Source organism: Aotus nancymaae, unplaced genomic scaffold (genome assembly GCF_030222135.1).
Source record: "Aotus nancymaae isolate 86718 unplaced genomic scaffold, 86718_ANA_hifiasm-v0.15.2.pri h1tg000011l, whole genome shotgun sequence".
Taxonomy (NCBI): Eukaryota; Metazoa; Chordata; class Mammalia; order Primates; family Aotidae; genus Aotus; species Aotus nancymaae.
This window is the reverse complement of record NW_026988422.1, coordinates 61,432,939-61,721,296: the sequence shown is the minus strand read 5'-3', so window position 1 is coordinate 61,721,296 and position 288,358 is coordinate 61,432,939. Positions and strand designations below refer to the sequence as shown.

The 288,358-nt window shown below is 45.9% G+C and overlaps 1 protein-coding gene and 4 non-coding genes across 8 annotated transcripts; 2 read left to right on the top strand and 3 right to left on the bottom strand.

Moving 5' to 3' along the window:
• Window positions 1–118,914: 118,914 nt before the first annotated feature.
• Window positions 118,915–273,455, bottom strand: ADCK1 (aarF domain containing kinase 1). Of its 4 annotated transcripts, XM_012476902.3 has the most exons (12): window positions 256,336–256,615; window positions 244,920–244,971; window positions 244,551–244,696; window positions 240,214–240,297; window positions 196,145–196,348; window positions 164,172–164,330; window positions 152,531–152,689; window positions 143,650–143,766; window positions 128,497–128,646; window positions 127,122–127,319; window positions 121,161–121,354; window positions 119,398–119,652 (listed from the first exon to the last, which is right to left on the bottom strand). In XM_012476902.3, exons 3-12 carry the CDS (start codon window positions 244,683–244,685, stop codon window positions 119,481–119,483), a joined length of 1,572 nt encoding a protein of 523 aa, XP_012332325.1. In that variant the 5' UTR covers window positions 244,686–244,696; window positions 244,920–244,971; window positions 256,336–256,615; the 3' UTR covers window positions 119,398–119,480. The 4 variants fall into 4 exon arrangements, with proteins under 4 accessions (XP_012332322.1, XP_012332325.1, XP_012332327.1 ...); XM_012476899.2 differs by lacking the exons at window positions 244,920–244,971; window positions 256,336–256,615 and adding an exon at window positions 273,393–273,455 and having other exon boundaries at window positions 118,915–119,652; XM_012476904.3 differs by lacking the exons at window positions 244,920–244,971; window positions 256,336–256,615 and adding an exon at window positions 272,778–272,989.
• Window positions 210,980–211,120, top strand: LOC135274318 (U4 spliceosomal RNA). The gene has a single exon (XR_010342169.1). It is a non-coding gene; the product is annotated as a U4 spliceosomal RNA (small nuclear RNA).
• LOC135274339 (U6 spliceosomal RNA) lies at window positions 253,524–253,630 on the bottom strand. The gene has a single exon (XR_010342183.1). It is a non-coding gene; the product is annotated as a U6 spliceosomal RNA (small nuclear RNA).
• A 221-nt stretch (window positions 273,456–273,676) lies between the features above and the next one.
• Window positions 273,677–273,817, bottom strand: LOC135274531 (U4 spliceosomal RNA). The gene has a single exon (XR_010342337.1). It is a non-coding gene; the product is annotated as a U4 spliceosomal RNA (small nuclear RNA).
• A 13,380-nt stretch (window positions 273,818–287,197) lies between these two features.
• LOC135274351 (U6 spliceosomal RNA) lies at window positions 287,198–287,304 on the top strand. The gene has a single exon (XR_010342194.1). It is a non-coding gene; the product is annotated as a U6 spliceosomal RNA (small nuclear RNA).
• Window positions 287,305–288,358: the final 1,054 nt, after the last annotated feature.

The following is a 288,358-nucleotide window of genomic DNA, read 5'->3' as shown; positions in this document are numbered from 1 at the left end:
AAGTAGGTGGTAGTTGTCTTTTTTTTTGAGACAGGGTCTTACTCTGTTGCCCAGACTGGAGCGCAGTGATGCTGTCATGGCTCACTGCAGCCTCAAACTCTGGACTCAAGTGATCCTCCCACCTCAACCCCCCAAGAAGCTGGTAGCTGAGACTACAGGCACATAGCACCACACCTGTCTAATCTTTTTTTTTTTTTTTCAGAGATGGGGTCTCACTACATTGCCCAGGCTGGTCTTGAACTTCTAGTCTCAAGTGATCCACCCACCTCAGCCTCCCAAAGTGCTGGGATTGCAGGTATGAGCCCTGCACTCAGCCTTCTTTTTTCAACTTTTACCCCATGAAATCCAAAGGCCTGTGACCCACTACTATAATAGGGAAAGTACAGAAAAAGAGAAAGGGAAGGGAAGGGGCTAAGAAATACAGTTTAAACAAATAGGAAGTAATGAAGACTGCATAAACAACTATTGACATAAAATAGGCTAGGGAATACTTATAAAATGTGAACATGTGTCAATGCAGCAAATCATAGGAGTCTGCGTTACTGAGTCTTTGTGGGATTTGCTGACACTCTAACATTTTTTTAAAAGAGACGGAGAACAAAGGGACAAAAGATGTGCAGGAAGGCAGGTGGAAGTAAGAGCCCTGAACGGCCATGGTTCAAGGGGGCTGGCTTTGGCATATCTAAGAAACAACGGACTCGAGTTTAAAATGTTTAAACAACAAAGATGAATAGAGGCTGTGGGACCAGGAGCAATGGAGCAGAAGCACAACCACCAGTTTGAGACAGGACGCAGAATCCACTGTGTCGAAGTGTAGAGATGCTGTATTTTAGCAGAGGGAGTTAATAGTATGATTATTGTCCCATTAAGAGTTACCTGGAGCAAAACAGGCTTCCCCTGACCCTGCAGGCTTTTCCCTTCCTGTTTTTTGACTTGAACTAAGATCACATGTGACATTTATATGCAAGCCTTGAAAAGAACCAAGCTGGTGGCTACAGAAAATTTCCAAACATTCTGTCCTTCACATGCACCAGAGAAAGGGAAGCACCATGTTGGGTAGCTAATGGAACTCAGGCTTTTCTGCTTTTAGAGCACCCCTCTGCCCAGAACCTGTACAGATCTAAACACACATCAGGACACTCCACTCAGCCTTTTCCTCTATAACCAAAGCCCATCCTGCCCCATCACAATTCTCTAGCCCCAGGACACATTTTCCTCCTCACCCTTGCCAGTCATAGAAAACACAGGAACCCAGGCTAAATGCAGCCAAAGGCTTCCCTTGCACAGAATTGGGACCCAGGAGCCAGCAGCTCACGGCAGGAGGAGAAGTGGTAGCAAATTAAATCTGGGCGGCCTGAGGGGCAGGGAAAGACCAAGACCATCTCCATACCAGGCGCTGGACATTGTTAGACAAGAGTGTTCAAATGAAGACCAAGAGGTCTTAAAGAGAAGATGACACTTGTTTAGATGAGTCCAAACTTTGCCATAGAAGAACGAAGGCTTTGATGCAGTTACTTTCAGGCCACAGCTCTAGTCTATCCTGTCCTGGAAAATCAGAGCTTCATAGAGGAGTCCCATTCATGGGCCCTGGAAAGATGTACAGACCCCAGGGCCAGCCCGGGCCATGAGATGCACAACACGGAAGAAATGAGAAACAGTCTCTATTGACCTGGACAAGGGGGAATGGTTTGTCTTTTAAGGTTATTTAAAGCCAGGCATGGTGCACATGCCTGTGGTCCCAGCTACTTGGGAGGCTGGAGTGGCAGGATTACTTGAGTTCAAGAGTCTAGCCTGGGCAACATAGTGAGACCCAATCTCAAAAGAAGGAAAGGAAAGGGAAAGGGAAGACAAAAGGGAACGGAAAAGGAAAGGGAAGGGAAAGGGAAAGGGGAGGAGAAAGGAAGAAAAAAAGGAAAGAAAGAAAGAGAGAAGAGAATGAAAGTTGAAGAAAAAATATGCAAAGACTTCCTAGCAATATTAACATATCCATAAATAGAATGTATCCACTAAAGGGAGAAAATCTCTTAAGGCAGTTATTTATTAAACCACCAGTCCTGATTCCTTAATAGGTGGTGAAATCAACTAGCAGTTTACCAGCCTTTTCAAAAACTAAAATAGCATAGAGTAGAAAATAGAAGACTAGGTGGGTATGGTGGCTCGCACCTGTAATCCCAGCATTTTGGAAGGCTGAGGCAGGTGGATCACTTGAGGTCAGGAGTTCAAGACCAGCTTGGCCAACATAGTGAGACCCTATCTCTACTAAAAATACAAAAATTAGGTGTGGTGGCTTGCACCTGTAATCCCAGCTACTTGAGAGGCTGAGGCAGGAGAACTGCTTGAACGCAGGTGGGGCAGAGGTTCCAGTGACTGAGATCCCGTCACTGCACTCCAGCCTGGGCGACAGAGCGAGACTCAGTCTCAAAAACAAAAAGCAGAAGATTGCATCACATATAATAATGGTAAGTATTGTCTCATGAAGTGTCTATGTGTGTATGTGTATACTGGGTCTTAATTTAAAATGTGAGAAAAAGAAAAAAAGTAATAATATTTTAAACAATACTTTATGTCAGCCCTAGGGAAAATAATAAAAATGATAAAATTCATTCATTTACTGTAGATCATTGTCAAAAATAAAGTAAAAGCCACTACTCTCAAGTAAACTGGTAAAGTCTCACAGATTGCTAGTCAAATTAATCATTCATTCATTCATTCATTCATTCAAAACATGTTCTGAGTACCTACTCAGTGGTGGGCCTCTGCTGAACACTGGGGATACAATGCTGAGGGTCATAATAGCAAATACACTAATCACTTGTGTCACAGAGACTACGTCACAATTGTTACAAAGAGAATAAAATACTTAGGAATACAACTTACAAGGGATGTGAAAAGACCTCGTCAAGGAGAACTACAAACCATTCACTGCTCAAGGAAATTAAAGAGGACACAAACAAATGGAAAAACATTTCATGCTCATAGATAGGAAGAATCAATATCTTGACAGTGGCCATACTGCCCAAAGTGATTTATATATTCAATGCTATTCCCATCAAGCTACCTTTGACTTTTTTCACAGACTCAAAAGAAACTACTTAAAATTTCATATGGAACAAAAAAAGAGCCCATATAGCCAAGACAATCCTAAGCAAAAACAACAAAGCTGGAGGCATCACACAACCTGACTTCAAACTACACTACAAGACTACAATAACAAAAACAGCATGGTACTGGTACCAAAACAGATATATAGACCAATGAAACAGAACAGAGACCTCAGAAATAACACCACATATCTCAACCATATGATTTTCAACAAACCTGGCAAAAACAAGCAGTGGGGAAAGGATTCCCTATCTAATAAATGGTGCTGGAAAAACTGGCTAGTCATATGTGGAAAATAGAAACTGGATCCCTTCCTTAACCTTATACAAAAATTAACTCAAGATGGTTTAGAGATTTAAACATAAGACCTAACACCATAAAAACCCTAGAAGAAAACCTAGGCAATACCATTCAGGACATAGACATGGGCAAAGACTTTATGACTAAAACACTAAAAGCAATTACAACAAAAGCCAAAATAGATAAATGGGATCTAATTAAACTAAAGAGCCGCACAGCAAAAGAAACTATCATCAGAGTGAACAGGCAACCTACAGAATGGGAAAAAAATTTTGCAATCTATCCATCTGACAAAGGTCTAATATCCAGAATCTACAATGAACTTAAACAAATTTACAAGAAAAAAGAAACAACCCATCAAAAAGTGGACAAAGAATATGAACAGACACTTCCCAAAAGAAGATATTTATGCAGGCAACAAACATGTGAAAAAAAGCTCACCATCAAAATCAAAACCTCAATAGCATATCATCTCATGCCAGTTAGAATGATGATCAATCAAAAGGAAACAACAGATGCTGGGGAGGCTGTGGAGAAATAGGAACACTTTTACACTGTTGATGGGAGTGTAAATGAGTTCAACCATTGTAGAAGACAGTGGCGATTCCTCAAGGATCTAGAACCAGAAATACCATTTGACCCAGCAATCCCATTACTGGGTATATACCCAGAGAATTATAAATCATTCTACTATAAAGACATGCACACATATGTTTATTGCAGTACTATTTACAAGCAAAGACTTGGAAGCAACCCAAATGCCCATGAATGATAGACCGGATAAAGAAAATGTGGCACATATACACCATGGAATACTATGCAGCCATAAAAAAGAATGAGTTCATGTCCTTTGCAGGGACATGGATGAAGCTAGAAGCTATCATTCTCAGCAAACTAGCACAAGAACAGAAAACCAAACACCGCATGTTCTCACTCATAAATGGGAGTTGAACAATGAGAACACATGAACACAGGGAGGGGAACATCACACACTGGGTCCTGTCGGGGGGTGGGAGGCAAAGGAAAAAGAGCATTAGGATGAATATCTAATGCATGCAGGGCTTAAAACCTAGATGATGGTTTGATAGGTGCTGCAAACCACCATGGCACATGTATACATATGTAACAAACCTGCATGTTCTGCATATGTTTTCCAGAATGTGAAGTAAAATAAAAATAATTTTTTAAAAAAGAGTCACAATACCCAATAGTATTTGCACAGTTCTGGCTATATCTGGACACTCTCCTAAGTTCTTTATTGATGCTAATGAATTTAGCCCATACAACAAGCCTATGAGATAGGCTTCATCATCATCAACATCTTTGTTCACATGAGGAAACAGGTACTATGCGACTGAGTCACTTGTATGTCACACAGCTGGTAAATGGCGGAGCTGAAATGTGAAAATGCCCAGGCTGGCTGCAGATTCCCTGCTCTTCTCCATGAAGCTGTAGTGCCCAAGGATTTGCCCTATGGCTCCCAGCAACATCCTTGTCACAGCAATAGATCGTCTGAACCCAAGAGCACCACAGATTAGACCCGTGTTACTAACTCACTCGTGCTGAATGGTCAAATGGAGGCTGTGGTTTGGCTCCTAAGAAATCTGCCATAGGAGAGAGAACACACTGCCCAGAATGTCCACTCCCCTTGGCATTTCTCCCAATACCAATTGATGGACCAGCATTCTCTTGATAGGAATTATATATCTCGGTGTCAATGAGCTTCATGAGCTGATAGATCAGTATTTGGGAGCTCTAAGCCTGAGGGTCATTCCTGGGCTTCAGGGACTGCAACAAGGAAATGCCCCTGAGCATCTATGTGCCCTTGGCAGTTACCCTTCTGTGCCTCAGTTTCCTCAACCATGAAATAGGGATGACAACAATATCTACCTCATAAGGTAGTTGTAAGGATTTAATGAAAGAGTATATGTAAGGTGTTTAGCAAATGCCTAGCATTTAATAAACACTCATTTAATGCCAGCAAAGTGTTATTATTTACTGAGTGTTTACTAGCATTGAACTCACCCAATGGGAGAGAAAATGTGTAAGCCAATCACACCTGTAGAATGCTATGCAGAATAGAGAAGTTCTGGAAGGAGACCAACTCCCCCAGGAAACTTCAGAGAGGAGATATGACCTTGAAAAGAATCTTGAAGATTAAACCAATGGGTGAAGCATGGGAACAAGGACATTCCATCCAAACAGAGGGACTAACTTGGCAAAGACACAGAGGACCTTCATGCGCAAAGTATAAACGAATAAAAATATGTAAGCACAATTGTCCCTAATGCAGGCATGCCCATGAACAAAATCACTCAAAAAAATCTCCAGCAAAAATTCCTGTAGCATAAGTTTTTTCCAAAGTTGTTTCAGATGTTGAAATATACATGTAATGTGCACATGCAAACATACTCATTTCTAGGTGGGTGAAAAGCTCAGCCCTAAAAAAGAAATCTTAAAAAAAATAAAAAAGTCCTAAATGCATTAAAAAAGAGAATCTCTCCCTGAAGCTGGACATTCTTTAGAGAAGTGGTTCTCAAAGTGTGGTTCCCAAACCTGGGGACTTGGAAATACATGTTAGATATAGTGAGCTCCAATTTTCTCTTCAAATAATTAGTATGTCAGTATGTTCAGCATTCTTATTCTTTGATTCTCCATTTTAAAGTTTAACTTCCTGGTTCTCTTCACCCCCTTGCCTCTAGTTTCAGTAAACAACTTTCCCACCAGCTCTAATCAGTAGTTCACATCTGTTCCCCTGACCACTTGCTCTGACCTGAATCATCCTGAGTCACCTGTTGTGTAACTGCCCTTCCCACCAAACTACCCACTCTGCCACTCCAGCTCATACCCCTGCTCTCTTTAAAATGGCCAATCGGAATTAGCTTAGACTGTGAGGTCCAACCCTAGCCAATAGGGGAACGACACAGCCGTAGAAGCTACCTGCATCAGAAATAAGAACCTTCCCCCCTTGTCCAGGTGTGCTCTTGCCATTGCTCCATCTATGAGATGCACCCTTCTATAGAAGTAAAAATTGCCTTGGTGAGAAAATTCAATTTATGTCCTAGTGCTATTTCTTTGCAGCACTGAGGAATGAGCATTTTTGTTTCTAACATACAGATTCTCAGCCTCACCCCAGACGTACTGATTCAGAAACTCTGGACGTGCAGCCCAGCCATCTGTGTCTTAACAAAGCCTCCAGCTGATCCTGATCCACACCAAAGTTTGAGAACTACTGCTTTAGAGAAACTTGCCAAGAAAGAGACAAAGAGAAAACCACCACCACCAGCAGCAGCAGCAACAACAGTTCAGGCAACACCTTGTATGAAGAGCCAAGCTCACAATACCTAGAGCAAGGTAAAATTTAATACAGTGGCTGAAGAGCTCACGCTCTGCGATTCCCACAGCCCTGGGTTTGAACCCCAGCTTTGGTACTTGCTGGCTGCCACTTCCCTTAACCCCTGCATCTGCAAAATAGGGATAATGATTCTGCCCTCTTAAGGTTGTTCTAATGATTCAATGAGACCTTACCTGTAAGGCATTTAGCACAGAGCAGCATATTAAGTGAAAGCCACTATGCCAGAATGAAAACTCAAGGAAATCCATCCTCTGCAAAATATCTCTATGAGTTCAACATCCTCTGGAACAGCAGTCTAAATGGGGTACTCATACCCTGGTGGGTACAAGCAGACTTGGTTTGGAGGCATGGATAGAGTTGTGAGACTCAATTTCCAGATCCTCAGTTTTCCTACAGGCTCTCCTGAAACTGATCTGCCTGCAAAGAGGGCATGAGGCAAATTCTCTTTCCCTGCCTTTCTCTTTCCACAGGAGTCTTTCACTCACGTAATGAAAGAAAGGCACAGTTCTCAGCCATCCCAAATCTTAACACGATGCATCATGGAATATAAACTTCCAGGGCTCTAACAGAGGATAAATGGAAATACTGAGGTGGTGAACAATGATTAGATAACAAATCTACTTCAAGTGAACAGCTCAAATGACTGGGTAGCAAGTCCTTTTCCAAGTCAAGTGATTTCTGCATAATTGAAGGAAACCTTCATTGAGCTGTAAGTTGATAGATCATTAAAAATAATTTTTGATGATAGATCACTATGTGCTTTTTAAATATATGACTTGAAAGCAGCTCAAATAATTCAAATCTATCAATATTCCTAACATTTCCACTTACTTATGTGAGCAACATTTTCAGTGCACTTGTGTCTTAATAAACAAAAAATAGATTTGTAATTGATGCCAACAATTGTCTCATTCTAGCAATAAGTAATATTCGCCCACAGACACATGAAACGTTTTAAAAATCCTACCCATCTCATAGCAGATGCATTTTCAATCCAATTTTATTTTTTGTGTCTAATAATTATATATCAAAATATATAATATAGTTATGTTGTTTTTCTCAATTCTGTAGTAGTAATAATTTTCATAATTCAATCCAGAAGAAATTTTTCAATACTCAGAAGCTTTTAGTCACATGAAATGTTTTAAAATGTTATTTCAATTTATATGCACATTTTTGTTGCAGAGAAGAATGATACAAAAATCAATAAAACACTTTCAAGCATAAAATATATTACATTAGGATAAAATTTGGTAGGGAAAGTGGAATGAAAATACAAGTTCAAGGAGAAAAAAGGAATGATGGAAAAATTTATAACTACTAAAGAAAAGCTAGTTTGTGTCTTTATAAATAGAAAGTGGCAGTATCAAATTACTATTTTATACATATATATATGGCTTCCATTGGAACATATAAAAGAACAATGTAATAGGTTCATTTTTAAATGTCAGTATTTACAATATGCCAAATATTATATCCTTTGCAACTATGTATAGTTATAATTTAAAAAGGAGATATCAAGTTTAAAATATACAAGGGGGTAGGGGTACATTGTCTTTCAAATTTTTTTCAAGAGCTATGGAAGAAAAAAATGTAAAGAACTTTTTGCTCTGAAAAATATCTTCCTTTTTTTCTCCTTTTTTTTCAGCAATTGAACACAGTAAACAGAAATGACATTCTCAGTGCTATATTGGATACTAACGAGCATCCCAGAGAGGTAACAGGGTTTGTCTCTGTCAAAGATTGGCCATTTAGTGGCGCCAACCAGAAAACATGTAAAACATCTGAAGTATGTGCCAGGCACAGGTCTTCCCCACATAACATTCATGTTCTCCTGTGTCCTTGCTAAGCAAACCCAGATTGTGTTTAGGACAGCAATGTGCCCAGGTAAATACTCATTTTCTCAGCCTTCCTTCCCATTAAGGATGGCCATGTGACAAAATTCTAGCCAATGAGATGCAAGTGAACATCTGGGGAGTTCTCAGAAAGCTTTTGCTTTCCCAATAAAATCATAGCGATGAGGCTAGTTCTGGCTATCCTATCTTTCTGACTTGAATGCAGATGCAATGTCTGGAGCTACAGCAATTATGCCAAACTATGAAGCAGCCAGCATGAGGACAGAACCATCGTGTGAAGGATGGCAATCTGAGCATGTGGAAAGAGCCTGGGACCTTGATGGCACTGTTCCACAGTGAACTAATGCCAACAAGAGCCCATCTCTAGATCTCCAGTTATGTTAAATACATACACTCATGTACTTCCTTTGCTGTAATCTACTGTTCCTTGGGTGTTCCAGTTACTTTTGCTGTGTAACAAACTACTCTCAAACTTGGTGACATAAAAAGTGGTTTGCGTGGTGTTTTATGACCTAGACTCATGCAGAAGTCATGTAATGTCGTTTCTGTGGTGCCCAGTTGGTCCATGAGACCCCAGATTCAAGGGGAGGAGACATGGACCCCAACTTCTCAATTGGAGGGACGTCAAAGAACTTGTAGCCATTTTTTAAATGACTTGTCAAATAAAGATTAAATATATTCAAGGTATATGTTGTAATGATTTATGTGTATATTGTATAATGATTAGCACAATCAAATTCATTATCACATTCATCACCACCCATCCTATACATTAGGTCCCCAAAATGTTTCCCTCTTATAACTGAAATTCTGTTTCCTTTGACCAGCATCTCCCCGTTTCCCCGCATCTCCCCATCTCCCCCACCCTCCAGCCCCCGGCAACCTCCCTTCTAATCGCTGCAGCTTCTATGAATTCAATTATTTTAGATTCCACATATAAGTGAGATTGTATAATATTTCTTTCTGTGTCTGACCTATTTCACTTAGCATAATGTCCTCCAGGTTTACCCATGTGGTTGTAAATAGCAGAATTCCTTTCTAAAGGCTGAATAATATTCCTCTTTTTTTTGAAACAGAGTCTCATCTGTCGCCCAGGCTGGAGTGGAATGGCACGATCTCAGCTCACTGCAACCTCCATCTCCCAGGTTCAAGCAATTCTCCTGCCTCAGCCTCCCAAGTAGCTAGGATTACAGGCACCCGCCACCACACCTGGCTAATTTTTTGTTTTGTTTTGTTTTTAATTTTTAGTAGAGACAGGATTTTGCCATGTTGGCCAAGCTGTTCTCGAACTTCTGATCTCAAGTGATCCACCTGCCTTGGCCTCCCAAAGTGCTAGGATTACAGACATGAACCACTATGCCTGGCCAATGTTCCATTTTATATATCACATTTTCTTTATCCATCACCCATGGATAGATAATTGCATTGCTTCCATATCTTGGATATTATGAATAGTGCTTCAGTGAACATGGGGGTACAGATGTCTCTTCAAGGTACTGATTTCCTTTCCTTTGGGTACATACCTTCTGGATCATATGGTAGTTCTAGTTTTCATTTGTGGGGGAACTTCCATACTATTTCTGTATTGGTTGTACCATTCACACTAACAGTACACAAGTGTTCTCTTTTCGCTATACTTTTCCCGATATTTATCTCTTGTCTTTTTGATAATAGCCATCCTGATAGTGATGAGTGATATCTCATCGTGGTTTGCATTTGTATTTCCCTGATGGTTAGTGATGCTACATGCCTTTTCCTATACCTATGGCAATTTGTATGTCTTATTTGGAAGAAAATATCTATTCAGGTCCTTTGCCCATTTTTAAATTGGACTATTTGTTTTTTATGCACTTTTTTTAAAACCACCACATTCGTTGGGTTTTTTTTTCCTTGCAACTTAGCATATTTACTGACACAATGGATGATATAACACAAAATAGATATTAAATTGAACACTACAATTGTGCTGTTTGAGCTCAAAGGAGGAGGAAATGATTAGAGAATTAGTCAAGAGAGACTTCATCGTAAATAAACACTTACAGAGAGTCTGTAGGTACACAGCCCGGAATAAAATGCCTGCAGGAATACAGACTCCATGTCTGTCTCTAATGCTAAATATGAGTTCAGATCTCAATCTAATATTCACAAGTGACTTGTTTTGGAAAATCCTAGCTCAGCCTCAGTTTCTATAATGGCAAAATTGAAAGTCTACATCACAGTTATGGTGAGGCCTAAATAAACGGCATGAGAAAGGCCTAGCGTGTGCATGGCACCCATAATGCTCAATAAATGTACATTTGTTTATACGTCCAAGGAACTTACACACATGGGAAAATTAAATGAACATCAACCAGAAAACTGACAGAGAGAAGGTATTCCCCAAATATAAGTCAGTGCCCCGAATCTTCCTTATGATCTCAGTATGCCTTACTGAAATTGATACAGTGCAAAGTTCAGAGGATTTGGACCAATTTTCCTCTAGTAAAATTCGAACAGACTTTAGATCTGATGCCCAGGCTAAGAGCCAAAGTTTTTTCATGCAAAGCCCAACCCAGCATTGCTACCAATTGGGAAAAATCTAGAGCATTTTTTCACCAGAGGTCAACCATCCAAATCTGGGATACATTTTCTAAATATTAGATCTGAACTGATTTACCCCTAAATGCATTGGGCCACAATCTTCCTGAATGGATTAAGTCAGACCTTCTATTTTCAGTAGCTAGCTCATTCAGTCACATTTCCTTACTGTAAATACCTGAGTGCACTTGTTTTAAAGTAGAACCCTTTTGTCATCTGATTGTCCCAGTCTAGATGAGATGCGGACGAGGGACGATAATAAAAAATGGGATGGGGAAAGAACAGAAGAAAAACTGTATTGCTTTAGTCAGCTCACTTGCCGTTTTCACAAACTCCAAGACCCACAGCAGACTGGATACAGTAGAAAGCCCAGAGGTTCTAGCCCTTTTCAACTCATTAACCTTGAAAAGTTGGCAACTGTTTGGGCCGGGCGTGGTGGTTCATGCCTGTAATCTCAGCACTTTGGAAGGCCGAGGCGGGTGGATCACGAGGTCAAGAGATTGAGACCGTCCTGGCCAACATGGTGAAACCCCATCTCTACTAAAAATACAAAAAAAAAAAAAAAGAAAGAAAAGTTGGCAACTGTTTGGGACTCAGTGGAGATGCCCAGGCTCTTTCCTATCATCTCATCCATTGATAGGTTCCCTTCCAGAGCCCCCGATCTCAGTTTCCCTACTCAGAGTATATGGATACTCACCCCAGCTCGCAGGCAGGTCAAGACAGACTCCCCATAGCCTCATCGCTCTTTAGTAAAAACTAATTATTGTACCATCTCATATCCATCTGCTTGGAGTCCCAAGGAGAAGGACACTTGTCTTTCAAAAATTATTGGTTAAACCCCTACTGAGCTCAAAGCACTCTGAAAAGACAGGCCAGAGTCAGGGGTGAGTCTACCAGGCAGGTGCCTGGAGCACCAGCGCATAATGAAAGGTGCACCCAAACATCACTAGGGTGCTAGTACGTCACTGGAAACAAGGAGATGGAGGGGAAATGTACTTCTCAAAACTCTTCTCAGGAAATGTAGAGTATAGGTTGAAGGAGTACTGTAAAATTATCCTGGATACGTGGCTAAGACCCCTAGAGGCTATGCTTTCATAGTGGATATTTGTCAATTTAGGGTGGCTGCTATCTAAATATTCTCCTTATTTGAAGGAGGGGCCCACATCTCACTACACGATCTGATGGGCAGATATTCCCCCTCCCATTTTTCAACAACCTGAGAGACTGACCCAGGCTTGGCCGATTGGATGCTTCTACATAGGACCCTGAATCATGGAAGAAAGTGATGTCAACACATGGAGCAAATCAGAGACACCAGAGATGGACCAGCCACTGCAGAATCAAGGGCCCCATCATGTTATGGTGAGGTCTGGGGATGGCAGGATCCGGAGCGACATGCTAAGGTGACTTCTCTGGTTCCTATATATTTTCTGATTCTCCAGCATATGCCAACGGTTGTATAAAACTACCATCAATAAAACCCTTTTTTGCTTACATTTATGTTTAAATTTCTGGTTTTCTTCCTCTAGACTGGGAAGATTATTTGAGTATCAATAGAAGCTGCCTTCTAAGGACAATGGGACCAGGTCTCTTCAGGACATTCATCTCAGGCAGTGAGTAAATTCGTTCGAGGACAGGGAAATCGAAGTTCCATGTCAGTTTCTTCCTTCCCACTCTTCCACTCACTATCCCACTTTTCAGCAACTCCCCCAAATTGAAGTGGAACTACATTTCATTTGAACAAATATATTGATTCAAGGAGGGCAGGATGTCGTCACCAGTCTATCAAGATTCCCACATGTCTCAGTCTGGGCACTCTACCTGAAGATCTCAGAAGATTACCAAAGCTCACTTAGATAGGCTTCGGACACCATGGGACCACTGTGATCCCAAGCAGCAGCTAATAGAGAGTAAAGCCTCCTGGGCTCTGACAGATAAGTGAAATGTAGATATGCTCCAAATAATAGAAAAGAAAAAAGTATTCATCAAATATTTCCCAAGATGATTCATACATTATGACCAAGTGGGGTATATCCCAGGAATGCAAGGCTGACTTAACATTTAAATGTCAATCAATGTAATTCAACATATTAACACAACCAAAAAAGACCATATGATTATCTCAATTGGTTCAGAGAAAGTATTAGGAAATGATTCATAATAAAAGTTATCTGTAAGCCAAGAACAGAAATACAAAAACAAACTAAATAAATGAATAAAATAAGATAAAATAAAAACATTCCGTAATCTGATAATGGGCATCGCTGGCAAACTTACAGCTCACATTATACTTATGGGGAAAGACTGGATCGTTTCCCCTTAAGACCAAGAACAAGGCAAGACCATCGCTCTCACCACTTTTATTCAACATTATACTGAAGGTCCTAACCACTTTAATAAGGCAGTAAAATAAACAAAGGCATCTAGATATCAAAAGAAGTAAAACCTTCTTTGTCAGAGATGACATGATTGCCTATGTAGAAATCCTTTGAAATCTGCAAAAGAGCCAATTTTAGAAAGAACGCAGGATACCAGGTCAATATTTTAATAATTTCTACATGACAGAAACAAAGAATTAGAAATTAAAATTTTAAAGATATTAATTTTTTTAAATACTGTACTAGTTCTTTATCGTTGCATAATAAATTACCTTAAAATTTGACAGCTTAAAACAATAAACGTTGTATTTATTATCTCACACAGCTTCTGAGAGTCAGGAATCTGGAAGCAGCTTCACAGGGTGGCCTGGCTCAGGGTCTCTTAAGGTTGTAGTCCAGATGTCAGCGAGGACTGCTGACATCTGAAGGCCTGACCAGGGCTGGAGGATCCACTTCCAAGAAGACTCCTGCACAATGTTGGTAGAGACCTCAGGTCCTCATTGAGGAAAGTTCTAGTTCTCCACCACACCGACTTTCCAACAGAGCTGCTCCCAGTGTCCTCTAGAGCAGGCACTCCAAACAAGAGCAAAGGAGCCGTGATGTCTTTTATGTCTTTTAACACCACCTAGTCTCAGAAATAGCATTCCTTCACCTCTGCTATGTTCTCCTGGTCACACAGACTAACCTGGTACAATGTGGGAGATAGGAGGGACCATACAAGCGCATGAATACCAGGAGGGTAGCCTCCAATCTGGAGGCTAGTTGCCACAAATACCATTTACAATAGCATCAAAAATATAAAACACTGGTGGATACATTTAACAAAATATACAGTAGTTCCTCATTATCCAAGGGATATATTTAAAGACCCCCAATGGATGCCTGAAACTGTGAATAGACACTGTGTTTTTCTATACATACATATGATAAAGTTTAATCTATAAATTAGGCACAGTAAGAGATTAGCAACAATGACTAATGATAAAATAGGATAACTATAACAATATACTATAATAAAAGTTACCCATGAATGCGCTCTCTCTCTCTCTCTCTCTCTCTCTCTCTCTCTCTCTCAAAATATCTTGTATTATACCATGAATAACCAAACCCTTGGAAAGTGAAACCATGAATAAGGGGAAGCTATTGTGTGCTAAACCTCTACACTGAAAACAAGAAAATAGCCACTGAAAAAAATTAAAGAAGACCTAAATAAGTGATGACCTATATGTTTATGGACTGGAAAGCTCAGTATGAAGGTACCAGTACTTCCTAAAGTATTGGGATTCAGTGTAATCTCAATCATAATGCCACCAGGATTTTCCTTATCAGAAACTGACAGAGTGATAATAAAATGTATATGTAAATGCTCAGAACTTAAAATAGCCAAAACAACTTTGAAAAAGAAGAACGAAGTTGGAGGACTCAGACTACCTCCTACACTACATGCTAAAATAGTCTAAGAACTACACTATTTTAAGATTTACCATAAAACTACAACAATAAAGATAATGCACTATTAACATAGGATAGACATATAGATCAATGAAACAGAATAAAAAGTCCAGAAATAGATCCACTCAGATATGGTCAATTGATTTTTGACAAAAATGCCAAGGTAATCCGATGGAAAAAGATTTTCAACAAATGTTGCTAGGACAATTGAATATCCACAAGCAAAAAATACATCTTGAAACTTGCTGCACACTACGAACAAAAATTTACTTAAAACTGATCATAGGCCTAAATGTAAAAGCTAAATTAAATACTAGAAGAAAACATAAGATAAAAATTTTGTGACCTTAGTAAAGTCAAAAATTCTTAGTATACAAAAATATGTACTCTAGAAGAAAAGAATTTTGATAAATCAGACTAGCTCAAAATAAAAGCCTCCTATTCTTTGAAACACAGAATTAAAAAAAAAAAGGCAAACCATAAACAGAAAAAGTATATGGGCAATACATACATCTGTAAAAAGGTTTATATCTGATAGATATGAAGAACTCTTATAGCTCAATAGTAAAATATTAACTCAAAAATAAGCAGATTTGAATAGACACTTCACAAAGAAATACAAATGGCAAAGATGCAAATGAAAATATGCTCAACATCACTGTCATTAGGAAAATGCAAATTAAAACCACACAATGCTGCTACCACCACTAGAATAGCTGAAATTAAAAAGAGAGCAGTACCAAGAGTTGGCAAGTATGGGGAGCAACTGGAGATCTCATACTTTGCTGGTAGGAATGCAAAATAGAGACGGGCGCGGTGGCTCCTGCCTGTAATCCCAGCACTTTGGGAGGCCGAGGCAGGTGGATCACTTAAGGTCAGGAATTCAAGACCAGCCTGGCCAATATGTCGAAACCCTGTCTCTATTAAAAATACAAAAATTAGCCAGGCGTGGTGACACACACCTGTAATCCCAGCTACTCGGGAGGCTGAGGTGGAGAATCGCTTGAGCCCTGGAAACAGGTTGCAGTGAGTCGAGATCATGCCACTGCACCCCAGCCTGGGTGACAGAGCCAGACACCTCACAAAAAGAAAAAAAGAATGAAAAATAGTATAGCATTTTAGAAAAGCCTGGCAGTTTCCTGTTAAGTTAAATATTCACTTACTATATGACCCAGCAATCCCCTGGGTATTTACAAGTGAGGAAACAGAGGCAAAGGAAGAACAAGCTTATCCAAGTACTAGTTTGAATGCTCATCCCCTCAGAAACTCAAGTTAAAACTTAATTCCCAACCAGCCGGAGTGGTTCACACCTGTAATCCCAGCACTTTGGGAGGCCAAGGCAGGCAGGTGACTTGAGGCTGAGAGTTAGAGACCAGACCAGCCTATCCAACATGGTGAAACCCAGTCTCTACCAAAAAAATACAAAAAATAGCCAGGTGTGTTGGCACGCACCTGTAATCCCAGCTACTCAGGAGGCTGAGGCAGGAGGTTCACTTGAACCCAGGAGGTGGAGGTTGCAGTGAGCCAAGATCACACTTCCGCACTCCAGCCTGGGTAACAGAGTGAGACCCTATCTCAAAAAAAAAAAAAAAAAAAAAAAAAACCTTAATCCCCATTGTAACGGTATTAAAAGGTGGGGCCTTTAAGAGGTGATTTAGAGTCGGTAGGATATTAGTTTGCTAGGGTTGCCATAACAAACTACTACAGACTGGGTGACTTAAATAACAAATTTATTTCTCACAGTTCTGGAGGCTGGAAGCTTAAGATCAGGGTGTCTGCATTTTGGTTTCTCCTGGGGCCTCCCTCCTTGGCTTGCAGACCACCTTCTCGCTGTGTTCTCATCTGGTCTTTCCTCTGTGTGTGAGCATACCTGGTGCATACCTTCCTGTTCTCATAAGGAAACCATTCCTATTGGGCTAGGGCCCCACCCTTATGCCCTCCTGTCGTCTTAGTCACCTCTTCAAAGGTCCTGTCCCCAAATACAATCACATTGGAGGTTAGGACTTCAACATATGAATTTGGAGAAAATATAATTCAATTCCTTACAAGGGGCTAGGTAATAATCACACAAGACACAGGTGAACCCCAAATTCATCCAAAATGCATTTGCTGGGCTTCTGGACACCAGGCATATTTCCGTAACACCTTCTAGCACTCCTTCAAACAGTTGTGCCTCTTTTAATACAATGGATGGGGTTTCATCATGTAAATTGAATTCTTATGAAATGGGAGAAAAGAGACAAGAATGGAGGGTTTAACTATTTCTATGCCTCAGTCTACCACAGACCAAGATAAGAGAAAAATCCCTGCTGAGGAGTGAAAGGAGGGAACAGAACCACCTGGAAGACAAAGGACCCCAAACTGAAAATAGAACACCCACTTCCTGCAGTCATCACAACATGAGAATCCAGCCACCTGGGTGCAGTTTCAACATAATTTATTCAATTCGTCAACTGTTTACCAAGCATCGGTTATAGCCAACAATGGCGAAGCTGTCATTCCCTGAGGCAGAACTGAGGAGGGGTTAGGAGGGCAGGCTCCCCTTGGAAAGAATGAGGTCAAGCTATATGGAACAATCTCTAAGATAATAAGTGACAAAAATAAGGTGCAAAACAGTGTTGGAGCAAAGGGTATTTGTAGGAAGAACAGGAGATACATATGCTTGTTTATGCCGAGAACGTTGTCACCACGGACCAGCGCAAACTGGACCTATTCTGTTGATAACAAAATGTCCAGTTATCTTCTAGGTACAACAGAGCCGAAAACTTCAAGTCCGTGCAACCGAAAAAGACTCCACCTCTAACACCACCTGGATCAACAATTCCTCCCGTCGGGACCGAGGAAACCGGAACACGACCAGAACCTGAACGCCAGAATTCTTTTAGAAGCAAGGAGTCCATTGGCCTGGAAGATCCAGGACTAAAATCTGTTTCAACATCCTTTACCACAAATGGTCAAATTTGAAGGCCTCCAACCAGACCTTGCCAAGTTAACATTCCTAAATCCTTTCTCTTTCCCTCTAAACCCTTAAAACATATCTCAGACCCCAAATCAGGGAGACAGATTTGAGCCCACTCCTGTCTCCTAGCTGACTGGTTTTGCAATAAAGCCTTTCTTTTCTCAAACGCCAGTGCCATAGTTATTAGCTTCTGTGCACAATGGGCAGTGAGCCATTTGCTCAAGAAAAATATCTCTGGAAGGATTAAAAAAAGAAAAAACTAGTAAAAGTAACACTACTTCTGGCCACAATGGAGTAATAGAGAACAGATTTACCTTCTTGCTTTGCAAAACAACCCTTTTAAAAAAAAAACAGACAAAATGAAATAATGGTTTTAAGACACTGAGCATCAGACAGTGCAGGACTGCTAAGAGAAGGGAAAGAAGACAGGTGAGTCCTGCAATAACCCAGCTTACTATCCTTACAGTCCTACAATATCCCCAGGCCATGATGCAGGGAGGAGGAACTGAGACTGAGCTCAGTGATCTCCCTGGATTAAGAAGACAGAGATTGCAATTGAGGGTTCCCAAAGCAGCTAAATGTGCAGGGTTGGGAATCAGGGAAGAGAAAGCTGCATGCAGAAGCGCTCCAGTGATTGGCAGAGGGGTCCCCTCTACTCTGGGCCAGGGTACTGATTAGCACATGCGTAAGAAGAAGCTACCTTATCTGGGCGTGGTGGCTGACACCTGTAATCCCAGCACTTTCGGAGGCCGAGGCAGGCAGATCACCTGAGGTCAGGAGTTCGAGACCAGCCTGATCAACATGGTGAATATATCAGATATCACATAGGACTGGAAATCGGTTGCGTTCCCAATAGCCAGAGATAAAAGTCCTCATAATATATGGGGCATTGGGTAGAATACTCAGAAGTGGGGGCACACGAGCCTTAGACTAAAGACCATTCTAGACCAGCATAATGAAGCTTCAAAGTAGGACTTCAGGAGGGAATGATTAGGGGCAGGAGTGGAATGGGGTGCTCATGGCCAGGGTTAAAGTATAACTACTTTGTCACTGTGCATCTTTCTGCGCTGTTCAGAATTTTTACTGTGTGCATTTCTTTTTGAAAACTTTTTTTTTTGAGATGGGGTCTCACTCTGTCACTAGGCTGGAGTCCAGTGGTGCAATCTCAGCTCACTGCAACCTCTGCCTCCCGGGTTCAAGCGATTCTCCTGCCTCAGCCTCCCGAGTACCTGGGACTACAAGTGTGCACCACCACACCTGGCTAATTTTTGTATTTTTAGTAGAGACAGGGTTTCACCATGTTGGCCAGGATGGACTCAAACTCCTGACCTCGTGATCTGCTCCCCTCATCCTCCCAAAGTGCTGGGATTACAGGTGTGAGCCACCGTGCCCAGCCTTAAAAACGTTTTAAAGGAGGAAGGCTCTAGAAGCAAACTGCCAGAGTGAGAATCTGGCTCCAGTCCTTGTGAGCTGTGTAAACTCAGGCAAGTCACTCAACCACCCCAAGCCTCAGTCTTCTCATTGGTCGAATGGATTTTCTTTGGTGTGAAGATTAATTGAAATGTTCATGGAACTAGTGGTGCCTGGCACCACCAGTACAAATTTGCACCACCAGTACAAATGCTGTTTTTGCTTCCCTCTAACGCATTTCTCATGTTTCTGACAAAAGTCCCCCATTTTTATTTTGGGAAACACCCCTGCCCCATTCAGTCCACATGTTTCAGGAGGCCATGATTCCATCCCAGCTCCCGGGATAGGCATGTTACCCAGGCCTGACCAATCACCATGTTTCATACCCCAGCACAGGAAGTACATTGGCCAAATGAACATGGTACTGAGGCTCTCACTGAAAATGTTGAGGAAGAGATATCCTCTTTGCACTGGGGTTGCTACGTGAGTAGATTGAAGCTGCTGCTGGTCATTTTCAGAAAGCCAGTTTAAGAATGCAACCAAGACAGAGGAAAGCAGAGCCTAGAGATGGAGGGAGAGGCCAGACGCAGTGGCTCACGCTTGTAATCCCAGCACTTTGGGAGGCCAAGGTGGGCGGAACATGAGGTCAGGAGTTTGAGACCAGCTTGACCAACATAGTGAAACCTCATCTCTACTAAAAATACAAAAATTAACTGAGTGTGGTGGTGTGTACCTGTAATCCCAGCTACTCAGGAGGCTGAGGCAGGAGAATCGCTTGAACCTGGGAGGCAGAGGTTGCAGTGAGCCCAGATTGCACCATTGTACTCCATTGAGAAACTCTGTCTCTTAAAAAAAAAGGCAGAAGGGTCCAGGCACTGTGGTTCAAGTCTGTAATCTCAGCACTTTGGGAGTCCAAGGTGGGTGGATCACCTGAGGTCAGAAGTACGAGACCAGCCTTGCCAACATGGTGAAACCTCTTACTACTAAAAACATGAAAATTAGCTGGGCATGGTGGCACTCGCCTGTAATCCCAACTACTAGGGAGGCTGAGGCAGGAGAATCGCTTGAACCTGGGAGGCAGAGGTTGCACTGAGACAAGATCATGCCACTGTACTCCAGCCTGGGTGACAGAGTGAGACTCCATCTCAAAAAACAAAACAAAATAAAAAGAGATGGCGGGAAATACAATCCTGATGGTGTTGAGTGCTTGGATCCAGCCATGCCTAAAGCCAGTTTCTGTCATTTGCAACCAGAAGAGGCCTGACAACTTTAGAAGCAGTTATCACTAATTAGTTCATCCAACAAACACCAAACCCAGACAAGACGCCAGAACTGTGCCAAGAGCTAGGCATTCAAACGTGAAGTCCTTTCCTTCAAGAGGCCTAGTGGAGGCGAAAGATACTAATGCAAAGCGACAGCTACTGGGATCGATATTCCCTGGCGCTCTAGGTGAAGCACCTAAACTGAGGCTCAGCGGATGCTGAAGAAGTGGCCACGAGGAAAGAGGAAATAAGAACAAACTAGACAAAGAAGTGAGAGAAAGACGGCAGAGACAAGGGGGCAGTGAAGAGACAGGGGCTCAGAAATGAGCACAGACAGAATCATGAAGCGCTTCACACTTCATGCCCAAGAGCATGGACTTCATATTCTGATCATATGGGCTGCCATTCAAAGATTTACATCAGGGGAGAAATAAGCCCCGATTCTTGTTTGGAGAATAGATTGGAAGGCAAGGCAGGTAAGGGAGGCCAATTAGGAGGATGTGGGAGGAATCCATGCTTAAAATTGTAAGGGACTGAATTAAGAAATTAGTAGGGATGAAGAGATGTTTTAAAAATGAATTTGAGATGTTTTAAGGAAGAAAATGGACTAGACATGATGTTAAAGGATAACGTTTGGAATATTAAAATAGGAATAATAATTAACATTTTTATAGTACTTACTCTCCATGAAGTCCTGTTCTAACGCTTTACATAAATTAACTCATTCACTCTAGCCCCATGAGGTAATACTTACTTTACAGATGAAGAACTGGGCCACTAAGAGGTGAAATTAACCAGCCTAAGGTTATACTCTATCAAGTGATGTAACTGCATTCAGAATGGTGGCAACCCAGGACCCAAGCCGATGCTGTCAACCACCACACTTCCTGCCTTTCTCATGCCCATCGTTTAAAAGGTAGGCAAAAAGGAAGAGGAGCTAGCAAAAAAGAACAAAAACAGCAGAAGAGGTAGGGCGTAGCCTGGAGCTTGTACGGTCACTGAAAGAAGGAGAGAGAAAGCTTATTTCTTAACTCAGGGGTAATTAAATATCCAATCATGTAATTGGAGGAACAGGCTGGGTTTCGCTGGGAAGAGTGGGAGGTATTTTCTCACATATTATCTCTTTTGTTTTATGTTTCTATAAAATAGATGTTTTTATAGCCCAAGCTAGCAATGTGGAAACTGAGGCTCAGAGATGTCAGGGCTAATAAGTGACCCGGATATGATCTGCCTGCCAGGCTCGGTTCACTGGAGTGCCGTCCAGGGACCCAGGGAAGCTTTGGGTAGAGGAGGCGCATACCAGAATGGTCACATCCTCTGCTCCCAGTGGGTCCACAATCTTGTTGCTCAAATGAGGCTAGAGCAGATGAAAACATTAGGATCACACTAAGGCAACACAGAGGTGTGCACCCAGCTAAGAGGTGCAGGCTCCGGGTACCTAGAGCAGGTGAGGAGGTGGTGCTCTGGTGGTGGCAGGTGAGGTACACATGGATGGGGCATTGGAGGAAATACAGGGATTGCCTGGGCTGGCCCGTTCCCGGGTGCCCTGAGTTGGTAGTGGGCATCTGCTGTTTCTGCCTTTGCAGCATCCTTGCTGTGTCCTCCCCAACTGGGAATCCACATAGTTTGGATAAGGTTGACCTCATTCATCTCTCAGAGTCCAGGGGTGGGCACTGGATGCCAGCCTGGCCAGTCATTGGGTTTTGTTCCCTTCAGCCCAGTGATTGGCTCTGGACTCAATCCAGCCCAGCAAAACTCAATCTCAGGTGTGTGCTGAGAACATGGAGAAGGGAACTCTCTCTCCTGGATGGCTGGCTCTAGAAGTAATGGTAGCCTGGAGGTGCTGGGCTGGTGTTATGGAAAGACCCCTCTGAGAGTAGAGCCCATATTGAGAAAAGGGGATAGGAAGGGGAGAGAGCTAATGTTTGAACCCCTGGATCCAGCCACACCTGACTGCAAACATCCCTGGAAGTTATTTGAACCAATAAATTCCCTTCGTTGTTGATGTTAGTGTCAGTCAGGGTTTCTGTCACTGGCAAGTGAAAGAGGTTTTGTTGCCACAGAACCCCGAAGGTGGTAGTTATACTTTGGGGTTATGATTATACTCCAGGAAACTAAAGCCAGCATCAGTCCACCTTCCCGAAAGGATAGGAGTTGGGGAAGAGGGTATAGTGAGTTAAAATCTATCAGAAAATGGAAAATGCAAAAGAAAATTTTAACAATGACCCCTGATGGTGTAGTCGGGCACATGGGTCATAAAACCTAGGCCTGTAAACCACAGCTGCCCTCTTGCCTGTGTAACTGGAGTTTGTTACATATTTCATTGACTGGTACTGATTCTAAACCTGTTTATCAGTTGTAGAACAAAAAGTAGAATTAGTCACCTTCCATCAGGCCCTAGGATTCCTAACCCTTCTCCCTACCCACTCCACCTCACAGTCACCCTATCTCAGGTACAGCCTCACTGGGCAGCAATGAGCATTTTTTTTTTTTTTTTGAGAGGAAGTCTCCCTCTGTTTCCCAGGCTGGAGTGCAGTGGCCCGATCTCAGCTCACTGCAACCTCCACCTCTCCCAGGTTTAAGCGATTCTCCGGCCTCAGTCTCCTGAGTAGCTGGGACTACCGGTGCATGCCACCATGCCTGGCTAATTTTCATATTTTTAGTGCAGATGGAGTTTCACCATGTTGGGCAGGCTGGCCTCGAATTCCTGACCTCAAGTGGCCCACTGTCTTGACCTCCTAAAGTGCTGGGATCACAGGTGTGAGCCACCGCGCCCGGCCAGAATGAAAACGTAACTTACGCTTCACTGCCTGCTTCTCCCACCTGCCACGCCACACATGCCCCCCTGTTAGAAAACGTGTATGCATCATGGAACCAACTTCAGGACACATTCTCAGTCTGTACTGAGTCCGTGTTCCCAGGCTTCAGTCCTCTAGAATAAATCTAATCATGCTTTCTCCCAGTTTGGTTGACAGGGACAAGAAAGGCAACAGGCTTCTGTGGAGGGTGAGATGACTTTAGACTTCACAGAAGGGGTTGTAGTTTCAAATGTTTCTCAAAACATTTCACCGAATGGCACTGGGGAAGGTGCAATGCAGGAGGAAAAGGACACCTTCGTGTGTGAAGGTAGAGACATAGAAACGTGCACAGTATGTTCAGGGTGTCACATGCGATGGGATTTGGCTAGAGAACAAGGTGATGAGAGGCCATCGTGAAAGGTAAGATTGCAAAGGTGCATCAGAAGGCCTCAAATGCTGGGGGTGTTTGGGGACACAGATATGACAATGTCATGGGATCAGAGACATATTCCTCCTCTATGGCCTCTAGACTTTAAAAAATTTTTTTAACTTTTTTTTGTTTTCCAGATGGAGTCTCTCTCTGTCACCCAGGCTGGAGTGCAATGGCATGATCTCAGCTCACTGCAACCTCCGCCTCCCAGGTTCAAGCAATTCTCCTGCCTCAGCCTCGCAAGTTGCTGGGACTACAGGTACCCACCACCATTCCCAGCTAATTTTTATACTTTTAGTAGAGACAGGGTTTCACCATATTGGCCAGGCTGGTCTCAAACTCCTGACCTTGTGATCCACCCGCCTCAGCCTCCCGCAGTGTTGGGATTACAGGCGTGAGCCACTGCCTCGTCAAATTTTAACTTTTATTCAGATATAGGGGTTACGTGTGCAAGTTTGTTATATGGCATATGGCACCCAAGAAGTGGGCATAGTACCCAATAGGTAGCTTTTTAACCCCCTCCCTTCCTCCCCCTCGCTGCTGGTACTCAGCAGTGTCCACTGTTCCCATGTTTGTACCCATGTGTGCTCAGTGTTTAGCTCCTACTTATACGTGAGAACATGCAGTGTTTGGCCTTCTATTCCTGCGTTAATTTGCTTAGGAGTATGGCTTCCAGCTCCATCCGTGGTGTTGTAAAGGACATGAGTTCATTCTTTTTTATGGCCACATAGTATGCCACGGTGTATGCGTCCCACATTTCTCTTTATCCAGTGTACCACTAGTGAGCATTTAGGTTGATTCCACGTCTTTGCTATTGCGAATAGCACAGCGATAAACACATGAGTACATTTTTGGCAGAATGATCTATTTTCTTTTGGGTCTATACCCAATAATGGGATTTGGATCTTATGGAAATCAGAGCCAGCTCTTAAGATGTCACAAAGCAAGTAAAGAGCTAAATGTCCAGTTAAGAAATTACAGAGGTTCTGTTCTCTACCTCCACTCCGAGGAGCAAGAGACTACATCTCCAAGCCTGAGTCCCCTCCTCCCTGCTCCTGCCAAGTCTGCGACAGGAGACAAAATGGATCCTCACACATGCGAGGTCCAAGAGGAGATTCCCCGCCAGGTCCCCCACCAGGACACCCCAACCCTGGGGAGGGGGCGCTGTCTGGGTTTCCTGAAGCCTGGCCCCACTCAGTCTCCCTTACAGTGCCTCTCAGCACCTCACAGCAGCAGCAGCCAAGGGGATGTATCCCTGCTGCTTGAGTTAATTACAGTAATTATACCTGCTCCCTCTTCGGCTCTGGTTCCCTTTGTTCCCAGTTTCCTGCCCGCTCATTTGCAAATCTAATCGTTCTGGGGATTGATTTTTTTTAAGAGAGAAGAGGGATGGAGAAACAAAGAGAGGGGGCAGAAAATGTGGAGGAGAGAAAAGATGGGGGTGGGGAGGGGCCGCGGGAGAGACAGTGGTGGAAAAAATGAACGGAAGCATCAGAGGAGGGACAGGACTTGGGAGCAGGGGATCACCCCTCCTCTACGTCTGGGGGATCCCCAGAGTCACCAGTGGAGCCTGGGAAGGTAGCCTTGCGGAGATCAGAGTCTCCATGGTCCTCTGGGCTTTCTGCTCTGTCCGCCGACTTCTTCCAGGCTAGTGCTGGTAGTGAGGGGTTTAGGATATGCTCCCCCAAAATATGGCACCTTGGCACTTAAGGATGCAGCAGAAACGGGCCATAGAATCTAGAAAGAATTCTTCTCATCCCTACACCCCTAAAGAGGCCATAAAACCCAGCTATGAGCCCCTCATTCCAGCAGAGTCCTCCCTGTACCTGAAAGAAAAGAATGCTCTTATCCTCAGCAGGGCATGGTGGCTCAGGCCTGTAATCCCAGCACTTTAGGAGTCCGAGGTAGGCGATCACTTGAGGTCAAGAGTTCGAGACCAGCCTAGCCAACATGGTGAAACCCTGTCTCCACTAAAAATACAAAAAATTAGCCAGGCGTGGTGGCACCTGCCTGTGGTCCCAGCTACTCAGAAGGCTGAGGCAGGAGAATCGCTTGAACCAGGGAGGCAAAGACTGCAGTGAGTCGAGATTATCCCATTGCACTCTAGCCTGGGCGACAGAGTGACTCCATCCCAAAAAAAAAAAAAAAAAAAAGCAAGAATGTTCTTATCCTTGAAGACACTTCTTCAAGAAGAATCTGAGCAAACAGGCCTTGCTAAGCTCCCTCCAGTTTCCCACCATTAGACCACACCCTTCTGCCCTCCAGCATACTTCTGCATGGCTGTCCATCAAAATGGAGTTGTCCCTGTTTGGAGAGGGTCTTCATTTCTGAATGCTCTCATGTCCTCTAAAACTTGTATTAAATAAATGTGTATGCTTCTCTCCTGGGTGCCTCAGCCAGGAATCTTGTAATGGGTGAGAAATCTTTCTCCCCTACACCAGCCTGGCACAGATGACAGGAAGCTGGGAAGAGGCTTGCGTTGAAACACTACCAGAGGACGTCTCTGCTCCTTCAGTACTGCTCTCCCCAAGGATTTGTGGCACTTTGGCTCATTCAGAACACCTGGCAGACACTTGAGTGTCAGATGGCTGAGGCAAAGTGGAGAAGTCACACATGGAGCAGGACGGAAGCCGAAAATACTCTGGGGAGAAGGAGTCTGAGACGGGAGTGGTAGGTCTTTCCTCGTTCTCTCAGTCCCCTATCCTGGAGACTCAGTCCCCTCTCCTGGAGACTGGCAGAAAACATCCCAGTCCAAGGATTTTCCAAACATGCTCTAAGGAGCTCTAAGGCTTCATAAAGAATCCCCAAGGGGAAGAGAGAGGGAAGGACAAGTGGGTACCTAAATCCCCCCAACACCCTGTCAACAACCTTTGTCCAGTTCATACACTGGCTTCCACTTAAACTTTTGTTTGAAAACAATGCAAATTGAAAGAAAAAGAATTCCTGGCATCAAAAAATTAGAAAACAACTGATCTAATGCAAATACCTCATCTGTCAGGTAGAAGAAACTGAGGCTGAAATGGGTCAAGTGGACTGTCCTAGATCACACAATTAGATCACAGTCCTCTTGACTCCGAGTCAAAGGGGGCATTTCCACCACCCCATGCTGCTTGTTGGGTGCCAAGGGGATGCCAGGGATTTTGCCAAAGCTCCTGGCTCTTCTTGGGTCCCTCTGGAAAGACAGGAATGTGACTAATGGCCTCCTCCTGCCAGAAGCCCTTGGTGAATCCAGGAGTCTTGTTCTTCTGACCTCCGAATGAGCCCAATACGTGGTGTGCAAAGAGTGTGTTTTCCAAAAATGGCTGCGACTGTATTTCCCACATGCTCTATTTAGAAATTAGCCACCATCACCACTACCACCCATAATGAGGTAGGCTCTATTTCTTGAGACTGGAAAGGACTTTGTGACTGCCATAAAGAATAAAATAAACTCTATACTCCTGTTATATCATTTCCGGGTATCATTTGGATTAACTCCCCAGCATTTCCAATTAATTCACCAGGAAAGGTCAGCATTCAGGATCATTTGGAGGTGGAAGTGGGAATGGGAGTGAGTGTCAAGAATATCCTACAAATCAACTCTTCCAGATGACAATTTCCCACCAGGGATTCAGCCAGTGTTTACTGAGTGCCTACCATGAGTCAGACACAGAACAGAGTCCCCGCCCTAAAGGAGCACAGTACAATTGGGGAGGCAGGCACATCCACACTTAGAAGTAATTATAATACAGTAGGTTAAGTTGCTGTTAAAAATAAAAGTTTGGGGAGTACTTTGGGAACAGTTAGGAGTGTCGATCTCGAATGTTTAATCTGGACATGCTTCCTATCCACTGAGAGGTGTCAATGTCATTTCCTGGTTTTTAGCCCTTGGAATCTAAATCCCTAGTCCAATACCTAGAATTAAAGGCTTGTGGTACACCCTTGCTTAGAAACGGTCAAGGCTTGATAAATATCTTTTTACATTTAATATAACCCTGTGGAAGAAAGGGTTAGTTGTCCCCAAAAACCCACAGTCCCATTCTCCAGAATAAAAGGACCCCTGATTTTTTTTTTTTTTAGCTGGGTTTCATGGCCACCTGTAATAGCAATTACATTTCTCAATTTTTCAGCCTCCCCTCCTTGAAGCTGTATGTGGCCACATGACCAAGTCCTGGCCAATGGGATGTATAGTAGGTGATATATAAAACTTTTGAGTTGTGTCCTTAAAGAGAGGGAACATGCCCTTCTTCGTACCATTTCCTCCTCCTTCCTGGCTGGAATAGGGACATGGCTTTGAGCTATTCTGGATGATGCAGATGACAGAAATGCCTTAGAAATGGCCAAAAATGGGTCCCTTGTACCTTGGAACCCTGTTCCAGCTCTGACCTGCCTAGCAGCAGACTCTTGCTATTCCATGAGAGAGAAATAAGCCCTTCTCCTGTTTAAGACACTATTATTTGAGGGGTTGTATTAGTCTGGGTTCTTCAGAGAAACAGAACCAACAGGAGATATGTATGTATATTGTCTTACTTGGTTGTGAAGCCTGAGAGGTCCCAAGATCTGCATCGGCAAGCTGGAGACCCAGGAGAGCTGATGAGGTAGTTCTAGCGTAAGTCCAAAGGCCCAGGAACCAGGAGAGCCAATGGTGGAAGTTTCAGTCCAAGCCCAAAGGCCTGAGAACTAGCAGAGATCATTGTGTAAGTTCCAGTCTAAATCTGAGCCCAAGTCCAAAGGCAGGAGAAAACCAATGCCCAAGGTCCAAGACAGAGAGCAGATCTTCTCTTCCTCAGCCTTTCATTCTGCTCATCCCTCCAATGAATTGGAGGATGCCTACCCACACTGGAGAGGACCATCTGCTTTATTCAAGTTACCAATTCAGATGTGCATCTCCTCCAGAAGTGTCTTCACAGAGGGACTCACCCAGAATATTGTCTAACCAAACATCTGAGTATTCCACGGCCCAGTCAAGCTGACACCTAAGGTTTACCATCATGGGCCAGCTATAGTGGCTCACGCCTGTAGTACCAGCACTTTGGGAGGCCAAGATGGCTGGATCACCTGAGGTCAAAGGTTCGAAATCAGCCTGGCCAATGTGGCAAAACCCCATCTCTACTAGAAATACAAAATCAGCTAGGCATGGTAGCACATGCCTGTAATCCCAGCTACTTGGGAGGCTGAGGCAGGAGAATCGCGAGAACCTGGGAGGCAGAGGTTGCAGTGAGATCACACCACTGCACTCCAGCCTGGGCAACAAGAGTGAAACTCCATTCCAAAAAAAAAAAGATTTACCATCACAGGGATCTCTGTTACTAAATCAACTCCTAACAAAAACTGTCCATTAACTTAAACTATTAGCTCTTTATTTGTTCCTGTATGCCTATCCCCTCCTCCCCCGACAAACACACACACATGCACACACTGTGACCTAGCTTCCAGTAGACACTCGAGAATGAACTCAAGAATTTGTTGTTTGAGGAGATCAACAGCACAGTCACTAGCATCACTGCTTCCTGTTCTCTGGGGTACCAGCTCCCAAGTGTGCAAGATTAAGCTTTCCCACAGGATTCTGATGCCCCTGAGGGTACCTGCTGGCAGTATGTCATGTGATATGTGAAGTATCTCTTTCCAAGGGACCACTTTGCTCCAAAATTTGATGAAAATAGTTTTAGAAAATAGTTTTGAATTCTTCATCTCTTAAAAGGGTTTTTTTCCCCCTTTACTATGCACAAGACAAAAGCCACAGAATTCTACTTTCTTGTGTCAGCCAATCTTGCGCTTTCCATGAACACCAGGAAAGCAGGAAGCATTTATATGCAATGAGTGATCAAAAATGCTGTTCTTTATGTTATCAGTGAAGCCTCAGCAGTATCCTGGTGAACTGGGTCTATGGCTTTAGGGAGAGGAGATTAAGCCAGCCTCACACTAAGCATGCTCTGTTGATGGCTGTTACATGGGAAAAGAAAGGAAAGGTTTCGTGGTCAAATGAGTTTGGGAAAAGCCTAATTAGAAAGTATAAACAAGTTTCTTTGCTGTGGGATTTCTCAGTGCTCTCAGTGCGGTGATATGTATTATGAATCTCAAAGAGAAGAACTCCTTTGTGAATTATGTGATGTGACCATTCTCACTGTGGGTCATGTCTGCAGAGGGGCAGGAACATATTTTCAACTTCTTAAATTTCTTTTTTATTTTTTTATGGTTTTTGTCTTTTATTCTTTTTAAAATATATATATATATATATTTTAATTGCACTTTAGGTTCTGGGGTACATGTGCAGATCATGCAGGATTGTTGCATAGGTACCTATATGGCAATGTGGTTTGCTGCCTCCATCCCCCTGTCACCTATATCTGGCATTTCTCCCCATGTTATCCCTCCCCAACTCTCTACCCCCCCGCTGTCCCTCCCCTATTCCCCTCTAACAGACCCCAGTGTGTGATGTTCCCCTCCCTGTGTCCATGTGTTCTCATTGTTCAACACCGGCCTATAAGTGAGAACGTGCATCAACCTCTTAAATTGTAAGAAGTACACTGCCTGCCCACTCCTGGTATTTTGCTCTTGTCTTTCTTACTCTCCCCTTCCTATCATGGGGGTTAGTTTTATGTATCAACTTAGACAGGCAGGAGTACTGGTTATCCAATAAACACTAATCTAAATATTGCTGTGAAGCTATTTTGTAGATACATACTAGTTAACATCTCCAATCAGGTGACTTTAAGTAAAGATTAGCCTTGATAACATGGGTCAGCTTCATCCAATCTGTTGGAAGGCCTGTTTTGACAGCAAAACTGAAGCATCCTCCAGAAAGAAAGAATTCCACCTATAGCCTGCAGCACAGCGTCCGCCTGAGAGTTTCCAGCCTGCCCACCTGCCCGACTCATTTTGGGCTTGCTCCATCAGAAGCTATTAATACAATTACGTAAGCCAATTCCTTGGAAATAGAAAGATACAGAGAATCGATATGGATATGTATGTGTGTGTGTGTGAGCATGTGCGCAAATGCAGAGGCAGGCAGCTGTAGGGAGCAGGGGTGTCAGGAGGTATGTGTATGTTCCTTCCTGTTTCTCTGGTAGAACTCTGACTGGTCCACCATTGAAACAGATCAGAGGCTGGACTTGGAGGCTCATGCCTGTAATCCCAGCACTTTGGGAGGTCAAGGCCAGCGGATCACCTGAGGTCAGGAGTTCAAGACTGGCCTGGCCAACATGGTGAAGCCCTGTCTCTACTAAAAGTACAAAAATTAGCCAGGTGTAGTGATGCATGCCTGTAATCCCAGCTACTCGGGAGGCTGAGGCAAGAGAATCACTTGAACTCAGGAGTCAGACATTGCCGTGAGTCAAGATCACACCACTGCACTCCAGCCCAGGTGACAGAAGACCCTGTCGCAAAAAACAGATCCGGAGGCAGCCTCCTGCTTCCTGCTCAGTATATGGGAAAGTGAGGGACACGGGCCTAACTGGGAAGGCAGTTAGCACCGCAGTTAGGACAAGGGACTTGGCACCAGATGACCTGGGTTTTTGTCTCCTCTACCACTTCTTGTGTGACCTTAAGCAATTTCCTTTCCTCTCTCCTCACTTTAGTTCCACATCTGTAAAATGAAGCTATTAATAGTACCTACTTCATTGTGAGGATTAAATGTTAGTCCACAAAGTGCATTTAGAAAAGCAGGTAGCACATAGTAAGCTCGATAAAATGTTAGCTATGACTATTCATTCTTGAAGAGAGTAATCTAGAAGCACCTCTACCCACCCACCCCCACTGCTACCCTGGGCAGGGGAGGCCTCTCTGTCCAGGAGTGGGAGGCAAGTAAGTTTTCCCTCTTAAAAAAGTCCTCTGAGAAAATAGGACTGTGGTACAGAAGACAGGGATTTCCTCCCTGGATTACTGAGGGCACCTATGCCCCACCTCTAGGGTTCAGCAAGGACCAGGACACATCATCCTCTCTCTTCAAGTCTGGTTGATAACAGGTAACATCATTTAACTAGGACTTTATCACTTACAAAAGATCTCCTCTGCAGCACAGCGGTGTGGATGAATTGCAATTATTCCCATTTTTCAGATGGGAACACTGAGGATTAGAACAGTCATGTGACTTTTCCGACTTCACAGAGCTTGGTGTAGATGAGCTGAAAAGCAAATCCAATCTTCTTCCTCCAAATCAATGACCCCTCTCATGTGTCTCATTTGCTCTCCTGCATATCTTTCTATCTTTCTCTGCATCTCTCTCTGTCCTTTTGTTTTTCATTTTGATGACAGTTTGGCTCTCTTTTTCTTCCACATTTTCTTCTCTAATTTTCATTTCTCTTCCCCCTTTCTTCTTCTTTTCTTTTCTGAGAGACAGGGTCTCATTCTATCACCCAGGCTGGAGTGCGATCTCAGCTCACTGCAACCTCTGTATCCTGGGTTCAAGCAATTCTCCCACCTCAGCCTCCCGAGTAGCTGGGATTACAGGTGTGTACCACCATGCCCAACTAATTTGTGTATTTTTCGCAGAGATGAGAATCTCACTATGTTGCCCAGGCTGGTCTTGAACTCATGAGCTCAAGTGATCTGCCTGCCCTGGCCTCCCAAAGTGCTAGGAATACAAGCATGAGCCACTGCGCCCAGCCATTTTTCTTTCTCTTTTCCCTTTCTCTTTCTTCCTAGTTCAGACCTCAGATTCCCCACAATCCATCTAAAACAAAAGAAGGGGCTTAGGGCAAATAGCAGCCCATGGAGATTCCAACTCCCATTGCTATTTGCTGGGGATTGAGTTCTGTGTGTGGAAATATAAGACAATTTTGTTTCTCCAGGAATAAGGGCAGAAGAGCTGCTCATAATAGGAAGAAAGAGAAGCAACCACTGCCAAAATCAGCCCCCTCAGCCATCCTGTCCTCTTTTTTCGTTTCCATTCTACCCTCATTATAATAATCTGTTACAATTATTCTCCTGGAATCCACGGCTCATCCTAAGGGGAGAGAAACTCAAAGAAATAGGGGTGGTAGTGGCACCTCTAAGGGAAGAGATAAGCAAGCCTAACCTTGGGCTGAGAAGTGGCTCTGACAGCTGAAGAAGTGAATTTCCATTCAATTTCCCTCATTACAGGAATTGTATGTCTGTTTAGAAGAAACAGAATCACAGTTCACTGCATCTGAGAGCCTCTGAAATGGCTGCCCAAACTACAGGAAGCCCATCATTTTCCCTCCCCACAGTAATGAAGAGCCACAGCCAACTGGGCAGAGAAAGGGCGCCACCTCCTGGCGAGACACAAGTTTAGGGCTGACAGTTCATGACCCAAGTCACACCTACTGCAAAGGAACTCTTGTACAACCTTCACTGTCCTATGCTACTGTCACCAATGGCCCCTTCTAGGCCTTGGAAATTAGCAGACTCAATTGAGCCTTGACAAAATGACCTTGCCTCCACCCAACAATGAAATTCAAAAAGATCACTATCCTTGTCGACACAACCATGTTTAGTTGGGCAACTGTTTCAACACTGTATTGAATTTGCTATATATTTTTTAATTACTGGGGAAAGAAAGCAGAAAGTGAGAAGGTGGAAAGTCTTATAAATTTAGGACAGTGGAATTGAAGGTGAATATCATCAGACTTATCCAAAGTGTTGAATCATTAGTCTTGACTGGCCCCCAGCTCCTCCAGCCAGCCAGCCAGTCTGTGTTCAACTGTGAAGGCAAAAAAGAGAAACTAAAGATATTCTGGGACACTAGAAACAGAGCAATAGAGGTGGTGTCTGAAAGGCAAGATGTAACTAGGGCTTATATAATTTGATGAATACCCTTGATAACACATAAATGTGTTGTTTGGCTTTCAGATATTATTCGTGTGTGTGTGTAAAATGGAGTCTCACTCTGCCACCCAGGCTGGAGTGCAGTGGCACAATCTCAGCTCTCTGCAACCTCCACCTCCCAGATTCAAGTGATTCTCCTGCCTCAGCCTCCCAAGTAGCCACGACTACAGGTGCCCACCACCACACCCAGCTAATTTTTGTATTTTTAATAGAGACGGCTTTCACTATGTTGGCCAAGCTGGTCTCGAACTCCTGACCTCAGCTGATCTGCCTGCCTCAGCCTCCCAAAGTGCTGGGATTACAGGTGCAAGCCACTGTTCCTGGCCAGCTTTCAGATATTCTGCTGCTATATGTTTTGTCTGAAAGTATATTATGGCGAAAGCAAAGGCAGCAGTATCCTCCTGGCTTCAAGGTACAGGCCATGCAGTAAGTGTTTAGACACTGTTTCCCCAGCAATGACACACTCTGACACCATCAGAAAGGAGCTGGGGGCAGCTTGGTGTGAGGAGACCATGTGGGACCGTAGACACGAATTCAAATCCTAACTCTCCTATTTGAAAGCTCTATGATCTTCAGAAAAGGAGAATAAATCTCTCTGGTCTCAGTTTTTTAATCTATAAAATGGGAATGATAACAACACCTGCCAAACCTACCTTCCAGAGTTGTATAAGGCTCAAATGAGATCAGGTCAAGGAAATGGGGAAGGAACCTAATGATCAAAGGTGTCCGTCCATGCTGGCAGTGGGCTAAGCACTTTATGTGTACCATATAATTTAATCCCATAAAGAATATATTGTTATCCACAGTCCACAAATGAGAACATCTGTAGAAGTAAATTTTCCAAAGATCCCACAGGTCATTAGTATGTGGAATTTAAATTTAAGAGCATCTGACTTTTTATGCAATATTTAATAAAATAGCACACAAATGTAAGGGAAGTTTTTATTTAGGAAATTTATATGTGAAATTTCTGGGCCCTTTTTATTACTTCTCTTGCTCCTGTCCTAGACTTCAGATTCTCTCTCCAACCAAAGCCCCCAAACCTGGGTCCTGGAAAGTTTCAGTATGCATTATCTAGATGTCTCTGTAACCTGAAGTGAAGGGGCCTTCTCATGAGAGTGGCTGTCTTTCTAATTTCTCTCCAGAGGCCAAGTGAATTGCTTTTCCTTCTAAAGGAATTTCCAACACCAAGGAGCTGAAGCAGCCTGTGGTTTCTGGGAACAGAGATGTTCTCATGGTTGCTGAAACCACATCACCTACAGGCTTCATTTAGGATGGACCTTACTGTTCATATTATGGACCACCATAACCATTCTTCCTACAGTGCCCCTGAATGCCCATCAGAGATGGACTCCCAGCATGCATAGACCAGTAGTCAGTCTCAGTGTAGAATTCTATTATGTTCTATTATACATTCCCATCTGATACGGTTTGGCTGTGTCCCCACTCAAATCTCATCTTGAATTCTCATGTGTTGTGGGAGGAACACGGTAGGAGGTAATCATGGGGGCAAGTCTTTTCCATGCTGTTCTCATGAAAGCAAGTAAGTCTTATGAGATCTGATGGTTTTAAAAAGAGGAGTTCCCCTGCACAAGCGCTCTCTTTCTGCCTGCTGCCATCCATGTAAGACGTGACTTGCTCCTCCTTGCCTTCCATCATGATTGTGAGGTTTCCTCAGCCGCATGAAACTATACGTCCAATTAAACCTCTCTCTTTTGTAAATTTCCCTGTCTCAAGTATGTCTTTATCAGTAGCATGAAAATGGACTAATATGCCACAATCTCTCAGAGCCCCTGAATTCCATGCCAGGAATACAACTGCCTTCTCCATCTCCACCTGCTAGTCCCAAGGTATCTCAAACTCAAACCCTCTAAACAACCAAAGTGTCCCCAGTTGTCTTCTCAATACCCTGTCTCAGTCAATAGCATGACCTTTCACACAGGCATGAAAGTGAAGTCCACAGTGTGTGGCACATAGTAGAGATTCAATAAACACTTGTTGACTTCATACATTGAACAAACATTGATTGAGGGTCATCGGTGTGTCAGACACTCTTCTTGGAGCCGGAGATACTGTGGTAAACAAGTTAGATGAAGGATGAGAGGGAAATGAGAGATAAGTATGTAATATAACTCTGTGTAGTACAACTACAAAAAGAAAGTTATGCAGAATAAGAAGGTAGAGGGTGATGCGTGTGAAGGGGAGGAGGGGTCTGCTTTAGATGGAACAGTCAGGATAGGGCCCTCTGAGGAAGTGACATTTGAGCAGAGACCAGGTTGGAGTGAGGACATGAGATACTCAGATATTCAGAAGAAAAAATATTCCAGGGGATGGCAAGTACGAAGGCTCTGAGGCAGGAACAACCTTGGAAGTTTGAGTACAAACAAGAAGGCCAAGGCAGCCAGAGCAGAATGCACTAGGAGAAAGACAGCAGGAGATGAAGTTGGAAAGATAGGCCAAGTAGGGTCCTGCAGGGCCCAAAGACCCAGGGAAGGACTAAGACTGGAAGTCTCTGAAGGCTTTGATCAGGGAGTGAAATGATCTGACTTACATTTTAGAAGATAATTATGTCTTATGACTCATGTATATTCTTATATAACACATATTTTCATGACTTGCATATATTCATATATTATAGATATTAATATATGTATAACTTACATATATTCCACTGTACATATCAAATATTACTTAATTTGGAATTTTTAAATCTAAGTTTGAGCTGAAAATATTCAGAATGGAATACTAATTAGCCATGAGGCACACTTCTATTGTCAGTCTTCATATGGCAGGGAAAATAATTTAGACATAAGTAGGAGCTAAGTAGCTATAGTATATGCTGAATATAGAATAGGTCTGGATCTAGAATGATAGTTTGAAAACAGGCATGGTTCCTCGCAAGCCCATAAAAGGTCAATAATTTATTTCATGATCTTTGAATTCACTTTCTTTTTTGCAAGACTTTCAACAAGTTCAAAATAAAATATTAAAATGTAATTTAAATGCCCATGAAATACTTGTTAAGCTGTTTTTTTAACTGTGGTAAAATATACATAATAACATCTACTATTTTAACTTTTAAGTGTGCAGTCCAGTGGCATTAAGCACTTTTTCAGTGTTGTGCAACCATCACCATCACCAACCTGCATGTCTTTTTTTTGTCTTGCAAAACTGAAACTCTGTAACCTATTAAACAGTAACTCCCCATTCTCCTTTCACCCCCAAGTCCCTTTTTACTTTCTGCCTCTATGATTTTCACTACTCTAGACATCTCAAATAAGTGAAATCATACAGTATTTGTCCTTTCATGACTGGCTTATTTCACAACGTTTTCAGGGTTCATCCATGTTTAGCGAGTGACAGAATTTCCTTCCTTTTCAAGGCTGAATAATATCCCATTGGCCGTACAGACCACGTTTTGTTAATCCATTCACCTCTCACTGAACACCTGGGTTGCTTCTACCTCTTGACTATTATGAATGATGCTGCTGTGTAAGTGTACAGTTATCTGTTCATAACCCTGCTCTCAATTATTTGGGGTATATACCCAGAAATTGTATTGCTGAATCTATGTTTAATTTATTTGAGGAATGATCATACTGATTTCCATAGCAGCTGAACTATTTTACATTCTCGCCAGCAGTTCACAAGAATTCCAATTTCTCCACATCCTCAACAATACTTGTTATTTTCTGTTGTTGTTGGTAGTGGTGTGGTGGTTTTTAATAGTAGCCATCCTAATGAGTGTGAGATGGTATCTCACTCTGGTTTCGATTGCATTTTCCTAGTGATTAGTGATGCTGGCCATCTTTTTATGTGCTCGTTGACTGTTTGTATATCTTCTTTGGAAAAATGTCTATTCAATTCCTTTGCCCATTTTTTAATCAGGTTTTTTTTTTCTTGCTTTTGAGTTGTATGAGTTATTTATATGTTCTGGATATGAACTCCTTATCAGATATATAGTTTGCAAGTATTTTCTCCCATTCCACGGGTTGCATTTTTACCCTGTTGACAGTATCTTTTGATGAATAGCAGTTTTAGGCCAGGCACTGTGGCTCACACCTGTAATCCCCGCACTTTGGGAGGCTGAGGCAGGAGGATCACCTGAGGTCAGGAGTTCGAGACCAGCCTGGCCAACATGGTAAAACCCTGTCTCTATTAAAAACAAAATAAATTAGCCAGGCACAGTGGCATGCACCTGTAGTCCCAGCTACTTGGGAGGCTGAGGCAGGAGACTCACTTGAACCCAGGAGGTGGAGGTTGCAGTGAGTGAAGATTGCGCCACTGCACTGCAGCCTGGGCAACAGAGTGAGACTCTGTCTCAAAACAAACAAACAATAACAAAAACACACAGTTTTAATTTTTGTATAATTTACCTAATTTTTTCTTTTGTTGTCTATGCTTTTTGTTTCACATCTAAGGAATGTTTTCAAAATCATTCTGGCTGCCATTTTGAGAACTGACTATACAGAGAAGAGGTGTCTATAGTGACAGAGGAAAGTCTATGGGGTTGTGGACTAAAGTAATCCACGGTAGGGATGGAGAAAAGTAAATAGATTTTGAGATATGTTTTGAAGATAAAATAGACACAACCTGATTAATTGGATGACAGATACAAAGAAAAAAAGAATAAAAAATGACTCCTACTTTTTGGCCCGAGCTACTAGAGGACTGGTGGTACCATCAGGAGATGGTAACAATTAGGGAAAGAGCAGATTTATAGAAGGCTTCATCATGTTTTGTGGAAGCCGTCTATCATATATCCAAATAGAGTTGTCTGACAGGTAGCTGGATAGATACGCAGGCCTGGAGTTAAGAGAAAGAACCATGTGGTAGATTTGGAGGTCCCTTGTTATCTATTACCACAATACTGCATAACAACCATAAAACCCTAATTGCTAAGGCATGGAGAAAGGCTGACTGGATGGCTTTGCCACTCTTGGCTAAACTCACATGTCAGGGAGTCAGCTAGCTGGCTGTTCATCCAGGCCAACCTTAGCTCTCTGCTTCACCTATCTCCCCTCCTCCATAGACTAGTCCAGGGATGTTCCTATGGTCATGACAGAAGTGCAAGAGATAAAGACCAAGCCTCATTGTCCAAGCATTTTTCAAGCCGCTGCTGGCATCATAATTTGCTGACATTCCATTGGTTAAAGTTAGTCACATGGCTTAGCCCAGAGACCAGAGTGGGGAAGCACTGCAAAGCTACTTGGCAAGGAGGTGAAGAAATGGGGCCACTTTTGTAGTTACCACATCACAGCTGTGTAGAGATTGTATTTAATGCCTTGTGACTAACGGGAAAGTACAGAGGATGCAAAGACAGTTGACCACTGTCTGTATTTGCCAAGAATCAAAGAGAATAATGAGAGCCACCATCCTCTGAGACTCAACTCTGGTGGTCTGCATCTCTGAGCTGGACTACTTGCTGTAAGAGTGGAAACAGCAAGATCTTAGGATGATTTGAAGGATGACTGGATTCTGTCCTAGGCTGGTAGGTGATAGAGTTTCTGAGACATGTTCAGATTCAGATAACTTTTAAAGGGCAAGCTAATAGAACTTGATGGACTATGACGGACGGGTAAGAAACAAGAACACTCCCGGGTTTCTTGCCTGAATAACGAGGAGTGCCATTACAGGGATGGGAGAAACAGGGAGAGGGCAGGTTTGGCAGATGAAACAAGAATATGGTTTTGGAAAATGGAAGTGTGAGATCCCAGTGGAGCTCCTTGGCAGGTAATTGAATATGAGAGTGTAAAGTTCAGGGAAATGTTTAAGTTTGGAGATAAAACTTTAGCAGCTATCAACAAATGAGGCTATTAAAACCATGTGAATGGAAGTTACGAGGCATGTAAAGAAAGACAGGCTAACCAACTAACTGCGTTCTACTCATTTACCTCTGCATCTGGTAGCCACCCACTACCTATTTCATAGCTCTCAAACGCAGACCCTCCTGTGCCATTGCTGCTATTACTACTGTCTTAGTTGAAGTCTTTATCTTTCACCTAGACCACTGCAACTGCTTCCAACTGGTCTCACTCTCTCCAAGGTCACTTCATTAGTTCATTTTCCATATATAGTCACCGGGGGGAATCACTGTCACACAAATCTATTTTTTGCCACTCTTGCTTTAAAAGCTTAATACAAACTCAATCACGAATGGATCAGTCTGACATCACCTGAATTCAGTGACTAAAGGTAACGTCACTAACCATGGAACAAATGTGATTCAGCAGGAAACACGTTGCACCACCTATGAAGTTTTCCTGCCAAAAGAGAGAGTCTCACCTAATCAAGCCTCTAGATCTAACTACTGGTTCATAGAAAATAAGGGAGTTAGAGGTGCTTGTAGTACCGCGAGGGGACAATCGGCCAAATCCAAACTTTGACATTTCTACAGGACTACCCAATTTCCTAACAACAACAACAAAAATTAAGTAGGGGGAACTTTGGGGGAAATGTAGACAGTGTAGATTAAAAGAGAATCAAGAGATGAACCATCCACACGCCATACGTGGACTGTGTTTGGATTCTCATTTAAACAAATCAACTGCAAAAAGACATGTTTGAGAACAGAAAAATTCAACATATGCAGTATTTTAAATGCTATTAAGGAATGTTTGTTTATTTTCTTGGGTGTGAAAATGATACAATGGTTATATATTTTAAAAGAAATTATCTGGCATCTTTTTATTGTTATATTTTTTAAAAAAAGAAATTATATTAAAGTATCCATGAGTACCGGATTTGCTTCAAGGTACTCCAGCAATTAAAAAAGAAATTGGCCAGACATGATGTCTTGCACCTATAGTCCCAGCACTTTAAGAGGCCAAGGAAGATTTTTAAGGCCAGGAGTTCAAGACCAGCCTGGGCAGCATAGTGAGACTCCATCTCTAAATTTAAAAATATAAGAAAATTTTAAAAAGAAAATTGAGGGAACCAGTGAAACAAAAATGGGAGAAATTTGGTAGTTATGAAAGCTGGGTATGGGTACACAAGCCTTCATTGTACTAGTCTATTTTTGTGTGTTTGAAAATTTTCCATTTTAAAAAGTAAAAAAAAGGAAAAATCATAACACATGTAGCAAGTCAAACATGAAGTTGGCTCTATCTCCACTTCAGTATTTTCTCTCTCAACCTCATGACATGTTATATTCCAGATACTCCAAAACTAAGTTATTCAATAAATGATATTCATGATTTTAGTAACACATACTTTAACAAGGTGTTAATTAACAACTATTTTGGCTTTTTAAATTCAGACATATTCAAATTGCCCATAACCAACACCAGTGTATTTCTGACAATGGTTTATAACAGAGCAGCATTTATTTTGTGTTCTTAATGTACCCGTTTTATTGGAACACTGTATACCCCATTTTCTGAACACCAATCCTCTTTCATACCTCCTAACCTTTCCTCATACTATTTCTGCTTTCTGGGTGCCATTCTTCCACTTCACCATCTGGAAAACCCCTCCAATGTCTGCCTCAAATGCCAGTTCCTTTAAGACCCTTCCTATGTCCTCTCCTCCTTGACCCCCACCTGTTAGTTTAAGCAGGGTCAGCTGCTCCTTCTTCTGTGCTTCCCCACTGTATTACCTCTCTAAGTCATATCAACTGTCTCTCCAGCTAGATGGAGAACTCCTTGTGTTTATCACCCAGCATATAGTGATAAATTCTTGAAGATAAAATGATGAGGGGAGAGAAGAGGGAAGGAATCAAGCAAGGAAGGAAGGAAGGAAGGGAGGAAGGAAGGGAGGGAGGGAGAAAGGAGGGAGGGAGAAGGGGAGAGGAAAGGGAGAAGGGGAGAGGAAAGGGAGAAGGGGAGAGGAAAGGGGGAAGGGGAAGGGGGGAAGGGAGGAGGGAGGGAGGGAAGAAGGGAAGGAAGGAAGGTGTCATCTCCCTTCCTACCCTATTCTAGTTGCAAAGACTCCTCACATAGTATCTGTGTCCTCTGAGAGCCCAGAAGCACTTCATCCCTTATTGCTCATATCAAACATCGAAAGGAACCCACTGCCCAACCAGCTCATGCCCCACCAGGGTGGACAATCTTTAAGCAGACGTGAGCTTCCTGCATAGATCTCCCATCTCTTTCCCTCCTCGAATCCCAAAACCAAGAGTAATGAAATGGACAGAATTCAACCTCCAAGTTCCTAAAGAGCTTTGGGGTTTTTTTGCTCCAAGCCAGTACCACACAAAAGAGGGTAGGCAAAGTCCTATAATCTTTTTCCTTAGAGCTCCCACTTGGGAAGGGCTCCAGCAAAGGGCTTTGGTGCCTTGCAAAATCCAAGGCCCCGATAGAAACAGGAAATGTGATTATGACCACTCTCGCTAGCAATTACTGGCTCAGGCACTCTAACAGCTCTTAGCAAAAAATTACCTCTCCATCATGATGAAGACAGAAACAGAAGTTACAAATGAGTGCCAACTCCTGCAGCACGTCACCTGCAAGGTTAACCCTTGGGTGCCCACAATCCCCAACCCATACCTCTAATAGCTGGGAAACCTGAGGTTCCAAAAGGTGCCAATGCCCACACTCCCAGAGGTTGCTCCTACAACCTTCCCTGGAGAGCTGTGTGTTCTTCAGTTAGGTGACTGCCTCTAGTGTCCTATCTAAAGCCACTCCTTTACAGGCCAATTCTGTGGCCACAGATTGAGGTTCAATTCCCACTTAAAATGTGATTATATCCCAAGGGTAAGTGTTAATCTACTTGGCATGGCCCACCACCTTCCCACAATCTAAACATGGCACCTCTGCCCTGTTACATATTTGGTTCCAAGAAAGAAACTTCCTTGCATTTTGGTTTATTAAAAAAAGATGAAATCAATCTGATACGCACAGAGAGTGGAGTGCAGATGGGTGCACATTCAAACTGGATTTTTGTTTGAGTTGTAAGGAAAGGGAATACATCCCCAAATGTCCCAAACAGGTGTTGAAATAGCAAGTGACTTTAGAAGTCATCCTGCCTCTCCAACACAGTCCCCAATCCCCAAGGCGTGTGTGCCATTTGCATTCTGTAAAAACCCCCAACCAAGGGAGGCAGAATAGAGGCAAGGTTAAGGGCAGGCCCCAAGAATCAGGCAAACCTGGTCCAAACAGCCCTTATTAGCTGTGGGTCTTGGGAGAGTGTTTCTTCAAACTTGATGACTGATCTGCCAAGTCTTTTTTTTAACTTTCTTCACCAGGTTGTCAGGAGAGTTAAATGAGATTATGTGTAAATTACCCAATGCCTGGCACTTAGTTACCATATAGTGCTCACCCCTGATGAGTAGTTTTTGTGATCAGCCCAGAGGAACAACAAAGGCTGAGACTGACTGACTTATTACTTCATTAATAACAGCGCTGACTCAGTGCCAGGCACGGTTCCCAGTGCTTCAGTGCCCTGTGTTCACTCATGCGATCCCCATAACAACTGGAAGAGGTAGATACTGTTATGATTTCAATTTTGTAGACGTCAAAACTGAGGCACCATGATGGCAAATATTTGTCTCAAGGTCCATAGCTAATCAGTGACAGAATCAAGATTCAAACTCAGGCATCTGGCTCCAGAGTCCAGCTCAAAGCCCCCACGCTCCACTACATCTAGTAGAATACACCAGTAACTAGTGATTGCAGAGCCATGTTCACCCCATCAGGCACATCAGCACACCTGTCCCGCTGACATGTCTGGTGGAAACAAGCTCACCAGCCAATGAATGGGCCTCCCCATGTTGCCTCGCAGCAAAGGTATTAGGACTGCTTGGCATTTTTCTTGTTGCTTTTCATTAGGTGTCTTCACTTGCCTAGAGTATTCACCATGATGTTCTGCACCTTCCAGTAGTTGTTTTCCTCCTGGCTTTTTCCTTCTGGGTAATTCTCTTTTGGCATCAGGACTCAATTCAAACATCAGTTTCTTCTGGAAGTCTTCCCGCTTGATTAAATGCCCTGGCTCCTTGCTTTCACGGCACCCTCAGCAAACATCTAACAGAAGCATTTATTGCACTGAACTGTCATGGTGGGTTGATGTCTCTGTCACTACCCCTCTGAGCTACATCCTTTGTGAGGGCAGGGTTAGTATTTTATTCCACTTGGTAATTCCGCTGACATGGGTGCCTACCTCTAGTAGAACATAGCAGTCCATATGTACAATCAAATGAGGGCCTTGTACCCTTCATAGTTTCTGGTGAAGTGACTTCAGAAACACTGTGTTGTCAGTAATCTTGCTGTACCACCAAGTCCAATATTTTAAGAATAAATTTTGATCGAGTGCAACAATAACATTTTTCTGTATTCCTGTCTAGATAAAAGAGACTGCCCCCAGCCTCTTCAAGAAGAGAGAAAGGTTAAAGAGAAGGAAAAACAGAGCGGAGGTCTGTTCCAATATGTCAAAATACTAGTACAGATACTGCATTTAAAAAATATATATATCTATAAAAAGAAATGAGCACCAATACATGCTACAACTTGGATGAACCTCAGAAACATTATGCTAAGTGAAAGAAGCCAGACATAAAAGATCAACATATTGTATGATTCCTTTTATATAAAATATCCAGAATAAGCAAGTCCATAGAGACAGAAAGCACATTAGCAGTTGCCAGGGGCCGGGGGTGGGATAGGGGATGAGAAAGGATTATTTAAAGGGTATTTTCTGGGAAGATGAAAAAGTTTTGAAACTAGAGAAAGTCATTACCCAACATTATGAATGCACAAAATGCCACCGAACTCTACACTTTAAAAGGGTTAATTTGGAGCCAGGAGCAGTGGCTCATGCCTGTGATCTCAGCACTTTGGGAGGCTGAGGTGGGTGGGTCACCTGAGGTCAGGTGCTCGAGACCAGCTTGGCCAACATGGTGAAACACCATCTCTACTAAAAATAAAAAATTAGCTGGGCATGGTGGTGTGCATCTGTAATCCCAGCTACTTGGGAGGCTGTGGCAGGAGAATTGCTTGAACCCAGGAGGCAGAGGTTGCAGTGAGCCGTGATCACGCCACTGCACTCCAGCCTAGGCAACGAGAGTGAAACTCTGTCTCAAAATAATAAATAAATAAATAATAAAATGGTTAATTTGGCCGGACATGATGGCTCATGCCAGTAATCCTAGGGCTTTGGGAGGCCAAGGCAGGAGGATTGCTTGAGGCCAGGAGCTCAAGACCAGTATGGGCAAAAAATTGAGATTCCCATCTCTACAAAAAATAAAAGATTAACTAGGCACGGTTGTGTGCATCGGTAGTCCCAGCTATTCAGGAGGCTGAGATGGGAGGATTGCTTGAGTCCAGGAGATCAAGGTTGCAGTGAGCCATGATTGTGCCACTGTACTCCAGCCTGGGTGACAGAGTAAGATCCTATCTCAACAACAACAAAAAACAAACAAACAAACAAAAAATGATTAGTTTTATACTATGTGGATTTCACCTCAATTTTTTAAAAAATAAAAGAAAGGATCCCCAGACCCACCCTAAGAGACTTGTTCATGCTACTGTGAGCTTGTCAAGTATAGGGAGCCCACCCTATGTCTGCCCTGGTGTCCAGGGCAGTGTCTAGGGCAGGAGACACAGGGAAGAGCCTGTAGAGATAGACTCTACTCCCAAGAGATAGGCTCGAGGACACCTGGAGGGCATTCATAGGACTTTCTTCCTGGATATGATTACCATAGCTGAGTGCAAAAATATTAGGTGAAGACAAAAAACAGGGCCAGGGACAAGGCACTCTAAGTGCCCCAGCTCATTACAGACTTTGCCCAATAGTCTTAAAATCAATGTGGCTGTCACTTAGCTTGTGAAGGATCATGCTCTTGGGACAAGACACATTCCCATGGGCCTGCCACACCAGAAGGAAGAAGAATTTCTATCCAAGTGTTTTAAAAGGCTGCATTGCTCTGAACCAGCCCCTGCCTTCCTCCCCTCAGTCCTCTGGCCTGAGAGACCCTAGCCCAGGAGTGACCTGCCAACTTGCGAACTTCTCCAAAGCCAGGAGCTTATGTTGCAATTTAAATATTCTCCCTTTCTCTTCTGGGAAGCTTCGCAAATGATCTCCTGTGTATCAGAGAGTCAAATAGAAGAGGGGGGCTTCTCCTGTTTGGGTGCCATTTAAGCTAGGGAGTTGAGAAAAGCAAGAAGAATGATTCTAGACCACAGGAGCCAGGACAGCTAAAGTAGTTACCTGTGTCCAGCCACTGAATTGTACACTTTAAAATGGTTAATTTGGGGCCAGATGCAGTGGCTCATGCCTGTAATCCCAACACTTTGGGAGGCCAAGGTGGGTGAATCACTTGAGCTGGTCAGGAGTTCCAGACCAGCCTGGCCGACGTGGTGAAACCCCATCTCTACTAAAAATACAAAAATTAGCTAGGCATGGTGGTGGGTGCCTGTAATCCCAGCGACTTGGGAGGCTGAAACAGGAGAATCACTTGAACCTGGGAGGCAGAAGTTGCAGTGAGCCGAGATCGTGCCACCGCACTCCAGCCTGGGTGACCGAGCGAGACTCTGTCTCAAAAAAGATAAAAAATAAAAATAAATAAAGTAGATACCTGCCGAGTTGTCCACAGCCGACACTCTCCCTTTCTCCCCCACCTTCAATCCACATGGCAGAAATGGACTCCCAGTCACCATTTTTGCTCAAAAACTTAACTCAGTCACTTGGGCCATAGTTGACTGAACCAAGGGTGAGCACATGCCTTAAGCTAGCCAATCAGAGACGTCTCTTTGAGAATCTGGACTTGACACCATAAGACAGAACTGAATTGTTCCATGAAGCTCCATGTATAGATTAAAATTTGAAAGCTCAGGGACAGCCACTGTTTTCTGGTCTATGGTCTGGTCTGTGGTCAGCTGTTCCTAAAATGACTCCTAGTCATCTACACCTCCTGGCATTCACACTCTTGTGTAATTTCCTCTCCTTGAGTGTAGGCTAGACATAGTCACTTGCTTCTCACAAATAGAACATGGAAAATGTGATATCACCTCCGAGATTAGAAAGTAAAAGGCTGTCATTTCCATCTTGCTCCCTTCTCTCTGGCTCTTCTCACTTGCACTGATGAAGCAAACTGCTATATTGTAAGGCGAGGCCCACATGGCCAGGAACTGAGGATGGCTTCCATCCAACAGCCAGTAAGGGGCTCTTGGTCTAACAACTGTCCAGGAACTAAATCCTGCCAACACCATGTGGTGAGCTTAGAAACAGATCATTCCCCAATTGAGCCTTGATATGACTACAGTTCCAGCTCACACTTTTTATTGCAGCCTCTGAGAAACAGAAGACCTTGCTAAGCCTCACCTAGATGCCCACCCTACAGAAACTATGACATTCTTAATGTTGTCTTTGGTCACTAAGTTTTGGGGTGATTTGTTACACAGCAACAGATAACTAATACACGGTCTAAGGTAAAAGAAAAGAAAAGCCACGCTGAAGACAGAAGACAATAGAGGACATGCACACAGGGAAGGAGAAATGAAAGACAGAGGGAAAGCTGGAAGTCAAGAGTTCTCCATGGATTGGATTGATGTGGCAAGACCAATTAGAGGCAATTGCTGTCATTCAGGGAAGAGATGATGGTAGCAGCTGTCATGCCCATTTCTGCAAGAGAAGACTAAGGGAGGAAAAAGCTCAGGGAGAAAATCAAGAGATCAGTTTTGTTTTAATGTATGGTGAGTTAATATATAAAATCATGACATAGCACAGTTTAGGGAAGGACAGGCAAGCATGCCCAGTGTATTCTGTCATTCATTTGGCCTGTGAGCAAAGTGCTATATGTTGAAAAGAAAATGGAGTGCTTGATTGTGTCTAGGAAGACAGAGAAGCTTCTCAGGGAGCGACATGAACATGCACACTGATCACACCTATGGAAAAATACGTTTCACACAGTGGCAAGGATATAAAGGGAATTCAGAGTGATAAAATGAATACAGTTATATGTTCCTTGCATTCTTTCTTGTCTTCAGGGCATAATAAAACAATTCATAATTCATTCTTTAATTTAGGGGAAAATAAAGGCCTTAGATCAAAGAGTAAAGTGAGATCCTATGAAGCAGTCTGGAGGGTTTCATGTAGCCTTTGCCCAACTTTGGAAAACCAGATGAAGGCATGAGTTTTCACAAAGAACAGTAGACTTATCTGAGTCACAGTTATGAGTGGAGGCTCTGGAGATAAACTTGGTTGCTCTCTGTGTACCCTGACCCTGCCATTGATTACCTATGAGACCTTGGCCAACTTACCTATCTAAGCCTCTGTTTCCTCATTGTAAGCTGGTGATAATGATTTTTGCCAAAAGGAATAAATTCAATACTATTGCAGTGTTTCTCCAACTAGGATCCACAAATACATTTTCTGAGTCTTATCAATTTTTTTAACTACTTTTTTAATATAACGTTCTCATTTGGAGAGCAGGCTAAATATTCTTACATTAGCACATTCCAGATCATCTGAATGACTACCTAATAACTAAGTCTTGCTAGGAGATTTGAGTATCAAAGTTTTCAAAGGTATTTGCACTAGTGTTGGCACCAGCAACTACTATTTTTGTGACCTTGGGTTGTTAATGAGAGACAGACTTCATATGTAAATGTGCTAATATCTTAGTATGTTCAAAGACGGAGAGTTAGTATGCAACTACTGCTTTGAGTAAACAATAGGCCAAATTATGTCATAGCACACGGTACAAATGGAGGCTTCAGGGTGGGGTAGTGGTTAAACAGAGAAATTAATGGGAGAATTGAGTCATTACTCAGCATGAGGGAGCATTGATATGGCAAGAAAAAACCCCACACCACAGTCAAACACTACAATGCACAGTTGAACAGCTATTTAGTTTCAACAAACATTGTCATCTGTCACATTAAATAAATGATGTTGATTTGCACTGTTTTGTGTTCTACTTTTGTTTGCATTTAATTTATAAATTTCATTTGGTTTTATAGTTGTTTAAACACTATAAGCATAAGAAGTTTTTACCTAGCAGTGTGTCAATTTTGTTTTTCCATAGGTCTACATCAGTCCCAAATGTGTCAATACATATTTAAGGAACAAAATAATTTTTAAAATAAACTTTAGGAGTCCATGAAAGAATACTTTTCCTTTTCAAGGAAGCCACATATCAGTTAATTTGGAGAAACCACGTGATAAACCATGTAAAGCACTCAGCATGGTGTGTAGAAATGGTGATTATTATTAAGTATTTGAGAGAACATGAGAGTTCTAGTCCTAGGAAAGATGGAGTAAACACATTTCATCCTATTTCTCTTATTGAGTGTAGCTTCAAATCTTAGAATGTACGGAGCAGCTATCTCATCTCTTTGAGTTTACCATTTTTTCATTTAGTATTCCCCAGCCTGAACTTAATGTAGCCCAAAACCCAGAAGAGGCAGTGGGGCAGAGAGAGTGAGCTCCAGGAGAAGCCTCTTGCTCTAAGATATCAAGAAATGGGACTCCTAATGCTCAGTGAAAATTCAGAAATCCCTAGATTTTTACATTTTTCCCTCCATTATTTCACACTCCAGCTTGCCTGTGCCCCCCCAAAAAAATATCCAATGATAGCAACAGAATCCCACAGAAATCAAAACTCAGAGGAAAGGAAACATTCCTCTATGATTAACGAAGTTGTGACTCTACGAGAATGCAATGAACCCCTATTCCTTTTTTTCTCTATCTATGAATCCACTGGTTGGCCTTAGGCATAGGCATACTTATAAAAGTGGGTAGCAAAACTGGGTAGATAAAGCCCCAGATTTTTGCCTGAAGGATGGATAAGGGAGCCTCAATAATCCAGATAGTAATAAGGAGGTCGTGGGAAGGGAAGACGTTAGGAAAGCGGCCCTATAAAATTGATTATAAACTCATGGACTCACCCCTAAACTGTGGATGCATGGATACCAAAGACAGTGAGCACTCAACTAACAGTTAGACCAACATTCAGGTCCCAGACTAGCTACTGGGTAGCATACACACGGATGAAAGTCAAATAGCATACAAAGCATTTAAAAAACAAATTGGCATGGGATTACAACAGCCCACAAAAAGTGAGTTGGAATTTGCAGCCTGAACCTAAGCTACCAATTGCCTACTAAGACAAAAATATCAACATTTTCCAAGGACTTGTCAAAGGGCCCAGAGTCTCATAGCAAAATATTCAAAACATTCAGGATACAATAAAAAATTACTTGACATGTGAAGAGCCAGAAAATGTTCAACTTATTTGGGAAAAGACAGTCAATAGATGTCAATACCTAGATGACAGAAATGTTGGAAATATCTGATAAAGACTTTAAGGCAGCTATTATAAATATGCTCCAATAAATAATCACTCATACTCTGGAAACTAATGTAAAAATAGAAAGTCTGGGCAAAGAAATAGAAGACATTAAGAAAAATCAAGTGGAAAGCTGAGAACCTAAAAATACAATATGGCCTTAACAGCAACATAGGGATGACAGAGAAAAGAGTCAACAAACTAGAATGTAAATGAATAAAAATGATCCAAAATGAACAACATAAATAAACAATTTTTTCAATGAGCAGAATCTCAGGAGTCTGGAGAACACTAACAGAAGGTCTCATATTTGTATTATTACAGCATAAAACATAGAAAATAAATAACATGCTGCTGAAAAACATTTGAAGAAACAATGGTTGAAAAGTTGTCAAATCTGGAAAAAGAAAAAACCTACAAACTCAAGAAACTCAGTAAACTCAAAACAGGATAAACTCCCCAAAACTATGCCCAGACACATCATAACCAAATTGCTCAAAACTAAATGCAAAGTAAAAGTCTTGAAAGTTATCAGAGGAAAAAAAATACCTGATCTAATAGAGGAGAGCCATAATTTAACTGGCTGGATTTGTCATTGGAATTTATGGAGGTTAGGAAGAAGTGGCATACTATTTTTAAAGTGTTAACAGTAAAGAAATGTTCACTTGAGCTTCCATATGCAACAAAAATATCCTTCAGGAATTAATATGAAATAAAGACCTTTTCAGATTAAAAGCAACAACAACAACTAAGAGAATTTATGGTCAGCAGAATTGCTAAAGCAGTTTTTTGGAAAGAAAAGAGAAATAATACCTGAAGACATTTTGGAACATCGGGAATTTCAAAAGAGCGACAGAATACGTAAAAATCTGGTTGAGTATAATAAACTATTCTTTATTTCTTAAGTTCTTTAAAATATGTAAAATGTCTTTAATGATGACAAGCAAAATTGTAACATCCTCTAGTGAGGTTTTCAATGTATGGACATGTACTACTAAGACGACATCAAATGGGGAGAACAAAGTGACTAATGCGGTAAGATATCTCCATTCCACCTGAAATGATAAAATATAAACTCTAAGTAGTTTGTAAAGTGAAATATGTATATTGCAATCTTCAAAATAATCAATTAAAAATTATATAAAGACGTAGACTCGAAAGACATTAAAATGAAACACTAAAAACTATATTTAAAATCTTAAAAAAAAGGGGGAGTAGAAAGGGGAACCAAAGCATATTAGTCCTTTTTCATGCTCCTGATAAAGACATACCCGAGACTGGGCAATTTACAAAAGAAAAAGGTTTAATTGGACTTACAGTTTCACATGGCTGGGGAAGCCTCACAATAATGCTGAAAGGCAAGGAAGAGCAAGTCACATCTTACATGGATGGCAGCAGGCAAAGAGAGAGAACTCGTGCAGAGGAATTTCTCTTTTTCAAATCATCAGATCTCATGAGACTTATTCACTATTAAAACAACAGCACGAGGAAGACTTGCCCCCAAGATTCAATTGCCTCCACAAAATCCCTCCCACAGCATGTGGGAATTCAAGATGAGATTTGGGTGGGGACACAGCCAAATCATATCACAAAGGAATAAAAACCAGAGGACACAAAAAGAAAATGAATAATAAAATGGTAGACCTAAATTGTAATTTATCATCAATTACATTAAGTAAAAATGGTCTAAACACACCAGTTAAAAGATAATTATTTTTATAACTTTTTTTAAGACAGGATCTATCTCTGTTGCCCACGGTGAAGTACAGTAACACCATCTCAGTTCACTGAAATCTCCATCTCCTAGGCTCAAGCCATCTTCCTACCCTAGCCTCCCAAGTAGCTGAGACTACAGGTGCTCACCACCATGCGCAGCTAATTTTTGTATTTTTTGTAGAGACAAGGTTTCACCAGCCCAAGCTAGTCTAGAACTTCTGAGCTCAAGCAATCTGCCCGCCTTAGCCTCTCAAGGTGCTGGGATTACAGGTATGAGCTACTACTCCCAGCCCAGACTAGATTTTTTGAAGCCCATGACCCAACAGTATGCTGTGTATAAGAAATCTACTTCAAATATAATGATATAGGTAGGTAAAAATTAATGGAGGGGGAAAGATATATGATGCAAACATTACATTAAAAAAGAGGGCCAGGCATGGTGGCTCACCCCTGTAATCCTAGCACTTTGGGAGGCCAAGGCAAATGGATCACAAGATCAGGAGATCAAGACCATCCTGGCTAACACAGTGAAACCCTGTATCTACTAACAATACAAAAAATTAGCCAGGCCTGATGGCACATGCCTGTAGTCCTAGCTACTCAGGAGGCTGAGGCAGGAGAATCAGGAGGCGGAGGTTGTAGCCAGCCGAGAGATCACGCCACTGCACTCCAACCTGGATGGCAGACTGAGACTCCAAAAAATTAAAAATTAAATATTAAAAAAAGAAGAAACAGTGGCAGCCATATTAAAATGAGACCAAAAGGATTTGTAGAAATGGAAAAATTAAAGAGTCAACTTATCAAAAAGAAATGACAATTTTTAAAGTGTATCTAACAACAGAATTTCAAAACACGTGAAGCAAAAACTAATAATAACTGAAAGGAGAGGTAGGCAAGTCTATAATTATAATTGGAGACTTGAACATTCTACTCTTAATGATAAATAGAACTTGTATATAGAAATTCAGCAAGAATATAGAGGAGAAGAATAACACCATCAACAACTGGATCTGACATTTATAGAACACTCCATTCAACAACAGAAGAATACACACTCATCTCAATAGAATACTCCCCCATAAGAATAGCAAAATACAGATTCTTGGAACATTAACAAAGATAGATTATATTGTGAGTCATAGAATAGACCTTAACAAGTTAAAAATAATTGAAATCATACGAAGTATATTCTCTGACCACAACAGAATGAAACAAGATCAGTAAGAGATAACAGGAAAATCTCCTGTTTTAAATTTTAAAATACACTTCCAAATAATTTATAGGTCAAAGATGAAATCCCATGAAAAATTAGGAATTATTTGAGAGTAAACAAAAATGAAAATACGATATATCAAAATTTTTGAGATATTACTAAGGTGGTACATCCACAGAAATGTATAGTATTCAGTGATTGTATTAGAAAATAACCAAGGTTCCAAGTCAATAATCTGTTTCCACAGTAAGAAACTAGAAAAAGAACAAAATAAATTGAAAGCAAGCAACAGAAGGGAATAATAAAGAAAAAAGATTATCAAGGAAATTGAAAACAGAAAGATAAAGGAAATTAATAAAACTAAAAGCTGTCAGATGAGTAAGTAGAAGACAACTGAAAATTAAAAAAAAAACTAAAAGCTGATTATATGAAAAGATTGATCAAATTGAAAAGCCTCTAGAAAAACTGACAAAGGAAAAAAGAGAGAGAAGAGATACAAATTATTAATAACAGCATTGAAGAAAGTACTATTATTATACACCCTATGACACTAAAAGGATAGTAAGGAAATAATACAAATAATTCTACATCCATAAATTTGACAACTTAGATGAAATGGACCACAATTCTTCAAAAAACCACAAACTACCAAAACTCATCCAACATAAAATAGATAACCCAAACAGTTCTATAACTATTAAAGAAACTGAATTTCTAGCTAAAATCTACCCAAAAAATAATCCACAGAACTCAATGTTTTCATTGACAAATTCCACCAAACATTTAAAAAAGAAGTAACACCAACTCTAGAGTCTTCCAGAAAATAGAAAGGGGTACATTTTGTCTCAGTTTATGGAGTTTACATTACCCTGATACCAAAAAAACAACACAATGCAAAAAAAAAAAAAAAAAAGAAGAAGAAGAAGAAAAGAAGAAGAAGAAGAAGCAGGAAAAGGAAAGAAGGAAGAAAGACAAAAGAAAGCTAAAGATCAACAGCCCTCATGAGCATAGATGCGAAATATTTAAAGAATATTGCAAATTAAAGCCAGGTACATATAGAAAGAATAATACACCATAAACAAGTGAGGCATATTCTGGAAATGCAAGGATGGTTTGATATTTAAAAATCAATTCATGCAATCCATCACATCAGCAGTCTAAGAAAAAACAACCACATGTTCACATCAATTGATACAGACAACCCTTTGATAAAATTAGATGTTTCTAATCACGTCTTTTTTTTTTTTTTAATCCTGGCAAACTAGGTACAGGGAAATTCTTAAGTCTATTAAAGGGCATCTACAAAAAATCTATAGCTAATAGCATACATAATGGTTAGAGACTGAATTATTTTCCCCTAAGAGTGGGAAGAAAACACTCTCACCAGTCTGATTCAACATCATACTAGAAATCCTAGTTAATATAACAAGGCAAGGCCAAGAAATAAAAGACGTGCAGATTCAAAAGAAATAAGACAATTTTATCCACAAACAACTTAATTTTTTAGGTAGAAAATCCTAAGGAATCAACAAAAAACAAGCAAACAAACAAAGGAAATCTTAAAAACAGTAAGTGAGCTTAGTAAGGTCATAGGCCAGCAGGTCAACACACAAAAATCAATCATCAATCATATTTTGAGACACTAGCAATGTAAAATTGGAAATCAACATTTAAAAAACATATACCATATACTATTGCAAACCCAAAATGAAATACCTAAGTATAAATTTGACAAAATATGCATAGGATCTATATGCTGAAAACTACAAAATACTGATGAAACAATTCAAATTTGGCCTAAAGAAATGGAGAGACAGACATACCATATTTACAGATTGGAAGACTCGATATATAAAGATGTCCATTTTTCCAAGATTGATCTTCAATACAATCTCAATCAAATTTCTATTAGAATTGTTTTTTAGATTTAGGCAAGATAATTCTAAAATTTATTTGAAAAAGAACTAGAATAGCCCTATTTTGAAAATGAGGAATAAGATTGTAGAAATCATACTACCCAATTTTAATACTTGCAATAAAGCTACAGTAGTCAAGACGTACTGTTACAAAGAAATATACAAACATATATCAATGAAAAAGAATATAGTCCAGAAAAAGACCCACATAAATATGGCCAACTGATTTCTAACAAAGGTGCAAAAGCTGTTCAATAGAGAAAATGACAGTCTTTTTAGCAACTAGCATGGGAACAACTGGACATCCGTATGCTAAAAATGAACTTTAAATTAAACTTTACATTATATACAAAAACTAGCAAATTTGGTATATTATATACAATAACTTGATCACAGATTTAAAATGTAAAGCTACAAAATTAGAAGACATCGGCAAAATCTTTTAGCTCTGAAGTTAAGCAAAACATTCTTAGATATGATATCAAAAGCATAATTTATATTTTTAAAACTGAAAATTAGACTTCAAAATTAAAAACTTTTGGTCTGCAAAAGACACTGTTAAGAGAATGCAAAGACAAGCTATAGACTGAGAGAAAATATTTTGAAATTACATATTTAACAAATGACTTATATGCAGAATATATAAAGAATTCTCAAACTCGACAATAAGAAACAACGCAATTTTAAAATGGACTAAGAAAAGACTAGGACAAACATTTCACCAAAGAGGATATATGGATGTGAATAAGTGCACACACACAAAATGTTCAGTGTCATTCACCCTTAGAGAAATATGAATTAAAACCTTGGTGATATATCACTACATTCCTATTAGAATGACTAAGATAAAATCTAAAAGTACTGATTTTTAACAAAAGTGCAAAAGCTATCCAATGTAGAAAGGATTTCTCAGCAAATAGTGTGACTATCAAAAATCCCAAGTGCTGATAGAAATGTAGAGTAACCAGAACTTTCACACCTTGCAATCAGAAATGCAAAATGGCGTGGACACGCTGGAAAACAGTTTGGCAGTTTCTTATAAAGTTAAACCTACACTTACCATATGACCTTACAATCCCACTTCTAGTTATTTGCCTCAGAGAAATGAAAATTTATGTTCACACAAAAACCTGAACACAAATGTGTATAGCAGCTTTATTCATAGTAGCCCCAAACTGGAAAACATTTAAATGTCCTTGAATGGATAAACAAACTGTGGTACAGCTGTATAGTGGAATACCACTCAGCAATAAAAATGAACAAATTATTCATACACACAACTTGAATGACTCTCAAAGGCATTATGCTGAGTGAAAGAAGAGAATCTCAAAAGGTTACATATGATATGGTTCCGTTTATACGACATTGTTGAAAACACAAAACTACTGTGATGGAGAACAGACACGGAGTGCCGGGGTGGAGATGAGGGAAGAATGCACCAATGAAGCACTAGCATGAGGAGCACTATTCTTTATTTTTTGAATTTATTATTTTTATTTATTTATTTATTGAGACGGAGTTTCGCTCTTGTTACCCAGGCTGGAGTGCAATGTCGCGATCTCGGCTCACCGCAACCTCCGCCTCCTGGGTTCAGGCAATTCTCCTGCCTCAGCCTCCTGAGTGGCTGGGATTACAGGCACGCGCCACCACGCCCAGCTAATTTTTTGTATTTTTAGTAGAGACGGGGTTTCACCATGTTGACTGGGATGGTCTCGATCTCTTGACCTCATGATCCACCCGCCTCGGCCTCCCAAAGTGCTGGGATTACAGGCGTAAGCCACCACACCCGGCCCTTATTTTTATTTTTTAATGTACAAATCAGAGTTGTGTACATTTATGAGATACATGCTATTTTGATATATTTATACATTATGGCATGATTAGATCAAGGTGATTAACATATTCATCACCTCACTTTTTTTTTTTTTTTTGAGATGGGGTCTCACATTGTCACCCAGGCTGGAGTACAGTGGCATGATCTCAGCTCACTGCATCCCCCACCTCCTGGGTGCAAGGGGTTCCCCTGCCTCAGCCTCCTGAGTAGCTGGGACCACAGGCATGTGCCACCACACCCACAGCTTGTTACTTTTTGTATTTTTGGTAGAGACAGAGTTTCACCATGTTGCCCAGGCTGGTCTCGACCTCCTGAGCTCAAGCGATCCACCCAACTCAGCCTCTCAAAGTGCTGGGATTACAGGTGTGAGCCACCGCGCCTGGCCATAGCCCTTGTCTCTATCATCCTTGCAAATGGCCTGCAAGGTCCATCAGGTTGTGGGCTACTACCACACAGCAAGCTCCCGGGTTCAGACAACTACTGGAACAATTGTAGAAAATAAATTAATTGGAAGGTGATTCTTGGCATTAAAAAAATGATTTGTCGGCCGGGCGCGGTGGCTCAAGCCTGTAATCCCAGCACTTTGGGAGGCCGAGGCGGGTGGATCACGAGGTCAAGAGATCGAGACCATCCTGGTCAACATGGTGAAACCCCGTCTCTACTAATACAAAAAATTAGCTGGGCACGGTGGCGCGTGCCTGTAATCCCAGCTACTCAGGAGGCTGAGGCAGGAGAATTGCCTGAACCCAGGAGGCGGAGATTGCGGTGAGCCGAGATCGCGCCATTGCGCTCCAGCCTGGGTATCAAGAGCGAAACTCCGTCTCAAAAAAAAAAAAAAAAAAAAAAATGATTTGTCACTTAGTCAAAGGTTCCCTTTGCAGAGAGAACTATCTAGCCCCCGTTAGAGTGTAATGGCAGACTTCATGGTAAAGAAATCAAAAACTAAAACAATGGGAGTTTCTGCTTACTGAACTCAAGCTAAAAATGATGCCATCCACAGTTCTAAAATTAGAAGATAAAGCAATGGAAAACGAAATAAAATTTACCAATATGTCAGGTCTACAAATTTTAAAATCCAGTTATTATCTACAGCATATATTCAATAGGTACTAGACCCAACAGAAACCACACGTGCGGTAGATGGAAAACTATCCAGCTAAGGCCTGAATTGCCTTCTCCCCAAAACAGAAAGAGAAAAGTAGAGTGATACAGCTCTTCCATTCCTTTTCCCCAGTCGCTCTCTTTCATCATTATTCCCAGAGAGCAGATCTCACAAACCTATATCAAGACTGCAGAGAGGCCAGGCACAGTGGCTCACGCCTGTAATCCCCACACTTTGGGAGGCCAAAGTAGGTGGATCACTAGAAGTCAGGAGTTCCAGACCAACCTGGCCAACATGGTGAAACCCCATCTCTACTAAAAATACAAAAATTAGCCAGGCATGGCGACACATGCCTGTAGTCCCAGATGCTCGGGAGGCTAAAGCAGAAGAATCACTGAACCTAGGAGGTGAAAGTTGCAGTGAGACGAGATCACACCACTGCACTCCAGCCTCAGTGACAGAGTGAGACTCTGTCTCAAGACTGCAGAGAAACTAGAGAAACTCTCAGGTTTTTGTCCAGAAGGCCCTCTAACTGTCTCATTTAATGTTCTCATCACAGCCACAACATACGTACCTATATCATTTAGGAATAATTTGGGCTACCAGGAACAAACTTACTAGTTCACAGTGGTTTTAATAAATAAGGGTGGCTGGCATGATGGCTCACACCTGTAAACCCAGTTCTTTGAAAAGCTGCGGCAGGCAGATCGCTTGAGCTCAGGAGTTCGAGACCAGCCTAGGCAACTTGGCAAAACCCCATCTCTACCAAAAATACAAAAAATTAACCGAAGGTAGTGGCATGTGCCTGTGGCCCCAGCTACTTGGGAGGCTGAGGTGGACTCGAGCCCAGGAGGTGGAGGTTGCAGTGAGCCAAGATCGTGCCATTGCACTCCAGTCTGGGCAATAGAGCAAGACCCAGTCTCAAAAAATTAATTAATTAATTAAATAGAGGATCATTCTTCTCACATAAAGCATTAGCAGTCAGTGACTTTGTTTCAGCTGCCCCACAAAGGCAGGAGTATGAACAGGTGTCCCCACATTCTCTTGATCTCTTGGTAATAAACTCAGCAAAGTCCCTGTAGGAAGCAGGGGGTGACCTAAGCCGGAAGACTCTTCTTACCCTGTGACTTCATATCAAGAAGGAGACCAGGGTCACACAAAGCAAAAAGATTCTCCTTATCCTTCTTCTCTTACCAGGGAGGGGAAGCTTTCCCAGAACCACCTCAGAAAATTTCCTTTCATTGGCCAGAAATCATCACAGGATCACTCCTGGACCAGGAATGGAGCCCACCTCCCCCAGAGACTGTGGGAAGTGATATCTGAGCAAAACTGATCATCTGCTGGCAAGGAAGAAAGGAGCCAATAAACAGTGTCTGCCATGGTGTCGTTATTATTTCCTCCTTTTGACAGATGGGAAAACTGTGGCTTAGAAAGGATATGTGACAAGGTCACCCAGCTGGTAAGCACTGAAGCCAGGTTTCAAACCCAAAACTGTGTGACTACCATGCCTGCACTCTGAATCTCTACGTGACAGTGCTTCTTTGGGATAAGGTTGAGGCTGTGATCAATCCCTTCATCCCCTGGAACAGCAAGCCAGGAGGGCTAGCAGGGACTGTCATCAGTTGTTCTAGAGAGACGAGAACAGCCACACTGTGGATCAGCATCTGGGTGGCCTGCACCTGCTTCTCTGAACACAGACAGTAGGTCTGTGAAAGCTCTGTCTTCCTGTGGTTCCACCTGTCTTGGCCTCTCCCCACTGCAGAGCTGGGTAAAGAAGCTGGGCTGGAAAATTCTGCCCCTCTGGCTTGCTCCCTAACTCAGGCATCCTGGGCTGCTTCCTTGGCCCTGTTCTGTGGGTTCTTCTCCCTGCTGATTTCCCCTGGGATCCTGACACCCAGAATAACTCAAAAGGCACCCTATGTGACTCTACTGCTAACATATTTTCCCCTAAAGTGAAGGCTGCAGACTACATTTCAATGAGAAAATAAATTAGCAGGTAATAAATTTTCTCTTCTTTCTCTATGTTCCTACTGGGCCTTGAAATTAGCAAGAACCAACTGTCACATTAATTTCACTGTTGAGGCAAGCACTAAGGGTGATATCATAGTGTCCCTTGGGACTAGGATTCATTAGCCTGGGTTGGAGGTAGGCAAGTCTGAAGCCCTAAAGTGGGCCAGGTGAGGAAAGAGAAGCAGATACTCTTCATGAGCAAGTCCTATATGAAGTCCTTTGTGATTTTTTTCTGGGTTTCTGAAAAGGAAGGTTCTGGGTCTCTGAAAAGTTAAAGAAGAAATATAATAATTTGGGCTGTGGGCAAGAACAGATTTTCCAACACTTTGGTCACGTTACTAAACACACTGCTTGTACCACCATTCCTCTTTCAGGAGGCCTTGCGGGGGGGAGGGCGGGGAAGAACATCTTGTTGTATCTAAGTGATGGTTTCTGTGTTCCCAGAGAATTTCTGCAACATTATTGAGTGAGACCATCTTGGCAGACAGGAAAGGATTAGCAAGTCCTTGGATTACTTGAGCAATAAAGATATATTGCCATGGGCCTTTTCATTTGGAACTCAGTCTTGGTCAATATCAACATCTTAACGGCAAGTCGATAAATCGCAGTATCAACCGCAGTGGAAGTGTCAATGCCTGCTGCCGGCAACTTAGTATATGGTGAATCAAGACCTGGAATGAGGCTTTAAATTTGCTGATGCTTTTTTCTGTGGGGTTTGTCGCGGCTCACCCAGCCAGATCGATTCGATGTGTCGTGCTGGGGAGGAGGAAAAGGTTTGTGGCTCTTAGAGTATTAGCAAGTTCATTTCACGCTGATGCTGCGACAGAGGCCAGGGGAAGGTTTACAGCAGCCACATTCATCAAGCCAGCTGGTCGCCCACGACATCCCTCGGGCTTGGAACAGAGAGGAAGAGAAGGGAGGGAACGGCGGCTGGCAATTCATAGAGAACACTGTAGCTTTCTTTGGCAGTGGGGGCAGGCAGTAAAGAGGGGACAGGATTTGGAGGCTCGGATGGCTCCCTCAGGACTGCCGTGGGATGTTTTCACAGCCTGCAGAGAGGAGCCAGATGTGGGCAGTGGCCTAGTTCACTTCAGCCTTCAGGAGCTATTTGGGACTAAGGTCTTCTCCTTTCCCAGAGCGTTTGTGGCAGATTGACTACAAAAACAGCCCTAATCCTTCATCCCTCCCACAGCATTTGCAATGCGACTTGATAGTTCCTCCCATCAAGGGGTCGAGCCTATTCCCTTGTTCTTTGAATCTAGGCTGCCTTGTCATTTACTTTGATCAATAGAATGCAGCAGGAGTGACAGCATGTCAGTTCCAAGCCAAGGCCTCAAGACCTTTGCCCACCTCTCTCTCTCTCACACACACACACACACACTCACTTGCTCCCCTTGCCTCCATCATAAGAACAAAAGCAACTAGTCTTTTGGAGTATGAGTTGGCATGTGGAGAAGGTCTGAATCACCCCAGCTGAGGTCATCCTAGACCAATCAGCCTCTGGCCAACCTGCCAACTGACCACAGATGCATGAGCAAGCCCAGCTGAGACCAGCTGAGCCCAGCCCAGATCTGCAGAACTGGCCAGCCAGTCCATAACCCTGTGAGCCATGATAAATAATTATTGTTTTAAGTCAGTGAGATTTGGGGGTTAGTTTTCTATGGAGCGTTCTTATGGCAATAGATAACTAATACAGAGTTCATCAGATTGTTTTTGTAACCAGAACCATGCCCTTGGACTTTAGGGTTTCTGATTCTTAGAGGACCAAAATTTTACCAGCTGGTGCTAAAAGCCTGAAGCTTGTATACCATACGCATGTGAGAAAACCAACCCACAAGACCAGTGCGTCCCTTCCCCAAATAGACTGCCAGAAAAAAAGGCTGCTGCCTCATTCACATTTGCTCAGTTTAATTTCTTCTTGGGACAAAGGTCATGATTTCCAAGACAACCAACCAGCTTTAGTTCCAGGACTCTGGACAACACCGCTTTTTTCCCCTTGTCTTTTGTAATAGATAGGCAAATGCCCATCTGGCCTCCACCTCCCCATTCTGCCTCTGAGTCACTGAACCGTTTGGATTAAGTGGCAGGCGCCAGCCATTCCAAGCCCAAAACATCAGTGTGTCTGTCTTAGTTTTCTGTTGCTGTTGTAACAAACTACCACAAACTTGGTGGTTTAACAACACGAATTTATCTGACTGTTCTACAGATCAGAAGTCTAACCTGGGTCTCATTGGGCTGAAATCAAGGTGTCATCAGGTCTGTATTCCTTACGGGGGGATCCAGGGGAAAATCTGTTTCCCTGTCTTTCCAGCTTCCAGAGGCTGCCCTTCTTCCTTGGCTCATGACCTGCTTCCTTCATTGTCAAACCTGCCACAGTGGATGAAGTCCTTCTCACATTGCATCGATCTGACCTATTCTTCTGTTCCACTTTTAAGGATTTAGGTGATTAAATTGGACCCAATTGGATAATCCCAAATAATCTCATCATCTCAAAGTCCTTAACCTTAATCACATATACAAAATCGCATTTGCTATGTAAAGTAACATACCCACAGGTTCCAGGGATTAGGACATGGATATTTTTGGAGGGACATTATCCTGACTATCACAATATGATTGAATCTTTGTATAATGAGAATTGAGAGAAAGGAAGCTGTTCTTTTCTTGGAAATCTCCATGGAATTAATGGGCCTCCACCTGGAATTCTATAAAATGGGCTCATGTTGGAAAAGATGGGGGCGGATGGAAATGAACCAGGGTCAACAGGACCCCATAATTCATCCACAAAGTTGCAAGGTTTCTCTCTCTCCATAAGATGGTGGTCTGACTACTAAGCAGGATTTGCCTATCAGTTCAAAGGCAGGATTAGATAGCTTTAGTTCAGAAGAAATCCAGCTCTTCATGATGTTTCACCCCTGCACTGAACTTCCAGAAGTTGGTGATACCCTGTGCAGCAATTTCAAGGGGAGCCGATCAGGAGCCACGTTAGACTCTACAACCAAAGTTCTATCCCGATTTACTGAACCCTGGCACTAAGAGCTGACGGGAAACAGAGATAAATCTAAAGAGATTCTGCCCTCAAAGCATTTACAGGTTAGAGCACTATACAAAACAGATACAGAAATTACTATTTTAAATTTTAGAAGGAGAAAAGCACAGAAATAATATAGATAAATTGTGACAGATATTCAGGGAAGGAAAAGATGGAAAGGGTAAAGAGTGGCTAGAGAGAGGAGGAATAAAGAAGAATCTGAAAGGTCAGGCATGGTGGCTCACACCTGTAATCCCAACATTTTGGGAGGCCAAGGCAGGAAAGTCCCTTGAACCCAAGAGTTTGAGACCAGCCTGGGCAACACAGTGGGACCCTCTCTTAATTTAAAAAAAAAAAAAAAAAAAAAAAAAACCAAGAAGAATCTGAGAAGACTTTTTGGAAGAATTCAATGAAGCATAAAACAAATTTAAGTGCTAAATTTATGGTTTAAGCCAGGGCAGATAGAAAATATTCTAGGCTTTGCAGTTTATATGATCTCTGCTGCAACTACTCAGCTCTTCTGTTGTAGCATAAATGCAGCCAAAGACAATATGTAAATTTGTGAGCATGGCTGTGTTCCAACAAAACTTTATTTATAAAAATAAGCAGTGAGCCAGATTTGGCCCACAGGATCTAGTTACTGATCCCTGTTTTAAGCCATGCTGTAGCATCCAGTGAAAGCAAGCGGAATTATGAATGGATTTATAAAAGATACAGAGCGTTGGTTAAGCTTTGATGAATACATAGAATTGGAATATGCAGCAAGAACAATCATAAAAAAGGTGAATTAAAAATTAAAGATATTGAAGAGACCAGGCCCTCAAGAGTTTCAAATGGAGAATTTTGGACAGGGAAAATGTTTGAAGTAGAGCTAGTTTGAGTAGGGTTGTTTTATGGAAAACTTTGATAGATAAATAAAGAACTTTAGGCTAAGAAAATGCAAATTAGGGAGCCACTGACAGTTTTTGAACTAGAAAATGATGGCATGCAAATATTTGTCAAATCACCAAATTCAAGAATTGGCCTCCGGGGCCATGAAGCATACTAAACAAGGATCATGAGGACTTTCCTCATGATCCAGGAGACAGAACAGGTGAATTTCTTTTCTTTCTTTCTTTTTTTTTTTTTTTTTTTTTTTGAGATGGAGTCTCACTCTGTTGCCCAGACTGGAGTGCAATGGCATGATCTTGGCTCACGGCAACCTCCACCTCCTGGGTTCAAGCAATTCTCTGCCCCGGCCTCCCGAGTAGCTGGGACTACAGGTACCCACCACCAAGCCCAGATAATTTTTATATTTTTAGTAGAGAAGGGGTTTCACCATCTTGGCCAGGCTGGTCTTCAACTCCTGATCTCGTGATGCACCTGCCTCGGCCTCCCAAAGTGCTGGAATTACAGGTGTGAGCCACAGCGCCCAGCCAGGTGAATTCCAAAATTAAAAATTTGCCCGTTAGGCCAGGGGTGGTGGCTCATGCCTGTAATCCCAGATCTTTGGGAGGCCCAGGTGGGGAGATCACTGGAGCCCAGGAGTTTGAAGCAACATAGTGAGACCTCATCTCTAAAAAAAGATATAAAAATTAGCTGGGCATGGTGGTGCACACCTGCAGTCCCAGCTAGTCAAGAGGCTGAAGTGGATCTCTTGAGCCCAGGAGGTTGAGGCTGCAATAAGCCATAATTGTGCCACCATACTCCAGCCTGTGTGACAGAATGAGACTCTGTCTCAAAAAATATATAAAATAAAGTAGTAAAATAAAATAAAACCTTGCCCACTGGCCATCTGCTTCCATACACAAGGAAGGAGCCAGTCTGTACCTCACATACTGCTAGGCTCAAATTCGCAGAAGATTCCAGGTGTCCAATAAGATCTGGGTTTGGTTTCCCTCAAGCAATGAGCATTTGCGTCTTCAAGTCCTCTGCAAAAGGAGAGGTATCCTTCCACCTCTTCCCTGGCTGTCTCCACTTCCTCCACCCCAAAGCCCTCCTGCCTCTGTGAATCTCATGTTGTAACAAATGAGATACCAAAGGTTCCAACAAGCTGCTCATCGTTATACCCAGCAGGAGAAAAGCAGCCATGACCTGAAGCTGGGACCTTATTAGAGTTTGTAATAAGCTGACGGGAAAATATTTCTGCCTGATTAGAATCCCTAATGAGCTGCTGACTACAATGAGCAGGAAAGGCCAGCTTCCAGCTCTCTCCTCAACCCCGCCCACATCTCTCCCTGTTCTCAAGCAGAGGTCCAGGCAGGAAAGGGTTCTTTGCCAGCAGTTAAAACCACAAAAACAAACACAAAACAGCCCCAGCAACCCTCAACCCAGTCCACCTTCTCCTGCTCCTAAGGAGGAAGCCTCCATCTTACTAATTTTTTTCATGCACACTGTCCACTGACACCTGCTACATCTTAACGATGCCACTTGGACCTATCTGTAATTGGTCACAGTGACCCACAGGTCCTGGTGAGGTTGTCACTCAAAAAGAAATGGAAAGATGGGAGAATACAGCATCCGATCAACCACTGGAAACCTGAGGCCACAGGCCAAATTCCCACAGTGGCCAGTCAGAGCAAAATCCCAAATGCAAAGAATTTTGCTTGGTGTCAATTCAGAGAATATTTTGATATTTCCACTTTCTGTCGACTGGTTTTAGAAAGCATCTGGATTTGTTCCAGAGTGAATTGATTCACCACAATGATGATTTTTAGAAGGAAAATAAAAACTCAAGAACATATTTTGGGGATAGTTCATGGTTTAATAAAAAAATAATAGTTTAGTTGGAGATTCAGATTGTACTTATGTTCAAGGCTCTGTGGAGAAGCAACTTGAATTTTTGAAAGTCTAAAAGATTTTCACGTAGTCCAGTCTCGTGACCTCAGATGGAAGAAAGATGTTTTGTAGTGATAGAAAATGCAAGTATTCCAGGATCTGGTATTTTTAAAAATCCCCCTTGGGGTCCCTGTGGGATACAGGGATACAGCACATCCCCCTTCATTCCCAAGAGATGAGAGAGACAGAGACAGAGACGGAGAGAGACCCACTGCTGTATCCTCCACAGAAGCAAACTTTGGCTCTAGGCTAAATCACAAAGAATTAGGCTTTCAGCTGCCAGCAAGCATATCACATCAGAGCAGTGGTTCTCAACCTTGGCTATATATCATTATCACCTGGGGAGCTTTTTAAACTGTGGCTCCTAGGGCCCACCCCCAGAGATTCTGATTCAATTGGTCTGGGGTGGTGATTTGAGTATCGAGACCTAAACGTGCAGCTAGAGCCGAGAACACTAGTCTGGAGCAATGTTTCTCAAACTTGAATGTGTATATGAGTAGCTGGGATCTTGTCAAAATGCTGACTCTGGTTCAGTCAGTCTGGGATGGGCCTGAGATTCTGCAGGGGATGCTGGTGCTGATGGTCCTTGAACCACTTTGAGCTGAAAGGATCTAACATCCTGAAGTGATGCTACATTTCTTTGACATCGTATTTGCCAGGACTGTGTCAACTGCAATCAATAGAAATTCAAGTCAAATTGGAATCATCCAAAGGAGACCAGGTGTGGTGGCTCACACCTGTAATCCCAACACTTTGGGAGGCCGAGGAGGGCAGATCACTTGAGGTCAGGAGTTCAAGACCACCCTGGCCAAATTGGTGAAACCCTGTCTCTACTAAAAGTACCAAATAATTAGCCAGACATGGTGGCACATGCCTGTAGTCCCAGCTACTGGGGAGGCTGAGGCAGGAGAATTGTTTGAACCCAGGAGTTGGAGGTTGCAGTGAGCCAAGATCGCACCACTGGGTGACAGAGTGAGACCCTATCACAAAAAAAAAAAAAAAAAGGAGGAATATGTTGGTACAAATAAATGAGAAGTCTAAGGGTAGTTCTGGCTTTAGACATGGCTGCATCCAGGAGCTCAAATTATGTCACCGGGATTTTCTCTTTCTATTCTGCTTTCCCTTGAGTTTGCTACATTTTCAGGCAGGTCCTTGCCATGTGGCAACAAAGATGATGATCCCAAGCAGTCCCAGGCTCACTCCATTCACACAGCTCGTGAGGCCCTCTCTCCCTCATCTTCCGTATTGGTCCCTGAAAATGACTCACTTTCCCCAGCTTGGGTCATTCATGCAATGCAGGGCAGGGATAGGCAGAGCTCTTCAGTGAAGAGCCTCACCTGAAACACAGGTATTGGGGAATAAGTTCTCCAAAGGAAAAGATGCAGGGCAAACCACAGAGGAGCCTCACATGAGCTGTTGAGCCTGTGCTTTTAGCCATAGTGCTGTTCTCAGTAAAACTCAGTACCAGGAGCTCCAGAAAGGAAGTTCAGTCTTCAAAGACAACAAACTGACTGCAGCCCAAATATGGCCTCAGTCCTTGGCCTCTCTGTACCTCAGTTTGTTCATCTGTAAAATGGAAATCATAATAATATCTACCTCATAGGGCAGTTGGATGAATTGGTACACACAGGTTCTTGTAATAATACCTGGCACATGGCATGCAAGTATTCGGTTTCATTTGTTACAGCTACGCAGTGCTTAAAATGCTTTTTTTTGTTTGGTTGGTTTTTTTTTTTTTTTTTTGAGACGGAGTTTCGCTCTTGTTGCCCAGGCTGGAGTGCAATGGCCCGATCTCGGCTCACCGCAACCTCCGCCTCCTGGGTTCAGGCAATTCTCATGCCTCAGCCTCCTGAGTAGCTGGGATTACAGGCACGCGCCACCATGCCCAGCTAATTTTTTGTATTAGTAGAGACGGGGTTTCACCATGTTGACCAGGATGGTCTCGATCTCTTGACCTCGTGATCCACCCGCCTCGGCCTCCCAAAGTGCTAGGATTACAGGCTTGAGCCACCGTGCCCGGCCAAAATGCTTTGTTTAAAGAAAACTATGAATTAGTTGCCAGTATTTCCTAATCAGATTTTCATGTGAAAATCCAGATGTCCATATTGTTCTGAAAAATTATAAGATCTGCCCTCACTCTACCTAATGTGGTAATAGTTAGCTGGAGCTGGATCATGGCTGGCTGCTCCCACTCCATGGTTTATGGCCTTTGGGGGTTTGCTCTCGTTTCCATTAACTCCCTAGCACTCATAGGCATCTGAGTTTGAGACCCCCTGCTCTGTGCTTTTTAAAAATGCACAGGCTGAATGTACTAGGATGGATGGCGTGCCAGCCACACATTCACCTGGCAGGCCTCACACCTGCTATTCACCCATTTAAAGATGAGGTAGCTCATCTCAGAGAGGCTAACTCACTCAGTTTTGGAAGAGCACAGCCTCAGAGCCAGGGTCTTTGGTTCCTGATTCAACACCCTCCACCCACCTCTGGGCAAAAGCCTGACTCAGAAGCAGCTCAGGGAGCACCTCCGTGCTGGCAGTGGGGTGGGATGGAAAAGGGCTGAGGGCTGCCAGGCGACTCACACCCATACTCCCAGCACTTTGGGAGACTGAGGCAAACAGATCACTTGAGCTCAGGAGTTCAAGAGCAAAACCTGGGCAACATGGCAAAACTTCATCTCTACAAAAAATACAAAAATCAGCCCAGCATGGTGGTATGTGCCTATGGTCCCAGCAACTGAGGAGGCTGAGGTGGGAGGATCACTTGAGCCCAGATCCGGCCACAGCACTCCAGCCTGGGTGACAGAGCCAGACTCTGTCTCAAAAAAAGTGGGGGTGTGGGGGGGGACACCTGAGGGCTCTGCCCACCCTTCCTGGCTCCATGGACATTAGTGGCCAAGACAGCTATGACTCAAGTAGGGTTACCAGATAAAATTCAAGATGTCCACTTAAAATTGAATTTCATGTAAATTTCAGATAAATGACCAATTTTTTAGTATAAGTATATTCCATGCATTGTTTCAGATATACTAAATTTTTATACAAAAAATGTCATTGATTTCCAATAAAGGAATTATTTTAGTATGTTTCAAATAATGCATAAGGTTTCCATATGCTAAAATAAAAGTATTCATTTATCTGAAATTTACATTTAATCCGGTACCCTGTACTTTTTTCTTTGCTGTATTTGGCAACACAGCCATAGGAAAGGCTGAGAAGGGAAAAGAGCAGGGACCTTCAATCCACGGCTGCCTAGGAGCTCTGGCTTGGGACAGCAGCAAAGCAGCCCTCCGCTCCTCTCCCCCACCCCAAATCGGAACTTTTGTTTTCCTCCTGACACTTATTTTCCGAGTCAGTGCTGCTTTCATTTCGCATTGTGGGCGCCATTCGTGTCTCAGTGATGAGGCCTCCAGGAGGCTTCATCCAGCCCTGCCGCCGCCTCATTTCTGCAGTCACCAGGAAGCCCACCAGTGGTCAGCGGAAACAGCGGGGATGGTCGCCAGATGATTCAGGTTTTTTGTTTTGGAGTTTAGGGGGCGGCGGTTGGTTGCCTTTTGTTTTTGTTTATTTTTTTGTTGTTGTTTTGTTTTGTTTTAGGCTTAATCGGTGCTATATGCATCGTGAGCTGAGACCAGGGCGAGTTTCCCAGGACCCCTGGACTGCGCCCTCCCCTGCCGAGAGCGGCAAGACTGCCCGGGAGCCGCTGTGCTGAGTTCGTTCCGGGACCCCTCGCCCGCCGGTCCGCGGGGTCCTTGCCCAGGCCGAGACTGCGCCCGCGCTCCCGGGCCATGATGAGCCGTGGACCGCTCAGACACCCTGCGCCGGGACTGCCCCCGCGGCTGGGGCTCCCGAGGCTAGGGCTCCCGACCTTCATTGACAAACACAAGGGCCTGGCGGCGGGGGTAGGGGCTGGGGCAGGACAGCAGGCGAAGCCCAGGCCTGGCTGAGGGAACCTCTGCCCTCCCCGGACCCTAACCTGGGTCGGCGCCATAGCCTCTGCAGGCACCTGCCCAGGTGAAAGGGGCGGAGGAAGCGCGCGGTAGCTGAGTCTGCAGGAGCGCGCGCGCGGACACAGGGACACACACGCACACACACACACAGCTCGGCCCTGACTTGGGTCCAGCACAAGACTGACTCTGCCAATCCACCCACCTCCCAGGGTTAATAATCAGGCGCGAGGCAGGGCCAGCTGTTCCCGGTGGAAGGCGACAGCAACAGCTCGAGGACGCGCCAACCTCCAGCTCCGCCTGTCGCACCATTTCCTAACTCCTGAAACCCCAGGCTGCAGGTCAACACCCAAGCAAATTTCTTCTGGCAGAAGAGGGGCGGCCCCTAGCTCCTGCAAAGTGACCTGGAACCGTGGCCAAACGATGGGATCACGCACACGGGGCAGCTCCCAGGGAGCCCAGTCCAGAGAGAGGATGCCCTGCCGTAAACTGTCAGGGTCCTGTTGCTTTTGTCTTCCAAGCCTCCCTCACTACCACCCCCACCCTCCTTCTCCCAGCCATCATTCAACTAACCCTGTTTAGTTTTCTGCTTTGCACTTTGCCCCACCTGATGTTACATATTTGTTTATTGCCTCTCTGTGGCTTGGTCCTTTCTGACACCCCCAGCACCTACAACAGTACCTGACATACAAAAGATTCTTCAGCATTGTGGTGGACACAATAATAGCGTCGCCTCGGTGAAGACAGCTGCCTGGCCCAAGGTCACAGCATCCTCCCAGGTTGGACTGATAGAGGTCGGAACAATTTTGAGGAGCAGGTCTGGCTCCCAAGTGTCCTGTGGGATGAGCTGAGGCTGTTGCTTGGTCTCCCTTTGTGCACTCTTAAAACTAACCCCTACTCCTCAAACCACCTGCATGACAAACTCTGTCTCAGTCAGCTTCCCAGGAAGCCCAACCACAAACCACAGCAATAAATATTTGTGGAATAAAAGTAGGGGCTGGAGGAGAAAGGGCTTTGACGCTTTGTCGTTGATCTCCTCCCACATTCAAAAAGTACCTGAAATCTGTGTACTTCTCTCCCCATCCAATGCCACCACCGTCTCTTGTTCGGTGCCCTGCTTACCTCTGCAAGCAGCCGCGGTTGATGCCCGCCGCAGCTCCCCTCCACCCTCTTCTGAGCTCACCTGCAGCCGCCTCGAAGGATTGCTGAGACCCCTGGCAGCTCCCACCTCTAGTGCTCCTCCACTTGAGGGCGTTTTCCAGCACCATAGTAGCTTGTTCAGCCTCTAAGCAGAGCAGCCCACACGGGTTAGGTATTTAACACCCTCAGGGAGACTCCTCAACCCCCAGGAGCAAGAGTCAATAGATACACACCCCATCCCATCCCTCAGGAGGACGACGCTGAGGCACGTTCCACAGGTGGGCTTCAGCCCCAGGCGCCCACAGCGACAACCCATCATTAATCCGTCTTTTACTTACTGGCGTTTCTCCCTTCTCTCCTCCTTTCCCACGCTCCCTCACTTGTGCTTCCCAAATAACAACCACCTGCAGCCCAGTCTGCGTCTCAGTGTCTGCATCTGGGGAAATCTACACAAGGTCAGCCTACCACCCAGCCTCTTCTCTCCAACTTTGCTGCTTTGAGCTTGCACAAGACATCCTGGCAGGGACACGGGACTTCTCTCAGCTTCTTTCATGCCACACGGACTTCAATTGTATGACTCAAAGTATTTTTTTCATTCAACAACTATTCCTTGAGTGCTGTTTGAGGCACTGGGATACAGCAGCAAACAAGAGTCAAATATCTTTGCCCTCATGGAATGGAGGGAGTCCATCTACCATACGTCTCAGCTTCAGCGTCCCATCCTCAAAGTAATCATACCTGTCCTACCCCTCCTCCATCTCATGTCCCCCAGTAACTACCCCCACAGAGCTCCATCATTTTGCATTGTATCTGTCATCGGATGATTCCATCACCACCATACTGACTCCACAAGCACAGGGCTAGGACTCTGTCACTCCCACTGCCTACTGTGCCCTCTGCCCTTAGCACCATGCCTGGTTCCCCATTAGGGCTCAGAAAACATTGGAATGATAAATGAATGAATAAACTAATGCCACCACTGTCGTGACTGAAAGATGAGAGGAGAAATGAGAAACTCATCCTCATGGATGGATAAGGAAAGGCAGGCAAGGAGGAAAATTTCACAGTGACCAGTACTTGGTCAGCACTATGACTGAGATGACCATAAGTTTTGGAGTCCTAGACCCCCTAGACTGGTCCAGAATGGGCGAGGTTCTGCCCATTCATTTCGGATTTTGTCCCGGAAATAACTAGCATCGGGAATGGTAACATCAGGAATGTCCCCGGGCCCTGGAAAGAGTGGCAAGGGGGAAATAGAGCGAGATGCAGAAAGGTCAGGTCATCAAAAGCGTGTCTCCCTCCTTCACCATCTCCCAGCCACAGAATGTCAGAGATAGAAGGAAGCTCAAAGAACATCCATGCTCTCATTTCACAGGTGAGAAGACCAAGACTCACAGGCCCCTTGGCCTAGTGAAGGGCCTACGATTAGTGACAAGCCTCCCAGCTCCAAGCTCTTGGCTTGCTAATCTGAGCCTCAGGGTGGTCCGTTCTAGGCTTGCAGTGGAATGAATGTTTATGTCTCCCAAAATTCATGTGTTGAAGCCCCGGTCCCCGTGTGACGGTGTTTGGAGGTGGGCCCTTCAGAAGGTAATAGGTCATGCAGGTGGAGCCTTCATAAATGGGATTAGTGCCCCCATAAGAGGCCCCAGAGAGCTAGTGAGCGCTCTTTCTGCCATGTAAGGATACAAGGCAGCTAGCTGTCTGCAGCCTGGAAGAGGGCCCTCACCAGAACGCAACTGTGCTAGTACCCTGAGCTCAGATTTCCCAGCCTCCAGAACTGTAAGAAGTAAATGTTTGGTGTTTAAGCCCTCCGGTCTATGGTAATTGGTTAGAGCAGCCAGAATGGACTGAGACAGAGCTGTAGGCACAGCCTCTCAAGCCACTGCCCTAGGCCATTTGCAGCTCATTGTTCTGGGAGAGAGGGCTTCCAGGCTGTGTATCAGCAATCAGTGACTCGTGGTGGTATACCCCTCTCTTTGGAGCCTAGCACTTTCTCCTTCCTTGCTCCCCACAAAAGACTGCTCTAGGGAGACTCCTGCTTTCTAGATGTAATGCTTTGGATTCTAACAACCCCTCTCAGAGTCGAACTCTTGCCCTATTCCCACATTTAGCGTTCCTCAAAAAAGCTCAGTGTCCCCAGGATAGTCTGTGTATCCCAGAGGTGACTTGGATAGTAAAAGCAAGTCTACCGCATTGGCACTGGATGGGGTTCTGCCCATCCATTTTGGATTTTGTCCCAGAAATAAGCCTCAGCCCAAACTGAATGGCAGATTGTCAATGACAACTAGGAAGTGTCCCAACCAGTCTCTTTATACCTTGTCTACAGTGTATCAGAAGAATGAGCAAATATACAGAAAAAAAAATAGCTCACATGTATTGAAGGCTTATTATGTGCCAAGACCTATGGTAAGCACTATATTGGTTTTATTGCAACAATCCTATGAGGTAGTCACTTTTATTATCAGGCCCATTTACTTATGAGGAAACTGAGGCTTAGTGAGGTTAAGTGACTTGCCCAAGACCAAACAGCTAGTAAGTGAAAGTATTAGATATCAAGCCCCATCCCCTTTCTAGCAACCCTAGCCCCACTTCCTTCCCTTCCTCCAGACTGACTGTCTTGCTCTGTCTCTCTCTTTTTCACACACCCACAAACACACACACACACACACACACACACATTGTTATGCAGAGAATTAGATAGGGAGTTAGTGGTGTGTCCCGTAGGGTGTATTTCTTTAGAGCATGTACAGTTTTAAAGTGGATGTCAAAAGAGGCAATACTAAAGAAAGAATGGATGGTTTTCTGCCTTTGAGTGTCCCCGTTGTAATTTGTTACTATTAACAGTGAAAGAACTGAAATTCGGGAGTTAGCTGCTTTTTGAAAAACTAGAGTGAATTCAAGATCCTCTCTAAAACACCACAGTTACTTGGATTTGACACATATTCTTAAGCAGAAGCAAGAGGATGGCATGACAGCTAGTTCACTGGTGACTGCATAACCCACAACCCATTTTGATTATGGCACATCCAAGTGAGTAATTATGACAGGTATATTATTAATAGTTGTGGCATTTAGAAAGTATTATAGCATTTTCTTTCTCCCAATATTTTTAGACTTTATCACAATCTGAGTATCCTCATGGGAGTATATTCCCTGACATGGGAGCATCATCCATCACACACATGGCAGCTGGAAATAGATGCTCTAAAAAAACTGCAGGCACAGAAGGCACTCTGCTGAGATGTATAGGAGGCCCTGACAATGGGTAAGGCACCTTTGTATTTATTCAAGAAGGTCCCTGACCCTACGTCTTCCATGAAATCTTCCTCCATATTCTGCCATTACATGCCAGGGCCAGGTACACCTGCAATGGGAATAACCAATGTGCAACTGGTCCTCAGGTAACTGATGCAAAAATTTGCTCATTCATTCATTCATTCATTCACCCACTTATTCACTGAACTGCTATTTATTAGCACTTGCTATTTAGTAGACCTAGTACTGTGCATTGGGGTTACAGTGCCGATTCAGGTAAACCTAGTCTCTGTCTTCATAAAGATGAAAGTCTCAAAGATGATGATATCCGTGCCAATCAGACTCTGTGCAGAAGAGAGGACCAGAGTCAGCCTAGGTCTCCAGGGGTTCATTAATTCATTCATTCAACAAACATTTAATGGATCTGACTGTATGTTAGGACACAGGAAACATTGGACAAGAGTTCATAGTCAAGAGGTGGAGGCAGAATGCCAATGTGACACGGTAAGTTCTACAGCGTTCAGTCATGACATATGTGCATGTAACATTTGTGCACGCATTAAACAGCAAAAGAGAGAGAGAGAAAGTAATCAGCTAAATAACACAGTAACTCATTTTCCATTCCTTTCAGTAAGCAATGCCCTAGCATTGACCTGAGACAGCAAAGGTGAAACCTGTGTATCTTCAGTATTTTCCAGTTCCCGTGTACCTCTTTTGGTGTGATCATTGCCTACCTCACTCACATTCATTTATTATTAAAAACATACATTTTTCTTCATACAAGGGCCCCTAAGCTCAAGGCACTTCTTCATCTAGCAATCAGGCAAAGAATCAGGCATCTGTTTCATCACCGGCTGGACAGGACTTCTTATGGTCTGTGATGTATTTTATAGGTAGGGTAACCAGATAGTTTATCATCCAACTGCTGAGAGAGAAGTAAGGTACTATTGATAATTCCACCAGAAGACAAGGCATAAACACATTGTCCTGGGAAAACCACACATAGGGCATCCCTCTTCACAAGTAGGTGACTTAAAGGATTTTTATTTATTTATTATTTAATCTAAAAAGAGAGGCTTGGTGCAGTGGCTTATGCATATAATCCCAACATTTTGGGAGGCCGAGACAGGAGGGTCGCTTGAGGCCAGGAGTTCAAGACCAGCCTGGCCAACATGGCAAGACCTCATCTCTACAAAAAATAAAATAAATTTAAAAATACAAAGAAGGGTTTTTGTTTTTTTAAAGAAAATAATGTGTTTTCTTCTACAGGTATTAAATGTAAGAATGTTGTCTAGTTTTCATTTCACTTTTATTTTAAAATAGATTAAAAGTTCACCTGATTATTCAAAAGGAATTCAGTGAAAAGTCCCCCTCCTAGTCCTGTCCTCAGCCATTTGTTGCCCCCAGAGACAACCAGTGTCACTAAATTCCTGCAGGTCCTTTCAGAGATGTTTAATGCATATTCAAGCACATATGTGTGTGTGTGTGTGTGTGTGTGTGTACACACACATATATATACGTATATATTAGCACAGTATTCACACTATTTTACATTTACTTTTTTAAAACAATAAGCATTAGAGATAATTTCATATCAATATAACAAGCTTCCTCCTAATATATGATATTATTTCCCTATGGAGGTACATAATTCATTTAACCCGTCTCCGTGGATGGACACATAGATTGTTTCCCATCTTTTGCTGCAATGAATGACCTTGACCGTACATCATTTTGCATCTGTGCCAGTATACTTAGAAGGCAAATCCCTGGAAGCGGAATTGCTGAGTCAAAGAGCAAACACATATATCAGTTAGGATTCCGTTTGGTTGCTCACAACAGAACAGGCAAGGTAACAGTCACTGGAACAAGATAGACATTTATTTCTCCCTCAAATAAAATGAGTCTGGAGGTAGGCAATTCAGAGCTGCCATGAGGCTTCCCAGTGTCATGAGGGACCAGGATTCTATCCTTTTGCCCTGTCATTCTCTGTCCAAAATTATACAACTGCAGAGGCCTTCTTTAAGTATTAGGTTGGTGCAAAAGAAATTGCAGTTTTTGTACCAACCTCATAAAAAAATACAAAATTGCAAATAGTTATTTGGAATGAGAAAAAAAATCACAATGTATTATAAATTTTAAAAAGCTGTAAGACTATAAACATCACAAATCCAGGAAAAAATAATATTATAATTATTCAGCTGTTCAACATACCTTTATAATAGGGTTTTTTCCTACATTTTTGGGGCTACATTATCTTTGATCACTTTTTCATAGGACAAGATTTTGTAATATGATCTTCTGGAGAAGAAATAGAAAGATAACTGATTTTTTCCCTCTAGCACAGCTTATTAAAATTTATTTTTATTATGGACAGCTGGTATGTATAAAACATGTGAGACATATTCATTGTTTGTAGTTCCATGACAGGTTTGTGCCTTACAAATATAAGAATTCTGATAAACTCTATGATTCATGATGCCCATTTAAAAAACTGGCATATTTATAAGTGTATAAGCTAAACTATTGGGCATATTCCTCATAGGAAAAAGCTTCCATTTTGACAGCATCAATGAGCAGCAAATTGTCTACTTATAATTTCACACAACTGATAAGTGGAAGAATATTCCACAGACTAGTTTCCAGCTCATGCATTTTAATCACTTTCCTCCTCCACTACCAACGTACTTCCGATACTGTACATAGAACACATTCTTATTGTGATCTGACCTCTTGCCCTGCACCTTTGTGTTACAAAGCCAGGTGAGTTGGCACTGTGAGCAGTAGTGGTACTCATAGAACCATAGAACCATTCCTATAAGAGGATGACTAGCAAATGACTGCAAATTACAGAAACACTCACCAAACCTGGCTAAATGCATCCCAGTTCAACTTCCGCTTAGCTGGACCCCAAAAATTCCCATGGCTCTTCTAATACCATCCAACCTAAGGAAGGTATAACATACGGAAACTCAGGGGAGAAACAGACAGCAGTCTTCATAGTTGCAGTTGAAATATACTTTTGCAAAGATGCTTACAAAAGCACATGACCATGTAATGCTTTGCTAGGCCCTCCCAAGGCCTTAGGAGAGGTTTCTAGGGGAAAGTGAGGGGCTTAGTGGCTTAAGCGCCATTACCCTGTGGTAGATGCCATTGGCCAGCAAGGTTCTACATACAGTCTGGTCAATCAGAGGAACGTGATTTGGAAGCGGGAGGCAGGCAGAAGCCCTTCTTCCACTGCAGTATTAGTGGGTGAGGCTGGCTTCAGCAGATGCGAGTTTGTGTAGTGGCCATTGGGCTTCATGTTCCTCAGTTCATCACCTACTTTGGAGCTATAGGCTGTAAATTAGCTCTGCAGGCCCTGCAGCAGCTTTCACCTGTTTTTTATTTGTTTTTTGTTTGATTTAATGGAATTTCCATTTTAGCATGCAGGAAAGAAGAGAGAAGAATACAATGAACACTCGTGTACCATCCACCTGGTCTCAACCATTGTTAATATTTGGCCATTTTTGGCCTTGTAACTGAATCATTTCTTAGTAAATTAAAAATCATGACACTTCACCCCTAAATACTTCAACATGTATCTCCAAGACCTAAAGAAAAAGTTCCAATTAACAATACCAGAATTATACCTAACAAAAATAGCAATAGTTCCATAGTATCATCCAAAACTCACTTCATATTCAAATTTCTACAATTGCCCTAAAAAGTCTTTTAAAGCTTTCCTTTGGAACCAGAATCCAATAAGTTTCATACAGTGAGTTTATTTATTATGTCTCCTAAGTCTTGCCTAATCTAGGACAATCCCCTTTCATCACTTTTTTTTAATGACATTGAGTCTTTGAAGAGATCAGGCCCACTGTCATGTGGAATATCCCACATTCTAAACACATCTATTTCCTCATGCTCTCATTTAAGCAACGTTAGTGTCTTCTACAAATTGAGGTAGATCTAAAGGAGGTTTTTTTAAAGCCAGATTTACTGAGGTAAAACTTAGACACGGTAAACTTCATCCTTTTTAGTTTACAGTTTATTTGTTTTGATAAATGCATATAGTCATGTAATTTAAAAACTTGATTCGATTCAGATTTTATGCAATTGATCAAATACTTTAAAATGATGCTGTGAACTTCCTATTGGATTTCATATCACATCAGCAGGCACATAATGTCTAGTTGTCCTATTATTAACGATACTATTTTGAACATTGGGTTCTTACAGCTTTCTGATCTCTGAATGTGTGTTGGTTTTCTATTGCTGTGTAAAAGAATTACTACATACTAGGTGGCTTAAAACAGTACCTACTGGGCTTGATGCAGTGGCTCACACCTGTAATCTCAGAACTTTGGGAGGCCGAGGCAGGCGGATTACCTGAGGTCAGGAGTTCAAGACCAGCCTGGACAGCATGGTGAAACCCCGTCTCTACTAAAAATAAAAAATTAGCCTGGTGTGGTGGTGGCACACGCCTGTAGTTCCAGCAACTCGGGAGGCTGAGGCAGGAGAATCGCTTGAACCCAGGAGGCAGAGGTTGCAGTGAGCCGAGATCACACCATTGCACTCCAGCCTGGGTGACACAGTGAGACTCTGTCTCAAAAAAAAAAAGAAAAAAAAGAAAAAAAAGCCTACTGGCAAGATGGCCAAATAGGAACAACTCCAGTCTTCCAGTCTGCAGCTCCCAGCAAGATCAATGCAGAAGAAGGTGGGTGATTTCTGCATTTCCAACTGAGGTATCTGGCTCATCTCACTGGAACTGACAGTGGGTATAGCCCACAGAGGGTGAGCCAAAGCAGGATGGGGCATCACCTTACCCAGGAAGCACAAGGGGTCAGGGAACTCCTTCCTCTAGCCAAGGGAAGCCCTGAGGGACTGTGCCATGAGGAACAGTGCACTTAGTTTCTGCCAGTGAAATATGTTCAGATGAGATGCAGAAGACTGAAGGGGGCAGAAGCCATTTCTGCAGTGACCAGACTTCAGTTGTAGCTTCCGACTTCCCAGGTAGTGGTAAGAGCTTTCCAGACCTCTTGACCCCAGCTGTGGCAGTGTGACCAAATAATAGTAATCATAATAATTCAGTGGCATAATTCTGACTTTAGCTCCTCCACTCCTTGCAGTGTGTTTGGTATCACCTAATTCCCTGCACTACATCCCTTTCTGCTTGAAATACCTAAGATGGTTTCTGTTTCCCTGATCTGAACTCTGTCAACTATGTTCTTCCAGAATTGGTATCAAGTTACATTCCCATCAGCAAAGCTGGAGAGTACCTGTTCTCTCATACCATACACAACACACAGTATTAGCTCACCTTTTGACTTTCAACCAATCTGACGGGTGAAAAGCTATCTTATTAAAGTTTAACTTGCATTTCTTTCATTATCAGTAAGGGTGAACATCTTTTCGTATGTTTAGAAGTCATGTGGATTTTCTTTTCTGTGCCTATGCCACTAGCTTGCTGTCTCACACAGCTGCAACCTCAGTCTCCTGATCATACAAGTCACCAAGACCTCCACATTGCCAAAACTATGATTGGTCATCCATTATTTTTTTATTTATATATTAGCAATATTTAACAAAGATGGTCACCCCTGTTTTTTGAGACTCTTGCTATGTTTGGCTTCTAAGACCTAGAGTTTCCTAGTTCCCCCATTTTCAGTGTTCCTTTTATATGTTCCATCTCATCTCCCCAGCCTTTTAGCACTCAGCTACCCACCCTAGGCTAAGATCTTCTCTACTGATATCCTCTCACACGTGATCTGGTCCAGTTTCAGGGATTTCAACCATCTCTACACTGAAGGTCCCAAATGTGTATCTCTACTTGGGTGTTTAAAAGTTATCTCACCCAGGTGTGGTAGTGTACACTTGTAGCCCTAGCTAGTTAGTTGAGGCAGGAGGATGGCTTGAGCCTAGGAGTCTGAGTCTGCAGTAAGCTAAAGTTGTACCATTGTACTCTAGTCTGGGCAACAGAGCAAGACCCTATCTCAGGAAAAAAAAAAAAAAAAGAAGGAGAAGAGAAGAAAACAACCAGTCATCTCGAACGAACCATGTCCAAATCGAAATCCTGATTCCTCCCTTCAGCAAAAAATAAAATCTTCTCCTCCCACAGTCTTCTCTATCCCCTTTGATAGCATAGCACCACCTACCAGTCACCCTGGCCACAAACCTGGCAACCCTCTGACTCCTAGCTTTATCTCAGCAATCCCCTCTCCCCACCCAATCCTCAGCAATCCGTTGGCTCTACCTTTAAAATTCATCTAGAACATGATGTCTACAGCCCCATCATGGTCCCCAGCTTACTGTAGCAGCCTCCAACTGTTCTCCCTACTTTCATTCTTATTACCTAAATCTACTCTTAACACAGCTGTTGGAATGATTTCCTGAAATCATGTCATATCATATCACTATGTGACATGTCTGATCAAAGTTCTTCATTGGAATCTGATATTACTGTAACAGCCAGCTCTTGCAATGGCCTACAAAGCTCCCCAGAATCTGAGGGTTATGCCCGGTCCCGTGTCCAGTCACCATCTTTATGCTCATAAAGGAAAACAGGAAGAGCATATTGGGAGTGAAGCAAAGTAGCCTTCCAAGGGACTGAACCATGATAACAGAGAGAGCTCTCGGGGGAGGACCAGCAGACTTGGTTTCTCATCCTTGCTTTGCCACTAACTCTAAGGACCTTGGACTACATACTGCCTGCTCCAACCATCCCCTTCTTCATTGTGCAGAGACAGCTGGCTCAGATAATCTCACAGGTTCCTTCCAGCTTGGAAATTCCACAGTGGACAATCAAGATGCCAACTCCATTAGCAAGGGAGATAAGTGCATGTCATAGACACACCTTTCCTGCCTAAAGTATCTGAGTTACCAGTACAATGTGTTAAAGGAGAAATAGACAAATAACCAGCGCCTGCTAGAAAGGCCTTTTCTGGGAGAAGCAGAAGCTCTAAGAAAATTATTTGGATCCGCAGGAGTTGGGTAGAAAAAAAAAGAAAGAAAGAAAATTACTTGGAAAGGAGGAGTTAGGAGGAGAACTGGGTGACTGAAAGGCTGTGGCTGGCACTGCTCACCTCAGAGATGTGTTTATAACCAGTGTGCTTATTCTTTTGGTGTAACAATTATAATAATGGCAAGCACAGATGTAGACTCCAGAACATGCCAGAGGAGAGGCCAAGAATAAACTTAATTCCTGCAAACCTAGATTGAAGAAGCCGTGATGCTAAAAGGCAGAGTTTTGTGCATATACATGGATCTATAAATAAGTTGAAGCTTGTGTTGGTTCAGACACACATGCCCATATGCCTGTGCTTAGGTGTACACACCTGTACGCACATTCACATATTGGAGTCTGGCTCTTTAAAATGGGGGATAATGACACTGGAAATTATTCTAAGCTTTTCAGAGACATAAATGACCAAACTGCCTCCTGACTCCTGAATTTCATTACCCAGAAAGAACTTAATAACATGTTATTATCGCTTCTCACTGACAGGATTTCAGGGCTGATAAGACAAACAAGGAATGCGTTCATAATCACCAGCACAGTCACTTCTGCCCAGCTGCGACCACTGCCAATTCCAGGTAAATGCTTCAGGGTGAAAGAAAGCCTGAAGCTGTAACGTAACTTGGTGCCTGGTAATTGCCGCAAGTTCAGCTGGGCCTTCACCATCTGAGAGGGGGCCTCCAGGAGCTCATGGGGCCAACAGAGTCCCATGGGGTGAAGGACAGTGAAGAGAGACTACATTGTGGGAACCAAAATAGAATTTCTCAGTTCAGCTGAGATAATGTAGGTGAAATTCCTTATAAACTGTAAAGTGCTCCACATATGTGACTGTGAATGACTGTGAATGTGAGGGGATAGCATTAATAGGTCCTGTTTGAGTTCTCAGGGCTGCCATTTACAGCTGCAGACTGTGCACTGTTCAACTTCTGAGAATGTCATTAGCCTACGTGAATGAAGCGCCTGGAGTTGTGCATTGGCGCAGTGCTGTTGGTTGCAATTGGCCCAGTTGGCTGATAAAGACCAATATGAGAGCTAATGTTCTTCTCCTGGATGATGCTTGAGCCTTAAGGATGGACCATCCAGGAGGTAGTCAACAGTTCTAACAGTAATTTGCCAATGCTTTGGGAAGTTTGCTTCAGGGTAATTAAAAGGCAAGATCATTGAGGAAAGGAGCCGCATCTGATTCATATCTTAGTACCCCCCGTCTTGCAATATGTTTGGTATGTGATGAATATTCAGAAAATGTTTGTTGAATATAAGATAAATAGTGAATGGATGGTGCCAGGCACAGCGGTTCATGCCTGTAATCATAACACTTTGGGAGGCCAAGGCAGGAGAACTGCTTGAGCCCAGGAGTTTGAGAATAGCCTGGGCAACATTGAGAGATGCCATCTCTATAAAACATTTTTAAAAATTAGCCAGCCACGGTGACACATACCTGTAGTCTTAGCTACCCAGGAGACTGAGACAAGAGGATCACTTGAGCCCAGGAGGACAAGACTGCTGTGAGCTATGATCATGTAACTGCACTCCAGCCTGAGCAACAGACTGAGACCTTCTCTCTAAGAAAAAAAAAGGGAAAAAAAAAAAAAGAAGAATGGATTGCTATTGAATGAATGATTCTCTGGGGTCAGCTCCAGGGAAGAATAATTGGGATGTGATTGTTGCAAAGTGCATGTTTATTTCAACAGGTACAACCGTGTACTGTGCCCCATGTCCCCTTTTTCCATTAATAGGGTTATGGGAAGCCTTCTGTGAAGTCTTTTGTGAAGGGCCATTTGCATGTCACGGTTTCAGCAAGAGTTTGTTTGGGATTTGTGATGTGCCTTATCCAGTGCTAGGTGCTGAGGGTCTGTGCAATGGTGATGGCAGTGGGGACAGCAAACAGAGCACAGGTTGTGGTCCTTGTCATCAAGGATCTTCCAATTTATATGGTTTGGTCACATGTAAGTTCATTAAAAAGTGGAATAATGCTGCCAAGTGGTATGAACCCAAATACCATTGAACCGCAAAGATGGTGAGTGTTATCAGAGGCCAGGGCAGAAAGCACAGGATCTGTCCTCTGCCACATGTTATATGTTCATAAGAAATCTACTTATTAGCTGGGTGCAGTGGCGTGTGCTGTAGTCCCAACTACTCAGGAGGCTGAGGTGGGAGGATCACTTAAGCCCAGGAGGTCTGGGCTGTAGTGCGCTATGCCGATCGGGTGTCTGCACTAAGTTTGGCATCAATATGGTGACCTCCAAGGAACAGGGGACCACCAGGTTACCTAAGTAGGGGTGAACTGGCACAGGTCGGAAACGGAGCAGGTCAAAACTCCCGTGCTGATCAGTAGTGGGATTGCGCCTGTAAATAGCCACTGCACTCCAGCCTGGGCAACATAGTGAGACCCCATCTCTAAAAAAAAAAAGAAAAAGGAAAAAAAAATCTATTTGTCTGAACCTCTGCATCCCAGTTTTTAAGACAGGTAATCATGTATACCATGCAAGGTAGGGACTAAACTCTTTTTAGGATGCAGGTCTTTAAACAGCAGATTGAAACAGATATTAAAGTACATAGCACAGTACCTGACACATGGGAGAAGCTTCCAGAAGGTTGGTTCCTGTACAAGGATTTTTCAGTCACAATAGCAGAATCCTAACTGATCACAACCTAAGCACAAAAGTGGGGTGGGGAGTGGGAGGAGCATGACATTGGTGTATATAACTCCCAAAGTGCAACAATATATAGGCTTCAGGCATAGCAGGATCCAGGAGTTCAACTGATGTCACCAGGGCTCTGCCTCTATTGCTATTTCTCACACAAGCTTTCTCTAGAGGTAAGAATAGGCAGCAGCAACCTGAGTCCAGCTTAGCCCCAGAAGGAGCTCCACTTCCCAGAAATTGTAGGAGGAAAGTCACCAGGAGGTCTCTGATTGGTGCAAGTCAGCTCATGCACCATCCCTTACCCAGTCACTGTGGCCAGAGGGATTCGATGATCTGATGGGCAGGGCCTGGGTTCAGTTTCCACTTCTGTGCTGATGCAGGTGGGGGCAGTGATAGGAGCACTCAAACCACGTGGAATGAGTTTCTGAGTGGGAATAGGCTCCCTAGTTCTTCTGTAAACTCAGAAGAAATCAATAAAAGCGAGAGCTGCTTGTTTCTGGGGGATGAAAAATGGGAGAGCTCATATTCCTTTATGGAAACAAAAAACAGGCTGGCTCACGCCTGTAATCCCAGCACTTTGGGAGGCTGAGGCGGGCGGATCACGAGGTCAGGAGTTCAAGATCAGCCTGACCAACATGGTGAAACCCTGTCTCTACTAAAAATACAAAAATTACCCGGGCATGGTGGTGTGCGTGCGTAATCCAAGCTACTCGGGAGGCTGAGGCAGGAGAATGTTATGAACCCGGGAGGCAGAGGTTGCAGTGAGCCTAGATCACACCGCTGCACCAGCCTGGGCGACAAAGCGAGACTACGACTCAAAATATATATGTATATATTCCTTAGCATGCAAACGCGAACACAGTGTGTGTACGTGTATGTGTGTGTGTAGTTTTCCTAGGCCGAACCCGCTGGCCCAGCAAACGGGACTCTGCGACCCTAGGGAGCAGGCATCCGGTTTCTCTGCGTAAAGCTGGAAGCTCATCAGGAGAGGGTCCCCGGAGGCCTGGGGGAGCCGGAGTTGGTTAGAGGGAGGGCAGTGGCATGCAAAGGGGAGGGAGGCAGGGACGCGCCCCGCCTGGCTGAGCCTCGAGCTGGTGTCTGAGCGGCTATTCTGGACACGCACTGGGCAGGAACATCTTGGCCCCAGAGCCGCTCGCAGGCAGAGCAGCCGGGCAGCCGACCGTGGCCGCAGGAGGGGCTGGGCTAGGCGCCGGCACAGCCCGCGAAGCCAAGCCGCCTTTCCTAATGTTCTGGTCCATTTTCTCAGTATTGAAAGTAAAAGGGTGGGGGCGGGGGCAGGGGCTGTTTACTTAACATCCTGTAACTGTGGTCTTGAGTAACCAAGCATTTAATGTCACAGAGCAGGAGAGAGGGAAGGGGGAGAGAGAGGGAAACAGAGAAATAAACCAGGCACGGGCATAAAATGTGCCGTCACCATCGTCACGTTCGATCATTTACATGCATGTTTGTCCGGGGCATGCAATTTTTCTAAACTCTATTTAGGACATGAGTTAGGAGAGCAGGCCCCAAGTCTGACTGCACACATCCCAGCCACCTCTTAGAGCGAGGTCCTTAGCCTCTCTGTGCCTCGGTTTCCTCCTCGGTGAAGTGAGGTACTGTAGTTGTGAAAATTAGAATCTGTTTTTAACAAAGTAAGTACTGAGCACCTAACATGAAGAAACTATTATTATTATTATTGACTTTATGGTGCTACAGTCAGGAATTACCATCAACACGGTCCCACCTTTTCTGAGTTTATTATACCAATTCAGATATAGGAACACATTTTGGAATTTCTATTTGTAAAAATATCTGCTGGTTCCTTGACACGTACAGGTAGAAAAAGATTTTAAAAAAAGAAAAAGAAAGGGAAAAAAAAGGAAAGAAAGGAAGGAAGGAAGGAAGGAAGGAAAGAAAGAAAAAGAAAGAAAGAAACAGAAAAAAGAAAGAGAGAAAGAAAGGAAAGAAAGAAAAAAAATCTGCTTGGCTGAAACAGACACGTAGAAAGCATGTCCTGTGGTAGGCTGAATTCTAAGGTAGCCCCCAAATCCCCCCACCACTACCCTCCCACCCCACCCCTACACATCTTGTATAATCACCTCATTTTCAACGTGGGCCAAACCTATGAATAGGATGGAATGTCACTTTGTGATTGACTTACGTTACCTGGCAAAAGTGAAAAGATTTTGCTGCACAGTCGATTTGGAGTTCATCAAAGGAGATTATGTAGGTGGGCCTGGCTTAATTGGGTGAGAGGAACTGGGTCCTTCCTGAGGTTGGACAGACCCTCTCCTGCTGGCCTTGAAGAAGCAGCCATGCTGTGAACTGCCTATGGAGGGGTCAGCCTTTAGGAACTGAACACCTCCCACTGGGCGCAGTGGCTCAGGTCTGTAATCCCAGCACTTAGGAGAGGTGGGCGGATCACCTAAGGTCAGGAGTTCAAGACCAGCCTGGCCAACATGGCAAAACCCCATTTCTACTAAAAATACAAAAACTAGCTGGGCATGGTGGCACACACCTGTAATCCCAGCTACTTGGGAGGCTGAGACAGGAGAACTGCTTTAGCTCAGGAGGCGGAGGTTGCAGTGAGCCAAGTTTGCACCACTGCATTCCAGCCTGGACGATAGAGCGAAACTCATCTCAAAAAATAAAGGAACTGAACACCTCAATCCTACAATCACAAGGAAATGAACTCAGCCAACAATCTGAATGAGCTCAGAAGACAACTTGGCACCTCAGATAAGAGCATATCCAGTCGGCCTTGACTGCAGCCTTGTGAGACCCTCTCTGATCAGAGGACCCAACTCAGCTGTGCTCAAACTCCTGACCCACAGACACCGTAACAGATGTGTGTTATTTTAAGCCTCTGAGTTAGTGCTAATTTGTTATACAGGCTGAGGCACACAGATCACCTGAGGTCAGGAGTTCGAGGCCAGCCTGGCCAATATGGTGAAACCCCGTCTCCACTAAAAACACAAAAATTAGCCAGGCATAGTGTCACACGCCTGTAGTCCCAGCTACTCAGGAGGCTGAAGATAAGAATCTTTTGAACCCAGGAGGTGAAAGGTGCCACTGAACTCCAGCCTGGGCGACAGAGCGAGACTCCATCTCAAAAAAGAAAAATAAAGAAAATAGTATGCATTTGACATCTGCTTAAAAACTGTTTAAAGGGTGATTGACAGAGGAAATGGAAATAAAAACATGGCCATGTTTTCTTGTGATTGAAAACATGAAGCATCATCCATTTGATGGCATTTATTAAGCATCTACTTAGTATGTGCAAGACAGTGGACTGGGAATTTAATCAGAATCTGAAACCAACACTGAGGCCAGGCATGGTGGCTCATGCCTGTAATCCCAGCACTTGGGTGGGAGACCAGGGCAAGAGGATCTCTTGAGCCCAGAAGTTCTAGACCAGCCTAAGCAACACAGGGAATCCCTGTGTCTAAAAAATATTTTAAAAATTAACAAGGCATGGTGATGCATGTCAGTGGTCCCAACTACAAGGAAGGCTGAGGTAGGAGGATCGCTTGAGCCCAGGAGGTTGAGGCTGCAGTGAGCTGGGATCCTGCCACTGCACTGCACTCTGGGCAACAGAGCAGGACCAGCTAAAAAAAAAAAAAAAGAAAGAAACCAAAACATGTTACTGATATTACCTAGAAGAACTAAAGGGAAAATTTTTAACGTTGAAATATAAGGTCTCCTTAAATCATTCCTATCACAGCTTATATTTGTCAAGGATAAAGGTTTCTTTGAGCTAGGGAATGAATAACAATAATATTAATTGTAATAATAATAGCCAATTTCAAGTGTTTAGTTTGTGCCAGGCAATGTGCTAAGCACTTTAAGTGCCTCTTCGAATTCAATCCTCATTCAAATATCACTAAGCGGGTAGGAAGTGGGGACCATTACTATTTTCATGTAATAGAGGAAAAGAAAGGGCAAGTGATTTACCCAAGGACTCACACAGCCAGTAGAAGACAGAGCCAGAATTTTAGGCCAGCTCTGTCTAGCAAATTCCATGCAAACACTTGTTGAACACCTATTATGTTTAAGATCCTATGCTAGATGCCATGGGAGAATCAGAGAAGATTTGGATGTGGAACATAACCTCTCGGAGCTCCCTATCCAGGGAAGAGACAAGCACACAAATAACTAATACACAATGGGATGAAGTAAATGCGCTTTGACAGACACCCAGGGTATAGGCATTTAGAGGAGAGCATAGTATAGGAGTCAAGGGTTTGGCCCTCTATAGACTCACTAAAAAATCAACTCACAAAAGGCAGATTAGCTGGAGAAAAGGCACACACATTTCTTTACTGTGTGTGCACAGGAGCCTTCAATGATGAAGACCCAAAGATACAGGGGAAACTGTTCATTTTAATGCTTAGATTCAACAAAGTATGGGCAGCCCTGTAGAAATATGATTGGAGAAAAAGACTGCGATCTATTGGTAATAAACAGTGGGGACACCCAGCAAGGCCTGTCTATCTAGATGTTTCTTGGCCTCTCTGAGCCTGCATTTCTTCCTCTGGGTGTGGGGTAAGGCCCTCTCTGGAATAAGACCTCTGGAATAACCTGTAGTCAAAAAAGGTAAGTCACATAATTTCTTTATGGCCAGTTTTTACAAAGCACATTTCTAGGTTTTATGGCTGGCTTTCAAGAAAAAGTGTTCTGGTTTCTCTGACTTACCTTGGGGAAGAGGGATTCTAGTTTCTATAGCTGGCCTGGGAGAGAATGGGATGGAGAGACAGGAGGACAGAAGGTCAGAGAAAAACTTTTGCTTCTGAGGTTACTCCTGAGGCCTTCGCTTTGCGGTATTGTTTTCTCAGCCCCAGTAACTGTCATGCTCATTACTGGTGTGGGGAGAAGCGTGACAGGGAATCAGGAATGGTTCCATGAAGCAGGTGGGATCTGAGACAGCTTTGTCTGGTGGATAAAATGTAAACAGGCAGTGATTTGGAATAGGGAGCCCATGCACACTTCAATGTGTGGCAGGAGGACCAGGCAGGGCATATTCAGAAAGCATTGTTCAGATGAACCAACTCCTAAGCAGGACTTAGAAGTGCCCACTCACCCGGGCACGGGGGCTCACGCCTATAATCTCAGCACTTTGGGAGGCTGAGGCAGACAGATCACTTGAGTCCAGGTGTTCAAGACCAGCCTGCCAACAAGGTGAAACCCTGTTTCTACTAAAAATACAAAAATTAGCTGGGAATGGTGGCACATGGCTGTAATCCCCGCTACTTGGGAGGCTGAGGTGGGAGAATCGCTTGAACCTGGGAGGCGGAGGTTGCAGTGAGCCAAGATCACGTCACTGCACTCCAATCTGGGCAACAGAGTGAGACTCTGTCTCAAAAAAAAGTGCCTACTAACCAACCAACACTTTATATAATAAGACACTGCATGTATGGTGGAGGGAGCGTTTCAACAAAAGTATAAGACATTTGGCCCTGCCCCTGAAGACAACCTGGCATAGAGGGGAAGAGAACAGGGGTTATCTCAGAGAGACCAGAGATAAGATCCTGGGTCCACTATTTAGTTGCAAGTCATACACCCTTGGACAGTAACAACCACTTATAAAGCTGGGCTTCCTTCTGTGTGAAATGGGAGTTTGACATTGATTCCACATATTGCAAAATGTCTAACACAAAACAAAAGAGAAAAAGCAAACAAGTTTTCATCTCATCAGCCTGGACCAACCAATAATGGCTACAAGGAGCTCTGAGTTAAGAGGATCAGGAAGCTTTTGGTATTATTAAAGTTATTAAGTTCCTTATTCTTGCTGACATCTTAATGGATGAGGAAGCTTTGTGTGCCATGATCAATTAGTGCTGTCTACTCAGAGAAAAGGGTAGACTGTGGTGTCACCCCTGCCACGTATTTGGCAACAGGAGTAGGAGCTTTGAAAGTCCAATTTCCCTCTTCTTCCTTCCCAGAAGGCACTGAGATATCAAAAGTTATTAAGTTACAACTAAGCAATTGTGAAGATAAGACTAACACACACTACAGTTAGCGGATTACCAGACACAGCCGCTCTGACTGTGTTTAACAGTCTGGCCAGACTCTACGGTAGGGCTGAACTTGGAGAAGGTCAGTAGTAGTGTGGACCAGAAAGTCTGAGATGACCTCATGGAGATGTGGGGGTGAGGGAGTAGACGGTGGAGGATTAGACCCCAGAAAGGGAGAATCACATGCCCAGAGGTCTAGAGGCGGGTCCATCTTTGGTGAATAAGGGAGGCAGCATGATGATGGGCCTCACGGAGGGCAGGATGATCCAGGGGAGTAGTAGAGGTGAACATTGGAGGAGTAGATGGACATTTAAGAGAGCCTTGAAATCAGGCAGAGATCTTAATTTGACGGGGAACAGGGATGGGAGTGAGGAGCAGCACTGTATTAGTTGCCTCAGGCTACCATGAATCTGTGCCACCCACAGATTGGGTGGCTTAAGCAACAGAAATTTATTTTCTCACAGTTTTGGAGGCCAAAAGTCCAAGAACAATGTGCCACGAGGGTTGGTGTGTGGTGAGGCCACTCTTCTTGCTGGCAGCTGCCCTCTTACTGTGTCTTCTCAGGGCCTTTCTGTGTGTGCTCAGAGACAGAGAGAGCTCTCTGATGTCTCTTTCTCTTCTTAAAGACATCAGTCCTATCAGATGAGGGACCCACCTTTATGTCCTCATTTAACTTAAATTATGTCTTTAAAGATCCTATCTTCAAATATACTCACATGGGGGATATAGACCTCAGCATATGAATTTTGGAGAAACACAGTTTAGTCCCTAAGAGTCATATACACTCTTTATTTTTAAAAAGGAATTGGACTTTTTAAATGGAAATATAGTTCAAGTATGGCATTAAAGATATTTGCTCTGGGCAGGGTGTGGTGGCTCATGCCTATAATCCCAGCACTTTGGGAGGTGGGCGGATCATTTGAGGTCAGGAGTTGGAGAACAGCCTGGCCAGCATGACAAAACCTCATCTGAACTCAAAATACAAAAATTAGCTGGGCGTGATTACTTGTGCCTGTAATTCCAGCTACTAGGGAGACTGAGGCAGGAAAATCTCTTGAACCTGGAGGTGGAGGTTGCAGTGAGCTAAGATCACACCACTGCACTCCAGCATGGATGACAGGAGTGAGATTTCATCTCAAAAAACAAAAAAAAAAGATAAAAAGATCCTTGATCAAATTTTGGCATTTCTGGAATAGAGGGAAATATCTCTTTTTAAAAAGATTTATATCATGTATTACATCTATCTGATGAGAAATATTATAGAAAATAAACATGCATATAAAAGATTTCTAAGACCAGGGGAAAAAGTGCCTATGTTACAGTTAGGGAGATGGGGAGGTAAAAGATTATTTAAGGAGGAAAAAAAATTAAGACCAGACTAAAGTATATCAAAATAATAGCAGTCCATAACATTTAATTAATTCAAATTCTCCTATAAAAGCTGTTCTATCTCTTCTGCTTATTTCTTTATTCAGTGTATTAGTCTGTTTTCATGCTGCTGATAAAGACATATCTGAGACTAGGCAATTTACAAAAGAAAGAGGTTTAATAAACTTATAGTTCCACATGGCTGGGAAGCCTCACAATCATGGCGGAAGGCAAGAAGGAGCAAGTCACATCTTACATGGATGGCAGCAGGCAGAGAGAGAGAGAGAAAGAGAGAGAGAGCTTGTGTAGTGGAACTCCTCTTTTTAAAACCATCAGAACTCATGAGACTTATTCACTGTCACAAGAACAGCATGGGAAAGACTTGCTTCCTGTAAGGCTGGTCACCTCACCGGGAGCTCAGACACACACCCCCACCACCGCGGAGTTCGGACATGCCCACCCCGCTCCGTGCCTAGAAACTACATCACCACTCCACGCCCAGCACCAAGCTCTGCACTCAGCACCTAGCTCGCCGTCAAAGAACCCCACCAAAATTTAAGAGAAGCCCTGCCAGGACCTGCCCAAAAGCATTTTGTCCCATCCAGGCCCCACTCCCCCTGGGCGGCCCGCTCACTGGAAATCCTGCCTACCTGCCAATAGCAGCTGGCCACGTCCACGTCCTGCTCTCCCACAACCAATCAAACGCCTCCACTCCCTATAAAACCCCACGTCTGAGAGGAGTCCACGCAACTTCTCCGGCCCCTCCTGTCGGACCTCAGAACCTCGCCCAGAAGCCGACTAAATTTCTTCATTCCAATAACTGGCCTCCATTGCCTCTCATTTAAACCTTACACTTCCAAGATTCAGTTACCTCCCACCAGGTCCCTCCCACAACACATGGGATTCCAAGATGAGATTTGCGTGGGGACACAGCCAAACCATATCACTCAGTTATTTCTATCAGTATACACTCATGGACATATATTTATTCTGTAAATTATAATCGAATACTGTCATTATTTACTTGGTTGTTCAAATTGACCATATCTGGCCATTGGGAGCTCCTTCATGTTGGCTTCTGTGTCCTTTCAGTGTGTCCCCATCAATTTTTAGATAACTTCTGACTATTTAGCATCATAACTTTGTTCCATTCTTGTCTTATAATTTCCCTACCCCAGCCCTGGAATCACCTATTACTCTAAGAAGTACAGGTTTTTGGGGTTTTTTTGTTTGTCTTTTTGTTTGTTTTTGTTTTTTGTTTTTTTTTTTTTTTTTGAGAATGGTGTAGAAACCAGCATCTAAGGATTAGCTATGCTTATTGCTACTGGAATGTCATTGCATCTAGACCTTATTAGCCTAGTCAGGAAAAATGTGTATATGTACATGTACCAATATTTATATACCTATTAACAACTATTAGTTAATATGGATACCACCAATCAATTTCAAGGTTCATGTTAGCATTCCCTTTCTTCATTTGTAATGTCTTTTTCTGACAGTAAGAAACCTGGCTTTCATTATCCACAATATATTTATTTATTTGTTCAAGCCTAGTAGCTTCAGCATCACTAACCCATAACCCCTTTGAAAAATAAATTTATTAACTAGAGCACAATATTTGTGTAGAGTTCTTTTTTATCTGTAGCCTTGAAGTATACAGTCAAAATTCAGTTTTTCTAAGTTATTTATGTTAGTTTTCTTCCTTCAGGGTAGTTATATTTTTCAGTAGAGATAGTTAGTTTCATTTGTTACTGTTAGCATCCCATTTTGGATTCCTCCACATCCAGGTTGGTTTGAATGATTTATTTTTTGAGTGTGTGAACCATTAAAACATGATTCTAAAAGTCAAAGCTATACAGAAAGTTTCTGCTTTTGTTCATTTTTGTTTGTTTTTGAATTTCTGATTCATAGTGGTTTTTCATATCCCCAAATGCTGGTTTCAGTCTGTTTAAATCAGTTTGGGGGAATGTCTTACAGTTTTCTTCTGCCTCATAGTGGTGTTTCAGGGACTAATTTTGTTTGTTTTTTGTTTTTTTAAGACGGAGTCTCACTCTGTTGCCCAGGCTGGAGTGCAGTGGCACAGTCTCCACTCACTGCAACCTCCGTCTCCCAAGCTCAAGCAATTCTCCTCAGCCTTGAGTACCCTGCCACCATGCCCAGCTAATTTTTGTATTTTTAGTAGAAATGGGGTTTTGCCATGTTGGCCAGGCTAGTCTCAAACTCCTGACCTCAAGTGATCCAACCACCTCAGCCTCCCAAAGTGCTGAGATTACAGGTGTAAAACACCACGCCTGGCCCAGGGAGTAACTGTTATCAGTTGAGGCATGTTGAGTCTAGTTTTCTGATTTTTATAATGACTCCATATAGATTTATTCTTTTTCCTCCTGTTCATTTCAGTGATCTAGGAGTGGTTTACCAGATTCCTAGTTCAATCGATGGCACCTTTTATATCAGTAGTACAAAGTCAAGGGTTTTTGTGGATTCTTTTTGGAGGTGGGGGATTCTTTTTGGAGGTTTTTGTGGATTCTTTTTGGGGGGAGGGTTATATGCCATCTGACTTGGGGGGTCCTTTTTGTCTTGTAGAATCTTAAATGGTCCCTTTTTGTTTCTCATCTCTTTCATCCCCCAACTTCCAGGAGATGCCTCTCCCTTACATCTCAGGTAGACAATGGCACCTGCCATCTCCCTAAACCAACCGAGAACAAGACGAAAGAATAAAGCTGCACAGAAAACACACCCTCCACATAACCTGAAGACAAGGAATGCCTAAGCTTCAAAATGACGTAAGTAAAAAAGACAAAAAGAAAAAGAAAAAACCCAGTGAGCAATCTTGTCCATCCTGCCTCACCACAAGGCTTTCCTGTGGGTGTGGGCAGACCTGCAAAAACTGGGGGACAGGGAGAGGGGGAGCCAGCGACCAACCTAAGGCTGATCTAAAACTGCTGCCAAAGAGCATGAAAATGCAAACCAGTAAAGGGTGCCCCCCTAGAACAGAGCATGGCGTATCTTCTGGTGGAGAAAAAGGGCAAAAAGGAAGAGAGAAACACCAGTTGGCAATTGGACCCTCACACAAGCCACAAAAAGAAACAAAACATCAGGAATACCTCACTGGAGAGTCTTTTTTTCTTTTTTTTTGAGATGGAGTCTCACCCTGTCGCCCAGGCTGGAGTGCAATGGTGCGATCTCAGCTCACTGCAACCTCTGCTTCCCGGGTTCAAGTGATTCTCCTGCCTCAGCCTCCTGAGTAGCTGGAATTACAGGTGCCCGCCACCATTCCCGGCTAATTTTTTGTATCTTTAGTGTAACTTTAGTAGAGACAGAGTTTCACCATGTTGGTCAAGTTGGTCTCGAACTCCTGACCTCATGATCCACCTGCCTCAGCCTCCCAAAGTGTTGGGATTACAGGCGTGAGCCACTATGCCCGGCCACTTCTCACTGGAGATTCTTTAGCAAATGGAAGACTTGACATAATTATGACAGATTAAGACTTTTTTTCACAACTCAGTGAAGAGAGCTCTCCTCCCATTTTTCCTTTTTCGCTTCCTTCTTCCTCTCCCCTATCATCCAGCAGCAACCAGGCCTTTCTTTGCATTTTCTTTAGGAAGAGATGAGGCTGCAGAAGGCTGGGGATGGGGGAACAGGAAGGAGTTTCTTGCTGGCTTTTCATTTCAAATATCTAGTTATTTGGATCTTTCTTAAGAGAATGGAATAGACTCATAATGGAAACAAAAGATTTGGGAGACAACGCAATGACGATTCCCTCCTCCCCTCCCCCACACTCACCACTACCTCCCATCCTCAATTCCAACGAAAACATATATAAAATATATATAGTGTTTTCTAGGCTGAGAGGAGGGAGACAGTCACAGGGTAAATTATGAAAGCTGGGACATCAGCAGATCCTAAAGAAGGAATTCTATACTCCCCCATTCTCAGGAGTCTAGAGGGGTGTGAAGTCCTAGAACACCTGTGACCACTTTGTAGATAGAACTGCCTCTGGACTAGAGGCGAGACGCTAGACAAGAAATGATTGTGTGGCATGGGTAGATTTATGGTCTCAGAGCTTCCCCGTGCCCCAGTATGGTTCAGGGACAGTGCTACTCTGATTGCTGTGCACAGAAGTTGTAATAGAGTCACCAACCCTGAAGAGGTTGAGCAGAGAGCAATGAGGAACATCACCCAGGCAAGCATAGTGTTAGAGTTTACAGGTAAGTGTCTCCAGGAAAGGCAAAACTGGTGCTCAATCTGACTGAGAACCAGACCATCCCAGTAGATGCCTGCACGGCTGGACAATATCAAGGGCAAGATGGAAACCCTCAGGACTCAGCATGTCATCCAAGGGAATAGTGGAGAGAAATGACAAATATCTCTTTCCTTTCTGAGTGGGCTTGATTCTGAAGCGGGGAGATCCAATGACCTCAGCCTCAATCGTGAGAGATTGAGAACGTGGCTCTGTAGCACCCCTTAGGGAGCCCAGGCAGGCAGGGGCAGGGGAGGGTGAAACGCCCTCCCTGTGAAAAGTAGCACTTGTTTGTGCTGCAGCATCTGAGCAGGACGGGAGAGGCTGGGGGCGGTGGGGAAGGGGGTCCCATCACTCCTGGGATTCTCAGCCTGATGAGCTGTTATCAGACCAGGCTGTGATGACAATAGACGTGATTAGAGCTCTTCCTCTCTCCTCTGTGAGAAACAGCCCAACTGCCAACCCCCTTTCTTTGTTGATTGCCCAGCAGCTAGATTCCTCCTTTTTTACTAGAAGCTGAGGAGGGTACCAAGGACAAGGAGAAAAGCAGAGGTAAAGGGGAAAGAGACTGAGGCGGAAGAGCTCTGGGAGTAGGGCTCTTTCCTTTTTGGCTGGCTGGTTCCCAGAGGGTCCTCTGACTGTCATTCAAGCAGCCCAGCCTGCCTGCATCCCAGCTAAAGTGGATATGCAGTCACCCGCGCGCCAGCCATAGCTGGTCCTTCACGTTCCCTGGAACAGGGCGACCAGGACAGTTTGCTCCACGTGGGATGCAGATCACATTGTACTGTTGTGTGTTTGGTTACATGCCTAGTTTTCCTATTCTGGGGGGAGCTTTTTATTTATTTATTTATTTTACTTTTGTATCTCCTTTTTTCCTTCTAAGTAGACAGGAAGTATTAAATACTAATAAATACTACATGAATAAATTACTTAATACCTAACCAAGCCTGGCATGTGGTGGCACATACCTGTAGTTCCAGCACTTTGGGAGGCCAAGGCAGGAGGATCGCTTGAGCCCAGGAGTTCAAGACCAGCCTGGGCAACATAGTAAGACCCTGTCTCAAAAACAAAAAAATAGCCAATCTCTAGTACATATCACCTTTCTTACCATATCTGAACTCACTTGGTGAGCTACTCAATACAACTACTACTAAGAAAAGTAAGAACACATGCCCTACTCCAAAAAGAGAACACAGGACAGAAGAAAGTAATCCCCAATCCAATGAGACAGTAAGTGTCCCATTCTGGAGAACCACGACAGTGCAGTCTCCTCCACGACAGAGTCTCAGTTTTATGGTCTAAATGTTTGTGTCTCCCACCCCCACAAGTTCATATGTTGAAATCCTATCCCCCAAAATGATAGCACTAAGAGGTAGGACGTTCGGGGGATGATTAGGTCGTGAGGGTGAGGTCCTCATAAATGAGATTGGTTCCCTTATGAAAGAGGCCCCAGAGAGCCAGCCTGACACTTCTACCGTGTGAGGACATGGCGAGAAATCACCATCTACAAACAAGGAAACGGGCTCTCAATAGACACCAAATTTGCGAGTGTCTTTATCATGGACTTCTTGGCCTCCAGAACGGTAAGAAATTAATTTCTGTTGTCTATAAACCGCCCAGTCTGTGGTACTTTGTGACAGCATTCTGAGCAGACTAGGACCCTCAGTATTTCATAACCTCACTTTGGCTTCTCCCTCAAGGAATGACAACTCCTGCAGGAAAGGTCACTGAGTGGCCCTAGCACCTTGGGACTTAGACATGCGGTGTGCAGACCACAGCGTCCACATCCCTTGCACACCGCAGCATCCCTCACCGGGAGCTTGCTGCTGATGCAGAATCTCAGACCCCACCCCAGGCTTGCTGCAGGAAACTGCACTTTGAACAGAGTCCTGGCCCAGGAGCAGTGGCTCATGCCTGTAATACCACTACATTGGGAGACTGAGGTGGATGAATTGCTTGAGCCCAGGAATTAGAGACCAGCCTGGGCAACATGGTGAGACTCTGTCTCTACAAAAAATTAAAACATTATCCAGGTGTGGTGGGGCACACCAGCTACTCGGGAGGCTGAGATGGGAGGATTGCTTGAGCCTGGGAGTTCAGGAGCCCGGGAGGCTGCAGTGAGCTGTGATCACATCACTGCCTTCCAGCCTAGGCAAGAGAGTGAGACCCTATCTTAAAGAAAAAATATATATAGACAGAGGCCTAGATGATCAAAATGCATATTCAGGGCTGAGAAGCAAGGCCCAGATTACAGCGTGGTGGGGAGGGGAGAGCCCCAAGAGAGGGTTAGCTGTGGGAAGACTAGTGAGGATATTGAAAATACCTTGGGCAGCAGATGATCACTGTATCTATTAATCCTTTAACTGATTATTATTCAAGAGTCAATGAAAGACAAAACCAGAGAGACCTGGAATACAGCATGTGGCATCTGGTGCCAAAACCAGCCTGCCCAATCCCAGAGTGCGGCCCATTTAAGTCTTTTTAGCACACAGACATTCACAGGTGATCTAGAAGGCCAGTGGGACTTTATCTACCTGTCACTTCCCCAACTAAGGCCTTGACTACTATCAGCTATCCCTAGGGATGTTTCCTTAACAACCCCAGCACCCCACCCACCATCCTCCCTCCACAGGGGAAATTGACCATTTCCTGCTTTATTCCCAGCACAGAGTAGGCGCTCAATAATTGTGTGCCAAATAATGAAAGTGTTGTGCTAGCAGGCTCAGATCAATTAGTGACTGTAATTGAAGCTGAATGTAATTAATTATATAATTTGGGGCTGTTCAAGTTTAATTCCACTAAAATTACCTCATGGAAACAGGGCATGAGGAAGGGTTACGAATAAAAGGAAAAAAGCTATCAGTAATGCTTCCACACAGTAGGTACACATTTGACTTGGATCCCTTGCCATCTTAGTCAATTCGGGCTGCTATAACAAGAACACCATAGACTGAGGCCAGGCACAGTGGCTCACACCTGTAATCCCAGCAATTTGGGAGACTGAGGCAGGAGGTTCACTTGAAGCCGGGAGTTTGTGACTACCTTGGTCAACATAGGAACACCCCATCTCTCCAAAAAATTCCAGCTGGACATGATGGCACATGCCTGCATTCCCAACTACTCAGGAGGCCAACGCTGGAGAATCACTTGAGCCCAGGAGTTAGAGGCTACAGTGAGCTATGATGGTGCCACTGCACTCTAGCTTGGGTGGCAGAACAAGGCCCCATCTTTTTTTTTTTTTTTTTTGAGAAAGAGTTTCGCTCTTGTTACCCAGGCTGGAGTGCAATAGCGCGATCTCAGCTCACCGCAACCTCTGCCTCCTGGGTTCAGGCAATTCTCCTGCCTTAGCCTCCTGAGTAGCTGGGACTACAGGCACGCGCCACCATGCCCAGCTAATTTTTTGTATTTTTAGCATAGACGGGGTTTCACCATGTTAACCAGGATGGTCTCGATCTCTTGACCTCGTGATCCACCCACCTCGGCCTCCCAAAGTGCTGGGATTACAGGCGTGAGCCACCGCGCCCGGCAAGGCCCCATCTCTTTAAAAAATAAAAATGAAAACATAGACTCATAGGCTAGGGGCTGAAACAACACACATTTATTTCTCAGAGTTTCAGGGGCTGGGAAGTCCAAGATCAAGGCACCAGCAGATTCAATGTCTGGTGAGGGCCCACTTCCTGGCTTATAGACAGCAGCAGCCCGCTCATTGTATATCTAAAACAGAACTCATCTCTTTTTAAAATTTTTTTATTTTTACAGATGGGGCCTTGCTCTATCACCCAGGCTGGACTACAGTGGCATGATCATAGCTCACTTCAACTCCTAGGCTCAATAATCCTTCCTCCTCAGCTTCCCAAGTATCTAGGATTACAGGCACACACCACTGTGCCCTGCTAATTTTTTACACTTTATATAGAGATGAGGGGGTCTCACTATATTGCCCAAGCTAGTCTCGAACCCTTGGCCTCAAGCAAATCTCCCACCTTGGCCTCCCAAAACCCTGGGATTACAGACAGAAGACACCATGCCCAGCCTCTTGTGTCTTTTCTTATAAGGGCACCAGTCACATTCATGAAAGCTCTACTCTAATAACTCAATTACCTCCCAAGACACCACCTTCAAATACCATCACACTGGGGATTCAGGCTTCAACATAGGAACTAGGAAAGATGCAAACATTCAGTCTATAACACTTGCCAGCAATACAAAATCCACAGGGCTGCATAACAAGGGAATTCTAATCCTGAAGCCCATTTGGACATGAAGTCTAAAACCAAGTACATCAGTACCCAGGTTATACAGCAGTGCTCACTATCAGCAGTGAACATGCTCAATTTACGAACATTAATTTACCTTGACCCATTTCTTTTCTTTTTTCCATTGATACATTTCTTTCATTTTTGCTATCCAATATTCTTTTTTTCTTTTCTTTGTTTTTCTTCTTTTTTTTTGTGAGATGGAGTCTCACTGTTGCCCAGCTTGGAGTGCAATGGCACGATCTTGGCTTACTGCAACCTCTGCCTCCTGGGTTTAAGTGAGTCTCCTGCCTCAGCTTCCCAAGTATGGGGCATTACAGGCATGCACCACCATGCCCAGCTAATTTTTGTATTTTTAGTAGAGACGGGGTTTCACCATGTTGACCAGGCTGGTCTCAAACACCTGACCTCAAGTGATCCACCTGCCTCTACCTCCCGAAGTGCTGGGATTACAGGCATGAGCCACTGCACCTGGCCACCATCCAATATTCTTAAGAATTTGTAGCATGCTGAAGTTTACATCATAAAACTGACATATTAAAATTATTTATTTTGGGTTTGAGTTCTACTTTTCAATCTTATTCTGAAACCATCCTCAGGGGTCAGCTGCTACTCAACTCCCCTGTAAATGTTTTTTTCAGTTCATCCTCTAATCCTGGACACCTATTAAGGGCAATGGTCTCTAAAGTTCTTGGTTTGTGAAGGGATTTAGGGATGGGAGATATGTTTTATGAGACACTCTGTGCCTTGTCCCATTTCCACCACTGAATGTTTTCCATTATTCATGCCATCTAATCTCCCTTCCACTCTCACAGACGCAGAGTATGTCAGAGTGAAAAAGGCTCTTCAGGCATCTTTAGACCAGTAGTTTTTAGCCCAGTCAGACCTAACACGTCATTTTTACAACAAATGTTTGGTAATGTCTCCTTATGGTTCTAAGCGAAATTCATAAAAATGGCAATGTACCTACATACATAATTGTTTGTTTGTTCAGTTTTTTATTTAAGATGGGGTCTCACTATGTTGCCCAGCCTGGTCTTGAACTCCTGGGCTCAAGCAATTCTCCTGCCTCAGTCTCCCCAGTAACCCATGCCTGGCTACACATAATTCTTTTTTTTTTTTTTTAAGATAGGCTCCAGCTCTGTTGCCCAGGCTGGAGTACAGTGGTGTGATCATGGCTTACTGCAGCCTTGACCTCCCTGGCTCATGTGATCCTCCCACCTCAGCCTCCTGAGTAGCTGGGACAACAGGCATGTACCACCATGCCTGGCTAATTTTTTGTATTTTTGGTGGAGACAGGGTTTTACCATGTCCCCCAGGCTGGTCTTGAACTCCTAAGCTCAAGTGATCCGCCCACCTCAGCCTCCCAAAGTGCTGGGATTACAGCCGTGAACCACTGCACCCAGACTGGCTACACATAATTCTTAAAGTCACATTGACACAGTGGGTTGCACTGGTCATTCAAGTGTAGGCTCTGCCTTGCCATTGGTTATGTGGTTTCCCAAAACGGTGAACAATAACTTCCAAAGAAACAAATCATCCAACTTTCATGGTAATTGCATTCCTGAAGACTTCAACAGATATTAAAACCATGTAAAAAATCCTTTGCCTTTACATGTAAAATGGAGTTAGTTTGTTGATTTAGTTCATTACAAAAAAGATATTTCACTGCATGCATATCTGGTGGGGCATTTGGAAATCACATAGGTCACAGGAAAATTCTTTGTTGAGTGAGGCTGTGTTGCCCATAGGAAGACATCTGGCATCCCTGACCCCACCCATTCAATGAGATTAGTAATCCCCAGCATTGTGATGGCCAAAAATGTCCCCACACATTTCCAGAAAGTCCCTAGAGGCAGTACAACCTCCACTAAGAACCACTGATTTAACTCAATCTTCTTAATTTGCAGATGAGAAATCAGAGGACAGGTGAGGGGGAGATTTTCCCTAAGTGCCAGCATCAACAGTTCTCTGGATTCTCATCTGAGGATCCTTCCCAGCTCCATGAGGCAGCTTGCCAAGCTGAACACTGTGGGAGTAGACTGGACTCTTGCTCAGAGCTCCTTTGGGTTCAGTGCAAATGACTCAGGAGGATTCCCATATCCCAGAAAAATCAAACTCCTTACAAAAGAAAACACAGCTATAGGTGTCAGTGGAAAAGTCCTTGAACTAGGAAATGTCATCATATTAAATTAATCTCCCAAACGAGCCCATGATGTCTGCTCCACATCATCAGAAAGCTAGGAATTTTCTGGCATGGTGGAGAAATTAAGCAGAACATCCTCCAACCTTCGTTTATGAGAGCCTAACACTATGCCAGATGAAGAAAGGCTCCCGGTTAGAGAGCAAAAACAGCAACCCTGCTCAATCAGTAGCAGTTGACTGGTCTGCTGTGTTAGGTAGGATTCTGGGGTCCTATCCTAGTTCAACCTGAAAGGGTGCAGTGATCAATATGTAGAGTCAGTCTTGGCCACGGTGGCAGTCCCATGCCTGGCATTTGCCATATCTGTTTTAGAACCCCAAACAAACCTGATTGACTTTCCTGGGACAAAAGCTCACTCTACTAACTCCAGTCTGTTTCATTCCAACAGTTTCCGGGTATAAAGTCTGAGGCAAATGTCTCCTTAGTGATAGTTGAATTGCGGGATAAACTGCTTTGTCATGTATGGTGGTACTAGGGCCTCCTCTCAGAATCTCACTCGCTCACGCACTTAGTACACACAAGCTGAGTGTAAGCTAGATGCCAGTCATTGGAAGTGGAGAGATTTAGCAAACCAGTGGTACTGCATATAAGAATAATCATTTTTCAAGGTCGTTAATTCATAAAATATTACGTGCCACACAAAACTTAACATTAATACCCACCACTCTTCTATCGGAAATTAATGTACTCTCAGTTAAGGGACCAAGATGACAGTGTGTAACAATTGATTATAATTAGCGTCTTGAATATTTATTGCTAGGACAGCTATAGTTTGAGGAAAGTGTCTTTAAACAAAATGGCTAAATATTGGTTATCTTTAAAGTTCATTAAAGTGGCTGACCTAGAAAAAATATCTAAAAGAATACACAATAATCATTCATCAAAAGCTGCATGTTTAATAAACACTTATTAGAAACACAAAATTAAATCAAATGCTCTTTCATGAATTAATTTTTAAAACCTTTAAAATGCCAAAGGAGGGAAAAAAGGGCAAGGCAAGAAGTAATAGGGAGGTCAATGGATCTAAAAATATTCAAACATGGGCCGGGCATGGTGGCTCACACCTGTAATCCCAACATTTTGGGAGGGTGAGGCGAGTAGATCACAAGGGCAGGAGATGGAGACCATCCTGGCTGACACGGTGAAACTCCATCTCTACTAAAAATACAAAAAAATTAGCCAGGCATGGTGGCAGGCGCCTGTAGTCTCAGCTACTCAGAAGGCCCAGACAGGAAACTCGCTTGAACCCGGGAGGTGGAGGTCACAGTGAGCCAAGATCCCACCACTGCACTCTAGCCTGGGCAACAGAGCGAGACTCTGTCTCAAAAAAAAAAATACACACACACGTATATATATATTCAAACATACTTGATTTTGGCCACGCACGGTAGCTTTTGCTTGTAATCTTAGCACTTGGGGAAGCCGAAGTAGGTGGATCACTTGAGGCCAGGAGTTTGAGACCAGCCTGGCCAACATGGAAAACACTGTCTCTACCAAAAATACAAAAATTAGCCATATGGGGTGGCACACACCTGTAATCCCAGCTACTCAGAAGTCTGAGGCATGACAATCACTTGAACCAGGGAGGCAGAGGTTGTAGTGAGCCAAGATGCCCTGTATCCTGGGCCACAGAGCAAGACTCTGTCTTAAAAGAAAATAAAAACAGGCTGGGCATGGTGGATCATGCCTGTAATCCCAGTATTTTGGGAGGCTGAGACAGATGGATCACGAGGTCAGGAGATCAAGACCATCCTGGCCAACATAGTAAAACCCCATCTCTACTAAAAATACAAAAATTAGCCAGGCATGGTGGCACATGCATGTAGTCCCAGCTACAGAAGGCTGAGGCAGGGGGATCACTTAAACCCGAGAGGCAGAGGTTGCAGTGAGCCAAGATCACACCACTGCACTCCAGCCTGGGCAACAGAGTGAGACTCTGTCTTGATTTTAAGTAAACTGGCCTTTGGGAGAACTGATCCTTAGGCAAACAAGTTTTTGGCAATGTGCCTATAGGCAAGTTGCCTTTAGGTGAACAAGAACCAATTTGGTGGCAGAGGGAGGCGGTGGGGGAAGGAGGATAAGGGGCACAAGACATGAAGCCAGGAAACTTGTAAGGAGACCAGATCTGAGCCAGGTGCTGGTGAGGGAAGGAAAGGATGGGGATAGGGAGAGGGTTGCTGTATTAGTCAACTCTCACACTGCTATAAAGAAATACCCAAGACTGGGTAATTTATAAAGGAAAGAGGTTTAATTGACTCACAATTCCATGTGGCTTGGGAGGCCTAAGGATACTTACAATTATGGCAGAAGGTGAAAGGAAAGCAGGCACCTTCTTCATAAGGTAGCAGGAGAGAGAAGAGCAAAGGAAGAACTTCCAAACACTTATACAACCATCAGATCTTGTGAGAACTCACTCACTCTCATGAGAACAGCATGAGGGAAATCACCCCTATGATCCAATCATGTCCCTCCCTTAACATGTGGGAATTACAATTCGAGATGAGATTGGGGTGGGGACACAGAGCCGAACCATGTCATCCCACCCCCGGCCCCTCCAAAATCTCAGATCTGTTCACATTTCAAAGTCAATCATGCCTACCAACAGTACCCCAAAGTCTTAATTCATTTCAGCAACTCAAAATTCCAAGTCTGAAGTCTTAACTGAGACAAGGCAAGTCCCTTCTGCCTATGAGCCTGTAAAATCAAAAGGAAGTTAGTTACTTCCTAAATACAAAAGGGGTACAGGGATTGTGTAAATGCTCCTGTTCCAAATTGGAGAAATTGGCCAAAACAAAGGGGCTACAGGCCTCATGCAAGTCCAAAATCCAGAGGAGCAGTCATTAAATCTAAAAGCTCTGATCTCCTTTGACTCTATGTCTCACATCCGGGGCATACTGATACAAGGAGTGGACTCCCACAGCCTTGGGCAACTCCTTCATAGGTTGGTGCTTGAGTTCCTGTGGCTTTTCCAGGCATGCATTGCAAGCTATTGGTGGACCTACAGGTGTCTGGAGGACAGTGGCCCTCTTCTCACAGCTCCACTAGGCAGGGTCCCAGTGGGGACTCTGTGTGGGGGATCCAACTCCACATTTCCCCTTTGCACTGACCTAGCAGAAGTTATCTATTAGGGCTCTACCCCTGCAGCAGACCTCTACCTGAACTAATCCAAGCATTTCCATATGTCCTCTGAAATCTAAAGGAAGGTTCCCAAACCTCAGTTCTTGACTTCTGTGTACCCACAGGCCCAGCACCATGTGAAAACCACCAAGGCTTGGAGTTTGCACCCTCTGAAGCAATGACTTGAGCTGTACCTTAGCCCCTTTTAGCCATGGCTGGAGCTGGAGCTCCTGGGACAAAGAGCAGCAAGTACCAAGGCTGCACACAGAAGGGTCTTGGGCCTGGCCCACAAAACCATTTTTTCCTCCTAGGCCTCCAGGTCTGTGATGGGAGGGCTGCCATCAGGATCTCTGACATGCCCTGGAGACATTTTCCCCATTGTCTTGGTGATCAACATTTGGCTCCTCATTATTTATGCAAATTTCTGCAGCCAGCTTGAATTTCTCCCTAGAAAATTGGTTTTTCTTTTCAACTGCATGTCAGGCTGCAAATTTTCCAAACTTTTATGTTTCGCTTCCTTTTTAAACATAAATTTCCATTTTACATCATCTCTCTCAAATTTACAGTTACACATATCTCTAGGGCAGGGGCAAAATGCCACCAGTATCTTTGCTAAAGCATGGCTAGAGTCACCTTTGCTCTAGTTTCCAAGAAGTTCCTCATCTCCATCTGAGACCACCTCAGCCTGGTCTTCACTGTCCACATCATTATTAATGTTTTGGTCAAAATGATTCAACAAGTCTCAAGGAAGTTCCAAACTTTCCCATATCTTCCTGTCTTCTTCTCATCCCTCCAAACTGTTCCATCCTCTACCCATTACCCAGTTCCAAAGTCACTTCCACATTTTCAATTATCTTTGTAACAGTGCCCCACTCTCCATAGTTCCAATTTACTGTATTTGCCCATTTTCACACTGCTATAAAGAAATACTTGAGACTGGGTAACTTAAAAAGGAAAGAGGTTTAACTGACTCACAGTTCCACATGGCTGGGGAGGCCTCAAGAAACTTACAATCATGGCAGAAAGTGAAAGGGAAGCAAAGCACCTTCTTCACAAGGCAGCAGGAGAGAAAAGAGAGAAGGAGGAACTTCCAAACACTTAGAAAACCATCAGATCTTGTAAGAACTCACTCACTATCATGAGAACAGCATGGGGGAAACTGCCCTGATGATCCAATCACCTCCTTCCCTTGACACATAGGGATTACATGTGTTGGGGAGATGAGATCTGGGTGAGATCACAGAGCCAAATCATATCAGTTACTATAAAGGTCAAGGAGAAGTATAAAGATGGACTCTTCTGGCTTCTGGACCAGGTAAATGCTGGTGGCACCACCCGCTGAGATAATGAAAGCAGGTCTCCTGGTCAACATGAAATTCTGGGAGATCCTGGCCTCAAAAAGAAATATAGAGATGGTCTCCTCAAATTTTGCTTCCAGATAGGGAAGCACACTGGTCCCCAAGAATTGTCTAAATCCCTTTCTCTCCTACCAGACTCCAGGCTCCTGGCTCCCCTTGCATCCCTTCATCAGGGACTAAAGTTCCTTAAGGCAGACATTGTGCCAGATTCATCCTGTTTCTCCACTTCCCTCTCCTGTTAATGGGCACTGAAACGGATTGAGGCATATGTAAATGGCCACACAATGAATGAAAGGCTGCCTACAGCCTCCACTGTTGTAGTGTAAAAAGGCATGCGAGAGACAAGGGGGAAATGATCCTTGGTCTCCAAGGACTGCACCAGGTGGGCAGATAGTTGAGTGTGGAAGGTGGGAGTGGAGAGACGTGTCCAGAGAACCAGGATGGGAGGCAATATGAACAGAGTGGTCCTGGAGGTTCCCCATAGAAGGCAGGACTTGAGACTTGTCACCAGTATAGAAAGTAAACAGCCAGACCACAGATGTGGTTGAGCCTGGTGTCTGTAAATCACCAAGATCAGCCTGTTCAGGAATCTCTAAATGATGGCATAACCTGGAACAGGGAGAGAGAGGTGACAACCCTCAACCCTCACTCAAGCTCTCACTTTACCCAACCAGATGTATGAGATGAAGAACAGAGTGGGAGAGAGAGGTTTCCACACACACGCAATTACAATCCCAGTTCCTAAATTTGTCCCTGGTTCAGCATGGCTCCTATAAACTGGCCAGCCTAGCTTGCAGGCAGATAGAGAACACCCATGTGAGACTGTCCTTATGTTAAATGCTTCCAGTGATGTCTGTATATAACTGATACTGTGATTAAGAAAACAGCTCCTGCCAACTCTCTGGGGGTGACCTGTGTGGACAGTAACTAACAGAATCAATATGAGAAATTAAGCCTATTCCAGCTAAATAGCCAGCTCTAAGAACCCCATGGGTCATTTGAACACAGGCATGATTTGACAAAAATATATCCACACCGCTGGCATCTAGCCAGAATCACATGGGCCTTTGTTTTTTTTTCTTTCTTTCTGCTGTTTTTGACCAGAAAATGGAGAATATAAAGTAACTAATCAGTAGCCCTTACTCTCATAATCTCAACAACAGCTATAAGAACTTACTGCAATTTAACCCTGTTCGCTCTCATTCAGCTCTGGGGGGAGTGTCCAGTCTGTTGATGTCTTTTTATTTTCTATCCCTGTAGACATATAAGGATTCTCCTCCAGACTTCTCTAGGCTCTCACAGTTCCCAGATGGATCCAGGGCCCTTAAAGATAATAGCTGCAATGCTCAGGGCTCTTTCAGCTAAAAAAAACCAGACAACCAATTTAAAGTAATTTACCAAAAAAAAATGGGGGTGTGGGAAAGATTGCAGATTTATTCGTACATATTATTGAAAAATCAGGGGTGGATCTGGCCTGTGGGAATGACCACATCCAGAGGTTCAAATGATCAAGAAAGCGAGATAGCCCCTGGATCTTCACAATCAGCAGAAAATTAATTATTTTTCAGAGCTCCAGCTGAAAGAGGCAGGAAGTTCTGCTTGAAGGCATGAGCCCACACTGAAATCAATCTCTGCGGCCAGAGGGGTGGCCATCTGTCTACTCCTGTGGCCTGTGGGAGATGTAGAGGTCAGCACACTTGCAGGAATGGAAGGGAGTTCTGTTAAAGCTGCAAGGGATGCTAGGTAGATAGACTGTCCACTACCAAGCTGTGTATCTATTGGATTTTGTTTGTTTGTTTGTTTGCTTGCAAACAAACAGAGTCTTGCTCTGTCACCCAGGCTGGAGTTCAGTGGTGTGATCTCAGCTCACTGCAACCTCCGTCTCCTGGGTTCAAACGATTCCCTGCCTCAGCCTCCTGAGTAACTGGGACTACAGGTGTGTGCCACCACACCTGGCTAATTTTTTGTATTTTAGTAGAGATAGGGTTTCACCATGTTGGCCAGGATGGTCTCGAGCTCCTGACCTCGTGATCTGCCTGCCTTAGCCTCCCAAAGTGCTGGGATTACAGGCGTGAGCCACCATGCCCAGCCATATCTGTTGATTTTTTACTGTTGCTTTTCCCTGTTACACTCACTGGCACTGGCACTATCTATTCATGTTCACCATAGCCCTCTGAGAAGGCCAACCTGCAGATAACCACTGCTATTTCACAGCAGTGGAAGTGGAGGCTCAGGAAACAAAGCTACCTGCCCAGTGATAGTAGAACTAGGATGATGGACTTGTTCTCCAGCTGCCTGACCCAGTGTAGGTGACACTGGCCCCTGCCCAGAGAATCCAATCCAGGCTGAAGGTAGGGAAAGATCAGAGCCTTCTTGGGACACCTCCTGCCATCAGATTATTGTGAATGTAAACTACTACAAGTCAGAACTCACTTCTAATCAGCTCATCAAAACATCTAAATGTTATGATTTCTCTCCTAAATCCCTTCACAGTATCGCCACTTCTCCCTAAACATTTGAGAGGGAGAGAAATCGTTGAAAAAGGAAGAACTTCTATATCCCTACTTACTACTGGGCAGAATTGAATTTCTGCCAATATTAACTCCGCTTACAAAGATTTTCCTAGAAAGGGGTGTGTCCCAGCATCCGCAGAGGCCCAGGGTGGTGGGTGTCTGATGCCCTGCTGGCTGGGTGAGCTCTGAGCTATACAGACTCCTGCTCTGTGCAGAGTTGACTGCTCAGTGGGTACCCCTCACCAGCTACACCCACTGTAGGAGTAATATAGTTTGGACATTTGTCCCTACCCAAATCTCATGTTGAATTATAATCCCCAATGCTGGAGGTAGGCCGTGTGGGAGGTGTTTGGATCATGGAGACGAGTCCTTCGTGGCTTGATACTGTCTTTGTGAGAGGGAGTTCTCACGAGATCTGGTCATTTAAAGTATTTCTTTATGGCAGTGCAAGAATAGACTAACACAGAGCCACAGAAGCCCACCACTGCTGCAGGAGCCCACCAGCTCCAGACGGAGGATGTGGTGGGAGGGTAGAAAGCATCCAACCTCTAGCAGCCTCGGCAGGACTGGGCTCTGTGGAAGCACCTACTCCAGCAAAGGAAAATAGAAAGCCAAGAACTTAGCATGTGGTCAGAGGGTGAGAGGCCAAGCTTTGGCTACAGACTACCTCAGTTCAAAGCCTGAGCCCACTATTCATTGCCTGTGTGGCCTCCCGAAAACAACCTAAGCCTCTCGTGCCTCTATTTACTCCCCGTGCAAAGAAGATATTAGTGGTCCCTAGACTCACAGAGTTTCACATGAGTTGAAATTGAATCCATGCAAAGAAGCTAGTAAGTGGTCAGTGCTCAGTAAGTATTAGCTGTCAGGCTGGGCGTGATGGCTCATGCCTGTAATCCCAGCACTTTGAGAGGCCAAGGCAGGTGGATCGCCTGAGGTCAAGAGCTCGAGACCATCCTGGTCAACATGGTGAAACCCCGTCTCTACTAAAAATACAAAAATTAGCTGGGCATGGTGGTGCATGCCTGTAGTCCCAGCTACTTGGGAGGCTGAGGCAGGAGAATTGCTTGAACCCAAGAGGCGGAGGTTGCAGTGAGCCGAGATCGCACCATTGCAGTCCAGCCTGGGTAACAAGAGTGAAACTCCATTTCAAAAAAAAAAAGTATGAGCTGTCATTATTATTATTATTAGTCATTTGTTGATAACTAATTCTTCCACTCAGAATGAAGCCTACCTTAGCATTCCCAGGCCTACCACAGAATGTAGTGATGTGGCAGGTAGAATAAAGCCTTCCTGCCCCCTAAGGAGATCCACTTCCTATTCCCGGGAACCCGTAACCATTACCTTGCATGGCCAAAGAACTTTTCAGGAAAGTAATTAAATGAAGAATCTTGAGATTGGGAGATATTCCTGGATTATCCAGGTGGGCCCAATGTGATCACAAGGCTGTTCCTAAGAGGGAGGTAGGAGGGTCAGAGTCAGCTGTGACATGGAAAGCAGAGGTTGGAGTGACGCAGCTACGAGCCAAGGAATGCAGGCAGCCTCTACAAACTAAGGCAACAAAACAGATTCTCCTCCAGAGCTTCCAGAAAGCAAGCAGCCTGGCTGATACCTTAATTTTTGCACTGCTGACCTCCAGAACGATAAGATAATATATTTGTGTTGTTTTAAGCCGCTCACTAACTTTGTGGTAATTTGATTTAGCAACAATAACAAACTAATACAAATGATCATTGTGTCCTGACACAGGCCTCCTGACCACCTCCTCCAAGCCATAGGTGTAGGGAGCATTTGATTAAAGAACACTCAGAAGCAAGCTCCTCGGACTCTAAAAGCACCCCTTTCATGTTCATTTCTTCAAGAGACATTTATCATGTGTCTGCTCTTGCACATAACCCATTCCCGTGCCACACTCAGCGAGGACAGAGGACAGGAGGGCTCATCAGAGACCCAGGCTCTTCCCATCCTTCCCATGGGCTCCTCCAGCCTGTTGGATTCTCATGTGTAATAGAGCTGACTCCATTTCTGATGTTGACCTCTGACAGCTTTGAAGCCCTGTGCCTCCCTCTTACCCTTTTGCCCAGGTCTGGGCCAGCCCATAAGAAAGCTCAAGGCCTCCCCACTTGTCGCTGGTGGAGAAGTTCAAGACAGGCAAACCCTGGCTACAAATGGGAACCCTCCTCCTGGTTCCACCCCAGCCACTATAAAAACCAGAGCCATTCTGCCCCAGGTACCTCTCACCCACGTTTCACTCCAGATGGAACTGAGCCCTTCTCCTTGGGGAATCCTTTTGCTATTTACTATGAAAGTAATAAAACGTATTTCACATTCATTCATTGGTGCCTATGAGGCCTCAGTCCAACATCCGTAAATTCTGGGAAGGGGAACCACCCAGTATTCAGCAGGGGAGGCGAGTGCCTGTATGAGCTCAGGCTGCCATAGCAAAGTACCGGAAAGCACATGGCTTAAACAATGGGAAACAATAGAAAAGTGGCCCCACAATAGAAACTGTTTTCTCACAGTTCTGGGGGCTGGTGCCAGCCCAGTTGGTTTGTGGTGCACTCTTCCTGGCTTGCAAACAGCTCTGGTGCCTCTTCTTCTTCTTACAAGGACGCCGATTAGGGCCCCATCTAACCTAATTAATTCCTTTAAGGCCCAATCTCCAAATAGTCACATTTGGGGTTGGAATTTGAACATAAGAATGTTGGGAGAACATAATTCAGTCCATACAGTGACCAAACAAAACATTATGATGTTGTGCTTATTACCTCAAGGTCACAAAATAGCTGCTGTAGTTCTAGGCATCAAAAACCACACCAGTTTCCCCTACAGGAAGAAAGTTAGGGGCAACACTAACAAACGATACCTTTATCAACTTCTAAAAAAAAACTCCACCAGACGTGGTAGCTCACACCTGTAATCCCAGCACTTTGGAAGGCTGAGGCAGGCAGATCACTTGAGGCTACAAGTTCAAGACCAGCCTGGCCAACCTGATGAAACCCCATCTCTAATTAAAAAAAAAAAGAAAAGAACTACTTGCCCAGAAGCCTTCCATAAGATTCCCCTTCACCTCACATGTCATGTGCCACTTCTAGCTGCAAGGGAGGCTGGGAAAGCAAGATCTCACTTTTCCAGTCTCTCAAGTAGAAGGCAAGAGCTAAGAGGGTTGGAAATAGTCTGCCACAGCAGCTAATAGTAAAAATACACAATATCTATGGAGGACTTACTACGGTTTATCTTCTCCAAACACTTCTCCAAGTACACTGTATCTAACCTGATCCTCCCAACGTACCCTATGAGGCAGGTACTATTATCTCCACTTTTCACATTTAGGAATTGAGGTCCAGAGAGGTTGGATTCCTTGCCTAAGATCACACAGAACCCTGAGGGCAAACAACTCAAGGGCCCAGACCATGAATTCACCATCCATCAACAGAGGTCTGTAGATGCTGATGTGCACATGCTTACTTTTGGCAGGAGAAAGAAGCAGTGGGCAGGGAACAAGACCTCCCACTCACTGCAAGCAAGAAGTGGGCAGGAAAGGAGATCTCTACCCACTACACAGCCCTGGCAACTGAGTTGTGCTGACAGCTCCAAGAGGACAGGGAACAGCCAGAGCCCCGACCTCTGTCCCCAGTTCAGCACTCTGGGGAACCAGGAAGGGCTTCATGTCCCACCCAGGGTCAGCCTTGGAGAGAAGAAGTCCACACTGCTGACCGTCTGTCCCTGCAGCCCTCCCTCTCCATGATTACCCACTTACAGAAAGGGCCACCAACCACTTTCAACATTCATCACCTAAGAGTCATGGGTTTGATACAGTTGGCCGCCAGCTCAGGTGAGACGCTGACTGGCCCTTGTTGGGCACCAACAGGTGGCTGTAGGTTGGGTTGGTGCAGAGGGTTCCAGGCCCACCACTCATGGGGACTGATGAGAGAGCTCCATACCAACACCCCACTGGGGAGTCCCATTTCTAGAACCGCAAATATGCCTGGAAAACAAAATCCACAGTGCCAGCCCTACCTTTTGGGAAGAAGGGCTCAATGTTCATGTTTCTGATATTACATCCATTTGTCATTACATTTGTGTGTATGCATAAAGATGCATAAAGAATGAATTTGTGGTCAATGTAAACATGAAAGCTTTGTATTACCTTCTCTTGTTTTTTTCTTTTTTTTTGAGATGGCGTCTCACAGTCGCCCGTTCTGGAGTGCAATGGCGTGATCTCAGCTCACTGCAACCTCTGCCTCCTGGATTCAAGCAATTCTCTCCTGCCTCAGCCTCCAGAGTAGCTGGGATTATAGGCGTCCGCCACCATGCCCAGCTAAGGTCTATGAACTGACGTGATCCACCCACCTCGGCCTCCCAAAGTGTTGAGATTACAGGTGTGAGCTGCTGTGCCCAGCCTGTATTACCTTTTTGCAGTGTATCTGCAGCTTTTAGTTTCCGGAGCGCCTTTTAATTTGGAAGTATCCAGACTCTCTTAATCTCAGAGGCGCTGCCTAATGCCCACAGGTGGAGTTCATGAGCTGCATTCCTTCCTTCCCTGGAAGGTGTGAGAGCCTGAAGCAGGGTCCCAACCCCAGCTGGTGAGCATTAAAGAACAAAAACACTAAGTCATGTTGATATCTTGTTCTCTGGATAGGATGCAATGAGAGGGCTGCTTTCACCTGGGTTGTGTTTGTCTCAAAACCCGTAGCCCCAGTCTAATCACAAGAAAACACCAAACAAACTCAAATTGAGAGACATTCTACAAAACACCTGGGCAAGACTCTTCAAAAGTGTCAAGCTCAAGAAAAGACAAGGAGAGAGAAATTGTCACAGATAGGAGGAGACTAAGGATACATGACAACTGAATGCCAGGGGGCACCCTGGATGGGGCCTGGGACACAGAGGACATTTTTAGTGAGGAAACTGGTGCAATTTAAAGACAAAACACAATTCTAAAAAGTGCCTAGCACCTGGCGGGGTGCAGCAGCTCAGACCTGTAATCCTAGCACTTTGGGAGGCCAAGGCGGGCAGATCACTTGAGCTCAGGAGTTCAAGACCAACCTGGGCAACATAGTGAGACCCCCCCATCTCTACAAAAAAAAAAAAAAAAGCAAAACATCAGCCAGGCATGGTGGTGCATGCCTGTAGTCCCAGGTACCTGGAAGGCTGAGGTGGGAGGATCACCTGAGCTCAGAAGGTCGAGGCTACAGTGAGCTGTGATGGTGCCACTGTACTCCAACCTGGGTGACAGAGTGAGGCCCTGTCTCAAAAAGATGCCTAGCCCCCATTCAAACCAATTAAATCAGAATTTTGAGCATGTGAAGCTTTCCACGTGGTTGCTCTGGGCAGGTAGGGTTGAGAACCATAGATCAGTGATTTCGAATGTGAGTGCGTGCATCAGAATCCCCGGCCGGGCTTATTAAAACAGATGGGTGGGTCTTCCCCAGAGTTTCTGATTCAGTGAGTCTGGAGTGAGAATTTGCATGTTTCAACAAGTTCCCAGGTGGTGAGTGTGCTGCTGATCCTGGGATCGCATGTTCAGAATCACTGACCTAGATCCTCGCAACTCAAAGTGTGGTCCATGGACCAGCAGCATTGGCATCACCTGGGAGCTGGTTAGACATGCAAAACCTCAGGCCTCATCCCAGACTCACTGAGTCAGAACCTGTGTTTTAACAAGATCCCAAGTTATTCATTTATGCATGAAAATCTTAGCGGCATTGTCCTAGAATGAACATGCAGGGAGAGGGAATGAGGAAATAGGAGCTGAAATGGCAGGGGTCAGGGAGGCTTAACAGCCATCATTTCACCAGTTGTAGAGTCTATCCGTTCTTCTCACACACAGTAAAGTGAAAAACAGGACAAACATCAGAGGAACTCTGCAATAATCAAGCCAAAGGCAGAACTGGCCAGAAAGAGGCTTCATTGCCCCCAGCAGTGCTGGCCAGGGGCACAGTGACCTGGCTGGGATGACGTCCTGCCTAGCTGATGGCAGGGCTGAGGTAGCTTCTGCAGAAGCCAAGCAAACCAGGCCAGGAGAGACTAACTGCAAGAAAAGGGGCATCGCAGGTAGAGCCCAGGGTTCAACATTTACTCTTCCGAGGGCTGACCCTGTCCTTCCTTCAGTAAAGGAGTGAGAACCAAGGCAGCCTGTGCAGCCTTATAATAGACTTGACTCCCAGGAAGGAAAGAGTGGGAGAGACAGGGAGAAGGAAGCAAGGAGGAAGAGGACAAAAAGGAAAAAGAGGAAGAAGGGCAAAGGCTTTTTTGAACAAATGGCTCCTTACCAAACAGATTTTCTTTTTTGAAACGGAGTTTCTCTCTTTTGTTGCCGAGGCTGGAGTGCAATGGCGCCATCTCAGCTCACTGCAACCTCTGCCTCCTGGGTTCAAGGGACTCTCGTGCCTCAGCCTCCCAAGGAGCTGGGATTACTGGCACCCAGCATCACACCCAGCTAATTTTTTATTTTTAGTAGAGACAGGGTTTCACCATGTTGGTCAGGCTGGTTTCAAACTCTTAACCTCAAGTGATCCACCTGCCTCAGCCTTCCAAAGTGCTGGGATTACAGGCGTGAGCCACCAAGCCCAGCCCCAAACAGCTTTTACCAAAATGTTCTGTGGACTTAAGGCCTGTGGGGTGGGCTGGAGGGGACTGGTTTTCCACAGTTCCCATTTGACCAGTTACCAGTAGCAGTGGTACCCGGTTGCCCGGCATTCAAGAACTCTTTTTAAATATGGGCCCTTCTGATCTAGCCTAAGAAACAGCACTGCTCCCCTGGGCCAGGCTGCCAGGAAGATACCACCCTCTGTGGTTCTTTCATCCTGCTGAGATCATACCTGATCAGCAGCTCCCAGCTTGGATCCTAGCTCCTCATGGCTACACTCTTCCTACCCACTTCAGTCCCAAGTGCCACTCTGTGTAACTCCATTTAAGACTCTCACATTTGCCTAAACTGAGAGCTATTCCAAACCTCCCAACAAGTCCCTTTGCCCAGGATTTGCTGGGGTGCCTCTCAGAGCCACTTTGTTTTCTGAGATGTTATTAGATGCTCGCAGTTTTGGAACCCTGCAGCTGTGGCAGGAGGGCCCTGGGCATCCTGTAATGCTCAGACCATCTCTGATCTTGAGAGTAGGCTAGAAATGCTGCAGAAGTTAACCTGACAACCAAGCAGCACCTCATGAGAGATGAGAGCATGTGTAGCTTTTTAAATAACAGATTTCAACACCCCTGGAAATAACAAAGAATGGTGCAAATCTTTTTATTTTTTATTTTTTGAGATAGGGTCTTGCATTGTCGCCCAGGCTGGACTGCAGTGGCATGATCTCAGCTCACTGCAACATCTGCCTCCTGGGTTCAGGCGATTCTCCTGCCTCAGCCTCCCGAGTAGCTGGGACTACAGGTGTGTGCCACCACACCCATCTAATTTTTGTATTTTTAGTAGAGACAGGGTTTCACCATACTGACCAGGCTAGTCTCAAACTCCTGACCTCATGATCCACCCACCTCAGCCTCTCAAAGTGCTGGGATTACAGGCATGAGCCACCATGCCCAACCGAATGGTGCAATTCTAAATGCTTGCATGGTAATGAGCACTGTACCATAAGCCACGACATCTACACTTACATATCTGAGAGGCTCTGGACCAAATGAGCCAGAGTCAGAATTCCTCTTCCCTCCACCTGAGCAGAGGTGGGAGGAACAATAGCTATGTTGCCTAAATCAAACAGGTCAACACCTATGTTAAATAAGAAGTATCCACGGGTTAAGAGAAAGCATTCATCAGAACTGATGATGCCTTGCAGAGAGACATCGTCACTGCTAGGGGGTGGGGGAGGTTGCAGAATCAATGGCCAACTCTCATGGCAAATTCCACAGGAGAGAGAAGGGATCAGGGCAAAGTTCACCAGCGTGTTTCTGAACTGCAGAGCGACATCTGGGACAGAAGGTTCTCCTATGGATTTGGACTCCAGAGATGACTCCACCCTAGCCAAGTAGAAGGCCCAGGATAGCAGCTGGTCAGTAAAAGCTTGCCACAGCTTTTAGGTGGATAGGTCAAGAACACACCACAGTGGTTGTGAAATGATAAAGAATTTGCCTGGTCTTTGTGCTGGTTCCTCTAAATCCCTGGAAACTCCCAAGGGATAGGAATGTCTGTTATTCAGGGTGTACCCCTTGTGGCACACCTAAGCTTATACTAACTAGATGACTTTGAATGGGGGCAAGATCACCCCAGCCTCCTCCGGGGAGGAGAGAGAAACTGAGAGATTGAGTTCATTGAATGTGGCCCGTGATTCAATCAAAAGTGCCTGTGTCATGGGACCCCAATAAAAACTCTGAACACTGAAACTTAGTGGACATATTGATGTGCCAAGAAGGTGATGCCCCTTCATCCCAAGGGGAGAGGACATGGAAGCTCTGCACTCAGGACCCCCCACCAGATCTCCCCTGTGTGGCTCATGTGGCTGGTCCTGAGTTATATCCTTTACAATAAAACCGTAATTACAAGTAGAGTGCTTTGCTGAGTTCTGTGGATCATTCTAGCAAACTATCAAACACGAAGGGACTGCAAGAATCTCCAAATTTGTAGTTGCTCACAAGTACAGGTGGTCTGGGGCCCCCAAACCTGAGGCTTGTGGCTGAAGCGAGGGCAGTCTGATGGGGAGCTGTATCCTCAAGCCTGCAGAGTCTGCACTACTGTAGCCGGTCAATGTCAGAACTGCACTGCAGAAATGTAGTGGTCCAGGTCCATCCTGTCTTAGGCGCTGGGGTAACATCTGGTGGCATCTGCATCTTCCAGGGCTTTTGTCTTCTCTACGCATCTACTCCCTCCCCTCACCCTACCCCTGGAAATCCAATTTCCTCTGAATTCAGGGCATTTGAGACCCAAACTCAGGCATATAAGACAGCCCAAGGGGTGTATTCCATCTCCACAGCACTGTAGAATTTAAAAACCATAGGCCACTGTTCAGCAGCTGTGTGACTACAGGCAAATTACTAAACCTCTCTGAGGCTTGGTTCCCACCTCTGTAAGATGAGGTTAATAACCCCTCCATCACAGAGCTGATGGGACAACTCAATGATGTAACATATTTGCAGAGCCTAACATGGGCTCTCACATATGGAAGGCACTTGGCAAACATCTACCTCCTCCCTTGCTATCTTCACATGGCCCTATACTCCCAGCTCTTCTTGCCTCTCTGCTCACCCCAGCTAATGGTGGGTGCTGGGCCCACTGGCACCATGCTGATGTTTTAGATCCCAGGACAGCAGGAAGCCAACCATCACACACACCCAAAGTGAAAAGCAAGTAACCATGACCTTGAACAGAAAGGACATTTATATTTACTTCAGTGGCTATAAAAGACACCATAAAATATACTATGCAGCACACATCCTCATGATTAATAACAGATATTGCAAATTATACTCTCAGGTCCCTGGGTGCCTCCAACTGGTCACTAAGAACAATTAATTCTTTCACGAAATAAAAGGATTGTGAATTGTCACTGATCACTGAAAAATCTGCTTGCTGTACTATGAATAAAGAGAACAGAAAATGAGTCTCAAATGCAGGGGATTTTTTGCTCTTGTGAATTGGGTGAAGTAAGATCAGAGAGGCTCAAATACAACGACTGTCTGTGAGAGCGGACAGTAGGACCTGCCGACGACAAAGACGTGGGAGTTAGAGCAGGAGGTTAGGGATGTCCAAGAAACAGGAGCAGACAACCAGGCTGCAGGGAGAGCAGCGCTGGCAGCAAGCAAAGGGGTGGAAACACAGAAGCTGCAGAGGGACAACCTAGCCACAGTGACGGAGGTTTCAGCAACAGGACTAAGGTCTCCAGGAGGATTGCGGGGAGACAAGTAGAATTCCAGGCCTGAAACTGGGGCTACTGAATGAGAACCAAAGGGATAAGTCAGGAAACAGTAGAACAAGGTTGGTGCCAGGTCACAGAAAACCAAGGTCCAGGGTTTCAGCAGAGCCTCTGAGTTCCTGGCCTTGGGCTTCTTAACTCCTCCAACTGAAGTCTCAGAGTCTTGGAAGGTGAGAGACACCCCCAAGAAGCAGGAAGTGGGCCTACAGTGGAAGTGGCCCCAAGGGTTGGAAGGATTATAGGGGCAAGAAGCCAAGCAGAAGATCACACTGATACTCAATTCAGGTCCACTCTGACCTCATGGGCATTGTGGGTTAACTCCCAACCTAGAACACAAATCCCAACAACCAGTCCCCGGCCTTGTGTTCCCAGGTCTCCCTGGGAAACCCTGAGGAAGCAGTAACCAAGAGGAACCGTAAGCCCTTGGCAAGGATCATGAGCACACTGGAAGGGCATGTGCCCGGGGTCAGATGAGAGGCCGGTGGGTTAGGAAGGACAAACCCTGCAACCTTGAAGGAGTTTTTATTGCAACACAGTACAGAAAACACCAAAGATCACTGTGACAGCCATGAGCTCATGGCTGCAATGGAGTCTGCCCCAGATGCCAAACCACCTTGCTGAGGTGTGACATCCTCTGGAGCGTGACATGGCAAGGAGAGGGAGGCTGTTCTCTGTCAAGTTCAGAGACCGTGCTCACCTGCAACAAAATCAAACTCCCTACAAGATCAGTGTGCCCCCAGTGGCACCTGTGGCAAATCTTGACAATGGGAAGGATTAACGGACGTAGCGGGGCCATCCAACCCAATGGCACATACCAGGAGTGGGAATGTAGGCTGCTGAGTCTTCTTGGAGAAGAAGAGAGAGCTATGCCACAGTTCAGCTTGTGGGCCCTGACACAAGGGCCACAGTGTGCAGAGAGGATTCCCAAGGGGGAGGAGGATGGTGCCATGGACAGTGACTCTGGGGCTGCAGGCCACCACGTGGCAAAAATGGAGCAGCGGGGTGGAGGCAGGACCAGGGGCTGAGGAGTGGAAAGACACCAGAAAGGGGTGAGGGAGAGCAATTCCACTCAGAGTGCAGCAGGAAACAGCCAGCATAGCAGGGCCAAGACCCGGTCGGCCAGCTTCAACCCCTTCACACACAGGATGAGCTCATGGAGGCTGATCTGCCATAAGCTGAAGGCTTCGCTGAAAGAGATCTGGGTCCTTCTGAAGAATGAACAGGTATTCTTCTTCTTGTGTCTGGAAGAAGGGAAAGAAGAAAGGAGAAACGAAATATAAAGAGGCAAGAAACACCATCTCTGTATCATTTAGAAAAATCAAAGATGGTGGCTTTGGACAACTCACCAACTCCTTGACCCTAGGGACTACTCTTCGATACAGGATCACACTACACCACTACCCAGTCAGGAGCCAGAGGAACGCAAATATTTCAAAGGCATTTTTCAAATAAGTGGGATAAACAAAAGCAGTTGTTTCACATGGCATCAAAGGTCTAACAAACCCACTGGGTAGAACATTCCAATGTTTCTTTCTCCAAAAGCATAGTAAATAGATGCCAACCAAGAATCCCCCAAACTCAAAAATAGTCAAAGCCTTTCCAAACTTTTCTAAGGATAAGAATCACTTGGAAACCTGGTCAGGTGGTCCTGGGAAGCTAAGGCCATTATGAATTCAGCCCAGCTCCATCCCTTCTACACCAACAAAAGGACATGATGAAAATTGGTGTTTATGATGATGACCTATTCAAGACTTCATTTCCTGAACTCTCAGAGGAAGAATAAATCAGAGTTGGCCCTTTCAGTGTGCAGTATATTATGCTGTAAACTAATTCAATATTTGATAGTGGGTACGTGATCTATGTGGTCAAATCTCCCTTCACCAGACAGGTTCCCAGAATGGTCCATTCCCCGCCTAGCATGGAAGGGCTGGGAGTTGAACACCATCTTAGGCTTCCTCTCTTGAGTGAGAACTATCAGCCAGGGCATGGTACTTCTGACGTATTCCTCACACTCAGCTACAGAGACTAAAACCCTCTTTCCTCTGGAACTAGCTCCCTGAGGAAGCACACTTCTCTTCCTCATTAATGCCCAAAGGTGCTGAGGCATCTAAAAAGATCTGAGGCCGGGCATGGTGGCTCACACCTGTAATCCCAGCACTTTGGGAGGCCAAGGCAGGCGGCTCATTTGAGGTCAGAAGTTTGAAACCAGCCTGGCCAACATGGTGAAACTCATCTCTACTAAAAATATAAAAATTAGCTGGGCGTGGTGGTGGGCACCTGTAATCCCAGCTACTCAAGAAGCAGAGGCAGGAGAATCACTTGAACCTGGGAGATGGAGGTTGCAGTGAGCCAAGATTGCACCGCTGTACTCCAGCCTGGGGAACAGAGTCAGACTCTGTCTCAAAGGGAATAAATTAAATAAATAAATAAAAAGATCTGAGATCTCAAGAGAACCTGAGTCACAGTCTCACCTGCAGGACAAAGAGCACTGGCCTGGCTGACAAGTCCCAGGACCAGTGAGCAGAGAGATACACACCAGGGCTTCCTGACCTCAAACTTGGGATACTTGGATGAGGTTGAGATGGTCAGAAAACATTTCAAACTTTAACTTTTTCCTGCAGGGAGATCTGGAGATTGGGAAGCTCAGGCAGGGCCCTGTGGTCTGGTGGGGAAAAGTGGAGGCAAGACTGGGTCCCCTGGAGCAGGCCAGGGGGATAGGAGGGGAAGAGAGGGAGGAGGCCACACTTACTCGGCTAGCGCCCTGACGCAGCAGCGTGACATGTTGAGAAAGGAGCTGGCGCTGGCCCGGGTGCCCAGGGCGGCCTCAATGCCACGTAGCAGGTCATTGGTCTTCAGAATGAGCAGCATCTGGCGCGGCACGTGGTTGAGGAGTTGGCTGATTTGGGGGAGGTAGTTGGCTGCATTGTTGCGAATCTCTAAGTCCTGAGAAAGCAATGGGGAGACAAGAACAGATGGTTGGTGTGGGCAGTGGGGCCAGGGGTGGCAGGGGCCTGGCAGGCTGCAACCTGAGGGCTGCAAGGAAGCCCCAGGAGGGAGCTTCAGGCATCACTGTCTTGGCACCGCTAGGAGCACTCCCCATAGAGAAGTCTAGCATCAGGCACTGTATACCCTGACAAACCTGGAAGGGGCTGTCTCAACCAAACGTCTAGGAAAGCTTTGGCTGTGGCACAGGATACACTGAGGGAGACCAGGTTCTTCTCCAAGGCATTTTCACTGGCCACCAATTTTAGATCAGGTCTGGAAGGAGCCCTAGAAGCCAGTAGCAGGTGAATCTGATCTTCTACACCTCCAAGCCTAGCTCAGGCTGACCTGACTTCAACCCACCTCCCAAGTCCTGCCCCACAGCCTGCACCCCGCCAGACCTACGCTGCTGCTTACACTTCATTGCTTACCACTGTCCTCGCGTGAGACTGCTCACCACAGTCTCATCCCACCTGTGGCCCAAGGTTTGATGCCCTGGCTTAGGATCCAGGATTGGCCCTTTGCGCTGGTCATCACCACAGCCCTTGACCCACTTTAAGTTTTGGGTCTGGCTACCCCACGATCCCTGTCCCTGTACTCTTCACAGCTCTAGGCAGATAACTGCTCCCAGTCAAATCTTGAACATGAGTGTGGTTCTTACCCCTTTTCGGTCTCCAAAGATACGATGATGATGACGATAAGCACCATATTTTGAGCATTTACTCAAGAAGCCAGGCACTTTGACAATGTTTGCATGTATTAATTGAATTAATCCTCACAACAACTCTATCAGTGTATTATCCCCATTTAAGATGAGGAAACAAAGGCATTGAGAAGTGAAGTGCTAGTGAGTGGTGAGATGGGACGTGAACCCAGGCAGTGCAGCTCCTGAGCCTGTGCCCTCACCATCTGGCAATACCACACCTCCTCACCTCACAGCAGGACTGCATGACTCTGAGTAAGTCCTCTAATCTCTTTCAACTCAGTATCCTCACTCAAAAATTGGGAATGCCAATACCCTCTGTACCCACCTCCAAGCAGCACTGGGAGGGTCACCAGAGATAGGGTCTCAGGAAGTAATCAGTGCCAAGTCATAATAAGGGGCCCCGGGGTGCGGTCAAAAGGCTTTCCCACCTCCTTCTCTCCAAAGCAGCAGGGCTCTCGGTCCTTTCAGGAGCACGTGTGGGCTGCTGAGAACTGAGTCACTGCAAAACTTGAACTGCCTCTCAGGCAGGAGTTATCAGACTGGAACATCTCAACACAAAGCCAGACCTCAAGAGGTGCCTGTGGCCACAACTACAAGTCCCCTGCTCGCCACAGCGACCCCCCTCTCAGCAAGGTCAGGACTGGCCTGGTGACAGCCTCTCAGCTCCTTCACCCACCCAGGCTACTGACGGGGGACAGCTCTCAGAGCAGCAGAGCCTCCAACTAAGACACATCCTGATGGTAGTGTCTGCAGTAAAGCCTGTTGGGTGTCTACCTGACAGTCTTCATCCTAATCTCCTTTATTAAAAGAACCCAGGCCCAAGCCTGTAATCCCAGCACTTTGGGAGCCTGAAGTGGGCAGATCACAAGGTCAGGATTTCGAGACCAGCCTAGGCAACATAGTGAAACCCCATCTCTACTAAAAATACAAAAATTAGCCAGGCATGGTGGCAAGCACCTGTAGTCCCAGGTACTTGGGAGGCTGAGGCAGGAGAATCCCTTGAACCCGGGAGACGGAGGCTGTGGTGAGCCAAGATCGTGCCAGTGCACTCCATCCTGGACAACAGAGTGAGACTCTGTCTCAAAAAAAAACAAAAAAACCCAATTTTGTTCACTTGATCCCTTGGGGTCATGCTCCATAGGGAGGCACAGCCCCTCCCTGGCCCCAGCAGGGAATCTGGATTGAGTTCAGGGCTGGCTCTGCGCTCTCAGCCCCTTGCCACCTGACTGGTTTAGGCAGGGACACGTGACCTGCTTCAGCCAACAAGCCAAGAGGAGGCTGTTGGAGGGAGGCCGACAGCTCTAGGAAAGGTTTTCTTGCTCTTAAATGATATAAGGAGACATAGCTCCTTATTCTTGCCTCTAGCCACCACTGAATGAAGATGTGAAGCTTGGAACCACCACAGTCATCTTGGAATTGTGATGGAAAGCCCAGAGGATCATGAGAGTTAGCCCAGGGACACCTGAATTTGTTCATCCACTGAGTCAACCCTCCCATCTCCAGGCTTCTTGTTAGAGAGAGAACAAATTCCTTGTTTAAGCCATGGTTAGCTGGGGAAAACATTCTCCCTCATACAATGTTGGAGGTTCCCCTAATTCTCAATGAGAGCAGGGCTCAGAAAGACCAAGCCTGTGGGTCCCTGAGACCAGGCTGACCTGGAGTAGCTAACTTTATACTCTATCTGGGTTGTCCAAAGCAAGCAAATGGAGTAAGTATCTCCAGAACATTCACAAATGCCCATCTACAAGACCCAGTCCCAGGATGGCAGGGACCTTACAAGAAGATGTACAAGACGGGGCCTTTGCCCTCTGGGTGCTCACCACATAGCTGGAGAGTTAAGGCGTGCAGAAAAATAACTACACGGGGCACGGTGTACTTGCCCAGTTAGTAATACAAGCATTAAGGGGTGAGTGTTGGCAAAGGTGATAAGAACAGGCTTTCTGGAAGAGAAAAGATTTATTCAAAGGACTGGCATTTAAACTGAGTCTTTATCAATGAATAAGAGTGCAAAAACAGGCCAGGGGTGGTGGCTCACACCTGTAATTCCAGCATTTTGGGAGGCCGAGGCGGGCAGATAGCTTGAGGCCAGGAGTTCAAGACCAGCCTGGCCAACATGGTGAAACCCCATCTCAGGTGGCGCATGCCTGTAATCCCAGCTACCTGGGAGGCTGAGGTACGAGAATCACTTGAACCTGGGAGGGGAAGGTTACAGTGAGCCAAGATCGCGCCACTGCACTCCAGGCTGGGCAACAGAGTGAGACTCTATCTCAAAACAAAAGAATGCAAAAATAAAATTATATCTTAGTTAATAAAAACAAATATATACCCAGGACCTAGTACATGCCATGTGACCTCATCCAGGCCTGAGGCTTTAAATGTCACCTCATCCTGAAGACTCCAAAATTTGTATCTTAAGTCTAGACCTCTTTTATGAACTCCCGCCTTAGCTGCCCATGACATCTCTACCTGCTCAAGAGAACTGCTGACTACCCCCACCACAAATATGGCCTCCCCAGTTTTCCCTATGACAGGAAGTAGTACCATCCCCCACCATAAAACAACCCAAAAAGCTGTGATGCAGCCTTGACCCTGCCCTTTCCCTCCTCTCCACCTCCAATCCTACAGAAACCCAGTCTTGAAGTAATTCCAAAACACACTTGGGCTCCACCGCCTCTCTCCATCTCTGTTGCCACTGGTATAGTCTGAGCTCCTATCATCTCTCAACCTGGAGTCCTGGCTCAGGCTCCTAAATGATCGCCACCACTCACCTTACCCTACTCAGGAGAGAGACTTAAAAAGAGCAAGGCTGGGATCACCCTCTTCTGCTCAGAGCCTATCAAAGGCTTTGTTTTGTACTGAGAATTAACTGGAACATCTTCCTGTGGTTTTTAAGACCCTGTGTGATGATCTTCCTGCCCACAACTCCTCAATTTTTTTTTTTTTTTTGAGATAGAATCTTGCTCTGTCACCCAGGCTGCAGTGCAGTGGCACGATCTTGGTTCACTGCAACCTCTGCCTCCCGGATTCAAGTGATTCTTCTACCTCAGTCTCCCGAGCAGCTGGGACTACAGGTGCGAGCCACCACGCTCAGCTAATTTTTGTATTTTTAGTAAAGACAGGGTTTCACCACACTGCCCAGACTGGTCTCGAACTCCTGACCTCGTGATCCATCTGCCTTGGCTTCCCAAAGTGCTGAGATTACAGGCATGAGCCACCGCACCCAGCCTCCTCAGTCTTCTCATCCCACCATCCTGCTCATCACACTCTGGCCCATACCAAACGCTTTCTTTCCTCTTGGCCTGAGTGTGCCTGGAATGTGTCCTTCAAGCTCTTCCTGGAACTAGTGCCTTTCTTGTCCTTTGAGCCCCAGCTTAAATGTCACCTCCTCAAGCCAGGTCTTCTCTGAGTGCTGCCCCGCCCCCTTACTCACAGCACACTACTTGTTTCCTCCAGGGCACTGACAACCTGCAATTATTCCATTCACCTGTTTGTTCACTTGTTTACTGTCTGTCTCCCTCAACCAAAGTGTAAATTACACAGAAGGCCTGTCTGCCTGTTCATCATGGGATCCTCAGCTCCTACCCACAGCCCAATGAAAACAAATGCCTGTCAAATGAACGAACTTCAGGAACTATGAGTAGGCACTTTACATGCCCTATCAATAAAGCAGAAATTATCCTTATCATCCCTATTTTACAAAAGAGGAAAACTGTCTCTCTTCCTTTGAGATGATAGGCTTCAAGGCTGTAGAAGCTGAAAGCAATTGGTGGTCATCCTTGCCACTAAGCTTACTGGAGAAGGATGCCAACCTGGAGGAAAGTGGAGCCAAGAAGGATGGGGAGAGATGGCCTCTTTGATGACATCATTTGAGAATCTGGATCTAGCCATCCCCAAAGCTGCATATCACAAAGCAGCTTACAGGGTAAGCAGCTTACTCTGAGGCTCAAAGAGGTGACGAGGACCACCCAAGGTCACACCGTCGGGAGGAGGAAGTGCTGGAGCCCAGGGCTTTCTGGCTACACAAGCAAGACCTTGTCCCTTATGGTGAGCAGGGGCCTCAGCTGGAGCCCAAGGCCATCCCCCACATGGATACCAGCAAGTCTAACTGGGTCTGGCAAATTAATAGGCTGTGAAGACAGCAGCCAATTCTGTGGAGCTGGAAAGGCCTCCTGGAAGAGAGCCCACCCTGAGCCAGGAGGAATGAGCTGGCCCCCATAAGCCTCTGTCATGCAAGCAGAGGTGCGTCGAGTACCAGGTAGAGGTGCTCCTGATCTGTCTCCCAGCCCAGACTCCACGAGACTCCTGTCTAGGTGAAATGGAGAAATGAGCTATAAATAAAGACCACAAAAAAGCTGCTTTGGCCTGGCCAACATGGCGAAACCCCATCTCTACCAAAAACACAAAAATTAGCCGGGCATGGTGATATGCACCTGTAAGCCCAGCTACTCAGGAGGCTGAGACAGGAGAATTGTTTGAACCCAGGAAGAGAAGGTTGCAGTGAGCTGATATCATGCCACTGCACTCCAGCCTGGGTGACAAAGCGAGACCCTGTCTCATTAAACAAACAAAAAGCTGTTTCACTAAAAAGTCTCTAGACAATGAGATGAGCACCCCTGCTTAAGTGCCACCTGAGAAGTGAAGGGCCCTCTCAGCTTGGCGCCTTAGAGGAGCCCTGTGATGGGAGACAGTGCCAGGCAGGGCACAGCAGAAGTACTCGAGACGTATTTAAGAGATGGTCCCTAAGGATTCCCAGAGGTCCTGTGGGAGAACGTGGTGAAAGCTTGGAATCTAGTGTGAGCAGGTCAGAGCTAAAGTCACAGAAGTCTGAGTTATTACAGTTAATGTGACTCTGTTTAAGGCTTGGAAGGGACAGAGGGAAGTATCATCCCTTCCCTCCTCCCATCCAGGGCACTCTTTCCCCTTGTCTTTCTCTTCTTGTTCCATATAGCTCCAATTCTTCCCCTCCCCACACACAGCCCACCAGTCTAGACTCTCAGACCCTGGGCCTGGAGGGGCCCCTACCTCAGTGGCAGTGACGGGAGCTTGGCTGATGCCTCTGTTGACCGAGTCCCACGACCGCGCCGTCAGCATGCAGGCAAATAAGGGGTAGAGATCCCCGGCTCCCAGACGCTGGCTGTACTCCCTCACTCTCTTCATGTCGGTCCAGATCAGAGACTGCCAGAGGTGGCAGTAATTCAGGCGGAACTCTTCCGTGAGCACCTAGGGTGGAGGCAGCAGTGGTGGGATCTGAGCCTTGTCTCCCCACCGAAGGCCCAAGTCCCTGGCTGATGCCAACCATCGCAAAAGAGGACAATGAGGACTGGGCCTTCCCATGGCATCTGCTTCTCCCCCAGAGCTCTGCCATCCCTGAAGGCTCAAGTTCAAAGCGACTCTTTGGCAAGCCTTGACCCTGAGTGGCAGAGACTATTAACTGCCCACCAAAGTCTACATTCTCCTCTTCTTCCCAGGTGACGCGCTACTTTCTTAGCCTCCCTCAAAGTTAGATGTGGTTCTCAGTGTGAGCCCAAACGACGGAAAGTAGCAGAAGCTCCTCTTCCAGGCCCCGCCCTCAGAAACTTTCCCAAGCACGTTCCTCCAAGCCCTCACCCCTCTGCCAACTGCCAACACCATCACCTCTGGTGAGGCTTGGGAGGCAGAGCCTGGCAGCCTCCTCCACCCATCCAGGATTGGCATGTGAGCAAGCAATTAAGCCTCTGTTGCATCCGGGCCTTCGTTCATTTTGGGGCCACGAGTGAAAACAGCTAGGCTACCCTAAACGAATGGATTCTACTTCGTTAAGCCTTTCAGAAGATGTGAGATCAGGTCCCTGAGAGAAGGAGCAGAATGCCCTAGGGAAAACCTCCCCCAGGACCATCTGCCTCACAGGATCAAGCCAGGCCCTGGGGTCCAGATTGGCAGTGAACTTCCCAACTTCCAAGAAGGTGCTCATGGCTCCTTTGAACCAAATCTGAGGCCCTCCAGCCGCTGTGGGCTGCCTGCCTCCTTTCCCACTAGGTAGTATGTTCTCACTGGGCCTGAACATATAGTTATTCCTTCCCGCTGAAGTCCCAGCTCATGCAGAGGACAGCTCACTTCTGAGGATCCTTGCTGGTCTGGAATTCCACAGGAAAGTACAATCTAATATACAAACCCATTTCTGTCTACTCCTCAAAATAGCCTGTAAAGGGGGTGCCATCAACCTCACCTTCATGAAGAGGAAGCTGAAGCTCTGAGAGCTCTGTGACAGTGACTTGCACCAAACGGCAGCTCCAAGGGAGAGGGCAGGACCCTTTCCAGCTACCCTAGCTATTCCCCTCCCCGTTCTGCAGCTAATTAGAGTGGTGGGCAGACCCCAACCCCAGAAGCCCCGGGGCTGCGTGATAAAGGACTCTCCTACCTGGTAAAGCCCGTGGTCCAACAGGACAATCTCCGCCTTTCCCGTGCCCGGGTGCTTCCTCACCAGCACGTTGCCGGGGTGGGGATCGCAGTGCACAAAGCCATTGACGAAGATCATCTCACTGTATATCTTGCCCAGGTGGCGCGAGATCTGAAAGAGAAGGGAGGCAGGTGGGAGCGCCCCTCCATTCACATCTATCTCAGGGACTTCTATCTGGTATCCCGATGTGGTCACTCTTAAGGGGAGAACAGAGAAAATGGGCGGGCCAGAGTGGTAGCGTTGGGAGTGATGGTTTGAGATGACATACTTTTTGAGTTTAAGACTTCTTAACTTTAGCTGCACCTTAGAATCATGAAACCATGTGGGTGGCACAAGGCACCAGTATTTTTGAAAGTTCCAAGGAGATGTGAGCACATGACTAGGTGGGAGAACTGCGCTCTCCACTCCCACACCCACCCCTCCACACATCCCCCATTTCCCTCCTCCATACCCTTTTATCAGTCCTTCTCCATCTTTTCCCCCAAAGCTGAGAATGTGCTGCAAAGCGGAGTCGAGGGAGCCATTCCATTCACCCCTTCTCCAAAGAACAGGGCGGGGGGCTGAGGAGCAGGAGCAGGTAACACCACCACCTCCTCTAGGGCTGCCCCACCTGCTCCAGGCCTGTGCCAGGTGGACCCAGAGTCACAAGTCCGTCTCCCCACTCCCTGCTCCCCTCCCTGCCAGAGCCCAATGCTGATCTGATTTATGATGTCTGCACAGAAGAAATGACACTAGAGAAGCCGTTTAAATCATCCTGTCACTGTGGCTCTCCCTGACGAGGCAGTCTTCTTATCTACAGTCCCTTTTTTATTAAAGCTAAAAGCCTCTTCCCAGCTAGGGAACAGCTGCTGAATAGAGCCAGACCTGGGCCCATAGAGAGTCTGTCGACAGCTTTCCAGAGGACAAAGAGATGCTCGACCCAGAAAGCTGACACCCCAGGACACAAGCTGCCCTTGGCAACCCTCTTGACCTTGGTTGGACCCCCTGGTCATTAACAAACCTATCCTGGTCAGAGAGGAGAGGAGCTGGGGCCCAAGGGTGGGGAAAACAGGATTGGGATCTTAAAAATTCACCTCTTTCCCCCAGCCTGTAAAGTCCTACCTGACCAGCCCCTCCCTCCTGCCTGGTCTAATCTCACACCACACTGACATTCCAGCCACATTCGCTCTTTCTCTTCCCCAACAATCCCTGTGCTTTCCAGCCTCAGGGCCTTTGCACATGCTATTCCTTCTGCCAGGAGCATTCTTGCCATTTCCCCTTCACCTGGCTTACCCCCTCTCTTCCTTCCCATCCAAGCTCAGCATCACCTCTCTGGGGAAGCCCCCCCAACCTCCCAGGCAAATGAGATTCTCTCACCACACGCTCTCAAAGGCGTTTCCTTTCAGGGCACCAGCACAATATTTGTGTGATTATTTGATTAATGACCATCTATCCCACTATCATACACTCCCAAGATAGCAGGGACTCGCCCCGCTTTGTTAAACAGCTTTATTGAGGCATAATTTATGGACCATAGACTGGCTCTATTATGTATCCACTTGCTCGTAACAGTGGCAAACATGTGACTATGACTCCACGTTCAACATGAGTGAGACCCTCAGCTCTGTTTTCCTAAAATGCTGTGGTTCCTCCCTCGATGCTTATTCTAACCCCATTAATCTCCTCTGAACCCCAATCAATGATAATTTGCCCCAAATTAAAGCATCAAGAATGATACTACTTTAGCAACAACAGCTGACATCTTCATTAGGCCCCAAAAAGTAAGGACAATTATGATCTTCATTTTGCAGATGAGAAATTGAGTCATCAAGGTTTACCTTACTCACGGCCAGACGAGGGTCGAGCCAAGATTCACACCGGCTGACCCGGCAGCCTTCTAGTCACTGCTATTCTACGCTGGCTTGCACCCACTTCTGCACTTTTCAATTGAGCTTTGTGACCTTCAACAAGTTGCTCTGCCCTCAGCTTCAGCAAAATGGAAATAATAATAGTGCTACTCTCAGGGTCACTGTGAAGGTAAATGAGAATGCCACGGTGCTGTGCCCTGGCGACTCTCATAAGTGCTCCTGTGGTTGTCATTACTGATTCCCCGTAACACCCCTGGAAGGTAAGCAGACTAGCTTTCATTGTACATTTTTAAAAGGTGAAGACAAGTAAGACACTGTGCCCGCTACCACGCCAGCCCTCCAGTGCCTGTCATTTTCCTGGGGTGAAACAGACATACTCGGTGTCTGGCGTTAGGAGCAGGACCTTGCCCCAGGTCAAGTTCTCAGACTCAGGCTGAGATGCCAGATGCCCCAGGGCCACCACTGTCTGCTTCCTTGGAGAGGGGGCCCCCGGCCAGCCTGGTCCTGGGGGGGACAGCAAGTCAGTCCCCACCTCAATGCCACCAAGAACCTCTTCTGTGAGGCTCTTCGAAGCTCCACAGAGCCATGCTTTGAAAGGCTGTATCTGTCAAACCAATTGCATTTATTAAGTAATCATTCATTTTTATTTGTCAGGGATGCATATAAGGTCCAATCAGGGCTTCTGATCAGCCCAAGATAAGCAGTGCAGCCAGATTGAGCTGACAGAATTCCAGCCAAAAAAGGAGAGAAATGACATTTCATTTAGTCTGGGCAGACCTGTCATGGGGAGATGTATGATCTCCCTTAAGTTTTCTGAAATGTTGCTAATCACTCTGGGCTCCCTATTACTACATTGAAAGATGGCTCCTAGGGGTCTAGGGGCTCAAGATGGGGGAGCTTTTGCCCCTGAGGAGTAAGCTGCTGCTGGTGGGGTTGGGGAGGGTGAGGGATGCCAACTGCTGCTCATATCCACACGAGAAGAGCCACCAGAGTGGCCCACTCCACCTCAACACCCCCAATCCACCTGCCTCTACCTGGTGTCTTTCCATTTGGGGGCTGTTCCTAATGTTTGCTTTAACCAGATTTTGCCAGGATAGACAGATACAGGAGGGGGAGTTCCTGCCAATGGCATGGTTCTGTCACTTCGGACATGGAGACCTGGGGATAAGGCACCTCCCTTCTTAGTCTGGGTCCAAGTTCCCTTAGCAGCTACATGGGACTAACCCCACCTGCTCTTCTTGCTCACAGAGCAACCTTGAGATTCAATGTCAAAATAGGATCACATAAGAGAAAGCACTTTACATACTATAAGACACACACCAAAGTTTTTTTTTTTTTTTTTTGATGCAGTAGGTTATCATTTTTAACTTAGAAAAAATACATACCCATTATCACTCTCAGGCATAATTTTCAAAGTTTAAAGCACGGCTCACATAAATACAGAATGTGTGCCAGGCACAGTGGCCCACACCTATAATCCCAGCACTTTGGGAGGCTTAGGAGGGATGATTACTTAAGGACAGGAGTTTGAGACCAGCCTGGGCAACATAGCAATACCCCATCTCTACAAAAAACTAAAAATTCAGCCAGGTGCGGTGGAGCCTGCATATGGTTCTAGCTACTCAGGAGGCTGAGGCAGAAGAGTCGCTTGAACCCAGGAGGCAGAGGTTGCAGTGAGCCAAGATAGCACCATTGCACTCCAGCCTGGGCAACAAGAATGAAACTCCGTCTCAAATAAATAAATAAATAAATAAATAAATAAATAAGGAGGCAAGTAAGATGTAGAGCTGGTTCAAGAGAATTTTGAGGAAGTGGGCGTTTATGAGCACTGAAACAGGAAAAAGAGACTAAGGTTCTGGATTCGCTAGAAAACTGGTTACTATTCTATGAGGCATAAACAAAGTCATAACCTTTGGGGTTATCTTTTATGCTAGACAGAAATTATTTGCATCTCTGCTGGATAAGATCTTCAAGTTGATATGTGATCAGTCTGAGCCTTAAATTAATTGTCAATAGCAAAGTCAAACAAAAGTACATTTCCCTAGATATTAAAAAAAATCCTCTAGGGAGCTGGCTGACCAATGCCCAAGAATGCCATACCACACTCTCCTGGCCTTATTTCTAAGTGTTGGATGACTTATCTCTACATCTCTTAGGGTTGTGTTATTCTTTCTAGGAACTGAGTTTCCCAGAAGAGAGAAACCAGCCCCCTCCTACTCAGAGGCATTGAGGAGAAACCTAAGGAAATTACTGTGCACACGACCCTCTCCCTTCTGTAATATATTGTATGTCTTGCTTAAGAACAGATCATTGTGTCCCTAACACTGCCCCATGCCCTGTGAATGGTGGCATCTGCATAATGACAGGAAGTACCATCTTTTTAGAATGGTGCATGATAGACACACCTGACAGTAATAACTTAAGCAGACCCATATGGCAGACACACCTGACTTAACTTCCGAAATGCAGGTTGCACCAGGCATGGTGGCTCACGCCTATAAGCCCAGCACTTTGGGAGGCTGAGGCAGGCAGATCACCAGGTCAGGAGATTGAGACCATCCTGACCAACAAGGTGAAACCCCGTCTCTACTAAAATACAAAAAATTAGCCAGGTGTGGTAGTGGGTGCCTGTAGTCCCAGTTACTCAGGAGGCTGAGGCAGGGGAATCACTTGAACCCGGGAGGCAGAGGTTGCAGCGAGCCAAGATCGAGCCACTGTATTCCAGCCTAGCAACAGAGCGAGACTCCATATAAAAAAAAAAAAAAAGAAAGAAAGAAAGAAATGCGGGTTGCTAGGTGGAGGTTGCTGGGGACAGGGTACTAAATGAAACTGTGATATATCCTGCATGCTTTTTACAAGTGGTGGTAGTTTTCCTGTCCAGCCTGTCACCACTGAACTATCTTGTAAGTTCCCCCAAATAAACTCTATGCTTCATTCACTGTCTCTTCCTCGGCCTCTTGAACCTGGTGCCATCCCTATTGAAGTTGAAGGGGTCCAGTATGACAGATAACGATAGCTAACACACTATTCCAGCACCATGCCAGGCACTTCACACTGACAGATTCAGCACTCACTGCCATTCTCTGCAGTAAACAAGTGAAGGAATCAGGACATCAAATAGAAAGTTTGGTCTCTTGGTCGGCAGTTAGTCTAAACCCAGGGGCACTGGCTCCAGAGAACAGGCCTCAATCGCACCGCTATCCTGCCTCTCCACTCACACGGAAGCTCTTCCTGGAGACAGAGGCTGCACCAAAGACTTCTAAACACCACCCCACTCTAACCCCAGAAGGCGGCAAGGTGTGCCATTTTGAAAAAAAGAGTCTTAGTGGGGAAATCCGTGACTGTCAGCTAACCAAAATCACACTGTTAACTAAAGCCCCGGTACAGTGACATTTAGAAAAAAAAAGTCAATGAGAAATCTTTTAATTGTTCCACATAAAAAGACTGTGCCATTCATGCTAAGTGATTTCAGTTATTATGCAATGCCTTTATTCTCTAACAGTAGGGAGAGGAAAAAAAAAACAGGAATCTATAAAAAGATTGAGTAAAGAATTAATTTAGTAAATAATATTTAAATCAAGGAGTTATTTTTGGACTTTGCTCAAAACCTGAATTGGCTAAAAGTACTTTAATTATTCTATAATTACATGGATTAATTTATTCCCACCCTCAAGAGAAAGTCTATTTATGTTTCTGGGGGGGCGTCTTAAAAGAAAGGCCAAGATCTCCAAAGGAAACGGGGTTGGTGTTGCAGGATATTGATAATCACATGAGTAGCCTGATATTAACTATAAGGAGGTTAATCATTCAAACTCTGTCTTTCCCCCACTGTCTGCCCAATCTTCTTGAGGCGTAACAGCTTGAAAGACTAGACCAGACCTAGCACTTTTAAAAAAACAAACACACACAGAGTTTTACTCTGCAGCCCGGGCTGAAGTGCAATGGCACCATCACGGCTCACTGCAGGCCCAAACACCTGGGTTCAAATGATCCTCCCACCTCACCCTCCAGAGCGACTGGGATTACAGGCATGTGCCACCACACCCAGGTAATTTTTTTTTTTCCTAGGGACAAGGAGACAAGGTCTCACTATGTTGCCAAGAATGGGATGGTCTCAAACTCCTGGCCCCAAGTGATCCTCCCACTTCAGCCCTGTCCCAAGCACTGGGATTACAGGTATGGGCCACTGATGCTGGCCCTAGAGCATTTTACCATAATCTCCACCTCTGTCCCCAGGAACCACCTTTGGGATTTGTAAGCCTTAGACTAAAAACAGCTGCCCAGCATGGAATCCAAACTTATCCATGGGTGGGGCAATCTTGGACTAACAAACGCTGAAGTGGAGTCTCTGAACGCAAAGGTGCTGGGAACCTCTTTGAATACACATGGTGTCAGCAGAGGTAGTGAGGAAGAAAGAAGAGGGGCTTTGTGAGGCCGAGGCAGGCAGATGGCTTAAGCTCAGGAATTCGAGATCAGCCTAGGCAACATGGCGAAACTCTGTCTCTATAAGAAATACAAAAATTATCTAGGCATGGTGGCGCACACCTGTAGTCCCTAGCTACTCCAGACACTGAGGTGGGAAGATCACCTGAGCCTGGTGAGATCCAGGCTGCAGTGAGCTGAGATTATGCCACTGCACCCCAGCCTGGGCAACAGTGAAAGCCTGTATCAAAAAACAAAAACAAAAACAAAAAAACAAACAGAAGAGGTGCTGAGTAAAATCACAGGAACCTGGGATGTTACTCTAATTTTGGAGATTCTAGGCACCTAGTGAAAGCTTCTCTAGGATGGGCCTGAAAAGGCACATCACAGAGAGCCATAGCATGGGGTGTTTAATGAGTCTCTCTGGCCAGAGACACTCATTAAAGTTACACCCTGATATCAGAGCAGGTGGGAGGGGTCCTAGGGGCCTTGGCTACAGGAAGACAACGAGAAAGGGAGGAAAAGCTGCAGACATGTGGCATCTCTGGCCTTGGACAACAACTCAGTCCAAAGAAATACTTTCCTAGCTTTCCACCTTAGCTGGGTCAATACGAAAAATGGGGAAAGGGTTTCTTCCCTACCTGCTTCCCCCATCTTTTGGCACATACTGTACAGCTAGCACCATAGGACACCACAGAATTCCAAGGGGTGGAATTCAGCATATTTCAACAGGTGATGAGCACATATGCTGGGCCTGGCACCATACCAAGCTTTCTGTTCCAGTCATCAAATGATCCAGTGGGTTACTCTCTTGTATCCCACTTTACAAAGGAAACTAGGGCTTCAAAAGGGTGAGTAGCTTCGCCAAGCACCTGAACCTAGGAAGGCGAACTCCACAGCAACACAGTTACCCACTCCTGACACCTTTGCTGTTGAGGAAATAAACTTCCAGCAACCCATCTCATCCACCTGGACCCCTCTAATACCCCCGAGCTCTTTTAAAGATTTGGTGCAAGAAGCTACGAAAGGATGGACAATGGAAGGAGATGTTTTCCTCTGGTGATTTCAGTGGAAGGTCTTCATGCCTCTGAAGCTGCTCTGCGTTGGTCTGGGCATTTTCTACCAGAGAGCCAGACAGGCCCAGCAGGGGAAAAATGACACTGAGCCAAAATGCAAATTCCCTAGTCAACTGGAGGTGGTGATGGTAGAAACCTCAGCATGGCTTTCACAGTGGGGGTGGGGAGGGGTCCACCATATGCTTAATGGATGACTATTATCCAACTCCAAGGCTTTGTACTGAGAAAACAGAGGTAAGCGGGCAGGAAAAGGAGCAAAGAGGATTCACAAAGATCCTATGGAGGAAGACATGTTTCTGTGAATCATGACCTCATGAATTATAAGTAATAGTAACATTATTTTTACAAAACTTCACAGCTTGCAAAGTTCACACAATGACCCTACGCAGTAAGTAATGTTATCTCTCCAACTGCATAGATGAGAAAACTCAGACTCAGAGGACGTCGCTTACCCAAGGGCACCAGCCAATACACAATCTCAGGAGCCTTTAACTTTGAAACCCTCTGCTCTTTCCACCCAGTACGCAACCTCTATGAAGCCTCCCCCAGCCCCACCCTCCCACACTCTGCTCACACCTCCATTATAGCATGTGCCCTCAGTGCTTGCACATGGTAGCTGCTCAATAAAACATTTGCTGAAAGCAAATGTGAGACCCTTTCACTGCTCCTGCAATGACACGGAATGGAATTTAGAACTACTAGAAGAAGCTAGCAAGGGCTTCTGGCTAAGCACGGCAGGTGGAACCCAGGCCACTGACTCCACTCCTTCATGAACCCCATTAAAGCAACTCAAAAAGTCGTAAAGAAGGGAAAGACCCCACCACAACAAGAAGAGAGTAGAGACGCAACAACAGAAGACAAAATGAGATAAGCAAAATGGTGTTTGCGGCAGGGAGCTACTGAGGAGTGACTTGGCAGGCTAGAAAACATGGACCCCTAAGCTGGCAATGGTAGAGCTTTATAATTATTACTGCTGAGCTCCAAGCAGGCTCAGAAACTGAGGGACCCTGGCAACTCTGAAAATGAGACCCGGGGGTCCTGAAAAAGAAGGAAGAAGGATTAATTGAAATACTTTTTTTTTGAAACAGAGTTTTGCTCTTGTTGCCCAGGCTGGAGTGCAATGGCGTGATCTCAGCTCATTGTAACCTCTTCTTCCTGGGTTCAAGCGATTCTCCTGTCTCAGCCTCCCAGGTAGCTGGGATTACAGGCATGCACCACCATGCCAGGCTAATTTTGTATTTTTAGTAGAGACTGGGTTTCACCATGTTGGTCAGGCTGGTCTCAAACTCCTGACTTCAGGTTATCCGCCCACCTCGGCCTCCCGAAGTGCTGGGATTATAGGTGTGAGCCACTGCACCCAGCCTAATTGAAAGACTTTAAAAGAACCAGCTCAATTCCCAGATCCCCATGCAACCCTGACAGAAGACGGAGACTGACACTCTGGAGAGGTGAACTGACAGGCTCTGGAGGCTACACTGCACTCCAGGAGCACCACCCGAGGACAGGGCTGCACTGCACGCCAGGAGCACCATCCGAGGATGGAGCTGCACTGCACGCCAGGAGCACCACCCGAGGACAGCGCTGCACTGCACTCCGGGAGCACCACCCAAGGACGGGGCTGCACTGCACACCGGGAGCACCACCCGAGGACACGGGTGCACTGCACACCGGGAGCACCACCCGAGGGTGGGGCTGCACTGCACGCCGGGAGCACCACCGAGGACGGGGCTGCACTGCACGCCGGGAGCACCACCCGAGGACAGAGCTGCACTGCACGCCGGGAGCACCACCCGAGGATGGGGCTGCACTGCATGCCGGGAGCACCACCCGAGGACAGAGCTGCACTGCACGCCGGGAGCACCACCCGAGGACGGGGCTGCCCTGCATGCCGGGAGCACCACCCGAGGACAGAGCTGCACTGCACGCTGGGAGCACCACCCGAGGACGGGGCTGCACTGCACGCCGGGAGCACCACCCGAGGATGGGGCTGCACTGCACGCCGGGAGCACCACCCGAGGACGGGGCTGCACTGCACGCCGGGAGCACCACCCGAGGACAGGGCACTGGATCTCAGTCCACATAACGACCACTGAGGAGTTCCAGCACTCTCGCCCCCTGGATCCCACATCTCTAGGATAGCCAGGCTGGTGTCCCTTCTAAAGCCACATCCCTGGTCTACCCCCAGTCTTCACAGACAGTAGTGTCTGCCCACCAGACCTCCAGTCATCCGTCCCTGCTGCCCCTACACTCCTGTCTCTGTCACCTCTTTCTTGGCTAATTTCACACAAATTAAATTGAGCCTCAGCCTCGGCAGGATCTTAAACACACACTCACTGAAATCCAATTAACCTTCGATAAAGGTCCGGCAATCAATAGTCGTTCTGTGGCTTGGGGAGGCACCATCCAGCCCGGGAAAGCGGACTCGTGCACGACCTTTACTTTTAATGAGATCAATGACAGTCATTGTCGCCAGCTCTTAAAGTGACTGGCAAATATGATCACCAGGTCAGGCCCTTGGTAATATCTGCTTCTGGGCTCACAGACACAAACAAACGAGGGCCCCTACAGGCTACTGGCTCTGAGGCCCATGCTTGCTGGCAGGTGGGCACCCCTGGGCAGGGCTGTCTCAGGCCTGGAGATGCAGATCAGCAGGGTGAGAGCTGATGGCACTCCTGGCAAGGCCTGGGCCCCTGGCTTCATGTTTGAGTGAGTTCGGGGAGTCCTGAACTTCAGTGAGTGTCTGAACCACCTGGACACTTTGTTGAAATGCAGATTCTTGCAAACTTCTACAATCCTTTCCACCCCAGATATGGATTAGTGAGTTTGGGGTAGGGGCCAGGAATCTGCATTGTTAAATAAGCTCCCCTGGTGATGCCCTTTTTTCCTTTGTAGTGATTCTAAAAGAGATGGACAGAGAACAAGTCTTAGCTCCCAGCAAGCTGAAGAATTTCAATGTTCTTGGTTAGATTCTAGCCAGTCCAACATTTCAATAAGCATACTGAAGACCAGAGAGAGGATGTGATTTGCCTAAGGTATACAGCAAGCTACAGGCAGGAAAGAAATTGAACCTACGCCTCTTGCCTGCTAAACTGGTGTTGCACTATCTGAGTCTATTGGGCAGAGTGTGACTGGGATGCTGTAGGGTGAGGGGCCTCTTCAAAGCAGAGTGAGGCTGATGCAACAAGTGGTTGGAGGGGTATGGAGCCATCACCCCCCACCTCAAGAGGGGTCCCTTCTACAGCCGCCTTCCAGGATAGACACCTGCTTATAGCAGCTAAGATGTTACTAACCACGCTACACCTTAGGATTTAGAGTAAGACTTTTGCCCCCTGTCGCTTCGATCTATCCCTTGTACCTCCATCCCCAAGGAGTGCTCACAGCAAGGCTGCCCTCAGGAGGGAGTCACTCCAGGAATGGCGCACTAAGTATCACAGTCCTGGGGAGACTTTAGAACCTCAGGAGTCTATCTGAAACTTTCAGGAATGTGGAGTCTTTACACACACACACACACACACACGCACACACACACACACACGGTGCCCCATAGTCTTCTACAAGGCCACAGCTTTGATGTTGGTTGGTAAAAGACATGATAGATTGAAAGAGTACGGTGTGTCCCTAATCTATTCCCAACACCCCTGATGCTAAGTGACAGTACTTAGACCACCACAGTAGCCCTTAGCCCACTGCAGGGGTTTCTGCGGAAGTAATGACATCATCTCAGACTGCCAAAGAGCTTCGAAGTCATACAAAGCCTAAAAGGGACTGGGGATGAAGAAATTAACATGGTGTGGCATTACAAGGATAGACCAATGAAAGAAAACAGAGTCCAGAAGAGCCCCACATTGAAGACAAAGACGTCAGATCCCAAAACTGTATAATTCAGTTTATGTGATGTTCAGTCATGGGAGCAAGTCATCTATGGGGGCAGAAATGAGCAGACAGTTAGCTCTGGGAGGGTACTGACTGGGAAGGGACATGAGGGAGCTTGCCAGGGGCTAGAAATGACTTGCAACTTTATCCGGACACTGATTCTGTATTATATCCGCATGGAAATTTACTGCGGTATACAACTAAAATGTGTGACCTCAGGTAAGTTATCTTCCCTCTCTTCTTCTCTGATTCTTCATCTGCAAATCTGAGACAATAAGACCTCCTTCATAAATTGATAATGCAGAAAGCTCCTGGCACATAGAGCCAGGCCATTAGTAAACATTAATGGTTAAAAAAAATAAAAAGTTGGGGAAGTAGAAAGGAAAAAAACAGCCCGATGACAACTCCGTTCACCTCACTATCATCTTAACAGCTCCGTTCACCTCACTATCATTTTAACAACTCTGTTCACCTCACTATCATTTTGGGGCACATTCACCTCACTATCATTTTAACAACTCCACCTCACTATCATTTTGGGGCACACACTTACCACCTGCCAGGCTCTGTGCAAAGCACTGTTTGTGCATGAATTCACACAGTCCTCACAAAATCACTTACTTAGAGTTAGGTACGATAAAAAGAGAAAAATGTTTCTATGAAGTGATCCTTGATGTAAGCCAGAGAGAGAGGTGTTACATTCAGACACTGCCTGGGGTGCTGGGCAATGCTTCTTGGTTGGGGCCCCAGCTCCTGAGTAGTTAGTTAGCAAGTAGCTCCAGGTTCCAGCAGCCCAGGGTATTGGGTTGGTGCAAAGATAATTGCAGTTTTTGCAATGGCCCGAAATAAAAAACAAACCACACAATTACCTTTGCACCAACCTATAGATTCCTGGCAGGGAAATGGGGAAGGTAGAGGGGCAAGGACTTTGGGGCCATGCAGACCTGAGTTCAAACCCTGGTTCTACCCTGCTAGCTGTGTGATATGGGGCAAGTTGTTTAACCTCTCTGAGCATTTGCTTTCTCATCTGTAAATGGAGTTAATAATATATACTGCATAGGAGAGCTGTAATGAGTAGAGATTGTATGAGTCATACGCCTGGCAAATATTAGTTGCTTATAATTATTATTATTGTTTTTCCCCAAATAACTCTGATATCAACTTGCCCCCTTCTATGTGTCCACAAGGAAACAACCAACACTCTTCCCTAGGCCTGGCTGGTAGAGACCAATCCAGGGCATGAGGCTGGTTTTTTTTCCTAATAACCACTAATTTAAGGATATCTACCAAGGATCTGCTCTGCACAGACCACTGGATTTATGTACAAGGTATCAAAAAAGCGGGGAGGAAGGAATAGATGAGACCAGGCCTCAGAGGGCACGCACTGCCCAGCTCCCGCCCGGCTGCCCCCTCCAGCCAGGCACTGCGCTCAGCCATATAAGCAAGCAGCTACACCACAGCGCACCTTTCTGTGTTTGCACTTGTTTGGAAAATCAACGTTGCCTCTGATTAAACATCACTGCAGCTCTCCCTGGGCTCACTGCATCCAAAGAGATTCACAGACTTGAAGGTGCTGCTGGAATGCAAATGCCTCTACAGCTGGTAGTAAATGCCAGTAACCTGGTGGGAGTGAGGCCTCTGGGATATTTCCTCATCAGCAGGCGACAGACCCTCTTCCCCGTTAAGGGTGTCCAGGAAAAGCCAAAGGTGGCCTCCCATCCCATCCAATCCCTTCACCAGTGGAACCACAGACTGTGTATTCTGCTTGAACACCTCCCCCATTCCACCCTAGAAGCCACTAGTGCAGGCAGCAGAGTTAGAAGCCCCTACTTGTATTACTGGCCAAGTGACTTCAGGAAAGACATTTGCTCTCTCTCAGAGCTTTCACCTCATCTGCAAAATAGAAGGATGAATTCTTCTTTTTCTCATCCCTTTCCCTCCAAGCAGCAGAATTCTTCCAGGAAACCCAATAGGCTTTCCCGTTTCCGTGTAGCCTCCCCAAACCCCACACACACCTCAAGGCCCCCGAGTGGGTTCTTGCAGCACTGTTCCCCAAGTCAGGGGACAGCAGCTTTCGTGGAAGGCCTGGGCCAGCCACAGCAAAACGTTCCCACCATGCTCCTGGCAGCAGCTCTGCATACTCTGATGCAGCCCCTCCTTTGTGGCCTTAACAGGAGGACTGGAATCAGGGAGACCTGGGTTTCAATCCCACCTCTACTAAGCTGTGTGACCTCTCTCTGAGTCTCTGATTCTTTGTCTGCAAAATGGAGATGATAAGACCACCCTCATAAGTTTATTACGGAGAAAAGGGCACGGCACAGGGAGTTAGGCATGCAATAAATGCTAATGGTAAAAGGAGAAAGAAAGGACAGGCCCACAGATAATCAACAACCACCACCCAGCTACTCTTCTGGAATGCTAGCCGCACACCAGGCACTGTGCTCAGCACTGTGTGCACCCCAACTCACGCAGTCCTCACGACCCCTCTTGGAGGCAGGTACTGACCCCATTTACAGAGGCCATATGGCCACCAGGAGGCCTGTGTGACCACCACACTCCCCTGCCATCCCCCCAGCCTCATCTGCTGAGCCAAGATATGGCTTTCTTCCGTGGGCCATCTCCCCACTGGGACCACATGCTCACGCTCATCTTTGTGCACTGCCTGTGGACATGGGAGTGGAATAGAAAAGAACATTCACCTCCACTGGGCGTGACCCCTCCCTCCCTCCCTCCCTCCCTCCCTTCCTTCCTTCCTTCCTTCCACCCCAGGGTGCAGAACATGTCGTTGCACTCCTCAAAACCCTGCGGTGACTCCACAGTGCCTCGAGGTCACTTATCTCCCCACACACCCCAAGGAAGCCTGCCCCAGCCCGGCCAAACTTAACCCATTTCCCTTCTTGCAAAGCCACTCCCCCGGAAACTTTCGACTCGTCCAGCTGGGGAATCCAATCTGTGGCAGGCCTCAGTGCCTCTTCCTCACCCTCCCTGCAGTTCTGCTCACACCCTCTCACTGCCTTGAGATATAGCAGGAAGGATTTAGATGTGTCTGACTCTAATGCTAAGTTCTGGGGATTGGGTCTGGTGCCCCAAGAGCCCCCATACCCAGCATACAGCAAACACTATTAAAATGATAAATGTTGACCCTGGCCACGTGGCTTACACCGGTAATGCCAGCACGTTGGGAGGCCAAAGTGGGAGGACTGCTTGAGCCCAGGAGTTCCAGATTACACTGAACTGTGACTGCGGCACTGCATGCAAGACCCTGTCTCTAAAAACATAAAACTAAAATTATGAATGTTGTTGAAAAAGTACAACTCCACCCCTTCCTGCGGGACCCTGTGGCAACCAAGAAGCAGAAAATAGGGGACAGGTCCTACCCACTGGCCAGTATTCCCTGGGATAAGGGGGATGGGAGGGGGGACACACAAAGCCTACCTCTTTTTTCCTGCTCTAGGAGACTGACGCAGTTCGCTGCTGCTGTCCCCTTTTTGCCTGATCCCTTAAGATCTGGGAAGTGGGACGGGGTGGGGGGAAGGGGGAGCAGGAAGAGGGAAGAGACAATGGACAGGCCCCACAGAGCCAGAGGGATTAAGTCCCATTGATTTTGCATCATTGTTCTCCGTGGCCGCTTAGCTTTGTGGGGCTCAGATGGTACAAAGAAAAAGCAGGTAAAGGCAGAAGGGGCCCCGCCCCGCAGGTTGCTGTGAGGACAGGGTTGGCCTAAATGACCTGGAAGACTCTTTCTTGCTCAAAGTTTATAATTTTTCAGACAACAGGCCCCATTAAAGAGAGTGGAGCCAGACTCAGAGGCATCACCTGGACACACAGGCACTTCCTGAGCAGCCTCAACCAAGCCCACGTTCCTGGGCCCAGCAGCCCTGAGCTCTTGACCTCACCTCATTGACGTCGATCTTGTTCCTCTCCATGTAGTCTCTGTCATTGACCTGCCCACCGTCCACAAACTCCATCAGGAGGACCCGCTCCGTGGACAGGTCCCAGTGGATTCGGGGGACCTGGGATAGGAAGGGACAGGTCAGAAGGTCTGGGGAGGCTGGGAGTCAGGGGCAAGAATGACAATGCAGCACAGCGAGCCAGACAGCAACAGAGGCTCCTCCCAGAGCAAGGGAGAAGAGGCCCAAGAGGGGCCTCGGTGGTGACAGTGGGGCGGGGCAGCCAGGCCCAGAGGGAAGCCGGCTACTCCACCTCTGCTCAGCAGGCCTCCGCCCACTCCTTTAGAGACCAGCTTCGCTGACTCTCCTCAGTGCCTTCTAGCGCTATTAAGAGCCAAAACTAAAACTGGGACCTGGGAGGAAAAAGTGTGGAATACCTCATAGCGGGGCACTGATATTAAGGATATTTCCTCTCCCCATCCCACCACTAGGCCCATTCTGGGCTCCCCCCTCTGCCTCCAATATTTCATCTGGGTAATGGGTACATTGTGTATATTGAGCAAATGAGTGAATTTTGACCAGATGATAAATTTTGTTTCTCATGCCAGTTTCCTACAAGCCCCTTGGGGCAGACAACACTGGATATTAACCCAACATCTATTCCCAACCCTCCTCTTCCCTGGAGATGAAAGTAACTAAATACTGGGGCTAGGTTGGGTACGAGCCACACCTGTAATCCCAGCACTTTGGGAGGCTGGGGCAGGTGGATTGTTTGAGTTCAGAAGTTCAAGACCAGCCTAAGCAACATGGTGAAGCACTGTCACTACAATAAATATAAAAATTAGCCAGGCATCGTGGTGCATGCCTGTGATCCCAGCTTGGGATGCTGAGGTGGAAGGATTGCTGTCAAGACCACAGTGAGCTGTTATCTTATACATCACACCATCGCACTCCAGCCTGGACAACAGAGCAAGACCCTGTCCAGAAACAAATAAACAAACAAAAAACCTAAATACTATCCTTGCCTGCTTTATAGCAGGTATGGCCATGTGACACAGTTCTGACTTATGAACGTAAATGGAAGCCTGCTAGGGGATTCTGGGAAGGTTTTTATTTCCTTGATAAAAAGGGGTACTTGCATGGTGCTACTCTTCTTCCACTTCTCTTCCTGCCTTGAAAGTGAATGTGAATGTGATTGCTGGTGCTGCAGCAGCCATCTTGCAACAATGAGAAAAGATTTAAAAATTTAAAAAAACTGAGATGCTAGGCCTGATACTGTCAAACCACTAAAACATATAATATCAGCAGGCAATAGCTGCAAACCTTCTTGTTATGTGAAGACAATAAATTCTTTTGTTTAAGGCACTCTAAATGAGGCTTTCCTTTACCTACAGAAAAATGCATGACTAACGTACACTCTCCAACCTTCTCTAACTCACAGAACATGCAAAAGCCAAAATTAGAACAGATTTCTCCAGGAGCAGGCAAGAGACTGGAATGAATGCAACAAGGCCGCCAAGCTGCCATGTGAGCAAGGGACTCCCACCAGTACCCCCACAGCTAGGAAGGGGGAGTTACTGGGCTCCCAGCAAGCCAAGTTCCCCCAAATTATTAGGAGTTTATTTCCTCTTACAAATAAAGAAACCTGCACAGCTTTTTCAAATGTTTTGAAGAATAAGATTTTCCTTTACCCTGACCACCCAAATTCATCTAGCATAACACAGTGGCCCACAAGTCCACACACCTATTTCCTGTTCCTAATTCTGCTGATACTGCTGTGTCTGAGAGCAGCCACTTAACTCCTTCACATCCCAGTCTTCCGCACTAGAAAGCAGGATTGTTTCCGCCCTATCTCAGGAAGGACCTCTGAGGATAAATGGGAGCTGTACATACAAGTGAAATGCTCTCATAGGAACTAAGTTTCCAACAGAAATCAAGGTGTTATTTTTGTTTGCTGCTTACCTGCTATTTCTGCCATTTGAAAATCTGGGCCAATAGAGAAATATATGAAACTGCTACTTGAAACTTAAAATTTAGACTTGCTTGGTATTTTCCAAAAAGTTTCTTTTTAAAAAGCAAGTCCATGTTTGCCATTGTTGCTTTGTTTTTTTTTAGAGACAGGGACTCATTCTGTCACCGAGGCTGGAATGCTGTGGCATCATCATAGCTCACTGCAGCCTCGAACTCCTGGACTCAAGAGATCCCCCTGCCTCAGCCTCCCAAACTGCTGGGATCACAGGCGTGAGCCACCATGCCCTGCCTGTTGTTTTTGCTCATGGCTTCCAAATGAATGGGACATATTTTTGGGTTAAATTCTTCCCTTGGGTTTGTTTGGAAACCTATGTTTGACAGTGGACCCCTAAGGCTCGGGAGACAAGAGGTCAAATCTCTAGGCAGGTCTGCCAAGGGTGACTTAAAAAAAACAGTGAGGACCAGGCGCAGTGGCTCATGCCTGTGATCCCAGCACTTTGGGAGGCCAAGGCAGGCAGATCACTTGAAATCAGGAGTTTGAGACCAGCCTGGCCAACATGGTGAAACCTCATCTCTACTAAAAATACAAACATTAGCTGGGCATGGTGGTGGGCACCTGTAGTCCCAGCTGCTTAGGCGGCTGAGACAGGAGAATCGCTTCAACCCAGGAGGTGGAGGTTGCAGTATGTGGAGATGATACCACTGTACTCCAGTCAGGGTGACAGAGGGAGTGAGACTCCATTGCAAAAAAAAAGTCACAGATGGAAACAGAAAACCCACAGGCTGGATAGAGCTTCTCCGTGCTTGTGCATCGGGGTTCTGGGTATGCTGGGGTTTCCCCCTCCTTGGTCTCCCTGCAAACATCACCATTCCAGTCTAACTACAGAACGTGCCCCTTGCTTAAGCTGCGTAAATCTGAAATGACTGAAATATCAAACCTGGGAAACAGCGGAATTTGTCACAGGAGCTTCAGAACTGCAGGTGTCCCATGACAGACATCATATGACCACAAAATGCCAAACTGCTCCATGCCCAGTTAGAAAAGTGAGCTGCCCCTAAATCACCAGGTGGGCAGGAGGACCCGGGGGTGTGGGATGAAGTGAGCACCCACATTTCCTGTCCTATGCTTCTTCCATCAAGGAAGGAAAAAATGAAAAAGAGAAATTTGAAAGAGGCAATAAGAAACCAGCACTCCCCACCCCACCCCCACACAAAGTGAAACGAAACTCTAAGTAGCTCATGGTCAGGGTGCTCGTGGCCCCACTGGCAGGGTCACACCCTGACCATTAGGACCCCTGGGTCCAGGGTCTACCTCTTTCCACAGAGCAGAAGCTTCCTTCCTGTGGGCTCCTCCTGCCTCCCACACTGAGGTCAATCTGGACCCCAAGAAGGAGGACACCGATTAGGGAAGTTTCAGCCTGAGACCCTGGGCCTCAGCCTCATGTCTGGCCCTGACCTCACAATTTCTGCTTTGTTTCTATGCTTTGGTCAATGTGCCCACGAAGCAGGCTGTGCCTGGCTTGTACCCTGGGCCCACAGTCCTCCTGGAGCCCGAGTCCAGCAGAGCAAAAGGCCTGCAGACCTGGGGTCAGATCTGCAGGTTTGGAGTCAGGCTGCAGGCGGGAGCCCTGGTTCTGCCACCTATAAGCTGTGCGACTGTGGGCAACTTATATAACCTCTCTGAGCACTAGATTCCCACCAAAAATATGGTGATAATGGTTACAGCAGAAGCACGACCCCACCCCCATCCCCATTTTTCCAGTACCAGTACTGCCATGCGCAGAGTACATGGAACCAGACACTAGCAGCTGCTGGAAGAAACAACGATTGCTCTTATGACGGCCACATCGGGCTTCACTGAGGGTTCTGATACACACCAGGGCTGAGACTTATGCTCTAGACAGTTCACTGGAATTCACATCCTCCCCACAAAGCACAACCACACGGTGGGTGAACACGCAGGCTCTGGAGCAGGCTACCTCTATGCCCTGCCCCTTACTGGTGAGCCCTGTGACGCTGCACAAAGGGTTGATCACTCTGGGCCTCAGTCTCCCAACTGATGATATGGGGCTGATTGTGGCACCTCCTTTGTGAGGCTATTGTAAGGATTAAAGAGTAAATACATATAAAGCAATTTGCAAAAAAAAAAAAAAAGTTATATATTAATTAGTATACATCAGTGGTTCCTAATATTTGAGATTCATGGGAAGCTATTATATTTCCCAAAAAACATGCACATCTCCTCAGGATTTGTCCACAATTTCTAGAGTCCTGGGCTCCTTACCTCACACTAAGGAACCCTGGAGGGGCCCTGCACACCTATCCCCTCCTCCACACATACAGAAATGCTCTCATCACTTCCAGTCCCAAACCCCGTGGTTATAAAGTTTGTCCCCTGCCACCTTGTCCCCAGTCATCCCCCAGGTGAGTCACAAACCCTATCACTCGTCCTGTCTCCTTCCCCTAGCACATATACTCTGCTGCCGGATCCACTAAGCCTGGCCTTAACCATTCAGCCTAGCTGTCCCCTCACCCTCTCCCAGTCCCCCGACACCATATTTGCATTCAGTGCTCGTCTGAGGCTGGGAGATTTACAGCACAGGGCTGAGGTTCTTAAACGCTGCATACGCACCAGAAGATACCCCACACACTGAGAGTAAACTCTTTGCTGGGGTTTAACTGTGCACAGATGTTGTGACAGGGAGCCAGTGTGTAAAAGCACTCTATCTCCAGTTTTAGGAGCTGAACTGGGTTCACGGTGCAAAGTTCACTTCCCCTTGTGAGGTGTTTAGGCAAAATTAATTACTCAGGGGCCTTAATTCCATCACTGTCTTAGGAGGGATGTGCAAGTTTTGGAAGCAGCAGGTCAAATTGGTATATTCATGATTTACCCATTTGGCACCCTCGTTTGGAAAATGTGTGTTATTGTTATTAGTGCACGTCTTGGTCTGGCAGTTGCCAGTTGGCCCCAGCCAGGGGACAATTTTGCTGTTTCCATGGGAACAGTGGAGGAGATGGTTCTGTCTGGCTCACAGTTCTGGCTCTGAGGGGCACCCCTGCTGATAAAAGGCAGCAGAGTATCCTGAGAGGAGCACCACACTCAAAGTCAGAAAATCTGGGATATTGTCTGAGTTCCTCTACTCAAACGGTCATCTGCCATATGGGGTGATGGATACTGGAGGATTCAACACCGTAGTACCTGCAGAGTGTTCAATGCTGCAGCTCCTGACGGAGAAGAAATAGTCAATAGATATTGCCTATAGTCAATATGCCTTGGAAGCACCCTCCAGAGCCCTTTATCCTGGGTGGAATGACATAATTCCTCTTGGGAACCCACAGAAACACAGATGAGTGCCTGCCATGGTGCTAACAAACCTGGACTACAACAATACATGGCTGTGTCTGTCCTCCATTAGATGACAAGTTTTCCAGAGCAGGGACAAGCCCCAGCTCCCAGCACAGCAACAAGCTCGGGAATAAAAGAAATGGGATAAGCAAGTGGAAGCATGTCTTAGACTCTACAGCATTATGCTAATGAGTCAATATTGCCACTTGTCTGAGAAAGCCAAGTTTTCATTGAATTTGTGGTTTCAGCTCCAAGGCTGGGGCAGCATCACCAGATCTAGGCTGCGCTCCTGGATTTACATACACAAGAGGGGCTGTACATCCACATCTAAAATGGCAGCCAGCAAAACGCCAGTCAAGCATATTGAGAATATGGAGACGGACCCGACCCTCACCACACTCAAAGAGCTCAACTTCTTCACGGGCTCCATCTTCCACCATAGTCAATGTGTCAAGACACTGCATGGATCACCACAGCTGTGGTTCTTCCTCCTGTGGATTCTCAAATGGTTAGAACAGACACTTCTTGAGTCACTCCTTCCCTGTTAGTCAGTTGGGAGAGCAAAAGTATAAACACTTCCATTTCTCATGATGTCTTCAAAAGCCACAAGAACATCCTCTCTCCCTGATCCAATGTTCTGAGCCATCCTCCCCAAGAATAGCAGAGCTTGAATGTTGGCTCTGGAACCAGCACATGGAGCTCCTGAGGGCTTGGTGAACCCTCTCCTGCATTCCCCAGGCCTGCTGAAGAAGAGGGAAGGGTGATCTCTCCTAGAGTCGGAAGCCAAGCTCTCAGTGTAGACAACCCGAAGAGCCCTCCAAGCCCTGCGCTGCTGGGATAAAGGGGGTAACCCTGTGTAAACAGGCATATAGCTCAGGAAGACAAATGTGTTGGAAAAACAGTGGTGTGACACACATCTCTCTCCCCAGTTCCTGTGTGCCCTGAGGGAACATCAGGATGGTCCTTAAAGACCAGCTCCAGCCAGGGGTGGTGGCTCATGCCTGTAATCCCAGAACTTTGGGAGGCCGAGGCAGGTGGATTACCTGAGGTCAGGAGTTTGAAACCAGCCTGGCCAACATGGCAAAACCCTGTCTCTAGTAAAAATACAAAAATTGGCCAGGCGTGGTGGTATGCACCTGTAGTCCCAGCTACTCGGGAGGCTGAGGCAGGAGAATTGCTTGAACCCAGGAGGCGGAGGTTGCAGTGAGCCAAGATGGCCCCACTGCACTCCAGGCTGGGTGGCTGGGTAAGACTCTGTCTCAAAAAAAAAATAAAAATAAGTGAATTAATTAAAAAAAAAAATAAAACAAAAAAGACCAGCTCCAGGGTTGGGCGCAGAGGCTCACACCTGTAATCTCAGCACTTTGGGAGGCCAAGGCAGGTAAATCATTTGAGGTCGGAGTTCAAGACTAGCTTGACAATATGGGAAAACCCCACCTCTACTTAAAAATATATATATATAGCCGGGCGTGGTGGCTCACACCTGTAATCCCAGCACTTTGGGAGGCCGAGGCGGGTGGATCACGAGGTCAAGAGATCGAGACCATCCTGGTCAACATGGTGAAACCCCGTCTCTACTAAAAATACAAAAAATTAGCTGGGCATGGTGGTGCGTGCCTGTAGTCCCAGCTACTCGGGAGGCTGAGGCAGGAGAATTGCCTGAACCCAGGAGGTGGAGGTTGCGGTGAGCCGAGATCACGCCATTGCACTCCAGCCTGGGTAATAAGAGCGAAACTCCGTCTCGGGAAAAAAAAAAAATATATATATATATATATATATACACACACACACACACATATATAAAAAAAAAAAACCACCAGCTTCAGTGCCAACTTCTCAGCAGAGCCTGCCCTGACCCGATGGGGCATGGCAGTCCCTACTTCTGAATCCTCAGAGCACGTACAAGCTGTACTTCTCATGGGCACTGACAGCTGTGACTTCATATTATCCGATGTTGTTTCCCACATTAAGTGTCTCTTATTACATAGAACAGTTCTGCTATAATACTTGTTTAGAAAACACAAATTTGTTCCAATGCAATTGATATGTTAGGAAACAGTTTGATCATAATGCACATTTTGGATTTGCTTATGTGTACCATCATCTGCAAGAAACACTGTGAATGCAGAAAGCTGCATCCAGCAGAGCTGTGCCACATTGGAATACACAAAACAAACACATCTCGACATCACTGCGAGTCGGTGAGTCAGCCCATCTGGGCTTACACCTTTCCGTCCCATTTCTTTTTTGTTTTTCCTTGAGACAGAGTCTCACTGTGTCACCCAGGCTGGAATGCAATGGCATGATCTCGGCTCACTGCAACCTCCGCCTCCCAGGTTCAAGTGATTCTCCTGTCTCAGCATCCCAAGTAGCTGAGATTACAGGAGTATACCACCATGCTTGGCTAATTTTTGTATTTTTAGCAGAGATAGGGTTTCACCATGTTGGCTAGGTTGGTCTCGAACTCCTGACCTCAAGTGGTCTGCCCACCTCTGCCTTCCAAAGTACTGGGATTACTGACATCAGCCACCATGCCTGGCCTCTGTCCCATTTCAAAGGACTCCTCCCACCACCCCACAAAACTCACAAGCAGCAACCCTTCTGATGCCCACTTCCATAGCAGGCTCAAGATAAACTGCCATGCGTATTACTTCCTTATATATTTCTTAGCCATTTAATGTGTGTAAAACTATGCTATTCATTTTTATTCATTCTTATCTTATTTTCTATGTTACTGATGATTTTTTTTTTTTTGAGATGAAGTTTCACTCTTGTTGCCCAGGCTTGAGTACCGTGGTGCTATCTCAGCTCACTGCAACCTCCACCTACCAGGTTCAAGTGATTCTCTTGCCTCAGCCTCTCGAGCAGCTGGGATTACAGGTGTGTGCCACCACACCCTGCTAATTTTTACATTTTTAGTAGAGATGGGGTCTCACCACGCTGGCCAGGCTGGTCTGAACGCCTGACTTCAGGTGATCCATCTGCCTCAACCTCCTAAAGTGATGGGATTACAGGCATGAGCCACTGCACCCTGCGACTGACAAATTTTTTTAAGTGTTGTGCCCCTAACTCTATTTCCTCATAAGTTCTGTGGTTTCTGCTGTGTGATTTTGCATAACTGCAGTATTTCACACAGCAGAAACCACAGATTCTGTGGTTCTGTTACAGCAGAACCAACTGTGTGAGCTGATGTCATACACATGTGTTTAAAACAGTCCCGGCGTACAGTAGTGTTAGCTATCAGCATCGCCGTCATCATCCCATGCCTCACCAAGGCAGAGACCACAGCATATAAGTTATTGGCTAGGACTCAGTGTCATGTAGTTGTCGATTATTCAATAAACATCTGTTTAATTGACTAACGGGTCAACAATCACACTTGATATTTCTTTGCAAATTGCCTTCAAGGGATTTAATGCACATCACCAGTGACAAATCGTTCATCCTCAGTAAGAGGACTCAGGAAGACGTCCCAGTTATGTCCTGAAAGGGATACTCCGGGCAGAGACCCACATACCACCATGCTCTTCCACCAGACCACCATGCCCACCATTGCCTCATCCTGCCTACCTTCAAGAAGTCAAAATGCTTGAGCATCTGGGACACCTTCTCAGCATTCCTCCCTTCTTTGAGGAAATCCAGCTCCAAAGGTAGGTTCTTCTTAGCTTCATCCACAAGCCACATGAACTCAAACTCTGGGAATAGCTGCTTCACAGCTAGAACGAGCACCTGAAACCCAACAAGCACCCCAGTCATTGGCCCACAGCACACACCAAGGGATACTTCCTACCCTCCTGGCTGGTTCTCCCCTGGAGTAAGGGAAACTGCTCCCCTAGGGCCCATCCCCCCTCTGAATTCCAGAAGGAAAACATAATAGGCCCCTGCTCTCCCATAAGCTCTTGGTACTCTGCACCAAATCCAAGATGGTGATAGCCCTACAGCCAGCAGTGGTAACCATGACTACCATTTGCTGAGGGTTCCCCTCATGTCCACCACTAACTAAGCACTTTTTTTTTCTTTTTCTTTTATTTTATTTAAGTTCTGGGATACATGTGCAGGACGTGCGGGTTTGTTACATAGGTAAACGTGTGCCATGGTGGTTTGCTGCACCTATCAACCCATCACCTAGGTATTCAGCCCGGCATGCATTAGCTCTTTTTTCTAATGCTCTCTCCCCCGACCCTAGCCAAGCAGGCCCCAGGGGTGTGTCGTTCCCCTCCCCGTGTCCATGTGTTCTCATTGTTCAGCTCCCACTCGTAAGTGAGAACAAGCAGTGCTTGTTTTTTTGTTCCTGAATTATTTTTCTGAGGAAAATGGCTTCCAGCTTCATCCAACTCCCTGCAAAGGACATGATATGGTTCCTTTTTGTGGCTGCATAGTATTCCATGGTGTATTTATACCACATTTTCTTTATCCAGTCTCTCGTTGATGGGCATTTGGGTTAATTTCACATCTTTGCTATTGTGAATAGTGAACTAAGCACTTTACTGACTACTAAACTTAATCCTTGCAACAACTCTTGGAGGCACACAGATACACATCTTATCATCCCTTTTCTGTTGTTGTTGTTGTTTAGACAAGCTGTCACTCTGTAGCCCAGACTGGAGTGCAGTGGCACAATCACCGTTCACCGCAGCCTGGACCTCCTAGGCTCAAGCAATCCTCCCACCTCAACCTCCTGAGTGGCTGGGATTACAGATGTGCATCACCACGCCCTGTCCTCAATCATTCCTCCTGCCTCAGCCTCCCAAAGTGTTATCCTTTTATAGACGAGGAATTTGTGGCTCTGAGGGGTTACACGATTTTCCCAAAACTTGCCCAGCAAGGAAATACAGAGCTAGAATTCCCCTTGGGCCCACAGCCCTTGCTCTGAAGCACTTAGCTCCACTGCTGCTGTGGCTGTTCCCCGATCTCTTCATGGTCTGTTCACAAAGCACTGGGAGGGTGCTGCAACTGTCACTGTCATGACTTTATTTCTTAAGCTGAATGTTAGGTGCTTCAACATTTATAATACTATTTCCTATACCTTCTATACTTGTCTAAAATATTTCATAATAAAAAACTAAATAGGAATAAGAAAACAAGGCTGGTAAGACAAGAGGAGAGAGAAGAAATTTGACCACTTAGATGAAAACCTTAGATTTTTGGCAATTTGGCTCCAATGTGGATTCTTGAGTGATGACATGATAAAGGTGGGTTCTAGAAGACATATCTGTCATTCAGGGGTCAGTTTAATGATGCAAAATTAAAGAAGAGCCCAGCAATCTGTGCAGAGCATACCACAGCCCCCTCCATGGGCAGGGACTCAATCCTGAGGCTGCCCCACCACCAGAACCGTGAACTTGAGATGGGTGCACAAATTCCTGAATGATGGCTCTGTGGTGGGCGAGCAAGGGTGATACCAGGGACATGGGAGGTGTTCCAGGATTCTGGGAGGGAAAAAGAAGGCCCCTGATCTCCTATAAGCTCTCTGGTTGATGTTTGAAGCCAGGCCTGGGGAGAACCGTTGACTGATTTACCCAGCAATCCTTAGTAGAAATGACAGTCCGAGTTATCTGAGAACAACCATCTCTACGCCTGACTACAGCAGATGGCAATAAGAACTAACAAGCTGTGGGCCTGTTGGTACCAAAAGAACTTCCCCTTCCCATCTTTCCAGAAAGACTTACTGAGCCCCAGCTGAAAGCCTTGTCTCGAGCTTCTTTTTGCCCTATTCTATGATATTTTGCCCAAATGTTGGCATGTGTGACACAAAAGAAATCAATCTAAAGCCAGACTATTAGCTACAAGGCATTTACAGCTTTGTTTTCAAGCCCTATGTCCTGGGCAATGTACCAGATGCCATTCTAAAAAGAATCATCACACAGCGTTATCATGCTCAATTTCGACCCAAACTTCTTTTAATTACATCTGGCTGTAGTTTAATTTCTTTTGAGTCTTGACTGTTCTTTCATGGGCTAGACCTGTGACCTTATGATAATTGATTTAGTTTATGTTTTGTTTGTATCACACAAGACTAGAAGGGAGAGGGGGCAACAGAGAGGCCTGGACTGTATACGTCATGCCCTGGCACCTGGGCACTGCAGCCTCCAGACATCGCATCTCGTCACAGTGCCCTTAGATGGCCCTCGGTGGTAACCAAGGCAGAGGCAAAGCAGGTGCACAGGAAACAGAAGCGATTCCCCCAGACCTAAGCAGAGGCCAGCCATGCCATCTAAGTCACCTGAATCCCACTTCTCTGGGCACGGAATTCAGGCAAGAAAAGCTCTCTAGCATTCTGCTCCAATCTCAGCTCCAGAGGGTCTTGCCCAGGAGAGGCGAGGAAAGGGGCCACAATGAGGTGCTCTCATTTGTTCAGTCAATATTGCCTGAATACACTCTAGGTAATTACCACGGGCCAGATGTGGATATGGACAGAGAGCTACCTGTAACCCAGTGAGGTCTCTACTTAGGGGTGAAGCTTCTGGCCAAACAATAATTCCTCATCATTTGTTGTATGGTCACTGTTTTTTGTGAAATTTTAAATTATCATTAACATCCAAACAGCACTGAAAAGCACATTAAAGATTTTCCAGTTACTAATCAATTACATAATTAGTCATTACTAATACTGTTGATTATTAACACTTGATCATACCTGACGTCATTAATCATAAGCAGTCAATTTCGCTAACTAATATTTATTGCTAGTAACTAATTAGTAAGCTAATTCATAACCCAAGAAACTTTAGAGTGCTCATCGAACTGGTTTCTAAAGCAAGCTGCGGGTTGTGGGTCACTTCCTTGGTTACTTTAAAATGAAGGGGGTTCTTTGAATAGAAGTCAGTGGTTCTCAGATTTATGGAATGTCACCATCCCCTTTATAGGAAGTCACCAATTTTAAAACTTGATAACAGCTACAAAGTCTAGAAAATGTACATACGTAATTTTGCACATAATTCAGAGGGTTCCCCGACCCCTTGAAATTCAGTTGGTAGTGAGGGGTTCAGGTTAAGAGTCATCTGGTTCAACTGTTTTGGGCTAACTTTTCCTGGCTGAAGAAAAGTAAAATAAAACTCAGTTTCACCCTCTGGTTTCATTCACCTCCCTTCTTAAATGAATCTACTTAGCCTACCTTTAAGCAGGTTCATTTCAATTTTTCTTTGTGACAACAGATGCAATCAACTAAAATTAAACAGGTGGTTGTTATCAATTTGACTTTCTGATTTTTCTCCCAAAATATATCTTCTCCATAAAATTCTTCTAACAGCCAATGTTTTCACCAGTGTCTCCCACTTCCTCAACACTCTGCAGATGTTTATTGAATAGTCACATGAATGAATGATTGAGTAAATGAATGAACAAATGAATATTTCAAAGAGTTTATCTGCTTCTCTGACATAATTATATCTTCACATGTGTTATCCAAAGAAAATGAGTTTTTCTGTTTCTGAGGTTTTAGTGGAAAGAGCCATAACTTCTGAATTTGGGGGAATCGTAGTTTCCGAATGCCTAAGAATTCTCTTCTTGATCTGGAACCTTACGAATCAATTAAGGTATATTCAAAAATTAATACTTCCTTCAAGGGAAAATAATAAGACTATCTTCCCATAGAGTCACTGGCTTACAGGAGGAAAAATCAATTGTGGGCCACACAGAAACATAATGGAAAAAAATGAAGAGTCACAGAAGTTTGAGAACTAGTGACTGGGCCGGGCATGGTGGCTCACGTTTGTAATCCCAGCACTTTGGGAGGCCAAGGCGGGGAGATCACTTGAGGTCAGGAGTTCAAGACCAGCCTGGCCAACATGGGGAAACCCCATCTCTACAAAAAATACAAAAATGGGCCAGGTGTGGTGGTGTGTGCCTATAATCCCAGCTACTCAGAAGGCTGAAGCAGGAGAATCGCTTGAACCCAGGAGGCAGAGGTTGCAGTAAGCCAAGATCATGCCATTGCACTCAAGCCTGAGCACTAGAGTAATACTCTATCTCAAAAATAAAAAAAAATAAAAAAAACAAGGATAGGAGGAAAGAAAGAAAGAAAAGAAAACTAGTTTCTGTTATTTATAATAGCAAAAGAGAAGGGGAATTATCATTATTTAGTTCCTACTACATGCCAGGCACTGTGCTACGAGCACTTTACACGCACACTTTCATTTAATCCTTTTCTTGTCAATTTTACATAGTAGAAAACAGGAACTGTCGAAACAAGATCTGACCTGGGCTTTTCTTGTTCATTCTGTATGCAGCCCTGCCTCGTGCAATACAACACAACGACACAGGACAATACAATAGGAAGCTCAAGATAAGGCAGAGAAGGAGCTTTGTAAACTGTAAAATGCAACTGGAAATGTGAGTTACTGTTATCAAGTTATTGCACATTATAAAAGAAATCATGTTCTATGGGAAAACAGCATACTAAATAGAATGCCTGTACCGATCCAAACTAGTAAAAATGAATGTTCGACAAGGATCGAAAATCAATTCAGAGTGATGTAAATAGCTTGCCATTCATGGGGTTTATCTTTGTTCTGATAAGTTATTAAAGTACACACTTTTTAGAAAACAGATTTATAGGGTGAAGAGAAGTTTTCTTGGGTGGCCCACGTCTCTGGATTTTTAATACATATTTAAAAAAATAAAATCGCTGTTGGACTCTGTGTCAATGCAAACATTGCCTAGCCACCCACTGTTCAACCAACACATTTCGTAAAGAAACTAGATGAGGCCAAGCGTGATGGCGCGTACCTGTAATCCTGCACTTTGGGAGGTCGAGGCGGGCAGATCACCTGAGGTCAGGGGTTTGAGACCAGCGTGGCCAACATGGCAAAGCCCTGTCTCTACTAAAAATACAAAAATTAGCCAGGCATAGTGGCAGAAACCTGTAATCTCAGCTACTTGGGAGGCTGAGGTAGAAGAATCACTTGAACCCAGGTAGCGGAGGTTGCAGTGAACCGAGATTGCACCACTACACTCCAGCCTGAGTGACAGTGAGACTTTGGGGAAAAAAAAGGAAGGAAGGAAGGAAGGAAGGAAGGAGGAAGAAAGGCAGGCAGATGGTAGACAGCACACACTGAAAATGCTTCTCGGAAAAAGTCAAAAACATGACTGCCACAGGTTTTTACTTTTTGAGACCCTTGGGATGGGCCAGATGACGTCAAGCAATAAATCAGATTTAGTGCTCACTCCAAAGAGTCCCACCCCAACGTAGCTGAGTGCCTTGGGGCCCAGTGGTGCGTGAAGGGCATAATACTTCACAGTGAGTTAGATTCCTCAGGGGTGATAGGGCAAGGGGTGTTCCTCATCAATTCAGAAGCTGGAGAAATAACTGGGAGTGATACAGGGTGATTAGGACCTGAGGATTATGGTAGTACCACAGCTCCAGGACCATCTGAGTCCTACCCTGCCCTCAAGCAGTAAGAATGGCAGTGAGATGTGGTCCGCTAAGCTCCCCAATATTGTGGGTAGAAAAGAACTGCTGCAAAGCCAGCCCGCCAGCAGACGGATGGACTGTGCTTTGTCAGTTCACCCCCTCCTGCTGAATCATTCTTCCAATCTCTGGGCCCAATTAGTCTGGCTCTGGACAGCCACTCAAATCAATAAGAGTCACTGGCCGTGCATCTAGAAGTAGAGTTGCCCCAACTATTAAAGGGACAATATCAGGTGATAATGACAAAGCTAGAAAAACATCCTTGGCTCTGCCTTTTTCTTTTGTGCAAAGTCATCAACACCATCAGATTCACTGAATACCATTTACTGAGAGTCAGCCTCCCTCCCCTGCCATCCTTCAACAGTCTATCCTAAAGACTCTCTCCCTTCCCCAAGGGAGAAAATTCACAGAAGACACAAAACTCCAGGGTGGTACATGCTACTGGAGGCCAAACCAACAGCCATCTCTCCCATCATCCTGGCTAACACAACCCAGAGTTTGTACATCCTTCATGTCCTTCAAGGAAAGCAGGCCTGAGAAGGTGAATCATGATTGGTCTAAGCCAATCAAGGTGGTCTCAGTTTTTTTGCTAAGACTGATTTAGGAATGGGCATTACTTCTGGACAATAAGAAACGAAGGAAATTCTACTATGGAACTGCTTTTTTTTTTGATAAGGAATATGAAAAGGGAAATAGGTCCTCTTTGGCATCCAGATGTTACCTACTTGTAACACCAGGAACTGTTAGTTTCGGGACTGTGCACAGTGCTGGCTAGGAGGGCAAGCCAGGAAGCTGAGAGAGCAGAGTAAAACACACACAGAGTCTGAGTTGCTACAAACCACAATGAGGTGCTGGGCTGTCCACCTTGAAACAGCTGACCTAAGTTCCAGACACCTTCACATGTGAGATAATAGGGGCTAGCATTGGCTATACCACTTTAAGTCGGATTTTGTTTCTTAGAGCCAGTTGAAAGCATCCCAACTGATAACAACCAGTCGTCACCACCCACTTGCTCTCAAAAGTCTCACCCCTGTAGACCTCTATCACCCTGTAAACTCACAATCATTATGAATTTAGATTTACAAGGTCACCTCCTAAAATGCAAATATAAAGAGGTTAAGCCTATCAGTCACTCTCTTTAGTGTGAATTGCTTTTATCAGATTGCTTTCCCCATAAGACCAGGCCACGATCAATTATGTGGGAGTGGGGGGTGCGCAAGAGTGGGAGAGAAGCCTAAGGGCACACAACGCCTGGAACTGCCATGAAAGGAGACGTAGAGGCTATGCAGAAAATAGCTTTGCCTCCTCTCTATTCCTAAGCTTCTGGTAGCCCTAAATGTACCCTAGAAATCATTCTTCAGGCCAAGAATGCCTTTACCTTCCTGGGATTGTCATTCCTAAATATAAGACACCGTTTAGGTCTCAACACAGAAGAACAAAATATTCACTTCAAGTATCAAACAAATGAGCTTTCCCATTGGGCTCTTCTTCTTGGTTTTGTGCCAGAGAAGGACCCAGGCAGGACTTATCCTACCAGAGACCAAGCCCAGTGAGATGGCAGTGTTACCCAGTGCTGCTGCTAATCCTGACGGTCCATGGGGTGGTGGCCTTGGGACTCCATTCTGGCTGTTCTCCTGAAGGCTATAAATGTGGTCTCAGGTTTGCCTTGTGATCCCAGCCCCAGAACTACCTCAGCCACTGCCAAGGAGCCACTGTGTACTCTGCACACGGCCTGCCAGGCTGTGCTTCCCAAGAAAAGCATGTGATGCTTATCTCAGGGAGGAAGATGCCAAATCTTTATTACTGCTATTATTGCTCTGACCTTACAGCAACCATTACTTAGGGAGCTAGCAAGAAAGCGCAGAGAAAAAGCGACAACTGTCCTCCCTGTCCAAGTGGGCGCTGACGGGTTTACTACGCAGAGGCAGCTTCCTGCCTGACTCAGGAGTGGCTTCTGGGGTTCGGGAAACCCTGAGATCCTCCAAGTCTCCCTGTTTTCTCCCAGCTATGGCTGTTCCACAGCTGCCAACAGGTGTGCTAGAAAAATCAGGTTTCTAGACAGATGCTCAAGGCCACCCGGAAACACTGCTCTGCTGCCCTGGTCAGCTCCCTTTCCACTGCACCCGGTAGCTGTTCCAAACCTTCACCCACCCTCGGGCTTCCAATGCTACCTTCTACCCCCTCATTCTCAGCAGATGGTCTTACCTCCTACTTCAAAGAAAAAATAGAGGCTATCAGGCTGCTACACACTCTGCTGCCCACTTTCCCTCCCCCTTTCTCCTCTGCCCCACACTCTCATCTGTATCCAGCCTTCCCACCTTCCACTGGGCTCAAAGCAAAGGCTGATCAAAGGCTAAGGTTCCCACCTGTGTTCTTCATTCCCAGTCGCCTGCGTCTCCCCCAGGACTTGATCTAGCAATTCTGCCGAATCCCCAATCTGCCCCCTTCCCCATCAGCTACAATTCCACTCAAGTCTCCCCAGTATTTAACCCTACACTCTGCTCTGACCACTACCTAACTTTCCCAACCTTCCACAGGTAAACATTTGAAAAAAGAACATTCTCCCTGAAGGGTCTCCACTTCCTTGAGTCCCAATTCCCTTTCACCCTGCTCAGGCCACTGTAGCTTCTCTTCCTAACCACCCTAGATTGCCAAATCCAAAATACCCTTTATAGTGCTTTACTGATTTGATCCCCCATTTGACAACGTTGAAGAGTTCTGGCAGACTCTATTTTCAGAAATGGGGCTGCAACAGTACCTCCCATTCTTATACACTTGGAGAACCTTGCCCTCTCCCATTAGGAGGTAGAGGCTATTTCCCCAGTACTGAACTTAACTAAGGGGGCCTTTGTGACTGATTCATCCAAAGGAGTAAGTAAGAAGTAATACTATGTGGCTTCCAAGGCTGAGTCATAAAACTGTGATGTACTTTCAGCCTTATTCTCTTGGGTCACTTGCTGTTAGAACCAGCCACCATGCTGTGAGGAAGACCAAACAGCCATGTAGAGGCTGATATGGTGAGGAACTAAGGCCCTGGCCCACAGCCCCAGTTAAGCTCCCAGACAACAGCTAGCACCAACTTGCCAGTCAGGGAATGAGCCACTCCAGCCCCCAGTCAAGCTACTCCAGCTACTGCTGCATAAAACAGATGAGTTTCTCTACCAAGCCCTAGCCAAACTGTGAATTCATGAGCAAAACACATGACTGTTGTTTTAAGGCACTGTGTTTTGAGGTGACTCATTATGCAGCATTAGATAACTGACATAGTGCTTTCATCTTTAACTTTTCTCCACTGAATACGGCAGCACTGCTCAATCCTGGTTCTCCTCCAGTCTCTCTGACCATGCTTTCTTAGTCCCATTCATGAACTTATTCTCTTGGGCTCACCCCCCCACCAACAATGTTTTGCACAATTTTTTCCTTGCCTTCTTTCTTCTTCTTGTTTTTTTTTTTTTTTAACTCTACATACCTTCTCTGAGTGATCTCAACTACTAACTCTGATTCAGTTATCCTGAGTATCTTTGCTCATAAATGCTGAATTTGTATTCCAGCCTGGACTCCAGACCAACAGGGATATCCCTATCCAAAACTGCCAGGAGCACTATCTCACCCCACATGGTTGCTGTACTGACCATTTCACTTTGCTCTGAGATGCATCTCAATCCCCTTATTCTCATAAGAACTTCCATTTCCCAGGCACCCTTGCCAACTTACTGCCAGCCAGGTTTTGCCCGGAGGCAACACTGAGGGATACTGGCACACTGGGGGACAAGAGATGGAAACTCTTCTGCCTCAAATAGCAACTGCGGCTCCCACTCCCAAGTGATGGGCCCTAAGTCTGATCTGGCCCCCAGTGAACAGGTTCACCACAGTCTCAGCTTCTACCTGGTGGTCCCAGCTCCTGGGCTCTAAAGAACCACATATTCTCTTTGTCCCTCCAGCTTGAGGGTGGCATTGGCTTCCTGCTGTTGGTAAGTGTCTCTCCATCCCATTTGGCTTTTCAGCAATTATATCATTTGTAAACTCCATTTTCTGTTTGAAATATGTAGAGCAAATTCTTTTTCCCAACTATACCCTAACTGATATACAGTTGTCCCCCTTCTCTGTAGCTTTGCTTTCCAAGGTTTTAGTTATCCAAGGTCAGCTGGGTCCTGAAAATAGGTGAGTACAATACAATAAGATATTTTGAGAAAGAGACCAAATTCACCTCACTCTTATTATATGTTATAATTATTCTATTTTATTGTATTTGTTAGTCTCCTACGATGCATAATTTATAAGTTAACTTTATCATAAGTTTATATGTGTATTAGTCTGTTCTCATGCTGCTAATAAAGACATACCCAAGACTGGGTAATTTATAAAAGCAAGAGGTTTAATGAACTCACAGTTCCACATGGCTGGGGAGGCCTCACAATCATGGCAGAAGGCCAAGGATAAACAAAGGCACATCTTACATGGCAGCAGGCAAGAGAGCTTTTGCAGGGGGCTGCCCTTTTATAAAACCATCAGATCTCGTGAGACTTATACACTATCACCAGAACAGCATGGGAAAGACCTGCCCCTGTGATTCAATTACCTCCCACTAGGTCCCTCCCACAACAAGTGGGGCTTAGCGGGGTTACAATTCAAGATGAGATTTGGGTGGGGACACAGCCAAACCATATCAATGTGTGTAAGACAAACACAGTGTATATAGGGTTAGGCACTATCTAAGGATTCAGGGATCCACTGCGGGTCTTGGAATGTATCTTCACAGATAAGGGGAAAGTACTGTATATAGTTAAACATACTCAAACATAATCACTTAAGTCAGAAACCTAACGTTTGTCTTCTCATTCGTACCAGTTGTCACCTCCACCCCATGTGTAAAGCTGGTCACAAAGTCCTGATGATTCCTCCCCTTGAACCCATCCATCTCCCTAACCCCCATTACACTGCCGTACTTCAAATCACTATTTCTCTCTCAGACCAAAGCAGCAACCCCTCAATTAGTCTCCTGGCTACAGTCTCTCTGCCTTCTGATACATCCTCCAGACTCCCAACAGATTTTTATTTCTAATGCACATCTGATCATGACAGTCCCCTGATTAAAATTCTTAAATGGTTCCCCACTGACTATAGGAAAAAAATCAGATCTGCTCAGATCCACAGATACATAGTGAGTGTTGGCCATGCATACCACTCTATGCCTTCGCCTGGAATCTAAACCCCCATGTTCTGTTCTAACTCCATTCCCAGCCTCATCTCCACTTCAAGCTCTTACCATCTGAACAAGCTGAAGTCATCCAAGTATGCTCTGTCCTCCAAGAGTCAGGCCTTTACACCTGCTGGACTGTCCCTCTCCTGCCTGGCTATCTCAAGAGTCACCATCTTGTTGCAGCCCCTCTGGTACCCCATCCATCCAGGCACAGTGCTACATGGCACTCCCTGTTGACCACATGATCCCTTTAGTTACAATTTAACAAATTAAGATGTAATTTTGTCTACCCCCCAAAAACACAGCTTTGGTTCAGCTCATTTCTATGACATCCCTCCCCTGAGGTCCCCTTGGCCCCTAGCAGCTGTTCAGTGTGTTTTGAGACCACCACATGCAGTTCTCAGGGACAAATCAAGAACTGACCCACACTGCCATGGGGTTTCGTGGTCACGGAGCTGTCATAACACCTCCACTGTCGTGATCTCAGCAATCCTCTTCGACTCTGCTGCTCAAAGGGCCAGACTCCACCCACCAGCCTGAACTGGTTCCACCTAGGCGGCCTGGATCCCAGGACTCAGAAAGGAGAAAAGTAGGGCTCTCACCTCCATCAGGAGAATGTCCTTCGAGCTCTGAGCCCGCACCTTTGGGTGCTGGACCTTCACGGCCACCGTCCGCCCATCATGCAGAACTGCCTTGTGGACCTGGGCCAGGGAGGCAGTCCCCAGAGGGGTGTCGTCAAAGCTCTGGAACAAATCATGGATCTGTCGGGAGTGGAGAGAGAACAGAGCAATTAAAAAGGTGACCCAGTTCAGCAAGAGGGAATCAGGAAGATGGGCCAGAGTCAGGGCTGCCTAGTGCCTACAGGACAGATTTGTGAGTGCGTGCGTGCGTGCGTGCGTGTGTGTGTGTGTGTGTGTGTGTGTGTGTTGAGACAGAGTCCCGCTCTGTCGACCAAGCTGGAGTGCAGTGGCACTCCGCCTCCCAGGTTCAAGCAATTCTCCTGCCTTAGTGTCCCAAGTAGCTGGGATTACAGGCATGTGCCACCACACCCAGCTAATTTTTGTATTTTTAATAGAGATGGAGCGGGGCACAGTGGCTCACACCTGTAACCCCAGCACTTTGGGAGGCTGAGGCAAGCAAATCACAAGGTCAGGAGTTTGAGATCAACCTGGCCAAGAGACCAACCTTTATGGTGAAATCCCATCTCTTCTAAAAATACAAAAATTAGCCAGGCGTGGTGACGAGTGCCTGTAATCCCAGCTACTCGAGAGGCTGAGGCAGGAGAATTGCTTGAACCTAGGAGTCAGAGGTTGTGGTGAGCCAAAGATTGTGCCATTGCATTCCAGCCTGGGCGACAGAGTGAGACTCCGACTCCAAAAATATATATATAGAGAGAGATGGGGTTTCACCATGTTGGCAGGCTGGTCTCAAATTCCTGACTTCAGGTGACCAGACTACCTCAGCCTCCAGGGCTGGCATTATAGGTATGAGCCACTGTACCTGGCCCCCAGGACGGATTTTTTGCTTTATCAGTTGTGTACCAGCCTAGGGTCTTGCCTGGTCTTCCACTGCTGGACATTCACAGTAGGCATACAGAGGGAGGGGGACAGAAGACGTGCATGGAGGGCGTGTCCTCATACCTGTGCATGGGGCCTTAAGCACTTCCTCCATCAAAGGCCAAAGAAGTGCTGTTCAGAAGTTGCAGAAGTGCTTCATCTGCCCATTGAACTATCCACTGCTGTGCCTCCAGGGCTCTCACATATGGACAACCCAGCATTAACAGAATGTGGGCCCAGGGCAGCTTCAGTATCTCAGCCCCAGACAGGGATCAGACAGAGGGCGTTTCCATTCCACCAACCATGGGAGCTCAAAGAATCCTGAGCAGAGGCCCCAGACCAACAACCACCTTTTGTTCCTGCCTGAACAACAGTCTCAACATGGGTCACCAAGTCCACTCCCAGCCTGGCCACTCCAGCAGAGACCCCAGGGCTGCAAGCCAGAGTTTTGCTTTAGGTCATCACCTGAAATGCCACTCAGAGGTAGCCCTGGGCGGCAGAGCACAGTGGCTCATGCCTGTAATTCCAGCACTTTGGGAGGCCGAGTCTGGTGGATCACCTGAGTTCAAGACCAGCCTGGCCAAAGTGGTAAAACCCCATCGCTACTAAAAATACAAAAATTAGCCAGGCGTGGTGGCAAGCACCTGTAATCCCAGCTACTTGGAAGGCTGAGGCAAGAGAATCGCTTGAACCCAGGAGGCGGAGGTTGCAATGAGCCAAGATCGTGCCATTGCACTCCAGCCTGGGTGACAAGAGCAAAACTCTGTCTCACAAAAAAAAAAAAAAAAAAAAAAAAAAAAGGCAGCCCTGGGCAAAGCCCCCTACTCTGTGCCTCATTTTCTCTCTCCATGAAGTGGAAAATACACCCTTTACTCCTTCTTCTTTTCTCCTTCCCTCTTAGAAATGCCATACCAATTTTCCTGAAGGAAATAAAATTTCCTGACTTGAGTGGCCACATCTACATGGTCCAGATCCAAATATTCAGCCAACTGGGAAAAAGGTCCCTAAAGGTCTTTTCCAAGATTGGACAAGGCTGAAATCCTAACCCTCTGCATTTCATTCTTTTTTTTTAAAAAAAAAAAAAGATGGAGTTTTGCTCTTGTTGCCCAGGCTGGAGTGCAACACCACGATTTCGGCTCACCGCAACCTCCACCTCCTGGGTTCAAGCAATTCTCCTGCCTCAGCCTCCAGAGTAGCTGAGGTTACAGGCATGTGCTACCACGTTGTATTTTTAGTAGAGATGGAGTTTCTCCATGTTGGTCAGGCTGGTCTCAAACTCCTGGCCTCAGGTGATCTGCTCGCCTCGGCCTCCCAAAGTGCTGGGATTACAAGCGTGAGCCACCACGCCCAGCCCTTTTCATTTATTCAAAGCCTCTGTACAGCTTCAGAATCCTGGAAAGTCCAGACATGCGCACACACACATGCACAAGCATGTACAGATGCCTGTTCTCCTGGCCCACCCTCCCAGGTCCTCATGCTTTGAAATCTATTCAGTCTGTGCAGCCCTTCCTCCCTCTGTCCCCACTACTGCAGCAGCCACTCTGCCCTGTCCCTCCACCCCTCTCCTTGGACTTCAGGTGTCACATGACCCACAGCCACCATCCCACGCCATTTGCTAGGCTACACCATCACTTTCCTAATCTCATCTCATAAATCACTCCCTCCAGCCCTGTCATCCTTTTTGTCGCTCTCACTAAACTCCATCCCATTTATCAACATCCTGCCCAGACCAAAGGCCCAGACCCCATGGGGAAAGGCCTGTGTGTTTCTGTCAGGAGGGATGGGTATGGGATTGGCTTCCCTGGCCCGCTTCGTCCTGGTTTTTTTCATTATTATTATTTGTATCACCCCCAGTGGCTGATTCTCCCTGCTCCCCCAAAACACACTTTTCTTTTCTCCTCCTTCGTGAGTTATAGGCTCCCAATGGCAAAATTCTTCCCTTCTCATCCACCCAATCATCCTGAGTTTCTCAGCACAAGAACCCTTTATTATTATTATTATTATTTTTAATTGTACTTTAGGTTCTGGGGTACATGTGCAGATCATGCAGGATTGTTGCACAGGTACATACATGGCAATGTGGTTTGCTGCCTTCCTCTCCCCATCACCTATATCTGGTATTTTTCCCCACATTATCCCTCCCCACCCTCCCCAACCCCTGTCCCTCCCCTAGTCCCCCCGCAACTGACCCCAGTGTGTGATGCTCTCCTCCCTGTGTCCACGTGTTCTAATTGTTCAATACCCGCCTATGAGTGAAAACATGCAGTGTCTGATTTTCTGTTCTTGTGTCAGTTTGTTGAGAATGATGGTTTCCAGATTCATCCATGTCCCTATGAAGGACACGAACTCATCGTTTTTTATGGCTGCATAGTATTCCATGGTGTATATGTGCCACATTTTCTTTATCCAGTATATTGTTGATAGACATTTGGGTTGGTTCCAGGTCTTTGCTATTGTAAACAGTGCTGCAATGAACATACGTGTGCATGTGTCTTTATAATAGAACAGTTTATAATTCTTTGGGTATATACCCAGTAATGGGATTACTGAGTCAAATGGTATTTCTATTTCTAGGTCCTTGAGGAATCGCCACACTGTCTTCCACAATGGTTGCACTAATTTGCACTTAAGAACCCTTTATCTTGGGCCTGGGCTTGGGATGGGAAAACAATGGGATCATCATTCCTGTAAAACCCATTAGGACCTCAGCTGCAAGTAGGCAGGGATTTTTGTCTGTTCTGTTCACTGCAGAATTCCCTGCAACTCCCTAGAACAGGGCTGGAGCTAGTTGGTACCAAACAAATGTGTTGAATGACCAAATCTACTATTCTCTCCACTAGAGAAGAATTGAATCAACTCTCTTTCCTTTGAAGTGACTAGACCTTCCTGTTCCCACACTCCTATGAATCCAAAGACCTCAAACGTGGAATCTTCCAAAATAAAAAAAGCATACCTGTTCCTCCAAGGCAGGTGTGAGGCCCTGGCCTGGCCAGTCAGAAACCTGAATATCTCTGGCCACATGCATTATTAGTTCAGAGATGTACAGGTAACTCAACTGGTCCAATCAGACTTAATCATTTCTCTTTTATTTGATATAGAAGAGATGTTTTTCTCAGTTGAACTTGAACATAAAAATAGAAGCCTGCGGTGGAACTGCTGAGGGTCACATAGTAGCAGCAAAGAATATAGCTGAGCCGAGAGACAGAGGGAGTGAATCAGGGCCACAGTGTTTGAGCCTCTTGATCCAGCCATGCCTGAGTACCCACCCTAGGATGCCTTTTTCTGCTTAGGTCGGTTTCAGTTTTCTGCCACACACAACTGAAGGGGCTCTGATGGATAAAGTGTTCTCAGGTCCCAGAAGGAATAAGTGAAAGAAACAGACATGGTGCCCAGCACCTGCAAGAGACCCAGTAAGTGTGAGTTCCATCCCCTTCCCACCCCCTTGCTGGGACAGGGACTCGGGAATGGAAGGGAGGGTAGAGGCTTGGCAATGTCCCCAGCTGTTACATAACGAAATCAATACCAAGTCCCTTTGCAAGCCCTCTGGAGTTCCTGAAGGAGCACCACCAAGCAGAGGGTTTTCTGGAGCAGAGTTGTGAACACACACCCTCATCTCCCAGGCAGCTAAAATGACCAATCTTCCCACCTAAAGGGGCTTGGGGATCATCCGACCTCACTCCCTACCCCAAGTCTCCACCTGACTCCCAGGAACAGCTGTTCATTGCCTGAGAAGGACAACCAGTCTTTAAGCCAGTGTCCTTGCAGGGGCACTGCAGAGTCATTGCAACTGAAGAGTGACATGGCATCACTAGGGCTGTGTAGCAAGAACAGCTGCCAAGAGCACCCCACAGGGAGGTAAGGGAAGGAAAGAGCTGAGGCGAGCAGATCCTAATCTCCAGGGCGAAAGGAAGCCTGGTCCACCACATCCACATCCCCAAAGGACATGAAGGAGGCCTCCCACAATTCCCCATCCCCACCAGGGGAGTCAAGGGGGCCCCAGGATACCACCCAAGCCCAGTGCCCAACTTAGTACTCTGAACAAGGCCCAGCTGTGAGGACTTGCCCACATCTCCAATTCCAGCAGCAGAAGCAAAGACAGGCATGGGGAATGAGGATGCACCCCTCACTGGGTACTCAGAACCTGTCACACAGACACCCCACCCCACCACCTCCCCAGTGTCCCTGCAGCCATCTTTTCCTTCTCTATCAGGAAGCAAGTCACACGCCCACACCCTCCTGTGCTTAAGCAAGCACACACACATACACACACATGATAATTGATTGCTAGTGGATGTTCCTAGCTGGCTTATAAAAAAGGTAATTAAAGATTGGTGCTGCAGCCTGTAATTAAATATGAATAAAGTAGCTCTAAATGGAACCTTGATTCAAAGTGTTCAGTGGAAGTACTTTATGCTGATAGATGGTAAGGAAAAATAGACCCTGTCCCGAAAGCAGAATTATACCCCCCATGCAGCTGAAACAAACGCCACCCCCCTCCAATCAGGCCTCGTCCCCCAGCCCTTTCAGCAGAAAACCATTACCAGAAACAAACTGCAGCATTTGCAGCAATTAGATTCAAGCAGGGCCCTCAGCTGCCTCCAGTCACTCACAGAAATTTGCCTCCCTTTCTAAGGCTTTCTTTCCCCATCTTTTTTCCTCTCCACTCTGGGTCTAGCGGCAGAATCAGTTAAGTAAAACAACTGCATTTTAATATGACTAGTTATGTGCTTTTTAATTACTGTCAGCCCATGATTCAAATATATCGATGTCCCTGTCTGGAAAAGGAAAAATAATCAGAAAAAGAGTTTCTCTGGCTTTTGATCGTTTGGTTTCTTTCTCTCTCTGTGTGTGTATGTGTGCACGCAAGTGAAGCAGGGAGGTGTTTGTCGTTTTATGAGCAAAAAAGCACTAGGGGTAAGAAAAAATGTGTCATCCCCTAGAGGCTTGGCAAATCTGGAGCAGTTAAGTCCTCAGCAGTCTGGCTTCATGAGCCTGGGAATCAGGAGAACAAGCAAAATCATACTGGAGTCAGAGGGCAGAGTAAGAGACTGTCCAGAAACAGCCCTGCAAGGTCCCCTGAAGCCAGGGTACTGGCCACATTGAGCATCCAACACTGGCCAAGACCAAAATAAGGTGACTGGAAGTCAGGATCTTCCTGAGAAACCACGCTACACCTCCTGGGGAGTTTTGCTTGGAGTGTCTTAAACACCCCCTCCAGACGCTGCAGGGTGGCCAGCCTCAGGCCCCTCAGGGGAGGGGCTCCCCAGTCACAGGATGGGGGACGGCTGAATTCTTCCAAGATGGCTCACTTTCAAATATTCCAGCCTGTTGTTCCCATACTCGGTCACGTCAGGCCGATTTTGGTTTTAGAAACTACATCACCATATCAATAATGCATCTCACAAACCCCAAACTGCCTGGCTCCAGATGTAGATGGAAGTCTGCCTCAAAGCAGGCAAGCCCAGGCCTAGATGCCAAGACCAAGCAGTTCCCTCTTAGGGCACCTGGGGCAGAACCAACTCAGGGCAGGTTACCATGGCATCAGCAGCAAACAACATCTGGCTCCTGCAGTCTTGAACTGGCCCACCCTCCACCTGGCTAGGCGCCAGGTGCCATCCACTGGCACCTGGTGAGGAGAGAAATAGGTCTCCGTCGGCACTAATGGAAGTGGTTGGAGAGAGTTTCACCCACCTTTCCCACCCCCAGCCTAAGGCAGACACAATAACTCTAGCTATCTCGGACTCTGCAAAACTCTGAAGGCTGCTTTGGGGAGAAAACCCACCACCACCTCTCAAACACCTCTGTTCGGAACCATCTGGTTCTCCCTACACCACTTTCCAGGACCTGCCCCAGATACCCCTATATCTTATCATTGCCCTACCAGCCAATACCTGTTTTTGCTGCAGTTCCCACCCATCCCCTTTAAACAGGTCTGATTTGTGACCCACCTCTTCAGGATTATTCCTGTATCTTCCAAGGTGACACCTGAGGGTGACAGCAACTTAGTGGCACATGCACACTCATTTCCTCATGGTAGTTTTAAATTATGTTCACAATGGCTGTAGTTTTAAATTATGTTCACAATGGCTGGGTATGGAGGCTGATGCCTGTAATCCCAGCACTTTGGAAGGCTGAAGCAGGAGGACTGCTTGAGGCTAGGAGTTCAAGACCAGCCTGGGCAACACAGCAAGATCCTGTTTCTACAATTAATTATTAGGGGGAAAAAGGGTGAGAAACCACTGGAGTATCCTAAGCATGGAAATGGCATGCCCTGATGGGTGTTAACAAAGCCTTTTTGGTACCAACTGGATGTTAAAAATTAATTATCTGTTCATAACAGTCAAGAAAAAAAATTAATTAATTGGCTCGGCGCAGTGGCTCACGCCTGTAATCCCAGTACTTTGGGAGGCCAAGGCAGGCAGATCACCTGAGGCCAGGAGTTCAAGCCCAGCCTGACCAACATGGAGAAACCCCGTCTATACTAAAAAATACAAAATTAGCTGAGTGTGGTGGCACAGGTCTGTAATCCTAGCTGCTCAGGAGGCTAAGGCAAGAGAATTGCTTAAACCTGGGAGGCAGAGGTTACAGTGAGCCAAGATCGTGCACTCCAGCCTGGGCAACAAGAGCAAAACTCCATCTCAAAAATGATAATAATAATAATAATTTAACTAAATAAAACATGTCCACAAATTTTTAAATACTTCTCTTTGTGAGAGGGGGCACCTGTTCCCCTCCCTTGAGTGTGAGCTGGATGGAATTAACGACTCCCTCCCAACAAAGAACACATAGAAGAAGCGACAGTGTGTGACTTCCAAGACTAAGTCCTAAAGGCCCTGTGACGAGCCTCTCACTCGCCCTTGGATTGCTTGCTCTGGGAGAAGGGAGCTGCCATGTCACAGTGACACTCGTGCAGCCTGCAGAGAGGTCCATGTGGCAAGGAACCGAGGCCTCCTGACAACAGTGAGCCGTCTTGGAAACAATCCTCCGGCCCCTGCCAGGCCTCTATAGGACTGCAACCTCATAAGAGACTCAGCCAGAGCAATCCAGTAAGTCACTCCCAAATTCCTGACCCACAGAAACTGTAAGATAACAAATGTTTACTGATTTAAGTCACTAAGTTTTGGAGGTAGGATGTGGGTGATTTGTCATGTGGCAATAGCTAATACGCCCCAAGCACACCCATGCCAGACATCACTAATCTATTCCTGATGAGTCCAGATGATGCCTTGGTATCTCAACACAGTGCTCCAGGCAGTCACTACAAATTGACCAGAATTCATATAGGAAAGGAAACCAATTTGCTATTTCCTTAGCCTAAGCCAATCAGTCAACAAATATTTACTACAGGACCATCATATGACAGAAACCATGTTAATTACATAGAGTGTACTTAACACAGTCTCTGGCCATGAGGAGACCTCCGAAGGCAACAGCCTCTCAGAAAAACACACTTGTATTTCAGCAGGGCCTGCTGGAGACAATGCACCCTGCACATTGCTGCTTCCTCCAATCCTGAAAGACATGTCCGGCAAGGTAAGAAAAGGAGACCTTTGATGTGCCAGAGGGGAGAACAGGCATCAAGGGTCTCTCTCCCTCCTCACTCCTCGTCTGGGCCTCCGCCCCACTCAACAGCTGCCCTGCCTAAGGTGGGAATACCCTCACCACCAGCTTCCCACTCAGAGCAATTTATTATAATAAAAATAATAATGGCAATAACAGCTCAAGGACACGCCGACCTTGTCTTCCATGGAGTTTGTGTTCTTTCTGGGGTTCCAAAAGACCTAACTATTGGCTCCGCAGAGCTATTAGCTATTGCTGTTGCCAAGCTGAAAAGAAAATGAAGGAGCCAGCAGCAGAACCTGAGGCCCTCTTGCCAAGGGCCAACCCCAGAAATTACAAAACTGTTCCTGCACTGAGGCTGGCGCAACGCTTGCCAATTGCTGAAGGGCCTCCTGTCACAAGGTCATCGCCCACCTGGCTCTGCCAAGGGCATCACAGGCCAGACCAGGCTTCTTTCCTCCCTCAAGATGGTGACCAGCGGCTGACAGGTAGGGAAGCAAGCAGCCAGGGACACCCATACTCCAGGACAGCTGTGTGCCGACTCTCTGAGACACACCCAACAGCTCATCAGAACAGTCCAGCCTAAGAGGCTATAAGGCTTGGTCATTCCAGTGCAAGCTCTAGGTCTATCTGCCCTGGCTTAAATCTACTGTACCTCAGTTTCCTTATCTGTCAAATGGTTATTTTAATATTGACCTCATAGAGTCGTATGAAACCACATATATAAAGGGTCTAGAACAGAGCTGATAGTATCCCCCAATAACTGCAGTAGTAGTGGGTGGCTCATGTGATGCCTCCAGTTATGAGGGCAGACAGAGTGCTACAATGAAGAGTGCTGGGCACAGAGTCAGCAGTTCCGGCCGCTCAGTCTGGTTCTGTCAATGAATGTAAGCCGCCACCCTCATTTCCCCAGAGACTGCAGTGACCTCCTCACCAGCCCACCCTATCTCTTCCAATCCAGCCTCCACATGCAGCTAGGGTGGGTTTCCCAAACATAGGCTGATCATGTCACTTCTCTCCGCATAAGTCACTTCACCAGCTTCCCAGAGCCAAAATCCTCAACACGACCCACGGGGTCTGACCTAGCCTACCTTTCCTGCCCCACCCTCCTCCCTCTGCTTCAAACACAGGACCTCGTTCAGCCGCCGGCATGCTCCCTGCGTGCACCGTGGGGCCTTTGCACATACTGTCTCCTCTGACCAACAGGCTCCCTTCCCCCACTCACTCTTCCAATCACAGCTGAACCGTCACCTCCTCAGAGAAGTCTCCCCTGCTCACATTCTCAGGGTTCATGCACCTTCCTTGAGAGTAATCACCACGGTTACACATTTACCTCAATTTATATTTGCTTAATCTCCTTCTTCTAGACTATAGACCTCTGCTTTTGCTCAGCACTGCATCAAAGGCATGTGACACCTGATGGTGCTCGGTAAGTATTTCCTAACGGATGGAGCTGAGGTTAGATTTTCAGTGTCCTCTTCAGGGAGAGGGGACTTTGGGCCCTCCGGCTGATCTAGGGAATCTGAAACACCTCCCAGAAGTGGCTACAGTTCCTTTGGGGTAGCTGAGGGAGGCTTCTGGGTGCTGGGTATCTTGAGAGCTGTGGATGAAGAGACTCTATGGAAATGTTGTGATAATAATGATTAATAAAAAGCAGATAAACACCCAGTGTTGCTGGCCAGCCTGGGAAGCCATCCATTAGAACTGTCATTCATTAGTGGTGGGGGAGGGGACAGTCCAATCAGATCTCCTCCGTTTAAGCAAACCTTCTGTAAATTGTAGGCCATGGGCACTGACATTTGATAAATTATTCTTCATAATCCACCGTTGGCTATCATAAATCTAATCTTTCAGCGTTCCCCATCTTAATAACTCCTATAGCCTCACAGGATGACATATCTATGTCCCTGCCTGTGACAGAGATCTCTGAGGTGAAAGAGACCAAGGGTTCTGGACAGAGTGCAGTATGAAGCCAGAGATCCCCAGGGCCAGGACCCAGCCCAGGCAGCTAACCCCTGAGTGATCTGGGTACTGAAGAAACGAGCCAGGCTTGAGTGTCAGAGTCCAAGTACTTGTGCCCCATCACAGCTGAGAGACGTGGTACCAGGAGATCAGACCCAGGCAAGCCGGGCCCTGCACCCACCACCGCAGGCCTGCCCACATGAAAACCCATCACCTCCTCCTTGAATTTGAGCTTGGGTCCATACTAGGGAATGTCAGGACATCCTTGCCCTGCACAGACTGAATGCTCAACCATGGGTAGTTCCTTACATCTGGGTAAGGTCTGGTGCCTTCAAAGTGCTCATATGTAATTCTCAAGCCTCTCTTGAGTTAGAGGAGATATTATTGCCTACATTTTATAGAGAATATATTCACTAAAGGTCATTCATTTATCTATCCAACAAATGTTTACTAAGTGACTAATATGTGCAGGGCACTGTGCTAGTCACTGGGCATTTGAGGAGTGAGTCCAAAGTGGGTACAGCCACCACCCTCTGGAGTTGCTGCTGGAACTTAAAAGTCAAGGGAAAAAGATAGAAACTAATCACATAGGCCAGGTGCGGTGGCTTGCATCTGTAATCGCAGCACTTTGGGAGGCCGAGGCAGGCAGATCACGAGGTCAGGTGTTAGAGATCAGCCTGCCCAATATGGTGAAACCCCACCCCTACTAAAAATACAAAAATCATCCAGGCATGGTGGCGCGCACCTGTAGTCCCAGCTACTCAGGAGGCTGAGGCAGAAGAATCACTTGAACCCCGGAGGCGGAGACTGCAGTGAGTCAGACTACACCACTGAACTCCAGCCTGGGCGACAGAGGGAGACTCTGTCTCAAAACAAACAAACAAAACCCCACATAATTACAAATAAAATTTAAATGGCCAACTCTGACAAGTGCGATGAAGAGAGAGCTGGCACCGTAAGAACCTATGCTCAGGGGCTGAACCTGGTCAGGGAGAGCAGAGAGAGCTTCTCTTAGGAGATGATAAAGAGCTGAAGTCTGAAGGCTGAGGAGCCAGTTAACCAGCTGAAGAAAGGAAGAAGCTGGCCGGGTACGGTATCTCAACACCTGTAATCCCAGCACTTTGGAAGGCCAAGACAGGAAGCTTGAGGCCAGGATTTCAAAACCAGCCTGCGCAACATAATGAGACCCCATCTCTTCAAAACAAATAAAAACTTAACCAGGCATGGTGGCACACACCTGTAGTCCCAGCTATTTGGGAGGCTGAAGCACGAGAATCATTTGAACCCAGAAGGTGGAAAAGCCTTCCAAGCAAAGGGAACAGCATATGTGAACCACGAATAAAAGGAATGAGATACAGAGACAGGAGAGAGCCAGATATACAAAGGCCAGCACCTTCCCAGACTTGCTTTCACCATTTCCCCCATGGGAAGGGATCCCCATCCACAGATCCTGCCACTGAGGTGAACACCTAGCCACAAAGGCTCACATTCATTTCTGATGAGGGCCATGAATTGTAAAACCTGACAGGATCACCCTCACAAAACCCCAAAGGCCTTTCCAACAACCCTCAGTTCTTCCTACATCCACAAAGCACAGCACCCTTCGCTTACAGCAGCTCCATTTGCTATCAGGACACATGTCCTGGGCCTCAAGAGGTAGCAAAATGCCACACAGCAAATGAGTCCAAGCTATGCTGCTTGCCTCAGAGCCAAACAAGTGCATACCAAAGCCCTTTGTGTTTTTGTTTTTGAGACAAAGTCTTACCGTGTTGCCCAGGATGGAGTGCAGTGGCATGATCTTGGCTCACTGCAGCCTCTGCCTCCAAGGGTCAAGCAATTCTCTTGCCTCAGCCTCTCAAGTAGCTGGAACTACAGGTGTATACCACCACACCCGGCTAATTTTTGTATTTTTAGTAGAGATGGGGTTTCACCACGTTGGCCAGGCTGGTTTCAAACTCCTGACCTCAGTGATCTGCCCACCTTGGCCTCACAAAGTGCTGGGATTACAGGCGTGAGCCACTGCGCCCAGCCCCAAAGTTCTTTGTATATGTAAGGAGGCTGCACCCAGTAAGAAGCTTTCTGGATTCACTTGGCATATGATACTAGCAGTGCCCAGGAATTTTAAAGGCAGATAAACCCAGGCCCCATGGCTCTACTGGGGAGACAAAGCCCACACTTGGGGGAATTGCGGGGGGTGGTGATCAACATACTCTCCTGTCTCAGCCCAGCAAGCAGAGCAGTGATTAAGAACACCAGCACTGGGGTCAGCAACCCAACCCTCTCTGCCGTGGTAGAGCTGTGATTTACTGGGGCACATGCCCATTCACTGACATGTTGACTATGGCTGTGCTTGTGCCACCACAACAGAGGTAAGCAGTTGTGACAGAGAGATGGTATGGCCTACAACATCCGAAACATTTATTACCTGACCCTGTGGTAGACAGAAAATGAGGCCCCCAAAGATGTTCAACTTATGTGGCAAAAGATACTTTGTGGGTGTGCCAAAGGCAAGGCTCCTGAGGTAGAAAGATGAAGCCGGATTATGAACCAGGCCCAGTATCAACCCAAGAATCCTTACAAGAGGGAGGTAGGAGGGCCAGAATTAGAGAAAGAGATGTAATGACAGTTGCAGAGGTGACAGGGTGGAAAAGGAAGAGAGCAACTGGAGGATGCTACACTGCTGGCTGTAAAGATGAAGGAAGGGGCCACAGCCAAGGGAGGCAGGTGGCTTCTAGAAGCCGGAAAAGGCAAGAAAAGGGAATCTCCCCTAGATCCTCTAGAAGGAATACAGTCCAGTCACCACCTTAATTTTCAGACTGCTGGCCTGCAGGATGATAAGACAATAAATGTGTGTTGACTGAAGCCACGTGATGTGTGGTAATTTGTGACAGTAGCCAATAGGAGCCTCATACAGGCCCTTTACAAACTTTACGGACCAGTGATTGGAGCACTAGTGTCATGCGCTGAGTGGAAGTCCATTTTTAGTCTTTTGCTGTATTTCCCAGGGTAGCGGTGGGGCTGGAAAGCTGGGGAATGAGACGAGGGGAACACAGGCCAAGTGTGAACCCCAAGATGTGAGACCAGAAAGGGGAACATCACAGCTTCCTAGTTCTGCCATGCAAGGTGAGGACACCTGAAACCAGCCCCTGTTTCCCTCCCAGGCTGCCTCCTTGACGTCATTCCTTCCCAGCACCAGGGCAACGTGCTAAGCTCTGCTCAGTTGAAGCGACATCCTCCTCTCTTCCCGAGGAGCCCAGTTTCCTCTGCCACTTCACACGCAGGCAACAGTCCATAGTTCACACCCAGCAGCGGGGCCTGGCCCAGACTCTCATCGCCATGAGGACTTCACAGCTGACGTGCAGGAGCAGCTCCAGCTGTTGAAATAACAGTCTCTCCATCCACAAACCCAGTGACAGGGAAATGCACTCACACCCCAGAGTCTCATTAGATCCGGATGCTGAGGATTTTTTTTTTTTTTTAATATCTAGAAACCAGGGGCCATAGGCTGTTCAGCCTCTCAATGCTGAACCCACATTGCTCAATGCCACCTGCCAGCGTTCTGACCACAACCCATCCCCTCCTACCCAGAGGAAAGAGGGGGAAATTATGCAAATTCCAGTGTTGTAGAAAATTCCTTCCCCAACTGCCAGCAGGATGACCTGCTAACACCCCCCACTGTCCATGCCAGCACTGGGGAGGTGAATGTGGCACCTTCCCCTCCTCCACTCCCTCCATGTAACCTATCCTTGAGTCCTGTGGTTTCTGTCTGCAAATATGTCAGTCCTCTCCTCTCCACCTGCCTATGTCCAAGCCCCCATGCCCTCTTGCCTGGATGACCATAACAGCCCCATAACTGGACTTCCAGTGAGTTCCACTCATGTTCCCCAACCCAGCCTCAGACCCCCTCAGCACACCCAGCTCAGCTCTCCAGTTCAGGGTCTCAGTCTACCCTACTGCCACCAAGCCCCTCCTGTCCCTGGACAGACCCAAGCTCTTTCCCACCCTGAGGTCTCTGCGTTCTTGTTCTCCCTGTTCCATCCACCCGTCCCTTAACCATCCTCTGGTCTCAGCTTCAATACCACAACCTCACTGCAGTCACGCAAATGCCATGAGGAAAAGTCTAGGGCACTTTATCACAGGTGTTACTAAAGCTTTATTTTTCTCCTCACACATTTTACAGCTGCTACTCTCCTATAAATAGATCAGAGTCCCCTGATGGTAGCTTCTTCACCCACATAACCCCTGGAGCCAGCACATAGAAGTGCAATAAATACATGCAAAGTCAAACAATGAATGCAAAAATGATTGGTGAAGTCCCAGCAGGGAGAGGGGCCACACAGAGTCCACACACAGTAGCCCCTGCCTGTGGACATCCAAGCCATCCAGGCCCAGCCCCTGTCCCACCTCAGCCTGGGAGGCACAGACCTCCCTTGTCTGGCCTCAAGGCTCAGACCCCACCCTCAGGTGACACCATAAAGGACATCCTCAGTCCTGCCCCAAAGGCCTTCTCCATGCCTTTCTGTACATTCTCCTCTGGACCACACTGAAGTCCTGCTCACCTCTCCCCTCCTCCAGAAAGCCCCATCCACCCCTCCTACAACCCTATTTGTGGATTCCAAGAATGCCCAAATGCTGTAGCCCAAACCTCGGATAACTTTCTCTCTTCTTGTGCTGACCTCTTTCAAAGTTAAGTCTATAACTCTTTCTGTACCTAAAATGCAAGCTCCTCAGAGGCATCAGGGTGGGTGTGATGAATAAAGAGAACTCAGGCAAAGCAGCCTGTGCAGTTCCTTCCTCCAACCCTCTTGCCCCATTTGTACCACCGTGGAAAGAGTTCTGCACTCTCAGTAAGGGTACGGGGGAGGGGGCAGTCTAGTCCCACAGTCCCACCTCAGCTGCCACCCAGCTGTGGGACCTCAGCAAAGTCACCTCACCTTGGGTCTTATCCTCACTTGTAAAAGAAGAGTAATAATTCTGGTTAGCCTTTCTAATGCCATGAACCTGTAACTCCTACCTTCCATCCTAATGGTAGCCCAGTGTATTAGTCTGCTCTCACACTGCTAATAAAGACATACCCAAGGCTGGGAAATTTATAAAGAAAACAGGTTTAATTGACTTACAGTTCTGCGTGGCTGGGGAGGCCTCAGAAAACTTACAACCATGGCAGAAGGGGAAGCAAACACTTCCTTCTTCACATGGTGGCAGGAAGGAGAAGAATGAGTGCCCAGTGAAGGGGGAAGCCCCTTATAAAACCATCAGATCACGCGAGAACTCACTCACTATCACAAGAACAGGATCGGGGAGCTATAATTCAAGATGAGATTCGGGTGGGGACACAGCCAAAGCATATCACCCAGCATCATCCCAGTCAACCTCCACACACACACAAGTGCACACATTCAAACACAGGTACACACACAAGTCCAGTTCTCCAGCTGGGGTCAGGCTACACTGCCTGGTTGGAGACATACACACGTAGGCGCACACACATACACACACACACACACACACACACGCACTCATGTACATGCCAGCAGTTGCTGAGGCTTCCCTTCCAAGGCAGCACAGGCAAGGCCACTGATGAGCTCCCCTCAAACAGGGCCTCCCATGGCATAAATCACCAAGGAGGGCTGGCCTGGGAAATGGGCTTGTTTCTGAAGCTCCATGAATAAAGAAGCAGGCACAGCTGGCCTATTCATAATCAGCATAAAAAATTGATTAGCCCTTTGCAGATTAAACATTATTGTTTTAACAGTGAACATAAATCAGCTAGACATAGAAGGCTCGGCTCCCTCTGCTGCCAAGTGGCAGCAGCAGGTAGAAAGCGGTGGGGAGGAGATGAGGGATAAGAGACTACCTATTGGTTACAGGGTACCCTGCTCAGGCGACAGGTGCACTAAATCTCAGAATCGCCACTAAAGAACTTACCCATGTAACTAAAAACCACCTGTACCCTAAAAACTATTAAAATAAAAATTAAAACTTTTTTAAAAGCAGTGGGGAGGCCAGGCACAGTGGCTCACACCTACAATCCCAGCACTTTGGGAGGTCAAGGCCAGCAGGTCACCTGAGGTCAGGAGTTCAAGACCAGCCTGGCCAACATGATAAAACCCTGCCTCTACTAAAAATACAAAAATTAGCCAAGCATGGTGGCAGGCACCTGTAATCCCAGCTACTCAGGAGGCTGGGGCAGGAGAACTGTTTGAACCCGGGAGGTGGCGGTTGCAATAAACTGAGATCGCAGCACTGTAGAGCAAAACTCCATCTCAAAAAAAAAAAATAGGAGTGGGTAGAGGGGAACTTGGGGCAGCAGAGCGAGAAGATCCAGCTCTAAGGGGGCAGGTGGGATTGCAAGAGGGCAGCCCCACTCTCCCCCAAGACCAGCCTCCTGCCTGAGAGCACAGAGGGGCAGTACCTTTCCCAGGGGTGAGACAGAAAAGCCTAACACCCCACTTTCCCATTTTTCAAGAACCTCCTTGGCCATCTTATGGCTGGCTTTTGAGGAACACAGGTCAGAGTCCAGCCTGGAGCGGAAGGCAAGATGTGGGATCAGAGGAAATGTGCTGGCCCCGCCCAGCCTCACAGACAGGTCTCCAGGGTCGCTCACCTCCTAGAAGCAGCCTGTGTAACTGAATCGTGTGTGTCTCTGGAGTTGGGCGACACTCAAGCTCAGTTCCTGGCTCCTGAGGTCCTGCTGTGTGACCCTGAGGAAGTTACTTAACATCTCTGAGTCTCAGTTTCTATGTCTGGAAGTAATGGACAAGGGATGCCAATCTCGTTGAGCTGTTCTAAGGACTAGATGAGACCATGTGTTTGAAAACATCTAATTCATGTCCAGGACAAAGGAAACGCTAAATATTCAGTTCCTTGACCTGCAAGGGTTCCTCATCTGTCTGCCCTGCCTCCTGCTTGGCAATGCTGACAGAAGGCATAAGCTGCTAGGATGAGAAAGCTTTGTGAAAAGCACAGGACCCTTTGCAAAGAGCCATGGAACACCAGGATTAGAAGCCTGGGTTCCGAAGCCAGCCCTGACTCTGCTCACACTCTCTGACTGACTCAGGCACAAGACCTAACATGTCTGGCCTCAGTTTGCACCTCTGTGAAATAGGAATGATAAAAACAGTACTTCCCCTCACAGGGCAGTTGTGAGGCTTATATGAGATGATGCTGGCCTAGCCCTGCCAGTGCCCCACCTGTTCCCCTCCGATCTCCCCCTTCCAGCTCCTGCATGACCCCTAGGATCTGTGTCTGTGCCTAGGACTTCCTGGGACTTCCAAGTCTCAGGCAGTATCAGCCCCCAGAAGCAGCTGTCAGTTAAAGAAGTCAGGGCCAGACGTGGTAGCTCACACCTGTAATCCCAGTACTTTGGGAGGTAGGCAGATCGCCTGAGGCCAGGAGGTTGAGACCAGCCTGGCCAACATGGGCAAGTCCTGTCTCTACAAAAAATACAAAAATCAGCTGGGCATGGTGGCATGTGCCTGTAATCCCAGCTACTTGGGAGGCTGAGGCGGGATAATCGCTTGAACCAGGGAGGCAGAAGTTACAGTGAACAGAGACCACACCACTGTATTCCAGCCTAGGTGACGGAGAGAGATTCTGTCTCAAAAAAAAAAAAAAAAAAAAAAAAAAAAGTTATAACTTAATCAAGATAGAAAAAAAGTTAGTAAGTTGGTGTATGAATGAATATCCTACCTTGGTCCTTGGGTGGGATGGGTAAAAGGTGCGTATTTGACACCATTTCCCAGTCTGCTGACAGGACTGACCTAATTTTGCCCACAGTAGCCACTGGTTTAAGAGCAGAGAGTTATCAGCTGCCTCCTCCTTCCTGAACCATGTCCCCACTTCCCTACTGGCCGCATCTGAGCATCCCACAAAATCACTTTTCCTCAAATTATTGTTTGTTTTTAGGAAAGCCTCACTCATTTGGCCATGCTGGCCAGTATGTTCACTGTAAGTCTGGGTAGGCCTGAGGTTCTTCCAACAAGCCATCCCTTCTGGGGCCGTCACCAGAAAGGACAAGCCTCTGGCTCTCCAGGAGAGGCATGAGAACCACTGCAATCACAGCCACCCGCCCACGCCACCAGCCCCAGCCCTGAGCAGCCTGCAGGGGAGACCCGTTCCCCTTCTCCCTGGGGAGGAGAAGGAAGGTCATGAGTTCCAGTCAGGGAGGAGATGAGGACCCTGCGACCCCTCTGGAAGTCCCAGAGGCATGGGGCCAACTGCCAGGGCAGGTCCTTCAAGGGCCATGAGTGTGGCATTTGTCTCCCAGGCTGCAGCCTCCTGACTCACTTCCCAGCCTGGGACACTCACGCTCTGAGCTCCAGGGGGATGTTGAGGGGAGAAAAATGGCACCTGCCTCAGCTTAGGGAGACAGCTAAAAAGCCTCCATAGGGGAGCTCACCTTTGCTGGATATGGATGATGGAAAGAGACTCCTGGCAGAGCCCCTCCTTGGGCACCTTCCATCCATCCCACACCGTTAGCTTGCTTTGCCTAAAATGCCTCTTTATAAGTCTTGAGGGCTTGTGCACATACAAGAACACACACACACTATTAGCTGATTTGACTTCACTTCTAAGACCTGGGGCCTAAGAAGATACGCTAAGACTTGCCACATCAAGGACCAACGCCTCTGGTTCTCTTTCCTGTCCCCCAGAAACCAACCCTTCTGCAGGGCTAGAAGCTGCATAGCAGGAGGAGTGGAGATTTCATCATCAGAGCTCAAATCCTTGTTCTGCTTCTTACTAGCTATGGGAACATGGCTGTTACTCACCTTCTCAGGGTCTCTGCCTCCTCAGATGGAAAACCAGAATGATAATCTACCAGCCTTGCAGAGTTATCATAAAGATTAGAAGCTGGGTGTGGTGGCTCACATCTGTAATCCCAGCACTTTGGGAAGCCCAGGCGGGCAGGTCACCTGAGGTCAGGAGTTCAAAACCAGCCTGACCAACATGAAGAAATCCCATCTCTACTAAAAATACACAATTAGCTGGGTGTGGTGGCACATGCCCTTAATCCTAGTTACTCAGGAGGCTGAGGCAGGAGAATCGCTTGAACCCCGGAAGGTGGAGGTTGTGGTGAGCCAAGATCAGGCCATTGCACTACAGCCTGGGCAACAAGAACAAAACTCTAACTCAAAAAAAAAAAAGATTACAAACAATGTCTTTAACACAACCAGCCAATGTGCACTACATAACAAATACCAAATAAACACAACCATACGTTAGTATCCACCAACACTAATATCAACCATCTTGTCTGCCTTTAACCCATCTGTGTTGGTCCATTCTTACGTTGCTATAAAGAAATACCTGAGGACCAGGTACAGTGGCTCACACCTGTAATCCTAGCACTTTGGGAGTCCAAGGCAGGCGGATCACGAGGTCAAGAGATCAAGACCAGCCTGGCCAACGTGGTGAAACCCCATCTCTACTAAAAATACAAAAATTAGCCGGGCGTGGTGGCACACGCCTGTAGTCCCAGCTACTCAGGAGGCTGAGGAAAGAGACTCGCTTAAATCCGGAGACGGAGACCGCAGTGAGCTGAGATCGCGCCATTGCACAAGAGCAAAATTCCATCTCAAAAAAAAAAAAATAAATACCTGAGGCTGGGTAATTTTCAAAGAAAAGTGGGGCAGGATGGAGCAGACACTATGTAACCCACTACAACATCTGACTTAGGGTACATCAATTGGAATCCTGAAACTGGGGAGCAGGGTCAGGCCCTCTTAGGTGTGAAGCTGAGAAGAGGTGAGGCTAAAAGCTGCCAATGGCAACTGGTCATGGAGGGAAACAGCTGTGAATGAAGCTGACCCACAGAGAGAAGCTGCCGGGAGAGATACAAGAGTCCCAGAAGAGCGCCCCAAGGCCCAACTCTATCTACAATGTAACACATCTCCTTTTTTGCCTTGGCTAGTTCAAGTTGGAGTTAAGATCCTTACAACCACAGAAGACCTAATGCACCCATCTGTTGTGGGTTGAACTGTGTCCCCCAAATATTAATATGTTGAAGTCCTAACCCCAAGCCTAGACTGTGACCTTATTTGGAAATGAGCTCATTGCAGATGTATTAATAATTACTCAAGATGAGGTCACACTGGAGTAGCACAATCATAATCCAATATGACTGTGTCCTTATAAAAAGGGGAAATTTGGACACAGAGCCACACACCCACATAGAGAATACCATGTGAAGATGAAGGCAGAGATCGGGGAGATGCATCTCCAAACCAAGGAACACCCAAGATTGCCAGCAAACCCCCAGAGGCTAGGGCCAAGGCCTGAAACAGATCCTCCCTTCCAGCCTCAGAAGGAACCCACCCTGCTGGCACCTTGATCTCAGACCTCTGGCCTCCAAAACAATGAGACAATACATTTGTTGTTGAAGCCACAGGTCTGGGGCCAGCCCTAGCAAACCAATATGCCATCCAACCAAAGCTCCCTGCCGCTCCAGGCCAGCTCGTCTGCTCTCTGAGCATTGAACTACCTGTGGTCATCACTCACCACCAACTGCCAACCCTGTATGTCCTCAGAATTCCCCTCCTTAAATGTTACTCATCCTTCAAGAACCAGTTCAAAGCCCACAACCTCCACCGCCAGGAACCCTCCTCTGAACTTCCCATCCATCAGCCCCACAGCTGAGGACTTAATTGTTCCCTAATTACTCCCTCTGTGCACAGTTCTGCCTGTTTAGCTTTGGAGGGAGGCGCACAGCTTTAACATTCTCTATACCCTCCCCCACCCCTCCTGCCATACAGTGGCACATGGGTAAGAGAATATCAGTTGCTCGACAAATCTGTATTCTCTAGGTGACCAAACCAACAAGTGGTGGGTCCCAACCTTCCTGGGGTTAGTGAATGAGGCCACTGTGGGCTGAGGCCCTTCATCTGTGGGAAGTGGGTATGGAACGGTCCAGACACACCAGCCGATCAGAGGGCTTGGGCATGACCCTACACATTGGATCCCAACAAAGGGGAAGCACCCCACGTACAGCCTGTGGACTAAGAGTGAAGTGGTGAGCGCATTAGTATAATCACCCCAAACCACCGGCAAGACAAAAGGCTGGCAGAAGGGCATGAAGAACCATAGGATCCCGGACTTAACGAAAATATGGCTTCCTCAAAGTCCACAGGAAACCACAAGGTCCCAAGGACGATGAAAGCTGCGGAGGCCTGTTGGGTGGCTCTGGCAGCAAGGCCAGCCCGATTCCTCGATGGGGTCCTGCCCTCTCTTCTGGGCACTAAGCTTCCATCAGAAACAGAACAGTCCAGGAGAAAGAGCACTGGATCAGGAATCAGGAGACCTGGGTTCTAGTCCTGTTTCTACCATCAACCAGTTGTGCCATGAAGCAAGTGACTGCCCCTCTCTGAGCCTCAGTTTCCTCACCTGTTAAACGTGGGGGTCACACTAAATGATTTATAAACCCTTACAACCCGCGAGTTAGTGATTCTCCCAGAAGACTTCTGTCCGAAGCAGTTGTCACGGAGCAACAGAAGGTGAACAAACAGAGTCAGTATTTGTTAAACCCCAGGAAGAGCCAGGCACTAGGCAAGGTGGTGGATTCAAGATGAGGGTGCTGGTCTTACTGCCAAATTGTCTTCACGACAACTCTACACGTAACTAGAACACCTGACAGTGAACTGGCCTCCACCATTCACCAGGCGCTGCACTTCGGCTGCGTTACAGCTTTCAATCCTCACCACAGCCTTATTCATGTGAAGGCTCTCTTATCATCCCTGTTTACACATGATGAAACCATGGCTCCACAAGATCACAAAACTCACCCGGGATGACACAGAACACAGCGACACCAGGATTTGAGGTGCAGGACACAGGCTGGGAGCAGGGCACAGACAGGGAAGAGGCCTGCAGGAGGGCAGTGGTCTCAGGGAGGAGGCCGGGCCAGATGGGGCATCAGGAGGAAGCACGAGCCAGGCCCACCTCGGCCATTGCCTTGCCTCTCCCGCAGAGACTAACAGCAGGCCATCCGTCCCGGCTGACAGCAATGCTTCCTGCCATCCATCTCCCACTAGTTAAATTGCAATTTTATGGCCAAAATCTCTCTCTCATAATTGATAAAAATCTTCTTTTGATGTCAGCATTGTTGAGGGGGAAATGGGTTTTTTTTCTTCATTATGTTTTTAATACAAATGTATTTTTTATTGAGAGCTGCTGGAAAGGCAAAATGAGGCCAAGCCGGGAGGAGTGATCCCACTCCCTGGCCCCCAGTCCTCCTGTCCATGGCTTCACGGCCACCAGATCCTTCTGTCCCATCCCGAGAATACTCATCTGGTACCCTTCTCGGGGACAGCCTGGGGAGACAAACAAGACGCCTGAACAAACAAAGGTAGTGCTCAGGACCAGGAGAAGCAGGTCTACAGACAACCCAAAGCTCCCAGGTGACTTCGGGCACATGATACAGACTGGGCTGGGAGAGGGTGAGCTGACCTCAGCTGGACCCTGCCAGCATGGGAGAAAGGGGCCAGAACACTCCAGGGGGCAGGGACCCCAGGGGCTGGTGCAGTATCGGGCACAGAGGAGATGCCCAATAAATGCACATGAGTAAGTAAGAGCAGGATGGGGAGAAGTTGGATCAGCATTGGAAAGAAGGCAGCAAAGAATATGAGAGGCTGGAGGCATCTGTCCCCCATGGAGCTGCAGGCAGAGGTAGAGTCAGACCCCTGGGTAAGAGGGGTCTCCTGCACGCTTCTGCTCTGACCACTTCCCTACTCCTACCAGCCCAGGGCATGCTGAGCCCTGGATACAGCCCACACCCGGCCCCACCGGGACACTGTAAGGGAAGCCAAATCTGGCTGCCACCTTACAAGTGAAGACGGCTAGGAGAGTGGGTCTAAATACAGAACAGCCACGAACTCCATGACTACAGGCACCTGTGGCTTCTCGCTGGCAATCTGGCCAGACTTCCACCTCTCATCCCTCATCCATGGGATTAGCCCTGCCTAGGGACCAAGAGCACATATGTCCAAGTCCCTAATCCAGAGGAAAGCTGCCAAAGGGCCTTGGGAAACTGCAGCAATTAACCCTAACTGGCTGTGCTGCCCCCCAGGGAAACTCCAAATGTGGGAGACAGAGCCCTAGAAACCCAGGCTGCTCCTGGGGATTTCGTTTTTCTTTCTTTCTTTTCTTTTTTTTTTTTTTTGAGATGGAGTCTCACTCTGTTACCAGGCTGGAGTACAATGGCACGATTTCGGCTCACTGCAACCTCCATTTCCCAAGTTCAAGTGATTCCCCTGCCTCAGCCTCCCGAGTAGCTGGGATTATAGGCGCGTGCCACCACACCCCACTAATTTTTGTATTTTTAGTAGAGATGGAGTTTCTCCGTGTTGGCCAGGGTAGTCTTGAACTCCTGATCTCAGGTGATCCACCCACCTCAGCCTCCCAAAGTGCTGGGGCCTGTCGGGATTCCTAATAGTGGCGGGGAGAGGGCTGACCAGATAGAATGCTGGGTACTAATCAGGAAAGGAAGAGAAAGGAGGATTCTTCTAACAAAATAGTACAGTTGGCTGGACGCGGTGGCTCACACCTGTAATCCCAGCACTTTGGGAGGTCGAAGCGGGTGGATCACCTGAGGTCAGGAGTTCAAGACCAGGATGACCAACATGGTAAAACCCCATCTCTACTAAAAAATACAAAAATTAGCTGGGCGTGGTGGCAGGTGCCTGCAATCCCAGCTACTCGGGAGGCTGAGGCAAGAGAATCGCTTGAACCCAGGAGATAGAAGTTGCAGTGAGCTGAGATCACACCACTGCAGTCCAGCCTGGGCAACAAGAGCAAAACTCCGTTTCCAAAACAAAAAAAATTGTACAGTTATGTGCCACATGACAACATTTTGGTCAACAATGGACCACATATACAAAAGCAGTCCATTATGCTAATAATACCATATTCTTCCTGTACCTTTTCTATGGTTAGATACGTAAATACTCACCATTGTGTTACAATTGCCTAGAATCAAGCCTCCCTCAGGCTCACATTCTGAAAAGAACAGCTATACCATATACCCAAAGTGTATTAAAGGCCATCCCATCTAGTCTTGTGTAAGTACTTTACGATGTTCACAAAGCAACAAAATCACCGAATGATGCATTTCTCAGAACATATCACCATCACTAAGCAACATATGACCAAATATGGGATAGAGAGCTGTACCAGTTATCAGAAAGCCTAGGTAGAGACTCAACTCTGCCAGAACCCCAGTTTCTGCTCACAGGAAGCACACAGCACAACACACAGAAATCATGATTAACGTTTACTGGCCCTCGCCCTGCAGCAACCTTGCTCTAGGTGCTCCACACTCTTTAACTCATTCCATCCTCATGGCAAGCCTAGGTGACAGGTAGTGTTATTATTCCAATTGTAGAGATCAGGAAATGGAGGGACAGGCCAGAGAGGGTAAGTAGCATGCCCAAGGCCCCAAAGCCAATGTACCCACAGACAGTTTGGCTCCTGCCTACCTCCAAAGCTCGCTATGAAGCTCCAGGCCGTGTGAAAGCAGACCGAGGGTACACATGTGCAATCCTGGTAGAGGGCCACGTGGGGAATTATGATGGTTAATTTCACATGCCAACCTGGCTGGGCCACAGCACCCAGATATAAGCCAAGCATTACTCTGGGTGTTTCTGTGAGGGTTTTGTTTTGCTATGAAGTGTCGCTCTGTCACCCAGGCTGGAGTGCAGTGGTGCGATCTTGGCTTGCTGCAACCTCTGCCTCCCGGGTTCAGTCTCACGAATAGCTGGGATTACAAACGCACACCCCCACACCTGGCTAAACATTTTTTTTTTTGAGACAGAGTCTCACACTGTTGCCCAGGCTGGGGGGCAGTGGCACAATCTCAGCTCATGGTAACCTCTGTCTCCCAGGTTCAAGTGATTCTCCTGTCTCAGCCTCCCAAGTAGCTGGTATTACAGGCACCCACGACCACACCCGGCTAATTTTTTGTATTTTTATAGAGATGGGGTTTCACCATGTTGGCCTGGCTGGTCTCAAACTCCCGACCTCAGGCAATCGGCCTGCCTTAGCCTCCCAAAGTGCTGGGATTGCAGGCGTGAGCCACCGCACCCAGCCTGTATTTTTTTTAGTAGAGATGGAGATTTCACCATGTTGCCCAGGTTGGTCTCGAACTCCTGACCTCAGATGATCCACCTGCCTCAGTCTCCCAAAGTGCTGGAATTACAGGCATTAGCCATCGCACCAAGCCATGTGAGGGTATTTTTAGGTAACATTTACAGTTTGTTTGTTTGTTTACTTTAATTTTTTTAACTTTTTTTTTAAATAGAGATGGAATCTCACTATAGTGTCCAGATTTGTCTCCAACTCCTGGCTCAAGCAATCCTCCCATCCCAGTCTCCCAAAGTGCTGGGATTACAGGCATGGGCCACTGTGCCCAGCTAAGATTTACAGTTATATTAGTGGTCTTTGAATAAAACAGATTACTCTCCATAGCATGGGTAGGCCTCATACGGTCAGGTAAGTGTCTGAATACTACATAGACTAACCTTCCCCAAGCGAGAAGGAATTCTGCCAGCAGATAACCTTCAAACAGCCTTCAGACTTGAAGTGCACCATTGGCTCTTCCTGGTCTCCCAGCCTGCTGGGCCACTCTGCAGATTTTGGACTTACCAGCCTCTATAACCACACCAGCCAATTCCTAATAATTAATCAATCTCTCTCTCTCTCTACGTGCGTGCACCCACACATACATACACACACACACACACGCACACACGCATGTGCACACGTGCATACACACACATGCATGCATGCGCCCACACACACACACATTCATATCCTTTTGGTTCTGTTTCTCTAGAGAGCCCCGACTTACACAGGTATGACATCCAGCCCAGCCCTGGCCAACCTGCCATAACCTAGGGGAAGGGATGCAAAAAGAGGATGCCTTTTCCCACTTCCCATCAAGTTCTCCATGGGACAGCAGAAGTGCTGTGTGCCCCTCACCCAGCCAGGCCTTCTCCTGCCTCATCTCTCTACTTCTGCCTTGTTCATGCTCGTCCTTGCACCTATAGTGCCTTCTCTCTGCCACCACCACCAAGCTGGAACAACAGATGATATTCTTGGAGGAAAGGCTTCTTTACCTCTTTTCTGAACATTTGCTTAAATTGTGAGCAAACAAGACAAGCCACCCTCCCGCTGCCCCCACAGGGTCTTACAAAACAACTGGATATGAATTCTACCTGTTGCACAATGGTGTCCCTGCACCTTCTCTCTCCTTCATTCTCTTTGAAACTCCAGATAGTGTATCAAGAACACAGAGCACCTGCAACATACAGCACTTGTCCCTACGTACTATGGGGAGCTGTAAAATAAAGTCCCCTGGGAGGGGATCAGGGGTGAAAGACTGATAAAAACAAATTTCAGAGTACAAAAGCCAAACCACATCACCCAGACACCAATACAAGCACTGTCCCTAACAGAGGTATTTCTGTGCTCCATGCCGCACCTGGCCTCATTTCCTTCAGTTTCTCATGAGATTTCAGAGATGGAAAGAATTTTATCTGATATAACTATATTCTAGGACAGAACCGTGGACCTTTTCTTTTTTTTTTTTTGAGACAGACTCTCACTCTGATGTCCAGGCTGGAGTACAGTGGCCTGATCTCAGCTAACTGCAACCTCTGCCTCCTGGGCTCAAGTGATTCTCCTGCCCCAGCCTTCTGAGTAGCTGGGATGACAGCTGCGACCACCATGCCCGGTTAATTTTTCTATTTTTGGTAGAGACAGGGTTTCACCATGTTGGCCAGGCTGGTCTCGAACTCCTGACCTCAAGTGATCCGCCCACCTTAGCCTCCCAAAGTGCTGGGATTACAAGCATGAGCCCCCATGCACGGCTTGAACCATTTCTTGAAATAGGCTGTAACATGATCTGACTTGTCTGTATGTCATGGGGGCAGGTATAGACATGTGTGCATGCACGCGTGTGTGTGCATGACCAAGGATAACAGCATGGCATGGTTGACAGTTCTACAGATCATTCCTTAATTCCCACCATATCTCTATCCCCAAGCTTCCCACGTACTTCAAACCTCCCTGTCTACATCTTCCTCCACTTTTCAAAGATGACCTCATCTCCCACATTACTAAAAATTCAGGCTATTAGGCAAATTCCTTCAACTGCCCCACCACATGCCCACAACCTCCATATAGCTCAGTCTCTTCATCCTTCTTTTGATCGGGTCCCTCCCCAAGTTCTCCTCTCCCTCAGGCTCACATTCTAAAAAGAACATTCTAGGCACTTCATAATGTGGCCTCAGCCCTAATCCTACAACCTCTGCTCCACTCTTCACCAGCTGAACGCCACATTGTAATCAGCAAGACTTCACTGTTCACCTCCGTGCTTTATGCTTTCCCGGCCCTGCACCTCGGCTGAGCCCAGCATGTTAATCAGTAATGACTTCCTCCAACTTCCACCTCCTCCAATTCCCTCCATCTCTAAGGGGCTGGGTCAGGGGCCACCTGCTTCAGAAAGCCTCCATCTGCCCAAGGCAATCTCTCTCCTCTGCAAGCTCCTTGGGCACTATGTGATCATGTATTACCATGATGAGTGAACCTCCCTGGACCGCCAAGACTAGAATGAGGTCGTCCCCATCCCTGGCTACACCGAAGTGTCTGGCATTGTCCTCCTTCACTAAATACCAACTGCACAGACCATCAAGAGACAGAAGTAATGAAGGAAAAGGTGCTGAAGCACAGAATCACCAGCCATGAGAGACTGCGGAGCATCAGAGAACTCCTAATCCCCATGAGGAGGTGGAAGGATGGATTTGTGGTTGTAAAGAACTATGCCACGTCCTCCAACATGGAGCTGAGGGCTCAGGCGCCCAGGGTGGTCAACAGCCTCGTGGCTGAGGCCTGTGCTTGCCCATTCCGTGTGCAGAGATGTCAGCCTAGATTCCTTCAACAGCATGAACCATGCCCAAGAGTAAGTCTCGACCTCCTGGAGGGATCCCTCCACAGGAAAGGACCTGGTCTTCATACCCATCCCTGACTTGCAAGCTCAGGCGCCATCTGCTGGCCAAGGTCAGCATTGCATCTGGACCCACAGCCCCAAGGGCAGTCAAGGGGACCAAGGCTGGGACCAGCCCTGATCCAGTCCAGACCCAGGTCGCTTTTGGGGAGGCAGAAATAACCCCACCTCCCAGAGTCTGGGCTCCTGATGGCTTCCTGGAACCTTTCAGGATATAAGCCTAATACCAAATAGAGGAAAAAAGTAAGTTTTTTTCTGGTAATACTAGCTAAGAAACTTCCAAGACATGCACACAGACACACACACAACTCCTTTTTTTCCTGCCAAACAGAAGCTGTTATTTAGGGGACGAATCACCAGCCTGGGAATCAGAGGATGTGAGGTCTCATCCCATTGCTTGTCACCGGCCTTCCCTCAGCAATGTGGCCCCCAGCACACTCCGTGCCTGGGCCAGTGCTATGCAAAGATGGCGCCCTTCATGTGCCCTCACCTCTGCACTGATGGTGCCGCTGATGTGCAGAAATTCTGACTGATCCAGAAATGAATGTGAACCATGGGGTCCAGTAGTCCTGCACTCTCAATCTTACCCCCATACCCATGCTGGGAACACCCCACAGGGCTGGGCCCCACCTACCTGGGACAGAGACAGGTCTGAGAACATAGTGACCTCTAACGCTGCTGTTGTTGGGAAGGGTCCTCAGAGGCATATAGAACCAACAGGCTCAGGTCAGGCTGGGACGCACCATCCAAGCGCCTCTCTCACCGCGCCGCCCCTCTCTAAAGTCTGTCTCAGGAACACTTATGGAATCTTTGAGCTCAAGGTAACCTCAAGCCTATCCTAGCACTAAGAAGGTGGTAAGGCATGACTGACAGCTGTTTTTTTTGTTTTTTTTTTTGAGATGGAGTCTTGCTCTTGTTGCCCAGGCTGGAGTGTAGTGGCACAATCTCAGCTCACTGCAACCTCCGCCTTCCGGGTTCAAGCGATTCTCCTGCCTCAGCCTACTGAGTAGCTGGGATTACAGGCACCTGCCACCATGCCTGGCTAATTTTGTTTTTTTAGTAAAGACAGTGTTTCACCATATTGGCCAGGCTAGTCTTGAACTCCTGACTTCAGGTGATCGGCCCGCCTCGGCTTCCCAAAGTGCTGGGATTACAGGCACGAGCCACTGCACCCAGCCAACAGCCTCTTTTAAGCCAGGGCTGAAATGGAGCTTTCTACAGAAGGTCTTGGGGCTGACATGGAGCTGAGGATGAGTGAGGCCCACTCAAGCATCGTGGGGGCGAGACTGCTCCCAGAAAAGTGTCATGGGAGGGGCTGGAGGAGGGTGGAAATGCCAAGTGAGTGACATTCCCCCGCCCTCACACCCCCACACGCACCCAACCTTCTTCCCACATGGCCCAGCTCCCCTCCCTCCACCCACACACTTGGAAAGTGTGTCACCAGGGAACAAATGCCATCTTCCCAGGGGAAGGAGGGGGAAGAGGGCAGGGAAGACTGATCATGTGCCTGTGGGGGCCTGGTAAGAACCCAGGGTCCCAGAAGAAGCTCCCCAGCAGTGAGGGATGCCCATCAGAACCGTGACTTGGACAGTAGCCTATTTTCTCAGGGGGCTAAAGAAGCATTGTGGGGCAGGAGCCACAGGGCCACTGTGCTCAGGGCTAATCAGCAGTGGGTAGAGGGGACCGGAGAAGATGCCCTGAAGAGCAGGTGAAGTCCTCCAATCCCAGATATCCTTTAGCCAGCTGGGTGGGCCATCATAACTGCTGACATCCCAAACTTCCCTCGCTCCACCCTGGCTTGGGGACAGCCACTGGCCTGCCCTTGTCCTAGTAGCTCTCCAGACAAGTCAGCCTCCAAGGGTTAACCTACTGCCTCCCCCTCCAGCTTCCACCCCCAGGGAGCTACCACACACCAGCAATGATGCACTTCACACTATTATTACTGTGATTTATTTAGTTTTAATTTGGGGGTGAATCTCGTGCTGCTAGAAGCTGCGGGCCAAGAGTCGGCAAGAGGCAAAGCCATGCGTGGGCCGGCACCGTGCCAATTCCATCCTCCCCTCTGCCTGGGGTCCCTCTCTCCTGACCCTGCTTCTTCCAGTTTGCAGCCTGCTCCCCGACTCCAGTCACAGATCGGGTTTACCTTTCACTCAATGTCTCTCTTTGGAGGAAATGTTCCTCATGGCAGAGGACTCATAGAGGTTTCTATGCTCACCTCCTGTGTGATCCAAGCCCCGCTCCAGACCAGGCTATCACTGAGAAGTGGGACACCATTGGATGGAGGCTGGGTACCTGGGGCCAGCTCCACACTAAGGACCAATAATCAGGGCCAACTCCCTGTAAAAATGGAATCACTGGTCTTTATCAAACCTCTGCCCTACTCTCCCAGCCCTGCAGCAAGTGGCCTAAGGATGCTACTTCTAGTTCATCCATTGGCTCTTTAAGCAAACCCTGGGCACCTGCTAGGTACAGTTCCAGAGTTGTACAAACAGGGTAAAAGGACTGTGGTGGTCTTCATCCTCAGACTATGACTTGCAGGGAAACCCTTAGACAAAACTAATCAAGCCACAAGTTGCACAAGTATAGGGAGCAAAGTTCTGCAGAGCCCAAAGGAGGGATAAGATCAGTCAAGGGAGGGTCACAGAAGACTTCCTAGAAGAGCTGGGATTTGGACAGGAAACCCAGCACTTAGTACCCTGCCTGCCATTTGCTAGCTGGGTGGACAGATGGGCAGATGGTCTGAAGTCACCTGACAAGTAGAGAATAAAGACAAGACACCAGGCAGATGGTAGACCATGGCACAAGCACCGAGGACTAAGAGAACAGAGCGAGTTTGAGACAGATAGCACAATGGGACCGGAGCACGGGGAAAGAACAACCACAATAGTATAGGACACCATTACTATACAAATCATAGCTAATATCTGATGGCCCCTTCTCTACATCAGGCACTATACTAAGCACCTTCTATTCATTATCCCATCTAGTCCGCACAGCAACCTTAAGTGGTGAGCACCATGGTTAACCCCATTTTACAGACAAGGAAAGTGAGGTGCCAAGATCAATCAATAGTGCAAGGCCCAAGCTCTTGGCTCCAGAGACTAAACCACAATGCCACTCTGCCCCACCAAACTTATAGACAGGTATGTTGAAACAGGATGGGATCAGCCTTGAAAGCCCTGCTGAGGATAAAGCTTCAATAAGGCATTAAACCTTCAGTAAGTGACAGATATCATTAGGTTGAACCATATGAATCATATATAGGTTTCAGGTCAATAACAGTCTCATATGAACTATTTCATATGGTTGAACTGGTATGTTTCACTGAGGGCAACTGAGACGCCTTCCGAACTCTTTGATTTCAGCAGTGAGAGTGGCTGTGACATTTGGTTTTGTCACTGGTGGATCCCCAGCACCCTGGCCGAGACTGCAATAATTCACCCAGGGCCTTTTCTGAAGCATCCCAACCCAGGCCCATCCCCCCTGCAACGGTAAGTACCTCCTTGCCCAGATCCTCTCGGATGACCTGGCGGACCTCTTGCATGCTGCTCTGTGGCGCCTGGCTGTGCAGTACCTTCAGTGTGCTGGTGTACTCCTCTGGCAGCAAGTAGTCCAGAGCCCCCAGGTGCTGGCCCACCTTGATGAAGGTGCCCCGGTTGGCACAGCAGAGCTCACAGAGACGCCTGGCAGAGCGCAGGTGCACCTGCAGGAAGACAAGCCAGGGCCAGAGAGGTATCAGTGCAGACTGTTCCTAGATCTTGTTCCCTTCTCCCGCCCACTCTGCTTGAAAACCCTTATTACCCCACATTATCCAGGGCAGGTGCGTGCATGTACACACACACACACACACACACACACACACCCCTTCTCCCTTGCTGTCCATCTTTCTGATACACAGGGCAGTCAACTCCAACCTCATACAGAAGCAGCCTTCAAACACGGCCCAGTGCTTCCTTTCTCCTCCTCTCCATCAAAACTTACCTGGTCTGGGTCCCACTCCCTGGAAGTAAGCATTCAAGGCTCTTAACCAAGTCCAACCTACTAATGATTCATTCAAGGGACATTGAGTTAAAGTATTTGCCAGCCACCCCTCAGACATACTAATTATGTTTTGTTTGTTTGGACCTCTACGTTTTCTTTTTTTTTTTCAGAGATGGGGTCTCGCTATGTTGCCGAAGCTGGAGTGCAGTGGCTATTCACAGGCGCGATCCCACTACTGATCAACACAATAGTTTTGACCTGCTCTGTTTCCGACCTGGGCCAGTTTACCCCTCCTTAGGCAACCTGGTGATCCCCCTTTGGCAGGGGTCTCCTATTAACTGGAGGAGTCACTGTACTGGGGGGTATGAGGCACACAGAGAAGGCATCTGGGCAGGCTGTCTAGGACAGAGCAGCCTAAATTCACATACAGATGCTCACCAGTCCTTCCAGAGTTGGGAGGTGGCCCCATCTGCACCTAGCCTGCATATCCACACTCATACCCCAACCCAGCTGAGGGCCTTGCTACTGTGAGGGTCCTGCCTTCCAAGAGCTAAGCCTCTGAGGCAGCATGGGCACATGCAGAAGACAAGGGACCCCAGCACCGTGTGGGGACCTGGTACCAGCCTTCTACCAACTCAGTCAACCAAGAGAGTGAACCACGAGGATGGCCTTACACTCTTAAGTACCACATAGGGCACTGATGTAATTAACACATATGGGGGCCATAAAATCATGTGAGGAGTTAAATAACAGTTGACAACAAAGGTGGAAGAAGCGTTCAAAGATCCTGTATAATTAGTTACCAAGTGAACCACACAGGAAACCATTACTTTAGAAATTACGAAGAGGTATTTTTTGTTTGTTTTCTTGTTGTTTTTTTAGCTCCCACATATAAGAGAGAAGATGTGATACTGGAGGTAGTGAGCGGAAAAACAGTTAAGAGACTGGGAAGGATGGGTGGCAGGGAGGGGGAGGATGAAGAGAAGTGGATTAAAGGGTACAAATGTAAAGTAAACATGAAGGGATAAATTCAATGTTTGATAGCAAAGGAGAATGACTGTATTTAGAAAACTGTATTATAAGCCAGGCACAGTGGCTCACATCTGTAATCCTAGCACTTTGGGAGGCTGAGGCAGGCAGATCACAAGGTCAGGAGTTCAAGACCAGTCTGGCCAGCAGGGTGAAACCCTATCTCTACTAAAAATACGAAAATTAGTCAGGCTTGGTGGTACATGCCTGTAATCCCAGCTACTGGGGAGGCTGAGGCAGGAGAATCACTTGAACCCAGGAGGTAGAGGTTCAAGTGATTTTCCCATCCACCCACCTCCCACCACAGCAGAGGGGATACTTCAGACTCCAGGCACTAGCAGGTCAGCCATCCTTAAGCCCACAGAGGCCTGTCCACTTCAAGGTCTGCTAGACATTTTTTTTTCTTTTTTCTTTTTTCTTTTTTTTTGAGACAGAATCTCACTCTGTCACCCAGGCTCGAGTGCAGTGGCCCAATCTCGGCTCACTGAAACTTCTGTCTCCCAGATACAAGCAATTCTCCTGAGTAACGAATTACAGGCTCACACCAGCACACCTGGCTAATTTTTATGTTTTTAGTAGAAATGAGGTTTCACTATATTGGCCAGGCTGGTCTTGAACTCTGGATCTCAAGTAATCCACCTGTCTCAGCCTCCCAAAGTGCTGGGATTAAAGGGGTGAGCCACTGTGCCCCGCCAAGGGTATTTTTTTCTTTTTTTCTTTAAACCGAGTTTTAATCTGCCTCATATTAATTAAAAGCATTGTTATAGCAAGCTTGGTTTGGGGTTTGGGAGGGGGGCAATGAATAGCTAATAAGATCAACTTAAGTGTTGATTAGTTACTGATTAGGCCAGGTGGAGTCAAGACCCAAGGAGGGCAACCCTTTACCCACATCTAAAGCCCCAAGAGCAGGAGTTCCAGACCCAAAGCTAGGCAGAAAGGTATCAATGTCAGACTGAATCCTGGCTCCCCATCAGAACCCGGCAATATCTCCAATGAGGGTTAGGGGCCTATGAGTGACAGAGAGGAAAGAGACCATCAGACAGACACACATACACACCCCACACACAGAGAGAAGGGCAGACAGAAAGAGAAGGCGACAGATCCCAAGCTGACCTTTAATTAATTCTTCTAGTCAGAAATTTAAGCCCTAAAGGAATGAAATGTTAACAGTGGTATCTCTGGACTGTGAAATTATAAGGGTATTTTTTTCCCTCTATATAGGTTTTTCTGTATTTTCCAAATTTCTTTTCTTTGGAGACAGAGTCTCACTCCGTCGCCCAGGCTGGAGTGCAGTAGCACGATCTTGGCTCACTGTAGCCTCTGACTCCCGGGTTCAGGCAATTCTCCTGACTCAGCCTCCTGAGTAGCTGGGATTACGGGGGCTCGCCACCATACCCGGCTAATTTTTGTATTTTTAGTAGAGACAGCGTTTCATCATGTTACCCAGGTTGGTCTTGAACCCCTGAGCTCAAGTAATCCACCCAGCTTGGCCTCCCAAAGTGCTGGGATTAAAGGCGTAAGCCACCACGCCCGGCCTATATTTCCAATTTCTTATGAGTAATAAATAATACGTCAATAATGAGAGAAATTTTTTTATCATCCCTTTTTAGCATCTTCTGAGAATGGAAAGTCCAGCTGATTTTTTTTTTCAGCTTTCAGTGGCAAGATTCTGCCACGCAGACTGGACCAGCTTTGATCAGAAAGAATCCAGCATTTCTTTCCTAATTTGGCAGGGTTCCATGGCACACATGTGTACTGTCCATCAGAAAAATGAAATTGTTAACTCCTCATCCCCAAGAAATCAGGCCAGCACTGTCTGCAAGGTCTCTTTTCTGGATACTAACCTTTATGTTGTCATTTAGACAGCAAAGTAAAGCTCATCATGTCTTGTGGGGGAAAACAAGTTGCAGTCTGTAAATATATTAAAACAGTTTAACCTCAGACTAAATCCCACTCTGACCACGCATGGGATAGTTCTGTAGTTAAGAACACAGGGCTGGGCGTGGTGGCTCATGCCTGTAATCCCAGCACTTTGAGAGGCCGAGGCAGGTGGATCACCTGAGGTCAGAAGTTCAAGACCAGGCTGACCAATATGGAGAAACCCCATCTCTACTAAAAATAAAAAATTAGCTGGTTGTGGTGGCGCATGCCTGTAATCCCAGCTACTCAGGTGGCTGAGACAGGAGAATCACTTGAACCCAAGAGGCAGAGGTTGTGGCGAGCCAAGATTGTGTCATTGCACTTCAGCCTCACATATAGAAGCTGGTGGACTTGGGCAAGTTACATAACTGTTCTCTACTTCAGTCTTCTCATCTATAAAAGTAAGATAATAATAGTACCTACACCTCACAGGGCTGCTACGAAGATTAAATGAGCTGAGGTAATACATGTGTCCACTTAGCCAGAGTTGGTGTTTCTATACTTACAACAAGGGGATTGGGATTTGTTTCAATCATGTGTGGTAAGACACACAAACACAGAAATGATTACCATGAAAGCAGACATCTTTACTCACAAATCTCTAGAAATAGCATGATGGCATGCCATGCAAGGCCACGTGGGGCAGCACCAGAATCAAAGGCAGAGGGGAAAGGAGGAAAATGTGGACAAGAGCCTTTGCTGCTGCTATTCCCTGCGAAGGAATGGTCAAGGCAGGGTAAACAGATTAGGACTGGTTAGTTTGAATGATTTCATGGGGCTCTGGGGGATAGGAGCTGTCCCTAGTTTTCCACTACCTAATGATGGGGCAATTAGGACAGGGGAATAGTAGCCCAGACTGTAAGAGCCTGATAAAGTAGATGGCTGTGAGGTACGGGCTCTGAATTGTTGGTCTGCAATATGAAAAGTAGACTCCTGTGAGCAGTGGCTCACCCCTGTAATCCCAGCACTTTGGGAGGCAAACAAGGGCAGATCACCTAAGGTCAAGAGTTCAAGCCAAGCCTGGCCAACATGGCAAAACTCCATCTCTATTAAAAATATTTAAAAAATTAGCCAGGCATGGTGGTGGGCACCTGCAATCCCAGCTACTTAGGAGGCTGAGGCACAAGAATCGCTTCGACCCAGGGGTGGAAGTTGCAATGAGCCAAGATCATGTCACTATATTCTAGCCTGGATGACAGAGTGAGACTCCATCTAAAAAAAAAAAAAAAAGCAAACTCCCAAGAGAGCTGCTACCTATATCTAGGAATTAGTTGACCCTGGGAGGAGCAGTCTCTCCAATGCCAGCAAAACCTCAAGATGTCAAAGCAGCAGAAAATATAGAAAATAAAAAATGGGCTTAATCCAATACTCTAGCTATATTCCCTTGGGGATCTCATCCAGTATCATGGCTGTAAATACCATTTATTGATGACACAGAGACATGTATCTGCTGTCCAGACCTCTCCTCTGACTGAAGCTTGCTGATTCCAACTGCCTCTGTGACATCAATTACTCCAATATCCAACAGGCTCTTCAAACTTAGCCTGACTTTCCCCCTACTCCCACCACCACCAAACCTGTTCTTCTCACAGTATTCCCCATCTTAGGAAATGGCAACGCTAAACTTGGAGTTTTTTAGGCCATAAATCATGATGTCAGCCTTGACATTTCATCCAAAACAGGGACTAAAATTACCTTCCCATCTGAATAAAACTGGACAACATATATAAAACAACAGTTTTCAAGACACTGGACATTAGACAAGGAAGAACAAGTGATTCCTGAGAGATGAGAAAGAAACAAGGTGAACATGATGAATGCCCTAGTTCACTGCATTGGGACTTTCCAGGCTGACGTGGCAGGGAGGGGAAGCCAGGCAGTGGCCAGAAGACTCCTTGAGTTGAGGAGATGGAGCTGACAGTCCAGAAAGAGTTCAAAGGACAGAGCAGTGAAGAGGAAAGTGTAAAGAAAGAACACTAAAGATCTGCAGAGAGCCCACTTCATATACAGCTGAGTACTAATCAGCATATGCATATCCAAAAATTGCCTGAGTCCAGGAAAAGAACCCAAAAAGAGTAGGATTCATGGTACCCAACATTCACATAGGGCCTATTTCCACCAGCCGAACTGAAAAAAAATCTCAGAATCCATGGGACATTTGTTGCAATACCCAGAAAGCCTTGCATCAGTAATGGTATATATCCAAAAACAAATACTGTTCCATTCCAATCTAACAAATATTCAAAGCAAGATCTAAAAAAAAGCAAATTACTTCTAAGTAACTTAACAGTGTCCCAGAACAAAGCTCAAGATTTATAAGAATACAAAAATATCTACCACCCTAAAAATAGAAGCACAAAGTTGGGCACGGTGGCTCCCACCTGTAATCCCAGCAATTTGGGAGGCCAAGACAGACAGATCACCTGAGCTCAGGAGTTCAAAACCAGTCTGGGCAACATGCCAAAACCCCATCTCTACGAAAAATACAACTAGACACAGTGGCATGCGCCTGAAGTCCCAGCTATTTGGGAGGTGGAGGCAGCCCAAGAGACAGAGGTTATAGTGAGCCAAGATATGGATGGCATAAAAGAAATAGAAGGTGAACTCTATCAAACTTTTAGATATTAAAAATGTAATGCATGAGATGAAAAGCACAAGAGATGAGATTAATGACAGATCAGACATTGCAGGGAGAAAAAAAAACATTAAAAACATTAGGTCAGGCATGGTGTCTCACGCCTGTAATCCCAGCACTTTAGGAGGCTAAGGGGGATGATTGCCTGAGCCAGAGAATTCGAGACCAGCCTGGGCAACATGGCAAGATCCTGTCTGCAAAAAAGTAAAATAAAATATACAAAAGATTATTGGGCTGAGCACAGTGGCTCACGCCAGTAATCCCAACACTTCAGGAGGCCAAGGCAGGTGGATCAACTGAGGGTAGAACTACGTTCAAGGCCAGCCTGACCAACATGGTGGTGAAACCCTGTCTCTTCTAAATACAAAAAATCAGCCAGGATGGTGGTGCGCATCTGTAATCCCAGCTCTTCAGGAGGCTGAGGCAGGAGGATTGCTTGAACCCAGAAGCCAGAGGTTGCAATGAGCCTAGATTGTGTCATTGCACTCCAGCCTGGGCAACAAGAGCAAAACTTCTTATCAGAAAAAAAAAAAGATTAGTGACCATGAAAACCTGGCAATAGAATCTATTCAGGAGATCTTGGTGAAGATCCAAGATGGTCGGTTAGGAGCAGCTCAGGATTGCAGCTCCCAGTGAAAGCACAGAGGGTGAGTGCACGCTACATTTCCAGACAGATTTTTATTGCCCACAGACCAGATTTCCCAGGCGGAGGAGCCCCACGGGTAGCCAGCACGGCTGTTTTGGCCCACACGGCGGTTCCCAGTGCAGAGTAAACGGGATTGTGTCCCCACTTAGCCAGGAAGAGGAGCTGAAACAGGGAGCCAGGCCGGGAGATACCCGGGCAAAAAAGCGCCACGAATCTCAGAGCTGCGGTTTCAGCCTGCGCTGTGGGTCGCTGCACGGGAAATCACACAGATCCCGGTGCCTTTTCAATAGGCGACCAGGACACCTGGGAGAGAGCCAACCATTCTACTAAAAAATAAAAGGCTCTGAGGCAGGAAGCCAGGTGATCAGGCCCGGATGGTCCCACCCCCACAAAAACAAAAACAAAAACAGAAAAACAGCAATTGGAAACGCTCTGGGTTGAGAGTTTCATAGCAAGCACAGTTGAACCCGGGACAATCCAGCTCGGTGGGGGAGGGGTGTCCGCCATTACCGAGGCACTCCACCACTATGGAGGCAGTCCACCATTGCTGAGGCAGCCTGCCGTTGCCGAGGCAACCCGCCATTACAGAGAGTGTCCGTCATTACAGAGGCGGGCCACCATTGCTGAGGCAGTTCTAACTACACCCATATAAACAGGACTGCAGGGAAGTTCACACGGCAGCTGGGCGGAGCCCACAGCAGCTCAGCAAAGCCTCTGCAGGCAGAGAGTGACTAGGCTGCCTCCTTGTCGGGCAGGGCAGCCCTGAAGGAAAAAAAAAAAAAGGCAGCAGCACAGCGGAAACTCATAAATAAAGCCCTAACTCCCTGGGACAGAACACCTGGGGAAAAAAACGGGTTTATGAGTTCTGCTGCTGCAGAATTAAACTTACCTGCCCAGCAGCTATGAATGAACAACAGAGCTCACAGCTCAGCACTTGAGCTACTAAAAAGGACAGACCGTTTCCTCAAGCAGCTCCCTGACCCCCGTATATCCAAAGAGTCACCTCATAAAGGAGAGCTCAGACTGACATTTGGCAGGTATCCTTCTGGGACGAAGCAGAAGAAGAAACTGGTAGCAACCTTTACTGTTCGACAGCTGCTGCAAGTGATCCCCAGGCAAGCAGGGCCTGGAGTGGACCTCAGCAGTCCTACAGCAGAGGGGTCAGACAGTTAAAAGGAAAACTAAGAAACAGAAATAACTTCATCATCAACAAACAGGATGTCCACTCAGAGACCCAATCAGAAAGTCAGCAACTACAAAGTCGACAGGTGGATAAATCCACAAAGATGGGAAGAAATCAGTGCAAAAAGGATGAAACCCGAAACCAGAACACCTCTTCTCCTACAAGGGATCACAACTCCTCACCAGCAAGGGAACAAGACTGGATGGAGAAGGAGTGTGATGAAATGACAGAATCAGCCTTCAGAAAGTGGATAATAAGAAACTTCCGTGAGCTAAAAGAACATGTTCTAACCCAATGCAAAGAAACTAAGAACGTTGAAAAAAGACTTGACGAAATGCTAACGAGAATGGACAACTTAGAGAGGAATATGAGTGAATTGATGGAGCTGAAAAACATAACACGAGAACTTCGCGAAGCACGCACAAGTTTCAACAGCCGAATTGACCAAGCAGAAGAAAGGATATCAGAGGTCGAAGATCAACTCCATGAAATAAAATGAGAAGGCAAGATTAGAGAAAACAGGGTAAAAAGGAATGAACAAAGTCAACAAGAAATATGGGACTATGTGAAAAGACATAATCTACGGTTGATAGATGTACCTGAATGTGACAAAGAGAATGCATCCAAGCTGGAAAATACTCTTCAGGATATTGTCCAGGAAAACTTCCCCAACCTAGCAAGGCAGGCCAATATTCAAGTCCAGGAAATATAGAGAACACCACAAAGATAATTCCTCTAGAAGAGCAACCCCAAGGCACATAATTGTCAGATTCACCAGGGTTGAAATGAAGGAGAAAATACTAAGGGCAGCCAGAGAGAAAGGTCGGGTTACCCACAAAGGGAAGTCCATCAGACTCACAGCAGATCTCTCAGCAGAAACCCTACAAGCCAGAAGAGAGTGGGGGCCGATATTCAACATCCTTAAAGAAAAGAATTTTCAACCCAGAATTTCATATCCAGCCAAACTAAGCTTCATAAGTGAAGAAAAAATAAAATCCTTTGTGAACAAGCAAGTACTCAGAGATTTCATCACCACCAGACCTGCTTTACAAGAGCTCCTGAAAGAGGCACTACACATAGAAAAGAACAACCAGTACCAGCCACTCCAAAAACATACCAAATGGCAAAGAGCATCAACACAATGAAGAATCTGCATCAACTAACAGGCAAAACAGCCAGCTAGCATCAAAATGGCAGTATCAAATTCACACATAACAATATTAACCCTAAACGTAAATGGACTAAACGTAAACAATATTAACCCTAAACGTAAATGCCCCAATCAAAAGGCATAGACTGGCAAATTGGATAAAAAGCCAAAACCCATCAGTGTGCTGTATCCAGGAAACCCATCTCACATGCAAGGATACACAAGGCTCAAAATAAAGGGATGGAGGAAGATTTACCAAGCAAATGGAGTAAAAAAAAGCAGGAGTTGCAATTCTCATCTCTGATAAAATAGACTTTAAAGCAACAAAGATCAAAAGAGACAAAGAAGGACATTACATAATGGTAAAAGGATCAATGCAACAAGAAGAGCTAACGATCCTAAATATATATGCACCTAATACAGGAGCACCCAGATAAGGCAAGTTCTTAATGACTTACAAAGAGACTTAGACTACCACACAATAATAGTGGGAGACTTTAACACCCCGTTGTCAATATTAGACAGATCAACGAGACAGAAAATTAACAAGGATATCCAGGACTTGAACTCAGACCTGGACCAAGCAAACCTAATAGACATTTACAGAACTCTCCACCCCAAATCCACAGAATATACATTCTTCTCAGGACCACATCACACCTACACTAAAATTGACCACATAATTGGAAGTAAATCACTCCTCAGCAAATGCAAAAGAATGGAAACCATAACAAACAATCTCTCAGCCCACAGTGCAATCAAGTTAGAACTCAGAATTCAGAAACCAACCCAGAACCTCACAGCTTCATGGTAACTGAACAACTTTCTCTTGAATGTTGACTGGATAAACAATGAAATGAAGGCAGAAATAAAGATGTTCTTCGAAACCAATGAGAATGAAGACACCACATACCAGAATCTCTGGGACACATTTAAAGCAGTCTCTAGAGAAAAATATACAGCAATAAGTGCCCAAATGAGAAGCAAGGAGAGATCTAAAATTGACACCCTATCATCAAAATTGAAAGAGCTAGAGGAGCAAGATCAAAAAAACTCAAAACCTAGCAGAAGACAAGAAATAACTAAGATCAGAGCAGAACTAAAGGAGATAGAGACAGGAAAAACCCTTCAAAAAATCAATAAATCCAGGAGCTGGTTTTTTGAAAAGATCAACAAAATAGACAGACCACTAGCCAGATTAATAAAAAAGAAGAGAGAGAATAACCAAATAGATGCAATAAAAAATGATAAAGGGGATATCACCACAGATTCCACAGAAATTCAAACCATCATCAGAGATTATTACAAACAACTCTATGCACATAAACTAGAAAACCTGGAAGAAATGGATAAATTCCTGGACACTTGCCTCCTCCCAAGCCTAAACCAGGGAAGAAGTTGAAACCCTGAATAGACCAATAACAAGGTCTGAAGTCGAGGCAGCAATCAAGAGCCTACCACCCAAAAAAAGCCCAGGTCCAGATGGGTTCACAGCCGAATTCTACCAGACATACAAAGAGGAGCTGGTACCATTCCTTCTGAAACTATTCCAAATAATCCAAAAAGAGGGAATCCTTCCCAAATCTTTTTATGAGACCGACATCATCCTGAAAACCCGGCAGAGATGCAACAAGAAAAGAAAACTACAGGCCAATATCCATGATGAACATAGATGCAAAAATCTTCAATAAAATACTAACAAGCCAATTGCAACAGCACATCAAAAAGCTTATCCACCATGATCAAGTAGGATTCATCCCAGGGATGCAAGGCTGGTTCAACATACGCAAGTCTATAAATGCAATTCACCACATAAACAGAACCAAAGACAAAAACCACATGATTATCTCAATTGATGCAGAGAAGGCCTTCGACAAAATTCAACAGCCCTTTATGCTAAAAACCCTCAATAAACTAGGTATTGATGGAACGTATCTCAAAATAATAAAAGCTATTTATGACAAACCGACAGCCAATATCATACTGAATGGGCAAAAACTGGAAGCATTCCCTTTGAAATCTGGCACTAGACAAGGATGCCCTCTCTCACCACTCCTATTCAATATAGTACTGGAAGTTCTAGCCAGAGCAATCAGGCAAGAAAAAGAAATAAAGGGTATTCAAATAGGAAAGTAGGAAGTCAAATTGTCTCTATTTGCAGATGACATGATTGTATATCTAGAAGACCCCATCATCTCAGCCCAAAATCTCCTGAAACTGATAAGCAACTTCAGTAAAGTCTCAGGATACAAAATCAATGTGCAAAAATCACAAGCATTCCTATACACCAATAACAGACTTAAAGAGAGCCAAATCAAGAACGAACTGCCATTCACAATTGCTACAAAGAGAATAAAATACCTAGGAATACAACTAACAAGGAACGTAAAGGACCTCTTCAAGGACAACTACAAACCACTGCTCAACGAAATAAGAGAGGACACAAACAGATGGAGAAACATTCCATGTTAATGGTTAGGAAGAATCAATATCGTGAAAATGGCCATACTGCCCAAAGTAATTTACAGATTCAACGCTATCCCCATCAAGCTACCAACAACCTTCTTCACATTACTGGAAAAAACCACTTTAAACTGCATATGGAACCAAAAGAGAGCCCGCATAGCCAAGTCAATTCTAAGCAAAAAGAACAAAGTGGGAGGCATCACACTACCGGACATCAAACTATACTACAAGGCTACAGTAATCAAAACAGCATGGCACTGGTACCAAAACAGAGATATAGACCAATGGAACAGAGCAGAGGCCTCGGAGGCAACACAACGTATCTACAACCATCTGATCTTTGACAAACCTGACAAAAACAAGCAATGGGGAAAGGATTCCCTGTTTAATAAGTGATGTTGGGAAAACTAGCTAACCATGTGCAGAAAGCAGAAACTGGACCCCTTCCTGACACCTTACACTAAAATTAACTCCAGATGGACTAAAGACTTAAACATAACACCTAACACCATAAAAACCCTAGAAGAAAATCTAGGTAAAACCATTCAGGACATAGGCGTAGGCAAGGACTTCATGACCAAAACACCAAAAGCATTGGCAACAAAAGCCAAAATAGACAAATGGGACCTGATCAAACTCCACAGCTTCTGCACAGCAAAAGAAACAGTCATTAGAGTGAATCACCAACCAACAGAATGGGAAAAAATTTTTGCAGCTTACCCATCTGATAAAGGGCTGATATCCAGAATTTACAATGAACTAAAAGAGATTTACAAGAAAAACACAAACAAGCCCATTCAAAAGTGGACGAAGGATATGAACAGATACTTTACAAAAGAAGACATACATGAGGCCAACAAGCATATGAAAAAATGCTCATCATCTCTGGTCATTAGAGAAATGCAAATCAAAACTACATTGAGATACCATCTCATGCCAGTTAGAATGGCAATCATTAAAAAATCTGGAGACAACAGATGCTGGAGAGGATGTGGAGAAATAGGAACACTCTTACACTGTTGGTGGGAGTGTAAATTAGTTCAACCATTGTGGAAGACAGTGTGGCAATTCCTCAAGGACCTAGAAATAGAAATTCCATTTGACCCAGCAATCCCATTACTGGGTATATATCCAAAGGATTATAAATCGTTCTACTATAAGGACACATGCACACGAATGTTCATTGCAGCACTGTTTACAATAGCAAAGACCTGGAACCAACCCAAATGCCCATCAATGATAGACTGGACAGGGAAAATGTGGCACATATACACCATGGAATATTATGCAGCCATCAAAAACAATGAGTTCGCATCCTTTGTAGGGACATGGATGAACCTGGAAACCATCATTCTCAGCAAACTGACACAAGAACACAAAATCAAACACCGCATGTTCTCAATCATAGGCGGGTGTTGATCAATGAGAACACATGGACACAGGGAGGGGAGCACTATACACTGGGGTCTGTTGGGGGGAAATAGGGGAGGGACAACGGGGGGTGGGGAGTTGGGGGAGAGATAGCATGGGGAGAAACGCCACATATAGGTGAAGAGGAGGAAGGTAGCAAATCACACTGCCACATAAGCACCTATGCAACAATCTTGCATGTTCTTCACATGTACCCCAAAACCTAAAATGCAATTAAAAAAAAAAAAAAAAGAATCTATTCAGAATGAAACACATAGAATTGAAAATAATTTTTTTAGGCCGGGCGCGGTGGCTCACGCCTATAATCCCAGCACTTTGGGAGGCCGAGGCGGGTGGATCACGAGGTCAAGAGATCAAGACCATCCTGGTCAACAAGGTGAAACCCCATCTCTACTAAGAATACAAAAATTAGCCGGGCATGGTGGCGCGTGCCTGTAGTCTCAGCTACTCGGGAGGCTGAGGCAGGAGAATTGCTTGAACCTAGGAGGCAGAGGTTGCTGTGAGCCCAGATCGCGCCATTGCACTCCAGCCTGGGTAACAAGAGTGAAACTCCATCTCAAAAAAAAAAAAAAAAAAGAAAAGAAAAATAATTTTTTCACTGAAAAGAACATTAGTGAACTGTGGAACAAATTTAACCAATCTAGCAAATATGTAGTTGAAGACCCCAAAGGAGAAGAGATGTGGTGCAAAATATATATATATGATATATTTAAAGATATAATGGCTGAAATTTTTTCAAATTTGATTTTTTTTTTTGAGACAGTCTCACTCTGTTGCCCAGGCTGGAGTGCCATGGTGCAATCTCAGCTCACTGCAACCTCCACCTCCTGGGTTCAAGCAATTCTCCTGTCTCAGCATCCCAAGTAGCTGGGTTTACAGGCGCCCACCACTGCGTCTGGCTAATTTTTGTATTTTAGTAGAGACAGGGTTTCACCATGTTGGCCAGGCTGGTCTTGAACTCTTGACCTCAGGTGATCTGTCAGCTTTGGCCTCCCAAAGTGCTGGGATTACAGGCATGAGCCAGACACCATGCCCAGCAAATTTAATTTAATTTCTTTTTTGAAACAGAGTCTCATTTTGTTGCTCAGGCTGGAGTGCAAGGGTGTGATCTCAGCTCACTGCAACCTCTGTCTCCCCGGTTCAAGCTATTCTCCTGCCTCACCCTCCCGAGTAGCTGTGATTACAGGTGCACACCACCATGTCCAGCTAATTTTTGTATTTTTAGTAGAGTCGGCATTTCACCTTGTTGGTCAGGCCGGTTTTGAAATCCTGACCTTGTGATCCACCTGCCTCAGCCTCCCAAAGTGCTGGGATTACAGGCGTGAGCCACCACACCCAGCCAAATTTAATTTTTTTTTAATGTATAAACTAATAAATCCAAGGACCTCAATGAGGCCCAAGCACAAGCAACATGAAGAAAGCTATACAATTTTTTTAAACAATTTATACAGAGAAAAAAGATACAGACAAAAGAATAAAGATAAAAATGACAGCAGATTTTTCACTGGACAGAAGTTAGTATATAGTTACATCTCTGAAAACAAAGAATTCTATACCCAGCAAAGAAAATCTTCCAAAAATAAAGGTAAAAAAGCTTTTGTAGACATAGGAAAACTAATAGATTTCATATCCTGCACTACAAGAGATGTTAAAGAATCTTCATCCAGCAGAAGAAAAATGAAAACAGATAAAAATAAGCATCTATATAAGGGAACAAAGAGATCAGAAATAGCAACTTTATGAGCAAATACACAAGAATTTTTTTTATATTTTATGTCTTTAAAAGATAAATGATCTAAGTGGGCAAAAAAAAAAAAAAGAAAAGATAAATAATTGCTTAAGCAAAAACAGTAACAATGTAATGTGGTGTTAATAGCATAAAACTTGAGAAGAAGCTTTGTGCAGTGGCAGTATTGTAGCCAATGAGGTTTATCCGAGGCACAATTATTGCTAATTGAAAACTTTTCCCAATACCCTGCCACGACGACTTGAAATATAGTCAGCATTGGCAATTTTTGGCAGTCTCTACGGGGACTGAATCATGAAAAAAAAAAAAAACCTTGAGAAGAAATGGAAGTGTAAGATTTTAAGATTCTTATACTCTGTAAAGTACTATAATATCACTTAAATATAGACAAGATATATACTATAAACTAAAGCAATAATTAAAATAACAAAAAGAATTATCATTCATAAGCCAACAAAGGAGGTAAAATGCAACCATGAAAAATACTCAATTCAAAAGAAGGCATAAGAAAGTAAACAAGAATAGGGCAAATAGGACAAATAGAAAACAAATAGCTAGATCAAAGACATAAATTCAACCTTATCAATTATCCCTAAACACCCTACTTAACAGTGAGGTTGTCAAACTCATCTTAAAAAGACCCAAATATGGCTGGGCGCAGTAGCTCACACTTTTAATCCTAGCACTTTGAGTAGCCAAGGCAGGATTACCTGAGGTCAGGAGTTTGAGACCAGCCTGGGCAACATGGTGAACTCTCAACTCTACTAAAAATACAAAAATTAGCAAGGCATGGTGGCAGGAATCTATAATCCTAGCTACCCAGGAGGGTGAGGCAGGAGAATCACTTGAACCTTGGGGGCAGAGGTTGCAGTGAGCCAAGATGGTACCACTTCACTCCAGACTAGGCAAAAGGGCGAAACTCTCTGTCTTAAAAAAAAAAAAAAAAAAAGAACCAAATATATGCTGCCTACAAGAAATGCTCTTCAAATATAAATATAAAAGCACAAATAGATTAAATGTATTGAGTTGGTGCAAAAGTAATCGCTGTTCTCATTAAAAGTAATGGCAAAAACAGCGATTATTTTGCACCAACCCAAATAGAAGGATGAAAAAAGATAGATCATGCCAATGCTAATCAAAAGAAAGCTGAAACAGCTATATTATAGCAGACAAAATTTATTTCAGAGAAAAGATTATCATGGATAAATAAAATCATTTCATAACAATAAAGGGATCAATCCATCAAGAGGATATACCATCCTAAACATTTATGTATCCAATAACAGAGCTTCTAAATACACGAAGAAAAAAAACTAATGGAACTGCAAAGAGAAACCAAAAAAATCCACATTATAGGCAGAGATTTCAATATCTGTCTCAATACATGATATAACAGATAGAAAATGAGTAAGGATATAAAAGACTTGAACACTATCAACTAATTGGCATTTATAGAACACTCTGTCCAACAACAGCAGAACATACATTATTTTCAAGTATAAAAGGAACATTTACCAAGAGAGACCATATTCTTTTTGTTTGCTTTTTGAGACAAGGTTTTACTGTGTCTCCTAGCCTAAAGTATAATGACACCATCATTGTTTACTACAGCCTTGAACTCTTGGCCTCAAGGGATTTTCCTGTTTTGGCCTCCCCAGTAGCTGGGACTACAGGCACATACCACCACACCCAGATAATTTTTTTAAATGTTTTGTAGAGTTGGGGTCTCTCTATGCTGCCCAGACTGGTCTCAATCTCCTGGCCTCAAGTGATCATCCTGTCTGAGCCTCTCAAAGCACTGGGATTACAGGCATGATCCACCACACACAGCCAACAGACCACATTCTGAGTCATAAAGCAAATCTCAATAAATGTAAAAGGATCAAAATATATAAAATATATTCTCTGACCACAATGGAACCAAAGTAAGAATCAGTAACAACAAAACCTCTGGAAAATTCCCAAATAGTTGAAAACTAAGGCTGAGCTCAGTGGTTCATGCCTGTAATCCTAGCACTTAGGGAGGCTGAGGCAGGAGGATCACTTGAGGCCAGGAGTTCAAGACCAGCTTGGGCAACATATTGAGAGCCCATCTTTACAAAACATAAAAATGAAAAAAATTAGCAAGGCATAGTGACATATACCTGTAGCCCCAGATACCCGAGTAGCTGAGAAGTGGGAGCACTGCCTGAGCCCAGGAGGTCAAGGTTGTAGTAAGCCATCATCATGCCACTGCACTCCAGCCTCGACAACAAAGTGAGACTGTCTCAAAAAAACGGAAAGAAACTAAATAACACAGTTCTAAAGAACTCATGGGCAAAGAAGAATCAAAAGTAAATTAGAGGCCAGGCATGGTCGTTCATGCCTATAACACTTCGGAAGGCTGAGGTGGTTGGATCATGAGGTCAAGAATTCAAGACCAGCCTGGCCAACATGGTGAAACCCCGTCTCCACTAAAATTACAAAAATTAGTCCAGCATGATGGTGCACACATGTAATCACAGCTACTCAGGAGGCTGAAGCAGGAGAATCATTTCAACCCAGGAGGCAGAGGTTGCAGTGAGCTGAGACCACACCACTGCACTCCAGCCTGGGTGAAAGAGTGAGACTCCATCTCACGCTTTCAAAAAAAAAAAAAAAAAAAAAACCAGAAGGCAGAGGTTGCAGTGAGCTGAGATTGCGCCACTGTACTCCAGCCTGGGCAACAAAGCAAAACTCCATCTCGAATAAATAATTAATTAATTAATAATTAATTAAAATAAAATGCATGAAACCTTTCACACTCATTATCTCACCTGACCCAGGTAAGAGCCCTTGAGATGAGTACTATCATTCTCCTCATTGCACAGATGCAAGAACTTGGACTCCAAAAAGTTAGAAGTCTTGCCAAGGTTACTTAGCCAGTAAATAGTAGATTCAGGGTTTGAAATACTGTCTTCTCATCGCAAAACATCTGTCTTTCTCTAGACTCTGCCACCCGTCCACACCGTTACACATTCCTCATGAATTAGAAGAAAAACATCCAGGCCGGGCACAGTGGCTCATGCCTGTAATCCCAGAACTTTGAGAGGCCAAGATGGGAGGACTGCTTGAGGCCAGGAGTTTGAGACCAGCCTGGTCAGCATAACGAGACCTCCATCTCTTATTTATTTTTAAAATTTTTTAAAAGACAAAGAAAAATATCCAGGTGGCCAGTGTTTGCTATGGCGCCCTCAGTATTGCCCTCTGCAGTTCCTCACAATGCCTACCCACCCACCCAAGTCCCCAGCTGAGCCCTAGCTAAGTGTCAGTGTTGGGCCACACGGCCACCATGGCTCTGGTCACATCTGGGTTCCCGGGAGCTGTCCCAGTAAACCAGCAAACAAACTCTGAGATTAGGAACAAATTCATGAACACACAGGGGGATCTGGAAGGCCTTGCTGTATAAACAGAAATTGGGAATCATTGGGAGAAGGAGGCCAGGGAAGACCGGGAAGCATGCAGTCTCTGACGACAGCAACCAGACCACGCTAGAGGACTGTGCAGCCCAACCAGGCAGGGCCAGGAAGAGCAGCACACTGGCCACAGTGGGAAGAGGAAAACGATCTTCAATGATAACCCTTCAAACGTCCTCACTGCCTCACTGCCCCTAGTTTGAAGTGGGTTTTTTTCATTGGTTTGAGACAGAGTCTCACTCCATCACCCAGGCTGGAGGGCAGTGGCAGGATCTCAGCTCACTGCCACCTCCACCTCCTGGGTTCGAGCAATTCTCGTGCCTCAGCCTCCCAAGTAGCTGGGATTACAGGTGCCCGCCACCACGCCTGGCTAATTTTTGTATTTTTAGTGAAGACGGGGTTTCATCAGGTTGGCCAGGCTGGTCTTGAACGCCTGACCTCAAGTGATTCACCTATCTTGGCCTCCCAAAGTGCTGGGATTACAGGCGTGAGCCACCATGCCTGGCCTAGTATGAAGTTTAAACTCCTGACAAGCCCACACAATGCAGCCCAGCCGTCCTGTGGCCTCATCTCTTACCCTCTCCACCTCACTCTCTACCCTCCAGCCACAGTGATCAGCTCTCTCCTGTGCCACCCCCGGGCCCCAGGCCTTTGCATGATACCTCCATAGCCTCACCACATCACTCTCCTTTTCACCTGCCAAAAATCTTCTCAGCCTGGACCCACATCTACCTTCCCTTACCTCCTCAGGTACTGACCTGACCCATTCTCCACACCACACCTCTCCCCTCTTACAAGTGATGCTGCTGCCTTCCACAATCCCAGAATGAAGGGCAGAGCAAGGAGTTCCTTTCCCCCAGCATGGCTCAAAATCCTCCTTTTGTCTGAGCCTCTCTTGAAGAAGAATGGGGCTTCTGCCCATGCGGCAGCTCCATGGCTATTATCAGCTGTTCTGCTTTGGGTCTACAGAAGAAAAAGCAGGGGAGCAACCCTAGACATGGCCAGGTTGCAACAAAACGAGGCTGGGAACCAATGAGAGGCCCAGAGCAACAGGGCTTGCCAATGTCGGGGACAATGACCTGACTGTTTCCCAGTGGGAAGGCCTCCTTCCCACAGGTCCCCACTCCACCCTTTCTCAGCAGGGATCAGCTGGGCAGACCCCAGGAAGATCTCTGTTGAAGGATCCAGAACAGGAGTTTTTCCCAAAAATCAGTCGGGATGTGGAATCACAGATGATTCACTCAATGAGAGCCACTGGCCCATCACAAGACACCCAGAGAGCCCTCCACACTCCCGTCTTGAATCAGGCAGGGGAAGGATCAAAGCCCCATCACTGCAGGCCTGGCTTCCAGGACAGTCATGGACTCCGCCTGCTTCTCAAGGCTTCCCTGGGTCCTCCTCAGGGTCACCCTAAGGGAACTGTTATCCAGGGTCCTGCATGGCTGGACTAAGACGGGGAGAGAGCTGAGGTGGGCAGATCATGAAGTCAGATGGATACCATCCTGGCCAACATGGTGAAACTCCATATCTACTAAAAATACAAAAATTAGCTGGGTGTGGTGGCACACACCTGTAATCCCAGCTACTCAGGAAGCTGAGGCAGGAGAATCGCCTGAACCCGGGAGGCAGAGGTTGCAGTGAGCCAAGATTGCACCACTGCACTCCAGCCTGGCGACAGAGCAAGACTCTGTCTCAAAAAAAAAAAAAAAAAAAGACAGGGAGAGGACCACAGCATAGCTTTGGGTCTAGGCTCTGACTAGGCCCTGATTTCTAAGCCTATAGGAGGTGCAGCTGTGAGGAGGGGGCTGGCACCTGCTGGCTATTGAGGTCTAGTCTAAAAAAGAGGTTTGGGATGGGTGGGAGAAGATACATTGGCTTAGGGGAGCAGAGACAGTCAGAAGGAGGTGCTACAGTGATGTTCTTGTCAGAGGAGCAACTAAGTAAAATGGCCAAGAGAGGCTCCATGTGGCAGCTGGTCCCTGGGGACCACAGCCAGGCCTCCAGGGCTGCATCACACACCCAAACCAAAATGAACATCCAGGGAGTGTGAAAAAGCTGCCCCAGAACCGCAGGTAGTGACAGATCCAGCACCATCTCACACCTGGTTATTAGTACTGTGGGACTTTTCATCACGAAATTACAAATTCCAGGAGCACTTCAAACACAAATGATTCCAGAGCATACCATGGGGAAGAAAGAGAAGGAGGTATTTCCAAGGGGCAACTCTGAGGGATACTGCAGAGGGAGTGAGCAGGGGAAGATTATGTGTCTATGTCCATCATGAATCTAGAAAGACAATTCAACTTTAAAAGAAACATTTCGGCCGGGAGCAATGGCTCACACCTGTAATCCTAACACTTTGGGAGGCTGAGGTGGGTAGATCACTTGAGGCCAGGAGTATGAGACCAGCCTGGCCAACATGGTGAAACCCCCATCTCTACTAAAAATACAAAAATTAGCCAGGTGTGGTGATGCATGTGCCTGTAGCTATTAGGGAGGCTGAGGCAGGAAAACTGCTTGAACCCGGGTGGCAGAGGTTGCAATGAGCTGAGATTGCGCCACTGCACTCCAGCCTAGGCGACAGAGCAAGACCCAGTCTCAAAAAGAAAAAAAAAGTAACATTTTAATTGAGCTACTAACATGGATTAAGTATTTACTATGTGTTAGGCCCTCCTCTGAACCCCTTATACATGTATTTTCTCATTTAATTCCATAACCATCCTATATAGTCTAAAGATGAAGCAGTTAAGGCTCAGAAAGGTTAAATGGCTTGGCCAACAGCACACAGCTAATTAGTGGCAGAGCTGGGATCTGAACCCTGGCAGTCTAACTCCAAGACCATAATGAAATACCTTTTAGAATATCCATACACTTCAGAAGAAAAAGTTTTGAACCAAGACTCAAGGGACCTGGATTCTGGGATAATTCTGTCAATTACCGCCCCTACTTACGCAATCCTGAACAACTCATCTCAGCTTCTTAGACCTCAGCTCATCTGTAAGTTGAGAGGTTGAGCAGAGTAAGGAATAGCAAGTGAGTGCCTATGTGCCTCTCCTCTGTGACTGCACTCATGGCACACAACAGACATCACTAATCAACCACAGCATGCACTCAGTGAGTCCTGGTGACGACTTGTTTATTCTCCAGCCTGCACTCAAACAACCACTACTAATCAACTGGAGTTTGCAAATGGAACGTCTTTGCATTCCCAGAGCTAGATTTTTTTTTTTTAATTTTAAAATACACTTAACTTCCTGTTGATTTTCAAGAGCTAGATGTTTCTAAGCTGTCTTCTGACTAAAAACCTACAACTCTGTTACTGGGGTTCTGAAGACAAAATTTTAATTCTAGCCCTAACTCCAAGTAGATTGTTGTCTCTATGCCTCAGTCTTCCTTCTCTCCTTCTGGAAGATGGACATTATGTCACACCATCATCTATGTGGTCAACTCCACTTTCTCCCCTGCCCCAATGAACTGCACTCCAGGCTAACGCCCAAACTGAGTTATATAGACAGAGTCTGCTCTCAGTGTGGACCTGACAGGGCCTGACCCTCACACTGCCTTTCTAAGGGAGTCCAACAGAGGGGAGAACTAAGGCCAAAGACACTGACATGATAGGATAAAGGGACGCAGATTCCTTTGCACTAAGCACTGTGTTTCCAGAAGGTTCCAGTAAAAATGAGAATATTCCCTAGAGGTGTTAACATAAGAAATTATGATCAGGCCAGGCACGGCGGCTCATACCTGTAATCCTAGCACTTTGTGAGGTGGATTGCCTGAGCTCAGGAATTCGAGACAAGCCTGGCCAACATGGTGAAACCCCATCTCTACTAAAATACAAAAATAATTAGCCAGGCATGGTGGCACACACCTATAGTCCCAGCAACTTGGGAGGCTGAGGCACAAGAATTGCTTGAACCCAATTGCTTGAACCTTCAGGCAGAGGTTCCAGTGAGCCAAGATCGCACCACTACACTCCAGCCTGGGCAACACAGTGAGATTCTGTCTCAAAAAAAAAAAAAAAAAAAAATTATGATCAGTCATTGACATCCTGGCAGGAGTTTCTTTATGTGTCTCTCCAGCCAGCCCAACTAACCTAGAGCAGATTTCTATGAAACGGGACAGGTTACAAATGTAAGTTCTGTTTCAGGGAAGACCATCCTAAAAGGAAGGTGGCACAAGCGGGTATCTGGAAAGGGCAGTTGCTAGTGGCTGAGAAAGCTTAATGAATAGAACATACTATGCAGCTGCCAAGGATACTTGCATTTTAATAAGGAACAGAGTTCAGGCCAAAGGAATTACTTTCTAATGGTGAAATTACAAGCATCAATAATGATTTAGGGGGGCCGGGCACAGTGGTTCATGCCTGTAATCCCAGCACTTTGGGAGGCTGAGGCAGGTGGATCACGAGGTCAAGAGATCGAGACCATCCTGGTCAACATGGTGAAACCCCGTCTCTACTAAAAATACAAAAAAAAATTAGCTGGGCATGGTGGCACGCGCCTGTAATCCCAGCTACTCAGGAGGCTGAGGCAGGAGAATTGCCTGAATCCAGGAGGTGGAGGTTGCGGTGAGCCGAGATCACGCCATTGCATTCCAGCCTGGGTAACAAGAGTGAAACTCCATCTCAAAAAAAAAAAAAAAAAAAAAAATGATTTAGGGAAGAATTAAGCAAAGAAAGTTGTTCCAGCATCGCTGAAATCCCAACAAATGAGCTGATGTGACTGTGCAAGCCCTCAGCAAACAGCAAATGAGCTGCAAATTTAAGGGATTAATAACATTATTACTGGCAACTTGTGACTCTGCCTGCGGTGAGCGAGCCTGCCACCACACAGACAAACCCAGATGCCCACAGGAGCCCAGGACACGTACTCTTTGGTCTGGAACGCATCCATTTGGGAACCCAGTTGCCAGAAAAGCTGAAGAGAACTCTTCCCTCCATCTGCCCCTTAATCACACACACTGAGAAGATGCATAATTAATTTGTTCTCAACAGTTGTTCTGCGGCTAGAAGAGTGAGGGCATCTCTGGAATGGCAATTACAGACAAGAAAAACAAGCGTTAGGCTGCGAGTGGAATACAGCAGCCAGCCTGCTTCCCTTCCCCACCACACCTGCTCAGGCCACAGGCCTGAATGGGGGACACGAGTCTTCTTCATTTCCTCACAGCCTTGGGCTCTTGGGGGCTGGTGGGAAAGAATAGAAAACAAAACTCTGACCAGATGAGGTTTCTCATGCCTGTGATCCTAGCACTTTGAGAGTCTGAGATGGGAGAATCACTTGAAGCCAGGAATTTGAGACCAGCCTGGGCAACTTAGTACAGCCCCATATCTACAAAATATTTTTAAATTAGTTAGGTGTAGTGGCATACATCTATAATCTTGGCTACTCAGGAGGCTGAGGCAGGAGAATCACTTGAGCCCAGGAGGTAGAGGCTGCAGTGAGCCATGTTTCAGCCACAGCACTCCAGCCTGGACCCGATCTCAAAAAGAAAAGAAAAGAAAAGAAAAATACCCTCGGCTAGGCGTGGTGGCTCATACCTATAATCCTAGCACTTTGAGAGGCCAAGGCAGGTGGGTCACTTGAGGTCAGGAGTTCAAGACCAGCCTGGCCAACATGGTGAAAGTTGTCTCTACTAAAAACACAAAAATTAGATGGGCATGGTGGTGTACACCTGTAATCCCAGCTACCTGGGAGACTGAGGCAGGGGGATCGCTTGAACCCGGGAGGCAGAGGGTGCAGTAAGCTGAGATCTCGCTACTGCACTCCAGCCTGTGTGACAGAGTAAGACCTTCATCACAAAAAAAAAAAAAGAAAAAAAAAAGAAAAATACCCTGAAAGATACAGGGAAGGAGGCCTCACTCTAATCTCAGAGAGAGAGCTAAAACAGGCACAAAGCTCAGGGCCGATGTGAAGACCAACAGGCAGCACATTTGGGGGACAAGTGAACACACATAGAAATTAGAAGAAATTAAAGAACTCCTGTTAATATCATTAGCTGAGATAATCACAGTGTGATAACTTAGAAAAATATCAGTTGTTAGAGATGCACAGTGCAATTACAGGTGAAATGCCATGATTTCTATTATTTGCTTAGATTTGTCAGCGAAAAAAATAATGAAAGAATTGACAAATTTTTTGTTTGTATGTTGTGTTTGATTGTTTTACAGAGACAACATCTCGCTCTGTCACCCAGGCTAGGGTACAACGGTGCCCTTAATCATAGCTTAAGCCTTCTTAATCATGGCTCTCGGCAGCCTCAAACTCCTGGGCTTAGGTGATCTTCCTGCCTCAGCCTCTCAAGTAGCTGGGACTACAGACGGTCTAAAACTCCAGGCCTCACATGATCCTCTTGCGTCGGCCTCCTAAAATGCTGGGATTACAGGCGTGAGCCACCACACACAGCCAGTTTATTTCTTAATCTGCTGACCTTGATAGTGAAATTATCCAGAATTTCTCAGATTGGCCTGGTGTAATCACTATGGCTTTTAAAAGTGGAAGAGAAAGGCAGAAGGGAGCAGAGAGATGGAAGGGGGAGAAGGACTTAGCCAGATATTTCAGGCTTTGAAGATGGAGGAATGGGACCATGAGCCAAGGAATGCGGGCAACCTCTACAAGCTGGAAAAAAAAAAAGAAAGGAAAAGAATTCTCCCCTAGAGCCTCCAGAAGAATCACAACTCTGCTGACACCTTAATTTTCTCCCAGTGAGAACCATTCCAGACTTCTGACCTCCAGAACTATAAGAGAATAAATGTATTGTGTGAAACCACTATGTTTGTAAACATTTGTCAGAGAAGTCATAGGAAACTAATACAATAGCCATCTTGAAATTCTTCATTACTTTTGAATTTGTGTTTTGGAAGTGAAGTCTGATAGGACAAAGGAAGGTGAACTGGGAGATTCAGCTCCACACAGTCCCACCTCCTTGGCTGATCATTCCCTGCCCCCAGTACCCTTACTCTACCTACCTCCCTATCTTTTTTTTTTTTTTTTTTTTTTTTTAAGATACAGGGTCTCACTCTGTCCCCCAGGCTGGAGTACAGTGGTGCAATCTTGGCTTGCTGCAGCCTTGACCTCCTGGGTTCAAGCAATTCTCCTTCCTCAGCCTCCCGAGTAGCTGAGGAGGTGTGTGCCACCATGCCTGGCTAATTATTGTATTTTTAATTTCACCATCTTGCCCAGGCTGGTCTCAAACTCCTGATCTCAGGTCATCCATCTGCATCAGCCTCCCAAAGTGCTGGGATTACATACCAGCCACCACATCTGGCCCTGCCTCCCTACTTCTACCTGCTGTCACTGCTGCTCTCTGCAACCAGTGCACTGGGAAGAGGAGGCCTGCACTGTGCCATCACTCTCCGTCCCGGCAGGCAGCCTTGACACAGGCATGGAGAGGGTTGGGGTCACACAGGTACCAAGTGTTATCCAGACCCATCCTAGACTAGTACAGCCACAGCAAGCTGAGCACACAGCTCAGCCAGCACCTTTCACCCACCCCTATCTAGAGCCTGGGCATGCCCCAGCACACAGCTTGCCATTTCCTGGGAACTGCCCATCCTTTGAAGGTTGGGGCAGCAGGGCCATGGGAAGGGAGGCTGACTTCCCCATGCCCAGCCAGAGCCCAACATTTGCATTTGCACTACTCCCATAATCACATGGTCGGCCCTGCCTCTTCTTCTCAGTCTCCCTGCAGCCCTTCACTTGCTAGTTATTTATCATTTTTCAGTTTTAGCTGAAAAATCTCACACAAGAGAGCCCTTCCCCAACCTCTTCCACAGCCACTCTTTATCCCATGACTACATTTATCTCCTTTAGGGCACTCAGCAAGAGTTGAAATGACCTTGTTTCCTTACCACACTGATTTCTTGAAAAGTATACACTGAGACCACTGTGAGTCAAGCAGTGTTCTTAGCGCTGCAGACACAGCAGCAAGCAATACAAAACAAGTCCCCTATGCTCCTGGAGCAGATGTGTTTGTAAGTTGCATCACTGTGAATTATCTCTTGTCCTCTCAAGAACAGACCATTGTATACCCAGCACCCCACACAGTGCCTGGCACATAGTAGGCATTTACTGAACATCACTGAACAACTGGCTGAATGAATAGTGGCTGAGATACTCTGCACTGTGACCAGGCACCGCAGAGACATCCCTCTTCATTCTATAATGTGTTGGGGAGTAAAGATCTTTCCCACAAGTAAAAAGCTGGAGGGGGGCCGGGTGCAGTGGTTCATGACTATAATTCCAGCACTTTGGTAGGCCAAGGCAGGTGGATCACTTGAGCCTAGGAAGAAACCAACCTAGGCAACATGGTGAAACCCCATCTTTTACCACAAATACAAAAAATTCGGCTGGGCACGGTGGCTCATGCCTGTAATCCCAGCACTTTGAGAGGCCAAGGCAGGTGGATTGACTGAGGTCAGGAGTTCGAGACCAGCCTGACCAACATGAAGAAACCCCATCTCTACTAAAAATATAAAAATTAGCCGGGCATGGTGGTGTATGCCTATAATCCCAGCTACTCAGGAGGCTGAGGCAGGAGAATCACTTGAACCCAGGAGGCAGAGGTTGCGGTGAGCCAAGATTGAGCCATTGCACTCCAGACTGGGCAATAAGAGCAAAACTCCATCTCAAAAATAAATAAATAAATAAATAAATAAATAGGCCAGGCATGGTGGCTCATGCTTGTAATCCCAGAACTTTGGGAAGCCGAGACGGGTGTATCACCTGATGTCAGGAGTTCAAGACCAGCCTGACCAACATGGTGAAACCCCATCTCTAAAAAATAAATAAACAAACAAAAAATTAGCCGGGCATGGAAATGCATGCCTGTAGTCCCAAGTACCTGGGAGGCTGAAGTGGGAGAATCACCTGAGCCTGGGAAGTCCAGGCTGCAGTGAGCCATGATTGCACCACTGCACTCCAACCTGAGCAATAAGAGGGACACCCTGTCTCAAAAATAATAATAATAATAAATTGGAGGAGAAGATTCGTTTAAGGACAGATTGGGGGTACGGGAGGGACAGCACCCCAGTTCCTGAACCACCTTGCCTTAAATTAGCCTCACATATGTCCTGCTGTTATCAGTCAACAGTTTATCTGTATATTTAAGTGAAGTTATTCCGTTAATTGGACATATGTCTCATGGTTCTACGAGGAAAAGTCTATTAAAAAGTCTTGCTGTAACAGGCAAGAGCTTTGAGGGTAGTTTTATTCAGGGACAGGAAGAGAGCTGAGTGGATTTTAAGTTGGTAGAAAATAGCTGCTTGGGGCCAAGACAGTGATAAGTAGGAAATCAAGAACAAGCTGTTAGATTATTACTGCTGTTAACAAGAATCTCGATCACCCTTACAGCTGCAGAGTGCCTTCCATCAGTTTTATTAGTTATATTACAGCCTTCCACCTAGCCCTGCTATTCCAGTGATTCCCATTTTGGAGATGTAGCCACTGAGGCAAGAGAAATACATCTCTTTTTTTCTTCTTTTTTGAGATGGGAGTCTTGCTCTGTTGCCCAGGCTGGAGTGCAGTTGCATCATCTCATCTCACTGCAACCTCCACCTCCCAGGTTCAAGTGATTCTCCTGCCTCAGCCTCCTGAGTAGCTGGGATTACAGGCGTGCACCACCATGCCTGGCTAATTTTTTTGTATTTTTGGTAGAGACGGGGTTTCACCATGTTAGTCAGGCTGGTCTCAAACTCCTGACCTCTTGATCCGCCCACCTCTGCCTCCCAAAGTGCTAGGATTACAGGTCTGAGCCACCTCACCCAGCCAAGACACACACTCATCCAAGCCAATATGAGTCTGTCCTTACGGCACCTGCAGCCTCACTTCATGAACATGTTAATGTGTGGGAATTTTCTGAGTCCAAGAGGAACAGCCCAAAGGGATTCAGGAGAAACTGCAGAGGGCTGAGGGGATGGGAGAGAGGTGGAGAAAAACACACTGATGTCTCGAGGCTTGACAAATTGCTCAAATGCCCTGATCCAACACACAATCCCATGCTGTACGGACCATGGCCTGGAGGAACCCTGGGAGCTCATTCAGTCCAGATTAGTGAGCCAGGGAGTAGAGTGGTTCTAGGCACAGCCTGAGGAGTTGCACCATTTGGGATGAAATCTAAGTTCCTGTAGTAGGTTGAATGGTGGCCCCCAAAACGATGTGCATGTCCTAATCCCTGGAACCTGTGACTATAACCTTATTCAGAAAAAAGGGTCTTTGCAGATATAATTAAGAATTTTTAAGATGAGGTTGGGCATGGTAGCTCACACCTGTAATCTCAGCACTTTGGTAGGCCAAGGCAGGCAGGTCCCTTGAGCCCAGGAGTTGAAGACCTGCCTGGCCAACATGGCAAAACCCCACCTCTACAAAAAATACAAAAATTAGCCAAGTATGGTGGTGCATGCCTGTAATCCCAACTACTTAGGAGGCTGAGGCAGGAGAATCACTTGAACCCAGGAGGCAGAAGAGATCATGCCACTTCACTACAGCCTGAGCAACAGAGCAAGACTGTCTCAAAAAAAAAAAAAATTTAAGATGAGATCATCCTGGACTGCCCAGGTAGACCCTAAATCTAATGACAGTTGTCCTTATTAAAAAGAGGAGGTAGGCCAGGCATGGTGGCTCATGCCTGTAATCCCAGCATTTTGGGAGGCAAGGCAGGTGGATCACCTGAGGTCAGGAGTTTGAGACCAGCCTGGCAAATATGGTGAAACCCTGTCTCCACTAAAAATACAAAAAATATGCCAGGCAAGGTGGCAGGCACCTGTAATCCCAGCTACTCGGGAGGCTGAGGCAGGAGAATCGCTTGAACCTGAGGGTCAGAAGTTGTAGTGATCTAAGATCATGCCATTGCACTCCAGCCTTGGTGACAGACCAAGACTCTATCTCAAAAAAAAAAAGAGGAAGTAGAGGCAGAGATTGCAGTAATGCAGACGCAGGAATGCCTGGTGCCATCAGAAGAGGCAAAGAAGGGTTCTTCCCTAGGATGCTTCCCACCAGCAGAATGGTCCTGAGGGCACTTTGATTTTGGGCATCTGGCCTCAAGAACTGTAGGAGAATAAACTTCTATTGCCTTAAACCACCCAATTTATGGCAATTTGTTATGGCAATCACAGGAAATTAATACACCTGCTTGCTAGCTGTGGACCCTTGAACAAGTTACTCCATCTATCTGTTCATCAGTTTCTTCATCTGTAAAATAGGGATGATAACAACGGTATCTCATAGGGCTACTGTGAGAATTAAATGAGATAATAGAGACTCCTAAGTACAGTGCAGTAGAAGCCATCTTCATCCATTTGTGCTGCTATAACAAAATGCTCAAGACTGAATCACTTTTTAAAAAAACAAACAGGGCCAGGCGCGGTGGCTCACGTCTGTAATCCCAGCACGTTGGGAGGCTGAGGCAGGTGGATCACGAGGTCAAGAGATCGAGACCATCCTGGTCAACAAGGTGAAACCCCGTCTCTACTAAAAATACAAAAAATTAGCTGGGCATGGTGACACGTGCCTGTAATCCCAGCTACTCAGGAGGCTGAGGCAGGAGAATTGCCTGAACCCAGGAGGCAGAGGTTGCGGTGAGCCGAGATCGCACCATTGCACTTCAGCCTGGGTAACAAGAGAGAAACTCTATCTCAAAAATAATAATAATAATAAATAAAAATAAAAATAAAAATAAAAATAAAAACAAGGCCAGGGGCAGTGGCTCATGCCTGTAATCCCAGCAATTTGAGAGGCTGAGGCAGGCAGATCACCTGAGGTTGGGAGTTCAAGAGCAGTCTGACCAACATGGTGAAACCCTGTCTCTTAAAAAAAAAAAAAAAAAAAAATTATATATAAAAAAAAAACAAACAAACATTTTTTAAATAGTTCTAAGGGCTGGGAAGCCCATGCCCAAGAGACCTGCGCCTGGCAAGGGCGTTCTTGCTGGGTCATCCCATGGTGGAAGGTGGAAGAGTAAGAGAGCCCATGAAAGGGCAGGGGTTGAGGGTGGAGACAGAGAGGGAACCCATTCCCATGATAACAGCATTAATCCATTTAAGAGGGCAGAGCCCTTATAACCTAATTACCTCTTGAAGGTCCTACTTCTTAACACTATTGCTTTGCAGATGAAGTTTCTAAAATGTGAACTTTAAGAGACCCATTCAAACCTTAGTAGAAGCCTACCTGATGAACTCGTTAAAAATATGGCTTTTGGTCAGGCTCATACACTTTGGGAGGCTGAAGCGGGGTACTGTTTGAGCCCAGGAGTTTGAAACCAGGCTGGGTAACATAGTGAATCTTCATCTCTACAAAAAATACAAAAATTAGCCAGGTGTGGTGGTACAAGCCTGTAGTCCCAACTATTCGAGAGGCCAAGATGGGACGATCAATTGAGCTCAAGAGGCAGAGGCTGCAGTGATAGTCAGCCACGATCACGCCACTAAACTCCAGCCTGGACACCAGAGTGAGGCTTTCCAGGCCTTACCTCAGAATCACTGAAAATACATCTTTAGTGTATGGGACCAAGGAATCTGTGCTTTATAAGGCTCCCCAGGTGACTGATTGTCTGACAGATTGGGAACCACCTGGGGGCTGTCCCATTCCCACCTCAATGCCAGACATAAAATCTCTTCTGTTTCCAGAAAGCTGCTCTCTAAATACAGACTTCACAGCTGTCCCGAGTGCAGGACACTTGGCTTTGTTACATGGGAATGATAAACAATGAATTCAAAATACTGCTAATTCTGGTTATGCAGGAAGATGTCTGGAGTCAGGGAAGAAGTACCCACGGGCTACAACTGCATGGGTAAGGTATTATTTCTGAAACTGGGCAATGAGCATGAGGGTGATCACTTAATTATTTTTTACATTTTGTCTTAGGTCTTAAATAGTTTACATTTTTAAAAATACAAGCTGTATACAGATACGGAAAAATAAAATGCTAGTATTGGCCATGGTCCCTAGGTAACCAACAAGTCTAGACCAAGGACACTTCTGTGTACTCCAGTACTAAATTGCCTCAGCCACAGGGAAGTCCTAGCTTACGCCTACCCCGAAACTCTCATCATGTTGCCTCATTCATTTCCAGCAGAGGTACAGCTCAGAAGCACCCAGTCCAGGGCAGGTCAGAAAACTGTTGGAGGTTTTCAGTGGGAAAAGCAATCAGCAATGAAAAGCCCAGCCTCGGTTGGTCTGGGATAGGGTCTGAGATGAGCAAGGGAAGGCTGAAACCAGGGTTACTCCAGCTCCTGCCCCACAGAGGGCCTTGCTAGAAGTGCAGGTCCTCAACGCAGGACCTTCTCTGGGGAGCCTGCTCCACTCACCCTGTAGAACCAGGTGATAGGGGCAAGTGGAGGGCAGCTCTGCAGGAGCAGGAAGCTCACCCGCATCTCCAGGCAGCCCACATAGGAGAGGGAGCTGCAGACACACACGCGAGAGGAACTGTATGCTGATCAGAATGGAAAGATGCCCTGTACAGAGCAACGGGCTCATACCACCAACCCAGGAGTTGTTTTGTTTCATTATAGCTGTGGCCTTTGGAAAGAAAAGATCACTGCTTTAGAACCACAGCAGCAAATACCACCACATCAGGCATCTTCAATCCTAAAGCAGCCTCAGGAGATAAACAGTGTGAGCTAGGAAAAGAGAAGCGCTGGAAAGACAGCAGCCAAAAACAGCAGGGTAAAGATCAAGGCAAGAATGGGTGCAAGCCAGGGCATAGCCCAACATCTGCTACAGATGCTGCAGCCTTGTTTCTCAAAGCACGACCCCGCAGCAGTGAGGGTATGCAAAAGGTGGTACAAGGGGCAATTTCAGCTGGTACCCAGAATATTTATTTGCATATGCATTTAGATAGAGAGAGAGAAAATCAAACCTGTAATTTTGCAGATATTTTTGCTTAGAACAAAGCCAAGTAAAGGCAGAAGCGTCGACAGGATGAAAAATAACACAGAAATACCTGAATAGTTGGTTTAAAGAAGTGCATGGGAATAATAAACAATGAATTCAAAATACTGCTTAATTCTGGATATCCAGGAAGAAAGCTGGAGTCAGGGAAGAAGTACCCACCGGTACAACTGCATGGGTAAGGTATTATTTCTGAAGCTGGGCAAAGAGCATGAGGGTGATCACTGAATTATTTTTTATACTTTGTCTTAGGTCTTAAATATTTCCCATTTTTAAAAATACAAGCTGTATACAGATATGGAAAAATAAAACGCTGGCACTGGCCATGGCCCCTAGGTAACTAACTAGTCTAGACCAATTGAGAGGATCACTGGCATTTCCCTGATTGCCTAGGACCTACAGAGAAGCCACCACACAGTGAGCCCAATCTCCAGGGAGAAGACATTTTCTCCCAGGCCCACCATATTTACCCCCAGGACTCCCACGGATGGCCATGGACCCTAACAAATTTCTCCCCAGACCACACCAAGGCTCAAGAACCTACTCCTATGGAATTCTCCAGGAATCAAAATGGTTTTGAGGTCAGGGCCACTGCGGAAAACTGCACAGATTTCTATGCAGTATTCAGAAAGCTAAAAAGGAGGTGCTAGACTCGCAGACTCTGTCTCCCTAATTCCAAAGAACTGGTCCTTAGATGACCCAACCAGAGCAAATTAAATGCAGCTCATGCTCCTGCAGAAATTATCACAAACTCCGAGAAAGCCAGTCACCAAGATAGCAAGGATTCAATTTCTCTCCTCCTTTATGCAGAACACTCTCAGGCAAACATTCCGTGATGACAAACGAAAGCAGCAAAAGCGGGTCTAGAGGCACAATGCTTGAAAACTCACTGGAGCCTGTAATCCCAGCACTTTGGGAGGCTGAGGCAGGCGGATCACCTGAGGTCGGGAGTTCAAGACCAGCTTGATCAACATGGTGAAACCCTGTCTCTACTAAAACTACAAAATTAACTGGGCATGGTGGTGCACTCCTGTAATCCCAGGTATTCGGGAGGCTGAGGCAGGAGAATTGGTTGAACCTGGGAGGTGGAGGTTGCAGTGAGCCAAGATGGTACCATTGCACTCCAGCCTGGGCAACAAGAAAGAGCAAAAACTCTGTCTCCAAAAAAAAAAAAAGAAAACTCACTGGAAAGATTCCATGCCAGGTCGACAGGTGCAGCACGTGCAAAGGAGCTGTGGCACAAGGAGACTCAGACCACTACTCCAGGAGGAATGCACGCCAACCCTATCTCCCAAGCAAAGCTGCCCCATAACATGCCCACCTTGCCTGGAAGTTAGCTGCTGTCAGGGATCAGGAGAAGGAAGTAATTCCAGACCAGGGGCCAGAGCTGTAATAAAGACAAGTCAGTCCTGCAGCTGGTGATTTCATGCCTTCTGTCCCCCTACCCTCAACTGTGACAACTTCAGGGCAGAGGTAGAGTCTTAGTTACCATTTTCTCCTCGGAGCCTCACCCTGTACCTGACACAGAGCATGCTCAGTTAAAGTTGGCTCAAGTAATAGATGGATGGAAGGATGGTGAAGAAATGTCCTGGTTTGGCCAGATCAGACCGCAGGTCTCAGGGAATATTCCTGAAGATCCGGACATTGCTACAGTTCCCTTTGCAGACAAACAAGATCTTTAGAATGCTTACTGAATTATAGCTTCACTAGACTGGTAGGATGGTTATCCTCAAAGCTGGCAGTTGTTCAATAGCTTCGGAGTTGAAACTCTTTCCTGAAGCAAAGAGCTAGCACCTATCAATTCCTTTTGAAGGGTCTACCCACCCCTCTCCATAGGGGAATGCCAAATATTTGTTGAGTTAACTGTTGTATTGATTGAATGAGTAAAGTTACTTCAGGGAGGTGGCTCTATTGCCCTTCTTCCTCCTCTTGGTGTTTCCCAATTCCATCCCAGGCAGCAGCAGAGCCTGAGGCTCAGAGGTGGGAGGGTGAAGAGGCAGGAGAAGCAACTCCAGCAGCAGCAGCCAGTTGTTGAGAACTACTGCACAGGCATTTTTGTGTCTATTCTCTATCCAACTTGGTGCTTTTCCCCAGATTGGAAGCAGGTAAACAGGGAGACGACAGAGTATAAAGTACAAAGAACATGAGATTGGATGATATCTGAACATCAAGATCAAGATCATGATCTGTTACACACCTGCTGGGGACGTAAGAAATCACATCACCTCTCCAGAACTCCACTTCCACATCTGTACATTAGAGGCTTCAGCTGGCTGATGCCCAAGATGTCTTTCTCTAGTTCAATGGGATGGCTATAGAGCTGCCACCCGATGTTAGCCCCTTACTCTGCCCCTCCAACCAATATCCACAGGTCAGAAATTGAGTCCCTTTTTCTCCAAAACAGCCTACCATATCCCATGGTTCTAAAGGCTGACAGTGGCCAGGCATTGTGGCTCACACCTGTAATCCCATCCCAAAATTTTGGGAGGCCAAGGCAGGAGGACTGCTTGAGCCCAGGAGGTCAAGGCCGCAGTAAGGCGAGATTGCGCCACTGCACTCCAACCTGGGTGACAGAACAGGACCTGTCTTAAAAAATAAATAAATAAAATAAAAGTTGACAGTGTCTGACTCTTGCCTCTCAGTGCAGATTTCAGTAATGCCAAAATAGCTGTTCCATACTCCAACCTAAAGCAGCCTATGTTCCTAAACAAAGGCAGATGTAAAGATTAGCAGAATCTGATAGAAACAAAAGGTTCTTACAGCAAATTTGCAGCTACCTCCCCTCTCACAATCATTACTGCAGGAGAACATCCTATCCCTATGTTTTAAGCAACCATGTGGCGGGAGCTCCAGTAAGCATAACGCTCCTGACCTCTCTCCCCGTCCTTCACTCCTTGTGGGAGGGTCAATCACCAATCAAATTAAGGAATTCAGGAGAAGAAACAGTTTGCTCAGCTGACCCCTTTCTCTCTCCTCTCCATTTGGGATCTGCTTATCTGCAGAGCACTGACTTTCAGCTCTTTCCTCCTCTAAGAGGCAGTCCCCCATCTGAGAGGCTTGTCCAGCCATGTCTGTGCCTGGGTAGGTAAGCCTCTCAAATTCAGGGGTGAAGTTCAGCAAGCCCACTTGCTTCAGACCCCAAACTACATGCTGCATCCTGTGTCTATCAGTAATGAAGCTGACGAATTTTGACTACCACCTGGCAGAGTCCTGCATCTCCCCGACTCTGTTTCTCAGGCAAGGAAGAGAAGGATAATGATCATTACTTGTAATCCAAATTTTAACTGCTATGGTAACTTATCAAACAAACACATACTACTGACCTGAAGCATCTGATACCTCAGAAGCCCAGGGACCTACCTGGTAACAAGAATTTGAGCTTAGCTAAAAAAAACTTCACACTCAAAGTAGCAATTAAGTCCCCTCCTACATTATAACTCTGTTTTAAAAAAGAAAAGGTTCCTGCCGGGTGCAGTGGCTCACACCTGTAATCCCAGCACTTTGGAAAGAAGCCAAGACGGGTGGATCACCTGAGGTCAGGAGTTCGAGACCAGCCTGGTCAACATGGCAAAACCCCGTCTCTACTAAAAATAAAATTTTTAAAAATTAGCCAGGTGTCACAGCGGGCGCCTCTAATTCCAGCAAGTTGGGAGACCATTTGAACCTGGGAGGCAGAGGTTGCAGTGAGCCAAGATCTCGCCATTGCATGCCAGCCGGGGCAACAAGAGCAAAACTCCACCTTAAAAAAAAAAAAGAAAGAAAAAAAGGTTCTTGTTCTTTTTTCTCTCACACACACACAGACACATATATGTGAACACATGCATGTTCACACACTTATACACACTGCCCAACACAGTAGAAGCTCAAAAAATATTTTTGGCAAGTGGTACTGGTGTTAAGAAAAACTGCTGAGGGCAGTGGCTCACACCCGTGATCCAGCATTTTAAGAGGACAAGGTGGGAGGATTACTTGTGCCCAGGAGTTTGAGACTAGCATGGGCAACATAGCAAGACTGTCTCATATTTAATAATTTTTTTAAAAAATTGGCCAGGCTGGTGGCTCACGCCTATAATCCCAGCAATCTGGGAGGCCGCGGCAGGCAGATCATCTGGGGTCAGGAGTTCAAGACCAGCCTGGCCAACATGGTGAAACCCTGTCTGTACCAAAAAAATACAAAAATTAGTCGGGCATGGTGGTGCACATCTGTAGTCCTAGTTACTCGGGAGGCTGAGGTGGGAGAATTGCTTGAACCTGGAAGGCAGAGGTTGCAGTGAGCAGAGATTCATCATTGCAATCCGGCCAAAAGAAAATTCAATGAGGCAATAACTAATAACTTTAAGCACTCTCAATCATTGAAGGCTTAATTAACAACTTTACTGGAGAATTTTTCATGGCTCCTTATTGTCTGTGGCATAAAACCTGGCCTTGAGTCCCTCTGCGACCTAGCTCTAATTCTATTTGCCACTATACCCCTTTATTCACCCATACCTGGTCTCCAGTAATAATGAATTAGTCTCTTTTTCTTATAGACAATCCCCAAAATTTCACCCACTACACTCAGCCAAAATCACCTTGTCCCCAAAGCTACATGTTTCAATCAACCCACCTTTCCAAACTTAGCTCCCACACCAACTTAACTCATTCAACCTCACCTATTTTAGGCTACTGTCTCTGCTTGTGAATGCTTAAGTGCTCTTAACTATTTTAGAATATATGAGAGTCAAACAAATAAGGAAATATATTGTAGATAAAAGGCAGGTTTATCACTGTCAGAGAAAGAGGTGCTATTAAAAAAAGGGTGAATGCTATAACTTGGACTCTGTGGTGTTAGCCTAGAATTGGAGATACAAGTATCGGCTCATAGTTTTCTGCCCAGACACAGTGGCTCATGCCTATAATCCCAGCACTTTGGGAGGCTAAGGCACCAGGATCACTTCAGGCCACGAGTTCAAGACCAGCCTGGGCAACAGAGTAAGACCCTGTCTCTACAAATAATGCTTTAAAAAATTAGCCAGGTGTGGTAGTACACACCTGTAGTCCCAACTACTCAGGAGGCTGAAGTGGGAGGTTCACTTCAGCCCAGGAGCTGGAGGCTGCAGTGAACCCTATCATACCACTACACTCTAGCCTGGGTGACAGAGCAAGATGATGTCTCAAAATATATATATATTAGATTTTTAGTAGAAAGACAGAAGTAAGTGTGTGTATGTATGAGTGAGTGTATACACATATATATCTTCACTCTGTCTCCTGGAAGAGCCTAGAAGCAATGGCACCCCAGTAGCAAAACAAATATCTAACCTATGCATCTTGGTTTCTAAATACCATTCTCCAATAACAGGAACAAAGGCTTCTTGGAAAAGTGATTGATACCAGGGCAAGGAAAACACAGGATAAGCCTGAAGTATCTATCTTTCAGTACAAGAATGTAAAACAGTGCTCAAAATAGGTTGGGGGCCTATCAAAAGGGCGCAGGAGCCAACCTGAAAGAGCTGCCAATGGCCAAAGGGGGAACCATTTGAACAATAAAATAATGATTGTTTTGTAAATAAAGTACAAGCATTGTTTGGATTATATATGGGACATAGACTGCATAGAATAAAATAAATATCCACAAGTTCACAGTGATACATTGTCGGGCACGGTGGCTTATGCCTGTAATCCCAGCATTTTGGGAGGCTGAGGCGGGCAGATCATCTGAATTCGGGAGTTCAAGACTAGCCTGGCCAACATGGTGAAACGCTGTCTCTACTAAAAATACAAAATTAGCAGGGTAGTGGCAGGCACCTGTAACCCCAGCCACTCAGGAGGCTGAGGCAAGAGAATCACTTGAACCTGGGAGGCAGAGGTTGCAGCAAGCTAAAACCATGCCATTGTACTCCACCCTGGGCAACAAGAGTGAAACTCTATCTCAATAATAATAACAATAATTAAATAACTAGGGAAGAAGGGAAAGGTATTTTTTACACAATTAATAAATGTATAGAAGAAATGAGGAAAATAGAATATCATTAATATGTTCATTAAAATGATAAGGAGCTATCCAGGCTAACCCAATGCTCAGGATCTCCTCTCTGGCTGGTTTAAATAATCCACAGTGTTAAATTAACCTAAGCTTCTCATCTCCATTCTTATACATGGAACAGGGGCAAAGGCCACCACCATCATTTTACGGATAGAAAAGCAGAGGTGCTGACCAAGCATGGTGGCTCACGTCTGTAATCCCAGCACGCTGAGAAGCCAAGGCAGGCGAATCACCTGAGATCAGGAGTTTGAGACCAGCATGCCCAACATGGGGAAACCCCATCCCTACTAATTATACAAAAAATTAGCTGAGTATGGTGGCACATGCCTATAATCCCAGCTACTCAGGAGGCTGAGGCAGGAGAATCGCTTGAACCTGAGAGGCGGAGGTTGCAGTGAGCCAAGATAGTGCCACTGCACTCCAGCCTGAGAGACAGAGAGAAACTCCATCTCAAAAAAAAAGAAAATTTAGCCTGGCATGGTGGCAGGTGCCTGTACTACTTGGGAGGCTGAGGCACAAGAAGGACTTAAACCCAGGAGGCAGAGGCTGCTATGAGCTGAGACCATGCCACTGTACTCCAACCTGGGTGACAGAGCCAGACTCTAACTCAAAAACAAAAAAAAAACCCTTTTAAAAACTAAAAAAGGAAAAGCAGAGGTGCTTGGCAGTGGAGTAGGACTAGGTGCCAGGGGACCTGACTCCAGGTCCAAAATGGCTCCAGTTCTACCCAGCATCATCCAAACCTCTCTCCACCATCCTTAGGCACTAAACTTTTTGAATTTCATTTCTTCCCTTGAGTTATGGGCCCCCCTGTGACCTATCAAAACTCTATTTATGCTTAAAAGACCCAGCATGTTCAAGTGACAAACTGAGGGACATACAAAAAAAGAAAAAGAGAAAAAAAAACAAAACCAAGTATGCTTCTCTATGAATCCACAGTATATAAGGACTCATTTGACTGCAAGGAGCAGCAAACTTAACTCAAACCACCTTTAGCAGAAAAGAGAATTTCCTGGTAGATATAACTGAAATTCCAGCGGCAGCCTAGCTTCCACTTCAGCTAGATCCAGGGACTCAAATTATGCATTTCTTTGCAATAGTAGCTACATTCACAGACAGACTTTCCCCTCATGGTGGCAAAGATGGCTGCCAACAGCTCCAAGCCAGCATCTTACACTCTCAGCTCACTCAGCAGAAAAGAGAGAGCTGCTCTTCCCAGAAAAGTCCTGCTCACTGGCCAGAACTGGCTTAGCTGCTCAGGTTCCCTGAATCAATCTCTAGGGCCAGCAGAATAGACTCCACTGATCACCTGGCTAATATGAATGATGTGAGTCCTTCCCAAACTCATAGAGTACACATCAATACAGTGGTTCCCCAGAGGAAAGTTTATATGCTGTTTCCCAAAATGAGAATGACTTCTAAACTGCAAAATTAACAAACAGCCACTACGTGCCAAACCCTTATCAGAATCAACTCTATCTTGCCTCCTCCAGCCCCATTCCTGGATGTCTATGCCAGCAGTGACTTCTGTATGCTTTGTGAATAAGCCAGCTCACACTCGTCTCAGTTTTTAAGCATCCTGAACACCAGGGATCTGGTCCTCCAAAGCATGTGAGCTCCTCCCCACCACCCTGGCTGTCTAGCAAAGGGCCACTGTCCCTCTAGAACACATTTCTTCACGTTGGCTCCCAGGTTCCAGAGCTGAGTCACTGAGATTCCAGCCTGCCTGCGCTAACCTTGAAAGTGCTTGAAGTCACCACCTGCTGAGCTAGCCTCCCGGCTCTGACATACTCTGGGACCTGGAGATGCTGGCTCGATAGTTGAGATAATTACGTTTCACCCTTCACTCATTCCTTTATCAGCCACGCTGACGAGAAGGGATAAGCGCTCCAGTGGAAGAAAACACTCCTGCGGTATTTACTTGTGCTCTTTAGTGCCAGACAGCTCCCCATTCCCAGGGACAGCTCCTGGAGATGGGCCTACACCGTTTTCTGGTGCCAGACACCACTTGCTACTCTCTTGTCAAATGCCAGGCTGCACTTTCCTTACTGCGTCCCCGTAACTGTCAACTTCTCCAGGAGCTGCAGTGTCACTGCCTTTCAGATGACTTATACATGACAGGTAACTGTCTTTATTTTTATTTATTTATTTATTTGAGACAGAGTTTTTTGCTCTTGTTGCCCAGTCTGGAGTGCAGTGGCGCAATCTTGGCTCACTACAACCCCTGCCTCCCGGCTTCAAACGATTCTCTTGCCTCAGCCTCCTGAGTAGCTGGGATTACAGGCATGTGCCACCACATCCGGCTAATTTTGTATTTTCAGCAGAGGGGGTTTCTCCATGTTGGTCAGGCTGGTCTCGAACTCTCGACCTCGGGTGATCCACCTACCTCAGCCTCCCAAAATGCTGGGATTACAGGTGTGAGCCACTGTGCCTGGCTTTATTTTATTTTATTTTATTTTTTGAGGCGGGGTTTTGCTCTTGTTACCCAGGCTGGAGTGTAGTGGCATGATCTCGATTCACTGCAACCTCCGCCTCCCAGGTTCAAGCAATTCTCCTGCCTCAGTCTCCCAAGTAGCTGGGACTACAGGCGTGTGCCACCACATCCGGCTAATTTTTGTATTTTTAGTAGAGGCTGGGTTTCGCCATATTGGCCAGGCTTGTCTCAAACTCCTGGCCTTGTGATCCGCCCACCTGGGCCTCCCAAAGTGCTGGGATTATAGGCGTTAGCCACTGTGCCCGGCTGGGCAACTGTCTTTTTGACACCCATCTCCTGCCTCCTCTGCAGATTCCGTAAAGCAGAGGCCTTGACTCTGTGTCCAAGCCTGCAAGCTCTCCGTAGAATGTTACACTATCCGGGGCCAAGGCCCATAGCACTGGTTAGCTGGAGAAAGAGGGGCAGGGAAACGCAGCAGGCAATTATGTCTCAGAAGCAGAGTCTTTGAGATCCTCCATAAAAACTAACATTTCATTCATTTGTTCATTCAACAAACCTTTATTCAGGACCTGTCACTTTCTGGTGATGGATGTTGCAGATGTGGAGATTCACAGCACAGACCAAGTCTCTGTCCTCATGAAACATACCTTGTAGGAGATATCTGACTTGTTTTTGATACGTGCTTTCTATTTCACAAGGCAGAGTTATTATCTATATAATCCTGAGTAAGTGGCGTAACCATCTCTAGTTTATAGACAATGGCATCTCCAAAAGGCTAAATGAACTTCCCAAAGCCAAGGCACAAACTCAGGTCTTCTAACTATTAACATCATGCTCTTTCTGGGACCTCCCCACAAAGTAGGGAGGTGGCAGGGTACAGGCTGGCATTGAAACAGACATTAAATCAATGCAGGCCTATGCATGCATCATGGCTGGAGATAGAAGATTGAAAAAAACAAATACTCAATCCCTGATCTAAAGGAACAGATAGTCCAAAAAGAAAGACATGTAACCAACTATTGTCTGTGGCAAGAACAAAGATAAAGTGATTAAATTCAAATAGGAAGACGTCTCTGGAAGAATGCACAAGAAATAATAACCATCTCCAGGCAAGAAAATTGGGTACCTGAGGAACAAGGGTAGGAAGGTCATTTTGTATGTTTCAAATATTGTATATTTTGAATGATGTACCATTTGAATTTATTTCCCATTAAATAATACTTTGAAGATGGAATCAGCCAAATCCTGAATGTAGAAAATTCTACAGAATAAATTATCTGGTTTCTTCAACAAACAAGTAACTCAAGAAAGAGGGAGACAGAGGAAATGTTATCGATTTTTAAAGATGTAGAAAATGTCAACCTTAATATATCTACCTTATTTGGATATTTTGATCCAGATTTGAGCAAACTAACTATAAAAAGACATTTTGGGGCCAGGTATGGTGGCTCGCACTTGTAATCCCAGCACTTTGGAAGGCCAAGGTGGGCAGATCACTTGAGATCAGGAGTTTGAGACCAGCCTCACCAATACAATGAAACCCAGTCTCTACTAAAAATACAAAAATTACCTGGGCACGGTGGTATGCACCTGTAATCCCAGCTAATAGGGAGGCTGAGGGAGGAGAACTGCTTGAACCCCAGAGATAGAGGTTGCAGTGAGCCAAGATCACATCACTGGTGGCACTCCAACCTGGGCAACAGAGCAAAACTCCATCTCAAAAAAAAAAAAAAAAGACATTTTGAGGACAAGGGAAATTGAACATAGACTATCTATTAGAGATTATTAAGGAACTGTCAGTTTTGTTAGTGATCATGGTCTTCTGGTTGAATTTTTTTAAAGGTCCTTATCTATTTGAGATATATACTATTTACTGATAAAACAATGTGATGCCTGAGATTTGCATTTAAATATTTAGGAAAAAAAAATTAAGTGAATGAGGCCAGGCATGGTGACTCACTCCTGAAGTCCCAGCACTTTGGGAGGTTGAGGCAGGTGGATCACTTGAGACCAGGAGTTCAAGACTGGCCTGGCCATCATGGTGGAACCTTGTCTCTACTAAAAATACAAAACTTAGCCAGGTGTGGTGGCCTGCACCTGTAATTCCAGCTACTTGTGAGACTGAGGCAGGAGAATTGTTTAAACCCCAGAGGCAGAGGTTGCAGTGAGCCAAGATTACACCACTTCCCTCCAGCCTGGGCCACAGAGTGAGACTCTGTCTCAAAAATAAATAAATAAATAAGCAAATGAATAAAAAATAAATGAAACAGGCCTGGCACAGTGGCTCACACCTGTAATCGCAGCACTTTGGGAGGCCAAAACGGGTGGCTTACCTGAAGTCAGGAATTAGAGAACAGCCTGGACAACATGCTAAAACCCCATCTCTATGAAAAATACAAAAATTAGCTAGGTGTGGTGGTGTACACCTGTAATCCCAGCCACTTGGAAGGCTGAGGCAGGAGAATTGCTTGAACCTGGGAGGCAGAGAGTGCAATGAGCCGAGATCATGCCATTGCACTCCAACCTGGGCAACAGAGTGAGACTCCAGCTCAATAAATAAATAAATAAAAGAATAAATAAATAAAGGGGGGAAGATGACTAACAAGATGGGCAAGAGGTTGATAATTTCTGAAGCTAAACGACCAGAGTTCATTCTACTGTTCTCTCTACACTTGTGGATGGTTGAAATTGCCATAATAAAAAGGTTCAACAAAAATTTAGAAATTAATTATTCCATCCACCTAGGAAAACTGAGAAGAAAAGCACCACAGAGGAGAGCTTGAACTGAGTCCGGAAGGATGATGAGGAATTTTCTAAGGGGCAAAGGGCATTCCTGGCTGAGGGGACTGCCTGAGCACAGACATGCCCATCTATCACAAATCTCTCTCTGGAGTAGCCAAAGGTATCTACACTTGACCTCAAACTCAACCTACAGCCACAAAAAACTGCCCTTTTGTTTGATCCCCCAAGTCTCTGGGATATCTAAACATGTATCCACATCAACTACCCTATTCCAAGTGACAGGAGAGAGTTTGGGGTTGACAGCTCTACTCAGAGGCCTACAAGAGCCCCCAGAGTAGCCCTCAAGGATAGGAAAGCAATTCACCTCTTTCAGTTGGGTTTTGCCTGGCAAAACAGTTGAGAAGCCAGCTATCTCTGGGACAGAGCCTACATTCCTCCTGAGTCATCCCAGACACCTGTACTCCCCAGAAACACACACTGGCCTCCCCCGCAGCACCTCACAGATTAATAACCTCAGTACCATGGGATCCAGCTTGATGATGATCTGACAGCCCCACTCAGAAGTACTGAAACCTCTACGTGAAGGAGGAAGTGGTCCTCCCCTTCTTCCTTCCAAACCCTCAGTGGCCAATGGCCCCAGCCTTAATCTCCTACACTGCCCTCTGCCCAACTCCAGCTGTACATAGGAAGCTTCATGGCTAGACAGCTGCTTCAGGATTTATCCAATCCTAGGCCGGGCACAGTGGCTCACGCCTGTAATCCTAGCACTTTGGGAGGCTGAGGTAGGAGGATGGCATAAGCTTAGGAGTTTGAGTGTTATTCAGTCCTGGCCTGGTTCAGATGGGTCCCATGGGTTACTTACCTTAGATCTCAGCTGCAGGTACTCCTCTGAGCCATAGGGGACACTCTTCAGGGAAGTGAGGTAGTCATAACTGATGACAGCTGTCTGTGAACCAAGGCGGTGGGGAAAAGCTTAGCACCTGGACATTAAATACTACTCCTCTGCCCAAAACTTGCAGTACAGGCTTCTGACACTGCTATGTCTGGGGGAGTGGCCAGTCCCACCCCGAAGATGCCCAGGCCCTGGATCTTATTCTAGCTAGCTTCTTTCTATCATTCAGGACTCTGTGCAAATGCCACCTCTGCAGAAGCCTACTCTAAAATTGCCCCTCTTACCAGAAACATTCAATTATTTGTCATAACAAACCACCATCCAACATTATCTTGCTCATTTGTTTCCTTGTTTATGAACTGTCTCTTCCTAAAAGCTTAAACTCTGAGCTCTAGAAGCACAGGAGCTTGTCCCTCCTGTCCATCACTATACCCCAGCACCCTTTACACTGCCAGCAACATGGAGTAAATGCTCAAAGCTAGTTGAATGAACGTTGTTACATAAACTTAGCCCACTTCTCCATATCACAAATAAACATTATTTTATATGTATGTCTGCTCTAATAGCATAAGTCTTTTTTTTTTTTTTTTTTTTAGACAGAGTCTCGCTCTGTCACACAAGCTGGAGTGCACTGGCACAATCTCGAGCTCACTGCCACCTCTGCCTCCCAGGTTGAAGCAATTCTCCTGCCTCGGCCTCAGCTGGGATTACATGTGCACGCCACCACACCTGGCTAATCTTTGTATTTTTAGTAGAGATGGGATTTTGCCATGTTGGCTGGTCTCCTGACCTCAGGTGATCCTCCTGCCTCAGCCTCCCAAAGTGCTGGGATTACAGGCGTGAGCCATGCACCTGGCCTTAATAGCATGAGTCTTGATTCTGTGTCCCCTTATCCAGGGTGAATCAGAGAGTTCCAGTCTCCAAGATATCTTAGACATTGAAGCACCTTGGGGATTATCTACCCCAAACATTCCTTTATAGAATTGAGTAACTTCTAGAAGTTCGGGGATTTATAAAGTTGATATTAAGAGAGTTTCTCCCTTTGCACTGTACAAAGCTTTATCCTATTAGTCATATACTTGTTAAACACTAACCACAAGTAAGACCTAGTCACTGAGTAGTGTTCAAGGATGATCCAGACCAGAGCCCTGGCCTTTAAAAAACAGACAGCTTGTGGCTGGTTTACAAGGCACTGATTCATATTTTCCTCCCTCCTTTCCAGCTATTCAGATCTCTAAGATTCCATTTAAAACCTGCTTCTCACTGGCCTGAAGGTAGTGAGTTATCTCACCTGATTGTTCACAATTAGTCACAGATCAAACTCCTTGATCTGCTCTTTCCCCCTTCTCACTATGGCACTTGACTAGTCTACAGTCCGGGCGTGGTGGCTCACACCTGTAATCCCAGCACTTTGGGAGGCCGAGGCAGGTGGATCACTTGAGGCCAGGAGTTCAAGACCAGACTGGGCAACATGGTGAAACCCCATTTCTATTAAAAATATGGAAATTAGCCAGATGTGCTCACTTGAACCCAGGAGGTAAAAGTTGCAGTGAGTTGAGATAAGATTGTGCCACTGCACTCCAGCCTCGGTGACAGAGCAAGACTCTGTCTCAAAAAAATAAATAGGGGCTGGGCGCAGTGGCTCACGCCTGTAATCCCAGCACTTTGGGAGGCCGAGGCGGGTGGATCACGAGGTCAAGAGATTGAGACCATCCTGGTCAACATAGTGAAACCCCGTCTCTACTAAAAATACAAAAAATTAGCTGGGCATGGTGGCACGTGCCTGTAATCCCAGCTACTCAGGAGGCTGAGGAAGGAGAATTGCCTGAACCCAGGAAGCGGAGGTTGCGGTGAGCCGAGATCACGCCATTGCACTCCAGCCTGGGTAACAAGAGCGAAACTCTGTCTCAAAAATAAATAAATAAATAAATAAATGTGTGTGTATATATGTTTATATATATGTACATCTATATCTATGTATCTATCTATATGGATTTGAATGCATGCATTTGGATTTTTGTTTTGTTTTGTTTTGGTTTTGGTTTTTTTTTTCCAGTAATGGCTATAAGCAATGGATTGTTTTTTTAACCTACTCCTGTAGGCATTCCTCAACCATATGTGTGTGTGTGTGTGTGTGTGTGTGTGTGCGCGCGCGCGCACGTGCGCACACACACACAATTGGCCTGGCACAATTGGCTCATGCCCATAATCCCAGCACTTTGGAGTTCGAGACCATCCTAGGCAATATAGTGAAACCCTATCTCTACAAAAAAAATACAGAAATTGGCCAGGTATGGTGTCAGGCACCTGTGGTCCCAGCTACTCAAGAAGCTGAGGTGGGAGGATCTCTTGAGACTAGGAGGTAGAGGTTGCAGTAAGCTGATGTCACACCACTGCACCCCAGCCTGGACAACAGAGCAAGACCCTGTCTCGAAAAACAAAAAAATTAAATATATATATATTTATTTATAATAATATTTATTCTATATCTTAGGCACTGAGATATATGCATAAAACCTGCTACCCCTAGGATACCAATTCTGACTCCCAGGCCACAGCACTCACTCCGGTGTCCGACCATAGCAGCATCAAATCACCCATCTTGGCACAATGCATGGATTTAGATTGTTTTTTAACCTATTCATATAGGCATTCCTCAACCAGAAGCTACTTCATAGCTGGGTCTAAGTGGGACAGTTTGCTTCTGCCCCTCAAAGCATATAAGACAATGCTTGACCCTAAAAAGGCATTCGGTAAACACTTGGGAATTGTTTCATATTCTGCAGCCTGATTGGATAATCAGTCTATTTGTCCGTATTGGTTCTATAACTCAGCTCAGCCTTGAGGACAGGTACATGAATGCCCTCTCCTCTGAGCCAGGGCTCAAAGGACACCTGACAACAAACACTGAGTATTTTTTTTTCTTTTGTTTTTTTAGAGACAGGGTCTCACTTTGTTGCCCAGGCTGGAGTGCAGTGGCTATTCACAGGCGCAAGCCCACTACTAATCAGCACAGGAGTTTTGACCTGCTTCGTATCCCACCTGGGCCAGTTCACCTCTCCTTAGGAAATCTGGCGGTCCCCCGCTTCCAGGAGGTCACCATATTGATGCTGAACTTAGTGCGGACACCCAATCAGCATAGCACACTACAGCCCAGAACTCCTGGACTCAAGCGATCCTCCCACCTTAGCCTCCCGAGTAGCTGGGACTACAGGCACGTGCCACTGTGCCCGGCAACACTGATATTAAGGAGATGGTGAGATGACAACCACAATGGACTGTGCATCTGACTGAATCTACATCAAGGGGAAGAAAGCATGAGCTCTTCCTGCAGCAGATAAAGGAGGAAAGCAAGCATGAGGCAAGTGACCATCAACCCACCAATGGGACAGTTCTATAGGAATGTCTGGGAGAGTTGCTGTCAGCAGTTAAGAGGACATGATCACACCAGGATGATGTTCCTGTTGAGCCACTGGAGAAAACCTCTAAACACAAAATATGCAGCTGAGGTTCTCTGTCAGTTTGGAGATTGGAAGGGATCCCCCAAAGTTCTCTGAGGCTTAGACCCTCTGGGTATGAGTCCTGCATCAGGAACCATTCATCCTAGCTCACTGGAAAGAGATCAAGTTTTTTAGTAAAAGTTAATCAAAACTGCACAGTCCTCCTTGCAAGTGCATTTGCTGAAGAGCACAGCTCCTCTTGGTGTGTCACTAAAATAAGATACAGAACCTGCTGGGTGCGGTGGCTCACGCCTGTAATCCCAGCACTTTGGAAGGCTGAGGCAGGTGGATCACGAGGTCAAGAGATCGAGACCATCCTGGTCAACATGGTGAAACCCTGTCTCTACTAAAAATACAAAAAATTAGCGGGGCATGGTGGCGCATGCCTGTAATCCCAGCTACTCAGGAGTCTGAGGCAGGAGAATTGCCTGAACCCAGGAGGCGGAGGTTGCAGTGAGCCGAGATCACGCCATTGCACTCCAGCCTGGGTAACAAGAGCGAAACTCCATCTCAAAAAAAAAAAAAAAAAAAGATACAGAACCTAAAATGTAAAGGCTTCATTCAGATCACAGACCCAGGGCAGTCCCATTCTATGCTATCTCAGATCACAGAGTTTGTGTATGGGAATAAAGAAATATGAGGACACACATCCATATGTGTACACCTGTGCAGATGGAGCCTTTGCACATGTAAGGATACACAAGTATCTCCACATATGTATGACAGGCCTATCTATCTGCTACATGTATGAACACCTGCAAGTAATCCTCTAGCTTCTCTGCAACCCCCCAAACAAGAAAAACCTACCGTAGCAACTGCTCTGCCCACTCTGACAGCACCAAAGTCATTAGGGTCCAAGTACTTGTTACTGTAGAGGTAGATGCCAGAGGCAGCAAGAGCCATGCTGGTCCACGAAGCAAGCTTAAGAGCCTTTCTGGCCATGTTCCCAGATCCTGTAGCAAAAAGGAAAGCTGAGAAAGAATAGCAGTTAAGGGTTTCATAGTTAGTTAAAATGAGGTTCAAATCCCAGATCTACCACTTAAGATTGTATGACCTTGGGTCATTTTGTTAATCTCACTAAGCCTTAGTTTCTTCATTTGTAAAATAGGATAATACCTACCTCAAAAGTAGTTGGGATTAAATGAAATAATGTACATAAAATCCTTAGCGTAGTACCTGGGGCAAGTCAATCCTCGAAGTCGTTCCTTCAACAGTGCCAGGTACTGTTCTAGACATGGGGAGAGACTGAACAAAACAAAGGTCTTGCCCACTTGGAGCTTACACAGATATATCAGTATAGAATATCGGAGCTGGTATAAATATATAAATGCTGGCAAGAAAAGCAGAGAGAGGCCAAGCACAGTGGCTCACACCTGTAAACCCAGCTCTTTGGGAGACCAAGGTAGGCAGATAGCTCGAGTCCAGGAGTCCCAGAGCAGCCTGGGCAATAAGGCAAAACCCGTTCCTACTAAAAATACAAAACAATAGCCAGGTGTTGTGGCATGTGCCTGTGGTCCCAGCTACTCAAGAGGCAGAGGTGGGAGGATGGTTTGAGCCTGGGAGGAGGAGATTGCAGTGAGTTGAGATCGTGCCACTACACTCCAGCCTGGGTGACAGCCAGACCCTGTCTCAAAAAAAAAGCAAAGAGGGCAAAGGGAATCAGGAGGGAGGAAGAATGTTACTTTAGAAGCAAAGCCGAAGAGCATGTTTGCCATCACTACTGTGTCTATCACAATGCCACCACGCACATACGGGCATCATTAGCCTTCTATGCCCAGGTCAAAAGTGGTCAGCCCACAGCCAAAATGGCAGCTGCTCAGGGCAGCCAGGTAAGCGCTCCACGTCTGGTTGATTTTCAAAACATTTACTTTGGTTAGAGAAGACTATCTCTTGTCTTGAATGGAGGCTCCTTGAGGACAAACACCATAACTCTCACTACTCTGCCCTCTCACAGTCCTGTGGAGTGTTTTACAGTCAGGGGATTAATGCATACCTGCTTATTTGATCTGCTCAAACTCAGACTCATGGTCAATGTGACCTTTCCCTACCCTACTTGTGCTCAGTCCCCTAGGTGGCTGCACAGTTGTTCTTTGGAGCCAGTACACCCAACAGGCTGCCTCTCCTTCAATTCCTGAGCATTTTATATCAGACTAAAGTCCTTGACCACCACTGCAACTGCCAGGAGAGAGGTGCCACACAACAGCGGCAGCACACCACCAAGCCACCTGCAGGTGCCAGCCTTGCAAGCCTTGTACCCTCATCCCTCTGCTCTGGAATGAGTCCGTACCTGTCACCTCCCTGCTCTGTGCCTGTTTCCCTTGTATGGAAACTATTATTACAAACAAGCCTATCTTCATTTTATTTTTTTTGAAACAGGGTCTTGCTCTGTCACCCAGGCTGGAGTGCAGTGGCACAATGTCAGCTCACTCCAACCTCTGCCCCCCAGATTCAAGTGATTCTCCTGCCTCAGCCTCCTGAGTAGCTGGGATTACAGGTGGCCATCACCATGCCCAGCCAACTTTTGTATTTTTAGTAGAGACGGGGTTTCACCATGTTGTCTAGGCTGGTCTCAAACTCCCACCCTCAGGCAATCCACCTGCCTCAGCCTCCCAAAGTGGTGGGATTACAGGCGTTAGCCACCACACTTGGCTCATTTTCTTTAATGTCTACTTTGACTCATGCCTCATAATATAGCCACAGTTTTTTTTTAATTTTTATTTATTTATTTATTTATTTATTTTAGAGATAGAGTCTCATTCCGTTGCCCAGGCTGGAGTGCAGTGCCATGATCATAGCTTACTGTAACCTAAAACTCCTGGGTTCAAGCAATCCTTCCGCCACAGCCCCCCAAGTAGCTGGGACTACAGGTCATGTCACTGAGTTTGGCTAATTTTTTTTAATTTTTTGTAGAGACAGGGTCTTGCTAGGTTACCCAGGCTGGGCTCCAGCTCTTCTCCAACTGTTGGGCTCAAGTGATCCTCCCACTTCAGCATCTCAAAGCTCTGGGGTTATAGGCACGAGCCACTGTGCCCAACCCACAGATCTCAGCTCACTGCAACCCCTGCCTTCCGGGTTCAAGCAATTCTCCTGCCTCAACCTCCCAAGTAGCTGGGATTACAGGCCTGCACCACCATGCCCAGCTAATTTTTGTATTTTTAGTGGAGATGGGGTTTCAACATGATGGCCAGGCTAGTCTTGAACTCCTGACCTCAGGTGATCTGCCCACCTCAGCCTCCCAAAGTGCTGGGATTATAGGCATGAGCCACTGCCCCTGGCCCATTCTTTTAATTTCAACTTATGTTTTATACTGTTTCTCCATGCAACTTATAACTGATTTTTTTCTGTTTGCAATTAATATTTTATATATTTGGACTTAAATTGACCATCTTCCTCTATGCTTTCTATTTCTCCTACCTGTTCTTCTCTCTTTTCTTGATTCTTTCTGGACTTAGTAATTTTCTTTTTCTTTTTTTTTTTTTTTAAGAGATGAGGTTTCACCATGTTGGCCAGGCTGGTCTTGAACTCCTGACCTCAGGAGATCCACCCGCCTCGGCCTCCCAAAGTGCTGGGATTACAGGCTGGACTTAATACTTTTCATAATCTATAGTTGTTTCAGGAAAAACTCTCAAAGTGTTTTCCCTCTGCTCTCATACTGTCACAGCAATCATCAACACAGAAGATTTCTGTGACCAAGTGTGTGGGTTTTTTCCTCACACACCAACCAGCAGACACCAGGTGGGTGTCCTCCAGTACAATCCCGACACCATCTACCACCTGGAGATGTTGTCAGATCCTACGGGTTGAGGGCCCAGTCCCCAAGACTGCATCCCTCACTTCCCCCAACAACATCAGTCACAAGTCCGGGCCTCTGGAACTTCAACCAACCAGCTTCAAGTTGGGGTTCCCACAACCCCTTCTTTGGGTTCAGTTAAGTTGCTGCAGCAACTCTCAGAACTCAGGTACACACTTACGTTTGCTGGCTTTTTATAAAGGAGATTGCAAAAGATACTGATGAACAGATGTGCAGGAGGAGTTACGGGAAAGGGCATGAAGGTTCCAGGACTTCCCCAGGTGCACCACACTCCGTGAATCTCCAAGTGCTCAGCTATCCAGAGGCTCTGTGAACCCAGTCCTCTTGGGTTCTTGGGTTTTTATGGAAGCTTCATGACGTCAGCATTCCTTCCCTCGGTATACAGGGCAGGACTCACTCTAGGGAGGGGCTTAAGACCCACAATCAGAGAGGTGGGGAAAGACCAAGATCCAGCCTTAGGGCAGGCAAAAGGAGGGCACAAAAAAGAGATTCTGATTCCTGAGGCCTGCCCCTGAGGCGTAACATACCCAACATTACAACAGAAGCTGTGGGAGTTATGAATCAGGAACAGCCAATAAAAACCAATACATACAATAACACTACAATAGTCCTTACTTATAATTCCATTGCTCTTCCCTTTGGAACCTTCATTTCCTAATCTAGTATTTCTAAAGTATAATCAGAGCAACATCTGAAAAAATATTACCCTAGGTGCCATTTCAAAAATGCAGATTCCTGAGCCAAGAGAGGTGGCTCACACCTATAATCCCAACACTCAGGGAGGCCCAGGCAGGCAGATCTCTAGAGGTCAGGAGTTCCAGACCAGCCTGGCCAACATGGTGAAACGCCATCTCTATTAAAATTAGCTGGGCGTGGAGGTACACACCTGTAGTACCAGCTACTTGGGAGGCTGAGACAGGAGAATCGCTTGAACCCAGGAGGTGGAGGTTGCAGTGAGCTAAGATTGCACCACTGCACTCTAGCCTGGGCTGCAGAACAAGACTCCATCTAAAAAAAAAAATATATATATACACACACACACACACACACACACACACACACACACATATGTGCTTGGCTGGGAGCAGTGACTCACACCTGTAATCCCAGCACTTTGGGAAGCCACAATGGGAGGACTGTTTGGGGCCAGGAGTTCAAGACCAGCCTGGGGAAGAAAGGGAGACCCCCATCTCTACAGAAAATGTAAACATTAGCCTGGAGTGACAGCCTACACCTATAAGTACCAGCTACTCAAAATGCTGAGGTAGGAGGATCCCTTGAGCCTAGGAGGTCAAGGCTGCAATAAGCCATGATCACGTCACTACATTCTAGCCTGGGCAACAGAGCAAAATCCTGTTTCAAAAAAAAAAAAAAAGAAAATTTTTAAGCATTTTTTAAAATGTAGATTCCCGGGCCAGGCTTGGTGGCTCACGCCTATAATCCCAGCACTTTGGGAGGCCAAGGTGGGCAGACCACTTGAGGTCAGGAACTCGAGACCAGTCTGACCAACATGATAAAAAAAAAAAATTAGCCAAGCATGGGGTCACATGCGTCTGTAATCCCAGCTACTCGTGAGGCTGAGGCAGGAGAATTGCTTGAACCTGGGAGGTAGAAGTTGCAGTGAGCCGAGATCGCGCCACTGCACTCCATCCTGGGTGACAGAGTGAGACTCTGTCTCCAAAATATTAAAATAAAAAAATTTAAAAAAATTTTAATAAATAAAGAAATGTAGATTCCTGGAGTCTACCCCGTGGGCCACTGAACCACCAACTCTAGGGGTAAGACTCAGGAATGTGCATTTTATTAAGATAACACGTGATTTGCCTGAAGGCTCAAGTTTGTTTTTTGTTTGTTTGTTTGTTTGTTTGAGACAGAGTCTCCCTCTGTCACCAGGCTGGAGTGCAATCTCCGCCTCACTGCAACCTCTGCCTCCTGGGTTCAAGTGATTCTCCTGCCTCAGCCTCACAAGTAGCTGGGATTACAGAGGCACATGACACCATGCCTGGCTAACATTTTTTGTTTTTTGTATTTTTGGGGGGATTATAGGCACCGCGCCACCACACCCAGCTAATTTTTTTGTATTTTTAGAGACAGGGTTTCACCATGTTAGCCAACAATGGTCTCAATCTCTTGACCTCATGATCTGCCTGCCTCAGCCTCCCAAAGTGCTGGGATTACAGGCATGAGCCACTGCGCCCCGCCAAAAGCTCAAGTTTGAGAGCTACATTTCTACTTTTTTTTTTTTTTTTTTGAGATGGAGCCTCCTGGGTTCAAGCGACGCTCCCATCTCAGCCTCCAGAGTGGGCTAATTTTTGTTGTAAAGACAAGGTTTCGTGATTTATTCAGGCTGGTCTCCAACTATTGGGCTCAAACAATCTGCCCACCTTGGCCCCCCAAAGTGCTGAGATTACAGATGTGACGTAACATGCCCAGTCAGCATTTTTTTCAGTAAAGAGAGGCTTTGTTGTCTACCAATGGGTCACAAAATAAAAAGTGGTCGGGCACAGTGGCTCACACCTGTAACTCCAGCACTGTGGGAGGCCAAAGTGGGAGGATCGCTTGAGCCCAGAAGTTTGAGACCAGCCTGAGCGAAAACCCATCTATACAAAAAATACAAAAATCAATCAGGTGTGGTGGCATGTACCTGTTGTCCTGGTACTTGGGAGGCTGAGGTAGGAGGATTGCTTCAGCCTGGAAGGCAAAAGTTGCAGTGAGCTGAGATTGAGTCACTGCACACCAGCCTCAGAGACACAGTGAGACCCCATCTTAGAAAAAAAATTTTTTTTTTTTTTAGAGAGGCCAGGTGTGGTGGCTCACATCTATAATCCCAGCACTTTGGGAGGCCAAGGCAAGTGGATCACCTGAGGTCAGGAGTTCGAGACCAGTCTGGTCAACATGGTGAAACTTGGTCTCCATTAAAAATACAAAAATTAGCTGGGTATTATGGCATGCACCTGTAGTTTCAGTTACTCAAGAGGCTGAGGCAAGAGAATCACTTGAACCCGGAGGCAGAGGTTACAGTGAGCCAAGATCGCACCACTGCACACTCCAGCCTAGGTAACAGCATGAGACTATTCAAAAAAAAAAAAGCGGGGGGTAAAAAAGAGAGGCTTTGCTGAAATTTAGTGTTCAAGTTCATTAGTGAAACTATCCCCCAAAAATAGGCCTCCCTTCTCCAACACCAGAGGACTGTATTCACTCCACAAGGGTAACTACAAGCAATTATTTTTAAGGAAATAATTTAAGAAACTCAGGCCAGGCGCAGTGGCTCATGCCTGTAATCCCAGCACTTTGGGAGGCCGAGGCAGGCAGATCAGGAGGTCAGGAGTTACAGACCAGTCTAGCCAACATGGCGAAACCCATCTCTACTAATAATACAAAAATTAGCTGGGTGTGGTGGTACGTCTGTAATCCCAGCTACTTAGGAGGCTGAGGCAGGAGAATCACTTGAACCCTGGAAGCGGAGGCTGCAGTGAGCCGAGATCATGCCACTGCACTCCAGCCTGGACAACAGAGTGAGACTCTTGTCTCCAAAAAAAGAGAAAGAAAAAGAAAAATTAGCTAGGTGTGGTGGCAGATGCCTGTAATCCCAGCTACTCAGGAGGCTGAGGCAGGAGAATCGCTTGAATCCAGAAGATGGAGGTTGAAGTGAGCCAAGATTGAGCTACTGCACTCTAGCCTGGGCAACAGACTCATCTCAAAAATAAATTAATATAATATATAATACATAGAAAAGAAAAAAATATATATATATATAATATAATATGCTGGCTAATCTTAGTTATCTTTGGCCCTTATTCATTCACTCACTAACTTCTATTATCAAATGTTGACTTATAAGATGCACTTTGGAGACATGTATCAAAAACATTTCTCTCTTTTTTTTTTTTTGAGACAGGGTCTGGCTGTGTTGCCCAAGCTGGAGTGTAGTAGCTCGATCATTACAGCTTCAAACTCCTGTCCTCAAGGGACCCTCCTGCCTCAGCCTCTGGAGAACCTGAGATTAGAAGCACATGCTGCCAGGCCTGGCTAAATTTTTTTTTTTTTTTTTCTCAAGAGGAGCTGGAGGTGGTGGTCTTACTATATTGCCCAGGCTGGTCTTGAACTTCTATAATCAAGCCATCCTTCAGCCTTGGCCTCCCAAAGTGCTGAGATTACAAGTATGAGCCACCACACCAGGCCTCAGACATTTGTTTATTCTATAAACGTCTCTTGAGCTATTTTTTTCATGGCGGAGCTCATCTATCAATTCAATGCAATTCCAATCAAATTTCCAATAGAATTTGTTCTGGACCTTCACAAACTAATCTAAAGCGTATATGAAAAAACAAAGGGCTGGCCAGGCATGGTGGCTCACGCCTGTAATCCTAGCACTTTGGGAGGCCGAGGTGGGTGGATCACCTGAGGTCAGGAGTTCAAGACCAGCCTGGCAGTCATGGTGAAACCACATCTTTAAAATAAATAAATAAATAAATAAATAAACAAAAGGTAGTGCAGTGGCTCATGCCTGTAATCCCACACTCTAGGAGGTCAAAACAGGTGGATCACTTGAGGTCAGGAGTTCAAGACCAACCTGGACAATATGGCAGGACCCCATGTCTACTAAAAATACAAAAATTAGCCAGGTGTGGTGGTGCATTCCTATAGTCCCAGCTACTCAGAAGGCTGAGGCAAGAGAATTATTAAACCCAGGAGGCAAAGGTTGCAGTCAGCTGAGATCATACCACTGTACTCCAGCCTGGGCAACAGAGCAAGACTTTGTTTCAAAAATAAAGGTCAGGTGTGGTGGCTCATGCCTGCAATCTCAGCACTTTGGGAGGCTGAGGCAGGCAGATCACCTGAGGTCGGGAGTTCAAGACCAGCCTGACCAATATGGAGAAATCCTGTCTCTACTAATAATATCAAATTAGCCAGGCATAGTGACGCATGCCTGTAATCCCCAACTACTCAGGAGGCTGAGGCAGGAGAATTGCTTGAACTCAGGGGTCAGAGGCTGCAGTGAGCCAAGACTGTGCCATTGCACTCCAGCCTGGGCAACAAGAACGAAACTCGATCTTCAAAACAGAATAATAATAATAAATAAAATGTAAGAAACTAATTTATTTCCCTAAACACAAATGCTCAATCTCTAGCCCTACTACCGAGATCAGTGCTTACTGCTGCAAGAATGACATTGTGACTTTATAAATAAAAAGACTATGCAGCCAGGCATGGTGGCTCACCCCTGTAACCCCAACATTTTGGGAGGCCAAGGCAGGCAGATTACTTGAGCCCAGAAGTTCGAGACCAGCCTGGCCAAGATGGCGAAGCCCTATCTCTACTAAAAATACAAAAATTAGCCAGGCATGGTGGCTCACCCCTGTAAACCCAGCTACTCAGGTGGCTAAAGCACGAGAATTGCTTGAACCTGGGAGGCAGAAGTTGCAGTGATCCAAGATCACTCTACTGCACTCCAGCCTGAGCGAAAGAATAAGTCTGTCTCAAAAAAAAAGAATATGCAGTGGTATGCACAATAGCTAAGATGTAGAAACAACTAAGTGTCCCTCCACAAATGGATAAAGAAATTGTGGAATACACACACACACACACAAACACACACACACACACACACACACACACACACAGGAATATTACCCAGCCATAAAAAGGAAGGAAGCCTGCCATTGGTGCCTACATGGATGAACCTAGAGAACATTTTCTTAAGTGAAATGAGCCAGACACAGAAAGACAAATACTACATGATCTCACTCTTACGTGGAATCTAAAGAAGTCAAACTCTTAGAGGCAGAGGTTAGAATGGTGGTTACCAGGGGCTGGGATTTGAGGGAAATGAGGAGATACTGGTCAAAGGGTACTAAGTTTCAGTTATAAGATGAATAAGTTCTAGGGAATCTAATATACAACATGGTAACTATACTGCTGTATTGGTACTTGGAATTTGCTGAGAGAGCAGATCTTTTTTTTTTTTTTTTAATATGGAACGCTTCATGAATTTGCGTGTCATCCTTGCGCAGGGGCCATGCTAATCTTCTCTGTATTGTTCCAATTTTAGTATATGTGCTGCCGAAGCGAGCACAAGAGAGCAGATCTTAAGTGTCCTCACCACACACACAAAAAAGAGTAACTATTTGAGATGATGGATATGTTGATTGACTGTGGTAATCATTACACAATGTACACATATATCAAATCATCAAGTTGTATACCTTGATAGATATGATTATTTGTCAATTACACCTCAATAAAGCTAAAAAATATACACTACAAGGCTACAGTAATCAAAACAGCATAGTACTGGTACCAAAACAGAGACATAGACCAATGGAACAGAGCAGAGGCCTCAGAAGCAACACCACACATCTCCAACCATCTGATCTTTGACAAACCTGACAAAAACAAGCAATGGGGAAAGGATTCCCTGTTTAACAAATGGTGTTGGGAAAACTGGCTAGCAATGTGCAGAAAGCAGAAATTGGACCCCTTCCTGTCACCTTACACTGAAATTAACTCCAGATGTATTAAAGATTTAAACATAAGACCTAACACCATAAAAACCCTAGAAGAAAACCTAAGCAAAACCATCCAGGACATAGGCATAGGCAAGGACTTCATGACTAAAACACCAGAAGCAATGGCAACAAAAGCCAAAATAGACAAATGGGATCTAATTAAACTTCAGAGCTTCTGTGCAGCAAAAGAAACAATCATTAGAGTGAACTGGCAACCAACAGAATGGGAAAAAATTTTTGCAATCTACCCATCTGACAAAGGGCTAATATCCGGAATCTACAAAGAACTAAAACAGATTTACAAGAAAAAAACAAACCCATTTAAAAGTGGGTGAAGAATATGAACAGATACTTTACAAAAGAAAACATATATGAGGCCAACAAACATATGAAACAATGCTCATCATCACTGGTCTAATTAGAGAAATGCAAATCAAAACTACATTGAGATACGATCTCACACCAGTTAGAATGGCGATCAGTAAAAAGTCTGGAGACAACAGATGCTGGAGAGGATGTGGAGAAATAGGAACATTTTTACACTGTTGGTGGAAGTGTAAATTAGTTCAACCATTGTGGAAGATAGTGTGGCAAGTCCTCAAGGATCTAGAAATAGAAATTTCATTTGACTCAGCAATCTCATTACTGGGTATATACCCAAAGGATTATAAATTGTTCTATTATAAAGACATATGCACAGGAATGTTCATTGCAGCACTGTTTACAATAGCAAAGACCTGGAACCAACCCAAATGCCCATCAACAATAGACTGGACAAAGAAAATGTGGCACATACACACCATGGAATACTGTGCAGCCATTAAAAATGATAGGTTCATGTCCTTTGTAGGGATATGGATGAATCTGGAAACCATCATTCTCAGCAAACTGACACAAGAACAGAAAACCAAACACCACATGTTCTCACTCATAGGCGAGTGTTGAACAATGAGAACACATGGACACAGGGAGGGGAGCATCACGCACTGGGGTCAGTTGTGAGGGTGCTAGGGGAGGGAAAGTCGGGAGTGGGGAGGGTGGGGAGAGATAACTCGGGGAGAAATGTCAGATATAGATGATGGGGGAATGGAGGCAGCAAACCACCTTGCCATGTATGTACCTATGCAACAATCCTGCATGATCTGCACAGGTACCCCAGAACCTGAAGTACAATTAAAAAAAAAAAAGCTAGAAAATAATAAAAGAATAAATTAGGCCGGGCATGGCGGCTCATGCCTGTAATCCAAGCACTTTGGAGGCCAAGGTGGGCAAATCACCTGAGGTCAGGAGTTCAAGACCAGCCTGAACAACATGGTGAAACCTCGTCTTTATTTAAAAAAAAAAGAATAAATTAAAACCTTGCTTTCTAGCATGCTCTTTATTTCCTTGATATTTCTCTTTATTTTATGAAAATTTCCCTGTCCCCATTTATTATGGCAATATTTTAATAAGCCAAGGATTCTTTTTGGGTGTTGTTATTGTTGAGACATGGGTTTACTCTGCCACCCAGGCTGGAATGCAGTGGTGGGATTGCAGATCACTGCAGTCTCAACCTCCTGGGCTCAAGCAGTCCTCCAATCTCAGCTCCCAAAGTAGCTGGAACCATAGGCACAAATCCCCAAGCCCGGCTAATATTTTTTATATCATTTTTGTAGAGATGGGGTGTCTCTATGTTGCCCAGGTTGGTCTTGAACTCCTGGGCTCAAATGATCTTCCCACCTCAGTCTCCCAAAGTGCTGGGATTACAGGCATGAGCCACTGCACCTGGGCAAGGATTCTTTTTGGACAAGAAAGCATAGTGACTGACATTATGCACTCTGGAGTCTGATCAGCCCAGGTTTGAGGCCACTTAAAAACTGGGTGATCATAGGCAAGCTGCTAAATCTCTCTGAACCGCGTGATGGTTGTGGCTTGATAGAGTGGTGAGAAATGAGACAAATCATGTAAAATGTTTAGCAAGGTGCCACCTACACAGTAAGAACTCGAGAGTGGCAGATGCTATTATCCTCCACTATTAGCGTTAGTAGTAATATCATTATTATTACTTCCTCATCCAATGCCAGGCTTTAACCAATGCTCCCTTGACTATCAGCTCCCAGAGGAATTCTGCACACCCTACTTCCAACATTCCAGCTGGCCCCCAATTAACTCAACCCTTTCTCCTTGCTCTCTACACTCAGCCTGCGGTATTTTCTGCTGAAAGGGGCAACAGGCTCACCCTCTACTTTGTTTCCACCAAGACACACATTCCTAATCAGATTCAGAAGCCAACCTTAAATTAGACTGAGTGACTTCAGCTCCATACACAGCTTCCTTCTTCAGTCAAGATCGTGGGAGTGATCCAGGGACCCTTCCTGTGAGCATCCAGAGAAGCCCACATTAAGAAGGCAGTATGAAGCCACCGTGGGTAAAGAACACAGCCTCCGGTCACCTTGAGTAAGTCACAACTTCTTGCAGCCTCCACACAATTATCTATGAAGGGGAGTTCTTGAGAGTACCCGCCTTCTTCGAGATGAGATTTTGATGGATAGAAAAAAAAAAAAGAAAAAGAAAAAGAAAAAGAAAAAAAAACAAAAGAAAACAGAAAAAAAAAAGAGTACCCACCTTCCAGGGTCATTGTAAGAATTAACTGGCCAGGAACAGTGGCTCATGCCTATAAGCCCAGCACTTTGGGAGGCCAAGGTGAAAGCGTTGTTTGAGTCCTGGAGTTTGAGACTAGCCTGAAGAACACAGCAAGACCTCAACTCTACAAACAATAAAAAAGTTAGCTGGTCATGGTGGTGTGTCCCTGATCTCCCAGCTACTCGGGAGGCTGAGGTGGGAGGATCACTTGAGCCTGGAAGGTCAAGACTGTAGTGAGTGTAGTGATGAGTGCCACTGTACTTACCCTAGGCAACAGAGCAAGATATAAAAAAGTCATTAACTGAATGCTGCTTTAAGGCAATACCTGACACACCTAGTAAATGAGATTCTCCTGTAATTTTTTCTTTTTTTGAGACAGAGTCTCACTCTGTCACCCAGGCTGAAGTGCAGTGATGTAATCTTGGCTCACTGAAACCACCGCCTCTTGGGTTCAAGCAATTCTCCTGCCTCAGCCTCCCAAGTAGCTGGGACTACAGGCACAAGCCACCATGCCCAGCTAATTTTTTTTGTATTTTTATTAGAGATGAGGTTTCACCACATTGGTCAGGCTGGTTTCAAATTCCAGGCCTCAAGTGATCCTCCCACCTTGGACTCCCAAAGTGCTAGGATGACTATGTAAGCCACCACGCCCAGCCCCTCTTGTGATTTTAAAACTCATTTCTTTATCTCTGAAAAGCCAAAGAGTTTATGTACAACTTCTAGCACCTAAGGAACCAGGATTTGGCATAACCTCCAACAATTAATAAACACGGATGCTGAGCACAGTGGCTCACACCCATAATTCCAGCATTTTGGGAGACCAGCAGGTGGATCACTTACGGTCAGGAGTTCGAGACCAGCCTGGCCAATATGGTGAAACTCTGTCTCTACCAAAATTACAAAAATTAGCTGGTCGTGGTGGCAGGCTTCTGTAATCCCAGCTACTCAGGAGGCTGAGGCAGGAGAACTGCTTGAACCCAGGAGGTGGTAGTTGCAGTGAGCCAAAAGGGTGCCACTGCACTCTGGCCTGGACAACAAGAGCGAAACTCCGTCTCAAAAAAAATTTTTTTTTAATTACAAAATAAAAATAGGCCGGGTGCAGTGGCTCACACCTGTAATCCCAGCACTTTGGGAGGCTGAGGCAGGTGACTCGCCTGAGGTCAGGAGTTCAAGACCAGCCTGGCCAACATGGTGAAACCCCATCTTAAAATAAATAAATAAATGAAAATAATAATAAAAAATAAATAAAAATAAGCCAGGCACAGTGGCTCACGCCTGTAATCCCAGCACTTTGGGAGGCCGAGGCATGCGGATCATGAGGTCAAGAGATCAAAACCATCCTGGCCAACATGGTGAAACCCCCTCTCTCCTAAAAAACACAAAAATTAGCTAGGTGTGGTGGCATGCGCCTGTAGTCCTAGCTACTCGGGAGGCTGAGGCAGGAGAAATGCTTGAACCCAGGAGGCGGAGGCTGCAGTGAGCCGAGATCGTGCCACTGCACTCTAGCCTGGCGCTTGGCGACAGAGCAAGACTCTGTCTCAAAAAAATAAATAAATAAATAAAAATAAACAGGGGAAGTAGGCCATCATATTTTGCCTGAACTACTCAACCACTCTCTATTCCAACCTGACTTCCCCACATCCCGTCTAACCTTCACTCTGCCATTCAAGTTATCATGGTCATCCTCAAGTGTATTTATACCATCCCTATCACCTCTCCACCTACCACAAAGCCCAAATTCCTTGCAAGACACTCAAGGCCCACCAAATTCTCATCCCAACTTACCTTTCCAGCTTTTACCAACCAAAACATATCTCCACACTCAATCCCTCATTATCCTTCCATGAAGGTTTTTGTGAGCCAATCACTCAGAATTCCTCATTCATTCTTCACTAGTCTCATTATATACTACTTTCATCAGTAATGATCCGGTCTTGTATCTGCCTTCTCCACTAGATACAAAGGGAAGAATCTGTTAACAAATAAATGAATAAATAAGTGTAGTGGGCCAGGTGCGGTGGCTCACACCTGTAATCCAAACACTTTGGGAGGCCGATGCAGGCAGATCACCTGAGGTCAGGAGTTCAAGACCAGCGTGGCCAACATGGTGAAACCCTATCTCTACTAAAAATACAAAAGTTAGCAAGGCATGGTGGCAGGCTCCCGTAATCCCAGCTACTTGGGAGGCTGAGGCAGGAGAATCACTTGAACCCGGGAGGCGGAGGTTGCAGTGAGCCGAGATTGCGCCATTGCAATCCAGCTTAGGCAACAAGAGTGACACCCTGTCACACACATAAAAAAAAAGTGTAGTGAATGTCTACAATTTTATGTTGCCTTGGCATCCACTTTGAACATAGCTTTAACTTTCTAAGGCCAGAGGCATGTCAAACCCTTGACAGTTTCCATTTCTCTACCTCCTTCCAGTTCCTCCATGTGATGGATCCAGACACCTGGTTTAGACAATGCTTCCCGGTGACCACCGTCCTCTGGGACAGTTACCTACAACCTACTCTGATCACCCCACTGACCTGCACACTCTGCATGGACTATGCGAATATACCACAGTGGCCACCCTTCAGTCACTGTGTGACTCCACAGAACCTATGCCTGCTTATCATAAACCCACCAATTAGAACTCCCCATGAGAAATCTGCTTGGCTAACATTCTGAACTCCAAAACAGGCTTTGGTACACAGGTCCCCTCTCCTGCTCTCTCTCTCCTCCTCACTCCCACCCACCTGCCGATTGAACTACCTGCTGTCTCCAGGCTTCCCATCCGCTCTCATAGGCACCCTCTTCCCCAGTGGATCTGTCAGGGAAGGCTTCTGTTATTTTCTGTGTTTTGTGGTACTGCCTGTGTCTGTGTGTCATTTGACCAACACTCCTGAAGCCAACCTCTGTCCTAGTCAGGTCTCTCTTAGAGAGTGGCTATCCTAGGCCAGACGTGGTGGCTCATGCCTATAATCCCAGCACTTTGGGAGGCCAAGGTGGGTGGATCATCTGAGGTCAGGAGTTTCAGACCAGCCTGAGCAACATGGTAAAACACCATCTACTAAGAATACAAAAATTAGCTCGGTGTAAGGGTGTCCACCTGTAGTCCCCACTACTCAGGAGGCTGAGGCACAAGAATCGCTTAAACCCAGGAGGAGGAGGTTGCAGTGAGCCGTGATCGTGCCACTGTACTCTGGCCGGGTGACAAAGCGAGACTTCATCTAAAAAAAATTAAAAGAGTGGCTATCTTGGTGGGAATAACCTGGACACAAGTCAGACAAGCCACAGGGCATCTGCCAGTGTAAACGAGTGAAAACCTAGGCACAAGTCAGACACAGGCGTTAGGCTGTCCAGCAGGGTAAAGATGTACTCCACGAAAGGCATACCGTAAGAGTTCACGACCAAAGCCCTTGGATTCCAGGCAGGGCAGAGCTAGATCTCTTTCCAGAGAGAGACCTCAAGACCAAATTAAAGGCAAGTACAACAATAATACCACCGATAATTGAAACCACCTCCAAAAATTATGGCAATAAGAAAAATCTGCCGTAGGTTTGCTTCTGACCTCCAATCTGTCCTTGGTCACTCCTGGGGGTAGACCAAGCTAACTTTGGGAGGAATATAGTTTATAGTTTAATGTGAAAACAAGGATGATAACAGTCCCTCCCGAAAACTAATCTCTCTTGCTCAGAGATCTAAAGCCATCTTTGTAAAAATAATAAGGCTGGATGCAGTGAGCAGCTCACACCTGTAATCCCAACACTTTGGGAGGCGGAGGCTGGTGGATCACCTGAGGTCAGGAGTTCCAAATCAGCCTGGCCAACATGGTGAAATGCTGTCCCTACTGAAAACACAAAAATTAGCCAGGTGCGGTAGTGGGCACCTGTAATCCCAGATACTCGGGAGGCTGAGGCAGGGAATCGCTTGAACCCGGGAGGCAGAGGTTGCAGTGAGCCGAGACTGCACCACTGCACTCCAGCCCAGGTGACAGAGCGAGACTCTGTCTTAAAAAAAAAAAAAGCCACAAGAATAGGATTATGGGAGGAACCAGAACTCTGCTAAAATGTAGCATAGTTTCTACAATCCCTTACTGCTCAAGAGTCATGTGACCAAAGGTCACAAGATTTGTGACTTTCCTAATTGTTCTCATAGAATGTATAAACATCAGTACTGCAGGACCTAAGATTGGGTGGGTGAGGGGTTTGAGATGTTTCTCAGACTGAACCCCCTGGACAAGGTCTTACATGGTCTGACTCTCAATTTCCTCTAGGGTCTCAGACCCTGCCACTTTCCCCTTCACTCATTCCACTCCAAATGCACTGGCCTCTGTGCCATTCCTCAAACATGCCAGGCATACCCTCACCTCCCAGAGCTTTTGCACTTGCTGTTCTCTGTCTAGAACAGAGGTTGACAAATGTTTTTCTATCAAGAGCCAATTAAGAGACATTTTTGGGCCAGGCATGGTGGCTTAGGCCTGTAATCCCAGCACTTTGGGAGGCTGAGGCAGGTGGATCACTTGAGGTTAGGAATTTGAGACCATCCTGGCTAATATGGTGAAACCCCATCTCTCCTAAAAATACAAAAATTAGCCAGGCGTGGTGGTGGGTCCCTGTAATCCCAGCTACTTGGAAGGCTGAGGCAGGAGAAATGTTTGAACCCAGGAGGTAGAAGTTGCAGTGAGCCAAGATCATGCCACTGTGCTCCAGCCTGGGCAAGAGAGCAAGACTCCATCTCAAAAATAAGTCATTTTTGGCTTTGCATTCTATAACATCTCTGATGAAACTACTCAACTCTGCATTGTGCCACAAGGCAACCACAGATGATGTATAAAGTTATAGGTGTGGCCAGAATTGGCCCTCAGGCTATCATTTGCCAAACCCTGGCCTAGCACATAGGAGGCCCTTCAAAAGCATTTACTGAAAGAATGAATCAATGAATGGATAAATTATACCCAGTGAGGACTGAGGCTTGTGCAGAGCAAGGAACAATACAGGTCCCAGGTGAAAACCACATGCACCCACCAACACCCCATCCCACCCCTAACGCCACCTCCCAGCCTTTGCCTCCCATGGACCCCCTCTTCCTTTTACACCAACCTCCTGTTTGTCCTGTATGCAATGAGGCCACCCCTACCTTTCAGACCTCAGGGTAGGGAAGTGACAGCAGACACAATTCTCAAGACTCTGATTTCGTGCAAATGTCCTCAGTAATAAAAGAGGTGGAAATTAAAATACATAAAATAGATGATACAGGAGCCAAATGGCATCTAAATAGACTGGAGCTGGAGTTTTCCATAAGGTGTCCCTGAGTCTTTAACATGCAAATGAGTTGCTTCCCTCAGGGTATTTTAAAAGACGCTGTCAGGTGTGAAATATGTCTGTCAACGAAAAACACCTTTCATTATTAAACTCTTTGTTAATGAATCACCTACCCTGTTCTGTTTACTTGCCTTTTTGACTTTCACCTGAGTCCCCTCTCCTAACAGTGCATACCTTACAGGGGGTCTGAGGCCACCAAGACCCTTAAACCTAATTGCTAGATAATAACACTAGCAATAACTAGCCTTTATATTAAAATAGAGCCCTTTACACTCAGCTCATTAGCTATTCCACACAACCCAGTGAGAAGAGACAAATATTATTACCGTCCCCAGGTATAAATGAGGAAACCAAGGAACAGAGAGGCTGAGTGATTTGTCCCGGGTGGCTCAGCTAGTAAAATGGCTAAGAGCTTGAGCAGGGCCTTTCCACTCATTCCAAGTATTCAGCCTTCTCCTTATGACAGGTAACCTCTTTGATAGGGACACGTGCACTCCTGTTCGCTAAAGTTCTTACTACTGTTTGTTCTCAAGTAAATGCAACAGTTGCTGTGAGCAGGGACTATGATTTCTGACCCAGTGCCAGGTATATGGGAGGCATTGTTTGTAGCCCCAAAAATCAACAGCATGTCACAAGACCAACCAATGCCTCCCACTAGAAACAAGTCATTTCAATCTATCAAATGTTTAGGAGAGCTGCAAAGCTGACTGTAAGGTTGGCCCAGTCGTGGAGAGTTCGGACACGCCTCCTCCCCTCGCCGGGAGCTCGGACAGGCCTTCCTCCCCTCGCCGGGAGCTCGGACATGCCCCCTCCCCTCCCCGGGAGCTCAGACACACCTCCTTCCATCCGGGTCCCACTCCCCTCCATTTTGTCCCACCCACCTTGGCCACAGCCAATCGGATGCCTCCACTCCCTATAAAACCCCGTGCCTGAGAGGAGTCCGTGCGACTTCTCCGGCCCTTCCTGTCTGGACCGCAGAAGCTCGTCCGGGAGCCTGAATAAATTCCCTTGCATTGGATTATTTTCGTGCTGGCCTCAGTTTCTCCATTTCGTCTTCGGTGAAAACAGACCTTACAGATGGCGAGCCAGCCAGGAGGGAGTTGTAAGACCCCTCCCCGGGGAAACTGACTCCTAAACGCAGAGCCGGACCGGAAGCTGCTGTTTGTTTCACCACAAGGTAAGACTTCTGTTACCCACTACCTCACCTGCTGCTTTCAGGGAGTCCCTGTCAGGAAACCGCTGCGCAGCGTCAGGGATTCCCACTGCCGCGGGGTCCGTGACCCCCGGCTTCCCTGCTGCGGGGTCCGTGACCCCCAGCTTCCCTCCCCACGGGTCCGTGACCCCGGCAGGCCTCCCGCCGCGAGTCCGTGGCTCCGGCTTCCCTCCCTTCCTTCCCCACGGGTCCGTGACCCCAGGAGGCCTCCCGCCGCAAGTCCGTAAGGACTCCGGCTTCCTTCCCCATGAGTCCGTGACTCCAGTTTAGGACCTGAGTGTAAGAGGAGACGTCCCTACACTCTTGTTCTCTCCCCGTGAGGGGTAAATTTAGGGTCAGGAATTTGAGGGAGACGTCCCCACTTTCCTGAACCCTCACCAGCAACCGAGGTGTGGGTACTCAGAAGCCCTGTTTAAGCAGCCCTGCCTCACGGCAGAGCCAAACCCCCGGCTCATACCAAATTTGTTGTTGTAAATTAGCCCATTTGGCATAAAAGGCTCCCGTTTTCTAAAAAACTGTATTTTCGTTTTTTTTTTTCTTTTTCTGTCTCTCTTAGCTTTCTCTCTTTCTCCCTTTCAAAATGGTGGCTGTACCACGCCCTTAAGATGGTGGCCGCTTTACACTTTTAATCCTATCCTGCGCCACGCCCTTAAGATGGTGGCCGCTTTACACTTTTAATTCTATCCTGTGCCACGCCCTTAGGTGGTGGCCGCCTAACACTTTTAGTCCTATCCTGTGCCACGCCCTTAAGGTGGTGGCCGCCTAACACTTTTAGTCTTATCCTGTGCCACGCCCTTAAGATGGTGGCCGCTTTACACTTTCAATTCTATCCTGTGCCTCGCCCTTAAGGTGGTGGCCGCCTTACACTTTTAGTCCTATCCTGTGCCTCGCCCTTAAGACACTTTTAATCCTGTCCTTCTTTCTTTCTGCCTAATTCCAATGCAAATGAGTGAGTGAGTTTATGTGTAGTCCCACAGCATAACAGCTGCGGGGCTTGTGTGGGCCTCAACCCGCGGTTCCACAGGGACGTGACCAGGAAAGCATCAGCCTGGCCTCCCATCTGGGGGGCACCCACCCTTTGTTTGTCAGTCTTGCATGTAGTACTGTGTTTATTGTAGCCATGTGGCACATAGCCCTGGCCATGTCTTTTCTTGGTTTTTGCCTAATTATGATTATTATAAACGTGCAGGCTTTCTGGTATCTTCGTTCCCAACCCAACCTCTGTTCCTCTTGCACCACCACCAAGGTACTTCTAGCCAAAGAAACCTCCTCTCTGCCCTTAGCCCCTCCACCTTCCTCTTCTTTTTCTGACCCTAATGCGCCTGAGGAGCTCTCCTTTCCACTGGCCCGCCCCAATGATCCTCCACCTTATGATAAACCTCAAACCCCTTCAGCTCCTCCACCTTCTAATTACAACCTGGCCTCACCTGTTAGTCCTCACACCCGCTCACACGGTGCTCCCAAAGACAAGGCCTCCCTCCTTTGCCCCCTCCGTGAGGTGGCCGGAGCAGAGGGCATTGTCCGAGTGCATGTTCCCTTCTCCCTCTCTGACCTATCGGCCATTGAGAAATGTCTAGGTTCTTTTTCCACCAACCCTACTGCTTACACCAAGGAATTCCGTTACCTTACTCAGGCATATGATTTAACCTGGCATGACACGTTTGTCATCCTATCCTCCACCCTCACCCCAGACAAGCGTGACCGGATTTTTACAGCAGCCTGGGAACACGCTAATCAGGAACATCTTACTGATAACCAGATGCCAGTAGGTACGGCAGCGGTCCCAGAGGCCGACCCTAATTGGGACTATCAGGACGGTCGAGATGGCCGCCGCCGCCGAGACCAGATGTTACGGTGCCTCCTGGTGGGCATGCAAAACGCAGCTCAAAAGGTAGTCAATTACGATAAGTTAAGGGAAATAACTCAGGGACCTGATGAAAACCCAGCCATCTTTCTTGACCGCTTAACTAATGCTATGATCCTCCATACACGGCTGGATCTGGCCTCCTCAATAGGAGCTACGGCCCTAGCCACCCACTTCATCTCCCAGTCGGCGGCTGATATAAGGAGGAAACTTAAAAAGGCTGAGGAGGGCCCCCAGACTCCCATGCGAGACCTGGTAAACATGGCATTTAAAGTTTTTAATGGCCGAGAGGATAAAGCTGAGGCCACCCGACAGGCCCACTTAAGGCGAAAGGTTGGCCTCCAAACCCAAGCTCTGGTAGCAGCCCTGAGGCCGGCAGCACACCAAACATCTGGTGAGGGAGGTCCAGCGAAACGCTTCCGAAATGTTTTAAGGGTCCCACCCGGGTCCTGTTATAAATGTGGTCGAGAAGGACATTGGGCCCGGGAGTGCCCCCGTCCTCGACCACCCCCTGGACCTTGCCCAAATTGCAAACAGACTGGACACTGGAAGGTTGATTGCCCAACCCGGACCAAAGGCCGACTCCCCGCACCTCTATGTGAGGAGCAGGCCAGTCCACAGGAAGCAATCCCTTCACCTGAATTTCTTGGCCTTCTGGATGACTGATGCAGCCCGGACTCGAGGACCCCCATCACCCTTGCTGAGCCCAGGGTAACGCTGCAGGTAGCGGGTAAGTCCATTTCCTTCTTAGTGGACACGGGGGCTACCTACTCTGTATTACTTTCCTACTCAGGTCCTAGCATACCTTCCCAGGTCTCGGTCATGGGAGTTGATGGAAGGCTTTCCTATCCCAACCAAACCCCTCCCCTAACCTGTCTCCTCGAGGGACACCCCTTCTCTCACTCCTTTTTAATCATACCCTCATGCCCAGTTCCCTTACTAGGATGAGATATTCTCCAGATTGTAGGGGCCACCCTCCAACTCACTAATCTCACATACATGAAGTCAAACCCCTCACATACACACCTCCTACTGTCTCTTCTAACGGAGGCTACACCCTGTCCAAACCCTACGACCCAACTCCCTATCCCTCTGGATGTAGTCAATCCCTTGGTGTGGGATACTTCCAAGCCTGTAGTGGCAAGACATCACACACCAGTTAAAATACTTCTCAAAAACGCTACTCGTTTTCCCTCACGTCCTCAGTTTCCTATTTCAAAGACCCACCGTCAGGGCCTGAAGCCTATCATCGCTCGACTCCTAGCCCAGGGACTCCTTATTCCTACCAGTTCCCCTTGTAACACTCCTATATTACCAGTCCAAAAACCGTCCGGCGACTATCGCTTAGTTCAGGACCTACGCCTTATCAACGAGGCAGTAGTACCCCTGCATCCGGTAGTCCCCAACCCATATACTTTGTTATCTAACATTCCCTCCAATACCTCCCACTTCACAGTTCTGGACCTCAAGGATGCCTTCTTTACCATCCCTCTACACCCTGAGTCGTATTTTCTCTTTGCTTTCACCTGGACTGATCCAGACACTAATCTGTCACAACAGCTTACCTGGACAGTTTTGCCCCAAGGATTCAGAGACAGTCCCCATATTTTTGGGCAGGCCTTAGCAACTGACCTCAGCTCCTGCCCTCTCCAACCCAGTTTCCTCCTACAATATGTGGACGACCTTTTACTCTGTAGTCCTTCCCTCTCCCTGTCTCAACAGCATACAGCCACTCTTCTTAACTTTCTGGGATCTAAAGGATACCGAGTATCCCCTTCCAAGGTGCAGTTGTCAGTCACCTCAATAGTTTACTTAGGCATACGCCTCACCCCTACAACCAAGAGCCTAACGACAGACAGGAAAAAGGCACTCCTTTCACTACAGCCTCCAGAGACAGCAGACCAAATTCTCTCCTTTTTAGGGTTTGTAGGATTTTTCCGCCATTGGATACCTAATTTTGCCTCCCTGGCTAAACCTCTGTATGTAGCGGCTAAAGACACACCCACAGGACCCCTCTCCCACCCTGGGGTAGTAAAATAGGCTTTTAAAACCCTACAAACTGCCTTGTCCACGTCACCTCCACTCCAATTACCCGATCTGAACCGCCCCTTCCATTTGTTCACTGATGAAAGACAGGGAATCGCAGTTGGAGTCTTAACCCAGCCCCTAGGCCCTGTATATCATCCAGTAGCCTATTTATCAAAGCAACTTGACCCCACAGTCAGGGGGTGGCAGCCTTGCCTGCGGGCTTTGGGAGCCGCAACAGAACTCACTAAGGAATCCCTAAAACTTACTTTAGGCCAGCCCATCTCGGTATTTTCTCCCCATCGGCTCACTGACCTTCTCTCCCATAAGTCTCTCGCACACCTAGGACCTTCTCAGTTACAAGAGTTTCATTTACTTTTCATTGAAAATCCTTCAGTTAGTCTTCATCCTTCTTCTCCACTCAACCCTGCTACTTTACTTCCCCTTCCATCCCACTCCCCTTCCCCAATTCATTCCTGTCCTGAACTAATAGAGGCATTTGCTAAACCACGAGAGGGTCTATCTAGTCTTCCACTCCCCAGCCCCGACTTTACCTTATATGTAGATGGGAGTTCAGTAATAACGGCCGAGGGACGGTGAAAAGCAGCCTATGCTGTAGTTACAGATTCAGCCACCCTCGAGGCACGCCAACTCCCTGATGGGACAACATCCCAAAAGGCAGAGCTCATTGCCTTAACCCGAGCTCTCACACTAGCAAAAGGGAAATGGGCAAATATCTATACAGACTCCAAGTATGCTTTCCTTATTACTCATTGTCACTCTGCCCTTTGGAAAGAGCGAGGATTCCTTACCATAAAGGGGACCCCCATAGTCAATGCCACCCATATCTCAAACCTCTTGCAGGCTCTGTTACTCCCCAAAGAGGTTGCTGTCATCCACTGTCGGGGGCACCGGACCCAGCAGGATCCCATTTCTCGGGGCAATGCAAGGGCAGATGCGGTAGCGAAGGCTCTAACCAGTACCAGGCCAGCTCCCGCTCCAGTCCTGTTCCTTACCACAGCCACATTGCCAGTGTACTCGCCATCGGAAAGACAGGACCTTATGTTAAGGGGTGGAACCAAGTCTGACCAGGGCTGGATCTTCCTAAATAATAAGATCACCCTTCCACGGGAACAGGCTCCTAAAATTATTGCCAAAATCCACCAATCCTTACATATAGGGCCCAAAGCGTTACACCGCTTTGTGCAACCCCTCTTTTATTCACCAGGTTTGCAACAGACAATTGAGCAGGTACACAAAACATGCGTTACTTGCTCTAAGGTCTCATCTCAGGGAAGCTTGAGACTGCAGTTTCCCACCCACCAAATGCGTGGCAATCTGCCGGCTCAGGATTGGCAAATTGATTTCACCCATATGCCCACTCACAAAAAACTTCGCTACCTCCTAACCTTTGTAGATACCTTTTCAGGTTGGATTGAAGCCTTCCCTACCTCTCATGAAACAGCAGATACGGTAGCATCCATTCTTATTCAAGAGATCATCCCCCGCTTTGGCCTACCTGCCACCATCCAGTCAGACAACGGTCCAGCATTCATAGCCCAGGTAGTCCAGCTGGTCGTCAAGTCTCTCAACATCTCCTGGAAACTACACATCCCCTACCACCCTCAGTCATCGGCCAGCCCCTACTATGCCTGGCAGTTCTACTTGCAGGAATCCTGGAAACAAGGCCCCACCACTAGAACCCAATACAGCACTACCAGCTCGTATGTGAGAAGTTGGACGTGTCCGACTCTTCAGTCGAGGTGCCAGCCGACTGACCTGTCCCCCTTACTTCACCCCTATTCAGCAGGAAGTAGTCAGAAAGAGCGGCGCCCTCTATCTATCATCAAAAGGTCGGAATGTAAGGTTGGCCGAGTCGTGGAGAGTTCGGACACGCCTCCTCCCCTCGCCGGGAGCTCGGACAGGCCTTCCTCCCCTCGCCGGGAGCTCGGACATGCCCCCTCCCCTCCCCGGGAGCTCAGACACACCTCCTTCCATCCGGGTCCCACTCCCCTCCATTTTGTCCCACCCACCTTGGCCACAGCCAATCGGATGCCTCCACTCCCTATAAAACCCCGTGCCTGAGAGGAGTCCGTGCGACTTCTCCGGCCCTTCCTGTCCGGACCGCAGAACCTCGTCCGGGAGCCTGAATAAATTCCCTTGCATTGGATTATTTTCGTGCTGGCCTCAGTTTCTCCGTTTTGTCTTCGGTGAAAACAGACCTTACACTGACATAGCTGTTTTATTGTCAAATCAATGACTAGAATGGAATCCATCTCGCTGGACCACAGGAACACCCCAGTGGATCATGAAATCAAGCAACAGGAGAGTCTAGAACATTCTACAAATGGGAAGTTGATGTTCACACGAAATGTCCATCCCCTCGACTGAACTAAATGGGAAACCAAGCACTTACTGTTCATCAGAGTCAATAAGGGGCTAGGCCTTTTCAGTTTCCATCCATTGGCAGCCCTTTCCCTAGCTCACATTTCAGGACTAAAGGCCTGGAATCACCTCTCCCCATTTGGTTCACAAATGAGAATTACCCCAGAGAAAAGGCAATTAGGTCTCTAGTTCCATGAAAAGCGACCATGGCCTCCTCCCATTTCCTAGAGAGACTATTAGACCAATGAGCATTATTTCTTCTAGTCTGCCCCAAAACTGAAAAAAGACCCAAAAATACCCTTGGAGAGAGTGATTGGGTCTTCAGAAGAACCTGATCCCTGATATGGATAGAAAGCACCCAAGGTGGAGGATGCCATCATGCCTCAAGTCTGGAAAGACGCCAAAGTCAATAGCAAGGGACTGTGTGACGTTGGCCTGAGTAGGTTTACAGTTGGCCCTCCCTAAGATAGAAATGTAGTCCAATGCAGGAACCAAATTTTAATCAAACTCCCTTTCCTAGTATTTGATGCCCAAGCACCCAAGGTGCTTAAATCAATGCTGATTAAATAAAGGAATCCTAGGCCGGGCGTGGTGGCTCACGCCTGTAATCCAAACACTTTGGAGGCCAAGGCAGGCGGATCATCTGAGGTCGGGAGTTCAAGACCAGCCTGACCAACATGGTGAAACCCCGTCTTTAAAAAAAAAAAAAGAAGAAGAAGGAATCCTGGGAGGCTGAGGCAGAAGAATCACTTGAACCTGGGAGGCGGAGGCTGCAGTGAGCCGAGATCGTGCCACTGCACTCCAGCCTGGGTGACAGAGCCAGACTCCGTCTCAAAATAAATGAATGAATGAATGAATGAATGAATGAATCCCTGACTGACGCCAAGATCCCAGAGTAGACAATGAAAATAAGTCTCACCCAGGCAAGGAATGGAAATTCTCCGTTCAGTCCATCCTAAGGAAGGCGGACTGAAGGAGAACAGGGCAAAGCCAGATGCAAAGAACAAGCAGCAGGTAAGAGAAGAATGAGTGAGCTTCCAACAGGAGAGCTACAGTGCCAAGCACTTACTAGCTCATGTAACGCACACAACTAGATTCCAAGGTACATGCTATTGCAGCTTCAATCTATGGATAAAGAAGCAGTGTTTTAGAAAAGGTAGAAAACTTGGCCAAGGAGCTAGTAAGTGATAGAGCCAGAACATGAATCCATGTATGACTGCTCCCACCAAGACAGCAAAAAGTGCACACGAACAAGCAGCTTGCTGGGCCCTGAAACAGGCCACTGGAGTCCTTGCCACATGGAAATCTTTTCCTTTTTTTTTTTAAGACGAGGTTTCACCATGTTGGTCAGGCTGGTCTTGAACTCCCAACCTCAGGTGATCTGCCCGCCTTGGCCTCCAAAGTGATTGGATTACAGGTGTGAGCCACCACGCCCGGCCTAGCCACATGGAAATCTTAACCCGGGAGGCATATTCAGTGAGCTACCCTGACGAAGAGATGGATGGTTGACCCAACTAATATTCTTTTTTTTTTTTTTTTTTTTTTGATACAGGGTCTTGCTCAGTCGCCCAGGCTAGAGTGCAGTGGTACGATCTCGGCTCACTGCAGCCTCCATCTCCTGGATTCAAGCAATTCTCCTCCTCAGCCTCCTGAGTTGCTGGGACTACAGGCACACAACACTACACCCAGCTAATTTTTTTGTATTTTTGGTAAAGACAGGGTTTCACCATGTTGGCCAGGCTGGTATGACCTCAAGTGATTCACCCACCTCAGCCTACCAAAGTGTTGGGATTACAGGTATGAGCCACCGAGCCTGGCCCCAACTAATATTCTTATAGGTCCTTTGTCTGACAAGAAAGAAAATGACTGCATATCGGAAAGTAAGAAAATGCACACTCTCAGTCTGGGCGTGGTGGCTCACACCTGCAATCCTAGCACTTTGGAAAGCTGAGGCAGGCGGATCACCTGAGGTCGGGAGTTCAAGACCAGCCTGACCAACATGAAGAAACCCTGTCTCTACTGAAAATGCAAAATTAGCCGGACATGGTGGTGGGCGCCTGTAATCCCAGCTACTTAGTAGTCTGAGGCAGGAGAATCGCTTGAACCCAGGAGGCAGAGGTTGCAGTGAGCTGAGATCATACAATTGCACTCCAGCCTGGGCAACAAGAGTGAAATTACATCTCAAAAAACAAAAAAGAAAGAAAGAAAAGAAAATGTACACTCTCCTAGCACAGATCAAATTGCACATCCCTGAGGCCTGTTGAAAAATGACCAAGCAAAGAATGACACAGTAAGGTAGAATATGATGTAACCTGGAAAAATGGCAAGTATAGACTACATGAAAATCTGTATATAAAGTAATATGGAGGAAATTAACAGTGCACCAAGTAATATGCACATATTTACAATTACCAAAAAAAGTAAAGCTGGCAAATATAGACAGAAAGACCCATAACCAGGTGTGAAGAGATAGTGCTTTAAGTTCACAGGATTTTTTTCCTATAAAGCAGTGCTACTCAAAGTATGGTCCCCAGACCAACAGCAACTGCATTCCCTGGGTATATGTTAGAAATGCCAATTCTTGGTCCTCGTGCCAGACTTACAGAAACTTTAGGGATGGGGTCCAGTATTGTGTGTTGTAATAAGCTCTTCAGGTGACTCTGGTGCATGCTAAAGTTTGAGAACCACTGTAATAAGAAAATTATTTTCTTTTCCTTTTTTTTTTTTTTTTGAGATGGAGTCTCACTCTGTTGCCCAGGCTGGAGTGTAATGGCACGATCTTGGCTGACTGCAACCTCTGCCTCCCAGGTTCAAGTGATTCTCCTGCCTTAGCCTCCAGAGTAGCTGGGAGGGATTACAGGCACACAACACCATCCCCGGCTAATTTTTGTATTTTTAGTAGAGACGGGGTTTCACCATGTTGGTCAGGCTGGCCTCAAACTCCTGACCTCGTGATCCACCCGCCTCAGCCTCCCAAAGTGCTGGGATTACAGGCGTGAGCCACCATCCTTTTTTTTTTTTTTAATAGAGATGGAGTCTCACTATGTTGCTCAGGCTGGTGTTGAACTCCTGGCCTCAAGCAATCCTCCCATCTTGGCTCCCCAAAGTGCTGGGATTACAGGTATCAGTCACCACAGCCAGCCCCAAGAAAATTATTAAAACATATGAACCCACAGATAAAGTCACTTCAACTCTGCAAATATTTCTTGAGCACCCACTAAGTGCCAAGCATCATGGAGGTAATCAATAAATACTTGTTGAATGACTTTCTTGTTAGTAGAAAGTAAATGCCACTTAACCCTGGGAGAGGGCTGTTCTAGGTTGCTCTCCACACACACTGGCTGCTGCTAGCAGGTATCTACTGTGTGATCCGGAAGCTTGAGTAGCACTGCAATATGCTGGAGATAAGTAGTGGGCTGGGGCACGTCGCAAGGCGGGGTGGAGGGCCAGGATATGTGCATCTCCCCCTGCTCTTGCCCAGACCACGCTACAGCTCCAGCTGCTTCGGCCTCGGAACCCAGAGGGCCACCACGGGGTGAAGGTGTCTGGGTGAGCCACCTCCGGCCCTCCTCCGGCTCCGGCCCTCCTCCAGCTCCGCCCACTCAGGTGCCTGAAAGACACCAAAGTGGACAGGCCACATGAAATCTCACTGGTGTGCCAAGCTGGAGAAGTCACTGCAGGGGGCGGGGCACTGCGAGTCACCCGAGCCACGTGGCTGCGAGCCAGGCCCAAGTGAAAAGGTCACGGGGCTGGGGTTCGTTCCCTCCCGGCGCCTAGAGCGGCTGCACAGCTGGAGCAGAGGCCAGCGCCCGGCGTGTCCACACCGGTTCCCCCGCGTTCCACGCGCAGTGCGGCCCTGCCAGCCTAGTGGGCCCGAGCTCTGCGCCGACCTCCGGCGGGCTGCCCCTACTCACCCCGAGGGAAGCAGAGCCGCGGCGCCCGGCTTCCCGCCGCAACCAGGTAGCCAGGAATTCGCAGGGAACCGTGCCGGGACGGCCACCTGACTGCGCTTAGTGAAGCCGAGGCGCGCGAGGCCTGCTGGGACTTGTAGTTCCTGGTTGCCCAAGCCGCGGTTCCGCTGCCGGCACCGGGGAGGCAGAGGGGTCTCAGGCCCTTACTCCATCAGGTCGCCCAGTTGCTTTGCCAGAGCGGCGGACTTGGAATCTTACTGAAAAATTTTTTTTTTTTCATAATTCAGTCCCCGTAGAGACTGCCAAAAATTGCCAACGCTGACTATATTTCAAGTCATCATGGCAGGGTATTGGGAAAAGTTTTCAATTAGCAATAATCGCGCCTCGGATAAACCTCATTGGCTACGATACTGCCACTGCGCAGAGCTCTTACTGAAATATTTTCTTTCTTTTCTTTTTTTTTTAAAGATGGGATTTCTCCCTGATGGCCAGGCTGGTCTTGAACTCCTGACCTCAGGTGATCCACCCACCTCGGCCTCCCAAAGTGCTAGGATTATAGGCGTGAGCCACCGCGCCCGGCCTTGAAATATTTTCTTCAAGACATTCTAACTAGGTCTTAGGTTCGTGTTTAATGAATGATAGAGTGGATTTGTAGTTGTTTTTTTGTTTTTCTTTTTGTTTTTGTTTTGAGACCGAGTCTTGCTCTGTCGCCCAGGCAGTGCAGCTAATGTTTTTGTATTTTCAGTAGAGATGGGGTTTCACCATGTAAGTCAGGCTGGTCTGGAACTCCTGACCTCAAATGATCCGCCTGCCTAGGCCTCCCAAAATGCTGGGATTACAGGCATCAGCCACCGTGCCCAGCCTTGTAGATTTTATTGATTCGATCATTCGTTTTTTTGTTTTGTTTTTGTTTTTTATTTTTTATTTTTCAAGACGGGGTTTCACCATGTTGATCAGGCTGGTCTTGAACTCCTGACTTCAGGTGATCCGCCCACCTTCGCCTCCAGAGTGCTTGGATTACAGGCCTGAGCCACCACACCCAGCCCATTCATTCGTTTTGAGACAGAGTCTCCCTCTGTCACCAGGCTGGAGTGCAGTGGTGCCATCTGGGTTCACTGCAACCTCCGCCTCCCAGGTTCAAGCTATTCTCCCACCTCAGCCTTCTGAATAGCTGGGATTACAGGCGTGTGCCACCACACCTGGCTAATTTTTTGTATTTTTAGTAGAGATGGGGTTTTGCCATTTTGCTCAGGCTGGTCTTAAACTCCTGAGCTCAGGCAATCCACCAGCCTCACCCTCCCAAAGTGCTAGGATTACAGGCTTGAGCCACAGTGCCCAGCCGTAGATTTTAAATAAGATATTAGATATTAAATAAGTCTCTTACAATACTGTATTTGAATTTGTACAATTAGATTATATATTAAGATATTAAAACTAGTAGGTGAAGAAGAAATTTACTGACGATTGATGAATGATAAAAATATAAGAATATCGCACCATTGCACTCCAGCCCAGGCAACAAGGGCGAAACTCCATCTCAAAAAAAAAAGAATATGCTGGCCAGGCATATTGAGACTTCATCTCAAATAAAAAAACAAAAACAAAAAAAACCACTTTAGGGCAAAGCATAGCCAAAACACTCTTGAAGAAGAAAAATGTGTTTCAAGAACTTGCCCTTCCATATCAACATGTATTATAAAGCTATACAAATTAAGACCATGTGATATTGGAATAGGGAAAGGCAGAGGGGGAAATGGAACCACCTACAGAGCCCAGAAACAGATGCAGGCATCTATGAAATGAGGTCTGGCTGGAATTATAGTTCGAGGGAAGATAGACTATTCAGTACATGGGCTGGAACAACCAGTTATCTGTTGGATCCCCTATGCAAAAAGTAATTCAAGGTAGATTAAAGATTTACAGGGGAAATTAAAGCATTTTAAAATTACAACTTTTTTTTTCTTCTTACTATCATTCCCCAAAATTATAACTTTTTTTTTTTTTTTTTTTTTTGAGACAGAGTTTCGCTCTTGTTACCCAGGCTGGAGTGCAATGGCGCAATCTTGGCTCACCGCAACCTCTGCCTCCTGGGTTCAGGCAATTCTTCTGCCCCAGCCTCCTGAGTAGCTGGGATTACAGGCACGCGCCACCATGCCCAGCTAATTTTTTGTATTTTTAGTAGAGACGGGGTTTCACCATGTTGACCAGGATGGTCTCGATCTCTTGACCTCGTGATCCACCCACCTCGGCCTCCCAAAGTGCTGGGATTACAGGCGTGAGCCACCGCGCCCGGCCCAAAATTGTAACTTTTAAAGAAAGGAAAACATCCTTATGATCTCAGGATAGGGTTTATTAAGTGCTATAAGCATAAACTGTAAAGAAAACTTTTTTTTTTTGAGATGGAGTCTCACTCTGTCACCCAGGCTGGAGTGTAATGGCGTGGTCTCAGCTCACTGCAACCTCTGACTCCCAGATTCAAGCGATTCGCCTGCCTCAGCCTTCTGAGTAGCTGTAACTACAGGCGTGTGCCACCACGCCTGGCTAATTTTTGTATTTTAATAGAGACAGGGTTTCACTATGTTGGCCAGGCTGGTCTCGAACTCCTGACCTTGTGATCCTCCCACCTCGGCCTCCCAAAGTGCTGGGATTACAGGCGTGAGCCACTGCACCCAGCCCAAGAAAACTTTGATAAATTTAAACTGCAGTAAATTTAAGCACTTGTCTTTATTGAAAAGCAACACAGACTGAGCACAGTGGCTTATGCCTGTAATCACAACACTTTGGGAAGCCAAGACAGGAGAATACCCTGAAGCTAGGAATTAGAGACCAGCCTGAGAAACATAGTGATACCCTATGAGACTACAAAAAATTTAAAAATTAGCTGGGCATGGTGGCATGTGCCTGTAGTCCCAGCTACTCTGGAGTCCAAGGTGGGAGGATCTCTTGAGCCCAGGAGTTAGAGGCTGCAGTGAACTATGATGGATCTTGCCACTGCACTGCAGCCTGGGCAACAGAGAGAGAGCTAAACCCTATCTCTAAAAAAGAAAAAAAAGATAATTGCAACGCAAAAGTAGCACGATACTATAGAGTTAAATAACACAGCCCCCACCATCTAAAGTTTGCTATGTATAAGCATTAAGATAAGAAGATTAATAACTTCCAAACAAGGTGAGAAGTGTTAAAATTGAGGTATGAACAAAGTTGCTTAGGAATAGAAAAAAGGGAGCATTAGGCCAGGCACAGTGGCTTATGCCTGTAATCCCAGCACTTTGGGAGGCCAAGGCAGGCGGATCACTTGAGGTCAGGAATTCCAGCCCTGTCTGGCCAACATGGTGAAGCCCAGTCTCTACTGAAACAACAAAAATTAGCCTGGCATGGTATTTCGAGCCTGTAATCCCAGCTGCTCGGGAGGCTGAGGCAAAGGAATTGCTTGAACCTGGGAGGCAGAGGTTACAGGGAGCTGAGATCATGCCACTGAACTCCAGCGTGAGCAAGACTCTGTCTCAAAAACAAACAAACAAACAAACAAAAACAAACAAAAATATGCAATGGATGCAATTAAATACAGAAATAGACACAAAGATATTTATTTATGACCTCAGGTGATTTGCCTCTCTCAGCCTCCCAAAGTGCTGGGATTACAGGCATGAACCACTAAACTGGACTGAAATATTTAAATTAAAATTGAAAACCTAAAACCTCAGAGAGGGAAGATACAATAAACACAGTAAACACTTAAATTTTTTAAACAAGAAACTATAGGTTAAAAAAGAACTTAATTTGGTTACTATAACTGAACTAAGTTGAGCTATGAAATTGTTACTTGCACTCAGGCTAGTGGTTAACCCTGAGGAATGGGGACCGAGGTGGGGAAATGAGAGCACTTTCAGTTTACACTCTGGTCCAGTTACTGTTCAGTATTGTAAGAGACCAGAGTATAAACTGAAAGTACTCTCATTTCCCCATTCATTGTACAAACAACAAATGCATAAATCTTTAAACTAAAAATTAAGGGGCCGGGTATGGTGGCTCACACCGGTAATCCCAGCACTTTGGGAGGTTGAGGCAGGCAGATTCCCTGAGGTGGGAGTTCAAGATCAGCCTGGCCAACATGGTGAAACCCAACTCTACTAAAAATACAGAAGTTAGCCCAGCATGGTGGTGCGAGTCTATAATTGCAGCTACTCTGGAGGCTGAGGCAGGAGAATCGCTTGAAACTAGCAGGCGGAGGCTACAGTGAGCAGAGATCGTGCCACTGCACTCCAGCCTGGGCAACAGAGCAAGACCCTGCCTCAAAAATAAAAAGGATACATGGTGGTTCTTGCCTGTAATCCCAGCACTTTGGGAGGCCGAGGCGACTAGGTCACTTGAGGTCAGGAGTTCAACACTAGTCTGGGCAACATGGTGAAACCCCATCCCTCCTAAAAATACAAAAGTATTAGCCAGGCGTGGTGGCACAAGCCTGTAATGTCAGCTACTCGGGAGGCTGAGGCAGGAGAAACATTTGAACCCAGGAGGCAGAGTTTGCAGTGAGCCAAGATCATGCCACTGCACTCCAGCCTGGGCGATACAATGAGATTTGGTCTCAAAAAAATAATAATAAATAAAATAAAATAAAATAATAAGGGCCAGGCACAGTGGCTTATGCCTGTAATCCCAGCAGTTTGGGACGCCAAGGTGGGAGAATCAGTTGAGCCCAGGAGTTGAAGACCAGTCTGGGCAACATAGTGAGACTCCCATCTTGAAATAAATAATAAAATTAATTATTTAAGCTTGGCACAGTGATTGACACCTGAAATCCAAGTGACTTGGGAGGCTAAGACAGGAGGATCATTTGAAACCAGAAGTTCAGGACAATCCTGGACAACATAGTGAGATCCCTGTCTTTTTTTTTTACCCACCCTCTCAACCCAGCTTTTCCCGACTCTGGGAAGAACCAGGAAGAGAAGGCCGAGATCCCTGTCTCTAAAAAAAAAAATCAAAATAAGCCAGGCGCGGTGGCTCACTCTTGTACTCCCAGCACTTTGGGAGGCCAAGGCAGGCGGATCATGAGGTCAGGAGATCGAGATGAGCCTGGCCAACATGGTGAAACTAAAAATACAAAAAAATTATGTGGGCATAGTGGTGCATGCCTGTAGTCCCAGCTACTCGGGAGGCTGAGGCAGAAGAATTGCTTGAACCCAGGAAGGAGAGATTGCAGTGAGCCGAGATCGCACTACTGCACTACAGCCTGAGCAACAGCGGAGACTCTGCCTCAAAAAAGAAAAAATTGAAAATTAGTCAGGCACAGTGGTGCACACCTGTAATTCCAGCTACTCAGGAAGCTCAGGTGGGAGGATAGCTTGAGCCCAGAAGGTCAAGGATCCAGTGAGCTATGATTGCATCATGCATTCCAGCCTGGGTGACAGAGAAAAGCCCAGTCTAAAAAAAAAATCACCTGGAAAGCTTTAAAAGTTCTCCTGGGCCATATCCAGCACTGGCACCCCTTCAACTATTGGGAATGGGACTGAGTCACAGGTATTTTTTGTAAAGCTCCCTGTAGGATTTCAATGCACAGCTGAGGTTAAAAAGTCCTGATTTAGAGTCAAAGAATCTTCTCTGAACTGGGTGACTCACAGCAGGTTTTCTAATTTTGGCAGAGCTTTAGTTTCTGTCTGTTTTTTTTTCTTTTTTCTTTCCCCACTAATAGAAGCTATAGTTTCTGTCTTGATAAAATCGAGTTAATACTATTGTCAGTCCTACCTACCTCAAAGGTGCTTGTGAGGATCAAGTGCGATGGTGTGAGTATTTTGGAAGCTGAATGTTGCTGTTCAGAGGAGTGTCATGACACTGAGAAGAAAATCCACACTCTTTGCCTGACCCTCCTGGCTCTCCAGAGCCTGGCTCCACTCCCTCTCTCCGGCCTCATTTCCCAGCCTTCTCTTCCCCAGCTCACTCCACTCCAATCACATCAGCTTTCTTTCTGTTCCTCAGTCTGCCAAGCTGGCTGCTGCCTGGGCAGCCATTACACTTGCTATTCCCCCATATCTTCAACTCCATCCTGGCTAACTGTTCTCTGTGCTAATGTTACCCTCCAAAGAGGCCATCATCAATTACCCCTATCTACCCACCCACCCCACATTCCCCGAGACACACTCTACCTCCTTACACCGCTTTACTTATTACATTTATTTAAATTCACTTATCAATACTTGAATTTTGCGGGGAAGGGTCAGTTTGGTACAGATGCTCTTTATTTTGGTGGACCTTATGTCCAAATATAAATGATTAAAGCTCAGGTCATTTCTTCTTCATGTCTTCCCACGTTACGGCAGTGGTACAGGCTCAATGTGAAGAGTCAGACTTGCTTTGTTGTTGTTTTTGAGACAGAGTCTCTGTCATCCAGGCTGGAGTGCAGTGGTGCCATCTCGGCCCACTGCAACCTCTGCCTCCTGGGTTCGAGTGATTCTCCTGTCTCAGCTTCCTGAGTAGCTGGGATTACAGGCACCTGCCAACACGCACAGCTAATTTTTTGTATCGTTAGTAGAGACGGAGTTTCGCCATGTTGGCCAGGTGGTCTCAAACTCCCAGCCTCAAATGATCCACCCGCCTTGGCCTCCCAAAGAGCTAGGATTACAGGCATGAGCCACTGCAACAGGCCTATGATGTGAAGAGTCAGACTTGTATTTTCAAGATCTCAAGATGCTTGCCTGTGGGTAAGCTCTTTTAACTGTGCCATTTTGTCACTTTTTATTGCTTCCCAGATGGAGTGGAATACTTGAAATTTTATCACTCATTTGCCTAAATAGCTTTTGTCTGTTTTCTCCACTAAAAAATAAGCTCCATGAGAGCACGGATTGGGCTCATGGTGCTTGGCACACAGTAGGTCCTAGGTGCTGAAGATACAGGGGTGAATACAGCAAGCAAAGTCTCAGCCTGTTATGATCCTGAATGTTTGTGTCTCCCCAAAATTCATATGTTGAAATCTTAATCCTTATGGTGATATTAAAAGGTGGGGCCTTTAGGAGGTGGTTACATCACGAAGACAGGCCCTCATGAAGGGGATCAGTTCCCTTTCTAAAAGAAGCTCAGAGGGGGCTTGTGTGCCCCTTCTGCCATGTGAGGACACAGCGAGAAGACACCATCTGTGAACCAAGAAAGTGGCCCTCAACAGACTCCAAATCTGCCGGTACCTTGATGTTGGACTTTCCAGACTCTAGAACTGTGAGAAATAAATTTCTGTTGTTTATAAGCGCCCCCAGCTGGACTGATGCTGCCCTTGTGAAGCATCATTTGGCTGGGGTGTAGGAAGAGGAGTGTACAATATACAAGCAAAAAACTAACAGTTGCATGATGTCACAAACCCTGGGAAGGAAAGAAGCAGGGTGTGGTAAAGAGTAACTGAAGGCCGGGAGAGTGGCTCACACCTGTAATCCCAGCACTTTGGGAGGCCAAAACGGGAGGATCATTTGAGCCCAGGAGTACAAGACCAGCCTGGGCAACATGGTAAAACCCCATCTCTACAAAAAAACACAAAAAGTTAGCTGAGTGTGGTGGTGTGCACCTGTAGTGCCAGCTACTTGGGAAGCTGAGGTGGAGGGATCACTGGCGCCCGGGAGGTAGAGGCTGCAGTGAGGCATGATGGCACCACTGCACTCCATCCTGGACAACAGAGTGACACCCTGTCTCAGTTTTAAAAAATAATTTTAAAAAGAGTAACTGAGCAGAGGCTGGGCGCAGTGTCTTACGCCTGTAATCCCAGCACATTGGGAGGCCTAGACAGGTGGATCACTTGAGGTCAGAAGTTTGAGACCAGCCTGGCCAACATGGTGAAACCCTGTCTCTACCAAAAATAGAAAAAATTAGCCAGGTGTGGTGGCGCATGCCTGTAATCCCAGCTACTTGGGAGGCTGAGGCAGGAGAATCACTTGAACCTGGGAGGTGGAGGTTGCAGTGACCAAGCTCATGCCACTGTACTCCAGCCTGGGCAATACAGCAAGACTCGGTCTCAAAAAAAAAAAAAAAAAAAGAGTAACAGAGCAGAGACTGTAGATATCCTGTTTGAGTGCTGCAACCTGATGGATAAGGAAGTCAGCCACAGGGAGGAAGGGGAAGATTGTTCCAGATATGGGCAACAGCAAGTGCGAAGGCCCGGGATAGGAATGGACTTGGCATATCTGAGGAACAGAAAGGAACTCAGTATGACTGAAGCAGAGAATTGTATAAGTGGAGGCACAGACTTGCATTCTAAGCCCAAGTACACGAAGAAGCCATTGAAAAGTTTTAAATTGGGAGGAGATATGACCAGATAAGCTAAAGATAAAATGTAACTAAAAACCTCTCAGTTTTGGCCATGCTCTGAGCCTGCATTCTTTCTGTAATGTCAAGGTATATAGCCTTCTGTACCTCACAGGGGGTTGGACCTTCATTCTGAAGTCTCCCACGTGTACAAATCAATTGTTAAATCAATTTGTATGCCTTTTCTCCTATTAAAAAAAAAAAGAAAGAAAGAAAGATGGGAGGCTGAGGCAGGAGGATCACTTGAGCCCAGGAGTTCAAGATAAGCTGGGACAACATAGCAAGACCCTGTCTCTACAAAAAATGTTCTTAAAAATTACCTGGGCATGGTGGCACGTGCCTGTTGTAAGGCCAGTTGCCTCCCCAGGAGCTTGGACGCACATCCCCCCCACCTTTTTTCTGAAAGCTTGGACATGCTCGGGCATGTTCCCTTTTCCTCTTCTCGCACAGCCTGGCTTTCCCTTAAAGAACCCAGTATGCAAGCAGGGTCTTGTGTTTCTAGTCAATAGCAGCTAAGTCTTTCTAGCCAATAGCAGCCGAGTTTTTCTAACCAATAGCAGCCAAGTCCTGTATGCAAACAAAGGCTTGTAACCTTACCCAATAGTAGTCCTGCTCTCCCACAACCAATCGAGCTCCTTCACTCCCTATAAAACCCCACGTCTGAGAGGAGTCCGTGCAACTTCTCCGGCCCCTCCTGTTAGACTGCAGAACCTCGCCCGGGAGCCTGAATAAACTCTTCGTATTGGATCTTCTTGTGTTGGCCTCAGTTTCTTCCTTTTAAACTCGGCAAGAACAAACCTTACACCTGTAGTTCCAGCTACTCAGGAGGCTGAGGTGGGAGGATCGCTTGAGCTTGGGAGGGTATTGGTTGCAATGAGCCAAGATCACACACAGTGGGTGACAGAGTGAGACCCTGCCTCAAAAAAGGAAGAGAGAATGAAAGGAAGGAAGAAGGTGGGGGAGGGTAGAGGAGAGGAACTAAGCAACCAAAGCCACAGATGGAAGCAAATAGTTTATTTCAGAATCTGCCAGAGTCTCAGTTGTGTTTCAGGGCAGCAAGTCTGGGGGGTTGGTGATTGAGTATTTGTTTTTCTTTTTTATCTTTTTTCTTTCTTGTTGTTTTGTTTTTCTTTTTCTTTTTCTCTTTATTTTTTTTTTCTTGTTGGTGATTGAGTATTTAAAATGCTGTCCAAGAGAGATTTTCATGCAGGTTGCTGTATATCTTGTCCCAGAAGCGAATCATCTAGAAGAAAGCATCACGCAGCAAGCCAACCAGAGAAAAAGCAAGAGAAACCAAAGTGCCAAGTTCCTCTTGAAAGCAGCAGATCACTGCAGAGGAAGTAGTGAGGAAACCGCTCAGAGCAGGAGGGAGAAGCTTGAGGGCCTGTGGTAGGGCAAGCAGCAAGCCACAGTGTGGTTGCCAGTAGCTTCCCAAAGGCAAGGACGCCCTGCAGGGATTGCGCTGAGAAACGCAGCAGCAGAGGGAAGCCTGAGCTGGAGACCAGGAATCTGATGTAAGCACCTGCCCGTGACCAGGGATGTCCTGGCAGGACAAAGGCAGGTAGTCCAGAGCAGGCCCAGATGATCAGGGTCCAGCTACCAGAGTGGGCAGCTTCGGTTTAGCATTTGCCAGGGATGACCAGTCCATACACCATATGCACTTTGTGTGCTGTGGGTAGAAGAGTGGCTGGCGAAGGAGAGGGAGGCCTGCTGGCTCTGGACAACTTTCACAAGGTGCTCCCATTGACCTGACCTGCTGGAAGGCTAAAGGGTTTTTTTGTTTTTTTAACACCTGGAAGGAAGTAAATCAAGAGGAGTAATCTAGAATTAATTTCCAACCTAAGGCCCGAATGACACAGAGGACAAGGATTATTTTATTGTGGTTTTTAGACAGGACCTCGCTCTATCACCCAGGCTGTAGTGCAGTGGCTCGATGTTGGCTCACTGCAACCTCCACCTCCTAGGTTCAAGCAATTCTCCTGCCTCAGCCTCTGGAGTAACTGGGACTACAGGCGCCCGCCACCACACCCAGCTAATTCTTGTATTTTTAGTAGAGATGGGTTTTCACCATATTGGCCAGGCTAGTCTCAAACTCCTGACCTAAAGTGATCTGCCCACCTCGGCCTCCCCAAAGTGCTGGGATTACAGGCATGAGCCACCATGCCAGGCCTGAGAACAAGCATTTCTTATCTGCCTCGGACTCGCTGAGGAATCCCAAAAAAAGGCACATCACCTGGGCACTTCAGAGTTCTTATCTGTCATAAGGAAAGGAAAAATTCTTTTCTCCTTTCCCAAACTGCTGGGATTATAGGCATGAGCCACCACACCCAGCCTGAGAACAAGGATTTCTTATCTGCCTCTGACTAGCTGAGGAATCTCAAAAAAGGCACATCACTTGGGCCCTTCAGAGTTCTCATCTGTCATAGGGAAAGGAAGAATTCCATGTGAAAAACAGCTGATAAGGACAGGTGCCATGGCTCATGCCTGTAATCCCAGCACTTTGGGAGGCAGAGGTAGAAGGTTAGTTTGAGTTTAGGAGTTTGAGACCAGCCTGGGCAACATAGGTGAGACCTCATCTCTACAAAAAAAAAAAAGTTAAAAGAGAAAAATTTTAAAAAGAAGAACAGCTGATATATCTCAATAAGGGTAAAAAGTATGGTGGTTTTTTTTTTTTTTTTTTTTGAGACATGGTCTTGTGTCTCAAAAGGCTAGAATGCAGTGGTGCAGTCGTGCCACACTCTCTACAGCCTTGACCTCCCAGGCTCAAGTGATCCTCCTACCTCAGCCTCCCAAGTAGCTGGGACTACAGGCATGGTGCATCATGCCCAGCCAATTTTTGTGTTTTTCCTGGAGACAGAGTCTCACTATGTTGCCTAGGCTGATCTCAAACCTCTGGGCTCAAGCTATCCTCCCTACTCAGCCTCCCAAAGTGCAGGCATGAGCCACTACACCTGGTCTGAACCACAACCATGTGAATTTCTTTTTTTTTTTTTTTAATGGAGTCTTACTTTGTCACCCAGGCTGGAATGCAGTGGCACAATCTCTGATCACTGCAACCTCCATCTCCCGGTCTCGAGTGATCCTCCCACCTCAGTCTCTTAAGTAGCTAGGACCACATATACACACCACAATGCCCGGCTAAATTTTTTTGTATTTTTGGTAGAGATGGGATTTCATCAAGTTTCCCAGGCTGGTCTTGAACTCCTGAATCCACCTGCTTCAGCCTCCCTAAGTGCTCGGATTACAAGCGTGAGCCACCTTGCCCAGCCAACCACATGAATTTTTTTTTTTTTTTTTTTTTTGAGATGGTGTCTCACTCTGTCATCCAGTCTGGAGTGCAGTGGCGCGATGTTGGCTCACTGCAACCTCCCCCACCTGAGTTCAAGTGATTCTCCTGCCTCAGACTCCTGAGTAGCTGGGATTACAGGCATGGGCCACCATGTCTGGCTAATTTTTGTATTTTCAGTAGAGACGGGGTTTCACCATGTTGGCCAGGCTGGTCTCGAACTCCTGACCTCAGGTGATCTGCCCACCTCTGCCTCCCAAAGTGCTGAGATTACAGGCTTGAGCCACTGCACCTGGCTGGCCAATATTTGTTTACATCATATATAAACACACGCAGTACATGTATACTATTATTTATCAAGCACTCGTTATTGGCAGATGCTAGTCTAAGTGCTTTAAATATATTTTCTTACACAATCCTGATGAGATATGAGATAGACATCATTTTTATCCTCATTTTACAGTCGATCGAAATAAGGTGGAGGGTTAAATAACTTGTCCAAGATCATTCTGTAAGGATAGGGCTGGGATTCAGCCCCATGATCCTGACTCCAGAGCCCACATTCTGAAATGGGCAGCCCACTCTGAAAAAATATATATATATATATTTTTTTTAAGACGAGGTTTCACCATATTGGTCAGGCTGGTCTTGAACTCCCAACCTCAGGTGATCCCCCCACTTTGGCCTCCAAAGTGCTTGGATTACAGGGGTGAGCCACCACGCCCAGCATAATCATAGATATATTTAGAGAAAGAATCATTTGTTTCTTTCTTTTTTTTTTTTTTAAAATGGAGGTTCACCATGTTGGTCAGGCTGATCTTGAACTCCCGACCTCAGGTGATCCGCCTGCCTTGGCCTCCAAAGCCACCGCGCCCAGCCAGAGAAAGAATCATTTGAAGCAAATGTCTGGGGCCAAAGTAAACTATACCCTGAGGTCTTAACAGGAAATAGGCAAAGTGGCTCAGTAGTAATCCTTTATTACCAACCATTAATTGACCACAGCTCACAAACTAAGAGGCAATATAGACTGGAAGTTAGGCAAGCTGGCTTCCGGTCCTGCTCATGCCACAAATTAGCAGTTGACATTGGACCAGTCCTTTCCCCTTCCTGGGCCTCAGGATCCTCTTTATAAAGTAAAGGAATTTTACAGGTAGAGCTCTAATGGCTCTTCCCACTCTCACATTCTATGATTCTTTGAGCCTATAAACAATGTCCCACTTCCTATAGAGTATGTCTCCACTCACCAAAAAAATGACACTGGGCCAGCTGTGGTGCTTCACACGTGTAATCCCAGAAATTTGGGAGGCCAAGGCAGGGGGATGATTTAAGGTCAGGAGTTCGAGACCAGCCTGACCAACATGGTGAAACTCCATCTCTACTAAAAATACAAAAATTAGCTGGGCGTGGTGGCGCATGCCTGCAGTCCCAGCTACTCAGGAAGCTGAGGCAGGAGAATCGCTTGAACCCAGGAGACAGAGGTTTCAGTGAGCCAAGATTGCATATTGCACTCCAGCCTGGGTGACAGAGCTAGACTCTATCTCAAAAAAAAAAAAAAAAAATGACACTAATGTGGAGGGCACAAGTGAAGTCAGCCCCTGTGCTGAACACTCTCTGTATCTTTCCAGGTGCTCTCTCTGCCCTTCCTTTCTGCCCTGTGCCCCAGGAAGCTGACCTGCAAGAGCTGCATCCCTGGGCTCCCCTACTCTCTGTCTTCTAGCTGGGTTTGGCCAGTGGTAGCATGATCCGGAGATTGGAAGGCAGAGGAGAGAGAGATCTGGATGTCTGGACATATACTCACATACTCACACACTCGCACACCAGCAGCTGTTGCCCTTCCTGCTGGTGTTCTGGCAGTGGCTGAGCTCCACTCCTGTCATGGCTCTTGTCTGGACACTTCTGCCATAGCCCCAGCTGTCACTGGGCTTCAGGAACACCATTCTCACACTGTGTCCCTTTAAACCTAGGGGTGGTGATGGCTTCCTGCTGCTGCTAGTCCCTAGTAGCTTCCCCATTGCTTGTTGGTTCCTTTAACTGCCCATAACTCTGCTAAGTAGTCCATTCATTGAATGTTCTGTTCTGCATGTAAACCCTCGAATGTGCCATCTGTTTCCCATAGGATCCTTACTGCTACAGCCCTAGGAGGGATGGCTTTCCTCCTTGTCCTTGCTACTGTGACATTGGAAATTCCTCCATGTGTCATGAGCCAAAACAGGAAACCTAGAGCTCCTTTAAGAGTCCTATAGGCGTGCTTGCTTCAGCAGCACATATACTAAAATTGGAAAGATACAGAGAAGATTAGCATGGCCCCTGTGCAAGGATGACACACAAATTCGTGAAGTGTGCCATAAAAAAAAAAAAAAAAAAAGAGTCCTATAGGCATAGGGGAGGGACAGTGGGGGGTGGGGAGTTGGGGAGAGATAGCATGGGGAGAAATGCCAGATATAGGTGATGGGGAGGAAGGCAGCAAATCACACTGCCATGTATGCACCTATGCAATAATCTTGCATGTTCTTCACATGTACCCCAAAACCTAAAATGCAATAAAAAAAGAGAGTCCTATAGGCATCCCCACCAAGGATGTTAGCCCTAGCACTAACAGAGAACCTCAAAATAAGCACTTTTAGGGCAAGAGAGCAGGAGTCTCCAAGTCTTCCATAGCAGCAACACTGATGTTGTATCAGCCAGAAGTCTAGGAAAACATTTTTTTTTTTTTGAGACAGAGTTTCATACTTGTCGCCCAGGCTGGAGTGCAATGGTGCAGTCTTGGCTCACTACAACCTCCACCTCCTGGTTCAAGCGATTCTCCTGCCTCAGCCTCCAGAGTAGCTGGAATTGCAGGTGCCCGCCGCCACACCCAGCTAATTTTTGTATTTTTAGTAGAGATGGGGTTTTGCTATGTTGGCCAGGCTACTCTCAAACTCCTGACCTCAGGTCATCTGCCTGCCTTGGCCTCCCAAAGTGCTGGGGTTACAGGCATGAGCCACTATGCCCAGCCTTAGAAAAACTTTTGAGAGAGGAAAACATGGAGTCAGTCTGGGCACAGTAGCTGACAATTCCAGCATTTTGGGAAAGCATTACAAGCCTCAGCCACTGTGCCTATAGTCCCAGCTACTCAGGAGGCTGAGGTGGGAGAATCATTTGAGCCTGGGAGGTTGAAACTGCAGTAGCCAAGATCGCACCACTGCACTCCAACCTAAGTAACAGAATGAGACCCTGTCTCCAAAAAAATAAATGGACTCATACACAAAGACCTGGGTTTGAATTCTGACTCAGCCATACTCATATTGACTGGGACTTCCTTCACCTTAGATTCTTCATCTGTAAATCGGGAATAATTATATCTGCCTCTCAAGCTTGCTGCAAGGATTGAATAAGACAACCTGTGTGAGCACTTAGCACAGTGCCT

Excerpts from the sequence above, each read along its gene's own strand:
- ADCK1 (XM_012476899.2), bottom strand. The coding sequence starts at position 244,685 with ATGGCCAGAAAGGCTCTTAAGCTTGCTTCGTGGACCAGCATGGCTCTT. Across the intron at positions 240,298-244,550 it reads TGGGCAGAGCAGTTGCTACG|ACAGCTGTCATCAGTTATGA; the intron begins GTAGGTTTTTCT and ends CTTGGTTCACAG. Across the intron at positions 152,690-164,171 it reads AGGACATTCTCCTGATGGAG|GTGCTCGTTCTAGCTGTGAA; the intron begins GTGAGAGCCCTA and ends GTTGGGTTTCAG.